At 37.9% G+C, this 288,358-nt stretch overlaps 1 protein-coding gene and 1 long non-coding RNA gene across 3 annotated transcripts; one reads left to right on the top strand and one right to left on the bottom strand.

The window, feature by feature from the left end:
• Positions 1–117,665: 117,665 nt before the first annotated feature.
• On the top strand, positions 117,666–134,451 carry BOD1 (biorientation of chromosomes in cell division 1). The gene is made up of 4 exons (XM_001380625.3): positions 117,666–118,133; positions 126,597–126,721; positions 132,172–132,371; positions 134,060–134,451. The coding sequence occupies exons 1-3, from the start codon at positions 117,681–117,683 to the stop codon at positions 132,368–132,370; spliced, it is 777 nt and encodes a 258-aa protein (XP_001380662.1). The 5' UTR covers positions 117,666–117,680; the 3' UTR covers position 132,371; positions 134,060–134,451.
• Positions 134,452–139,773: 5,322 nt separating this feature from the next.
• On the bottom strand, positions 139,774–276,996 carry LOC103105258 (uncharacterized). 2 transcript variants are annotated; one of them, XR_008915176.1, is made up of 6 exons: positions 276,901–276,996; positions 271,713–271,782; positions 196,997–197,056; positions 148,887–148,986; positions 143,958–144,092; positions 139,774–140,360 (listed from the first exon to the last, which is right to left on the bottom strand). It is a non-coding gene; the product is annotated as an uncharacterized LOC103105258 (long non-coding RNA). The 2 variants fall into 2 exon arrangements; XR_008915175.1 differs by lacking the exons at positions 271,713–271,782; positions 276,901–276,996 and having other exon boundaries at positions 196,997–198,879.
• Positions 276,997–288,358: the final 11,362 nt, after the last annotated feature.

Here is a 288,358-nt window from a genome sequence, read left to right as displayed (position 1 = left end):
GAATTGTCCAGAATATTTATAGGTCTATATTTGTAGCATGCTAGTATGTTATTATTATTACTACAACTATTACATTGACTCCTCTGTGCTTATCATTGTTTTATATCTCTATTTCTTGACTCCCTGTCAAGACTATGTATGGCTCAAGGATAGGGTCTGTGTTCTCTTTTGCTTCTATACCCTTACTTAAGGCTAAAAACATAGTAGGTGCTCAGTAAACCTTTATTTATTCAATTGATGTCTTTTAGCTATAAACTATTAGGAGTCTTATTGCTCACATGATGTTTCTTTTTAGATCTTCATTATGTACAGAACTGTGGAAAGATCACTGAATCTGAAATCAGAAAAGCTGGGAAAAATCTTCTATTAAGAAGCTATGTGATGAGTAACAAGTCATTTTATCATTCTGAGCTTCAGTATTCTTACCAATAAAATGGCATAAAAATACTTCTACTACTGATAGAACAATATGGAGTAGTGAATGGATAGAGTGCTAGGCTTGGAAAAAGGAAGATGCAGGTTTAAGTACCACCCTGAAACTTATCAGCTTAGTAGCCATAGGCAATTCATTTGAACTTTCTAAGTCTCAGTTTCTTCATCTATAAAATGAGAATGATGATACCTATGATTCTTCTTTCCTGAGGTTGTTTTGAAAATCAAATGAGATAATTATAGAAAGCATCACATAATTATCAGCTATACTTATTTTTTATTTCACAGGGTTATTATGACCAAAGCATTTTGTCATTCTTAAAATTATAATAAATGTAAAGGTCTAAAATTAGAACTGATACTATATGAACATACCCCTGTCTTTGAACCTTAAGTCAAAACACCTGCCTGATCTAAGTCAGATTGGCTAGCCCCCACATCCCTACATGCCACAAAATCCTGAAATTCTTATGAGGCCAAATAATGATCAAGAAATCCAATGAGAAAAAACTCATGATGAAAAATGCTATCTACCTCCAGAAGAAGAATTAATATCTGAATGCAGATTGAAGCATGATATTTTTAACTTTATTTGATTTACAGTTGTTTTTGCTTTATATGAGTCTTTTTCCACAACATGACCAATATGGAAATGTTTTTTCATGATTGCACATGTATAACCTAGATCAAATTGCTTATTATATCAGGAAGGGAGAGGAAAGAGAGGAGAGAATTAGGAACTCAACATTTTAAAAATAAATGTTAAAAATCAATATAGCATACTATTAGAAAAAATAAAACATATTATAAAAGAGAAAAATCCAGTGAGAAGCTACAGTAAGATATTTTGTTTACCTTGTAGAGATGGGTTACAAGGTTATTTACAGGCAGGCCATGAGAACCTTCAGAACTGGCAAGGGAAAAGTTCCAAACTGTTGGAGAGACAGTTGCCTGGACTTGGGGTTTTGGAGCTGAGAGAGAAGCTGGAGGTTGCTGATCTGTGCTCCTGTGGACATCTCTGGATCATCCTGAAAGCAGCCCTCTGGACAAGAGTGGATAGGAGTGTCTCAATTACCCTTGGGTTAACCAAGGGAAAGATTAGGAGCTCCAGCCATTCACTGGACCATCTAGGACTCCTCTTTTGGAATCCAGCCTCTACTTTCCAAAATACTCTCTATGTAAGGTCTCTGAACTTTCTTTTGGACTGGCCTTTAGGCATTTAGGATAAGATAGTATTATTAGTTAGAAGTTTTAAACTAAGGGACTAAGTTGTAAGACCTCCTCCTCCTCCTTCTCCCTCCTCTGTTGAATAAAAATAAAAATGTTTAAATGTTAATCCTTATGTGTTTTCCATCCTAAACCCCTCCAAATTAATATTGTTATAACAACCTCAGATCTTTACAAAAGTCAGGCAGGAGCTGATAGCCAATAGGAAAGAGCTACCAACAAAGTGATTGCCAAAACAGTCAAATAAGCCTGAAGTCTCTCAGCACAATTAGAGCCAGGTTAGGAATACTGCAGCTTGTAAGGTTCTGTGTCCAGAGAAAAACAGGATAGCCTTATCCTGAGAAACCCTGAAGGAGGTCAAAAGCCCCAAGAAGAAATCCAGGATGCCTGAAAAGCTGTAGTGACCAGAGTATAATATGCAATGGCTCAGGGCTCCAGGATTTTTTGTAGTCTACTCTGAGACAACAGAGAGACTCAGCATTCTCAGCCTCAATGATCCAGGAAGACCTAATCCCAGGATGTTGAAGTCAGCATAGGGGCCCAAGGGATTTGTGTTGAGATGAAGTAGCCTACACTACCCACCCAAAAGCTCAGCATAGGGTAGGGCCAGGCCCTGGAATAAGTCTCAATTCATGAACTAAAAGAAGACACCAAAGAGTATCAAAAATATTGCAAATCTGGACATCCACAAAAATAAAGCAATAGTAATTCCTTAACAACTATAAGCAGAAACTGTAATAAAAAATTGATTTTCTATAAGAATAACATGAATAGGGGGCAGCTGAGTGGCCCAGTGGATTGATAGCCAGGTCTAGAGACAGGAGGTCCTGGGTTCAAATGTGACCTCAGACACTTCCCAACTGTGTTACCCTGGGCAAGTAACTTAACTCCCATTGCCTGGTCCTTACTGCTCCTTCTACCTTGGAACCAATACACAGTATTGATTCTAAAATGAAAAGTAAACATTTAAAAAATTAAAAATTAATTTAAAAAAAGAATGACATGAATACCTAGAAGAAATAAAGCTGTGAATAAAAAAATAATACTAAAACTTTGAAGGAAAGAATTGGAAGGAGAATAAATAGCTAACAAGAGAAAGTGGTAAAGTTTACCCAAATAATTTCCATGAAAATTAGAATATTCCAAACTAACCAATGAATTCATAGGAAAGCAAAAAAAACACCAGAGAAGAGAGAGAAGGGAAGGTGAATGTACATTTAAATAGTACCTACTCTATACTAGGCACTGTGCAAATAATGAAATATTTTGCAAATGTTATCTTAAAATGAAGCCAAAAGATTATAAAATAGAAAAAATGATATAAAAAACTGACATAGTAATCAGGTCAAGGAGTAATAATTTCAGAATCATTGAACTTACTAAAAACTATGATTTAAAAAAATAAAAAGTCCAGGCACTGTATTTTAAGAAATCATAAGTGAATTCTGCCTAGATCTATTAGAACAAAATAAAGATAAAAAGAACTCAACAATCACTTTCTGAAACATCAAAACGAAAAGTCCTGGGGATATCATAGCCAAAGTCCAGAACTTCCCTGGCAAAGCAAGAATATTTGTCAGCATTCAGGAAGAAGTTCAAGTACCAAAGAGCTACAGTTGGAATCTTACAAGACCTGGCAGCTTCTATTATGTATGAAAGAAGATTATGGAATACAATATTCTAAAAGACAATTGAGATAGGCTTACTAGCAAGAATAACTTACCTGAAAAACTAAGTATAATCGAGGAAGTGAAGTTGGGGTGGGAACTGTAATGAAGCTATTCTGATACCGAGAAGTTTCGAGCCTTTTTGATGAAATTATTGCAGCTGATTTGTCACTTAAAATACAAAAATGAAATAAAAGAAACCTAGAAAGTTCAGTTTGGAGAGCATACTACCATTCTAATGGGGGAGAAATAAATAAATGTGCCTTCTGAACCTTAATGTCTTCAGAAATTCATGAAAGAAATAGGAAAAAGTGAGGTCACCTGGGTGGATTGGTTCTGTTCTGAGGATTTGAAGAAAGGAAAAAGAAAAGCAAACTACAGAAATACATTAGTATAGAAAAGAGGAAGAAGAAGGTAAAAATTGATTTTTCTCATTAGCGAGGTACAGGAAAAGAAGAGGTACAGGAAAACAAGGAGCAGGCATCAAATGAACTTCATTCTTATTTGAAATAGAATAAAAACGAAGTGAACACACATAGGAAAACAATCAGGAACAGTGAAGGCATTAAGAAGGAAGATCATGTTGGGGAAAAAATAGCTGCAAGCAAAACAAATTTTCTGATGCTTAAGAGGTGATTAAAAGGGGAAGAAAGAATAACAATTAGAATCTAATGGGATGTTCATCAATGGAAGATAGTTTTAAAAATTGTGGTAAGTGAATGGAATATCATTTTGTCATTGGTAATTACAAAGGAGACCATTTCAGCAAATTCTGTGTAGTATGAATTAATACTTCATGAAGTGGCCAGAACTGGGAGAATAATTCCTATAATAAAAATATTATAAAGAAAAAACAACTTTGAGAGACAAGAATATGGTTTAATGCAATCACTAACCGTGTCTTCACTGAATATAAGACAAAAAATGTTATGTTACCCACCTTCTGACAGAGAGGTCTCAAAGTAAAGAAATAGACATATATATTTTAGTTATGACCACTATTTGGATTAATTTTGTTCATCTATTCTTATTTGTCATAAGGAGTTTTTTCTCTCAATTTTTAATAGGAGGAGATTGTGGGAGGGGGAGAAAGGAAATTAGCAATAGTAGTATTCCCAGAAAAGATTGCCATTGAAACTATTTTTTTTAATCCCAGAAGAGAAGAAAAGGAAGTTCATTTCAAAGGAAATATAGATAGGACAGTTTTGAAAATAATACGTGGAATTTTTGTGTAATTTTTAAAGCAAGCAATATTAAATGAACATTAATGGTTCCATATGCAATTCTCTTTTTGATTTATATTTTATACATAGAAATTCTTTTTGATGTTTAGTTCAACATAAAAATAAAATAATTTAAAGATTCTCTTTTTAACAATAATGTACTTACAATGTCACTATATAATTATGATTCATGTAATATCACAGTCTTTAAAGAATTTAAATTGCACCTTATCTAAAAGGTAAACTCTGCATGGTCAGGAAGTCAGTAAAGTTATATTTATTGAGTACCTACTATGTGGCAGGCACTGTATTTTGGATAAGGCTACATCATATTACCAGTGAAGAACTTTGTGAAAAAAAAAAAGCAGTAAATCATTGAATCATTGAAGATAAATATTTGATATATATTATATATATAAATCCTTTATCACACACCTATTAAGTGTTTGAGGCATTGAAGATATATATTTTATATATATGTGAAAAAAAGAAAAGGTGGATGAGTCATGTGTCAAGAGCTAGGGATAACCACTGATGCTTGAACACCTTAAACAGAGTTTCTTAGCCTGTGATCCATGAAAAGATATTTTTGATAACTGCATTTTGGCATATTTGGATTCCCTTGGAAGCATTTGTATTTTGTTTTATGCATTTAAAATACTATTCTGAGAAGGGTTCATAGGCTTCATAATACTGCCAAAGGGCTTCATCATACAGAAAAAGATCAAGAACCCCTGGGCTAGGGGAAAACCCATAGTACATTGAGTGAACCACCCTGTCAAGAATTTCTAGGCTAATTTGGACAAGAGTCAAACAAGATGAGAAGTCGTGGGTTGGATGTGATCTGTACCATGAAACCAACAGACATTTTGAAATATTCAAGGATTAGAATAGGCTACAATTTTAAGAATTTTCTTGCCCAAAGTTCTCTCCAACAGCCGCTGAGAGCAATATTATTAGAATCCTAATTTTTAGATAGCAATAAGCAATATCTCCTAGAAACCATGCCTTTTATATAATCATTTGAAGCAGTGGTAAATATACTGTCTCTGGGTTCAAATATCTACTCTCTGGGTGACCTTAGATAAGTCACTTAACTTTCTTGGGCCTCAATTGTAAAATGAGAGGGTTAGGTTATAGCCTCCGAGAGCCCTTCTAGCTCTAGATCTGTGGTTTTATTAGTATCAGTTGCTTCATGCTGGTGAGTTGTTTTAGGGAACTTCTGAATTTTCTCTTCAGACTGGTAAGTGTATATGACTTGTTAATAGAAGCATGCAGTGCACAATGCAACTCAAGCCCATTTACTCTTATAAATACTTATTAGGGCTGATAGTACACTAATAACATATTTATCAGTGTGTGCAATTAAACTATTCACTATTCAAAAATACAAACATTAAATGCTTTAGGAACAAATATCTGTCCAAATTTGGGTCTATCTTAGTAAGGCTCAAGGGCAGGCTGATGATTGGAACCTCTAGTGGGTATTTATGGTTCTGGCTACACACATATTCACACATATCATTAGTAGTTGTTTACCAAATTTGAGGGACAGATGTTATTTGCAGTTTACCACATCTGGAGGTCATACACATCACTGCCAAATTATATCTCTCATGTCCTTATCTCATTACAACCCCCCCCCCAAACACTACTTAGTCACAAAATGGAGTTGCTCATTATAAATCCAGATATTTATTCCCTTTACAGATAAAAATGGATCTCAGAACATCAAAATGTCAGATCTGAAAGGGTTAAGACCCTGTTATGAAAACTGAAACCAAGAAAAGAGAAGTGACTTCCCCAGAGTCAAACAAACAGCTAGTGTGTGTGCTAAGGTGTAAACCCAGAATCTTTGAACTCCAAATCTGTCATTCTTTCCATGCATGATTTTCAATTCAATTCAGTTCAAGTCAATAAACATTTATCAAATGCCTACTATGCGCCAGGCACTGTGCTAAGCACTGAGGATGCCAAAAGGGGCAAGAAATAGTCACTTCCCTGAAGGAGCTTACAATCTCATAGGAGAGACAACATGGAAATAAATATATATAAAGCTGGCTTTATACAGGATAAATAGGAAATACAGGTATCCCTCCCACATCCTGGTAGTTAAGAATGCAGCACCTCTGGAAGCAGGAAAACACATGCAAAATTTGGGGCTTTCACATTCTTTTTGCAAATGTTAAATGTTTTACTTATTTTAATTTTTAAAAAGAAATTGTGTATGTGTATGGTATTAAAAACTAAAATGTTGATATATATATATATATATATACATATATATGTATATATATATATATATATTTAATGCATTTCCGAGTTTCTAAACTTTTTCTGTCATTTGTTGGCCTTCATGTGTTGTCTGCAGCTTCTGCAAAACTCCCAAGAAATTCCCATTTAATTTCTTATGTCAACCTGCCATATATTGAAACTGTGATGGAGAAAGTTGCAATGTGGAAGGGATATGTATAATTAAAAGAGGAAAAGCACTGGAGCTCTAAACAGGAATAATTAGAAATATTCACCAATAGAAAACTGGAATCACTGCTTCCTGTTCCTTAAGGAACCTTGGGAAAGAAGCCTTGAGGGGTCATGTAGTGTTTCCTGGTGAATAAAGCAAAAATTAACCTCTTATGAGGAAATATCTGAGACTAGATGTAAACCCAGGACCTTTGGGTCCAGGCCTGGCCCTCTATCCGCTGAGCTATCTAGCTGCCCCCTAACTTCTTACTAGGAAGGAATCATATATTGATTTTTTCTCTGGGGAGTTCAAAACCCTTTATATATCGTGAGCCTTGGGTGATGCTGGTCCTTTAAGGCTGATGGCTTCCCCATAAGGGGAAGGGGAGGCCTGAAGAAGAACGCTGTTGACTGTAATGGAGAGGAAGAAGTCAGGCTACCATGGCAACACCCTGTGCAAAAACTGAAGGAACACTGCTAAACTGATTTAATTTTTTATATTCATATTGTGGGAAATAGGATGGTAAATGTTGTTTGTGAATTTCATGCTCTCTTGAAGGGAATCAAAGAATTGCAGAATGTCAGGGGCAGAGGGTCTCTAGATGGTCTTGTCTAGCCTCCTTTTTTTGTAGAAGTGGAAGATGATTTCCAGAGAATGGAAGGGACTTACATTATGTCACACAGTTTTGTCAGTGACTTTAGAACCACAACAAGAAGCCAAGTCTCCTGATTTCCAGTCCCATACCCTCTCCTCTGAACTGTTGTTCAGTTTATTGACCTCTACCCTTTCTGGGCCACTTGTAGCCTTTACTGTCTATAGCCAGGAGTTTTTAACCTGGCATCCATTGACTTTTTTTTTAATGCATTTAAAAACATTATCCTGAAAAGGGATTCGTAGGCTTTACCAGCTTGCCAAAGTGGGTGGGACTGGGATGGTCCATAACACAAAAAGGTGCTGAACTCATATCATGGGTGATGAAATTTGGTTATATATTGATTTGGTACTTAATCTGCCTCATAAGGTTTACATGATCAGAAAAGAAGATGGGTTGATTATCTTGTAAGAATGACAGACAATGCATCAATGAACAGCCCAAGTGTGACACTGATGCCCTAAAGATATTGAAAAAGCCAGAAAAGATCTTCTAGTGCATTAGGTGGGTTCTCCAGAATAGTTATGGGACATAGAAAGGAACTGCATAGAATGGGGAGGTATGGATGGGCTATAATCTGCAAAGTGAAGTGTTCACATAGGAAGGAAGGAAGGAAGGAAGGAAGGAAGGAAGGAAGGAAGGAAGGAAGGAAGGAAGGAAGGAAGGAAGGAAGGAAGGAAGGAAGGAAGGAAGGAAGGAAGGAAGGAAGGAAGGAAGGGAGGGAGGGAGGAAGGAAGGAAGGAAGGAAGGAAGGGAGGAAGGAAGGAAGGAAGGAAGGAAGGAAGGAAGGAAGGAAGGAAGGAAGGAAGGAAGGAAGGAAGGAAGGAAGGAAGGAAGGAAGGAAGGTGAGATGGCAGAGGGAGGGAACAATAGAAGGGAGGGAGAAAGGCAGAAATAAAGGAAGGGGAGGGACAGAGTAAGGGAGAGAGGGAGGGAATAAGGAAGAATGCAGAACAAAAGGAGCAGAACCAGGCAAACATTGTACACAGAGACTGATACATTATGGCACAATCAAATGTAATAGACTTTTCGACTAGCAGCAATGCAATGACCCTGGACAATCCAGAGGAACTTAGGAGAAAGAATGCTATCCACATCCAGAGAAAGAACTGTAGGACCAGAAGCTCAGAAGCAAAGGTTTCCATCCACAGCAGGGGATGGTTGAGGAGGCTTGGAATCTTGAGGGAAAGGGAGATTCAAAGGACAGCCAGTTAATATCTCTTTATCTTGAGACAGCCTAGGTGACAGTCTGATCAGAGATTTCTCTCCTGAGCTATTCAAATCACTCATTGAACCTAGTCACCATCCCCCTCCCCCCCTCCAAAAAATACCAAGAATTGTGGCAGAATGTGAGAAAAATAAAAACAGCATAAGATCTCACACAGCTCCTGTGACACCTTGGGTCTGGACATTGGCACAGCTGTGATAGACCAGGGGTCACCAAACCCTGAGCCTCTTAGAGACCAGGCTGGAAAGCCTGAGTCTCTCAACTTTGTGGGGAGAGAAAAGATATTTTAGACAGATAAGGACTTCTTTTACCCTCTTTCCTATACACTAAACTGCAGACATCTTGCTCATCTTACCCCTCATTACAATTTGTTAGAATAAAGTTGTCAGTTATCCTAAACTGACTTCTTTGTCATATTGGAAAAGGGAGAGAGCTGATTTCTCTCTTTCCCCAAGGGAAGAGGTTCACCCATTAAATCAGTTATTAGAGGGGAGTAAAGGCAGTATTAGTGGAGAGACATATTTGAAAAAGACTGAAGGGGAAATCCATCTCACCCTCCTTCTAACTTCTGGGCATTGATCATCTACTTTTTCTCCATTATACCCAACCCAACCCTCTAATACACCCTAGATCCTGAAGGAAATCCAGAAAACTTTGGGTTATTTCTTTTCCAAGCACAAAATCCAAACTTAAATGGTGGTAAATCAAGGCTACACATACAAGACATTTATTAATAACTCTACATAGTTCTCAAAGTATGTTCCCTAACAATTTAATAATTTTCAATTAAACATAGGTAGTTTGGGGAAATGGAAACTTTTATTTCTAACAACTTGCATTATGTTCTGATTATGGGAATTTGTCACTAAAGAGAAGGAAGACAGGGAAAACATGTCCTCACGTCCCAAGGGACACATAATGAGGGGCTTCATGCACAGGCCAAAGCTGTCACTGGCTTATGCCATCGTTGTGCCATTTAAGGATTAACAGCCTAGTTGGTTAGAAAAGGTCCAGTCCAAGGTGAGCCTTGAATTGCCTCCATAACCATCCCAGGATGTTCCCTGTCCTTTGTGTACTTTGTCACTATTAGATCCCAGAAGCCTTCTTTTCCCTTAAAAGACAAGTCTTACCCATCACAGCTCAGAGAAATTCTGCTTATCAGCAGTCCAGAAACAAATTTCCACACCCTCAAACAAAGGCTGATCACTCAGTTATTCTTACATATTTTGGCAATAAGGAACAGGAGTCCTGAATTGAGTAGCAAAATAATAAATATAAATAGTAAATATAAATCAGGGCTGGATCATCTCCTGGACCTTGGCCATCTCTTCAGACTAAGACAAGGCCATACAGGAATCTCTTTAGCCATAACTTTCCAGAGAAATTCCAAAATCATTTATGATTTACCAACACCACATACATTAATTTTAGAAAGTATCTCTAGGTCAGGGATTCAATTACATCTATCTGTTTGCTTTCACACTTTCACCTTCCCCTCTCTCTTCAAATCTGCATATTCAAGCTTTATAGACTCCATAGCAAAGCCCCTCTTTCTTCCATATTCAACTTACCTCTGCACCTTGTCTGAGTTGTTTTTATCATCATAAAAATAACATTCCATTTGGTATCCCTATAAGAGCTAATCAAAAACTCTAGTATATGTGCTGACAAAGCAAGCACTAATCAAAAACTCGAAAGAATCCTTATATAAAGGATTATATTATTGAAACACTGTATCTTTTTTTAAACCCTTACCTTCTGTCTTGGAGTCAATATTGTGTATTGGCTCCAAGGTAGAAGAGTGGTAAGGGCTAGGCAATGGGGGTCAAGTGACTTGCTCAGGGTCACACAGCTGGGAAGTGTCTGAGTCCATATTTGAACCTAGGACCTCCCGTCTCTAGACCTGACTCTCAATTCACTGTGCTACCTAGCTGCCCCTGAAACACTGTATCTTTAGCATACTGCACATCCATTATAAATTTTAGGTCATATTAGCATCAATTCACAGCACAGTCATAAAATTGTGAGCAAGCCCATATAGTTTTCAATATCCTGCCTGTCCCTTGGCCACTGTAGTGGTCAATAATTAATCAAAACATCAACTAACATCTGGGGGGGGGGGTCTCTCAAGTTATATTACCAAAGTTCGTGTGAGGTAATTCATCAATATTGTTTGGGACCTGGAATGCTTGCATTAAGATTCTATAGCTTCAAGCAAGCTGGTCGGTAGGACATGCTGGCAACTTTTAGTCTTTTGAATGTCTCCTTAAAACTTCTGAAGTATATGATTAAAATATATTCATCTTTAAATTCTATCACACAGTAGTTGTCAACTCGGTGAGGTCATACGCATTTATTATTTTGTTATTTTAGTCCCTGAACATCAATTTGAAACAATTATAAGTATTTCTTTCTCCCTAGTGTGTTTGAAGAAGGGGTTAATAGTTTGTAAGCAATTCATCCTAAGGCTGTTTGGGTTGATTTGGGTTTTTATTACTTAACAACCTTGTCACTTATTCCTAATTAACAAGTGGGTTTACCACAATTTAAAATTTTGAATGTATCAAACCCTTCATAATAATTTACTTTCAGTGGAGTTTAGTTTGAACTCTTCCAAATAACTTTGATTAAGTCCATTATCAATCTTTCATTATTTAAACAAACTGAAGTCCAAAGTATTTACCCTGACTCCTTTCAATCCTCTGTTTAAAGCAGAATAAAATCTCCAGTTCAGCTTCCTTTTAAATCAAAACATTGATTATATATACTTGATTAAATTCCATCAACATTATTCTGATTTATAATTTGTGATGTCTAAATCACACTAGAATTCACCCCAGTATGTATATAAAGAACCTGATTTTAAAAAGAGAGATAATAATAAATGACACTTTCAGATTTGCAAAGAACTTTATAAATATTATCTCATTTAATCCTCAACAATCCTGGGAGGTGAAGTGCCCATGAGACATCCAGGTAGAGATGTGCAGTAGGCAATTTGAAATAAGGGAGTGGATTTATAGATTTTGGAATCATTTATAGAGAGATGTTAGCCAAAATCATGGGATTAGTTAAGTTCACTAAAGGAGGTGCAGTTGGGTTATACAATACATAGAGTGCCAGACCTGGAGTCAAAAGGATCTCGGTTCAAATCTGGCCTGACACATTTCTTACCCAATTTCCCTAGCCATTGCCCTTCTGTCTTAAAATTGCTTCTAAGGCAAAAAGTAAGGATTTGAAAAAAAAAAGAAAAGAAAACCCCACCTACATAGCCAGTGCACTAGACTTAGAGCCAGCTCTCACTAGAATCAGTGAGCAAGTGAGGGGACACCTCTAGGTCCTTGCCAGCTGACTAAGACCTATCCCTAAGAGTAGCTAGCAAAAGATTATTGTGGAAAACCAGTCTTTCAAAACCAAAATTGGACAACTAGAAGCCAATGATCTCGCAAAACAGCAAGAATTAATAAAGCAGGGGTAGCTGGGTAGCTCAGTGGATTGAGAATCAGGCCTAGAGATGGGAGGTCCTAGGCTAAAATCTGACTTCATACACTTTCCAGCTGTGTGACTCCGGGAAAGTCACTTGACCCCCATTGCCTAGCCCTTACCACTCTTCTGCCTTGGAGATAATACACAGTATTGACTCCAAGATGGAAGGTATGGGTTTTATAAAAAAAAAAAAGAATTAATAAAGCAAAATCAAAAGATTGACAACATATAGAAAGAAACATAAAATAGCTCACTGAGAAGATGACTGACCACAAAAACAGGTATAGAAGAGACAATTTGAGAAACATTGGTCTACCTGAAAACCCAGAAATAAATAGAAACCTTGACATCATACTACAAGAAATTATTCAAGAAAACTGCCCTGATGTTCTGGAACAAGATGGAAAAATAGACATTGAAAGAGATCATAGAATACCCTCTACATTAAATCCTCAAAAGACAACCTCCAGGAATGTAATAGTCAAATTTAAAAGCTTCCAAGCTAAGGAAAAATTTTTACAAGAAGCCCAAAAGAGATAATTCAGATATCAAGGACCACCAGTCAGGATCACACAAGATCTGTCAGCTTCCACACTAAAAGACCACAAGGCTTAGAATATGATATTCAGAAAGGCAAGAGAATTGGGTCTTCAACCAAGGATCACCTACCCATCAAAACTGACTATATACTTTCCAGGGAAAAGTATGGGAATTCAACAAAATAGAAGATTTCTAAGTATTTGTAAAAAAGAGAGCAGAACTAAGGGGAAGTTTGATATCCAAACCCAAAGATCAAGAGAAACATGAAAAAGTAAATAAGAAAGAGAGAGGAAAGGGGTAAAATGTTTTTTTTTTAATTTAAATTTTCTTCTTTAAGGACTTCAGTAAGATCAAATTGTTTATATTAATATATGGGAAAATGTTATTTGTAAATCAAAATTTATATTCAGGATTATAGTAATTAGAAAAATCATTCATATGTAAAAACTGGGGTAATAAGTGGTCTAAGATGATATGCAAAAAAAAAGAAAAAGGTAGAGGAGAATAGAATATGGCACAAGAGAAACTTGATGTAATAAGATAAATAGGATAATTGATATCACTTAAATAGGCACATGTGAAGGGGAGGAAAAGAATATTATTATAAGAAGGAGAGGAAGAGAGTGCTAATAAGAAATACTTAAACCTTACTCTCAATGAAATCAATTCTGAGAGGGAAGAGCATCTAGATCCATTGGGGTATAGAATTCTATCTTAACCTACAGGGAAAGTGAAAAGGGAAAAACTAAGAGGGCAATGGGAAAGGAAATACAAAAAAGGAGAGAAGGGGGGTAGAGAACTTAATAGACACTAAAACAAAATAATAAAAAGAGAAAAAAGGGAGGGGGTGGAAAGGGAAGTATATTAAGGGTTGGGGGTTAGGGGAACTGATTAAAAACAAACCACTGGTTTAAAAAGATATAGCAAAAGAAGAAAGGGAAGAACTAGGAGAGGATATCAAAATGTGGGGGAATACAGAGGTGGTTATCATAACTCTGAATGTGAATGGAATGAACTCATACATAAAACAAAAGCAAATAGCAGAGTGGATTAGAAACCAAAATCCTACCATATGTTGCCTACAAGAAACACACATGAGGAAGGTAGACACTTACAGAATAAGGATCAAAGACTGGAGCAAAATCTATTAGGCCTCAACTGAGAAAAAGAAGGCAGGAGTTGTAATCATGATATCTGATAAAGCCAAAGTAAAAATAGATCTAATTAAAAGAGATAGGGAAGGTAATTACATTCTGATAAAAGGCAGTATAGACAATGAGGAAATATCAGTAATCAACATGTATGCAACAAATGGTATAGCATCCAAATATATAAAGGAATAACTAGTGGAGTTAAAGGAGGAAATAGATAGTAAAACTATACTAGTAGGAGACATGAACCTTTCTCTATCAGATCTAGATAAATTGAACAAAAAATAAATAAGAAAGAGGTAAAAGATGTGAATGAAATCTTGGAAAAATTAGAGTTAATACATATGTGGAGAAAAATAAATAGGGACAAAAAGAATACACCTTCTTTTCAGCAGCACATGGTACATTCACAAAAATTGACCATGTATTAGAGCATAAAAACATTGCAAACAAGGGCAAAAGAGAAGAAATAATAAATGCAACCTTTTCAGATCAAAATGGAATAAAAATTATTAGTAAGGGTACATGGAAAGCCAAATCAAAAATTAATTAGAAATTTAATAATATGATTCTCCAAAACTGGTTAGTTGACAAATCATAGAAACAATTAATAATTTCATGAATAAAATGACAATGATGTGATATCCTTTCAAAATCTAGGGGATGCCACCAAAGTAGTACTATCCTTGAGTTCATATATTAACAAATTAAGGAGGGCAGAGGTCAAAGAATTAGGCATGCAAATCAAAAAATCTTGAAAGGAAAAATTTTAAATCCCCAGTTGAAAACTAAATTAGAGACCCACCATTCTCCAAAGTGACTCTCCATTTCCAAATGTAGTTTTCCTATCACCACCAGAGCTGCTCCTAATGTTTTTGAAGAAATAGGTGCCCCCTCTGTCCCCACCCTCCCATCCCTTCTTGGGATCCCTTGGGCATCAGGACTGTAAAACTAAAATTGGCGAGTTATAAAAATAAAATATTTAGATGGAAAAACTGTTTCAATATAAGTTCAAAACTGTTCAGATACCTTTTGGATACTTTTTATAGATGTAATCAAAAGTATCCTCAATGAAGAAATGAAGCTAAAATGTGAAATTCCCTTCAGGGCCAAGCCCAAGCATGCTAAAGAAATTCTTAATATAAAAATAAACTATTTATTGAAATATATAAGGATAAATAAAATTTTTTTAATTCTAAGGGATTCTAAATCCACCCAAATAAACTCCCTCATTCCACAAGGAACCACTTCTCCTGTGTTTTATAGGCTACACTAATCCGCCTTGTTTTGACTAACTCAAATTTATACTATCTAAATAAAAACTACCACTATTTTCCTTATAAATCTTAACTTTGCCTTCAAATAATAAAATAGCAAAGGCTAGCTGATGGAGTCTCAACAAGAATAAAGTTAGGACTCTGAGTCTGAAGACCAGGTTTTTCTTTGTTCTTCTCAGACATAAACCATTCTATAAAACCACAATAGTCACTAGTGTTTCCCAAGTTGGGAAAGGAAAACACTAAGCTCCTTTAGATCTTTCCCTCAGATAGAAAGAGGCAAAGATGTTACCACCTCCAGCCCTGAGAGAGAGAGTCTCTGAGAGTGTGTCTCTGCCAACTGCCAGAGAGCAACTCCCAACTGAGAGAGAGAGTAATTGACATGGGAAAATGGTTATAACTGTCAGCAGTTGAAATTAACATGATCTCTCAGCTCTGCTTCAAACTGCAGTTCTTTTCTCAAGCCAGCCCCTTTACTTCTTATCTTTAAACTGATTAAACAATACTCACTTTCTAATATCATCCTTACAGAACTGCCACTAAGATGCAAGGTAAGAGGTTTTTTTTTTTTAATTGCTTGAATCATTATGGGAATAGGAGCTCTAATTATTATTAAAACTATAGTATAGAAGTTCAGGGGATGGAGCCAAGATGGAGGAGTAACTAGAGCAGCTGCTTTGTTTCACTGTAAAAATCCTCTCTGACCAAGATTAAAATATCACCACAAATAAATGCAGGAGTCAAAAAAGTGTGAATTTTAGATTTTCTCCATCCTGATTAGTCTTTAGAAATTCTAGCCACCAGAAATGTATACACCCCTACTTAAGGATTAAGTGTTGAGGAGGATGGCCTATGACTGACATGCTCTAGCATGTGACAAATCAGGAACAACTGATAGACCCCTTGGGATGTCCTAAGGCAAGCTTACGCTACCATTGGTACATGTGAGATGCAGGAAGTGATGTAAAGAATGGTCTATATATTTCACATGACTTCCTCTGTCTGGTCTCTCTTGTGGAGACATTGAGCTCTGCAGCATGGTGACCTTGTGGCGGTGTTCTTAGTATGCTTAGTGAGTGGGTTAGGCTGATTCCTCCTTTCCTTTACCTCCTAAAGAGCTATCCTCCTAAGAGACCCCTCATCTCAGAGGAGGCCTCATGGCTGGTAGCCGAGCTAGATTGAGAAGTCCCCTTGGCCATGGCCTCTGAACTACTGCCTGGCTCATCCTGGGCTGGAACAGTTTAAATTCTCTTTCCTCTCTCTCTCTTCTTCTTAATTTCTTCCCTCTATTATAATTAAATCGCTATAAAAATCCCAAACTGACTTGAGTATTTTATTGGGATTGAATTAATCCCTGGTGACCACTAGTATAATATATTCAGTCAATAACCCTAATTTTACCCTTAACATTCTAGCTAATCCACAAAGGTTGTGACCAGTACCCTCAAATCTCTGTGAAACTTGTCTTTCCTCTTTCTCTCTTTATTACCTCCTCAAGTCAGTCTTTTCAGCATCTAACTCAGCAGTTCAAAACACAGCTTCAAATTCAGATGAGCATAAAACATTTTTTTTCTCTTTTCCCCTTAATTTGATTTGAGCACAGCCGCTTTTTAACCTTAAGCAACAGGGCTCTGCTGGGGAAGCTGTTTCCAAATCTCCCTTCCCTTAGGGAACAAACAACCCAATTAGCCCACCCTCAATGATAACACTAGCTGGCTAGATTACTCTTAACTAGCAGCGAGAAAGACCTGTAGAAAGTCCTGCTCCTAGATGTCTACTTTCCTTTTTATTCCAAGCCCCCACGTGTCTCTAGTTTTTTTTTTAATTAAGTGAAAAGTAAAAAACCTGGTGAAGCCAGCTAGGAAAAGCAGAGGAGGAAAACGGTTTTACCCTGAAGGGGAAAGAGAGAAGACTTGTGACTCCTCCCAAATCAAACAAAAACTCAGCCTTAGCCTCAGGCAAAAGGCTTTGTTTTCTATTCTTCTTTGGCCTAGAGGAGTTGATTGCATTAAAAGGCTCTTTAAAAGGTCTATACCCAGATCTTTTCTTTTTACTCCCTGACTTTAACCCCTAGCCAGTAGCAAAATCTACTGACTAAAACAAAAATTATAGATAATTTTAAATATATATATATATGTGTGTGTGTGTGTGTGTGTGTGTGTGTGTGTGTGTATGTAAATGAATACTATATCCTATGAAATTTTCATGTCATTTGGAAAATTAGGGACATTAAAGATTTCAGAATATCTCCCATTTCTTATGTTCTTAGGTCAGTTCATTTTTATACTCCTAAATATTGTGATGAGAAATGCTACCTTTAAAAAATTTCAAGCTAAAATTCAAAAAACATACAAAACCAATTGGATAAATATTCTCACGGGGTTAAATGAAAAATATTGATCCCACCCAAAACATATCTGACCCTTATGAGCCTGATTCTAAATCTTTAAATGAGGAAATTCCTTTCCCCAAAATAGAGATGGAAAACACCTCTCCTATAGCTCAGCTACCGGACTGCTTCTCTCATTGTCTGCAAATCTTGACTGAACTTACTTCCCAAGACCCTTTTCCTGAAATGCCAGTTTCTCTTTTTCCTTCTCCAAACCCAAAACCAATTCTAGCCCCAAGGAAATCTCATCCTTCTAATGAAACTCTTTCTAGTCAAACTGACTCACAGGTACCAAATTCAACTAGAGGCCTTTTTCCTCTAAGAGAAGTACCTGAAATAGGACACAATGGGGATGTGGTGACTCTAAGGCACAATATATCATTTACTCCCCAAGAAATAAATGAATTCACACGAAATGTTCCTACATATGAACAAGATCCCTTTCTGGTAACAAAAAAGATAACAGACATTTTTTCAGTATAATCTATCTTACAAAGATGTTGAGAACTTGCTCCAGGCTTTTTTAACTAAATGTGAGAAAAATAAAATAATTTCTCATGTCAATAAAGCCCAAGGGCACAATGCAGCACACTGGCCATCTCGGGATCCCAAATGGGACTATAACAACTCTGAGGATTATTTACAACTATATGATTATAGGAAAACCATTCTAACTGCTATGAGAGAGTGTGTTGACAGCACAGAGAAGTGGACAGAATTGGAAAACTTAAGCAAAATGAGGAAGAGACACCCTCCACATTCATGGATTAAATAATTGAGTTGGGGGGGTCGATACCTAGATTTTGATCTTTCTAAAGAAAATTGCATAAGACAAATTAGAAGGCACTTTGTCAATAATTCTTGCAAAGTAATCAGGGATTATTTTAGAACTCATTGCCCAAGACATCCTGAAATGGATCTTGATGAATTAAGAAAAACTGTTCTATGTTTCAAAGGGAAACAAAGAAAAAGAGGAAGAGACTAATGATCTCATAGAGAAAATGGAGAATTAATTGAAATATTTAAGAGATAAGATTGATAACCTGGTAAAAGGGCATGATACTCAACCAATGGCACTTGCCCCTCTCCAAGAATCTAACTATCAATCCATTACCTGCCAATTCTGTGAGAAGAAGGGCCACAGAATGAGTGTAGAAATTTGTTCAAGGCAATCAGGAATAATATGCAGTTTAATAACAACTACAGAAATAATAATTATAGAAATAACTATAATAATGATAATACAAGCCACAATTTTAGGAATGATAACTATAGGGATAGAAATTGGGAAAATGATAACTCAAACCAAATGACTCCACAACAATATAACTTAAGTGGATCTCATCCAAAAAGACTCAGGGTGATAATGCCCCTCGCAGGCGTGCCCCTCAGTGGGGTGCTCAAGGAACTTCCTAAATGCTATGAAGGTATTTGGGGGGAAGGGGGGGAAGAGATACAACCTTTGAGGATCAACATTTGATTTTCCAGACCCTGATGTCTTACTACCTGTTGTCCCTATCCACTGCCCTCCCATACTGATGAGCCCCATGTTACCTTAAAGGTGGGTAACACCTATTATGATTGTCTTTTGGACCCTGGAGCTTCCAGGTCTATATTAAAGAGTACACCTGGTTTACACGGGCTAAGAGAATATAATGGGAGTGTCAGGGATACCTCAAAAAATTAAAAAGCTTTTCCATAGGATGGTGTCTTTAGGACCCCTAGAAGTACAACGTTCTTTCCTCTTGATGCCTGAACCCCCTGTAAATTTGCTGGGGAGGGACCTTCTATGCAAACTCAGAGCCACAATAACTTGCTCCCCAGAGGATTCCTTATCATTGGAAGTACTTGAGGAATTTTTAAATTTTACTCTCTCTACTTCTCTCAGAGTGTCAGGAGGGGAAAGAGTATCCCACCCTTGCAATACCTGCAGATATACTGGAGTCTCTTTGGGCTATATCTTCTTCTGATGTAGGCTTACTTAAGATGGCTGTTCCTGTGCAGATAAAAACTAAATCTAGCCTACCTCCTTCCATTCCTCAGTACCCTCTCTCAAAGGAGGCAATAGAGGGCATTACCCCAGTAATGAACTCATTAATTGATCAGGGCATCATAATTTCCTGTAAATCATTATACAATACACTCATCCTGACCGTTAACAAAACAAAAATAGGGCCCAATGGCAAATACCTCTATAGATTCATACAGGATTTGAGGGCTGTGAACAATCCATAGTTTCCAACATACATACACTAATTTCTTCTATACCTAGCACATCTACATACTTTACAATAGTGGACTTGTGTTCAGCCTTCTTTTCCATACCCATTCATAAGAATTCCAGGCATATCTTTGCTTTTACTTGGTAGGGCTCTCAATATACATGGAGTCATTTGCCCCAGGGTTACATGGAAAGCCCAAGTTTATTCACACACATTTTGAGCCAAGACAGATAATATAGCATTTAAAAGCAGCAAATTAATCAAATACATAGATGATCTACTTTTGGCTTCAACAGATGCAGAAGCATGTAGGAAGATAGTAAACACCTTCTTTTCAAACTGCACAAAAGAGGGCATAAGATCTTGAAGAATAAAGTTCAGTGGTATCTCCCCAAAGTAGAATATTCGGGGTTCATCCTGACTGCAGGTGCCTGTTCTATTTCTCCCAAACGAATCAAAAATATTCAAAAATTAAGCACTCCTGCCACCAAGAAACAGTTAAGAGCAATTTTAGGAGCAGCAGGGTTTTGTAGACAATTGATTCCTTGCTATGGGGAAATTACTAAACCCCTTATAGCACTAACAAGGGATTTAGTCACTGAACCCCTCAAATTAGAGCCAGAACACCTGTCAGCTCTGTCAGATATAAAACAGGCTATCCTATTTGCCCCTGCTCTGGGCATCCCAGATTACAGCAAGCCATTTACTTTGTATGTACATGAGTGAAGAGGGGTAGCTTCAGGTGTTTTAACCCAGACTATGGGACCTTCTCAGTGTCCAATTACTTATTATTTGGCCCAATTGGACCCAGTAGCTTCAGGAGCACCATGTCTTAGAGGTGTAGCTGCTACAACCTTACTAAAGAAAAAACTGTTGATCTAGTATTGGGATGCCCATTAACAATTCATTAACAATTATGTACCCACATGAGGTAGAAGCATTGTTGCTAAGGCATAGAACATGGGCATTTTCTGATCAGCAAATTATAAGGTATGAAATAACCCTGTTAAATAATGAAGACATCACCTTGAAACACTGTACAACTCTTAACCCTGTCACCTTGCTTCCAGATTTACCAACTTCAGTAGAACCATTACACAGTTGTGAAACACTAGCGTCCATGCCAAAAAAAGCCTCAAGATAATCTCTTGGACACTCCCTTAGACAACCCTGATCTGGTCTTATTTACTGATGGTTCTTCTTTTATGAGGGATGGCATACACTCCACTGGAGCTGCTATAGTCACAGAATTTGCCACCAAGTGGTCAGCTTCACTGCCTTTTAATATTAGTGCTCAAGGTACAGAACTCATAGCTCTGAAACATGCCTGTATAATTGCCAAGAATAAAAAGGCAACAATTTATACAGATTCTAGATATGCTTTTGGCATTTGTCACTCAGTCGGGATGCTATGGCTCCAAAGAGGATTTTTAACCTCAGCTGGAAAATCTATAGCTAATGCAGAAATTACTAATGAAGTTCTTTCTGCTCTCCAGCTGCCTGAAACCCTACATGTAGTTCATTGCTCTGCCCATACAGGTGGCACTGACCCTGTCTCTAAGGGAAATGACCAAGCATATACCACTGCAAAGCTAGCAGCCATAGAAGGGCCTCAATTAATTTTAACAATGACAACCACTGATGACTTAAATTTATCACTTTCCTATAATGACAAGGAAGTGGAAAAATGGAAGCAAAATTTTAAAGCAAAACAGATTAATGGAGTATGGGTGTCATCTGAAGGAAAACTCCTGATTCCTAGAAGTTTGTATAACCAAATTTGCCAATCTGTTCATAAAAATGGTCACTTTGGTACCCAGGGCATCATGGGCTCTGTTAATAGAGTTTGGATAGCCCCTGGTACAACTACTCTAGCCTCTAAAGTGTGTACAGCCTGCTCTATCTGCCAAACATATAGCCAACATGCCTTTTGTGGCAAAGTCTTTGGTGGGCATCCTCTGACTTACATACCTTTTGAGAACCTACAGATAAATTTCATAACAATGCCAAAGGCTGGACATTATAAATTTTGTCTAGTCATAATAGATCAACTGACCAGATGGCTGGAAGAATTTCCTACAGCCCAAGCCACAGCATCTTTTGTTGCTAAGGTGCTTTTAAAAGAGATTTTTCCTTGCTTTGGCCTTCCAGCACATACTGATTTGGATAGAGGAAGTCATTTTTGGGTGTTTTTCTTTTCTTTTGATAATTGATTCATACACCCACATAACTCAACCATGCATCCTGAGCTGAACTGGGTGTTTAACACCTACTTCGGGGGGGGAATTGTATCTTAATAAAAATCTAAGATTTAAAAATTTTTGTTTGAGAAAGATCTTCAAGGAAAGAAGCTTGCTAACTCCAAAATCCAGAGAATGAACTGTTTACAGAAAGGTGCCTGAAAAACCTACACTACATCAAGAAGATCCAGAATGAACTTTGGGGTATGGTTGAATGAACTGAAGGTTGATTGAACATTTAATTTGAACAAGGAGATAGAGTGAAACAACCTTCAAGAAAAGAAAAACCCAAAAGGTAGTGTAATAGAGAGGGAATTTAGTGAGAGATAATAAGAGAAATCAAAAGATGTTACACCGGGAAGCAGTTTGAAGGAAGGAAGCTGTTTTCAGAGCACCTCCTTCACTTCCTATTCTCTTCACTAAGCAACTTGATGAAATTTGCCTCACAGATGGTAAGTCAGTTCCTCTCTCTAAATACAACAACCTTTAGGAGAGTTTTCTTTAGTTTAAAAGATCTATTTATTTCTCTTGGGGGAAGGAGATAAGGGGGAGAAACTGAGGGAGAGGGAAAGGGTTTCCCTAATTCCAATTTATCACTTATTGAAGGTTTTGAATGTAAGTCTCTTCAAAAGGAAAAATTTCTTCCCTTGAGGGAAAATAGCAGTAACCTTGCTGTGGTCTTTTCTGGACAAGACTATCTTTTCCTTCAGCTCAAGTCAGAGGTAGAAAGGTAATGGCCAGAGAGAAGATGAAGTGGTCTATCTTCAAACCAACCCCAAGCATAAGTGAAGTCCAGCCAGCTGGGGTCCAACTGTCTCCTCTCTCAAACTTCCATGAAATTCTCTCTCTCTTTCTCCTTCCTGGATAGACCTAGGTTCCATGTATTCTTGAGCTTTTCCTGCTTTACATTTCATTTCTTGTCTTTGCCCATTTCCCTCAATCACAGTAGGCATAGACCATCTGGGGAACTGAATTGAGAGGGGAGCAGAACTAGCAGAAAGGCATAGGCAGTGAAGAGCAAGACAAGAGCAAACCACAATCTTCCCCCCCCATCTGCTGTCACATGTTCCAAACTTAAGCCCTAGATAATAGTCAGACCCTGAGGTCCAAGCCAAACCAGACATCTTGAAATTTCAAACCTATGGAGAAGTCCAGTGTCCCAGCCCAGGGCAATCTAGGCTGAAGGGGGGTGATCTGCAGGGCCAAGAGTCAAGCCAGGAATCCCAGCCTGGGTTTGGGATGAGGACATAATCCATGGTTTAGACTAAACTTTAGAGTGAGGACACAGTTCTCAGGGGGGAGACCCCTCCCAGATCTTTTTGCCCAAAACTAAGGGTAGAGCTCCAGGACAGGGCAATCAAGGGTGTGCTTGATTGAATCAAGAACACCTTGAGACCAAAGACTTGAGCCTAAAAGCCTGTGACTAGAATTTGATCAGTCCCTGACCTGATCAGGTTCAGACTGAGATCAAAAGGTTACACCCAAGCCTGAGTTTACTCAGGCTATCATTTAAGCTATCAGCATCTCAAGGGTCAATTGAATCAGCAGGGGGAGGGAGCTGTCAGAGCTCTCAGTCCTCAGACCATCTTGTAAACTAGTAACAACCCAGAAAATAAGCTGAAAATAGCATCAAGTAAGGACTGAAGTTTAAGAGGGTACCCCAACTTCCCAGAAAACAGAGCCTACCTATATTTAGATAGGAAAAATGAGCAAACAACAAAAAAATGATACTGGACAAAGTCAAAGTAGAAATTGATCTGATTAAAAGAGATAAGGAAGGAAATTACATTGTGCTAAAAGGTACTATAAACAACAAAGTAATATTATTACTAAACATTTATGCACCAAATGGTATAGCATCTAGATTTCAAAAGGAAAAATTAAAGGAGCTCAAGGAGGAAATAGATAGCAAGACCATACTAGTGAGGGATCTCAACCTTGCCCTTTCAGAACTAGAAAAATCTAAATAAAAAATAAATTGGAAAGAAATAAGGGAAGTAAATGAAATGCTAGAAAAAAATAGAGTTAATAGATATCTGGAGAAAACTGAACAGAGATAAAAAGGAATATACCTTCTTCTTAGCAGTACATGGCACATATAAAAAGATTGATCATGTAAAGGGCATAGAAATAGTGCAAAAGAAAGCAGAAAAGCAGAAATAATGAATGCCACTTTTCAGATCATAATGTGATAAAAATTATAATTAACAAGGGTCCATGGAAAGTTAAATTTAAAATTAATTGGAAACTAAATAATCTAATTCTTCAAAACTGGTGAGTCAAAGAAGAAATCATAGAAACAATTACAAACTTCATTAAAGAGGATGACAATGAGGAGACATCATATCAAAACTTATGGGATACAGCCAAATCAGAATTCGGGAAAATTTATATCACTGAGTGACTATACCAACAAAATAGAGGGGGAGGAGATAAAAGAATTGGACTTGCAACTTAAAAATTAGAAGAAGAACAAATTAAAAATCCTCACATAGGGAGTAGAAACACAGAAGAAAAAACAACTGCTTGACTACATGGGTCGAGTGTAAACTTTAAATTACTCCATCCTACTTAGATCGTATTTTAGGGGAAGATAAAGTTGTAATCTCCTGATTGAACAATGAAGGTGCTTAACTCTTACCTTATAGTGAAGCTACAACTTTAAACTAAGTCTATTTTAAGATCTTAATACAAAAAGGTGCTAAGTAACTATAAAGGTTAAATTAATCACAAAAAGGTTAAGTAACTCACAAAAGGTGAACTTAACAAAGAAGTGTTAAGTAACTCTAAAGATATAATCTAATCAAAAGAAAATGAGAAATAAAAGTATGGGCAGTCCTGGAGAAAAGTCTTTGATGTGATTGGAAGATGTGAAAATTTAGAAGAGGAGACACAAGGGTGAAAGATCTATATATTTGGGTCACTTCCTCTCTTTGGCAAGAGTTGGCTGATAGCAGCATGCTGGGCCTTTCAGCATCTTAGCTACAAGCTATTATCTGGTTCAGTGGTGAGTTTCTGGCTGAGTTTTCCTCCTTTACTTTCCAACTTTATCCTCTTAAGACTCTATTCTTCTTCAGAGACCTAGAGGCAAGTATTTTCAACTCTCCCTGGCACAGGCCAGGCAGGAGAAATCCTATATCCTCATCCCTCCTTCTCCTTAAATTCCTTCCCTCTATATTAGTTAAATTACCATCAATTTCCATATTGACTTGGGTATTTTATTTTAGATTTTCCTTTGGTGATCAATTAGATCTCGATTTAAGTCACAATCCTAAATTATCTTTACATGAGGTGGATATGATTGGAGATATAGACTAAATGAATATCCTAGTGCAATCATCAACAACATGGAAATAGGTTCTGATCAAGGACACATGTAATACCTAGTGGAATTGTGCGTGGGCTATGGGAAGAGTTGGGGCAGGAGAGGGAGGGATAGAATATGATTCTTATAACAAGGAATAATGTTCTAAATTGAATAAATAAATTTTTTTTAAATCCCCACATAAAAACTAAATTGGAAATCCTAAAAATTAAAGGAGAAATTGACAAAATTGAAAGTAAAGGAACTATTGAACTAATAAATAAGACTAGGAGCTGGTACTTTGAAAAATCAAACAAAATAAAGTACTACTTAATCTAATAAATTAAAAGAAAAAAAGAGAATGAAATTGACAGTATCAAACATGAAAAGAATGATCTTATCTCTAATGAAAAGGAAATTAAGGTAATTATTAAGAACTATTTTGTTCAATTATGTGGCAATAAATATGACCATCTAGGTGAAATGGATGAATATTTACAAAAATATAAATTGCCTAGGTGAACACAAGAGGAAATAGAATACTTAAATAATCCCACCTCAGAAAAGGAAATTGAACAAGCCATCAAGGAACTTCCTAAGAAAAAATCCCCAGGGCCAGATGAATTCATAAATGAATTCTATAAAACATTTAAAGAACAACGAATTCCAATATATACAAATTATTTGACAAAATAAGCAAAGAATGAGTTTTACCAAATTCCTTTTATGACACAAATATGGTACTGATTCCAAAGCCAGGCAGATCAAAAACAGATAAAGAAAACTACAGATCAATCTCCTTAATGAATATAGATACAAAAATCATAAATAGAATACTAGCAAAAAAGATTCCAGCAAATGGTCACAAGGATTATTCACTGTGATTAAGTGGTATTTAAACTAGGAATGCAAGGATGATTTAATATTAGGAAAACCATCCACATAATTGACATAAATAGTCAAACAACAGAAATCACATGATTATCTCAATAAAGGCAGAAAAATCCTTTGACAAAATACAACACCCTTTCCTATTGAAAACACTAGAAAGTATAAGGAATAAAACCATTCCTCAAAATAATAAACAGTATATATTTAAAACCATACCAAACAGTATATATTTAAAACCATTGGCAAGTATCATCTGCATTGGGGACTAATTAGAAGCCTTCCCAATAAGATAAGGAATGAAGTAAGGATTCTTTATTATTTAGTATTGCTCTAGAAACACTAGCAATAGCAATTAGAGAAGAAAAAAAATTGAAGGTATTAAAATAGGTAATAAGGAGACCAAGCTATCACTCTTTGCAGATGATATAATTATCTACTTAAAGAATCCTAGAGAATCCACCAAAGAGCTAGTGGAAATAATTAACAACTTAAGCAAAGTAGCAGGTTACAAAAGAAACCCACATAAATCATCAGCATTTCTATGTATTTCCAACACATCTCAGCAGCAAGAGTTAGTAAGAGAAATTCCATTTAAACACCCTAGACAATATAAAATACTTAGGAATCTATCTGACAAGACAAACCCAAGAACTATTTGAACACAACTACAAAATACTCTCCACACGATTAAAACTAGACCTAAATAATTGGGAAAACATTAATTGCTCATGGGTAAAATGAGCTATCATAATAAAAATGACAATCCTACCCAAACTAATTTACTTCTTTAGTCCCATACCCATTAAACTACCAAGAAACTTTTTTACTGAATTAAAAAAAAAACTATCACAAAGTTCATTTGGAAGAACAAAAAATCAAGAATATCAAGGGAAATATTGAAAAAAAATGTGAAAGAAGGTGACCTAGCAGTACCAGATCTCAAACTATACTATAAAGCAGTGGTCATCAAAACAATATGGCACTGGCTAAGAGACAGAAAGGAGTATCAGTGGAATACACTTGAGGTAAGTGACCTCAGCAAGACAGTCTATGATAAATTCAGAGATCCCAACTTTGGGGACAAAAATCCACTATTTGACAAAAACTGCTGGGAAAATTGGAAAAGAGCATGGAAGAGATTAGGTTTAGATCAACATCTCACACCCTCCACCAAGATAAACTCAGATGGGTGAATGACTTGAATATAAAGAAGGAAACTCTAAGTAAATTAGGTGAACACAGAATAGTATACATGTCAGATCTTTGGGAAAGGAAAGATTTTAAGACCAAGCAAGAGTTAGAAAAAATTATAAAATGTAAAATAAATAATTTTTTAAGTTAAGATTTATAAGGAAAATAGTCGTACTTTTTTTTTAGATAGTATAAATTTGGGTTAGTCAGATCAGGGAGGATTAGTGTAGCCTGTGAAACACAAGAAAAGCAAAACCAGGGAGTTTATTTGGGTGGATTTAGAATCCCTTAGAATTAGAAATCCTTTATTTATCCTTCTATATTTCAATAAATATTTTTATGTTTATAATCAGAGTCTCTTTAGCATCTTTGTGCCTGGCCCTGAAGGGAAGTTCACATTTGAGATTCACTTCCATCACTGAGGATACTTTTGATTACCTCTATCAAAAGTATCCGAACAGTTAGTTTGAACCTGATTGGCGAGTTAAACGGTTTTGAAGCTATATTGGAACTGTTTTTCCATCTAAGTATTTTATTTTATAGCTTGCTAAAATTTATTTTTACAGTTCTAAGACAAAAGAGGGGCAAGGGCTAGGCAAATGGGTTAAGTGCTCACATATTTAGGAAATGTCTGAGGCCGGATTTAAACCCAGGTTCTCCCAACTCCAGGCCTGACACTCTATCCACTGAGCGGCTTAGCTGACCCTGTGCCTTAAGTTTTACAAAGTGTTTCCTTTTCAACAACTCTGTGAAAAAGATAGTAAAAATATTGCATTTGATCTTTCAGTTGAGGAAACTAAGACTCAGAATTGGTCAAATAATTTGGTCAAGGTTACACAAACCAGTAAGTATCTAAGCCAGAAAAGAGCTCTCACAGGTAGAAGAGAGCTTATGATTTGGGGTTCCACTTAAGCTTTCTTCCTCTCTTTCTGTGGAAATTCAGTGGATAGAAATAGTATCCAAAAAGTCACACACCCAGGAAAATTACTTTGCAGCAGAACAGTAATAGTTCTTAATTCCACAAAGGGGACTTTGAATTATAGAGCATGGAACTAAAGTTCTAGAAGGGATGCTACCATTCAAAATCTTATTCTCAAGGGGCCTTTGGAATAATCTAGCTTAACACTCTCATTTTACTGAGGAAGAAACTGAGTTTTTTAAGAATACATTTTTTTCCTCAATTATAAATGTAAAAATAATTTTTAACCTTGATTTATTTAAATTTTGAGCCATAATCTCCCCTTTCCCAACTGCCCTCCTCCTTTCCTGAGACAGGAAGTAATCTGATAAAGATTTTATATGTATAATAATGTAAAACATTTTTCCCTATTAGTCATTTTGTGGATGGGAACTTAAATTGAGTCTTAAAGAGGCAAAGTGACCCCCTCTATATCCTTTGTCCTACTCTTTCCCTGATAAATCTTTTAGGGTCAATGCTTTGGATTTTTCTAGAGTCTCTTCTCCTACCATTAAAACATTTAGGGTCCTGTTAGGTGCTTAACTATAATGATCTGCTATCTATAGAAACATAGTGTAGAGGCAAGAGAGACCTTGAGAGGGGAAACCAAGTTTCTAGATTTTGATCTTTTTTTTTATGTTTTTTTACGTTTTTTTTACTTTTTTTACATTTCAGTTATTTCAGTAGTGTCTGACTCTTCATGACCCCATTTGGGGTTTTCTTGGCAAAGATTCTGGAGTGGTTTGCCACTTCCTTCTCCAGCTCATTTTACATATGCAGAAACTGAGTCAAACTGGGTTAAGTGACTTGCTCAGGATCACACAGCTAGTTAAGTGTCTGAGGCCAGATTAGAACTCAGAAAGAGTCTTCCTGACTCCAGACCCAGCACTCTATCTATAGCAGCACCTACCTTGATCTCCCATTACTCAAAATCTAGGTAAGACATTTAACATCTCTGAGCAAAAGGGCATAGGGCTTGCAGTGGAGGCTCTGTATAAGGTAGAGTATTGGACCTAGACTCAGGAAGTCCTGGATTTCAATCTCATCTCTGACATTCACTGCAGTTTTACTATCAACAAGTCACTTAATTTCTCTGAGCTTCAAATTTTCATCAACTGTAAGATGGTGATCATAATATTTGTTTATGCCAAATAGTGCCCAAAAACCTGAGAGATTAGAAAGTGGGTCAGGTACAGAAGAAAATAGCCCTAACTATTAACTAATATTTGTTCAGATACATAGCCAGGAAGATACATAACCACATGAACCTCAAGCATCTCATCAGGACCGTCTAGGAGTTTTAGAAATTGCCTTTTTTAAATTAAAAAGTTGTCACCTTGCAAATTGCTATTATAACTAATGAACTAACTATTCTCTTTGGCTAACAGTTTTTATTTGTCCAACTTCACAGAATTGGGGTGAGAATCAAATCAGATAATGCATAAAGTCCTTTGCAGGTTTTAAAATACTATATAAATGCTAGTTATCATGACCATCATCATTCATCTTCATCGTCATCAGCTTGGTAACTTTGGTCATCCTTGAGTTCAATGAATTACATATAATATATCTTTCTTATTAGCTCAGTGCCTGCTGAGCTACAATTCTTGTAAAAAAAATTATTAAGTTGGAGGTATTGCAACATACTAGAATATGCATGGAAGTTGTAGTCTGAAGAAAGAATTTTGTTCAAATCCTGGCTTTGCCACTTACAAGCTGTGTGACCTTGGATTAAGTTGCTCCTCCTCTCTGAGTCAATTTCTTCCTGTGTAAAATGAAAGGATTGGACTGAATGATCTCTAAGATCCTTTATAACTCTGACGATCTGTGAAATTAAGGCATTGGTTCTGAAGCCAGTTAACAATTACAGAATAAAGAGGATTTAAAGTCATGAAACATTTAGATTTTTTAAGAGTAGATTACAAAAAAGAAAAGAAACTGATTGGGGGAAAATCTGTGGTATAAATATATCTGACAGAAATTCGACATCTGGAATCTCTGAGGAAATGACATAAATGTGTGAGAGTAGCACCCGTTCCCTTGTACAGAAATAGTCAAAGGACATGAACAGCTTTTTTTGAAAGCAAAAAAACAAATTTCTTAAAAAAAAAAAAAACCTTTCTGAAAGGATGTTAAATCTCTCTAAAGAGGAATGAAAAAATAACATATCAGTGAGGTACCACTTTTTCACATATCAAATTAGCAAAAATAGTTACAAACAATAAGAAGGGATTTCAATAAGATCAATAAGAATTGATGGGAGGAAAGGTATCTTAATGCATCATTAGTAGGATGTTTAATGGAGAAACAATCTGAAACTCAATGCAAGCAAGTGACATCCAAAGTTACACAGGTAGTAACTTACATGTCTTCTATTTTTATTTTTAAAAAACCCTTACCTTCCTTCTTAGAATCAATTCTAATTATTTATTCCAAGGCAGAAGAGCAGTAAGGGCTAAGCAATGGGGATTAAATGACTTCCCCAGGGTCACACAGACAGTGTCTGAGGTCAAATTTGAACCCAGGACCTCCTGTTTCTGGGTCAGCCATCCAAGTGCCTCCTTACAAATCATTTAGAAAGCAATCCAGCATACAACTGATCCTACCCCTTAATCCGAGAATCCTTTTTTTTTTTGGCACTATATTTTAATGATGTCATTAAACAGCACTGAGGAACTGACTTCTCTGTACAAAAGTATTCAGAATTTCTCTATTTCAAATAGAAAAATAACGTCAAAAGGATCTACATGTCTAACAACTGAAGAACAATTAAATATGTTGAAGTATTTCAATGCAATGGGACATTACTATACCATAAAATTATAAATTATAGAAAATACACAGAAATTCAGAAAGATGATGAAAATTTAAAATAGCCAAACTAGAAAAATGACATTCACATTTTATTACCAGTACAGTAAACAAACAAAAGGACAATACCAACTGGTCACATTTAAAGAACACTCTGGATTGCAAACACTTTATATATATATATATATATGTTTATATTTGATATAATAGTTGACAAGATAGGTCATGCAAGTAGTCATCCCCATTTTACAGACAAGAACACTGAAGCCTAGAGAGGTTTAGCAATTTGCAAAGTTGCAGAGCAGTTTAAATTCTACCTCTCCTGCTTAGTAGTTATGCAACTTCAAGCAAATCATAGTCTTTCTGGGCCTTATTTTATCCTGTTCTGTAAAAACAAGGAGTTGGATTTAAAACAAAAAAAACAAAAAAAAACCCCTTCCTTCTTTAAATACTATAAAGACACAGATGGAAAAGTGTCTGGACATGCATAGAGGGAAAAAAGTGTTATTGTTATCATTTGGATACAGTTTAAAATCTCTTTTTTCTTTTTATCAAATTTTGTCTGGGATTCAATTCTATATTTTTAAAAAAAGAGACTGGATAAAAGAGCGAGGGAGAGGAAAGAGCTGCTTTTTTCCAAAATGGACTTACCTTATTTTTCTAAAACAAACAGAAAAGCAAAGGCTTGAGACATGAGGTGTAGTCTTGCAGAAGGACAAACAAGGACAGAAGGCCACAAAAGGCCAGTGAAGCAGAGCTCCAGGGAGTACTAAGCCTGGATTTCTAAAGCTCTTTCACACAAGCGCTATTTAGGCCATGCTGTATACCATCTGGGAAAAGGCCCTACCTTGGGGAATTTGGACTTCAGTGAATGAACTCATTCAGTGTGATGTCTGCCTCTCTGGTCACTGTAGGGCAGTGGCATGGTGGCATCTGTAGGTCTTGAGTGTGACAGGAAAAGAGCCTTTCATGCATGATCTCCTATTGACTTTTAGAGCAGATTTCATAACTCAAGACCCAGGCTTCAGGGTTGGTTTTGAAAGACTGAATCTCAAAAGTAGACAGAACCTGCAGAAAGAAAGAAAAAGGAGAGGAGGAAGAAATAGAGAGAGGAAAGAGAGGGTAAGGAGAGGGGGAGGAATAAAGGAGAGAGAGGAGGAGGAGGAGAAGGGAACGGAAAAGGGAAAAAGAGGGAAGGGGAGGAGTAAGAGGAAAAGGAGGGAAGGGAAGGGAAAAGGGGAAAGGAGGGAAGGGAAGAGGAAATGAGGGAAAGGAAAAGAGGGAGGAGGGAAAAGGGGAAAGGAGGGAAGGGGAGGGGAAGGGAAAGAAGAAAGGAGAGAAAGAAAAAGAGGAAAGGAGGGCAGGGAAGGGGAAAGAGGAAAAGGAGGGAAGGGGTGAGGAGAAGGGAGGAGGGAAAAGAAACATTTTATGTAGATAATAGATAAATAAATATCTACATCTATATACTGTATATAGATGATTTACCAAGTTTTTCTCCTGGGTAAAAAGCAAATATATACTCTAGTTCACTCACTCTTTAGTTCATTCAAACTGGTCTTCTTGCTTTTCCTCACATACAACATTTTGTCTCCTGTTTCTGGTTCTTTGCACAGACTCTGTCCATCATCCCCAAAATGTACAGTACTTCTTCCTCCCCTGTGTTGTAGAATCTCTAGTTTCCTTCAAGACTAAACCCAAAAGCTCTCCTGCTAGAAGCCTTTCCAGATGCCCCCAATTGCTAGTCCTTCCTCTCATCGATTATCTTGTACTCATTTTTGTTTATACTACACACTGAGACATGTATATGTTGTCTTCCCCAATAGAACATAATTCTATTTGTTAGGGGGAGAGAATATTTCATCTTTGTCTTTGTATCCTGCAGAGATGATGCACACAGTAGGTGCTTAATGAATTCCTGCTGATGGCTTGCTGATTACAATCCATGATATCCCTGGGTGAACTTGGATGGAATCCAGGAAGAAAAAAAGAAAGTATTAGATGATTAAATGTGCCTGATCTCATGACAGTAATTCCCATACTTTATTCTGCTTTGCCTCAACAGCCACAAAACTGGTCTTGATCAAATACATTTTTCATCAATGAAACAATCTGCTCATGAATAAACAGTAGCTGGAGGTTTGCACTGTCGGAGAACTAGTAGTCTTCAGATACTTTGTCTTTCTCTCTCAGAAATCAGCAGAGAGAGACAAGAGCCTCCTTCCTATGTGTGCATTTGTGCTGAGTTAAGGATAGCATGGGTGATCTTTGGGGTCTTTTCCCAACTTTCCCCAACCTGTGGTAGAAGTTTTCAAGTTCATATTGGTCTGATTGGCCACAGTCGGACTCACTTTACTTTGACCCCAAAATAGTGATGTCACTTCTGTTCTCTCCAAGTATGAAGGACACCAACCAACTATCTATCTCTACAGACATATTACCTATAAATATATTATAATTGCAGATTTTATAAATGTCAATATATCTATAGATATAGATAAATAATTTTAAAACACTGAAAAATATTTAGAGCCCTACGGTTCTCAGGGGGCTTTAAGGTTAAAGTTATTTATTTTTATGATAACACATAGACTTAATTTTTTTATATCAATAAATTCTTTATATCAATAAATATATAGTCCACAAAATTTCTTTGGGACATCCTCAATAATTCTTTTCTTTTTTCCTTTCCTTTTTTTTATCAGTTTCATTAAAATTCCCAAGAATTCCCCTCCCTCTCTCCTTTCCTCACACTAGAGAAGGCATCACTTGAAAAAAAATTTTTTTTAGGTTCTTTTCTAAGTATTATAGACCCTCGTTGCATTATAACTAGTACCAGGAGGCCAGGTTTTTGCTGGGTTGATTTTTTTTTTTTTTATAAATCACCAGACCCAGAGAATTCATTTTCCCCAAAATGTTCCAATAGAGCCAACAGGCCCAGCACACCACATGTTGCAAACTGGAAAGGACTCCTTGAAAGCTTTTCAGGAATTCCACTTATGTGTTTGTAGGCTGAATTTGTGATTTTCAGCAGAGGGTAGGATATTTAACTCGGGGAAATCAAGCACACATATTTCAGATGCCAATAAGCAGCAGCACATTTTGTCTGTGCCAAGAAAGAGGGTGAGATAGCATTCAGCAAGCTCAACTGATATCCCACACAGAAATCCAAGGGCCTAAATTTAGACTTGAACTCAGTATCAGAACTTTAAATGCTCTGAACAGACTAAGTTCAGTTTGGGGGCTCCCAGTGAGAATCCTTTTTATCTTTTTCATTAGCAATTAGTCAATAAATTGTCTACTAGATTATAAGGTCCTGAGCTGAGCCTCATGGAAGACTTAGAAGTTCAGTTCATGATCCTTGTCTTCCGAGAGTTTATAATCTAATGGGAACAGAAGACCTTCAGCCCAGTGGGGTAGAAACCACCCTGGATTTGTCACCAGAGAATTTAGCTTTGGATCCTTGCTCTGTTACTTTGCCTGTTTGTCATTGGGTAAGTTAATTCATCTCTCAGTTTCCTCATCTTTAAAATAATTACCATGGTTTAAATCAGGAGTCTGACCCGGGGGTCAAATTTGGCACTTCATCTCTTGTTGTTCAACCCTCAAGCTAAGAATGGTTTTTACATTTTTAAATACACTTTATTTAAAAATATAAAGGCTATTCTTAGCTCAAGGGCTGTACAAAAACAAGCTGTTAGCTTATGAGGGACCCTGAACTAGAATCACTAAGATTTTCTTAAGAGGAAAAAAGGCTCTGTATTTGGGTGAGATTCTGAGAGTTGTTGGGCAGATATATAATATACAAACCTAAGTGTTGAATAATGGATAAATGAACAAATAAATGAGTGAATGAATAGCATTGTAGCATTTCAGACAGAGGCCTTGCGTTTGAATGCCAGTTTAGCTGCTTACTACCTGTATTACTTTGGTTAAATCATTTCCCAATCTCAAGTCTTAGTTTTCTCCTCTATAAAATGAAGGAATTGGATCAATATTCTCTAAGGACACTCTGAGCTGTAAGCTTTATGATCTTATGAATGAATGAATAAATTTGGGCCAACACAAGATTTGATGGACTCCACAACACTGACACATCAGACTGACAGTGCCAAGGAATGCCAGTCTCTATAATAAAAGACTGAAACTGGTGTCAATGGATCATTGGACTGTAGATACAGAACTGGAAAGGATCTCAAAGGTAAGCTAGTTCAATTTCTTCATTTTAGAGATGAAGAAATGAAGCCCAAAGTGTTTAAGTGATTTGCCCAAGGCAATATAGTTTATAAGTGACAAAACGGGGACTTGAACTCAGATCCTATAACTCCAAATTCAGTGAGCATCAGATTGAGTTAGACAAATTGTTCTTCTTGTGACACTACTTGGATTTTGACTTGCTAATTTAGTAAGGATTCCTTAGTCTTAAATTCCTTATACACAACTGGTTTCTCCATTTTTCTCACTCCTTTGGAACTCAATACTCTCCAGATAGCTTTATACCAGTTTGCCCTAGCTTTTTAGCTTACACATACTTTCCTCTAGACTCAGATCCTACTTCCTCAACTCCAGGTGGAAATTTTCCTTCCCTTCTCACCTCCACGACTAACCTCAAGGAAGGTTTTGCCTCTGTCTGGGTCAGAGTATGACAAGATGACTGAATAAATAGCTTACAATATTTTAGATTTAGATCTGGAAGGAAACTCAGATGTCATTGAGTCCAACCCCCTATTTTACAGATGAGGAAACTAAGACCCCAAGAAGTTGTGACATACCTAAGGCCATAAAGTTAGTAATGATCTGAGTAAGAATTTAAACCCAAGGTTTCCTTATTCTGAATCCATTATTCCACACTCCCTCAGAATCTCATCATCACAAGAAAGCCATTTGAATCAAGTTGTTGTTTTTTCAATCAGTTCAAGTGTCATTACTAAAACAGGGATTTTTTTTTTTGAAAAATTTATTTAGTCAATTTTGAACATTATTCCTTGGTTGTAAGAATCATATTCTTTTCCTCCCTCCCCTTCCCCCACCCCTTCGCATAGCCAACCCAAAATTCCACTGGATTTTACGTGTCCTTGATCAGAACCTATTTCCATATAAAATAGGGACTTTCTTGATCATCCCAGCTCTTCAGTTCCCAAACTTTTCAAAATATATTAAAAATTTTCAACCTAACTATTTAATAAACAGAATTGTTCATAAGTAGAGGATAAACTGTGGGAGTAAAAACACCAAGGAAAAGCAACTGCTTGACTACAGGGGTGGAGGGGATATGACTGAGGAGAGACTCTAAATGAACACTCTAATGCAAATACCAACAACAGGGAAATGGGTTCGAATCAAGAACATATGTGATACCCAGTGGAATCATGCGTCGGCTATGGGAGAGGTGGTGGGAGGAAAAGAAAATGATCTTTGTTTCCAATGAATAATGTTTGGAAATGACCAAATAAAATAATGTTTTAAAAAAAAATAAACAGGATTGTTAGATATTTCCTTTTGCATAGGTGAACTATGAAAAAAAAAAAAAGACCAAACCACTAAGGGCTCAGTGACCTAAGAAAGTTTGCTACATTCTAATGCATCTGTTAAATGGTCCAAAATAATGAATCTTATGAAGTGGTCCCATGAATTTGAATTCTCACTCTTCAAAGTCATATTTATTTAATATATGATACTTATTTCCAATGGAATTGATTAAAATTTGTTTTTAATGGAAATTGGGTTCTGATGCCTCTGTAATAAAGGTCTGACCATGGAAAACACAGTCTTGATGATCATCTGCAATATGCTCTGTCTGATACAATCCCCCATGCAGACGTCAAAGCATATCCTGATATCTGTGATGGTTTTTTTGTCCACATACCATGTGTCAAAGAGGAGCTCTGTCATTGGTTACTGAACCAGAACTGAGTGTGCATCCTAAAGTCATCAATCAAATCAATCATTTTCCATGACTGAATTTTAGAGAGAAGGGGGAAATTCTGTATGTCCCAGGTAGGGAGACTCTCTGAAGTCTGTTGTATCTATTCTCTATTCTTTTTTGCTTTTAAGTGAAGTATCAGGGGCTACTTTTTGAGATTTTTAAAGTTATTCAATAAGCTACCAGAGGTCTATTAACTGGAATCTATACCAAAGTTTGTTATAGCCAGACCTAGTGAGGAGTGACACAGATCATCAGTGAGCTACACCCATTATCTGGGGTTCATTTTCTAGGGCATATTTGCTTATTGTTCCTTTTCCATTGACTGCGCTTCATTCTGGATGGACCTGGTATTAGTGAATGATTTGTAGTAATTTCTTGAATTTTGAGCTCATTGTCCTTGGAATCAAGGTGATAGGGGAGAGCATCTACCCTAGTTGAAAACTTCTGTACTCACTTTATCTTTTCATTAAGTATTCATTTAAAAAAAAGTTAATTGATATTAATAAGTTAAATGATATTAGGGCACTAATCATTGCTAATTAATATGAAGGGGCAAAGTACACAGGAATGAGGGCTCAAACCAATAATATTAGAGAAAAATGCCTTAAATTTACTCCTAGAAACATACTGGGCAAGATCTGGGTCTGACTTGACAGCAAAAAGGACCCCTAGAATTAGTTGCCTTTTAGAGATCGAACTTGCCAAAAAAAGTGAGATTTGGGTTAAAGAGAAGTTGTAATCATGAAAATTTACATGGGTTATACCTCAAAAAGATGTGGAGGTGACCCTGAGTCTTTGACTGCCACAATATCAGCTCAGGAAGCTCATACCAGCTAACAGGGAGTCAACAATAGACATTTAGTTTGTTGTAAAGGAGCAACCTAGCTAAATAGAGAGGCTCATCACCAGAGGGTTGCCCATTGAGTAACAATTTGTTTTGGAACATAGTACCTCATGAAGTCATCAGTAAGGTGTGGAAAGTTTGTGGTCTGTGTTAGTGGAGGGATGACCCACCTTGATGAGATCATAGATGTTTTGAAGAAGTGCACTTCTGAATGTTTAATGTGATTTGACTCCTGGCTAGGGCCCAGTCCTTGTCTAAATGATGAAGCAGATCAATTTTGAGTCAGTGGTAAAATCTGAGCTGAATTTGAAATCAGAAGACCTGCTCTATTCCATCTCTGTCATTAATAAGTTGTGAGACTTGGTCACTTGCCCTTTCTGAACCTGTTTTCTCATCTGCAAAGACATTCCTTCCTTCACAGAGTTGCTGAGAGCATGAAATGCAGGAATAAATGTAATAATACTTTGGAAACCTTCAAATATTTTGTAAAGATAAATTTCCAGGGGACAGAGTCAAGATGGCAGATTAGAAGCAACCCAGTTGAACTCTTTCAACCATTATCCTCCAAAAAACTTTAAAATAATACCTCAAATCAAATTTTGGAGTGGCAAAACCAACAAAAAGTCAAAGTGAGACATTTTTGTGGCCTAAGAAAACTTTGGAGGGTAGAAGCTTGTCCAGAGCCCATGCATGTGGCAACAGCAGTAGCCGCAGCTTCAGGGAGCTCTCAATCCAAAGATAGTAAAGGAGTCAGACAATTGGTAAGAAAGAGATTTTAGGGCACTCTTTACTGGCACTGGGTATAGTTGGCATTGATTAGCAATTCTATTGCTCATACACAGTGCTCATACACAGTCATGGTTTGGGACTGAGAGGAATACCATGGTTGTTTGAAAAAGAACACAGTTCCAAGGCAAAGAGAATGCTAATGTTTGTGACAACAAGGGATCAGGGACCCTTATTCCTGGGTAAAGATCAGAGAATAGACTAGGAAAGTAGTGACCACCCCTCTCCCAGGATCACATCATATTGGAAGCCCTGAAAATTTCCCAATCCCCAGAACTATCTCTGAAATCAACAGGATGAAAAAGCCTGAAGTTTGAGACAATGCTTTCCCACCCTGAGGTCAGAAGAACCCAACTTTAACATAAAGTTTAAAGTCAAGAAACAGACTGAGAAAATGAGCAAACAACAAAAACTATTTGACCATAAAAAGCTTCTCAGTGGTAGAGAAGACCAAGACATAAATTCAGAAGAAGATAATAATGTGAAAAAAGCAAAGCCTCAAAAAAAAGTGTTAATTTGACCCAAAGTCAAGAAGAATTCCTGGAAGAGATAAGAATGGTAGAGGGAAATATTGAAAAAAGAAATGAGATTGATGCAATAAAATTATGAAAAGAAAATTAACAGCTTGGTTAAAAAACAAAGTGACAAAAAATACTAAAGAAAATATAACCTAAAAAAAAAAAGCATTGGCCTAATGCTAAAAGAGGCATAAAATTCATTGAAGAAAAGAACTCATTAAAAAGCAGAATAGGATAAATGGAAAAGGAGGTACAAAATTCACTAAAGAACTCCTGAAAAATGCAAATTGCAAATTGCAAATTTGGCCTCAGACTCTTCTAGCTCTGTGACCTTAGGAAAGTCACTTAACACCACTTGCCTGGACCTTGCCCTTCTGTCTTACAGTTGTTACTAAGACAAAAAGTAAAGGTTTTGAGGCAGCTAGATGGTTCAATGATTAGAGAGCTAAGCCTAGAGGTGGAAAAACATGGGTTCAAATCTGGCCTCATATTATGGCTTCCTTCCTGGGCAGGTCTTAACCCTAATTGCCTAGCCCTTACCACTCTTCTGCCTTAGTACCAATTAATAGAATTTATTCTAAGATGAAAGTCTGAGTTAAAAAAAATGCAAATTGCCAGTAGTAGTAGTAAAGTGGTGATAGTAGTAGTATAAATAAATGAATTTGAAAAATCTTAATTAGGCACACTCTATGCATAATTTCTTCTAGTTTGATTTATCTAGTTCTGAATATGTCTTCTGGTAATCACAGAGATTAAAAAAATAAAAGCCAGATAGCCCTTGCTCTCAAGGAGCTCATATTCTAATAGGGAGAGATGACATTTAGAGTAATACTAGTCATCAACTTTCAACATTGCTTTTTTAACCCTCCTATTCCCTCTGGCTAACTCCTCCCTGACATGACTGATATCTTTACCATCATAATATCATTAATTTGGAGCTAGAATGGTCTTTAGATCATCTAATCCAACCAACCCCTTCGTTTTACTAAAGAAGAAAATGAGGTTAAGGAAGTGAAGTGACTTTTCTAAGATCACACAAGTAGTAAGCATGAGGGACAGACTTTGAACTCAGGGTCCCTGACTTCAGAGCCAGTCTCTTTCCACTATATATTGGTGGCTCTAATCTCTTTTAAGAATCTATAGTCTCTCTGAATTTCTAGTACGGAGCTAGGACCTAAGCCAGGACAAGTTCTCTGGGTCTTCTCTTTCCCATTCTGGTTCTGAGATACATCAGGGACCTCAAAGTCTCCCCAAGGAATGAGGCCATCACTCTTAACATTCAGCAGCTGTCTTTTGGCCTCTTGGAGTTCAATGGTCCATAGCAAAGGCTTATGTCAGTGTCAGGAAGAGATCTAGGCAGCTGCTACTTGGTGACAGTCTGGCACTGATTTGTCCTTACGCTCTTTATTTAGAATTAATTCCCCAGCCTCTGGACTAGACAAGCCGCTTTCAAGAGTCTAGAATCTGGATGAGGAAAAAAAGGGAGTAAAAGATGAACAATATAGAGGAGTGTTTGGGGGGAAAAATACAAATGGTACAATGAAAAGCACATTATATTTAGGATCAGGAGACTTGAGTTCCAATCAAGACAATGGTATTTACTACCAATATGTCCAAGGCACAATCTCTTAGGCTTGACATTTCCTTATCAGTAACATGAGTTTTAGTATGAAAACCTCTTCTAGCCCTAAATTTATGACCCTGTGATTTCAATTCTAGCTATGAATACTGAGCTAGCTGTGTGACACTGGGTGAGCGACTTAATGTTGAGTTTCAGAATCTCCATCTATAAGAAGAAAATAATTCTCTCATTAACTACCTCTCATCGCGGTAGTGAGAAAAGTATATAGAAATCTTGCTTAAATGGAAATTATTATTATAATGTAAAAATTGTCATCTATTTTATGGAGTTTAGACATGAATAGTTCAGAAACAAGTCCCTATCCTACTAGGCTTTCTTAATATTTAATATTCTATCAACTATTGTATATATGAATAAAATAACTACTTTTAATTTTTGAATAAAATATTAAGATGTCCGCTTATTATTACTATAATTACTGTTATTCCTTATTATTGCTAGTATCATTATTATTTAAAATCAATCACAGCTGCAAGAAATCCAGTGTCAGCAGCAATGACTTGGCACCCTAAGGCTTATGTCTTTTAGTTACAGCAGTAAAACCAGTAATACATAGACCCCTCTTGGCACAATTTACTGCAACATAAGAGAATAGAGAGAGAGAATAGATCTGACCACATTCTTATATGTATTGCCTTCCCTGATTAGAATGTAAGTTCCTTGAGGGAAGAGACTGTCTTGCTTGCTTAGGAATCTATCCATTGCACTTTACACTGTGTCAAGCACATAGTAAGGGCTTCATAAAACTTTTTAACTCAATAATTTATTCAGATATCAGAAGTGGGATTTGAAAAACAAAACGGACTACTAGTTTGATGGGATTTGAACCCAAGTTCTCTAACTGTGTGGCCAGTGTTTTAGTGCCCACCATGCCACAATATAAAATGGCACATAAGCAGTCATAAATTATATAACCAGGGCATAAATTAAAGAACAGCAAACTGGAAAGGGTGAGTGACTATGGTAAAGACTGGTGTATAGAAGGGACTAAGAAAGCAAGGGAGATAGAGACAGAGAGAAGCAGAGAGTGTAAGAAAGGAGGAGAGAGATGAAAGGAAGATGGAGAGGAGGCTCCTGTTTAACGTAAAACAACACAGAGGACTGCCCACAAGGGATGACTGAAGAAAGCCCCTTTATGTAGCCTCACTATTTACCTTGGAAAGATGTAACTCCTTTCTCTTTCCTCCCTGAGTTCTCCCCAGTGGCTTAGAAAAACAAAAGGAACTACTAGTTTGATGTGTAGCTGTTGGCCCACACTTAGGCTTTATTCCATCATAGATTCCCCCCTGGAGTAGGAGATTCATTGAGAAGGAAGCAAAGACCAGTCTTCTAATAAGGAGCTCAGAGGATAAAAAGGAGCCCCCAGATGGGCAGGGTGGGCCCCTGTGATGACAGAGGGGCTTCCTGGGGCCAAAGGCCTGCTGCAGCTGTCAGCTCTGGGCTCTTTGAGGAGCTAGATGGTTCCCTTCCTGAAGGAGGGATGGGCACTCCATGGCCTTTCCCTCTCATCATTTCTATCCCACTCCCCTGTGCCAATTGCAATTTTTGCATTTAGTCCTGGCGGTCAGTCACTATATGTGTACAGTGGACTAGATCATTCCCAAAGTTCCTCCCAGTCCCAATATTTGAGGCTCTAAGGTCCCTTCCAGCTGCAAGATTTTAGGCTCAAAACCCCCTTCTTGTGCTAAAAGTCAAAATTACATTAATAGGCGGGGTGCAAATTAGAAGCTCATAATAGTTAAAGACACTTACAGAACATTTTTACATAAACATTATCACATTTAATCCTCATGCTATCCTTGGTTATGTAAGACAGACATTATTATCCCCATTTTACAAAGGAGGAAGCAGAGGTAAAGTGATCCTTTGTTCCACATCTAAGAGAGGTAGGTTGCGCATCTACTGCTCTGTTGGTTTCTAGTACCACATTTTTTCAACTACACTGTTCCATTGCATAAGGTAAAATGTATTTAGATCTGTGGCCCAATCCCTCCCTGCTTCTGGTTTGAATAGGTATGGCTAAACCACTGGACCTATGTAAATGCATACAAACTCAACATAATCTTTTTTTTTTTTTTAACCCTTACTTTCCGTCTTGGAGTCAATACTGAGTATTGGTTCCAAGACAGAAGAGTGGTAAGGGCTAGGCAATGGGGATCAAGTGACTTGCCCAGGGTCACACAGCTGGGAAGTGTCTGAGGCCAGATTTGAACCTAGGAGCTCCCGTCTCTAGGCCTGGCTCTCAATCTACTGAGCTACCCAGCTGCCCCCTCACTCAATATAATCTTAAGAATGGCATAGCAGCATGATAGAAAGAATGTTGGAGATTCAGAAGATCAAGGTCAGAATCTTGGCCTCCATACTAACTATGTGACCTCAAGGTGATATAGAAATACCCATGATTATTATTATGAAGCCTACCCACCAGTTCCATAAGCTTAATTACAGCTCACCTTTGATAGAGTGCTTTGAGGTAGGCAAAGTATTTCCCTTAGAACAATTAGACCCATATTATACTAGGTAAACTAAGGCTCAGATAAATTAAATGGCTTGCCCAGACTCACACAACTAATAAGTACCTAAAGAGAGATCAGAACTTCCACCCGTCCCCCAGTCCCATGCCAGGCTATCATGTGGAGAGGGTGCTAATAAGAAGAAAGCTAGTTCAAATGATAAGAGTCACAGGGCAATGGATTCCTTTAAAGCAATCGTGCAGACCGGGAAACATTCTAAATCTAGCCCATAGAAAGTGCAGGAAAGACAGGAAGATGTCACCAAAATGGCTAAACTCAGCACTGAGTTTAGCTTGAATGACGATGTAAAACTTGTTAAAAAAATGATAACCAGGCCAGGTCACCAAGGAGGAACACAGAGAAATAGCACAACTGTGTAGGGACACCAAATGCAAAGTGAAAATGAGAGAAGAGGGGCACCCTTGCAAGAAATAAATGACATCAAGAGTATGTGCTTCAGCTGAAAAGATGAAAATGTCATTTTGCTGACACACAGGGAGGGAGGTGGGTCACACAGGCCTGAAACCAAAAGGCAAGAGCCTTTTTAAAACCTCCTAGAAATTCTGATATCCAAACATGATACCTTCTGCAGGGATGACACCAAGATTCTTGAGATATCCTATATTTGAATCGCCCCAAATCCTACCTCTCCCATGAAGCCTCCAATTATATTATATACATGCTCTCATCCTATACTCAGAATTACATTTAGAACTTAGAACTAGAAGGACCACTAGAGGTCGGTTAGCCCTCTCTGCCCCTTAAATTTTATAGAAGAATAAACCAAAACCCAGAGAAGAGGAGTGTTGGCGGTCTGTGAGTCCAAAATCAAGAGAAAGAATGGACCTAGAATTTATACATGAATTGTCTGACTTCATATCAGTGCTCTTTCCATTGCAACACTTGATGGCATGTGCCATAAATGCCCATAAGCCTGCTAGTCTTTTGTGCCTGGTGTAAAAATGGAGATTTTGAATCCCAGACTTAAATCTCCAGAAGTCCTTGGTGTTTCCCAGAATTGCCTATAATCTCACCTGAGTCTCCAGGTTGGGGAGATCACAATTGGTATTTAACTGGCAGTAACGCCTCCCATGCTCTCTTCCATTCCATTGCAATGATGTAGTAAGTAATCTAAGTGCAGGGATTCTGAATTGGCTAATCAGCCATGGGCACGTGGTTATTATTGTGTATTTTCTTTATTCCTTGATTTCTAATAATCCTTAATAAACCTCATAAAATATAATATTTTTATTACTAGATACTAATTTAACTTTTACACTGGGCTGAATGTTTCTAAAATGTTTCTAAAATAGCCCACATATATAGATCTGGGCCACTGTGTCAGCCTCAGATTAAAATCATCATCATCATAGCCAGCATTTATAGAGCCTTTTAGGGTTTGCAAAGTGCTTTACATATATTATCTCATTTGATCCTTAAAATGACCCTGGAAAGTAAATATTATTATCCCACCCCTTTTTTTTTTTGTAGATGAGGAAACTGAGGTACAATGTTTTAAGTGAGTTACCTAGAGTCTCAGAGATAAAGTTGAGGAAGGATTTAAACTCAGGTCTTCTTGACTCCAAGTTAAATATGCTTTTTTTTACTACGTTCCTTTGTCTTCAAGGTTCAGCTAAGATGCTACCTTCTATTCAAAGTCTTTCCTATTTCCCAAGTTGTCAGTGTTGCTCCTCTCCAAATGACCTTGTCCCTACTTTTTGTGCACCTATTATGTGTTCACTCCCTACCTCTCAATTACAAAAGTAAGCTCCTTGAGGACAAGAATTATTTTGTTTTCAGCCTTTTTATCCTCAGTATCTAACATTATGTTTTTTATGTAGCTTAGGCATGTTTTCTGATTTGAAAACTCCCTAGCCAAGTTTGGCATATAGTAAGAGGTTAACAAATACTTGTTACTCTGTCTTTCTTTAGAATATGGGTATACACTAAGGTTGTACTACAGCTCTCTTATCACTTATCAGTGATTTTTTTTCTTTTTCTTTCAAATCATTACTTTTTGTCTTAGAAGCAACTCTAAGACAGAAGGGCAATGGCTAGGGAAATGGGTTAAGTGATTTTCCCAGGGTCAAACAGCTAAGAAGTATGTCAGGCCAGATTTGAACCCAGGTCCTTTTGAATCCAGGTCTGGAACTCTGCATTGTGTGACCCAATTGCCCCTCCTTTAGTGATCTTAACTAGTCCCATGATTTTGGTTAATATCTCTCTATAAATGATTCCCAAATCTATAAATCCACTCCCTTATTTCAAACTGCCTACTGGACATCTCTACTTGAATGTCTCAGGGCACCTCACCTCCCAGAGTTGTTGAGGATTTAATGAGATAATATTTATAAAGTTCTTTGCAAACCTCAAAATGTCATTTATTATTATTATCTCTCTTTTTAAGAATCAGGTTCTTTATATACATATTTTCTTCTACAATGTTGTAAAATCCCTCAGAGCAAAGACTAGGTCTTATCAATCTTTGTAATCCCAACATTAAGTACAGGTTCTTAGATATTTCTTAAATCTAACAAGGGTTTGTTGCAAAAGAATTTAATAGAATTCACTTACCTATGACTTAATAGGCTGTAAATAGTATCCAGCATTCAATATAGTGCCTGGTACATAGTAGGTCTTTAATAAATGATTGATCAGCACTGTCTGAATGTAGAACACAATTTCATTCCATATCTTTTCTGTGTGAAAACCTGAGAGTGGCCTATAAATGGCATTATTTTTCATTGTATAACTATATGCTTTTTTTAATTCAGAGAGATTTCATTTTGTGGCCATGATTTGTATTCAGAGATATCCTATATTTGGCTAATCTGACACTTTACAAAGCAGTTTCACACCTATTATCTCTTGGTTGAGCATATTGTGATGGAGTCATCTTCAGTGCTTCTATTTCATCTTCAAGTACTGTCAAGTTGTTTTTTTTTTAATTCCATTGCTGCTGTTACTATTATTTAATAATAGGAGGAAAGTAAGGCAGCTAGGTGACTCAGTGGAGATACACTGAGAGATGTTTGCAGATGAGAGGTCCTGGGTTCAAATCCAAACTCAGACAGTTCCTAGCCACGTGGCGCTGGACAAGTCACTTAACCTTGTTGGCCTCAGTTTCCTTATCTGTAAAATGAACAGGAAAAGGAAATGCCTTGGAACTGAAAGTTAGCATGGAATCTAAAACAGAAGGAAAGGGTTTAAAAAATAAATAAAAATAGGAGGAAGGAAGTCAGTATGGAATAGTAGAAAGAGTCCTAAACTTGAAGGCTGATTCACAATTAACTAACTGGGTGACTTTGGGAAAGTCCCTTCATCTCTCTTAACCTCAATTTGTTCAGAAATATCTAACCTCAAGGAGCTAACATTTTAACAGGGAAGAGAAAATGTGTATGTGAGTGTATGTGAGCCCATATATATGGGCATGTATAGAATATACACAAAAATTATAACTGAATTTTCCTATATCTGAAAACCAGGTAGACCTTGGAGGGAGGGCACTGGTAAGGGGTATGTATGGGAGGGCTGGATGGTGCAAAGATGGAGATATTTCATAAAGATGGTGGTGTTTGAGCTGGGCTCTGAAGGAAGATAAAGATTTAATTCCAAGAGGCATTAATGAGAAAGGAGAGCATTCTGAGCCTGGGGAAGAGCCCCAAAGACCAGAGACAGAGTGTCAAGTGAAGAATTGCAAGCAGGCCAGCATTGCTAGACCACAGAATATATGAAGGGGAGGAATGTATATTGGAAAAGATGGGAAAGATAGGCAGGGGTCATATTGTAAAAGGCTTCCAGTGGCAGAAAGAGAAGCTTCTAATACAGAGAGCAATCACAGTTTATTGATCTTAGGGCATGGATAGATGACATAGTATAAAGATTAAAATTTAGGGGAGACTGAGGCAGGTAGGAATTAGTTTCTCTCTGCAAGGAGTATTATAATTTTAGAGGTTTATTAGAGATTAAGGATTAAAGAAAATACAGGATAAGAAACACGTGCCTAGGCCAGAGGCCTAGACAAGATAACCTCACATCATGGAAGAGAGGCATCTGCTCCAAAACTGAAGTCCAAAAAAAAAGAGCCAAAAGCCTTTGCAATCAGCTTAAATCCCTTCTCGATCTCAGCCCAGGTGAGATTACAAAGCATTCTGGGGAAGTGGAGCAAAGGCTTGTGGGGGTTGAAGTCCAGAGTTCAAGTCCAATTTTACAATAGTTATATCTAAGCTTTAGAAAAACCAGTTTGGAACCTACACAGAAGAAAATAGATTGGAGAGACACATAAGCCTTCTTGAGGTCTGTCCAGTGGGCCTCTCTGAGGACCCAGGGTTGCCTGCCCAGGTGTGGTGTCATGGTTGGATAAATGAGATGAGATACACTGTGCATTCAGCCCACGTTCACAGGCATCACACACAGTGCTCTGCCATGATATCATGGTACGTTTATTATATAGGTTTTTGGTACACGCTGTTAAGATTAAAATTAGTTTCTAGTAATAAAAGTATATTTTTATGAGGTTTATTAAAGATTAAGAAATAAAGAAAACATGAATATAGAAAACACATGGCTAGGAGGGCCGACAGTCCCATTCAGTTTCACTCACTACATCTTCGGAGACCATGTCCTTGGAAGCAGAAGCAGGGAGAGAGAGGGTAGGCGGATACAGTCAGTTTAAATACCCCATCTCTCTCTCAGCCCAGGTGAGGTTACAAGGCATTTCCGTTGAAGTCCGGGGTTCAAATCTCCATTTTTACAACACACATAATCAATTCTCTATGTATGTGACATTCTACAGTTTGATTGGGTATTATCAAATCACCTAAACAACACTCTTGTGATGTTACTACAACAAAGAATTCTGTGATCATTTACTAGGTTTCTACAACACTCTGTGATAGATATGATTAATGCAAATAAAGTCATCTGTAGGTTAGTAGCCCTTGACCTGCTGAGAGGATCATTGTGCTTTTGGTCAGCTTTCACTATCCATCACAATTGCTTGGAAGATAAACAACAAAACATATTTGTATCTAGGTGTGAGGACTTTAGGCAGACCAATTTTGGGGTTTTCCTCAATTTACAAATTCTGTTTTTCTTGTGTTACTTTGAGATGCCTAGTGACGCTACGTGGCTTCTGTTCCAACAAATTCATTCAAGTGTGGTAACTATAGGACAAGATTCATTATGTTGTAGGGCCTTGGAGTGTATCTTGTGCTTGAGAAAAGAGGGGTCATGAGCAGTAGTCTTTGGGCATTTATTCTGTAATTGCAGTCTTTTGGGGGTAATAACCCAGAGGGCTTAAAGTAGGGTATATATTTATTGATCCTTTAAGTATTTGCTCTCATGTTATTTCTCCTGTATTGGGGAGAGAATAATAATCATAATAAGTCCACTACTGGGGAAAATTTGGGGAAAGGAGTCACAAAGGGGTATCAGCAGGGGGCCCTCATTCTGGGGTCTGCTTTGATGACTTTCCTTCCTCAGACTGTGACCTTGTCAAACGGTAGGGGTATGATGGCCTCTGGCAAAGCCTGAAAGACCAAATAGGATTCTATGGAAACAATTCAGGAAGAAATGATAAGGGTCTGAACTAAGATGGTGGAAGATGTATATGAGAGAGGGCATGATATAACTATTGATTACACGAATTTGGTAAGAATGAGGACTTGAGGCAGTTTTCTCACATGTAAACTGAGTAGAGTTAGCCTAGATGAGCTCTAAGGTTCCATTCAGCTCTAAATTTAGATCTTACAGTCCTACAAATACACTTTCTCAAATGACATTTTTCAAGTTATTGAATCATTCATACCTTTTGATGGAGTCATTCCACCACAAGGAGATCAATGTCAATAAGAAAGAATTAAAATATACCAAAATATCCCTAGTCAAACTACTTAAAGTATCAAAAAATGAGAATAAAGAAGGGAAAGGAATAAACATTTTTATAATACCTGTCATGTGCCGGGCATTATGCTAGGCATTTTTACAAATATTATCACATTTGATACTCCTTGAGACAAAACTGTGGGGTAACAATTATCTCCATTTGGTAGTTGAGGAAACTGAGGCAGACAGAAGTTAAATGACTTGTCCAGGGTCACACAGCTAGTGTCTGAGGCCAGATTTAAACCAGCTGCCTTTATAAGCAACACATGCACAGGAATTGGGGAATGGATGAACACATTGTAATAGTAAATGAATATTATGGCACCAAAAGGAATGATAAAAATGAACCTCCAGAGAAACTTGAGCAGATTTGTTGAACATGATGTAGTTTGAAGAAATTAGAACCTAAAGAACCATACATATAATGATTAAATACAATGTAAATAAAGGCAACTCTAAAAGACAACAAAATCCAGGTCAAGAATAATGGATGAGGGGGCAATTGGGTGGCTCAGTGGATTGAGAGTCAGGCCTAGAGATGGAGGTTCTAGGCTCAAATCTGGCCTCACATACTTTCTAGCTGTGTGACCCTGGGCAAGTCACTTAATGCCCATTGCCTAGTCCTTACCGCTTTTCTGCCTTGGAGCCAATACACAGTATTGACTCCAAGACGGAAGGCAAGGGCTTAAAAATAAAAAATAAAAATAAAAAAAGAATGGAAGACATTGGTACCAAGTTAAACCACTTTAAGAAATAATAAATTATGAACATGGAAAGTAACTTCTATTGCCAACCACAATCACTCTTTGAGTCAGTATTGCTTAATGATATGCTGAGAATTATGAGGGAAATATTTGGTGGGAAATGATTGAAGCCTCCAATTGTTTACAAACAAAAAGCTCTGGACCCTGGACTTGTCCACATATGTGTAGCTATAGGTACCAATTCATTTATATTTTGATATTTCAGTGACTAAGATTGCAGGTCCTTTCCCCCTATTGATCTGCAATAATCCTATGACCTCAGCAATTAAAGACTGTCCCTCCACCAGTACAAGCTGCAATTTCTCCTCATCTTCTCATCTTGAGCAATTCTTGTCCTTGTATTCTCATAAATTCTCCAGAGAAGATCTACCGAGCATAGTGGAGGCCATCCTTTGGGACTTTAAATATTTCATGGATGCCAATGTAACAACACTCAGGCTATCCATCTGTTAATCCCTCATTCTCTCTAGAGGAACAGCCCATTTTTTTTTTCTGGCCATATACACTCTACATGATGTCTTTTATGCCACTTCCCTTGTGTAAGTCAGAGTTGGTCATATCTTACAGTCTGATGACAGTTACTTTCCATCTGCCTTTCCATTGCCCTTCAGTTCATCATGACACACTAATCTAAATACAAGTAGAGGGAGCAAAGAAGCAGGACATAAATTCGTATCATACCTGACATGGAGCAAAAAACCCCAGTAGGTCACCCCAACCTTCCAGAAACCCAAAAGACAGAATTGACATTACAAGGTTGTTGGGTTTCTTTATTTATATTTTTACTACATTAGCTAATTAGTTTTTTTTCCCCAGGCCCCATTAATGTTCCCTCAAGTGTATCACTTCCTCAGCTCTAATGACAGTCAGTTGCATGGTCCAGCATCCAGGGCAGTGAAAGATGGAGTTTACAGTCAGGCAGCCAGACTCAAGGGGATCTGGAGAGATTGGATTACTGGCTTCGGAAAAGGGTCATGATGGGTTGACCCTCTGGATAGCTGGAATTGGGGACAATGAAACCAGCAATTTGCTTAACCCATAAACAATTTTTTTCCTGAATCAAGCAGACATAGAGAAGAAGCCCACAGTGGCAAGGTAACCAATCCCTAAATAGCAACCAACAAAAGAATTTATCCATTTTAGTCTTGCCCTCTAAAGTTTCTGAAATCTAATTCCAAAGTATGTTAATATCAGTTCTTAGCTTTGGCCTAAACCTGATGTGATAAGAAGGGAACCAAGGTAGAGTCAACAATCTTCAAAAGAGGATAAGTGCCTTCATGCATATTTTGAAGAGGGCAAACCAGTTTGCAGACCTGAGGTCCCCAGTTCATGACTGTGTGCTTTCATTTTGTGATACACACACACACACACATACACACACACACACACACACACACACATGCCATTCAAAGTATGATTTCCATCACTCAACCTTCTTTGAAAATAAAAGCTAGTATTTTCATAGAGCTTTAAGATTTACAAAACGTTTTATATATGTTCTCTCATTTAATCCTTTCAACAAGGCTGGGAGGCAGATGCTATCATTATTATCTTTCTTTAAGAAGAGAAAATTGAGGCACAGAGAGAGGTTGTGACTTCCCCTTTCCAGAAGCAATACTAATATTGATTTGATATGATCATTGTTCTCAAAGCAAAATATAGGAAAAATCGATGATGGTGATGGAGTTTGTGTTACAGTAAAGCTAAAGTACATTTGGGGGGTATCTAGGAGCCAGCTCAAACTAGCTTCCACAACTTTTGGTAATTTTCAAGAGAAGCATTTATAGCTCAGAAATTGGCAAATAATACAAATCAGGGTTTGATTTATTGTTTTATTCATTGTGCAGACTTAAGGAGAAATGGAGAAAACATTAATAATGTAGATTAAACATAAAAATGGGGAATTGGTAGAAGTTTTGGGAAATGAGTAATTAAACAATTACCAGCACACTCCTGGCTGGAAGGATCTGAGGAATATAGAGTCCAAAGTTGGAAGGAACATCTGTGATCATTTACTCCAAACTCTTCATTTATGAGAATGAGAGAACTTTAGAGGAGTCATTTGTCATGGCCACATAGGAAACTAGGCAATTCTTCAATGAATTGTGGGATCAAAGGTAAAACATCTCTTAATAATAACATGAGAGCCAGCTCTTGGTCTACTGTCCCCGAGGACAGGACCTGTAAGAGTCAGGCCCTTGGAAATAAGAACACAGAATAAAGGAATCCTAAGAGATAGAATCCAACACTATTTCTACCTTGAAGTAAAAAAAAAAAGGCTAGAATATGTAAAGAGAACTCATATGTGATAGGGCCTTTCCCATCACATATAAAATGGGAGTATACTTATGTGGTTCAAAGGGAGGCAGAATAGACATTTCTAGTCTTTCCTCCCCTGACTCCAAAAGAGACTAATTCTTGCCAAAAGGGGAAGCAGAAAGTTTGGACTGGATGTCACTCTTCTCTTCAGAGAAAGAGTGGTACCAGATTAGAATTAAGGCTCTCAGTTCCCTTAAATAGTATTATTTATTCAGTTATGATCAGGTTCAAGGTAACTTCTAACCACTGTATCATTGGGAAGCAGGATCCCAAGCTCTATATCTAAGGCTTAACCCCCTTTCTGACCAGTTCCACAATGAACACTCATAATGAATAGCAAAGAAACCATTTATCCAAATCATAGTAAAACAGAAATCAGGGAAAGTATATATAGAAGATATCTCCAGACAGTAAAGAAAAAAAGAGCTCTCCCATTAGGAGCAAGACAACTCAGCTCAACAAGAGATCTCACCCAAGGAGAAACTCCCCAGAGTCTCTAATATAGCAAGTTAGGGATGGAGATAAAATAGACTAATAGATTTCAGCAACCTGAAGTGGAGTTAGCCTCCTCTATCATCCCTCTTAAAGCTGGGATCCAGAAGTACCTGAAGTGACTTGAAATTTGAAAGTCTCAAAGAAGATTGAAGAAAGCTAGACATGCTCCACTCTTGCCAACTTCACCCTGCTCCTGATGCAGGACAGGGCATTTATCTCTAATGATCAGGATAAGGACAGACTCCCACACCAATGGGCTTTGAAACACGAGTTATGGATGGTTAGCTAATAATTGATCAGAGCCCTTCACTGTAAAAGCTAGAACATTCTCCATTCTCTGCCTTCTTATTTGTACCCTCTCATTACCATGCACTCAGGTAAGCTATCCATCATGTCTAGAAATCTCTCCCTACAAATCTCTTGGCATGTTTTTCTTCCTTCCAGGTCCAGCTCAGATGTCTTCACTTTTAAGCAGCCACCTTTGATTTCCTAAACTAAAAAGTATATTCTCCCTCTTCAAATTTTCTTAAATAAAAGTTTTACATACTCTATCTCCCTCCAATGATTCCTATTTACCCCCACTAGAACTATTCCTCACAACAAACCAGTACAGTTCAGGAAAAATCAACTCATTGGCAGTATCTGAAGACAAATGCCTTTGGACAATATTACTAACAGGCCTTTATGCCATACTTTAAGATTTGCAAAATGATTGACAAAATATATTTCAACCTCACAATAACCTTGAGAGAGAAGTGTTGTTATGAACCTCATTTGAGACTGAGAGAAGATAAATGTCTTGGCCAGAGTTATAGTTACTATATTTCTGAGGTTAGATTTGAATTCAGAACTTCCCAAGTCCAATGCTTTATCTACTGTAGCACCTAGCCATAGATACATGTATATGCTACACCCATTGTTTACCTCTTTTCTTCTAAGAGAAGGGAACATGCATCACCACCAGTTTGCTTAAGACACAATTAATCACTTAGTTAATCAAATTTCTGATTTATTTTGACATTATTTTCCATAGCATTATTATAGTCATTGTTTAAATCAAGTGTAAATAACCTTGGAAGCCACTCTACTCTTTTCAGAAAGAGATGGTACAAAGTTAAAATTATGTTCCCCTAAATATTATTAGTCCAGAAGATATTATCAGGTTCAATCTTTTTTTAATAATATTTTTTATTTAATTAGATGATTTAGAATAATTTTCCCTGGTTACAAGACTCATGTTCCTTCTGTCCCCCGCACCCCACACTCCATAATTGGTGAGTGATTCCACTGGGTTTAACATGTGCCATCAATCAAGATCCATTTCCTTATTATTAATATTTGCACTAGGATGATCATTTAGAGTCTACTTTCCCAGTCATAGCCCCATCAACCCATGTGATCAAGCAGCTGCTTTTCTTCTGTGTTTCTTTTCCCACAGTTCTTTTTCTGAAAGTGGATAGCATTCTTTCTCATATATCCCTTTGAATAGTTCTGGGTCATTGCATTGCTGCTAGTAGAGAAGTCCATTGCATTTGATTTTACCACAGTGTATCAGTCTCTGTGTACGTTGTTCTCCGGATTCTGCTCCTTTCACTCTGCATTAATTCCTGGAGATCATTCCAGTTCACGTGGAATTCCTTCAGCTTATTATTCCTTTGAGCATAATAGTATTCCATCACCAACATATACCACAATTTGTTCATCCATTCCCCAATTGAAGGGCATCCCCTCATTTTCCAATTTTATGCCACTACAAACTGCGCATCTATGAATATTCTATTTTTCCTTCCCCATTTGAATTAGTTTATTTAGTCAATTTAGAAAATTATTCCTTGGTTACAATAATCACATTATTACATTATTTCCCTCCTTTCCCTTCACCCACCCTTCCCACAGCCCATGCCCAATTTCATTGGGTATTACATGTGTCCTTGATCAGAATCTATTTCCATGTTGTTGTTTGCACTAGGATGTTCACTTAGAGTCTACATCCCCAACCATATCCCCTCGATCCATGTATTCAAGCAGTTGTTTTTCTTTGGTGTTTTTAATCCCATAGTGTTTCCTCTGGATGTGGATAGTGATTTTTTTCGTAGGTTCCTCCAAGTTGTTCAGGATCACTGCATTGCCACTCATGGAGAAGTCCATTACATTCAATTGTACCACAGTGTATCAGTCTCTGTGTACAATGTTTTCCTGGTTCTGCTCCTCTCACTCTGCATCAATTCCTGGAGGTTGTTCCAGTCTCCATAGAACTCCTCCACTTTATTATTCCTTTGAGCATAATAGTATTCCATCACCAACATATACCACAATATGTTCAGCCATTCCCTAATTGGAGGGCATCCCTTCATTTTCCAATTTTTTGTCACCACAAAGAGCACAGCTATGAATTTTTTTTGTACATGTCTTCTCCCTTATTATCTCTTTGGGGTACAAACCCAGCAGTGCTATGGCTGGGTCAAAGAGCAGACAGTCTTTTATTGCCCTTTGGGCATAGTTCCAAATTGCCTTCCAGAATGTTTGGATCAGTTCACAACTTCATCAGCAATGCCTTAATGTCCCAATTTTGCCATATTCCCTCCAGCATTCATTATTTTCCTTTGCTGTCATGTTAGCCAATCTGCTAGGTGTGAGGTGATACCTCAGAGTTGTTTTGATTTACATTTCTCTGATTGTAAGAGATTTAGAACATGTTTTATTTTTTCTAACTCTTCCTTGGTCTTAAAATCTTTCCTTTCCTAAAGATCTGACAAGTATAATATTCTGTGTTCACCTAATTTACTTATAGTTTCCTTCTTTATGTTCAAGTCATTCACCCATTCTGAGTTTATCTTGGTATAGGGTGTAAGACGTTGATCTAAACCTAATCTCTCCCATACTATATTCTAATTTTCCTAGCAGTTTTTGTCAAATAGTGGATTTTTGTCCCAAAAGCTGCGATCATTGGGTTTATCAAAGACTGTCTTACTGAGGTCACTTACCCCAAGTCTATTCCACTGATCCTCCCTTCTGTTTCTTAGCCAGTACCATATGGGTTTTGATGATCACTGCTTTATAATACAGTTTAAGATCTGGTACTGCTAGGCCACCTTCCTTCGCATTTTTTTTTCATTATTTCCCTTGATATTCTTGATCTTTTGTTCTTCCAAATAAACTTTGTTATTGTTTTTTCTAATTCTGTAAAAAAAGTTTTTTCGTAGTTCAATGGGTATGGCATCAAATAAGTAAAATAGTTTGGGTAGGATTGTCATTTTTATTATGTTAGTTTTTCCTACCCATGAGCAATTAATGTTTATCCAAATATTTAGATCTAGTTTTAACTGTGTGTGGAGTGTTTTGTAGTTGTGTTCATATAGTTCCTGCGTTTGTCTTGGTAGATGGATTCCCAAGTATTTTATACTGTTTATGGTGATTTTAAAGGGAATTTCTCTTTCCACTTCTTGCTGCTGGGATGAGTTGGAAGTACATAGACATGTGGATGATTTTATGTGGGTTTATTTTGTATCCTGCAATTTTGTTAAAGTTGTTGATTATTTTGACTAACTTTTTAGTTTATTCTCTAGGATTCTTCAAGTAGACCATCATATCATCTGCAAAGAGTGATAACTTAGTCTCCTCAATGCCTATTTTAATACCTTCAATTTCTTTTTCTTCTCTAATTGCTACTGCTAGTGTTTCTAGTACAATGTTAAATAATAGAGGCGATAATGGGCATCTTTGTTTCACTCTTGATCTTATTGGGAATGATTCTAATTTATCCCCATTGCAGATGATGCTTGCTGATGGTTTTAAATATATACTGTCTATTATTTTTATAAAAGGCCATTCTATTCTATGCTTTCTAGTGTTTCCAATAGGAATGAGTGTTGCATTTTGTCAAAGGATTTTTTTGCATCTATTGAGATAATCATGATTTTTGTTGGTTTACTTGTTGATATGGTCAATTATGTGAATGGTTTTCCTAATATTGAACCATCCTTGCATTCCTGGTATAAATCCTACCTGATCATAATGAATAACCCTTGTGATCACTTGCTGGAGTCTTTTTGCTAGTATTCTATTTAAGATTTTTGCACCTATATTCATTAAGGAGATAGGTCTATAGTTTTCTTTCTCTATTTTTGCCCTGCCTGACTTTGGAATCAGTACCATTTTTGTGTCATAAGTGGAATTTGGTAGGACTCCTTCTTTGCTTATTCTGTCAAATAGTTTGTATAATATTGGAATTAGTTGTTCTTTGAATGTTTGATAGAATTCACCTGTGAATCCATCAGGCTCTGGGGATTTTTTCTTAGGGAGCTCTTTGATATCTTGTTCAATTTCTTTTTCTGATATGGGGTTATTTAAGTATTCAATTTCTTCTACTGTTAATCTAAGTCATTTATATTTTTGTAAATATTTATCCATATCACCCAGATTGTCATATTTATTGCCATATAATTGGTCAAAATAGTTTTTAATGATTGCCTTAATTTCCTCTTCATTAGAGGTAAGATCTCCCTTTTTATCTTGAATGCTGTCAATTTGGTTTTCTTCTTTCCTTTTTTTATTCAATTGACCAGTACTATGTCTATTTTATTTGTTTTTTCAAAGTACCAGCTTCTAGTCTTGTTTATTAATTCAATAGTTCTTTTACTTTCAATTTTATTAATTTTGCCTTTAATTTTTAGTATCTCTAATTTAGTTTTCATCTGGGGATTTTTAATTTGCTAACTTTCTAGTTTTTTTTTTTAATTTGCATGCCCAATTCATTGACCTCTGCCCTCTCTAATTTATTAATATATGAACTCAAGGATATAAATTTTTCCCTAAGTACTGCTTTAGCTACATCCCATAGATTTTGAAAGGATATCTCTTCATTGTCATTTTCTTTAATGAAATTATTAATTGTTTCTATGATTTCTTTTTTAACTAACCAATTTTAGAGAATTGTATTACTTAATTTCCAATTAATTTTTGATTTGCCTCTCCATACACCCTTACTAACTATTATTTTTATTGCATTGTGATCTGAAAATGTTGCATTTATTATTCCTGCTCTTTTGCATTTGTTTGCAATGTTTTTATGCCCTAGTACATGGTCATTCTTTGTGAATATAACATGTGCTGCTCCACCTCCCATTTTTTAAACTCCCTTCCTCACTCCCCTCCCCCCTTACTTTTCCCCTCTCAGTTTTCCCTATAGGGTAGGATAGAGTTCAATACCCCCAATGGATCTAGATGCTCTTTTCTCTCAGAATTGATTCCACTGAGAATAAGGTTTGAGTATTACCTTTTAGCACTCTCTTCCTCTCCTTCTTATAGTTGTATTCTTCCCCTCACACTCCTGTGTGCCTTTTTGTGTATTATAGATTATCCTAATTTTCTTATTCCTTCAAGTTTCTCTTGGTGCCATCCCCCCCCTTCTTCCTTCTTTTTTTAAATATATGATTTTAAACCACTTAGTACCCCGGTCTTTACCTATGGATAATTCTTCTAACTACTATAATAGTAAATACACTTTTTGACAGTTACAAATAACATTTTTCTATATAGGAACATAAACAATTTGGCCTTATTTGAAGCCCTTAGAGAACAAAAAATAATACCCCTTTTTTTCTTATTTACCATTTCATGTTTCTCTTGGTTTTTGTATTTTGATGTCAAATTTTCTGTTTAGTGCTGGTCTTTTCTTTACAAATACTTGGAAATCTATTTTGTTGAATGCCCATACTTTCCCTTGGAAAGTATATAGTCAATTTTGATGGGTAGGTGATACTTGGTTGTAGACCCAATTCTCTTGCCTTTCTGAATATTGTATTCCAAGCCTTACAGTCTTTTAGTGTGGAGGCTGCCAGATCTTATGTAATCCTAACTGCTGCTCCTTGATATCTGAATTGTTTCTTTCTGGCTTCTTGTAATATTTTCTCCTTAGTTTGGAAGCTCTTGAATTTAGCAATTACATTCCTGGGGGTTGTCTTTTGAGGATTTAGTGTAGAAGGTGATAAATGGACTCTTTCAATGTCTATTTTGCCTTCTTGTTGCAGAATCTCAGGGCAGTTTTCTTGGATAATTTCTTGTAGTATGGTGTCAAGGTTTCTGTTTATTTCCAGGTTTTCAGGTAGGCCTATGATTCTCAAATTGTTTCTCTGATTTCTATTTTCAAGGTCAACCACTCTCTCAGTGAGATATTTTGTGTTGCCTTCTACTATGTCATTTTGGGGGCATTGCTTTATTAATTCTTGCTGTCTTGTGAGATTATTGGCCTCTACTTGCCCAATTCTAGTTTTTAATGACTGTTTTCAGCTAAGATCTTTTGATTTTCCTTTTCAGTTTGATCTATCCTGCTTTTCATGGCTTCCAGTAGGTCATTTCTGGTCTTCAATTTGCTTATTATTTCATTTGATTTCTGGGCTTCAATTTCCAAGTGGGAGATTCTGTCTTTTAAAATGTTATTTTCTTTTTGGACTATTTCCCACTTTTCTTGTCACATCTCTTCCATTTTTCTGACAATCTCAGATTTAAAATCTTCAAGAACTTGTGACCAATTTCTTTTTTTTCTGAAGGTTTGGATGTGTTTAATTGTTGGTCATCTTCTGCTGTCTCTTCTTTAGTCTGGGATTTTTCTGCATAAAAATTATAGAGGGTCAAAGTTTTCTTCTTGTTTTTTTGTTTTTGGTGTTTGTAGATTTTAGTTCCTGGGAGTTGGTGGTCATTGCCTTGTTCCTTCCTAGTCAGATGTCTAAGTGACGAATGTGGGTGATCTTTGAGTTGGGCTCTGAAGAGGTTTTTGCCCTGAGGATATTTTTCCCCAGTCCTCATCAGTGTCCAGCTGCTCTTAGGGGCAGGTCCAGCCCCTAAGAACTTAAAGATTGCCTTGCAGAGGTCTGGGTGTGGATTGTAGGCAAGTCTCTGTATTGAGCACTGGAGAAGATTTTGCCCAGAGGTTATTGTTTGGGTCTCTGTGGTATTTTGCTATGAGCCTCCCCTCTCTGCCCAAGCTCCATGCCCTATCTCCACATTTCCTCAGCCTCCTGGCATCCCTAGTCTTGCTGTTCTTATGGGCAGGTCCAGCCCCTAAGAATTTAGAGATTGCCTGGAAGAGTTCTGGGTGTGGAGTGTAGGGAGGTCTCTGTATTGAGCACTGGAGAGGTTTTAACCTGAGGAATTTTTTGGTTCTCTGTGGCATTTTGCTGTGAGCAGCCCCCTCTCCCAAGCTCCACAACACCCTATCTCCAAGTTTCCTCAGCCTCCCAGTGTTCTGATTCTAGTTTCTCTTAGTGGTAAGTCTATGTTGATCTCAGCCAGCCTCCCTCCTAGAAGTCTGTCCTGTTTTCGCTCTGACTCTGGAAAGGTAGGTCAAGTGGAAGAGAGGTGATGAGCTTGCCCCTTGGTGGGGAAAATTTTGCCACTTTTTAGAGTGGAAATGCCCTAATTTTGCCTATATTCTGTGCTGTATCCTACCATGGAACTCCTTCACTCGTTTGATTTTGGTTTTGTCATTTTGAGGCACTCTGTCTCAATTGGTGGAGAGGAGAGGTAGAGACCTGCATTTACTCTGGAGCCATCTTGACCTGGAAGTCTCAATCTAACTACTGATCACTGTGTCATTATAAGTGGGGAAGCAGGATCCCAAGCTCTATATCTCAAGTTTTCTTGAGCATACTATATGAATCTCTTCTTTGTTACTCTATTTTGTATCATGCTCATTTGTGTATATGTCATTTCCTCCCATCATTCGCACTAGACTTGAAGTTCCTTATAAAGGCAAGAACTTGACCAGCTGTGAATATGATGTATTGTACACAATAAGCACTTAATAAATGTTTTCTACATTAATTTGACTTAAATTAGTTTGAATTAGAAGATTTCAACCTTGTTTAGAGGAGTATCCTGGAGCTGAAATCCTTTTTCTTTTCAGATATTATCCAGAGCCATCGTAACAAAGATGCAGCAACTATAATCTTAGATCCACCTAGAAAGACAGAAACAAAAGGCAAAATATACATAGAAACACACACACACATAGAAATAAACTTTCATAGGATAAGGAATCATTATCTAGAAGGGACCTGAATAATCATGTTATTTTAAAAAAAGGGGAAACTGAAGCCTAGGAAGGTGAAGTGATTTGCCCAAGATCACACAAATATCCAATAGATTCCAATCCCAGGGCTCTTCTCATTATTTGGTTTACTTGCCACAAAGTCATGTTATATTTTTGAAACCAGAGATCCAAATAGGGAAATTATCACTTAACTTCTTGCTCTTTTGGCCAAATCAAGTCAAACTAAGCACCTGATACAGTACATGGCTAAGAGCTCCCAACTCTTGCCTTATGTCCAAAAAAAAAAAATGATGTGTTTTTTTCTAGTAACAAGCAATATCTTTATTTGTCAATGTACATTTTCAGCATTTGTGGTCAGAGGAAAATGGACCTTGATTCTCTTTACTTCTATTCCACTTACTAGACCTCCTTATGTAAGAGTTTAGGATTGTTTGATTCTTCTACAAAGGCAGCTGGTGGCACAGTGAACAAAGCTCTGAACCTGGAATCAAGAGTTCAGTTCTGACCTCAGATGCTTACTAGCAATGTGACTTTTACTTAACCTCTGTCTAACTTCATTTACTCAACTGTAAAATGTGAATCATGGTTGCACTTACTGTTCCATGTAGTTCTGAAGATCCAGTGAGATAATACTTGTGAAGGGCTTAGCACAGGGCCTGGGACACAGTGGGTATTTAATAAATGCTTGTTTCCTTCCTTTCTTTATCCCTCTAATGACTTTTCTCCATGCATCAGATCTTAGAACTGAGTAACCCTAAAATTAGTAGATGGTACCTATAGACTAAAATAAGAATGCCCAGGGTATTTTAGTAAGCCCTGATTAAAAATGCAAAAGTATCAATTAATTGCTTTCATTTTCCAATTTCAAACCACTACACTCTATTTGTAACAAAATAGAGGAAGTACATTCAATTGGGTTGCAGATTTAAAAGCAGAGAGATAAGAAGAGCATTAAACTTTTACTTCAGATATTGCAACTACAGTGAGTAATGAGAGAAGTGTCTCCTCTGTTCAGGAATCCATATTGCCCAGACATTAGCTGATTGAGTTTTGTTTGGAGTGTGCCAAGGGTTTGAGTGAGCATGGTGTATGTTTATATATGTTTTTCACATGTGAGTGTATGTACTTTAAAAGAAGTAGATCCTATAGGGCCAGTTACAGAGTATTTCATTACATTACTTTGTGTTTTATTGCTTGATGAGCTCTTCGCAATGTGTAAAGCTCTGAAGAAGGCAAGAGTAGATTAGTGAACTCTAGGTGGCAGGAAAAACAGTAGAGTACAATCTTTCATTCTATGTTTCTTCATCAAAAAAGATTTGACATTTGTAAAATGCTTCATTAGGAGCCTTCAGAGTAATTTTGAAGCTTTATGGGCAGGGTTCATCATTCTTAGTCTCTGCCTTACAAAATTTAAGAATTATGGAGTCATAAAATATCAGTGCTAGAAGGTACCTCAGAAGCCAACTCATCACTTTTATTTTCCTAAAGAGGAAACTGGGATCTAGGTAGTTTTAGGTAGAGCAAATTGCCCAAAGTCATGGGATGAGTCCATGATAGAAGTGGGGCAAGAAATCGGCTTCTGGTTCCACTACACAGTGTGTTTGGACAGCTTCTTCTTGGTGGCAAAGAGTTATGCAGCTTTTGTGTCCATGTGCACTGATTGGAATAAGGAAGACCTAAGTTCAAATCCAGCCTCAAACACATACTAGCTACATGACCCTGAGAAGGTCCCTTAATCTTTGTATCAGTTTCCTCATCTATAAAATGGGAATAAAGGTGAAGATAGTGGAGTAGAGTGTGAAGCTTCTTCACCCTCCTAAAATGTTCTCACAAACAACCAAAAATAATCAATAATAAGTATCAATACTAAAAGTGGCAAAAACAGATAGAAGTCAGGAGTGAATCTGCATAGCCAGGGGAAACTATGGAGGAAGGTTTCTGACTTTCCTAGCCTCAGTCCCACTGCTGCAGTCCCTGGGGGCAGGATCAGAGCAAACAGTATAGAATCAACAAGGCAGTCCCTGGGGGCAGTATTGACAACTTCACCTTGTTTGCCAAGTGTGGGAACCTGTATCTTTGAGGATAGCACTGGAATTGACAGGCAGAAAGCCATGGAAGCAGCTATGTCTACTACTACTTGGCTCTACTCCACTCATCTACTCCACTCACTACCCCACTCATCCACAGCTGGGGAAAGAAGGAAGGGACACTATAGAGTTTATGAGTTCCAGATCCTGAGGGGGGAAGACCTCAAGTGTTGTTTCTAACAAATGAGGGACTTTGTAGGCTCAAGGACACCTGATCTATCCCTGGCTGTAGCAATAGGAGAAGAAGAGTGAAGCATGGAGAATGCATTGGTGAGTATGGTTACTAAGAGCCTGAGGCACTGTCAGCTGTGGTCACTGAGAAGTGTGGAGACCCTGGTAGCTGCTGCAGGGGGATGTGGACTTTCTGTTTCAGCTGCAGTGGCAGAATTGCCTTTGGTCTCTGGTTGGAGCACCTGAAGTCAGTCATAGACTTGGGCTTGAGTAGGGACCTAGGATTACACTAGACCCTAAACTATAAAAACTGGAATAACCAAATGGGACCCAGGAAAAACAACAACACACATACACACACAAATCCTGAAAACTGATGAATATATTCTAGTACCTTAGGAATTTCAAGACTGTAGCAAAAAAACAATAATGGAGTCTATTGGCCTGGCTGCTAAAAATTCTTTTTTAAAAGAACAAGCAAAGGAGAAAGAATCCAACTATTATTAGCTATTATGGAGCCAAAGAAAATTTTGGTTCCAATTCAGAGAGTAGTGGAGTAAAAATACCTACTTTAAAAATAGGAAAGAAATAAAAATAAATGTCCACAAACTCAAAAAGAGCTTTTGGAAGAGACTGCAAAAACCAAATGGGAGAAATTGAGAAAAAATTAGAGGGAAAAAAGAGACAATGCAAGAAAATCAAGAAAATTATGAAAGCTTACCCAACTGGGAAGGAAGATTAAGAAACTCATAGAAGAGGGGGCAGCTGGATGACTCAGTGGATTGAGAGTCAGGCCTAGGGATGGGAGGTCCTAGGTTCAAATCTGGCCTCAGACACTTCCCAGCTGTGTGGCCCTGGGCAAGTCACTTGACCCCCATTGCCTAGCCCTTACCACTCTTCTGCCTTGGAGCCAATACTCCAAGATGGAAGGTAAGGGTTAAAAAAAAAAAAAGAAACTCATAGAAGAAAATAATTTATTAAGAACTAGAATTAGGCAAAGGGAAGCTAATAATTTCCTAAGACAATAAGAAAAAATAAAGCAAAATAAAAGAATGAAATAATAGAACATGAAACATCTTATCACATAAACAACTGGCCTGAAAAATAAATCAAAAGACAATCTAAGAATAGTTAGATCCCAGAAAGTTACTATCAAAAAAAGTTTAGGCACCATACTCCAAGAAATCATTAAGGAAAACTGCCCAGAAATTCTAGAATCAAAGGGTAAAATAGAAATTTAAAGAATCTGTCACCTCAAAGAGACTCCAAAATTAAAATGCATAAGAATATCATTACTTAATTTTATAGATACCAAGATAAGAAGAAAATACTACAAGCAATAAGAAAAAAATCTAAATATTGGGGAGCTACAGTCATATTTAACACAAAATTTAGCAGCCATAACTTTAAAGAACACAGTTCATGGAAAACAGTATTTCATAGAGCAAAAGACCTGGTCTTACAACCAAGAATAAACATATCCAGCAACACTGAGCATAATTATAAAAACATTTAAAAATGGATATTAAACAAACTAAAGAAGTTTCAACGATTCCTGAGAGAAAACTCAGAACACAGAAGAAAATTTGATCTTATAGAAATGTACAAAGGTGATGATTAAAAACTAATCATAAGCAACCAAAAAAGGTCAAATTCTTTGATTCCTGTATTGGAAAAGTCACCTATGACCCCAGGGAATGATGTCAATGCCTGGGCATTTAAAATGTTCATTTATTTATTTTCCCCATGGTTATGTAATTCTCTCCCTTCCTTCCTCCCCACTCCCAGAGTTGACAAGCAATTCCACTGAGTTATTATGTATTATCACTCAAAACCTATTTCATATCATTCATTTTTGTGATAGATTAACCTTTTAAAACCAAAATCCCAAATCATATATCCATATAAACAAGTGATAAATCATATGTTTTCATCTGCATTTCTATACCAACAGTTCTTTCTCTAGCTATGGATAACATTCTTTCTCATAAGTCTCTCAGAATTGCCCTGAATCATTGCATTTGTGCAGATGGAAAATTTGTAACACCTGAGCTACATTTCCAGAATCTTTTAGGTTACATCCTTATTTCACATAAGGATGCTTAGGAGATAAATTTGGCTGAGACCCATGCTGTGGGGTCCCTTTGTTTTGAGACCTAGTTTTTTTTTCTATTTTCTTTCATGATGTGACAACTTACTGTAGTCCAGACTGCTAAATGGGTTAGTGAGTGATTGTCTTTGCAGGTTTATGGGACATGGATTACTACAAGAACCTGTTGTGATTTGTGAAATTTTTTTCCCTTTTTTCTAGAATTTTCTAACATGTTTGATATTCTATATTTCACTCAGAGGTCATTTTTTAGTTTCTTTGAATTCTTTGATGTTTTTGATAATTGATTCATATGTCTTATGACTTGGCCATGGTGATTCCCATGTGTATCCCTATATCCTCCTCAGGGGGGAATGTGTTTTTATTTTGTAATGAAAACAAAAAAGTTCCTTTTGAGAAAAAAAATTATTTTAAAGATAAGAAATTTGATGCCTCCCAGAATCCACAGACTTATTTCCCTCTGGAAGATGCCATGGAGCTGTCTGCAGGAGACTACACACTGCTTCAGGAGTACCTGAGCAAAACTGAATGTGCAGAACTGAACTTTGGGGGATTTAATACATTTGGTTTATATGTACTTTGTTGTACCAAAGGGACCTCCCCATAATTGGTTTTGTTCTTGATTTCCTTTTGTTTCTTTATCCCCAAGTTGTTATATTTTCCCTATGTAAAATTATATGTACCTTACTTAGTTAATTATGTTTAATAGGATCCACTGGAGAGACTGGTCTCCCAAAGGATCATGGGGGGAAGGGAGGAATGTGCAGATGGAAAATTTGCAACACCTGAGCTACATTTCCAGCATCCTTTTAAGTTATGTCCTCATTTTACATAAGGATGTTTAGGAGATAAATTTGGCTGAGACCCACTCTGCGAGGCTCTTTTTTTGGAGTTTGTGCTTTTGGTAAAGTGCTGCAGGTGTGAGTCTGTTTCTCTTTTCTCTGATCACTTGACTGAAAGAACCCTTTTTTTCCCTCTCTTTTGTTTTAAACTAAAAATCCTATATATTTTTAAATACTAGGAATATTTATTCATTTTTACCCCTACACATTGCTATTAGTTGCAAAGTCTATTATATTTGATCATCCCTCAGTGTTTCAGTTATTGTGTATAATGTTCTCCTGGTTCTGCTTATTTCTTTCTTCATCAGTTCATATAGGTTTTTTTAGTTCTTAAAGAAATCATCTTGTTCATTATTCCTTATAGCACAATAGTATTCTATCAATATCATGTGCCACAACTTGTTCAGCCATTCCCCAATCAAGGGACATACCCTCATTTTCCAATTTTTTTTTCCACCTGGGTGGAAAATATAGTAGATTCTATTATAGTCGATGGTTAATGGGAATAAGCACTGTAGTGTATAAAATGGTGTATATTTTACAAGAATAAAAAAAAAGAAGAAGAAGAAGGGCATTTCTTCATTTTCCATATTGCTGCAATGATTTAGGACCTCTTTGGCTTCCCCACCATACCCTCTCTACCATACCTTGGCATCAGGTACCTTCTTCCCCCTTTTCAAATTTCTTTTGTGTGATGGTTCCCTCATTAAATTATAAGCTCCTTGAGGGCAGGAATTGTATGTCTTTTTATGCCTAGCACAGAGTAAGCATTTAGTAAATGTTTACTGAATATTGACTATTAGTTTAAGGAAAACTTTTTTTTTAAGTCAATAAGTCAACTAAGTCTTGATGTACTATTTATCTTGGTAAGGTGGGAGAGGTGGAGAATGGACTAATATACAGAAATTTGTACTATTTCATTCATTACTTAGCAGCATTAAGACCAGCGATTGATATATTGACACTTCAAATGTGTGTGATACCTTTCTATATCCAATCATTCATCCAACTCTCAGTGTGTATTCTTAATGAAACAACATTGACTCGACCATTCTAATTTCAAACTTATCATTTATCTATATAATCTAAACATTAGGTAGGGCTAGAATTTCATTCTTAACATTATTGTGATATGATTATTAGTAGCAATACAAAGGAAACAGATATTTTATATAAGCATACCTAATAATTAAATTGGTTAACTACTGTGAATTGTATCATTAGTCAGACTGTATATTTTTATAACATTAGGTCAGGTTGGAACGTGTCATAGATCTATAACATACGCTACATGTACAACACACAGCATGATCAAAATGACAAATGTATAGGAATATTTGTTTTTTCCTTTGGTCTTAATCTCTCCAAAGTCAATTTTGCATATTCTCCTAGGGAGGATTATGAGCTAGGACAACATTTCTTCTGTTTCTCAACTCTTCAATAATTTGCCACCTGTGTTGCCAAGCTGTTCAGTTTGTAAATCTATAGAATTGAAACTGAATTCTGAAGCATTGTCTGGCTTCTAAGGCAAAGGCTTCAATAGAACCAGCAGACAGTTGATTTAGTCCAATTCAGGCCTGATCAGGAATATGCTAAGTTGGGGGGCAGCTGGGTAGCTCAGTGGATTGAGAGCCAGGCCTAGAGATGGGAGGTCCTATTTTCAAATCTGGCCTCAGACACTTCCCAGCTGTGTGACCCTGGGCAAGTCATTTGACCCCCATTGCCTAGCCCTTACCGCTCTTCTGCCTTGGAGCCAATACACAGTATTGACTCCAAGATGGAAGGTAAGGGTTTTTAAAAAAAAAGGAATATGCTGAGTCAATGTGGTCATTTGGCAAACTGCTTTCCTCAAGTATTTTCTCAAGAAACTCCTGTGTTTTTCTGCTTTAAAACCATCTTACTTAAATGTGTTTCAAAATGTTAAACAGAGAAGAAAAAACAACAACCAAAACACTTCAAATACTATTTAAGAAACAGATCTATAAGAAGGGTCATTCCTAAAAATAATAAACAGTATATATCTAAAACCAACAGCTAATATCATCTGCAATGGGGATAAACTAGATGCATTCCCAATAAGATCAGGAGTGAAACAAGGATGCCCATTATCACCTCTACTATTTGACATTGTGCTAGAAACACTAGCAGTAGCAATTAGAGAAGATAAAGGAATTGAAGGCATCAAAATAGGCAAGGAGGAGACCAAGTTATCACTCTTTGCGGATGACATGATGGTCTACTTAAAGAATCCTAGAGATTCAACCAAAAAGCTAATTGAAATAATCAACAACTTTAGCAAAGTTGCAGGATACAAAATAAACCCACATAAATCATCAGCTTTTCTATATATCTCCAACACAGCTCAGCAGCAAGAACTAGAAAGAGAAATCCCATTCAAAATCACCTTAGACAAAATAAAATACCTAGGAATCTATCTCCCAAGACAAACACAGGAACTATATGAACACAACTACAAAACACTCGCCACACAACTAAAACTAGACCTGAACAAATGGAAAAACATTAACTGCTCATGGATAGGATGAGCCAATATAATAAAAATGACCATCCTACCCAAACTTATTTATCTATTTAGTGCCATACCCATTGAACTACCAAAATACTTCTTCACTGATTTAGAAAAAACCATAACAAAGTTCATTTGGAAGAACAAAAGATCAAGGATATCCAGGGAAATAATGAAAAAAAACACATACGATGGGGGCTTTGCAGTCCCTGACCTAAAACTATATTACAAAGCAGCAGTCATCAAAACAATTTGGTACTGGCTAAGAAACAGAAAGGAAGATCAGTGGAATAGACTGGGGGAAAGCGACCTCAGCAAGACAGTATACGATAAACCCAAAGACCCCAGCTTTTGGGACAAAAATCCACTATTCGATAAAAACTGCTGGGAAAATTGGAAGACAGTGTGGGAGAGACTAGGAATAGATCAACACCTCACACCCTACACCAAGATAAATTCAAAATGGGTGAGTGAATTAAACATAAAGAAGGAAACCATAAGTAAATTGGGTAAACACAGAATAGTATACATGTCAGACCTTTGGGAGGGGAAAGGCTTTAAAACCAACCAAGATATAGAAAGAATCACAAAATGTAAAATAAATAATTTTGACTACATCAAACTAAAAAGCTTTTGTACAAACAAAACCAATATAACTAAAATCAGAAGGGAAACAACAAATTGGGAAAAAATCTTCATAGAAACCTCTGACAAAGGTTTAATTACTCATATTTATAATGAGCTAAATCAATTGTACAAAAAATCAAGCCATTCTCCAATTGATAAATGGGCAAGGGAAATGGATAGGCAGTTCTCAGATAAAGAAATCAAAACTATTAACAAGCACATGAAGAAGTGCTCTACATCTCTTATAATCAGAGAGATGCAAATCAAAACAACTCTGAGGTATCACCTCACACCTAGCAGATTGGCTAACATTACAGCAAAGGAAAGTAATGAATGCTGGAGGGGATGTGGCAAAGTAGGGACATTAATTCATTGCTGGTGGAGTTGTGAATTGATCCAACCATTCTGGAGGGCAATTTGGAACTATGCCCAAAGGGAGACAAAAGAATATCTACCCTTTGACCCAGCCATAGCACTGCTGGGTCTGTACCCCAAAGAGATAATGGACACAAAGACTTGTACAAAAATATTCATAGCTGCGCTCTTTGTGGTGACCCAAAACTGGAAAACGAGGGGATGCCCATCAATTGGGGAATGGCTGAACAAACTGTGGTATATGTTGGTGATGGAGTACTATTGTGCTAAAAGGAATAATAAAGTGGAGAAGTTCCATGGAGACTGGAACAACCTCCAGGAAGTGATGCAGAGCGAGAGGAGCAGAACCAGGAGAACATTGTACACAGAGACTAATACACTGTGGTATAATCGAACGTAATGGACTTCTCCATTAGTGGCGGTGTAATGTCCCTGAACAACTTGCAGGGATCCAGGAGAAAAAAACACCATTCATAAGCAAAGGATAAACTATGGGAGTGGAAACACTGAGAAAAAGCAACTGCCTGAATACAGAGGTTGAGGGGACATGACAGAGGATAGACTCTAAATGAACACTCTAATGCAAATACTATCAACAAAGCAATGGGTTCAAATCAAGAAAACATCTAATGCCCAGTGGACTTACGCGTCGGCTATGGGGGGTGGGGGGGAGGAAAAGAAAATGATCTATGTCTTTAACAAATAATGCTTGGAAATGATCAAATAAAATATATTAAAAAAAAAAAAGAAACAGATCTATAATGAGCTGAGAACTGTGACAGGGTTAATATGAAATCCTAAGCAATTTGATGTAAAGCAACTTTTACCTCAATTTGAGCATGAAATAACAGATAGAGGGAGGGTATTGACTTGACTGAGTTTGGAAAAATGGTTGTCAAGGGAACTCTCATTTTAAAAGAAACCAATCTTAAGGGGGAAAAGAATCTCTTGTAGCATCATTTCTTTGTGTTACATGGGTCATGTCAATCTTTGTTCTAGCTAAAACAAACCTTCACAGAGTAGAGAAAGATAAAAGAAGCATAAAAAGAAGGTATATCCCTGGGAAGTTGGCTTAAAAAAAGAAGCCTTTTATCTGGAATAAATAACATTTAGTAATAGATAAGATAGATAGATAAAATAGATAAGTAATAGATAAGATAAGCCAACTGTAAACCAATCAATGCTGAGAAGAAAGCTTCCAGCAATCAGCCCCTGGGAAATGTGGATCAGGCATGAACTTGGTGGCACTAAAATACCACAGGTGAAAGGTACTTAAAATTACCTAAAGAATCGAAATAAGGAAATCAGTGATGATATTGATGTTGACATTGATGTTGTTGATATCATGAATTGATAATTGACTAAGAAAGATAATTTATATCTGGGCTTTCATTTTTATATTTTACTCTATATCCTTGGAAAATGAATGCAAATATTCATAATCAGTTAAACATTTATGCTGGTTGTTTTATGGGGAAAAGCAAGATTGACCAGATTTTACATTGACTTTATGCTTTCTCAATTATTCAGGAGAAATCTAACTGGTCTTCCATAAAGTCATAACCTAAGGAAGGAGTGTTGAAGTTGAAGGGTTTTAAGATTATGCTATATGAGGCCTGGGTGAAGGAACTGGGGATATTTAGTCCAGAGAAGATAAGATTTAAGGAGAACATGATAACTGTCTGCAGATATTTGAGGGGTTATCATTTGAAAAAGGATTAAATTTGTTATGTTTGGTCCTAAAGGACAGTCTAAGGAGTAGTGGAGAGAAGCAGATTTGGGTCTGATATAAAGAAATTTTCCCAACAATAGAGTTATTAACAATAGAATGAGTAGGTGGTTCTGTGAATAGAGAGCCAAGTCTGAAGAGGGAGGTCCTGGGTTCAAATCTAGTTTCAGATACTTCTGAGAGTTTGTGATCCTGGGGAAGTCATTTAACTCAAATGACCTAACATTTATGGCTTTTCTGTCTTAGAACCCATGAATTCTAAGGCAGAAGGTAAGGGTTTAAAAATCAAAACAAATCAAACAAAAATAGAATGGTCAGCTGGAGAGAGTAAGTTCCTTTTCACTACAAATCATTAAGGAAGACTGGATAACTAACCTGTTGGGAATATTGTAGAAAGGATTTCTATATATTCAGTAAGCACCTAATATATACCAGGTGTTGCCCTAGGCACTGGAGATACAGAGACAAAAACAAAATAGTAACTGCCTCAAGGAACTTCTCCTGGAAGGGAGTCAATTTCTACATGGATGAATAAGTACAAAATATAGGACAAATAATCTTGGGATGTAGGGCAGAGCACTAACAACTGAGTTGGGAGTGGGGAAAAGGATCAGGAAAGGTCTTCTGCAGAAAGTGGTGCTTGAGTCAATGCTTGAAGGGAGCTAGGGAGAGCAAGAGGCAGAGGTGAAGAAAGAGACTGTTCTAGTCCTGGGAGGACATTTTATGCAATGGCACAGTGGCAAAAGAAGAAATGGTGTTATGTACAGGAAACAGTAAGGAGGCCAGTTTGGCTTGAACTAGAAGACTTCTGAAGCCCCTTACAATTGTGAGGCGCTGTGATTCACCTTGTGGCTGCTACTCAAAATCGTAGGCATGGCACCTGGGGGGGAATAAACTGCATCTGAATTGCTAGCCATGCAACCCTGCATCAATAAAGTGATGGCAAATGCCACACGTCTCCAAGCCATAAAAAGCAGCCACCCACCCCAGTGACCAATTAGATGTGGAATGGCTTGTCTGAAAAAAGATAACACAGCTATTTCAACATTAACATTAGGAAAGAGTTTACAACCTGAATGCTTCCACTAAGTAAGTTAAGAGTTGGGGGCCATCTCTTCTTTTCCCCTTCATTTAACCTAATACAGGTCTGACTGGTGAGCAAATAGTTGAACTGTTGGGGTTTCTTTCAGGTTTTATTATATTAATTTTGAAGAGGCTTTAAAGCATATGAAAGGCATGGAAAATATCCACTTCTTTCTTCATAGCACCTAGGACAGAACTCTATGCAAAGTATTTGCTTGATAAATAACTGATGAGTTCTGAATTGACAAGTTTCTACTCTATGATGGAGCCTTTCATTGTCAAGGTTTGCCATTCTTGGGTGAAAGGGGAAGAATACTGGTTATACCAATTTCACAGGTGGATATGTACTCAGGAGTAAAGAAAGGGATCTTTTTTTCATTTTATCTTTTTTTTTTAATTTGGGAATTTTTATTTAATTAATTAATTTAGAATATTTTTCCATGGTTACATGATTCATATTCTTTCCCTACTCTCCCCCAACCCCCTCCTGTAGCTGACGCATAATTCCACTGGGTTTTACATGTGTCATTGATCAAGACCTATTTCCATGTTGTTGATGTTTGCACCAGGGTGATCATTTAGAGTCTACATCCCCAATCATATCGCCATTGACCCATGTGATCAAGCAGTTGTTTTTCTTCTGTGTTTCTACTCCCACGGTTCTTCCTCTGGATGTGGATAGTGTGCTTTCTCATAAATCCTTCAGAAATGTCCTGGATCATTGCATTGCTGCTAGTAGAGAATTCCATTACATTCAATTGTATCACAGTGTATCAGTCTCTGTGTATAATGTTCTCCTGATTCTGCTCCTAAGAAAGGGGTCTTTAAAAAGTAAAGCACTCTAGTTTTCAGTCATGTGAGCAATAAGATGGTAGACTAAACATTTTCTGCAATCCATATAACCCCTTAAACTTCTCTAAAACAGAAATCATGCACCAAAGAGAAAGAAACTTCAGCTCTGTGCATGTGTTAGAAATAAAGCAATCTCTGAGTCATAATTCTGAGCTGAAGATCTAGACTTTAACTGTGGACAATTAAAGGGGGATATCTTACCACCCCCAGTTTGTGATAAGACTCCATATCACAAATACTTAATAGTATGTTTTATAGGTTTTGATAGTGAGTTAGCATGTCATTAACACAGCAGAACACACAGAGAAGGTTAAGAAGCATGCAATGGTGCTTGATAACAAGGGTTTGACATATTTACTACAAATTCCTTAAAATTCAGTACAAAGTTAACTCTTCTAGTTAAGACAGAGTAACCTTTCTTTGTCACAATATTCTGAGGAGCCTAGGGGGGCATAAACCTTTAAAGGATGAAACACTGAAGAAAGCAAGATTGTTTTCATACTATCTTCTCAGGCCAGCTATACACTCTCCACTCTCAATGAACCCATCTCCTTCTGCATGAATTTCAGCTACACAGACCTAGTTTTTATTCCTCCGACAGAAGCTCTTAATATAACTAGTTGATATAATATTTTAATATACTAAACTATATCCTTTCTAATTCTATGGCTAATAGTTTATTATTATAATTGACATCTTATACACCGTTTAACAACTGGCTCTAACTCTCCCTAAAACTTATAATGGCAGTTACTTATCTAAAAGATTATATGTGATATGTGTTCATAATCAAAATGTAAAGACGATAGAACAATTTTCCTTTCACGTGATCCAGCACACTTAGAATCCAAAAGAATAAAACTCCCAGGAACTGATTCTAACTGACCCTGAGATCACTCAGCACCCACCTGCCCCACTGGTGACTCATATTGCCAACAAGATCCAATGACACAACACAGCTTATACCAAAACTCATCCTGCACCTTTGTTCCCTTTACCTCTTTCCAGGGCTATGGAGATCTGGTTGAGGAAGATTGCTTAGACCTTGATAGCCAAAGAGCAAAAACCTGTTGGGAACTACAGCCCAGAAGCAGCAGTGCTGCAAAGCTCTGTACTCCCAGTGCCAGGGAGAGAAGACATTGCTAGTGCCAGAATTTAAGAATAAAGATAGTGGGACAGATTACCAAGACAGGGCACTATATGTGGGAGACTATGTGATGTTCCATGAAGCCTGAGGGAAAGAGTGCAGCATCCATTAGGGCTAGTTCTAACCATCCAAAAATCACTTGGGGCAGAGATCTAGGTTAGAGAACTATGAATTGGTTGGTGTGAGAGGAGGCTGAGATATTTTGAGATCCAGCTTCCAAGGTAGCGACGAACACAGGGGAGGGAATTAGGAAGAGAGTGACAAGAAAAATAAGAGAAAAAGATTGAAAGTACCAACAATTTTAAAAAGAAGAAATCTCAAAGAACTTGACAATAAATGGATACATCAATAGGAAAAGCAGTAAAAGAAAGAAATAAGGCCTCCAGATCTAGTCAATGAACTCAGAAGTCTATGAATAAATATTGCAAAATAACAGGAAATGACAAACACTTGATGACATTGAAGAGCCTATAGAATTTGAAGAAAATAAGAAACTTCAACAAGCTATTTCCAAGTGGCTTAAGAGAGAATTAAAAATTATGAAAGCAGAATATATGCCCTACACAGTAAAAATAACACATAGTATAGAAAAAAATAAGAATCTTCAATGGCAAACTTCACTAAAGAAAGAAAAGAGAAAACTACAGATTGGGAATGCAAATACACAGAAGTAAAGGACAGCCTAAAAGAAAAGCAAAAAATAAGAATATTAAAAGAAAATATGTTCACTAGACAACCAAAACATATTAGTTGGGAAAACAGGTTAGATAGAGATAACATTAGAATCATAGATCTCCCACAACATGACAAGACAAAAAAAAATCTTAATATTACAATGAAGGAAAAAATGGAAAAGAATTATCTGGAACTTCTAAACACAGAAAATCAAATTTCAATGGAAAGAATTCACAAATCACCTGTAGACAAAATAAAGGCTGCAAACTCCAAGACAAATAGCATTTAAATTAAACAGTTCAATTCAGAACAAATTCTACAAACCATCAAGAGAAAGACCTTCACATGCAAAGGAAAGGACATCCAAATAATGTAAGAGTATTCCTTACCCACTAGGAAAAAAAGAGAGAAAGGAATAATGTGTTCTGAATAGCAAAGGGGCTTAGGATGCAATCCAGGATAACCTATCCTGTAAATCTGAGCTTTACAGGACAAAAGATGAACATTCAGTAAGAAGAGTCTGAAACCTTTTCAGAAAGAAAACTAGAACTGAAGAGATTATTTGCTTCTCAAACATTCCAAAGAATAGAAATATAGGAGGAGTGAGTAAGTCCAGCAGGGAAGGGCAGTAACAGCAATGGAGTGACAATAGAGAGATTAGTATTCTTGATAAATGTGCACTAGGAGTCAAAGGTGAAGGTGGAAATTCAACAGTGATGAGGCAGACATAGGGTATTACAGACAGAACCTGGCAACACATTGCCTATAAGTGAATGCTTTTGTTGAATATATCATGGCATGGGAGGGTATAGAAAGGCAAGGAGGGAAGTAGAGAGTTAGAGAGGAGTGAATGATGCACCATATCAAATCAAGGGCTAGCAATGAGAGGCCTTACTTTGGAAGTGGAGGGGATTGTCTGATGATGAATATTCCTATGAGTGAAGGGAGATGAGGACTTTACAGTCAAGAGCCTGCAGGATCTGGCTCTTGAGAGTCTACTTGTCTTGGGAGAGAGTGAATTGGAACCCCTGAGGAAAACTGGCATTTGAAGGAGTGGGACAGCATGGACATGGAGAGATTCTCAGACTAACCAAAAAACAAAAGTAGATGTGACAGAATTATAAAGATCAAGTAGGAGCTGAATGGAGAGATATGAGAGGACACCCCGAATCTACCCCTCTGTGGAGGTGAGAGGTCCACAGGTATTATACATTGCACATGTTTTTGGATTTTTTCAATGTGTTGATCAGTTTGCTGATTTTGTTTTCTTTTTTCTTTTTTTTTTTTTTCAAAAAATTCCATTTGTCATATTTGGGATATTCTCTGGAAGGAGGAAAGGAAAGAACATATGAGATACCAAGGTGAAGCAAGAAACAGAAAACATTAATAAAAACTTATTTAAAATAAAAGAAGTTAAAGAACTGTATAAATATGAGCTGTTCTCTTTTCTTCTTCCTCTCAATCAGTAGCAGAACTTTGAGTGGGTCATGATGCCCAGAATATTCTTGCTATGGCATTATCAGGAAGCAACATATCTCTTTAATTCATTCCTTTGGAAGTCTACCTTGCCTCTGAACTATTCTAAACAGCAAGTGAGTCAATACATACTCATATCTATCCACCCATTCAAACTGGATATCTTCCCTATCAAGAAGGGTGTATCCCTTCCTTTTTCAGCCCCACCCTACCCACACACAAAAAACCCCAACCACTTAGAAACAGTAATAAAATCAAATCAATATTAGGTTTGCTTCTGGAAAGGGGAGAACAATTAGTTTCTCTTTGGATCCATTCCCCATCCCTGTGACTCTGACTCCCTTCCCTAGTTGCTGATCCCCTATATATGCCCCCTCCCATTAGAATGTAAGCTTCTCAAGGACAGAAATTATCTCCCTTCTTGTATTTTTATCCCCAGAACCTAGCATAGTGTTGGCACATTTGTTGTTCATTCATATCCAACTTTTCATGATCCCAATTGGAGTTTTCTTGGCAAAGACACTGTAGTGACTTACCATTTCCTTCTCCAGCTCATTTTACATAGGAAGAAACTGAGGAAAATAGGTTTAAGTGACTTACCCAGGGTCATACAGCTTGTAAGTGTCTGAGGCCAGATTTGAACTCATGAAGATGAGTCTTTCTGATTCTAAGCCCAGTGCTCTATTTACTATACACTTAGCTGTCTCTTGCTTGGCATACAGTAAGTCTTTAAATGCTCATTCATTCATTCATTCATTCATTCATACTGCAAATGACAGGTCCAAGATTTTAAATTGTCCTTACAGACAGACACAAAGATAACTCTACATTTGGGTTTAAATGGTGTAAAAATTAAAATTAAATCTCAAATATAAAAATATTATATTTTAAGGGATTTATTAATGATCATTAGAAATCAAAGAATAAAGAAGATACTATAAATAAAGACCACATGCCATGGCTGATTAGCCCATTTAAAATCCCCACGCTTGGCTTACCCATTGCTGCCATGCTGGCTGCAAGTTCAAGAAAGAGGCCCAAGTGGACCTCCCATTCACTAATATCTTCTGTCTATAGGAAGTATGTAAGGACAGGAAGTCAGTGGGCTCCCAGGAAATGTAGTTCTTTTTTAGGGTAACATTTTCAATTATACATTGGCATCTCAAGCTATTTTGTAGTAAGGTCCTAAATTTGTATTTTAAAAAACAGTTACAACAAATCAGATAGGTAGGAATAGCTAAACAATAGCTTATTCATGGTCCATAAACTCAATGGAAATCAATAATGTTATCACATAGCATGGTATATAGTAGATGCTTAATAAATGTTCATGGACTAATTGCAAAGAGATAATGTAACTATAGGTTGCATTAATGTAAGTATAATGTCTTGAATATGGAAGGTGAAAGTCCCTTTAGAGTTTACCTAAAGAGTCTGCATCTGAAGCATTGTTTTCAGGTCTGGCTATCACATTTCATTTGGGATAGCTAGATAGCACAGTGGAGAGAGGTCAGTAGTTAAGTGATCCTGAGCAAGTCACTTAACTCTCTTTGCCTCAGTTTCCTTGTCTATAAAATTATCTGGAGAAAAGACTGTCAAACCATTCCAGTATCTTTGCCAAGAAAATCCCAAATGAGGTCATAGGCATGACTGAAATGACCCCAAAACAAAGCATATTTCAGGAAGGACATTAGAAAAAAAAGAACATGTCTAAAGCACAGTGACAAGGATGGTGAGTGGGATGGAAATAATGATTTGTGGTGACATATTGAAGAAGTGTTTGTCTGAAGACTCACATTTAAGAGAGTTGTGATAGTGATCTAAAGTATTTGAAGGGTTGTTTTGTGGGAGAAGAATTAAACTTGTTTGCTTGCTTCCAGAGGACAGAATTGGTAGCAATAGGCAAAAGTTATAATGAGGTTGTGGCTTCATATAAATTAAAGTTTCCTAACAGTTAAAGCAATGCAAAAATCATAGGGGCTGCCTCCAGAATGAGAAAATTCTCCATGATTGGAAGTTATCCCAGAAAGGGCAAATGACCCTTGTCAGGAATGTTGTAGAGGGATTCCTGTTTCCGTATGGACAGAGATCATGGCCTGGAGTCAGGAAGATTCATCTTCCTGAGTGATCCTGAGCAAGTCGCTTAACCCTCTTTGCCTCAGTCTCCTTGTCTGTAAAATGATTTGGAGAAACCATGGCAAACCATCCCATTATCTTTGCCAAGAAAATCTCAAATGAGGTCACAAAAATTCAGGTGTGATTGAAATGACCCAACAATAGCAAAGCATATTTCAGGAGGGACATGGAGGGGGAAAAAAGAGCAAATCCAAAATACAGTGATGCTCTGAGGCTTCTTCCAACTCACTGATTCTATCTATGATGCAATGTAATTCCATTTTCTTTTTTTTTTATTTCAAATAAACATTTAATGTAAAAACAAAGCTCCATTTTCAACAACTGAACTTTTTCCATTTTAAATGTAATTCCATTTTTGAAACAAATCTTGAAAAAAAGTAGATGCCAAAGAGCACTGCCTTGGATCAGGGCAAGAAAGACATACAATGTGCTAATGAGAGTCTGGCATTGTCCTCTGGGCTTTGGCAGCCAAATCCTCTTTCTGGGATGATTCTTGCCCATTCCTCAGGGCAAGTGAGGAGCCTCTACAAGGTGCGATCACTACTCCAATAGCCAGGGAAATTTTCACAGAAGATCCTTTGAAATAGCCTGGTTAGTGGATCCAGATTCCATCCCTTGCTTTGAGTTATCATTAAATTTAGGCATCTGAAATAGTGAAGAATTTGATCCGCAAGGCTCAGCCACTAGAATACTATGGAAAAAGCACAGGACTTGGAGCCAGAAGGCCCGAGTTCAAGTTTTAACTTAGATGGGTGACCCTGACGTGATAATTCACCTCTGTCTAAGCCTATTTATTCATGTAAGAGGATGGCAATACTTGCTCTACCAGCGTCATAGGGACATTAAGAGGAAAGCCCTTCAAGACCTGGAAAGTCACTTAACCCTCTTTGCCTCAGTCTTGTATAAATGGAGATTTTGAACCTTTGGACTTCATCCTCCAGAAGTCCCTTAGTATTTCCCAAAATTCCTCTTAATCTCTCCACCATGTTGTGGGGTCATGTTTGTATAAGTTCTAAGGCTCTGCCTCCCTCCTCCTCTCTTTTTCTTGAGACTGGGCTGGGTTCAGGTAGTTCTTTTACTTTAATTATTATTAATAAAACTTTATAAAAAATATAATAGTTGCTGAATTTTAAAACCCACAGTCTCCTTGTCTGTAAAATGATTTGGAGAAAGAATGGCAAAGTGATCTATCTGAGAGGCTTTCCATTTCATTTCAGGGAGGCACAAGGGCTTCAGATAAGTATATGCTCAAGGGGGCAGCTAGATGGCTCAGTGGATTGAGAGCCAGGCCTAAAGAGGGGAGGAGGTTCTGGGTTTAAATCTGGCCTCAGACACTTCCCATCTGTGTGACCCTGGGCAAGTCACTTGACCCCCATTGCCTAGCCCTTATCACTCTTCAACCTTAGAACCAATACACAGTATTGATTCCAGGACAGAAGTTAAGGGTTTAAAAAAAAATTGCTCATGGGGACAGATGAGTGGTTCAGTGAATTGAGAGTCAGGCCTAGAGATGGGAAGTCCTAGGTTCATTTCTGGCCTCAGACACTGCCCAGCTGTGTGACCCTGGGCAAGTCACTTAACCCCCATTGCCTAGCCCTTACCACTCTTCTGCCTTAGGACCAACACACGGTATTGATTCTAAGATGGAAGGAAAGGGTTTTAAAAAAACCCAATGCTCAGAATATCCTTGCTGTGACTATACCAGCATCACTAGGAGACATCCTTTCTCATTCCATAGATGACAGAACAAAATTTCAAAAGCATTTGGACAGACTGAACCACTAGGTTGAAAGCAATAGCAACATGACATTTAGCACTGACAAATGTATGACCCTACATTTTGACTTGACTATCCTCTCAAGCTATTTCAAAGTAAAGTCCTACATCTTAGTTAAAAAAAAAAGAAATTCAACTACGTAGATATTGGATAAAGAAAACGTGGCCAGATAAGGATGTGGATGCAACAGAGATTTGGGGGGGCTTCGTGAAGTGCCTGCTCCATGAGCCATGGGGTACCAGCCCCTCAACCCACACAAAATCTTGTATGACTGTTAATGGAAATGTGGGGAAGGAAGGAGGGGAGGGAAGAAGTCCCTCTGTCCTCTATCATGGTCAGACCCTATTTGGAGGGACGGAATCAATTCTAGGGGTCACGTTTCAGGAGGGACATTGACAAACTAGAGTTCTCCCTGAGGACAAGCAGAAGAGCGAAGAGTCGGGAAACCATGCCCTGTAACGAATACTTGAAAGCAATAGAGCCGTCTGACTTGAAGAAAAGACAAAAGGGAAAAGCGTGATTGATTTCTTTCTTCAGATACTTGAAGGGGTATCAGGTAAAAGAAGAAATCACCTCCATGCAGGCTGCTTAAAAACAGGAGTTGTGTGCAAGGCCAGGTCCAGGGAAAGCTGTGAGGCAGTCGGTCTTTTTTGTCATTTGCCCATCATTTCAGTGATGCCCAACTCTTCCTCACCCTATTTGGGGTTTTCTCGACAAAGGTACTGGAGTGGTTTGCCATTTCCTTCTTTGGTTCATTTTACAGATGAGGAAACCAAGGCAAACAGGGTTAAATGACTTCCCCAGGATCACACAGCTGGGAAGTGTCTGAGGACAGAGTTGAACTCTTGAAAATGAGTCTTCCCGACTCCAAGCCAGGTTCTTCATTCAATGCACCACTATGCTTATTAGTCCCTTCATGGAGCAACTATGTAGTGCAGTGGATAGAATTCCTGGCCTGGAATCAGGAAGACTCATCTTTATGAGTTCAACTCTGTGCTCAGACACTTCCCAGCTGTGTGACCCTGGGCAAGTCACTTAAATTTGCCTCAGTTTCCTCCTCAGTAAAATGAGCAGAAGGACATGGCAAAACCATTCCAGTACCTCTTTCAAGAAATGCCCAGGAGGCAGCTGGGTAGTTCAGAGTATTGAGAGCCAGGCCTAGAGACAGGAGGTCCTGGGTTCAAATCTAGCCTCAGACACTTACCAGCTGTGTGATCCTGGGGAATTTACTTAACTCCCATTGCCTAGCCCTTACCACTCTTCTGCCCTGGAGTCAATACACAGTATTGATTCTAAGACTGAAGGTAAGGGAAGAAAGGAAGAAAGGAAGAAAGAAAGAAAGAAAGGAAGAAAGGAAGAAAGAAAGAAAGAAAGAAAGAAAGAAAGAAAGAAAGAAAGAAAGAAAGAAAGAAAGAAAGAAAGAAAGAAAGAAAGAAAGAAAGAAAGAAAGAAAGAAAGAAAGAAAGAAAGAAAGAAAGAAAGAAAGAAAGAAAGAAAGAAGAAAGAAAACAAACAGACTGAAAAGACAGAACAACAAATGCTCCCTCTATTCATGACCAAAGGAATGGATATCTAAAGAATAGGATTCCAAGCACTGTTACAAGCGATTAGACATTTTCTTTTTCCTTGCCCCATCCCTAGATTGATATCTTTCTCTATACCAGGACAGCCCTGCTTTTAAACCTATGAAAGCAGATCATTCTCTCGCTCCCTAAAGAAACAGATGTGAAGAGTAATGCAGGAAGGGGAGTTTCTTCTAGGAGCAGAGAAGAAAACGAAAACCATTAGAATCAGGAGTACTTTACCTTGTCTCATGCCTTTCATTCCAGAAAGAAAATTTCACAGATATTTTGGAGTGATTGCGAACCTGAGATAAAGGCAATGACCTGACCAGATAGGATCCAAAGAGTGTGGAATCCAACCATGAACCATAGAATCCTAGAATATTAAGCCTGGAAAGAAGCAGACATGATGGATGTGGAGGGGAGTGATGGGATCTGCTCCAGGTTAAACAGCTAACAATATCAGAGCCAGACTTGATTTCTGGTCCAAAGTTCTCTTCCTGTCAGACCAATCTTATATCTCTTGTCTATAGCTTTGAAGAACCCTGACATCTGATCATTGTTTGTTTGATACTTCACCAAACATTAGCCTTCTCAAGGTGCCACATGGCATATAGGATCACAGGATTCAGAAGTGGGGGTTTAGGGATCAAAGAGACCAACCAGTGCCATGGTCCAAAATAGAAAGAACACTGGATTTGGACTTAAGAAAGCGGCTCCAGTACTTGCTACATGTGTTGACCTTGGGTAAGTCACTAACTCCCTTTGGTTCTGTTTCCTCCTTATAAACTAAGGAGGATAGATTAGATGAGCTCCAAAGTCCCTTTCAGTTCTAATTCTATGATTATCTTTCATGTTACAACATAGGAATCTGAGATTCAAAGAGGTACCTCCAATGATAGAAAACAAATGAACACACTATTAATTCTATTAATTAAGTGGTAGGATGTGCCAACCACTATGTGTGTGGGATACAAATATCAAAAAAATGAGATAGTCCTTTACCTCAAGGAACACATTTTTTATTTCTTTTTTTTTTAAGTTTATTTATTTAATTAATTTAGAATATTTTTCCAGGCTTACATGAATCATGTTCTTTCCCTCCCCTCCTTCCATCTCCATCCCATAGGTGACACACAATTCCACTGGGTTTTACATGTGTCATTGATCAAGACTATTTTAATATTATCAATACTTGTACTTGGGTGATCATTTAGAGTCTACATCCCCAATCATATCCCCATCAAATCATGTGATTAAGCAGTTGTTTTTCTTCTGTGTTTCTGCTCCCACAGTTCTTCCTCTGAATGTGGATAGCATTCTTTCTCATAAGTCCCTCATAATTGTCCTGGATCATTGCATTGCTTCTAGTAAAGAAGTCCATTACATTCAATTGTGCCACAGTGTATTAGTCTCTGTGTACAATGTTCTCCTGGTTCTGCTCCTTTTGCTCTGCATCAATTCCTGGAGGTTGTTCCAGTTCACATGGAATTCCTCCAGTTTATTATTCCTTTGAGCACAATAGTATTCCATCACCAACATATACCACCATTTGTTCAGCCATTCCCCAATTGAAGGGCATCCCCTCATTTTCCAATTTTTTGCCACCACAAAGAGCGCAGCTATGAATATTTTGGTACAAGTCTTTTTCCTTATTATTTCTTTGGAGTACAAACCCAGCAGTGCTATGGCTGGATCAAAGGGCAGATAGTCTTTTAAAGCCCTTTGAGCATAGTTTCAAATTGCCTTCCAGATTGGTTGGATCGATTCACAACTCCACCAAAAGAGCATTAATGAAGGAAAATATTTTCTAATAGGAGAATTAGAATTGGAAAGATGGGGGAATGTCTTGGTTTAGAGCTGATCTGGAAGTGCTATAGTGGCCTGGTTCCCACCAGGATAAAGTGAAAGCTTACTTGTCAGAGTCGAGGATCCCAGAGACAAGAGTGAGTTCTGATGGAGAGCAAAGAGGGTGAGCATAGCTGAAGTATGTTCACCCAGTGACCATTCCTTGCTACAGTGATAGCAAAGCAAAAAACTGGGATCAGAATTCTGGTTTTCTAATTCCAAATTCATAACTCTTTCTTCTAGAATATTTTTGAGACATGAATGTACTAACCACTATGGGAGGGAGGGTGGGTGATGAGAAAGAGGTAAAAAAAAATAGATCCTACCTCCCAGGCTAGTCAAATATGACAAGGCTTTGTCTGAATGTTATGCTACAGGGGAAATGCTTTGAGCCCTATATATCTGGATCCAAAAAGAGCTATGCTTTAATGAGATTTTGCTGTACTTTTTTTAAGTAAAGGAAATGGAAATTCTGCATGTTCTGAAATTTTCCTGATACTAATAATTAAAGTCATCCACGAGTATTGCAAAGTTCAAGCTAGAAATTCTAGCTCTAGGAAAGGAATTATACTGCTTGTTTCAGAAATAGACAGACATTCAAAAATGGGGGAATTACTGTTTGAAATCTGCAGGAAGGAGGCAGGATATCTCAAACGAAGGAGGTTAACACCTCCTTGAATCCACTGCCTTCTGTCCTGTGATAGATCCACATTCAGAATCATGTGTTTAGTTTGGGCTACCACAAGTTGAGAAGGTTTAGTCATTTTCTGTCTTATCTGACTCTGTGATCCCTTTGAGGTTTTCTTGACAAAACTACTGGAGTTATTTCCACTTCCTTTTCCAACTCATTTTAAAGATGAGGAACGAAGGCAAACAGGGTTAATGACTTGTTGGGGGTCACTCAGTTAGTAAGTGTCTGAGGGCAGATTTGAACTGAGGAAGATGAATCTTTCTGATTCCTAATCCAGGGATCTATCCATTGTGCCACTTAGCTGCCTACACTTTTTAAAAATAATATTTCCCCCAATTACATGTAAAAATGAAATTTAACATTCTTTTTAAATTTAATTTTTAATTTAGAGTTCTAAATTTTCTTCTTGCCTCCCTCCCATCCCTCCTCACTAAGATGGTAAGCAATCTGATATAACTTTACCTGTGCAATCATATAAAACATTTTCCCATATTAGTCATTTTGTGGAAGATATCTCAAACAAGCACACAAAGAAGGAAAATTAAATATAGTATGGTTGGGTCAGCATTCAGACTTCTTCAGTTCTTTCTCTGGAGGCACATGGCATTTTCCATCATGTGTCTTTGGAACTGTCTTTGAATCACTGTATTGCTTAGATTATAGCTCAGCTACTTCCAGTTGTTGGTTATACAATATTGAGGTTATTGTGTCAAATGCACTTCTGGTTCTGCTCACTTCATACTGTATCAGTTCATGTAAGCCTTTCCAAGTTTTTCTGAAATCATCTTGCTTCTTATTACTTATGCATACCATCTAGCTGTTCATAATTTAAGAATGTCCATTGGAGAGTGATCAGAATAGTGAGAGAACTAGACCCTGGAGCTTGTCAGATTGAGATGAAAGAACTAGAAATGTTCAGCTTAAAGAAGAAAAGATTTAGGGGTGATATTCTAGTGTTCAAATATATAAAGGGCAAGATGTATGGGAAAGATGAGTTAGACTTGTTCTGCTTGAGCCCAAAGGACAGAACAAGAAACTATTTAATTCAATAAATCTTTATTAAGCAACTACTACATTCAAATCAGGGTGATAAGTGCTGGGGATACGAACCCAGGTGCCTACTCCAATCTCACAACAATTAGACAGTCCCTGCTCATGCCATTCCCTCATCCCCCTGCCTCAGGGACAGCAGTTCTGTCCCTATCTCATCTATTTCCTCTGTTCCTCTGATCCCTCTCCCTCTGCTTTGGCAGAGACTCTCTTCAGGAGAAGACCACCCCCCCCACCCCCAGTCTGGCTTTTCAGCCTCTTCAGGATCTGCTCCCTCCCTTTCACCTGCCTTACACCCTCCCTCCCTAACCCTACTCTTCCTCTGCCTCCTCCCAGTCCACCCTATACCAGGAGTGGCTTATCTTATGCACCATCACATCTAACCTGCCCCTTGACGGAATTGGCTATAGGGAACTGGAGGGTGGGATTTTATGTCCCTTTTTCCATGACAGATTTGGTATAGAATAGATCAAGGAGAAATGAGGCAGAAATCATGAAGATCCCATCCAATTCACTGACGAATTTAAAGCAATCACCCTGCATTTTGATCTTACCCGAGGTGACATTGACATCATTCTAATTGTACAGTGGCTGAAAAGTGGAGAATTTGGGATCTGGCTCAGGAAAAGGGAAGTGACTTACTGACCCAACTCAAGGAGTTTACCTTCTACAATGATCAGTTTAAACTTCTCAGAGGCATATTTCAGTTTGAAATAAGGAGAAATCTACCAAAAAAAAAAAATAGAGCTACCTGGAGCCAAATGGTTTCTTGCAGGAAGGTATGGGTTCCATTACTGAAAATTTTCAAGTGGAGGCTGAATTCACTTTTCTTGAATATGGGCATTCGGTTGGTTCCTGAGGTTCCTGCTAGCTCTAACATTCAATGATGCTTCAGTGTTTGCCTAAGAAGGTTGCTCCACTTTGCAGTCAGAACCAAAAGACCTCTCTTCCCGACTCTTGCTAAAGAGCCTCTATGGAGTCCCAGAAAGTGGACTGCCTTAGAAGATAAGGGGCCTAGTATTGAACCCTCCATCTACTACTTAATACTTGTGTGCCCTTGGAAAGTCACTGTGTTCTCAGCTATAAAATAGAAATTATCTATAAGTTCCTTCCTCTATAGTTCTAAATCTATGATTCTTAGTCCTAGATCTGAGTCACAGGGTGAGAGGGTCAAGAAAACTAGCCTATTTTACACTCTGCATCAGTGATGGCAAATCTATGGCACAGGTGCCAAAGATGTTACACAGAGCACTCTCTGTGGGCACTTGCCTCCCACCCCTCAGTTCATTACTAGAAAGGCAGAGGGACTTGGGTGGAGCTGCTCCCCTCCCCCTCTCCATGGCACTTTACATTTTTTATATCCCCTCACCCCTTTACCCAGCAGCCAATGGGAGCACACGGAAGGTAAGGTGGGTGGCTCACAGGTAGCAGAGCTAGAGGGGAGCAGAGAGCTCTGGCCACTCCCCTTCCCCTCTCTACACTCACTGAGGACATTCTTCATTTCACCCATCCCTCTGCCCAGCAGCCCAATGGGAGGGCTTTCTCCCTCCTCTGCATGGGGTAAGGGGTGGGGCAGGGTACACCTGGCATTTGGGGGGGAGGGTCATGGTACACAGTTGGGAGGGCCAGCACAGCACTTACTCTTGGGGAGGGGGGGGTAAGCCTGGCACTCCATCTCTAAAATGTTTGTCATTACTGCTCTACATCCTTGATTTCTGACTAAAAATTCCTAGGCTTTTGTTACTATGCAAGGATTTTTCAATATGAAGTCCAAAGTTCATTTTTTCCTCCTTTCTTTCTTTTTCTCCCTTCTTTCCTCCCTCTTTACCTCCCTCTCTCTTTCTCCTTCTATTCCTTCCTTCCCTCGCTCCCTCCCTTCCTCTTTTTCTCCTTTCTTCCTTTCTTCCTTCCTACCTTCCTTCTTTCCTTTCTTCATTCCTCTCTTTCTTTTTTTCCTTCTATCTTTTCTCTCTCTCTCTCTTTCTCTTTCTCCAATTCTTAATATTCTATGTACATTCCCTCCCCCTGCTATAGTGAATCCCATTGTCATTCTACCCACATTTCAGTACATAACATGCCTGGCTAAAGCTACCTAGTCCAGATTTCTCTGTCTAATCATTGGCAAGGACAAAGCTGTTAAGAGAGAAGCTGAGTAACATGCTTTTTAATTTCATGGCCGGAGGTTGTCAGGACATTTCAGAGAAAACTGCCAACAATTTCTCCAGCATACGATGAATGTGGGGCAAACCCTCCAGAGAACAAGGGAGCTCTTTAGTTGGGGGCTGGGGGCTTCTTGGCATGTGCTTAAAAAAGAAAGTTGTGTCTTGTTTTGTTTTTTGTCCAAATTCTGATGATTCCGGTCCCTTATTTATTTAAAACGCTAAATTCAGCAGTTTCGAGGGTTGTTTTTTTTTTTTTCATCCCTACTGAAGTATCAAGTTGCAGTGTGGGTGGCAGGGCTGGTTGAAAAAGAAAACTCCTCTCAGGCTCAATTACCTGCTGTCAGGGGTCCTTATCAAGGGAGAACTCTCAACTTTCAGCTGGATGCTCCCTCAGGAGATTGGTACTTAATTCCGGGGGTATTTAGCCAGCATAGGATGTTGGAGCTAGATCCTTAAATTTAAGAGGTCATACATTTGTAGGATTTATAGCTGAAAGCATTTTTAGAGGTCATTTAGTAGAGTGATTCTCAAAGCATGGTCCCAAGGCCTCTGGGAGTCCCCAAGAGCCTTTCTGGGAATCTTGGAGATTAAAACTATTTTCATAAAAACTGAAATGTTTTTTACCTATCAAAAACTCCTCTCTTTTCCAATCACTTATCTTTGTGGATTTTCTTAATTTACTTCAACCCAAATAACACATCAAAACAGATTAAATGCAGAAACTACACATATGTGTATGTGTATTATATGTCTACACACATGTAAATGTAGATATATAAATATACATATAACTACACATGTGTGTATGTATAATAATGTGTGTCAGGTGATTCTCAAACATAAAGAATTTCCATTGCCTTTATTTATGAAAAAGAATAAAATTTTATTAAAGCATGTCTTCTTTGGATCCAGATGTATAGGGCTCAAAATACTCCCCCTGAGGAATAAGAAAAAATATAAATATATAAAAATATACACACATACAGTCTATATATCTTTAAGAATCCAGTTTCTTGTATTGAGACATTAATTTGCAAAAATATGTAGAACAATGCCATTCTCACAAAATTATTTGTGTTCTGGAAAAGTTATTGTTCATGTATATTATTTATATAATCATAAATTGGGTTTATTATTATTATAATAATAAATTAATAACTTTAAATAGTTTTTAAAATTATAAATATTAATAGATACAATCATAGAAATGAAAGCTTTTTAATATCTTCAATAATTTTTAAAAGTATAAACAGACTTGGTATGAAAAATTTTGAAAACTATTAACCTAGTATAATCACTTCATTTTAAAGAGTAAAACATTGAAGCCCGGTGAAATTATTGAATCACAGGAATCTTACAAATTAAGGTCCAGGCCCAGAAAAGGTGGGTAATTTGCTCAAGGTCACACATTTAGAAAGTAATAGACTCAGGATTTGAACACAGGTCTTCTAAATACAAATTCATCACACTTTCCCTAGTTCCGGGGGACTTGCCCAGGAGGTCTTACACATAGTAAATAGAAGAACTGAAAGAATTCCAGATCCTTGAGGTGAGGCACTGTCTAGGTTTTTTCTTCGAATCTAGTGCCTAACATAATGGCTTATGCACTGTATAAGTGTAATAAATGAGTGATGAATTAAATCAAACCAGGATTTGAACCTCTTCTTCTGACTCCAAGGCCAATGTTGTTCCTAATTTATCTTTCTAAAATTATAAATCTGCATTAGTCATTCACATTTCCCTGAGACAGATACTTTTGTGGGTCCTGACCATGTCATACCATACATTAGAAGCTACAATGATTATTGTCTTTAGGATGAAATATGAACTCTCCTGTTGGGTGTTTGCACATTCATCCCTTGACACAGCAGCTAGTTGGTGCAGTGGAGAGAGTGCTGGGCCTGGGGTCAAGAAAACTCATCTTGCTGAAGTCAAATCCAGTCTTAAACACTAGCAGTGTGACCCTCTGCAAGCCATTTAAGCCTGCTTGCCTCAGTTTCCTTATCTATAAATTGAACTGGAGAAGGAAATGACAAACCACTCCAAGATTTTTGCCACAAAAACCCCAAAGCGGGTCATGAAGAGTTGGACATGACTAAAAATGACTCGACAGACACGACCACCCTTCACAGATTCCATGCATCAGCCAAACTGGCCAGCTCAACACTCTCTCCCTCCCCTGCCCCCTCCCCACCTCCTTTTTCTACCTCCTGCTCGGAGTACAATAACAAAATCAACAGGATCTTTGCTTCTTCCAGCAGCTGGACAATTTACTTGTCCTATGGCTCCATTCACCATCATTACCATATTAGAATGCAAACCCTTTGAGGGCAAGGGCTATCTCCTGCTTAATACATTTTACATTCATTTATATTACATAGCTACTCTCTGTGCTTTTTGTTTCTTTTTAAGCTAAGACCATCCCCCTCCATGCCTGAGAGAGCCCATAAACCCCCTCTATATCTGCCTCTTACAATCTTTAGATTTCCTTAAATTCAGATTGGGCCTATCTTCCCCCTTGTTAATGTTCTGCTGAGAAAGGACTTTATACTCTGATACAGTGTAAATTCCTGTGTATTCTGATATAATGCATCCCTCTTATAGAATATAAACTCCTGAAGAACAAGCTTAAGTTTTACTTTTTGTCTTTGCATAGGCAACCCCTAGCACAAATAATAGGTGCGTAATAATAAATGTTGACTGAATTGAATGGAACTGAATTGGGAGAGGGGATATTATTATGAAACATAAGGTCTTTGAGGGAGGTCTGGCCTGCAGTAGGGCACAGTAGTGCGGGGCCTGGATACCTATGGAGTAAGAGGAAGAAATACCAGAAAGCTAGAGATCTGATCATTCATTAGTTTGTTTTTCTGTTGTTTTTTTATTTCATTTTTTGTTCCTTTTTGTAGAAAGTGTTTCTCATAGACTCTTCACTATTTGATTCCTCTTTCTAGAAAAGAAATCTAGATTTTTGTGTTGATTTCATAGCCCTTATGCTCCCTTCCCACCCCAATGACATTAGTTTTAAACAGAAGTTTATGAACTGCTGACAAAGAAAGGATTTTTCACCAACCCTCTAAGTGAAAGACCTTCAGTGAACCTTGACTGCCTCCCTTAAAGGAAAGTATATCCTCTTTCTGATTGGCCTGACAGTTCATCCTTTGGATTTCCCTTATGTTTTTCAAAATTATTATTTTATTTTGTTTATTTATTTTGTATGTGCTTCCTTATTTTTTGCATTCTTCATGGAATTAAATTTTTTGAGGTACTATTTAAGGTTCTTCCTTTAAACCAGTTGCTGTTATTGCCTTGTAGAACTTGTTGCCTATTACGGGTTTTTTTCCCTATGGTGCTTCAGTCTCAAAAAAATATACAATTTTTTGTGGGTAATTGAGAGGATATTGCACCATGAAAGGATTCTATCTATGCCTCTGATTGCGCAATACATTATTGACTTTTTACCACTACTTGGTCACTTTTTTTCTCATTTGCCTCAAAATCTCTTCCCTAGGTCTACTGCTGTTGTTATTCAGTCATACCCAACTCTTTATGACTCCATTTGGGGTTTTTTTGGCAAAGACACTAAAATGGTTTGCCATTTCCTTTTCCAGTTCATTTTAAGATGAGGAGACTGAGGCAAATTGGATCAAGTACATAGGGTCACATAACTATTGTTGAGGCCAGATTTGAACACAGGAAGATGAGTCTTCTTGACTCCAGGCCCAGTATTGTATCCACTGTTCCATCTAACTGCCCTGCATCTATGTCTTCCCACTATTTTGGGTATCAATTGCCCCCAGGAGCTCAGATTTCCCTTCTGAAACAAAATAAGCACTCTCTTTAAGCACCAAACCCCTTCAAATAGTATCCATTGTAAGGTCCTTATTTCCTTTATAGAAACTTTCTTCACCCATAGCAGCATTCTTCAGTTTAATTTCTCCCACCACTGAACCACCCTTTCACTCCCCTTAATCTCTCTCCTTGCCTCATCATCCTCTCTTTTGTAAACTTTCTTCTTCATGAGAGACTATATTTTCCTTCAAGCTTTTGACTTGATTAAGGTCTATCACATATTCTCCCCTATCTTCTTCCTTCTCTATCCCCTTTATGCACCCTTACATTTTGTAGTTCAGTCCCCCAAATTTTTTAATTCATCTGTAGGCAGGATGTTGTGTAGTTTCATCATGACACTTCAGACCTGTTTTTCCAATATTATTTCTATCTGACTTTTGCTTTCGCTCTTGTCTCCTTGTGTACTTTTAGAAAGAAATCTGTTCATTTTCTTTCTGTTTTTATTTTGTTATTGTAATCCTTGGTTGCTATATTTAAAAAATAATCTCTTCAGGTCTATTTTTTTCTAAGAATGTTTCAAACATCTCTTTACTAACAAATATCTATTTTCATTTATGATTAGGTTCAAATTTGCGGAGCAAGTCGTCTTAGGGTACTAGTCTTAGGAACACATTATCCATTTCCTCTTGCATTTTATGGTGGGTGTATAATAGCCTCATATCATATCATGTCTTTCATATGGGAAAGTTTTATTGTAAAACTATAAATTTTCTTTCCTTGGAGCTATATAGATGCCTCAGGAGATAGAACACCAGGCCTCTAATAAGGAAAACCTGAATTCAAATCAAATCTCAGACATTTACTGGCTATGTAACCCTGGGCAAGTCATTTAGCTTTCCTATCTGTAAAATGAGGGTAATAATAGCACTTAATTTCCAGGGTTTTTGTGAAGATCAAGTAAAATAATATTGGATAAGGTACTATAAAGTGCTTAGAATGGTACCTAAGACATACTAGACCATATACAAGGGTTAGCTGTTGTTACTGAATTTGAAGGTTTTTCTCCTGGCTACTTGAAAAATTTCCTCTTTTTCAATGGAATTGTTCAGTTTAACCATTATAAGTCTTAGAGTTTGCAGCTTTGGGGTTTTTTCTGGAGGCAATTTATGTATTTTCAACTAATATTTTGTTTTCTGTATTCAGAAGTTCTGGTAAATTTTTCTGTGTTATTTCTTGAATTAAGATATTCAGGTTTTTTAAATTATCATGTTCCTCTGAGAGACCCATAATCCTTAAATTATCTCTCTGCTTCCTGTCTTTGAGATTAATATTCTTTTCTAGTCTAGAAATCATTCTTTTTAAAAATGTTTTTGCTTCTTTCTTCTATTCTTCCAGATTGCTTTTAACTTCCATGTATTTGTACTGTATACCTAATCAGTTGTTCTCTCTTTTGTTTCTTTGGTGAGACTTGCGGTCATAAATTTGAGTTTTTCTACTTTGTCAAGTATTTTTGCTGCACAGGCATTAATTCTATACCAATCCTCATTTCTTTTTTAAGCTGTTCTGGAAATGTGTATCATTTCCATACTCTCTTAAGAATCCACAGAATACTCTGCCTCATTACATGTTAAATCATTTTCTTTTGCTTCGTGGAATTTATTCATAAATGGCTGAACTTGTTTACCACATCTGGAGGCTTTATTTCCTTCTCTTATTAATGTGTTCCCTCTTGCTCTATTGACATGCTCAGTGTCTTTGAGTTTTGTTTCTCCTGAGAGCTTTGGCAATTTTAATCTTTCCCCCCCTATTGCTTACTTTCTGACTCCCTCCCCTCTGATGGTGGAAGGCTAGATCTGAAAAGGTCTCAGTCTGCTCTCATACTGAACAATTTGCAGTTCATGGGACTATGTCTCTCTCTCAAATGACTTTTGGGGGAGAGAGAACTGATGAAGCTGGATATTTAGCTCTTTGCCTCAGGCTTAGTAGAGTGTCATATACCTCCTCATATACAAACTGTTGCCCAGTTTTCTCTTTACTCCTCAGTTCTCTGGGTATGGAGGGTGGCCACACTTCTGCTATCATAGCCTGAGCAAATTTCTGTTATTTGTAATTTAGGTCTCTGTATCCCTGGGAGGAAGCAGAGATCAGAGTATAGGTTTAAGCACTATTACAGCCCAGTCGTATATTCTACCCTATTCCCAAACTTTCTCTGTATGGCCAAGCTCTGATGCTGCCTCTGCAAAATTTCTGCTTTTTAAAGTGTTTGGACCTTTGAGCTATTGGAACGCAGGCAGGTCAGGTAGGAAAGCTGAGTTCTATTACCAGCCCAGACATATGCCTTTCACCATTCCCTGTGATCCTATGCTCTCCTATAGAGCTCTACTGCAGAACAAAATGCTGTCCAGGAGCTACCTATTAGTCTCAACAGATTTCTGCAGTTTGGAATATAAATGTCTATGGCGCTGGGAGAAGGGAATGGCTGGGGGAGAAGAGCTGGGGGCCAGCAGGGGTGGGGAGAGGAGCTCACATGCTACATGAGGGTGAGGCCCAAATGATAGCCTGTTGAGTGGAAGTGACTCCTGTGGAGGGGTTGGAGAGGAGCAAGGTTTGAGGGTAGTATAGCTGGAGGAGAATGGAGTGCTGGGGCCACTCTCCTCCCCCTCTCCACATGTGCCTCTCACCATGCGCCCCTCAGCTCAGCAGCCCAATGGGAGTGCTTCTTTCCTCCCCTCTCTGGGGAGGGGATAAGGTGGGGGGACAGGCTTGGCACTCAGCCCCTGAGGGGGGCCAGCACAGCTTTCAGTGGTGGGGAGGAAGGGAGTGGGGAGTAGGTGGGGGGGGGGGGAAGTGAAGCTCAGCACTCTATCTCTAAAAGGTTCACCATCACAGTCCTAGACCATGAAGACAGAAAAAAAAACTACTTTGTCTCTAGCATATAATATCTATTTTTGGAGAGGTTTGACAGGCAGCGAGAATCAGAGAAAATGGTCACATGACACAGAAATTGGCTAAAGGTTTCTGAAGATAAACTCCACTTACTTTATAATCAGGACAAAGTGCTCTAATTAGGATTTAGCCTACTGTAGCTGAAGCCTTTCAGCTTACCCACCATAAGGCAACAGTACCTAACAGATCTGAATGTTGATAAAACCCCAATGTAATTGCTTTTTGTTGCTTCTATATAAGGCTTAAACAAGACAGGAAGACCTCCAAGATCTCAATGTTGAGCCTTTTCCCTAGGAATATGGGGGAAAGAACAAAATAAATTAGCAAAGAGAGCTTATAAGGAAGAAGAATTATTTTTCTTTTCACTCTCAGTACCATGAACTTTTTTTCCCTTAAGTTAGCTAGGTAGATAGATTGATAGAAAGGTAAATAGGCAGGAATATAAGTAAATAGATGGAGAGATAGATTATATTTCATTAGTTTCCTTTGTACTCCTACGTATTTTATCTTGTTTTAAAAACATTATTTTGAAAATGGGTCCATATATTGGCAAAGGGGTTCATGATCCTAAAATCAATAAAAATCCCTAATGGGGTGGGGGAGCGGAGGGGGACAGCTGGGTGGCTCAGTGGATAGAGATCCTGGCCTAGAAATGGGACATCCTAGGTTCAAATCTGGCCTCAGACAATTCCTAGCTGTGTAATCCTGGGCAATACACTTGACCCCCATTGCTTAGCCCTTACCACTCTACTGCCTTGGAACCAATACCCAATATTGATTCTAAGACAGAAAGTAAGGGTTTAAAGAAAAAAAAAAAGTATCTGTAATCTAAACTCTACCTGTATTTCAAGGTCCATATTAGGGGTGGACCTGATGCCAGCACCCTATTTATTGAGGTTGGATTTGGGGACAAAATGAGATATTTATAAGTCGTTGAATGGTTAAGAAAAGGAGGCTTACTTTGCCCCAACAAAACAAGAATATACATCAAGGATAGCTTAGTGCTTAGTTTTATAGATGCTTTCTTCTCACTCTCCCACCCCTCTGTCTCAGTATGGACACATGTCTGGTCAGTAAATATGTTTTCTTCTATGGTCTACAGACACCCACTAAGTTGGAAAGTACCCAACTCCATTTGGGGGGAAGGGAATTTTTATTCCCTCAGGTAACCAGACAGCTGTGTAGAGAGTCAGGGGCCAAGAATTCCTGAGATCTTTGGAAACAGGGAGAATTCTCATCCTATCACATGCCTCCCATGGAGGAAAGGTCCTAAGAGCATTATATATATATATATATATGTATATATATATTATATATATCTTCTAGAGCAGAGATATCAGACTCCTAATGGGTCACAAGTGACCTGTAAAACTCCTGGATGTTGAAATATAACTGGGAAATGTTTAACAAAATAAATGTAAATGCAGTGCAATATAGATAATATTTATTTGTGATTATCTAAGTCAATATGCTGCTCACAAGGATCTGTTTCTATTTTCTAGAGAATGTTCAACCATTTAAATGCTTTCTAGGCTTTTTCTGGATAATCCCCTTGGTATCAGCAATAGTAAATAGAAAAGTCAAAGGAATCACAGCCCCCTTCACATTCCCTAAAGGGTAGTCATAAAGAAAAAGAAGATAAGAAAAAGCCAGGAAGACAAAAATCTGAAATCTTAGGCTTTTACTTCCTTCATTCCAAAAACAACTGGTATAAGGACCCTTGTTGGGCAAGAATAACTACCTTATCCTTATTTAGAGGATCTTCTATTCCAAATCCATTTCTACATGACATCACTACCTAATATCCATATTGGCAGTTTACTCCTCAACCTCTGCTGTCTTTGTAGTAGCTCTAACCTAGTTATTTAGAATATAGCTTTGATGTATATTGCATATAGTGGGGAGCAATAGAAAATTCCTTTATTGATACTGACTCCAGAGAGAAGAATCTTTGATCATCTAGTTCTGTGTTCTCCAGGCCCCAGAATGCTTGTCCAGACTCATGGTCACTAAACAGGCATCAGTATAGGATAGGATCTCCTCACCACCATCCCTCAAAACTCTCTCACATTTCATCCGAGTAGCTTGGCACTCAGCACCAGGACTTATCAGGACATCCACTCCCTAGAGTATCCCCTGTATTCAGATTGGTGCTTAGTAAAGTACAATTGCATATGCCTCTCCCAGGGAGGACAGAAACATTGGGAAGCCAGACAAATGGTATTCCTTAGGATCTGTGTCTTAATAAATATGCCTGAAAGGGAGTTTGGGATTGGGGAGGACACTGGGCTATCGTAAGTGGCAGCATTCCAGGCTGTAGATCTGTAGATCTCTGCCTATGGAATGAATGCTACAAGTTTGGGAAGGACCCTAACACTGGAGACAAAAACAATTTTCAATTTACCATTTCCATTTAGTAGTAGAAGCCTCCTAAGCCCCATTTTAGCATCGAGGTGGTCCAGGTCTGGAGTCAGAAATATTCATCTTTGTGGGTTCAAACCAGTCTCATATACTTACTAGCTGTGTAATCCTCGGTAAGTCACAACCCTGTTTGTCTGTTTCTCATCTTTAAAATGAGCTGGAAAAGGAAATGATAAAACAATTAAGCATCTTTGCCAAGAAAACTCCAAATGGGGTCATAAAGAGTTGGACATGACTAAAAGTGACTGGATAACATAAAATCCTATTCAACTTGTTTAAAAGGCCATCTTGTATCATCTGATGCATTATAGATAGCTTTGGGGAAAGGGTCATTTTGTCACCTTGCATCATCTCTTCAGTAGCAACTAGGGCCAAGTAATAGGTGAACAACTGCTTTCTAAAAGCATTAGAGCAAGTGGCCACTTTGGGGAGCTTGCAGCTCTAGAGGTCAAAGGTTTTTTTTTGTTTGTTTTTATGCTGACCCTCTTAGTGTCTGTCAAAGGTTTCATTCAACTGGGTCTTTGTGGATAGAGATTTCCAGAAACCTGGAACTGGGAAATCCTACTGGACAGACTGCTTTAGACCTTCTAGGGCTGTATCCTAGGCCTCATTTGAAAGAGGTGAATTTGCAAGTAACAAGGTAAATGGGGACCATTAGGATGCTCAAGTGGGGAATGTGGGATCTCTAAAGCCTGGAAAGTCTAATAAACCTCTAAATTTCTTTCATAGATCATGGAGAAGTGAGTATCAATAGTTTATTACTGACTATACTAAGAATTTTCTGGAAAACTAAGGTTTTCCCCACCTATTACTTCTCCCAAAACTTGAGTAAGCAGGCCAGACTCTGAATTTTCTCAGGGTTGATCTAGGTTGATCAAGGGGTTTTCTACTTCTTGACCCTCATGTAAGCCACCATGTGATCTAGGGCTTTATTTGGCCTGGTCAACATTAGATCAATGTAGTGGTATACATAAATGTTCTCAGGAAGGCCTCTGTCCATCATAATGGAGCAGGAAAAAAATAATAGCTAGCATTTATATTGTCCTTAGGGTTTACAAAGTTTTTATACAAATAGTATCTCACTTGATCCTTGATCCCTGGAAAGCATTATTGTCCCCATTTTGTAGATGAGGAAACTGAGGCAGACTTTAAGTGACTTTCCCAGGTTCATATATTTCATAAGTATCTGAGGTCAGAACTGAAGTCAGGTCTTTCTGACTCCATATCCAACACCCCTATCCACTGGGTTACCTGGGACATTTGAAGAAAGATGATAAAAACAAACTGGACTCCTGCCTAGGTGAAAGTAAATAGTTTCTGACTAGTTGCAGCCATAAAAATAAAGAAAAAAGTAGCAGTGATGTCAATAAGGTCATACCACTCACCCTCAAGCCTGGGCTACCTGGTCTAAAAGCATTGATGAGGTCAGGAAGAGATATAGTGATAAATTTTGTTTAACTTCCTTTAGTCTACTATCAGCTGCAAGTACTATCAGCCTTCCTCTCCCAGGCAACATAGGATTGTAAAAAGGGGATCCAGTATAACTAGCTGGCCAAAGGGTAATGACAGCTTTTCCCAAAAGGGAACTTTACTTATGGCTTCTGAAAAACGGGGTTGATAAGAAAACAATTGACAGACAGACCATGGGGGATGTTAATAAAACCATCCAGTTTTATAATCCCAGTTTCCTTGATTCTCATAATAAGAAAAGAAATGCCTTCCCTCCTTCCCTTCACTCCCCACCCCACCACAATATTGATGTATATTTGGCCGTTCTCATAGTAAATTGCATAAATGTTGCTGAAAGGGCTTGCACAGATACCTAACTCCCAAGAACCCATAATTCCCCTTCCTCCTACTGTCTGCCCCTCTATAGCCTCCCCAGAATGATTCAAATGACAGGATACCTCAGATACCTTAGGTGGGGCTAAATGACCCTATTTCCCTGGCACTCGATTTCCCTTTATAGTTTTATTATCATCCGCCAGGGGTCTGGTCATCAATTGCTTCCTTATCAATCCCATGCTTCAGTAAAGCTCCCTTCTGGGAGAAGCTGTCATTACCCTTTGTCCATCTAGCTAGGCAGGGAGTTCTATGATTCCGGCCCTGCATTCCCAGTGTACCTATTTACACTGACAGGAGAATTTACCCAAACCACAATTGTCTGGATTGCTGGCTCAAATTTCACCAGTTGATCAGCCCACACCTGGAGGGCCATGTGGTGGGGAAGTCCCATAGCTAAAGTCTGAGGTCATTCCGGTGGAGTTCCACCAAGGATTTAATTATCCCCCCAAGACAGGCTGGACATAGGGTATTGCAGGTCATAAGGGAAAGAAAGGCACTTGAATAAATCTAACCTTTCAAACCCACTTTCTTTGGGAATTTCACCCTCTCCTTTGCAGATTCCTGAAAGGAATTTATCTTTATAGGGTAAGGTGTGAATAGCTCCCCATCTCAGCCACCCAAAAGGGGACAATAGGCAATCTCTGCCTGGAGCCTTTAATGAATTTATCTAACTCTGTAGCAATAAATTCTCAGACAGCTCCCTCGGAATTCAGGTGCATGAAACATCTCAACATTGGTTCCATTAGACCTCATGTTCAGGAATCATTGTTTCAGATTCATCTGGTTCTTTTTCTTCTTGTACCATGTGCCCAGGTCCTTGGTAAAGAATGCCCACCCACAGGGAATAAGTAAGTGACTCAGTGGATAGAGACCCAGGCCTGAAAATGAGAGGTCCTGGGTTCAAATATGGTCTCAGATACGTCCTAGCTGTATGACCTTGAGCAAGTCATTTAACCCCTCATTGTTTAACCTCTATTTCTCTTCTGCCTTGAAACCAAAACATAGTATTGATTATAAAATGGAAGGTAAGGTTTTAGAATCAATATTGGGGTGTATGGGGTGCTCAGGGAGGGGTAGTATCTCTGGTATGGAGGGCTTGTCGTGCCCTCCTAGGGCAGCTCTCCAACCTCTGACCCCCACCTGACACCCAGCTCTCACTTGTGGCTCCCAGTAGCTGCCAGCATGCAGCAGCGGCCACACCCCGAGCAACGGCTTCGACAGGCCGGCCAAACCTTGTGAGAGTAGCCATCGGGTTGTTGTTGACCCCTGGTGAACCAGGGCTTTGCTCACCCAGCATGTGAAGACTGCTTCGGCTGAACAGGTGGAAGAAACCAACAAGAAGGTTCACTGGCTGAGAGGGCGACGCAGCAAAGCACTGTGGAGTGCTTAGGGCGGTTTGGAGCACAAAATACAACAGGGCCATCCAATGCAGCTGAGGAAGTCTCCAGGTGTAACGACTTTTCGTGCCATTGGACCCAGGCTTCCAACGCCGAGAGAGTGGGACTGTCTCTGTGCACCGACTTTTCCACTTAAATCTCCTTCACACACAAGTGTTTTTGTGCACACTCATCTACATCACAGATGAAAGTGCACAAAGACAATCATCCTCAGTTACCGAGAGACTACTACTGTACTATACTGTGTAATGGTTCCAAGGCAGAAGAGTGATAAGGGCTAGGCAATGGGGGTTGTGACTTGCCAAGGGTCACACAGCTAGGAAATGTCTGAAGTCATATTTGAACCCAGGACTTCCCATCTCTGGGTTTGGCTCTCAATTCACCGAGCCACCCAGGTGACCAGTAAGGGTCTGTTTGTTTTTTTAATGAAAAATAAGAATAAGAATTCTCACCTTCCTCTTTTTTCTTCAGTGGAGGGAATTAGCCTGCTTCAGAAACAATAAGACAGTTCTGTTCTTTTTTTTCTTTAATCATCTGTGGGAAGTTCTAAATCTTTCCTTCACTTTCTAATTCTCCCCTTATGGTTCTGATCTCAGCAGAATGATCTTTGAGCATTTAGGTACCCATTTCCTGAGAAGATTCCCCACACATGATCAGAAAGTTGCTTGTGACTAGAAGCCATGTAGTGTCCCAACATCTTGTTACCTTCTCACCCTCTCACCTTCTGCAATTATAATGCCCTTCCCCTAACTCAACAACAATTGGCCACAAGGTCATTTCATCTCATGGCAATGAGATGTCACCTATGTCTCAATTACCAACTGTTAAGGGAGGGCCTGATGCCAGCATCCTATTAGTTCAGGTTAGATTTAGACACAAAAGGAAACAACCATAAATCATGGTCCAATTGAGAAAGAGGCTTAGTTTGCTCTAACCCAAAAAGCATTCAGTGGCATTTGGATCCTCTTGCACTCACACACCCTAACCCAAACCTATGCCCACACTCACACCCAAACCCTATCACACACACACACACACACACACATGCGCGCGCGCACGCGCACGCGCGCCTCCTCTCTTTACAGAAACACATTTGATCAGCAGGGCAGGGTATGGTGTTTCCTGTGGTAGTCAGACATCCACCAAGTTTTGATTCTACTTGTACTTTTTATACCCTTGGGTGATCTGGAAGCTTTATCAAGGAGGCAGGACAGCTTTGTTTCTTTTGAGGAAAAGTAATTCCTGTTGCAGGAAAATAGAGGAACCCTGGTCCTATTATAGTCCAAATTCCCTTTAAAGCCATTTCTAATTATTGCAAGTCCCATTGCTTTTCCACTCAAAACCTTTAGTCTATACTGAATCAGTTATATCTCCTATGATATCATTGGCTCTTATGATTTTTCTGAGCTTGTGATGTGCCACAATTTGGAGCCAATTTTTATTTCCAGGAGAAAATTTGGGGAAGGGTCCTATTTTGTAATTTCATTATTGATTTAGCTTCTGGTATGGAAACTTCCAGAGTGGAATAATAACTCATTCACTTGGCCTTAGAAAGTTGACGTAGGGGCACCGAGAGATTAAGCAACATGTATGTAGTTACATAATGTGTACATATCAGAGCTAGGACATAAATTCAAGTTGTCCTAACTTCAGGCCTGGTCCTCTGTCTTCCACTTCAGGTTTCTAACAGAAGAAATGGGCTTGTAAGATAAGAAGTGGCTTATGATCATCAGATGATCTGTTTGATTTCCCAAATGCAATCCACCTCTTTCTCACAATTACCAGTAACCTAAAGAATAATGAGAAAATGCATGTGGGATGGAAGAAGTTTGGAGTATATTATCAGTGATAATAGCATCAAAGACATAATCAAAGACATGAAAGGCAAGAAAAAGGAAGTTGGCCAAGCATGATAATAATATCAGATAACACTTGTATATCATTTTAGGGTTTATAAAGTACTTTGTCAGTTTTCTCATTTTAACTCACAATAGTCCCATGAGGTAGGTGCTATTATTATTCTCCTTTTCACCAATGCATAAACTGAGGCTGAGAAATGAGTGACTTAAGCAGGGTCACACAACTAATAAGTAATGGAGGTAAGATCTAAACTCAGGTCTTCCTAACTCTGTCAAGGATTCTATTCAATATGGTTTTAATTATTCAGCAAGAGTGAGGGATTAACAACATGGCAATGGATTCGAATCAAGAACACATGTGATACCGAGTGGAATCATGCATCGGCTATGGGGGGTGGGGGGGAGGAAAAGAAAAGATCTTTGTCTTTAACGAATATTGCTTGGAAATGATCAAATAAAATATTATAAAATTTAAAAAAAAAAGAGTGAGGGATTGCAGATAGGACAGAAATCTTAGGGTTGCTTCAGCATCCATGAAATATTGAAAGATTTAGAGCAAGGCCTCTAGCACATAGAGTGGCTTCTCCAGGGGCAATTTATGGAAAAAGATATGGACAATTGCTGCATAGATGGGTTGCAATCTGCACCATCAGAGAGAATATTTGCATTGATGAAATCACAGAGCCACTAGAGCACAAATATTAATTCACCTTAGCAAACACTAAATGCCTATTCTGTATAAAGATCTGTTTTGCATGACTTTGCAGGTATAATCACTTTCATATTCCTTGATTTCAAGGGAGAAGAAAGGGGGGAAGAATTTGGAATTCAAATTTTAAAAAAGTAAATGTTAAATTTTTTAAAACGTAATTGGGAAGTATTTCAAAAAATAAATAAAAATACATTTTAGATGACTACTATCTGCCAAGTATGAGAGATATAAGGACAAAATTAAAACCATGCCAACTCTCTAGGAATTTACATTCTCCTAAACAAAAATAACATATATCCGGATAACGAAATACATACAAATTGCCAAGTGACTTTGAGTTAGGAAGTGTGTGTGGCGGGATCACATTAACCTTGAGGAGCTCAGGAAGGGTCTCCTTTAAGTGACAGAATTTAAGGTGAGCCTTGAAAGGAGTTAGGGATTCTTTGAAGTAGAGGTAAGGAGCCAGATGTGGGAAATGGTTTGGGCAGAAACATGAAGTTAGGAGATGAAATGATGTGTATCAGGGAGAGAAAGTACGACCATTTGGCTTGAGGATAAGATATGGGAATGCTAATACTATGAAATTAACCTAAAATAATAAACTCAGGCCAGAATCTGTAATTTCCTTGGAGTTCTTCCTGTCTCCTCTAAAACTCCTTAAGAATAGCGATTCTTTCTGCCATGGTGCCCTCCAAACCACCTAGAAGGCAACCATGCTTTGAATTGGTTGGCTTTTGTTACTAAACTCTGCCTTCAAATATATAAAGTGAGCTCAAGAAAGAAGAATGCTCAGTTCTCCCTCTTTGATGAGTGTAGGCCAAGAGATACTAAACAAATTCTAGCCCCAAATATTGCTTATAACATGGTTTTTGGCAGATTGTCTCCCCATTAGACTGTGAGCTCCTTGAGAACAGAAATTGTTTGTCTTTCTTTGTATGTCCATCATTTAGCAGGGTGCCCAACACATAGTAGGTGCTTTAAAATGCTTATTGACTGACTAACAAAAGAGAGTTTGATTAGCTAGGATCAGAGATCAAGAGTTGGAAGAGGTTTTAGAGATTAAATAATCTAGTCTTTTCATTTTACAGAGGAGGAAACTTGGTCCTAGAAAGGTTGAAAGGTTTTCAAAGGTCCAATCGCTTTCCTTTATAGTATTTCAGATGAACAGTTGCCTATCCTATTATCTTGCTTGTAAAGATCTTTAGGGGCAAGGCTTATATTATGACTAATGACCTCTGTTCCCCTAGACCTTCCATTGTCCAAACTGAAATATCTCTTGCTGTAGTTTAAATCCATTTCTTAGGATTTAGAATAGGAAAGATTGAGATATCATTTCATACAACCCCATCATTTTCCAGAGCTGTCAAGTAGCCCACCCAAAGTCACACAATTAGTCCTGGTGGTCATATGAGTAGAGAAAAGGGAATACATTCGAAAGATGTCATGGAAGTAGAACCCAAAAGATTTGTCAACATATTGACTATGTGTGGGTGAGAGAGGCCTGGTATGAGTTGTTAGGGAACTGGGGGACCATAAATGCCAAGCTGAAAGAAACATTTAAGGTCACCTAGTCCAACCCCTTCACTTTAAAATTAAAGGGAAGTGACTTGCCTAAGGTCAAACAGGTAAGCAGCAGAGACTATTCAGACTCAGACCCTGTTACTTCCAAATTCCACATTCCTATTCTGTAGGTGCTTGACTCAAAGGCCTTCCAGCTTTGTAGCATTTATCTGAGCTCAGGCTGCCCTGACATGGTGACTGAGAGCCCTCCCCATGGCAATGAAGCAAATGAGGAAGGCTTTCAAGCTCTCTCCCCACTAACCCAGATAGTACAAATTTTATCATCCTTGTTTTACAAACAATGGGGCAAACTCATTCCTTGGCCAGCATCCTGCCTCATGCTCTTCTCCTCCTCAGAGCCTTAACTAACTCTCAGCCAGTTCTTGGGATGAAGGAGCTGTCAGAACATCTTTACTGAGTTGCTGGGAGACCGCCACTTCCTGAGACTTACAGTGCTATGGAAGTATGAGTTATTCTTCTTTCTCTAGCCCCTCCTATATTGCAGGATCCTCCAAGAGCTTTGTAAACAGCTCACGGAAATGATTTCCCTTACCCCTGCAAAAGCCAGCTGATGTTTTACAGCGGCAACCTCACTGAGGAATAGCTTAGGATGCTAAGTCGAGGGGAGCTTGCGCAGCAGAAACCACTAGGGAAATATTGGCGATGCAGACCATAATGATCTAAATCAGGACCTCTAGTGTCCTCCCCATCTCTCATGGAAAGCACTGCCAGCATCTTTAATGCCCATCAGCCCTCAAAGTCACTGCTCTGTCTCCCAGGAAAGATGGGTCCTTCTCTCCGGCCCCGGGACTCCCTCAGGAAATAAGGCTGTCCGCTTGCGTCTGTCTGGCTGACTGACAGAAGGAGGTGGAATAACATGTCACTGTGGGCCTCCTGAGACTACAATCCATTTCAGCTGCAAAGAGATGAGGGGAGGGAGGAGGCAAGACATGGGAAAGCCAAAGGCCTCCCTTCACAAAGAACAAAGGCTCTAGGGGTGGGGACCAAGAACTGTGAAGATGCTTCACATCAATGCCTCCCACTGCAGCAGACCAGCCCTCTGTCTGCCCATCCTCACCCAGGGTACAAAGGTGATATGTCTTCAGTGGCAAGAATATTTATCCTTTCCTGGTTCTCCCAGCTGTTGATCTCTTCCCCTTTTAGATTACTCTCATCTTTGCCTAATATCTCTTCTGGGTACCTAGTTATTTACATGTTCTCTCCCCCATTAGAATGTGAGCTTCTTGAGGGTAGGAAAATAGAGATATATAGATAAAGATATAGCTATAGACATATATTTTTGCCTTTCTATGGCCAGCACTTAGCACAGTGCCTAGCAAATAGTAGGTGCTAAATAAAGTCTTGTGAACTGGCTTTATCTGTACTTTCATCTTCATTACAAAGAAGATAAACTAAATGTTGATCCATAACCAACACTATACTCACCCTTACCTTCTCTTCTGTAGAAATAAAATAAAAATAGCTCACATTTTCTGAGTGCTTTAACACTCACAAAACACTCTTCTCCCAATCTGTAAAATATATATTGCGAGTATTATTTCCCCTTTTTTTTTGCATGTGGAGAAACTGAGTCTTAAAGATAGTGACTGAATTTCTTCTCTGATCACATTGCTAGTGAGGATCTGAACCCAAACAGCTGATTCTAAGTCTTTTGCTTTTTCCTCACTGCCCCCAAAATAAAAATACTGTGGTGATATTCCCAGTGTGGTGTGGTATAGCATGTTGTGTAGTAAAGGCAGGTATCATGATGTGAAAGGTACCAGACTGCAATGGGAGTCAGCAGACCCATGTCAACCCCTTGGGCAAACACTTTATCAATCAGGACTCATGTTTCCTCAAGTTTCAAGTGGGGATAATAATCCCTGCCTACTTTATAAGGCTTTGTGAAAATCACTTGAGATAATATACATGGGAAAGTTCTTTGAAAAGTAACAGGTGGTCTCCCCTCCCTTCTTTGCACAGGAGAAGGATTATAGGTATGGAATATTGTATACTTATAGAAAAATATTGCAAATGCATAGAGGAATAACATTATTATCAGTTTTCTTATCTGTAAAGTGGGAATAATAGAGTAGTAAAATATTGAGTTTGAGTGCTGCTTCACTTTCTAGATTGCAACCCTAGGCAAGTCACAGAACCATAGATTTTGAGGGAAATTTCCCTTTGATATTCCATTTGGAATGGGTCTCAGTGATCATCTAGCTAAATTTATAAATGCATGGAATTACTATAATAATATATCTTACAATGATACAACTTACAAGTTATCTGATCTCTGCTTAAAGACTCCAAGAAAGGGAAACACAAAGCATCCCTTTCTGCTCTGAGATAGCTCTAAATATTCAGGAGTTTCTTCTGAAAAGAAGACACGTTTTCTATTCTTTCTTCTTTGTTCTGTTCCCTGGGGCCAGATGCAAACCTAGTTCTCCTCCCAATGCCAGACCTTCAAATACTTGAGAACAGCTCTCATGTTCCCCCAAGTCTTCTCTTATCCTGACTGAACATTCCCAGTTCCTTCAATCAATACTTATCTGGTATGGATGGACTCAAGGTCTTTCAGAATCCCGGTTGGCCTTCTCTGGACAATCTCTTGTTTTTCAATGTTCTGCTTAAACTGTGTGACTCCCTAGAACTGAACACAATACTCCAGATGTGAAATCTGAATTATTTAGCATCTCTCCACCCTCTGAGACCCTTCTACGTGGCAGGGAGGCAATGGAGGAGGATTTTCATTCTTTCTAGTATAATTATCTTCAGTTTTCTTATCTGTAAAGTGGGATAATAAAAGTACCTACTTCACAGGATTATTTTTAAGTATTCAGTGAGGTAACAAATGCAACTTACTGTGCAAACCTTAAAAAGATACATGAAGTTAAGCAATCTATTATATTGTCAGACATGGTTGATATAACAGTTTTGCTGAACAGCTTTCTTCCCTTTTGTCCCCTTTGTTACAACATATGACTCCCTGGTTAGGAGGGAAGGGAGAGATATGTTATAAAATTAAAATGATGTAAAAATAAAAGATAGAAATAAAAAAATGTTTAAAGAAAAGAATGCGATAATATGTTGTTTGTCACTTGCACATATGTGCACACACATACAATTTGTCTCCTTATGACCAGCAGCACACTTAGACAAGATGGCTAATCTAGAAATGGAATGCCTTCTATAGCTTGAACAGCATGAATAGCACAAAGCTACCTGGGCCACCCAGAGATGAAATGAAACAACAGACAAAGCCATGGTGCTGGTATGGAGAGCATTGATGCCAACATACATCCTGGGCTAGCACAGCTTCTTCTAATAACATGACAAGAAAACATGTGACTGCATAGTCAGCCTTGATATTCCATGCACAAGGGGCAAAATGAATAGAGGACTAGGCTGGGAGTCTGGAATACTTTGGAGACAACCTGCTACAGTAAAAAAAAGAACTGGACTGCTAGTTAGGGAACCTGGATTTAAATTCCATCTCTGCTACTCCCTGTGTAGTTTTAGGCAAATTATCTGACCTCATCTCACCTCGATTTCTTCATCTTTAAAATGAAGGAGACTAGATTAAATGCTCTCTAGAGTGCTTTCCAGATCTAAAGCTATGGTTCTTAGTTCTAACTCTGGCACATACTAGTTTTAAACTATGAACAAATCATTTAGTTTGTCATAGCACAACACAGGAAGTTTGATCTGCATCCATGGAAGGGGTTTCTACGGTAAGAGTTCCTTATGCAGATGAATCACAGGTCTGGTTGGACTCTCTCCCCCAAGCCAAATATAAATCCCATGCAAGCTGCCCCTGGCTTTTTTACAGAAATCGGTCCCAACAATCACTCTTTTTCCCTCCAAAGCCCACTTCCATATCCATTTGGCTACAGAACTCCTTCCTTATCATCTAAATGAATCCAATTTATCCACATAGGCAGTGGAGTGAAGTGTGAAGGGCACCAGATTTGGAGTCAAAAGGCCCAGATTCAATCTATGGTTTCGCCAATCTTGGTTCTTACTTCCTTTCTGAAGGCTTCATCTATAGAATGGGGAGAAGTTAGTAATGGGTGCAGAGGACCAGATAATTTCTAAAGTTCTTTCCAATCCTAACATTCTAAATTAAGCCAAAGAATATGGAAATTAATGGGGGTGGGGGGGAGGCAGAAATGGATGATTAAACTCTTAGCCCATTAGGGAAATTCATCATATTTATTCTAGAGGCAAGAAGCGTAGATGGCAGGCATTCTCAGCCATGTAGGCTGGTTTCCAAAAAGCATATTCAGGAAGGCAGTTCCTTCACCCTCATTCTTCCTTAAGACCTCTCATTAACCTCATTTCAACCACTCTTGTTGCCACCTCTCTACACTTCATAAGAGAGAAAGGTTTAACTATCCTGGCACAGGGAGAGAAGCTGATTCAAGGATGGGATCAGGCCCAAAGATGGAAACTGCTTCCTCATCTAGCCTCCCAGACCTGGATAATGGCACTTGTCTTTTCCCTATTTAGGATGAACTCTCTCCCAGGTTTTGAGCTTCTGAACATAAAGGTTGCCTATTTCATCAATTTCAAGGATTCTTACCTTTTTTAGCGTGTCATGAATTCAAGTGTCAGTCTGATATTCAGATTATGCCCCCCTTATTTTTCAAAAAGAGGTTTATTGATGCTTTGTTTTTATATTATAAAGATTTGCAGAGAAGTCCAGCTTCATGAGAGCTATCTTGTAATAAAATAAAGCAATGTTATAGCTATATATGTTAACATAATAAATATAGCAATTACAAATATAACAATGTAACAAGTGTATAATAAATAGTTATGTAATTAAATTCATAATACAGTGTCCTTATATAAAAGTGCATGTAGCATTCTATGCCTAAAGATCCACTCCCCAGCCTCTCTTTATAATATTTTTAAATGTGCAAAATGCACAGTGCCTGGTACATAGTGGGTACATAATAAATATTTATTGTATTATGTTATATAAAGTATATCGTATTAGAAAGGAACATTTTTTATACAAGTTTATAGACCCCCAGTTAAGAATTTCTAATCTGTATTATTACAAAATTATCAGATTATCTCAATGATATGATATGGTATTATTCTGTATGTTTACTGTCTCTCTTTTCTCCCTGGGGGAAGAGGGGGCAAAAAAAAAAAGCGTAATCTATAGACTTTGTCATGCTTATTTGCCACACTTGATATGACATTTACCTCAAGAGAATGGCTGGTTTGTCTAAGAGTCTAGAGACACCAAATAAGGATAATAAAATAGACCATGGCCAGGCAAAATGAACCAGGTGAGAGAGCAAATGATTTAAAGGGGCTTTCTGGCAAGTAGGATCAAACTGGATTTAGTCACCTCATGTATGCCACTATTTATATACACAGCAAACTGGAAAGGACCTCAGAAGTCCCCTAATACAATCTGTCCCCCAAACGTGGTAGGCTTTATGGCACAGAGAAGAAACTACTGTTCTGAAATTAGACAGTCAGGGTTAAAATGGTTCAAATCCTGATGGTTGGACAATTCACTTATTCTCTCAGGCTCCCTCTCATTTGTGAAAACAGGGTTGGGGTTGGATTCAATGGCCTTAACAACCCCTTCTTGCTTTAAATCTTGTTTGTTAGACCAGCTCCAACAAGTGACTATACAATTTCGTCTTGGGGACCTAGTGATTCACTACCACTCCAAACAGCTCATTCTACTTTTGGATTGTTCTGATCCTTAGTGTTTTATGGACAAATTAGAGGCAGCTGGGTGGCAAAATAGAGAGATCACTGGGCCTGGTATCAGGTATACTGGAGTTCGAATCCAGCTACAGACACTTACTAGCTGTGTGACCTGGGAAAGTCACTTAACCTCTGTCTCAGTTTCCTCAACTGTAAAATGAGGAATATAATAGTGTTGTGTTGTATTATATTGGCTTGAGAACTAGACTGCCTCTGTGGAACTTGCCCCCCAACATTCCATCACTCCAACACACCAAGCAAAACATCTTGATTCCCTTTTTATGTGAAGATCCTTCATACAAATATAGTGTTCACAGCCTCCCCTGTGAGTGCTCTCATGTTCATTCTAAGAATCTCCAGTTTCTTCAGCTAATTCCCACTGAAGAATCCCCCACTCCCCCTGGTTCATTCCTCTTGATTTTCCCCAGTCTTGTCCATGTCCCTTCCAAAATGAGGAGGTCAGAATGGAACACAATACTAAAGATGGGGTCTGACCAGGACAACAAATAGCAGGGTGATAGTTCCAGGCAAACACTTCTCTTCATACAGATTAAATTCATAATATAGCATTCTTATCTAAAAGTACATGTAACATTCTATGCCTATAGATCCACCCTCAGGTAACTAAAGCAATGTTATAGCTATATAATATATTAACATAATAAATACAGCAATTACAAATATAACAATATAACAATTGCATAATAAATAGTTATGTAATTAAATTCATTTAAATTGGATGCCATTTCACACACCTGACTCATTTGGGCTGACAGCCCATCCCACCACCACCCTGTTCCCTGGATCTTTTTTACACACTCTGCTCCAGACATGTCTCTCCTATTATGTAGTTGTAAATTTGATTTTTTAAAATACAGGTTCAGGATCATAAATTTGTTCCTATTAAAACTTTCTGTATTTGTCCCTACTGAAACCAGGGTACAGTGAATAGAGTAGTAGATCTGAAGTCAAGATGATTCATCTTCCTGGGTTTCGAATTTATCTTCAGACACTTACTACCTGGATAAGCCTGGGCGAGTCACTTCACCTGGTTGCCTCTGTTTCTTCATCTGTAAAAAGGAGTTGGATAGATAGATTCCAGAAGGTCTGGGAAAGCATGGAGAAAAGGCAAATGTATTCACAATTTCTTGAAAATTCCTTGTATGAAATGGCAAACCATTCCAGTATCTTTGCCAAGAAAATCCCAAATGTCATCATGAAGAATCAGAGAAGACCGTATATTGGTTGAAAGGCAGAAGAGCAAGTAGCAACAATTTATCAATATCTTTGAAAGGGATTCTTTTTTTTAATATGGGACTAGACAGCAATGAAATGAACTTGACTAAGAGAACTTCATTCGGTTCTTTGACCAGGGCTGTCCTTCCTCTGGTCTGACTGGGGTGTGATCCATTTCATCCAGAAGGATGCTGACAACAGTTTTATTCTTGTGGTCCTTCCCTGTGATTTTATGAATGAGTGAATGAATGAATGAATGATTATAAAATGCTTATTCTGCACCAAATATCATACTAAGTGTAGGGGAACAATTAGAAAAATTGACACTGTCCCTGCTCTCAAAAGGGACACATTCTTATGGGCGTGGGGGGGGGGAAGGGAGACCCATCAAAATTCAGCCACAAAGAGAGAGAAAAGCCAAAGGATACATTGGATGATAATGCCATTTTTTTTAAAAGCACAATCTCTTTACTGAATGTTCATGATACAGATTGTTGATGGCCCACAAAGGATGGGCAGATCCTAGGAATGCTATTTAGGACTACCATTTCAATTCATTCAGATGGGCTCAGCAGATGACAGTGCCAGAGGTCTGGAGGGCACAGAGGCAGTGCAAGTGATAAGACCTGGAGAACCCTAGGATGCAATAGCAGAGAAGATGGTAAGCCCTTATCATGCTCCATTTGACTGGAAAGCCCAGTGGATGACTCATCTCTCATCCAAGCTTAGTGAGCAGTCACACAGCCCAGGCAGATTCTAGATGCCCTAGGAAAACATGGAGAAAAGGCAAAAGTATTCAAGATTCCTTGAAAGATATAACCCTGTTCAACAACCCTCAGATCATAAATATCAGATGAGGTGTAAACAATAAAATGTAAGCTCACCAAAGGCATTTTCCACCACGATAGAAGAAAATAGTGCAGCATCCAAGAATAAAAAGGCATTTATACACTGGGGATAATGAAGTCCTCCAGAACACCTTGGCAATCAGGATGCCTGCACCCTGCTCTACACCTGTTTAGGGCCCCATATGGTCCAAACCCTGGCATCAACTTCCACCCAAGAAGACCCATCTGGATGGCATCCCTACCCTTTTCTCTGAGCTGTTTCTGGTGTTAAGCTTATTTTACTTGCTTCCTGCACCCCGCAGTTGTCACTGCTTTTGAAGCACCTTGACCAAACTTCCTCTTGGCATATCTGACCTCTAGCACTGGGTCAGGCATTTTCCCTCCCCTCTGGCCTCCTAAGCAGAGCCAGGAAGGGCAGCCACCTTAGTAGGTGGTAAAGCGATTTGCCCAAGAGTTCTATAACTGGTATTTGTCAGAAGTAGGATTTGAATACAGGCCTTCTTGTCTTCCAGGCCATTCTTTTCTCCATGCTATACCAACCTATATCATGGTAACATGAAACCTAGAATGAATTCTATAAACAGAGATTTCCAGACCAGTTATTGATTGTAAGAGTGTGAGCCATAAGCTTGAGTACACTCAGATCTTGGGCTAAATCCAAATGAACTTTAGCCATAATAGCTCAAATTGATTCTTTTAAAAATAGAAAAGAACCACAGGAAGAAGTTTTGTCTAAAAGATACTCAGGCATGACTGTATAGAAGAGCAAGAGATTGGGTGAAAGTTAGGAAGCCTGTGTTCAAGCACCAGCTCTGGTACTTATTAGAATTTATATGGTTCTTATTTTAGAAGAAGCTAGGTTGTACAGTGGCTAGAATTCAAATTCAGCCACTTACTAGCTAAGTAAACTTGGACAAATCATGTAATGTCTATGTGCCTCAGTTTCCTCATCTGTAAAATGGAGGTAACAAGAGTACCTCCCAGGGTTGTTGTGAGGCTAAAATGTGATATAGTTGGAGAGGGCTTTGCAAATTTTAAAGCATCATATAAATATTAAATAGCATTATCAGTTGTGTAGTTTGGAGCATATCTCAAACTCCCTGGATTTCAACACTTTTGTTTACTGGGAAATTTTACAACAAAGTTTTTTGTTTGTTTGTTTGTTTGTTTTTAGAAACCCTTACCTTCTGTCTTAGAATCTATTCAAAGTAAGGGCTAGGCAATTGGGGTTAAGTGACTTGCCCTGGGTCACACAGCTAAGAAATATTTGAGGCCATACAACAAAGCTTTAATCACATCTTGGAAATCTATATATAATCTTTTTTAATATAATTTTTATTTTTTTTTAAATATTTTTCCATGGTTACATGTTTCATGTTCTCTCCCTCCCCTCTTTCCTCCCCACTCCCAGAGCCAACAAGCAATTCTGCTGGGTTATACATGTGTTATCACTCAAAACCTATTTCCATATTATTAATTTTTATAATAGAACAATCTTTTAAAACCAAAATCCCCAATCATATACCCATATAAACAAGTGATAAACCATATGTTTTCTTCTGTATTTCTACTCCCACAGTTCTTTCTTTATATGTGGATGGTATTTTTTCTCATAAATCCCTCAGGATTGTTCTGAATCATTGTGTGGCTTTTGGTAGCAAAGTCAATTACATTTGATCATCCCACAATGTTTCATTTAATTTAATGTGTATACTGTTCTCTTGGTTCTGCTCATTTCACTCTAATCTTTTGTTTTTTAAAACTCTTACAGTATATTGGTTCCAAAACACAAGAGCAGTAAGAGCTAGGCAAAGTGGGTTAAGTGACTTGCCTAAGGTCACATAGCTAAGAATTGTCTGAGATCTAATTTGAATCCAGGACCTCCTGTCTCTGAACCTGGCTCTCAATCCACTGAACCACCTAGCTGGCTCTAATCTATACAATCTTCATGGAAGATCAGAAGAACCTGAGTTCATGTTCCTAACAAGCACTAGCTTCAGAACCCTAAACAAGGCTCTCCATGCCTCAGGTTCCTCCTTGCAGTAAATTTCTGAGAAATTGCTAATCTTCATTTGAATAACTAGATCAATCAGTCAATTAATCAATCAGCATTTATTAAGTGCCTACTGTGTGCCAGGCACTGAAGCTCCCTATAGCTTTGAGATCACATTGAAGCCTGGTAAACAACAATAAAAGCCAGGGGCAGACGTTTCTATTTTGGGGGATTTTAACTATTTGGGTTGATGTGAAATGAAAACTCAACCAGAAGACAGTGTGTAATTTTTAACACAATAATGCCACCTGATGGTTCCCTCCTTGCATTACACTTTACTACATCAATTTTCAGCATCTGTGGGCAGATTCTATGTTGTGAGGTCATGGGTATGTGGCAAGACCTGGATCAATTTTCATTCCCATTTCTGTCAGGATTGAGGAGGAGGCAGGATTACGTATGTGGCACACGATTATTCTCACAGTTCCATTAGCCCAACACTAGGAAATGACACTAGATTTGGAGTCAGAAGACCTGGGTTTGAATTCAACACTCTTATTCACTAGCTATATAACCTTGGGTAAATCCCTTTGCCTCTGATAGACCACAAAGATGGAAACCCCTTAAGAGCACTGAGTCCAACTCACTCATTTTACAGATGAGAAAAATTGAGGTTCAGAGGGTAAACTATCTTTTTTTACATTTTTAAGATTTTTTTTTTTTTAGGGTAAAGTATTTTGACAAAGATCACACCTACATGAACTGATGCAGAGTGAAATAAGCAGAATATCATGCTATACATGCTCCCTGGGCTTCAGCTGTAAAATAAAAGGATCTCTCAGGTCCCTATTGACTTGAAAAGCCTAGGATCCAATGACTTAGTCTCCTACTGAAATATCAAGGGGTATTTAATGAAATCAACAGGCAACCATCATTATGTATAGTGTCACTTGGATTCATCCAGCTATTATGTCATGAAGACAATGTCTGTATATTCTCAGCACTAATTTAGATACTTCCAAAGCATGCAGGATTTCATGGATGGACATTTATTCCCTTCACTGATGAAGAACACACTTTGCTCTGATCAAAAACAACCTTTCTCTACATTTAGTGGCTACTTTTTAGCTGAAAGACAGTTTGTTCCTAACTAAAGTCTTGCTGGGTTGCTGGCCTGTTGGAATTTACAGCTGCTAGCAAAGCCTTTGAGTAATCTGGGTTTCTTCTATAGTGATGAATTTAGTGGAAATTACTATAATTACTTTTTTCCCCTTTTCCCTTCACTAGAGTAAGCCTACTTCATTGTGCATGTGTGTATATCCACATACTCACACATAAATACAGATAAACATGTTATATACATGTTTAAATGTTTTAACATGTATGTAAAACATGTATACACACATCTATGTTCATATAATGCAGATATGACACAGGTATCCCTTCAACATTATGATTTTCCCCATCATGGTTTCTATATATATCAAGAGTCGGCATAAGAAATTAAATGAGAATTTTTGTGAGACTCATGGAAACTCCACATGACACAAGAAAGCCAGCAGATGACACAAAAAATGCTTAGAAACTCAGAAATGCATAAAACAAATGTATAGTATTATATAATATCAACATAGTTTATCTTTTCATATCATAAATATACACATTAAACACATCATGAAAGGAAAGAAAAAATTCAGCCTTCTCTGGTAGGAAGGGTCCAAAAATTTTATGTATATTTTCCAGATCAAGGGGGCATCATGCTCCTAAGACATGTAGAAGAGATATCTGTATATGATTATACATTCACAGGATTATGAGATTTAAGTGGAAAGGAACTTTTAAGATGTTATTTTGTTCAATAGTTCTCATCATAGTCTGATTCTTCCTGATCCTATTCGGGGTTTCCCTGGCAGAGATACTGGGGGTAGTTTGCCATTTCCTTCTTTGTTTCATTTTACAAATGAGGAAACTGAGGCAAACAGGGTCACACCATTAGCACTTGAGGCCAGATTTTGATTCAGGGAGATGAGCCTTCCTGACTCCAGGCCCAGCACCCTATTCACTGGACCACCCAGCTGCCTTAACTCACTGCAAACCCCTTTATTTTATAGAATAAGAAAACCAAGACCCAGCAGAGTAAAGTCACTTTCCTCCTGTCACAATGATAGGAGTTTGGACCCAGGGCCTTCAGCAAATTTTCCACTCTCCCAGGCTACCATCATTGTGACTTAAGAGATAGGGGTGATCTTCCTCCTGCTCTGTCTAGGAATGTTCCCTCACAGGTGGTGGTCAGGTGGGAGGGAAGAAAGGGGTAGGAGTTTGTTTTCTCCCAAAGCTGATTAAAAAGAAAGTTTTTATAGAATACTGTGATGTAGAGTTGGAATTCATCTCAGAGTTCCCCCTTCCTTTTACAGATGAGGAACAGAAGAGAAACTGGATGACTTGCCCAAGGTTGCACAGATAGTAACTAGCAGAGTAGCAGGGCTGGAATTAAAATCCCGTTCTTCTAACCTCACGCTGATTTTACTACAATTTGGTTTGAGGATGAACTGGGAAGCATGTTACAATGTACTGGCACATACCTGGGAGCAGCAAGGGAATATAGTGGATTGGGAGCTGAGCCTAGTGTCAGGAAGATTCATTTTCATGAGTTCAAATCTAGGATCAGATACTTCTGTAGCTATGTGACCCTGGACAAGTCTCTGAATCATGTTGGTCTCAATTTCTTCAACCCTAAAACAATCTGGAGAAGGAAATTAAAAACCACTTCAGTATCTTTGCCAAAAGGGATCACAAAGAGTCACAAAGACTGGACAAAAGGGCCAATACTTGACTTGTGAGGTGCCCATTGGCATTCTGGTCATGATCCCAGAGATGTGGTAGTGGATTGCGACAGTGGTGATAGTCCCAACACTTTTGACAATTTTGAAGTTAGATGACTGACTCAAATTAAAGCTGTGTCATCTGGGGCAAGTCAATTAACTTTTCTGGGTGTCTCAGCTTCTTTATCTGTAAAATGAGAACTAAACTACACCACTTTTAACATGTGTAAAGAGCTAATATTCCTTTTAATTAAATCTATGAATCTGTGATTTGGCTGGACATCAATACTTACTAAGTGAGAATGGTGTTCTCAAACCCAAGTGAAGAAAGGTCTTAGAACTACAACTCCCTATAAGACTATGGCAAGGCGTGATTTCCATGAATCTTCCCCGGTGTTGCCAATGCCCCATTGGAGTTGTAGTTTAATCTGGCTGAAGCGTTCCCCATATTAAGGCGAACCCTCTCCACCCAAGAACTCCCAGCCCCAGAATGCATAGCAACCGCGACGCATTCAACGCGAGACGTGAGTCACGTTCGTGGCGGCAGCAGCGGCCGCAGTTTCAACAGGCTCCGCGGTTGTATTTCAGACTGCCGTTTCTTCCTGGCGGTGAGCCAGGCCCGGGCCGCGTTTGGCCTAACCCTCCGGTCCCGGGGCGAGAACTGCAGGCGTGGCCCCGGGCCGAGGACAGGGCCATGGCGGACAGCGGTGGAGGGACCGGTGGGGCTAGCGCGGGGGGCGGTGGAGGGGGCGGCGCCGGCGGCTCGGGCCAGGCCTCGGTGACCTCGTCCTCGGGCTCGGCGGGCGCCGGCGGCGGCGTCACCAACCCGGCGTCGCTGCCGCCCGGGGATTCACAGCTCATCGCGCTCATAGTGGAGCAGCTCAAGAGCCGCGGCCTGTTCGACGGCTTCCGCAGGGACTGCCTCGCCGACGTGGACACCAAGGTAGCGGTGGCCCCGAGGCCCGAGAGAGGGACGCTGGGCCTGGAGCCGAGAAGCCCGGCGTTCAGATCCCTGTCCCCTGTGCCATTTCACCTCCCCGGGCTTCACTTTCCTCATCTGTAGAATGGGGATGATAATGCCTGTAGGACCTCCTGGGTCACTATGTTGTCGTATGAAAGTCGGCCTACAAGCGTCAGGTATTACTGCTCCCTGCACATCCCATCGTGGCGTCAGTTTCCTGACGTGTGTGTAAAATGAAGGAATAGGACTAGAGTAGGCGGTTTTCAAGTTGGGGTCCCTTGGGGGAACTTGCTTTTAAAAAACATGTTCTGATAACTTTTAATATAATTGGTTTTGTTCGATACTCTTGTCTTTCATCTAATGCACTTAAAAACACTTCCAAGAAAAAGACCCATAGGTTTCACCACGTTTTCAGTGGGGTCCATGACAAAATAAAAGGTAAGAACCCCCAGAATAGAAAATCGCTCAGCATTTCTTCCAACCCTAAGCCTTATGTTACTAATCTCTTCCAACTTCAAATCTTATGTGACTAATCATCCCTCTTCCAGCTGTAAACCCTATGTGACTCCCCCGAAGCAGAGCCTCCTGTTTTTTTTTGAGGGGGCGGCAGTTGTACGAACCATCTGTTTTCGGGGACTCTATACCTGTTGGCACGACGGTTTAATAGTTTAAGCAGGATGATATTTTCATCAGTAAATCTGGCCGGAAGGAGAAGTCCACGGCTTTTCATTTGTCAGTATTTCAGTAATTAATTCAGCAAGCATTTATTAAGCACCTACTACGGATTTAGCAGGAGGAGGGTTTGATACAAAGTTTGTGTTGGCTAAAAACTTGCTATTGGATTTACCTTCTACATGTATATAGAAAGGTTAATAATGCAAAACAAAAAATAATTTAGGGATGTGAGCACTAACCTCTCCGAGGATAGCAGGATAGACCTCACTTAAGCTTTGAAGAAAAAGGAGTTGAAGCAGTATATCCCAGTTAAGGGGGATAGCTTGTACAAAATTGTGAAGACAGGAGATTGACTATGGAGAGCAGCAAACCAATTTGGCTACAATGTGTGTGAAAAAGAATGATGCCTAATAATCTAGGAAAAGCCAGACAAATTTTTTTTATCCTAGAGATACAAAGGAACAGCTAGAACTTTTCATTAGTAATATGGCTTTTAAAAAAATCATTTAAGAATATCAATTTGGCCTCTAGAGGATAGACTGGAGAGTGTAGAGAGTGGAAACAGTAAAACCAAATACTATTGAAATAATCCAAGACCGAGGTGCTTAGAGCCCAAATTAGAATTGTGGCTCTGTGAATATAGAGAAAGTGGTAAATTTGATAAGTATTGGTGAGGTAAAATTGGCAAGGCTTGGCCACTGATTGGAGAGGAAAGAGTTTTGGATGACCCAAGATTTCAGCACTAGAAGAATGGTGGTACCTTCATAAGAAATAAAATTACTGAGAATTTGAAGGAAATGAATCCAAAGTTCCCAAACCAAATATTAGAATTAGTCCCTTGAGGACGGGGATTTTCCTTTTACTTCTATTTGTATCTCCAGCAGATTGTAAACACTTAATAAATGCTTATTGACTGACTGTGTGGGCTGGGGAGCTTTGAAAAGGAATGGCCAGGCAGATGAGAAAACTGATTGGTAAAAAGATTGCCTTATGCAGTGAGGGATCCACTCAGATAAGAGTATTTATCATAACCTTTAGTGAATCCAGTTAGCAATCTGGCTCACTTCAATGCTGAGATCAGAAGCTAAAACTAAGGATTAATTAAGTGGAATTTGAGAAAGTTAAGGTAAGAAATGAAAAGAAAATTTTCTAGGAGTATGGTTACAAAACAGCAAAGCTAGATGAGGGGATGGGAATCTATGGCACAATTTGGAAGGAGGTTGCCATTGACAAGGAGAAAAGGCTTGAGTCTAGAGCAAAGGAGAGAGTGGAGAGGAGGCCTTAAAATGAAGAGTTAGGGGAAAGTAGGAGTTGACAAGGAGAAAAGGCTTGAGTCTAGAGCAAAGGAGAGAGTGGAGAGGAGGCCTTAAAATGAAGAGTTAGGGGAAAGTAGGAGTTTGGTACAGATTGCCTCAAAGAGGCAAAGTTCTTTTGATGAAAGTGAGGGGATGGTATCAGTCCCTTGAAGAGAGAAGCTTTGGAAAAAACTGGGGAATGTAATAGAAAGTCATCAATAGAAAGGGTTGTTGTGAAACTGGGGACAACTTCAAGATTACATAATTTAAAATTGTAGTCATCACAGTTGGGTGAATACTTGCAATGGAAAAGTGGATGATAAAGAGTATTGGAATAGGAAAATAGGGCAAGGAATTTAAGGGTAGAGGACAGTTAAATTTAAACTGGTTGGTTAACCATAGAATTAACTAACTGCAATATACTGTAATCTCCCTTGCTTCCTTAGCCCCATCACTGTTGTGCCTTACCACCCCTAACCCTAGTTTAGTACCTCCATCTGCTAAATGGAGCTGAGGAGAAAATTATAAAACCTTGCTAATTACATTCTCTAAACGTTATAAGTATTCTCAGCTGAGCCCTCATTGCAGAAGGCAATCCTTTCAACTCTTAACCAGTTAGCTATTCCGCTCACTACAGAAGCTTTTTCAAAGCTTTTAATCCCCTGTGATCCAAGACTTCCATCTTCCCTTCTATCTCATCACTCAGACAGATGTCTTACCTATCTTCTTCACTCCTGTCTTTGGATCCTTTTTCTTGACCAAGGCAAGGCATTTCATGTTCATCCTTGATCTCTTTCTTCTGTCTTCTCCAAGAGTATTGTTACTACCATTCCCATTTCTTCTGTTCTCTTAAATCTAATGAGTAATAATAATCATAATAAGGACCATAATAATAGTAGCACTGTGCCAAGTATTTGAAAATCTTAACTTATTTGATCTTCATTGATCCTGGCAGATAGATGCTATTAATATCCTCATTTCTCAGTTGAGGAAACTGAGACAACTATAAATTAAATGGCCCCATCTAGTAACATTCTGAGATGGGATTTGAACCTTTACAGTTTCCTTCCTTGATGCCTGCAAACATGCCATGTCTCTCTCATCCTTTTAAAACAATAAACCCAACCCTTACTTGATCTACCCATTCCTGCTATCTATTCAATAGTTCTTTCCCTTTTCAGCTGAGTTCTATAAAAAAGCAATCTACTCAGTCCTACCACTTCCTCTCCTCTCTATCTCTTCTAAACCTAAACACATTTGATCTGAACTGAAAGTGCCTTCTTGAAAGTTAAGGATGATCTCTTTAATTACAAAATTAAATGGCCTTTTCTCAGTCTTCATTTTTTTTTCAATTATTCTGAAGCATTTGACATAGTTAATCATCATTCCTGAATATTCTCTCCTTGTCCTTCTACAACTCATGACTACTTTCTCAGTTTCCTTTGCAGGATCTTTGTCCATGCCATGCTTCTTATCCATGAGTTGTCCCCAAGATGTTGATTTAAGCTTTTCTTGTATACCTGAGATTCTTGACTTTTGTGTCATCAGCCCCTTTAGCAGTGTGGTGAAGCCTATAAACCCTTTCTCAGAATATTATTTTTAAATACCTAAAATTAAATTATTTTTAAATAGTTATAAAAATATTTTTAAAAACAATATTTACTGACTTCTTAGACATCAAATTAAGAACCACTAATCTGTATTATCTTGCTTGATTGATGGGTTCAATGATTATCTCTATGCAGATGTTTTCCTAGGTCAATATATCCATTTGTAGTATCTTTCCTGAACTGCAATCATGCCGATGGATATTTCTAACTGGATATCTCATAGGCATCTCATTACATGTTTAAAACAACTCTTCCTCCCCCAAACTTTCCCCTTTTTCTAACTTTCCAATTACTATGGAATATATCACCATATTCCTGGTCAAAGCAGCTTTCAGTATAGGTGTCATTCTCAATTCCCATCTTCCCCTCACCCCACACAACTGTCTCTTCTCAGATCTTATTTCTTCCTTCTGTCTTGTATATGTCTCCTCTCCATTCAGGGACACCATTTTAGTGCAAATGCCTATCACCTCTTGTCTGGACTACAATATTCTTTTTTTTAATTAAAAACCCTTACATTTTGTCTTAGAATATATGCTAGGTTTCAGTTCCAAGACGGAAGAGCAGTGAGGGATGGGCAATTGGAGTTGAGTGACTCACCCTAGGTCACCCAGCCAGGAAGTCTCTGAGGTCATATTTAAATCCAGGACCTCCCATCTCTAGGCCTCCTTCTCTATTCACTGAGCCACCTATCTGCTCCTTTCAGTATTCTTCTAATTGGTCTCCTTTCCTCAGATCTCTCCCCATTTCATTCCATTCTGCACTCACCTGATTTACCTAACGTTTAGATCTAACCAAATCAGTCTTTTAGTTCCTAAACTCCAGTGAATCCTTGTTACTTATAGGTACAAATTTAAGCCTTCATTTTAACATGTAAAGCCCTTCACAACCGGCTGTATTCTCCTTTTCCAATTTTATTTGACTTCTTTCCATCAACTCTACAGTGCAACTACACTGGCTTGTTTGACGTTCCTCAGACATAACTCTCTCTATCCTGACAATATGTTCCCTTTCCCTACAATGCTTTTACCTCCACATGTTAGCTTTCCTGTAAAGACTCAGCTCAAAGCCTACCTTCTTCAAGAGGCCTTTCCTGCCCCCCCCCCACTTTTTTCCTACCTCCTCCCCCTCCCCATGTCTTCTGAGATCACCTTTCATCTACTCTATTTTATATGTAGTTATGCACATGTTTTCTCATTAAAATATGAGCCTCCCTGAAGGTTTTTGCCTGTCTTTGTGTCCCAAGTGCTTATTGACAGATAGAATTGAAAAAGTGAGGAAATTATGTTTAAAGCTAGGGTTATGGCTTAGAAAAGCAACAAGTACTGAAGTGTGTGAAAGTTATAATGAGGAAAGAGGATACGTTTAGATGTGATGTGAGGCACAGGGAGAAATGAAATAAATTATGGTCAAAGGAATTTCACAGTTACAGTTTGTAGTACACATAAGGATAGTGAGGGGAGTGGATAGGAAGGATGTGACTAGTCCTGGCTTTAATGGAGTGAAGATGTCTATTGTAGGAATTGTGGAAATTGATAATCTGTGATGCCAAAGTGTTTGAAGGAACATCACTGTGAAAATTGTAGATCCCATAAGTTAGGGTAGGAATTGAGATGGAGAGATGTGTGATCCAGGTACTGAACTCTATGAGAAAGGAGGGAGAATCATCTGGTAGAGATCAGCTGCAAGAATTGGGTTAAAGTGATATATCTGAAAGCTGGACAGGTTGCAGAGTGACGATAACAGAACTGGGAAGTAAGGAATGAGAATCATACCTCCTAATCCTGTGTGTCAGAGGAGTAGTGCAAAAGATCCTTCCAGTTCTGAAGAGGGTAGTCACAATTGTGACTTCTGGGGAAAACCAGATGATTTTGAGGAGCAATGAGAAATAAATCTAATAAAAATTCAACTTATTAACAATAGATTGGACTTCCTTTGGGCATGGATAGTAGAAGGGAAAGACAGTGGTTATGGAGAGGGAGAGATGAGGTGGTATTTTTGAAGACTCAGTAGAAGGTGGAGAAATGAGATTCTCTACTTAAGCAACCTGTGATTGACTGAAAGGGTTTCAGAATGGAGTTAAAAGATTTTGGCTTGATACACCCTTCTCAGTAGCCATAAGACTAATGATTTGATTTATCATTCCCTGTGTAAAAAGTGGAAAGAGGAAACCAGTGTGTAGTATGGGACAGAATATTTTAGGAGTAAACAGTATGTCTTTGGCTTGAGGCTGAGGCCTAATTGGGTATAGGGGCTGAGTGAGGTAGGAGTGTGATTTTTATGAGCATGGGTACTCCCTACATGAATGTACCTAATTTGCTTTAGTAGAAAGTCTTCATGTGTTCTTAGACTTAAAAAGAGACTTAATCAGAAGTTGTCTAATTCAGTTACTTCAGCTTACAGATGAAGGACCTGAGGCCCAGAAATTTTATTTGCCCAAGATCACACAGGTGGGAAGTGACAGACAAGATTCAAACTCAGATATTTTGATCATGTTATCAAAAAACTTATCTTCTGATGATGAACTTTTTCACCTTTTTCCTAGTTCTTGAACAGAAGTTAATTATTTTTGATCCATACTTGAAGTTTTTTCAGTTAGCTAGTAGTAATCATTTGTTGAATAGAATAAGAACTTCTATTAAAATCTCAAATAATCTAGGGTCACCCACTAGAACAAAGCATTGAAAGATTTTAATGAAGGTTTTTATATATATATATATATATATATATATATATATATATATATATATATATGCAATACATCATTTGGAGGGGTAGTGATCCCTCTTAGTATATGATACATTTGTACTAATTTCTTTTTTTTTCTTTCTACCCTGTGGTTAGGATTGTTCTACTTGAAAACAGGCATTCCTTCTGAGAGCTTAGACACTACTATAAAGCTGACTCCCTGTGACTGAAATTAATCTTTTTAGAGTCTTGTTGGCTAAAACCGTGGTCTAAGAGAAAAATGATCTCTATAATGCTTTTACAGTGATAAATCACCCTAAATTTTCAACTAGTAAATAAAATAAGAGTTGAACACAAAGCAAAGCATGGTGTCCTGACAGAATTGAATAGTGGTTTAGAATCTTAAAAATAAATATTACTGGGGGCAGCTGGGTAGCTCAGTGGATTGAGAGCCAGGCCTAGAGATGGGAAGGTCCTAGGTTCAAATCTGACCTCAGACATTTCCCAGCTGTGTGGCCCTGGGCAAATCACTTGACCCCCATTTCCTAGCCCTTACCATTCTTCAGCCTTGAAACCAATACACTGTATTGATTCTATGACAGAAGGTACGGGTTTTATTTTTTTAAAAAATTACTAAGTGAAACTTATGGAGGGGAAAGAAGGATCATTATTAGAAAACACAAACAAGCAGGGTAGCTTTGAAAATAACATTAAATTTGTTGTATACTTGCAGGGAGAAACAGGTAATCACCTTTTTTCTGTTCTTGGCATATGGAAATTTTAGTATAAGAAATTCTTAAGAATTTAGTTATACTTTCCCTTTAGTGTTTGCATTCTATCTATCTATTTAAACTCCTATCTTTCATCTTAGAATCAATATTGTGTATTGGTTCCAAAGCAGAAGAGTGGTAAGGGCTAGGCAATGGGGGTTAAGTGACTTGCCCAGGGTCACACAGCTGGGAAATTTCTGAGGTTAGATTTGAACCCAGGACCTCCCATCTCTAGGCCTGGCTCTCACTGAGCTACCCAGCTGTCCCCAGTATTTATATTTTATCCTTTGTAGGTTTGCCTTTCTTATAGAACATTGGGAAGGAATATTAAAAGGTTGTAGTCCAACCACTTCATCTCATAGATCAGAAATCTGAAACTCCTGGAAACTAGATTATCACCTGGTTACAAAAGTCACATTTATATTCGGAACTATATCTGGTTTGTGCACAATTGGATTTCTGAAAAATCTGTAATGCATATTTTTGAAAGGTTAGCTAAAGTTTAAGGTTAAGCTAGTTCTCAGCAAGAAACAGCTAACATCTCAAATTTCTTGGGTTTGAGCAGTACTTGAACCTAAATCAATTACAGACTAAAAAGAAATGGAACTTTACTTACTTTATTCCCTTTACATATCATTACATGTAAGAAAAGGAAATTCCCAACAAAGAGGACTAGCACAGAAGTTCTTACCCTTTATTGAATGATGAACCCTTTTGGTAGTCTGGTGAAGCATATGGACCCCCTTCTCAAAATAATGTTTTTAAATGCCTAAAATAAGATTACAAAAGAAACTCATAATATTGAAGTAGTAATAAAAATATTTAAAACAAATCAAGTTCACAAACCTCAGGTAAAGAATACTTGTTTAAAACCATTCTCTTAGTGGGAGGATTGTCATAAGGTTTTTTCACTTGCTGCCTTGGCTCTCCAGGAATCCAGAGGTTGAAAGAGTCATTCTACACTAGTTTTGGGGGTTCAAGTCCAGTTTCTTCTGTGTGTGTGGTTAAAAGTCTTCACTGGTACAGATAATGGGACTTGAATTCTCTGAATGTGTAACTCCTGTATACTGGGTTACTTTTTAATTCTGTTTTTTTCAGATTTGCTGGTCTTAGAGCAAATTTCTTCAACCAAGAAATTTTTTAGTTAGGTGTTTAAACATTCATCCTGAAGAGAAATGGAATTCTCTTGGATATTTTTGGCTCTCCTACAGCAGTTACAAAATGTCTGGCTGGGCACCATAACTTAAAGTTGTCTATGTTCTTAAGTAAAATGTTAATTTACATGGGCACATAGAGGTACATTTTGACCTAGGAATAGTCTAGAAGTGGAAAATATTATGTAGGACTCGTTCCTATTAGAAATTTTGGAAAGTGATTTTTCTGACTTTTTCCCCCTCCCTCTTTCAGCCAGCTTACCAAAATCTAAGACAGAAAGTAGACAACTTTGTGTCAACTCATCTGGACAAGCAGGAGTGGAACCCAGCAATGAACAAAAACCAGTTGAGAAATGGGCTGAGACAGAGTGTGGTTCAGTAAGTAAACAGAATTGAGTAAATAGACAGCAGTCTCATATGAATATAAGTAGTCTCCATTCATTTAGTCAAGATTTATGTTATTGTGTAGTAAAATACAAGTTTTAAAAGAAGCAATAGAATTACTAGATTATAGGCCAACATCTGCAAAGCTATCAGTCTTTGGTACCGTTAAGCCTTTTTAGTGTAGAAAAACTTTTTATATGTACATTTGTTTCTTAGGTAAATAAGAAACAGCAAATTCTATCATTAGCTTAAATAGAAGATAATGTTATTAGAACACATTCACTCACCCTCATTTCATCTAGTGGTGAAATTGCAGTTTTTAGGAAACTCAGGGTTATTTATCCTTCAAGTTTGCTGTGACCTTAATGATTTTGATAATGATCATTCATGCATAAATTTGATTATTTTTCTTCTCTGTGCAAAATTAGCCTCAAAATGTTACATTGGCCAAACTCTTATTACTAGTGACTGAAAGATAACTTTTTATCCTGAAATGAAGTATAGGGTTTTTGTTGTTGTTATTATCCCAAAAGGGAAACTCTTTCTGTTAAAGAAGAGCCAGTACTTTTACTTCAGCTTGATGCAGGCTTCTGAAATTTTTGACAAAAGCTAAAATTCCAGGAAAAGTATGAGATGGCATTTTTGAATGATAAAGACTAATGATGCCAAAAGGTGTAGCACTTCGCCTATTTGAAATAATAACCATGCACCTTTCTTGCTTTTTCTCCAACAGACAGACTTTGTCATATTAAAAGGAAGGGGATAGAGATTAGACAATGAATTAGTGTTTATACTAGTTTCTAGTGGGTTCCTATTTCACCAGCATGAAGTTTTTTGTAACATGAAAATACTATGAGAACTTTGAGAGAGATCTTAAAGTAATTCAGGTGTTATTATTATTATTGTTCCTATGAATTTTTGTAAAGAATGTTGCCCATAGTATCTAGCAATGGAAGAATTTCTATAATTGGCCTATAAAATCACATTGATGTAACTTCAAACACTCCAGCTTCCTATTCCCTCAGATCTCAACTACTTCCTGTTCCTTTATTCCACCTCAGCTACACACAAGAATACTCAAACCCTTTATCTCCCCATCACTCGCAATGTTGTACCTTTATGATCAAGAATATTGAACTTTCTCTAACCTTTCATTGCTGCATTCTCTCCTTTTTTTTTAAACCCTTACCTTACATCTGGCAGAAGAGTGGTAAGGGCTAGGCAATGAGGGTCAAGTGACTTGCCCAGGGTCACGCAGCTGGGAAGTGTCTGAGGCTAGATTTGAACTTAGGACCTCCCATCTCTAGGCCTGGCTCTCAATCCACTAAGCTACCCAGCTGCCCCCTGCCCCCTCCTTTTAAGCGTCCTTGTGATGCCCGTTTCCTTTACACTTTTCCAGTCTGTCACCCTTACCCTGCTTTACTCTTTGTCTTCCCATATTTGACCTTATATCACCACTTCATCATTACAATGTCTTCTGCTCTCAGATCTATTGTACTCTTTTTTTTTTTTCCCTCGTGCCTTGGCAAACCTTTACTACTATGATTTGTTCCTCTGCTCCTATTCATGCTGCTTAATGGTGTTAGAGGAAGCCATCTCACCCAATTTGACTGTACAGATTTGTTGACTAATCTCAACTGTGCCCTCAGCTAGGCAGTCATGTTTATTCCTCTCCAGTTGATACACTGTCATATTACTCAGAGCAACTGTTCCATACCTTCTCAGGCTTCCCACACCTCCCCATACCACTACCTCAGGAAAATACCTTACCTCATATTTTGCTGGATCTCATCCAACCTGCTAAATGTGGCACTAACTTTCTCCTGACTTGTAATTTCACCTTTATGCTTTTTGGGCAGAACCTGATAGACTGTCTTCAAACTTATGTCTAAATTTGAACTTACTGTCTTTTCTGTCATGCAGGCTCATAACCTAGCTATTAACTACTCACCCACGTCTAATTTCTTGTCAAGTCCTATAGATCATACTATCAAAAATTTCTCCTATGTGCCCCTTAATTTCTTTTAACACAGCCACTGCTCTGGTGAAGTCTGACCTGGACTTTGTTTCCCCACCTCAATTTTCTCCCCTTTCTAATCCATCTTCCATTCAGCTATCCTATTGATTTTCCTACATTACAAGTCCTGACCATGTCAGTACCGTCCCCCAGTCAGCAAACTCCATTGGTTCCTCATTAATTCTAGGATCAAATAATAATCTGACTTTTAAACAACCTGGCTTTTTTTAATAACCTGGCTCTCTCCTACCTATCCAGTCTTCTTCCACCTTATTCCCCTTCATGTACTATTCTGCAGTCAGATAATAATTGACTCCTTGTTTCTTGCATAAGACATTCCAGCTTCCATCTCAGTGCCTTTTCACTGGCAAGCTATCCCCAGTCCCCAGAATTCCTTCCCTCCATATCTGATTCCTAGGTTCCTTGAGGTCTCAGCTCAAATCCCTTTTAATGCTAGTGCCTTCCCCCAGTTATCCTGTATATATCTTGTCTTCCCCCATTAGACTGAGCTCCATGAAAAAATGTGCTGTTTTTTTTGCTTTTATTCATATCCCTAATGCTTAGCATAATGCCTTGGGATTAGTTGGCACATTCTAAATTTTTCTTGATCTGGTTTTGTACTCTCTTGGCTTCCATTTGTCATACTCCCAGATCTGAATGTCCAACTTTTATATTTGAGTTCCAATCCTGCATCACAAACTATCTAGTAAACATTTTGAATTAGGTTTACCCTATGCCTCTAAAACTCTAATATATCCAAAATAACTCATTATCTCCCCACCCCCCCCAAATAAAACCCACAGCTACCAAATGTCTGTATTTTTGTTGAAGACACTATTGTTTTCCCAGGATTGCCTTGGTCGTCCTCATTTTCCTTCACCCTGCCATATCTATTCAGTTGCCAAGTCTTATTGTTTACCTCCATGCTGTCTGTCCAACCCTTTCTCTTTTCATATACCAGCCATTTTAGTTTAGACCCTTCTGTAATTGCTATAATATAATGGCAGGAGCCAGATTGAAATGTAACTGGGAAATAGTAACAAAATTAAAATACAATACAATGTATATAATGTTAACGTGTGGTTTTCTAAGTCAGTATGTGACCAACAGGGAGAGTCTGTTTGACTTTGACACCCCTGCTCTACATAGTTGCTGAAGTTATTTAGTACAAATTTTATATTACTCCCCTACTCAGTTACCTCGAGTGACTTCCTACTGCCCTTATGGTCAAATATAAATTCTCCTGGCATTTAAAATGACCTCACAACCTGGTTCCAGACTTCCTTTTCAACTTTATTCCCTTTTAAGGTTTCTTCATCCAGCCAAACTTGTTGTCTTGTTATTTTTCAAATTTGACCAGGAAAGTGAAGAGAACAAACATCTATAGAGTATCTAATATGTGTCAGGCACTATACAAAATACTTTACAAATATTATCTAGTTTGGTCCTTAACAATAATCCAAAGGCAGATGCTGTCATCCCCTTTTATAGTTGAGGAAACTGAGGCAGAGGTTAAATGACTTAACCAGGATCATACTTATTAAATATCTGAGTCAGATTTGAACTTAAATCTTCCTGTCTTCAGGCCTAGCTCTTTATCCAGATTACTGCCAGCTGCCTAAAGACAGATACCCATTGTCTTTCTGTACATCATCCTTAATCTCTGCCCTCTTTCCAAGGTCACCTCAAACCGTCACCTCCTCTTTGAGGCCTGTTCTGATTCTTTGCCCTCCCCAGCTACTAATGTTTTTAGCCTAAATTACCTCCCATACTTATTTTGGTTTTGTTTTGCTCTTAAAGTATAAATGTTTTTTCTCCCTTTAGAAGCTCCTTGATGGCAGACTTGTTTCTTTTCCATGTGTGTCTTTAGCACCTAACACAGTGATTAGCACAGATAAATGTTGACTGGTAGAGAACTTTAGGACTTTCTGTTGTTGTTTTGTTTTGGACTTTATCGTTCCGGAGTGTATTAATTTAACCAGGACCTAATTGATCCAGGGTGATTGTTTTCATCTTTCCTAATAGATTTACCTTATCTAAAGTTAAATGCTATCTGGTTCTAAGTATACCTTAGATGTATCTTTGGCTACTTCTAGGTCCGTGTTACTAGATATGCAAATATAGTAGTCAGCATTTTGACTCCTATTTATAAATTATTAACAGTTAACTTTATTATTAGACTAGTAAGGTATATTTTAAAGGAAGAAGTTCCATAATTTTAAGAAATTAACTTCTAAATGACATTGTTTGATCTATTTGGTTCAGTTCTTTGACAGGATTATATGTTATTTAGCAGTTTTGTTCAAACTATAGCACAAACTTGCAATGACTTCTTACTTTGGAAATAAGCCATTTTCATCTGGTTCATCTTGGCCAATTAAGTCTATCATCTAAAGCCAGTACAAAGAGATTCTATCTTGTCTTGTCACTCCCATGTTCACATCTGACAGTGTTTCAACCCACCTTTTCTTTCTTCCATTGTTTACAAAATGGAGAACATTCCAAGTGTCAGTTTCTCTTTAAAGGGTAGTCTGATTTTCAGCTTATACTAAGTGGTATGAAATAAGGTTTGCAGAGGGCCTTACCTATCAGGCTAAGTTTGGATTTTTCTTTTTTGACAGCTGGGAATCATTGGAACATATTAAGCAAGTGATATGATCAGATCTGTTCATAAGGAAGATTAATTGCATGGAATTGTAAAGGGATGTGTTACAGTGTACAATAGGCAAACAAGATTAAGATGCAGAGATTGTCCTTGATGCTATTCCAATACTCCTGATAGACAAATGGAAAAACATTTTTTTTAATCCTTACCTTTATTCTTTAGAATCAGTATTGTATATTGGTTCTAAAGCAGAAGAGTGGTAAAGCCAGGCAATAGAGGTTAAGTGACTTACTCAGGGTCACACAGCTGGGACGTTCTGAGGCCAGATTTGAATGTAAAACCTCCCATTTCTAAGTCTGACTTTCAATCCACTGAGCCACCCAGCTGCCCCTGACAAATAAAGACTTGGGAGATTCGAAGATGAGCTGTGTAAATACTTGACAAATGTTTGGCTGTAAGAGGCAAGAGAGAAGGAAGCGTGCAAAATAACTACCCCAGTTTTGTGCTTCAGAGGCTGGGTCAGTTTTGGTCCTATTGCCACAAATAAGAAAGCCCTAAAATGTCATAAGTGTGTGTCTTATACATGCACATAGAAATTATGTTCTATGTGATCGTGGTTGATTCTTTGGAGAGAAGATTTTAAAAGTAAGACAGGTTAAATAATTTGTGGTAAATGGACCTCTGTTCTTCAGAAAGACTTTTAGGTTCTTACCATGTTGACACTCATTTGGGTGAACATAAAGACTCAAATTACTTGATTGGGATAAAGGTGATAATTCTTATAGGAATGGAGTAACAGTGATTTATTTGTGTTTCTACAAGGTCAGGAATGCTGGAAGCTGGAGTGGACAGAATTATTTCACAGGTAGTGGATCCAAAACTGAACCACATATTCAGGCCACAGATAGAGCGAGCAATTCATGAATTCCTGGCTGCACAGAAGAAAGAAGACACTATACCAGCTCCTCCTCCAGAGCCTGAAAGTCAAGATCCACCTGCTCCTTCTCAGGATTCCTCTTAAGGTATTATGTCACCATACTTGGACTTTGCAGTAGGAATTTACTTTGCCTTGCACTGTTGTGTGATTTTTTTTTTTTAATACTACATTAGCCAGTCATCTGGGGTGACGTAGAGATGGTATTTTGATCATTATGATAAATTGTCACCACTGAGTCACACAAAGTGCTTCAAGAGCCATATTCCCCTCAGGCGCCATCAGTTTGTTTTTGCTGTGGATTTCTGCATAAAACTTCATAATATCGAATATTTGAAAGATTGTGACATCAGGGCCAAATATTAAAGCTATGAATAATATCTTCATTTTTAAAGTCATCCGAGATGATCAGTCTGTACAACAGATAAAATTCCAAGAAAAACTTTAATCTGACTGAATGGCCTAGAAATGAGTTAGCCTTTTGTTTTTTAAAATTAAAGTAAATAACATTTAGCAAATTCTTTCTAAGTGTTGTCCTTCAGTCCAGAGGGACTTAAGAGGGAGAATGCTATCCACATCTAGAGAAAGAACTATGGGAGTAGAAACTCAGAAGAAAAGCATATGTTTGATCACAGAGTTCAATGGGGACATGATTGGGGATGTAGACTCTAAATGCTCACTCTATTACAAATATTAATATGGAAATAGGTTTTGAACAATGATGCGTATATAACCCTGTGGAATTGCTCGTCAGCTCTGGAAGGGGGGAGGGGAAGAGAAAGAGCATGAATCATGTAACCATTAAAAATATTCTAAATAAATTAATTTAAAAAAAAAACAATCCTTGATGGAGTTCAGCTATTCTCCCTGTAGCTACTTGAGGGAGCTTTCATTGCTCTCATATTTGAAGCTTGGCTATTCGGGTATCGAGCATTTCAATGATCTTGTGCTCTCTGCCCTTGAATACATTCTAATCAAGTTCTGAACTAATTGATGAAGTAAATTATAGAAGATTGACCAATGTTTGAAAAATGGATTTAATAGTAATACCTGGTATTATGGCACTTAAGTGTGACAAAATAACCCTGTTTGAGATTCATATTTGGGGCTTTTTAGTTTTGTTTTTAACAGATGAATAAATGAGACTGAGACTAAGTGACTTGTCTATAGTTTTACAGCCAGTATCATGTTATCATATCAGATAAAGGTTAATTTTAATTACATTTCAAACTGTAAAAATAGAATCATCTATGTAGAGAAGCCACTCTTCAAATTCTATTTCTGCCACTTAGCCACTTATATGATATGAAATGACCTGACCTCCTTGGACTTCAGTTTCCTTGTCTATAAAATGAAGGGGTTGAAATAAGTGATCACCAGGGTCTTTTCCAATTCTAGATCTCATTCTTATTATGAGTAGGATTTTCTTTGTGAGATTTCCTTTTATTCAAAATCAAACAAAAATTGAGGTTAGTCATTATTTTACTAGTACCACTAATTATGATATTGGAAGACCTAGCTATAGAACAGTTTTTCAGATAGGAGAAAGAGAAAATAAGCTGCTCTGTCACTGTATTTATAGGCCTGATGTCTAGTATATGTCTTAAGTTTGTGGAATATTGAAAAGAAAAAAGAAAAGACTACTAAGTTCTGGAACATCCCATTTCCCCCTTATTTTTGTGGCTTAAATATGAAATTTTGGGGTCTGAAATTTTAAATGACTGTTATTTTCCAAAAACTGGCATTTGGATTTAATTGTACTTTTTTTTTTTGCAGCCTTTTTTCTTATGCCTTTCATGACAGCTGCTAAAATTCCATGTAATTGAGAGAGAATAAGCTCATTCAACTTGACAAGACTACAGCCTCATATGAAAATCTTCAAAGATTGTAGAGCCTTCAGATTTCATTCCTTAGTGAAAGCATGCAGTTTGCCAGTAGAGAAACTGACATGGAACCTTTATAATCCCTAAGAAAGCTATTGAATTGATAGGTGTAAGGATTAAATCCTTGCAGGAACTCAGGAAGTTGCATAGAACTTCTGCCTTTTGTGTAAGTTTTGGGGAAAGGGGTGGGTAGGACATACTGTAGGGGCTTTTTTTACTTTGACATGGGAGGGATTTGAATTGAAATGTTCTTTTCACTTTTCTAATAAAATTTTTTTAAACATACCTGGTTTGGAGTCCTAAACAGCAGCCATATTCTTCTTGACTTAGATTCTCTGCTCTAATGGTTTCTTCTGTTTCTTAAAGTGATTAAGTGTTTTTTTTATTGCTTAGTGTTAGTAATGGAAAGTTCAGTCATGGCATCCAGGTTTGAATCCTAGTTATAACCTTGACCAAGCTGCCTCTGGACTCAGTATCCTCATCTATAAAATGAGGGGCTCAAACAAGATTATCTTCAAAATGCTTTTGGCCCCATTTCCTGACTTATAATTAACCTGGCTCCCTGGTCCCAAAAAAGTTACATCTTTTTCTATTAACTTAATAATCTGTAAACATAAAGGCTTGATATTTTAAACTTTTAAGTGTTGTTAAAATACAATTCCTATTCTTGTTCTGAATTCTTTCCACTAAAGAAATTAAAGACTTGACTGCTCTTCCATTCGTATGCTTCACACATAAAAATATTCATTAAGCATGTACTGTCAGGATATATGAAGTCATTGCCCCACTGGAGCCTGATGACAATTGGCAAGTCACTTACCAAAGAGCCCTTAAAGTACCCTATATATTATATAGTAGCAAGTATTTCCTGACTCTTCAGTAAGTCCCATAGCCTTTGTGCAGATAAGGAAAGCTGTGGGAAGACTTCTTCAAAAAGAAGAGTTTTGTATACCATATAAAAAGGTGGTGTTTTTGCAAGGATCTTCAGAATTTATTTGCTGGTTACTGAGCAAATGAAACTTGTCTAGAGCCCAATATAAAAAGAACTGAAGTGTCTGCCTACTTTTCTGTCCTTAGAGTGCAATTTAGATCTGATCCATAAATGACTTATGAGACTTGTTTCAAGAAGGAAGAGTTATATGTATACAACACTTAAACTTGAGGTCAAGAATTTAAAGAACTGAAGTTGAAACCAAAGGATTGTTCCTAAAAAGCTAAATAATAAAGCTCCTAATAGGGTTTATCCAAGTAATCAAAGTATCTTAAGTGTCACTTAACTGGGCTTGCTTCCCTTGAGAATTGTTTACAAGAGCAAAATCTGCATTACTTATTTGTGTGTTCACTTGTGTTCTCTGCTGTAGCTCCACTCTATGGGCTTTTTTAAAATTGGAATTTGTAATTTCATTATTATGAGTAGGAAAAACTTCAGTGCCTATCTGCTCTTATTTTGTTTTAGTTGCCTAGGACATTGAGGTTAATCAACTTGCCACATAATTGCACAACTAGTGTATGTTAGATGCAGTCTCATAGAGCTGGCAGGGCCATCAGAAGCTATTAAATCAATCTCCTTCATTTTACTAAGGAAGCAAATTGGGAGATTTGAGTCAAGGTCTTTCTGACTTCCAAGATTAACCCTTTCTGTCTACTGTAAGGGTTAAAATATGGGTTTTGACCAAAGAGCAGTTTTTAATAATTTAAGTTTTAATGAGAATATAGTAGAGTTGTAAATATTATCCCTTTAAGCCAGAGAAAAAACTTCTAGCAGCTTTTTAGTAATTTAGTTTAATTAAAATAGAGATAGTAAAAGAATATAGAAAAGAGGAAAGAGTTTAGTCATCTCAGACCCTATAAATATAACTAAAATTCCTAATAACTACCTCTGTCTTCTGAGGACAGCTGCTTCTTGCCTGGCAAACAGCAGGCCTATCTAATCTACATTATATATAATTCACTAACTACCTACCTCCCTAAAGTAATTAGCTACCACTCACTCCTTCATTCAGTTTTCTATAGCAGCCCAAACTGTCAGTAGCCAACTGACAGCAGATCCTTGCCTATGAGACAGACCTGCTCTCTAGAGAGCCACAGGCAAAAAAGCCCTCTCAGTAAGCTCAGACCTGCCTTTATTTCAGCAACTAAACACCAACCCAAAAGACCAACTCACACCCAGAAGCCAACTTCCCTGCAACTGCCAGCCAGCAACTGATGCTAGCCTAGCTGGGGGTTTCCCAATTCCTACTTTCTGTCGCTGTGAGCTAGTTAATCCCTACACATCTCTGGTAAGAGGATCTCCAGGTCCCCCATTAAATTAAAGGAATAAAGAATTCTTTTTTATACTACTATGCCAGTAATGTCTTTATATGATATAAAAGGATGGGGTTAGGGGATAACAATTTCTAATTCAAGAGGAAACAAAAACAACCTTTTCTGTACTAAGTATGTAGGATATGTAGGAGGTGGTGTCTGAAAAGATACAGATAGGTTCTGACCATCTTACTGCAAAACTGCTCTGAAGCATAGATGGACCTTCTTATTCCTTATACATCAGCATCAATGAATAGCTTAGATTCAGAAACAGCTAGAGAAAGATATAAATGTTCCAAAACTGTTAGATAAGTTGTCAATTTTACAAATTAAGTTGAGCCATTGTGATGTTTCATTCTTGGTTTTTTTCTTTGCCTTCCCTCACTTTAATGTTGAGAAACATTTCATGAGAAAAGGAAGAGGCTGGAACATTCCTATTTTGAAGGTTCATTATCTTGTGTTAGCATCCCCATCTTGTGGGCTTTTCAGATATCACAGCTAGTGACCATCTTGATGTTGCATATTTACATTTTGGGGAAATGGAATGTTAACTGAGCTATCCATACCCAACCATACATGTAGCTTAGTTATATGTAGCTTAGTTTGATTATGTCTTAGTTTTTCTAACATTCTTGATATCAGATGTCAAATTTTACAGAATCTTATAAGGAGACTTAGAAGCCATCTAATTTAACTTATCTGGGGGGTGGGGGTAATCCCCTTTACAACATCACCATGATGTAATAATCACAAGCCTCTGCTTGAGGACCTTCAATAAGAATTCCACTATGTCGCTCAAATTTCTCCATCCTCAGCAAGTCAAGTTAAATCAATCTTTGAGAACTAACTGAGGTTAAATGGTTTGCCCAAGGTCTCACAGCTACCATACTCAAACCCAGGTTTTCCTGTCTCCCAGTTCAAATCTGTAATAGTGTGGGTGCTGCCTCTCAGCAGTGTCTTGTATCATGATGACCAGAAATGAAGGCAGCAATTCAGCTGTCATTTGATCAGAGCGGTTTCTGCATTCTTTCTGATCCCTTTTCTGAAAGCCTAAAAAAATGTTTTCCCCAAAATCTAAGGTGGGTGTCAGATTATGTCAGGCTTTCCTTTCCTCTGTGACAAATACTTAGATGGTAGAATCAGTTTCTCACAAGATTCCCATCATTTCTACCTCAGCAACTAGTTCCTCTTTTAGGCTGAGAATCTGATCTAGAATTTCTCTGGTACTCTCTACCTTTTGAAAGATGCAAGTATCATTAAGGCAAATCAGGAAATTGTTAGCTGCTCTGTTTTCAAAAAGTTCTAATAGGTATAATTGAAGTCCCATCACTTCTCTAGCATATCTCCAAGGGATTTGTTTCCTAGATCTCTCATCAGTTCCTCTTATTATATATAGTAGACTCCCATAATAAATGTTTTTCATTCTGCTTCCACTAGTCTCTGCCCAAATATTCTCCACCATGCTTCCATTCATATGGTTCTTGGATTTTCTCCTGAAAATATCAATTTAAAATTTGGTTGTTCCTCACTATATTGCAGTTCACTTATTGTAGCTTCACTGTATCATGGGTTTTATAAAAAAATATCTCTAATTTTGTATTGTGGAGTTTTTGCTATATCACAGGATTTTGTTGATGAATACCATACTGAACACAATGGAAATGTAGTATACCAGTACTGCTTGCGCATATTTTTCCAACATGGGATTGTACATGGTGTGAGGGTTAAAAATTAAGGTTGGACTAAATATATTAGTGTGGTCACCAAAATTAATATCTCATGTCAAAATTATTTTTATAGCAGTTTATTTATAAAATAGAGGGAAAGAGTGAAAATAGAGAAATGAGAACGAGGGCAGAGTAAGAAATCTAGCTTAATAAGCTATTTGCTCCGGCCTTAGCTTTACTTCAGCAGGACTCCAGAAGCCCTAGCTGGAGGTTCTAGAGGTAAATTAAGGAAGGATTCTAGCCATGTGGCCTCCTCTTCCAGGATGGGAGAAGGGGACCTCTCTGGACACTAGTCCTTCCAGGAACCAAGAAAGGAGTCAGCCTTTTCACTGACCCACATGGTTGGTAGTCTGAGGTCCCAAGCCAGATCTCCAGGACCAACTTAGAAGGAGAAAAAGCTGATCACAGGAAGTTGTGACTACTTTTAAAGACCCTTCTTTGCATTGCTTCTTCTGCCTTCCTTCCCCTTTACATAGACCAATCGCAGTTTTAGAATTTTCTTAGGACTGCCAAGGGAGCAGTCAGTCATTTCTGAGTTGTCACCCAGTTTAGTATGTGGGTTGTGTACCTCCCCTCACTTAAGGAAATGTGGGGGTGTATACACTTCTGGTGATTAAATCTAAAAGTGGGCAGGGGAGAGTTAATCCCATCTTCACAATGGCACACTATTGGCTGATGAAAGGCAACTAACTACAGCACTGTGTTCTGTATCCTGGGCTCAGTGACCATAGTATTGGTCTGTTTGCTCTCCTGCACTATGTCCTACGTTCAGCATCTCTCCTTGTCCACTTCACATTGACATCTGATCACTGCTTGTAGTGTTGCTCTGTAGTGTGTTTTTGTGAAGTTTTCATAAAAACTTGAATTTATTTCAAGCCTTATGCCACCCAAACATTCTGTACCTTCTAAAGCTTCTGAAAAAAAAGTATTTAAGAGCATATGCAATGTTTATAAGTGGGAGAAAGGTTAATAAGAATGTGGAAAAGGTTTATAGGAGAGTGGGAAGAGTTTATAAAGCCTTAAAATATATATAAATAATAAAATATAACCACTACTTTGCAGATTTTCACCTATCACAGGGGTGTCTGGAATGTAACTCCTGCAGTAGGTGAGGGATCACTGTACAATGCCACTCTACCACCACCACCACCCCATTTGCCTTTTTGATGCCTTTTGAATAAGGCATAACTTTCTAGAATTATATTCTAGGCATAGGTCTGGTCTCATCCCACTAAGCTTCCATGACAAGGTCAAATTTACTTTATTAACTTGTCTTGCTTATCATCCATACTTTTTATAAACACCTGAGGCGATAGGTTTTATTTGCAGACTTCTCTGTGATGGATGGAATTTATGAATGGATCCCCTGGGGTTCTTCCTACAGTGTAGCAACTTTTTGGTATCTAGTATGTAGTCATATAAGCAGTTTTCTCTCTTCAACTAAAGTTCTTTGGATAAGATTTCCAGAACTCTGGCAAATATAAACCCAAAATGGGGTCTTTGTCCCTGTTTCCCAATTTAAAGGAGTCTTTCATTCCTCTATTTTAATCTGTAATCTAGAAATCCAAATCCCAGATATCTTAAAAATTAATATTTAATAGTAACTTGTTTTTTACATCTAAGTTTCTTCCAGAAACCTCTCCCTCCCAGAGACATCCCATATAATAAAGAACTTTTTTTTTAAGTATAAGAAGGGAAAAAAAAACAAGCAAAATGAATCAATATACTGAAAAAGTCTGAAAATATGACATTCCACACCCATGAACCTCCCACCTTTGCCAAGGAGTGGAAGGAGGTATTAGATATCATCTTAAGCAGTTGTTCAACTCTCTCACATTGGCTTTTATTTTCTAGGCTTTGTCCATGACTGGCAGATGAAAACACTGCCAATGCCCCTAAGGTATTCTTGCCTAAGACTACGTAATCTTTGACAACACTCCTAGATTTGTTCTGGTAGTATCATTTGTGTCCACATGAAACAGCAGAAGGGTGTAGTTGTCTGATTTAAGTGTCTGGAAGTTTTCTGCCACGTGGTGGAGAGTTTATTTCATTATGAGTTCTTTAGACCTCTCATGGATTGTTGTATTGGTTAGTGTTGCTGAGTCTTCCACAGTTGATTATCATTATAATGTTGCTTTCTACATTGGAGAATTTTTAAATGGTCTGTGAAAAGTAGAAAACAAGTAACACTGAAGGTTAGAGAAATTCAGGGTTCACACAACTTCATTTCCCAGTAGATTAAAAAAAAAATCAGCTAAAAATCAGTTTGTGCTATGATGGCTGATAGTCATAAAAACTATCCCCTAAACATTTTTATCTGCTCAACAGCAAGTTCTATCCCTGAATTTTCTCCTCCTATTCGACCTTCTTTACTCCCCACCAATCAATGTTTTTGTAATTCTACTATATTCCAAGTAAAATCCATGACTTCAGTGGTACAGACATTCCACCAATGCAGATTGCAACCCCTCTAACAGTTCAGCAGATGGTCTTTGAGAGTTGCTGTAGCTGAAAAATGAACCACTTTGTAGCCACTCTCATGATGTAATAATTGCTGTGATGCTGATGCTGCTATTACTGCTTCTGATGATACGTTTCACTTGGTATCTTATGGTTCTTTTCAAAGTGTTTTCCACACATATCTCTATTCTCACAAGAGCTCTGTACTTCAGACAGAGCAGGGATTATTATCTCACTGTACAGATGGGGAAAACTGAGGCTCACAAAAGACAAGTGACTTCATAAGAAATGAGAACAGATGTTGAAATTGATTTTTATAGAAGGAGGTCCATATCCCTTGCACCAAATGTCTTACAAATAGGTGGTCAAACAGTCAATACTGAGTTATGTGAATTGTTCTCTCATCTATTAATTGACTAAATAGTTGTAGCTGCAAACTTTTAATAGGAAATAAATCCTATAACTTAAAAGCTTGGAGACCACAGAAGAAAGCAACTATGGTTGCTATAAGGGACTTAGAATCTGGGTTTCAGTATTGGTTTTTCCTTTTATTCATGACCTTGGAGAAGACATGGAACTTCTGTTAGTTCTTCTCTCTTTGAGATGGGGATAATAAACTACTTCTCAATTGGCCAATATGACAGAAAATGAGGGGTTGTGGGAGAATAGGGACATGAATGCATTGTTAGTGGAGTTGTGATCTGATCCAACCATTCTGGAAAGCAGTTTTGGAATTATGCCCAAAGCGCTCTAAAACTGCATATCTTTTTATCCATCAATATACCATTATTAAGTCTATATATCAAAAAGATTTTTTAAAAAGAGGAGGGCCAGGGGCAGCTGGGTTGCTCAGTGGTTTGAGAGCCAGACCTAGAGATACTTCCTAGCTGTGTGACTCTGGGCAACTCACTTAACTCCTATTGCCCAGCCTTTACTTCTCTTCTGCCTTAGAACCAATATATAGTACTGATTATAAGATGGAAAGTAAGGGTTGTTTTTTCTTTTTTTAATTAAAAAGGGGAGGGCCTATTTGTTCAAAAATATTTATTGCAGTTCTTTTTGTGGTATCAAAGAATTGGAAATTGAGGGGTTGCCCAGAGTTGTCCATTAATTGGAGAATAGCTGAACAAGTTGTGATACATGATTGTGATGAAATACTATTGTGCTATAAGAAATGATGAGCAATATGATTTCAGAAAAACTGATACAAAGTGAAATGAACAGAACCAGAAGAACATTGTACACAGTAACAGCAATATTTTTTGATGAACAAGTATGAGTGATCTAGCTATTCTCAACAATGCAGAGATTCAAAATAATTTCAGACTCATGAAAAATGTCATCTGCCTTCAGAGAAAGAACTGATGGAGCCTGAATGCAGACAGATACATACTATATTTCACTTTCTTCCTTCAAGAGTTCTCAAAATTACTAATTTGGAGAAATGTTTTACATGAATGCACAAGGGAAAAATCTATATCAAATTGCTAATCACCTCAGGGAAAGGGTGGTGGGGAAGGGATGATGGAGGGGGCAGAAGGATGGAAAGGAGGGAAAGAATTTGAAACTCAAGTTTTTAAAGTTTTAAAATTGCTTTTACATGTAATTGGAGAAAAAGGTATTTTTTAAAATACACAACTTATAGACTCGAAATGATCATCCTAGTGCAAACATCAACAACATGGAAATAGATTCTGATCAAGGACACAAGTAATACCCAATGGAATTGCACATCGGCTACGGGAAGGGTGCAGGGAGGGAAGGGAGGGAAATAATGTGATTCTTGTAACCAAGGAATAATGTGCTAAATTTACTAAATAAAATTTTCAAAAATAAAATAAAATAAAATAAAATGCACTACTTATCATGCAAGGATGCTGCAAGAGAAGTATTATAAACCCTAAAGGACTATATTAATAGATTATTAATACCTACATAAATCCTATCAGTCAGCAAGCATTTGTAGCAGTGGGAATACAGATTAAGGCAAGAACCAGTCCCTCCCCTCAACAAGTTTTTCTTCTAATGGTTGGAGTTTCTGGACAACATCTTTCTGGACATCTGTTTCTATCTGTAAAAATTAGATTATAAGTAGATGAGCTCTAAGGTATCTTTCAGCTCAAACATTCTATGATCATATGAAAGAATGTGGACACCAAGAAAAGTTTTTCTCTTTTCTCAGGTGAAAACCTGTGCTTTTTCACTTTGTCAGTGTGTGTAAGATAATACAGTTGTATAGCAATATACATACCAAGTGCTTAGGAGTACACATGGCTAGGTATGAGGTCTGGACTTGGAAATTGTGTCTGGATTCTAGCTGGCAGGGGGTAAGGTGCTGTCTAGCCTGGTAGTTCCAAATAATGCCAGGGATGGAGAGGGAGACAGGAAAGCTGGAGTGTCTGAGCTTTTATTGGCAGGTCATCCTAGGTACTGTCCATCATTTTATTCATGGAGAGTCTGGGCAGTCAACTATTTATGGCTTTGTCATTGGGGATGGATTGGAACCAAACCTACATACAAATAATTGCTTCCTCTCCAAAATTCATCTCTCCCCCATTCCCTCTGTTGCCAGCCTAGGGTCAAGCCCAGATTGTTTCACAGATGGGGTATAGCAACAAGAGGGATATTATGCATGATGTAACATAAAGAACTTTGGGCTGGGAGTCAGGAGACCTGGGTTCAAATTACAGTTCTTCCACGCAGAATCTGTGAGATTTTGAGCAAATTATTTCATTTCCTGAATCTCTATTTCCTTGTTAATTAGATCAGAGGTTCTTAGACCTTTTTTGTGTGTCTGGATCTCATAGGCACACTGGTGAAGACTATGGCCTTTCTCAGAATCATGTTTTTAAATGCCTAAAATACACCAGATCTCAAAGAAAACCAAATCTATTGAAATGCAATTATTGAAGTATTTTACCTATCCAAATTCACAGGTGCTCTGAAATCTATCCAGGAACTTTTTGGGAGTCTGTGAACTCCGGATTAAAGAACTCCTGGAGTAGATGATCACAAAGATTGCTCCCAACTCTGACATGATGTGTTCTAAGGTACCTTCCCACTTCTGACATTCCATATTCTAAAGTCCCCTCCCTCCAGCTCTGACAGTCTATGTTTTTATGATTCTAGCCTTTTCATATCCAGAAGTTCCCTTTGGTTTGTTCTTAATTCCTTTCTTTTTTTTTTTAAAGTGAATTCAGAAAATTCTACTAGAAAGTAGGGGAATCTGATTCCAACAGGGGTTGCTTAGCTTGGTGTTTATTTTTCTGAGTATGCAATCAAATATCCAGCCACCATTACCATTTTTGGTATTGCTATCTTCTTCACAGGGAATAGCAGTCCATCCACAATTGTATCCTTGAGAGAGATCTGAAACATCAAGGCACTAGTTCCTCCTGAACTGGCAAAATTGGCAGCACCAATAATAGCAGCAGGCTATAGTGGAAAAAACATGGAATTCTGAATGAGAGGACCTGGGTTCAGACCCTGACTCTACTACTAAGTAGATGTGTGACCTTGCAAATCACTCTGCCTCCCCACCCACCCACCAACCCACCCATCCATCACCACCACCTTGGATTATCCCTCTATAAAATGAAGAAATTGGACTAAATGCCCTTAATCTTAATCTATGTTCCCACTTTATGATCCTGTCATATACTACAAACCCTCCTAATTCCAAGTCCTATGATCTCATAAAGGTTACTGGACTTCGAGAACAGGGCTCCAATCTGCTGGTCTTAGAAAGTCCCATTAGTTCTCCATCCACCTTTCCCTGTTTCTTTATTGGGGGACTGAGAAAGTAACTGAAGAAAGCACTGATGCCCCCAATCCAGACAACCAAGTTGTTTCTTCTGCTTTTCAGTTTTCACTTTCCCCCAAATAAGAAATTGTCCCCCCGCCCCCCACAAGAGTTTTAAAGAGAATTTGGCCCTGCCCAACATCAAACATGCTCTGAGCTCTTACATGGAAGAACCCAAGAGCTTTGAAAATGACAATAATGTTACATTGATTAAAGCTAAGGATGAATGTTCCTGTTTAGCAGAGGAAAATAATTATCAAGACAATGAATGAACATAATAATAGTTCCTATTTCTATGATTTTAAAAGCCTAATGGAACCCTTTCCCCACAACAACCCCATGAGGTAGGTAAAGAGGAAGAATCTGAGACTGAGGAAGATGTAATGGCTTGTTCCAAGTCACATAGCTAATGTGATCAGAGTTAAGATGTGAACTCTTGACATGTATTGGTTGAAAAATTACTATGTGCAAGATACTAGAGTATGAAGCATAGCATGCAGACTACAGTTGTGGAGGAGGCATGCATGCAAGACAGAAAGCTGAGGATGGGCAGAAGCTGTCAATCAAATGGAAATTCCATTTTGGAACGTGTCCGGGAAAAGCAGTTTGGAGCCAAGTCAACGGCTGGACTGGGCCAAAGGAGGCTATTGGCTTTTGGTTTTTAAGAGGGAGGAAACTGAAGGAATAGGGAGGAGGGTAGGCAAACCTTGATCCATTAGTCGTCTAGTATCAATCAAATATACACCCTCAAATTACCCTCTATTACACAGTGGAGATAGCAGGTTAAGGGCATAGGACTTACCAAAGCAAAGATCATATAATCCCAAATCCTAATTTTAAATTTAAATCCCACATTACAAATATTTATTACTACATTACTACATACACTACTATATTTCAGACACTAGGCTAAGTGATTGAGGTGCCAAAAAAAAAATGAAAGTTCATCTTCCTAGAACTTACATTCTACAAATTAGGTCCCCAAAAGGCAAATAAGTTCCAGAGGGTCACACAGTAAATATCAGGCTTCAAATCCAAGTCCTTTAATTCCAAATCCAGTGTTTTTTCTAGACTCCCTTTATTACCTAACTGCATTTGTGCCTCTAAGAAGGAATTCATTTATTTTTTTTATTTTTAAAGCCTTTCCTTCCATCTTAGAATCAATACTGTAAAATGGTTCCAAGAAAGAAGAATGATAAGGACTAGGAAATGGAAGTTAAGTGACTTGCCGGGGTCACACAGCTAGAAAGTTTCTGAGGTCAGATTTTGAATCCAGGACCTCCCATCTCTAAAGGAATGCACTTATTAGTGGGTTATTAACATTATTTATAATAATATTATATTTAAAATAATGTATGATAATATAATAAATAATTAATAACTTAATTATCAACATTATTAACACTACTACTGTGATTCTGTAATAAGAACCTGACATTCGTTTAGAAAGGTAACAATGATTACAAGTCAACATGGCCTTGGGAAGAAATAGATTGAGTCTAGTTAATACCATTTCCTTTTTTTGACTGGGTTGTTAGACTGGAGGATCAGGTCATGGTATAGACAAAGTAAACTTGGATGTCAGTCAAGGATTTGGTGAAATCCCTCAAGATCTTGATGGCCACTAGATGAACTGGCTGATGGCAGAGTTAGGTGGATTTGATGCTACTTGAATGATTGGATATAAAGAGTTTATAGGATTAATGAGTCAGTATCAATGTGGAAGAAGTTCCAAGGTATCCCCAAAATCTGTCTTTTGTTTATCAGTTTTATCAGACTTAAATTAAGATATATAGTATATGAGGCATCTCATGGCTCAGCGGATAGAGCATCAGGCCTGGAGATGGGAGTTCAAATATGGTCTAGACACTTCCTAGATATGTGACCCTGGGCAAATAATTTAACCTCAATTGCCTAGCCCTTTCTGTTCTTCTGCCTTGGAACCAATATAAAGTATCAATTATAAGACAGAAGGTAAGGGTTAAAAAAAAATAGATACAGTGCCCTGTTTCCCAACACCTAATTTGTATATGACTCACAGGAGAACTCTGAATTTGTCCCTGAAAAATCCTGAACCCCATTACTGTTTTGTAAGTATTGGACAAATACACATTGATATTGGAAATGAGGATTTGATTAATCACCACAAGCTAAAAAGAAGTTCTCTCAACGAAAAAACTTTCATAGCCTAGCACCCTCCTACCTTTTCAGTATTTTTACATCTTTGTTCCCAAAACACCTTCTTCAATCCAGTTATATTGGCCTCTGGCTATTCCACAAACCAGACCCTCCATCTCTTGGCTCCTGACATTTTCTCTGGCTGTCCCTCATGCCTAAAATGCTTTGTTTCCAGCTACTGAGCTCCCTAGCTTCCTTTAAGTCCCAACTAAAATTCAGCTTCTTATAGGAAGACTTTCCCAACTTCTCTTAATTCCAGCACCTTCCCTCATGAATTAATTCTTATTTAAATTGTACATAGCTTGCTTTGTATATATTTGTCCATATGTTGTCTCCCCTATTACATTGTAAACTTCTTAACACTTAGTAGGGACGTAAATGTTTAATGATTGACTGATTGAAAGGACTCAGCTTTGACCAGAAAGTTTGGTCTAAGAAAAAATCTCAAGAGTTTGGTAGAAGAAGAGCTTTGCCTTGCTCTATGTTGCCACCTTCTCACTGTTAATTATCTCAAATTTATCCTGTATGCATGCTGTTGTTTGCACGATGTCTCTCCTATTAGACTGTGAGCTCTTTGAGATCAAGGACCTTCCTTAGTATCCCCAGGGCTTCATGCTGTGTTTGGCACAAAGCAGGCACTCAGTAAGCTTGTTGCCTGATGGACTGCCTATAAGAGCTACATGACAAGAGGGGCTTCTACCTCTCCCCCTGAGCTGCCAGTTGCTTCCTTGAAGAATGCTGAGACTCATCACATGTTCCTTCTACCTTTTTACCTTGGTTCTTTAAGTTTGTATCCATTCTCCAACCTGGACATCACATGCATTGGTGGGAGAATATCTCTGATATATTATGAGTAGAATGTTATAAATATTCTTGTTTTGCTTTTTGCATAGTAAATGTTTTGATTTAGTTAATGGAGTCACCTTGTTAAATGGGAAGCTCACTGGTGGGAACTCAGGAGCTACATTGTACTGTCTTAGAAGAGTATTATTAGGATTAATTAAGCCATAGGGCTGATGAGGACCATTTGGAGTAATTGGGATCTTAGCAGCTAAAGGCTGGTAAAGAATGGTGGGCAAGGTTTCTTGAAAGCCAGACAGAATCATGGGAAGGGTGTCTGTTGGAATTCTGGATAACCTGAGTCAGTTGGTTTCCCAGCTGCCGACCTGAACAGTAGGGGATCTCCTGGAGGTTTTTTCTTTTTTTTTTCCCTAGAAGGCTGGTATTTCTGTTCCCTGGAACACTGAAAAAACTCAGTGGCAGGTAAAAGAGGAGAACAGGTTAGTTTTTCTGGAATAAGTTTCTGGGGGAAATCAACAGAAAAGAGAAAGAGAGAGTCTGATTTTCCTTTGTATGGCTGCTGAGAGGGCTAAGATATTTTGTGGCATGCTTGGGCCAAAAGACCTAGCTAAGCCCAGAAGGACTGACAGTGAGCAGGGAGAATGAATAACCAAACTGATTTAAAGCTAAAAGAGATCTAAGGAAACAGAAAGAGACTGTATTTTTCCTCTTGAGTGGCTGGAGAAAGAGGGAGCCATTTTTGAGGCCTATGTAGGCCCAGAAGCATGGTTAGGCTAGAAAGCCTAGCTAGGCCTGGAAGGGCTGGCAATTGGCAGAGAGACTGATTCAAAGCTGAGAGAAATTAACAGAGACAGTAAACTTTATTATAAATAAGAGGATTATAATTTAGCAGGTTATTTAGAATAGATCTGGGAATTAGTATAGATTAAGGAGTGATAAGACTCAGGGTGACTCAAGCAAGAAGCAAGTTCTCATGAACTAGAGGGAAGTGGGGTAAAAGCTTAGCCTCCTATTAGATTTAGGAATACTATCCTCAACCTTCATTACCTTTCCTTACCTTTTCTCAAACCTTTTCCAATATTTACTAAATAGAGGGTTTTTTTCTATCTGCCTCCAGCAGTTATTCATTGTGCAGGCCCAAACAGTTACATGGAGTTCCCCCCCAATTAACATTTCTATATTAACATTCCTGGCTGTTCCTAATTGCAACATTATTAATTGTAACATTCTTGGTGATAGATTACAATTAACAGTATCCACCCACCATGTTTACTCTTAAAACCCTAACTCACCACATCATTAATTGTAGTAGCGCTGCCCTTCTGGGTACAGATTAGATGAGCAAGCCAACTTTGAGATTCTCTAAATTCCCTCCTAATCGATCTTAACACATTGGTCTTTGAAAGAGGAACACATCATTTGGTCAAACAACAAGAATAGTTCTTTACCAGTCATTAAGATCATAGATTTAGAGCTGGAAGTGTTGTGGAGGACTTGAGGTGAACCCCTGGGGTTTGGGATGGGTCCCCTTTGCAAGAATTCAAGACTCTATAATTTAGAAATAAAAAGAGAAATTTATTAATTTGGAATTCATATTGAAGTGGCTGGGAAGATAGCAGAGATGGGGTACTGCCTCCTATTGGAGATGTGTTCTGGGCTTTTTATACTCTTACAATACCTTACAATACCAAGGGTCTATGTGACGAAGGATGAGGTAATAGAATGAAGTTGGGCAGGAGTGGGAGATAGTCTAGATACAACCCAATGGTAACAGTGTCCATCTTGGAATCTAGGGGTGAGTCCAAGGAGAATATTTCTCTCAGGGCTCTTTTCGTATCATGAGTTTCTGAGACCCAGTCACCTTTTCCTCAGCATCACAAGAATAACAAGGAAGGAAAGCAATTTTCTTGCTTAACTGTTTGTGGAATTTGGGGTGTAAAGGGAAACCCAGAGTCCCATTCCAGAAAGGAACTTACAGATTACTTAGTCAAAGCCATCTCATTTCACAGATGAGGAAAACTGAGGACCAAATGGAAGAAAGGACTTGGTTAGGGAAATACAAATAGTAAGTGGAAGAGTTTCTTTTTGAACCTATATCCTCTAATTTCAAAACCAGTGCTCTTCCCATTATATCACATGATCATTTTGACTTCAAAAAAACAGGTCCTATATTGACTAAATCCTATGATATAATTGGCCCAGAAACCAGCTAGAAAGGTGTTTTTTTTTTCTTTTTCATTATTATGACCTCAGGACAGTTACGTTACCTGGCACTTTTAACCATAATGTTATTGTTGAAGGACAATTCACAGTCCAACACTACCACTTATTACCTCTGTGACCCTGGATAAGCCACTTGAATTTTAAAAACTTAAGCAACATGATCGTGAAACACTCTCCAAATTCAGGGATAGACTAAGTTTGGGAGGTCGATACCTAGATTTTGGCCTTTCTAAAGAAAATTACATAAGACAAATTAGAAGACACTTTGTCAATAACTCTTGCAAAGTGATCAGGGATTATTTTAGAACTCATTGCCCAATGTGGCTTGAAATGGATCTTGATAATTTGAGAAAAACTACTGTATATGTTTCAAAAGGAAACAAAGAAAAAGACGCAGAGACTAATGATTTCATGGAGACAGTTAGGAAAGAATTGAAATATTTAAGAGATAAGACTGATAAACAGGAAAAAGGGCCTGATACTCAACCAATGGCACTTTTCCCTCTCCAAGAATCTAATCAATCCATTACCTGCCAATTCTGTGAGAAGAAGGGCCACAGAATAATAGAGTGTAGAAATTTATTAAAGCTAATCAGAAATAATATGCAGTTTAATAACAACTACAGAAATAATAATTATAGAAATAACTATAATAATGATAATAGAAACCACAACTTTAGGAATGATAATAATAGGAACAGAAATTGGGAAAATGATAACTCAAACCAAATGACCCAACAACAATATAACTTACATGGAGTTTGTCCAAGAAATAGTAAGGGTGCTACTGCCCCTCCATGTGGGGAAGAAGGTGGTGCCCCTTAGATTCTATTGTTTTTGTGGATATTAACCCTTTTCAGTTTTGTCTCCCTTCCACATAGTAGCAAAGAAGGAAGAAGGAAGCTAGAAGAAGAAATAGATTTTTGAATACAGTACCCCTGTGATTATGAAATATACACATTTTTAACATTTTTGTTTTTCTTCCCTATTGATGGATCTGTACTATATTGTTGCTCTTTACTTGTGCCATACAGTATTTGATACTTTTTCTCTCATTTTTTGCATTTGAAGCATGTCACCAGTATTGAGACTGATTGACTGTATCCTATCACATGCATTGGATATAATAATCAATAGGCAAGAGGATACTGTTTTTTGGGAACGCATTGAATTCCTGAATTTTTATTTTATTATTGCTTTTCTTTTATTTTGATTAGAATATTTGATTTTTCCCTTTTCTCATTTCTTGTACTTAAAGTACATACAATCAATATTATTTTTTTATTCTGCAGTAATAGAACTTAAAATATATACTTGCTATAATATTAATGCAAACCCAAAACCTTTAGACTGTGGGAATCTGCCACTTATTGATAAATGTTATGGAACTGTGATTAATGTTTGTGTCTGATTCTAGGAAATGGGATCAAAAAAGGAGCTCAGATTTCATCTATACAGTGCCATCAGAGCACAGACTTAACCTGAATAGTGCCAAAAAGAGCACACAGGTCAAAAGAAAGAAACCAATCCAGGTAGGAGTGATGCTCTTCTAAGCCAATACAAAAGGACTTGAACTTAGTATGAGACTCGAGGTTGTGACACTTGACATATGTTAAGACATAGGACTCCTTGTATCCACACTCTTTGTGAAATACTCATAGATAAGTACCAAAGTTTAGCTTTCATCCTGGCTCTCCCTATCTCCAAGAATGACAAAAAAATCAGACCAGGGAATGATACTTCCCTATCACACACACAAAAATCTAGTCCTTTTTCTTTCTTATAGTATGACAACTTCCTGTAGTATTGGCTGCAAATGAATAAGTGAAACGTTATTGCATTTTGTCCTTCAGACTTGTGGGATAAAAATTACTTTAATTGGACCCTAATACAAGGGTCTATTATGAACTTATTCTTGTTTACTCAAAATTTTATATACATAGATTTTGATATTTTGAATTTTTTTCTTTCTCCCAAAAATTTAACTTTCTTCCATTTTTTTCTTTATGTTTTTGGTTTCTTTTTTCTCTTCTTTTGATAACTGACTCATATACCCTAAAGCTCAACCATGCATCCTAAGCTGAATTGGGTGTTTCTCAACACCCACTTCAGGGGGGATTGTATTTTCATAAAATACAAGATTTAAAATTTTTGTTCGAGAAAGATCTTCAAGGAAGCTTGCTAACTCCTAAAATACAGAGAATGAACTGTTTGCAGAAAGATGCCTGTAAACCCTACACGACATCAGGAACATCTAGAATGAACTTTGGGTGTGGTTGATTGAACATTTAATTTGAATGTATACTCTTATGCCAAAAGGGGACTGCCCCCAATTGTTTTTTTGTCAATGCGCCCAGCAAAATATTGGTTTTGCTATCTCTCTCTTCTATTTCCCTCTTATCTCTAACTATTGTAGTTTCCTCTTAGAAGGTGAAAATTTGTATGCACCTGTACTTAGAAGATTTAGAGGTCCAAGATGATTATGTTTAGTGATCAATTGGGGAAACTAATCTCCCAATCATCATCAGAGGGGATTGTGAATTTTAGATTTACTCCACCCTGCTTAGTCTTTAGAATTTTAGCAACCAGGAATGTATACACCCCCACTTAAGGATTAAGTGTGGGGGAGGATGATCTGTGACCTGTGTGTGCTAGCAAGTGACAAATCAGAAATAATTGACTGACCCCCTGGGCTGTCCTAAGCCAAGCTTAAGCCACCATTGGTACATGTAAGACACAGGGAGTGATATAAAGAACTGCCTTTATAATTCATGTCACTTCCTGTGAGAGGGGCTTTTGCGGACTTGGGTGGTAAAACTTGACTTGGAGGAGCTCTGAAGCATGGGTCCTGAGACTGCTTCCCTTAGGTGACCACGTGGTGAATGTTAAGCCTGACTTCCCTTTTCCTTGACCCTTCTAAAGGTTCCAGCCTCCAAGGAGGCCCCTCCCTCAAGTATTCAATGTCATGTAGGGTCACATTGATGTAATATTATAACAATATAATAACTATATAATAAGATAATATTATTGAAATGAACAGATTTTGTGCTATACTATTTAAATTACCAGTACTTTATAGAGCTAGGGGAAAAAAAATAGCAAAATTCTTTTGAAGAAACAAAAAATCTATAATTTTAAAGGAAATAATGAAAAAAGTAAAGATGAAGAAAGCATAGCATTACCAGGTTTCAAACTATCCTATAAAGTTGTAATAAAAAGTAGATTGGCTTCAAAATAGAAAAGTAGATCAGTAAAATTGACTAAATTAACAAGAACAAAAGCAATTTAAAAAATGTTTCATTGTTTAATGCTCCAAAGAACAAGTGTTTTATGGAGCTAGACTCTGTGTTGAACAAGAACAAATAAGGCAGAAACTTGGTTTTGACCAGTTTCTTTCACCATACATCACAATAAACTTAAAATGTGTACTTGACTTGAATATAAAAGGTCTCATCATTTAAAAAAAAACTAGAGGAAAAGGAAAGACATTCACAGCTATAGTTCTTAACCAAACAAAAAATAAAGGCAATAATAAAAGCAAAATAGATCATTTCAGTTACATAAAATTAGAATATTTTTGCACAAACAAAATCAATGAAGATAGAATAAAAAAGGAAGCTATGGAGGGTATTTTCATCAAATATTACTAATAAAAATCTTAAATCCAAAATATAATGGAAATTAACAGAAGAATATTTCCCTAACAGAGAAGCAATCAAAAGACAAATGATTTTTAAAAGAATGGCAAGCTAAAAATCACCATATGAAAACATAGTGATTTAGAAATCACTAATCATTTCAAAGATGTAAATTAAAACAAGTCTAGGTTTCACCCATGTGAAAAGGAATTCTTTATTCCTTTTTTAATTTAAGTAGGAGGTGGGGTGGAGGGTGGGGACCTGGAGATCCTCTTACTATGGAGATGTGTAAGGATTAAACAGCCCACAGTGACAGGAAGTAGGAATGGGAGCCCCCTGCTGAGGCAGCTTCAGTTGCAGACTGTCAGTTGCTGATAGTTAGGACTGACAGTTGCAGGCAAGTTAGCTGCTGGGCATGAGTTGGTCATTGGGGGTTGGTAGCTGGTGGTTTGGGTTGGCGATTAGTTGGGGGTTGGGATATATATATATATATATATTGATTCTGCCTGGTTAGCTGAGCTGAAGGGTAATCAGCTGGACTTTCTCTAATGGCAATTATAGGTAGATATAGTCATTTTAAAGTAGTAAACTAAATTGTTAATTGTTAAAAGCTGCTAGAAATTTTCCTTTCTCTGGCTTAAAGGAATAATATTAATTTACAACTCTACTATATTCTCATTAAAACTTAAGTTATTAAAAGCTGCTCTCTTATTTTGTCAACCCCCTAATTTATCCCTTACACCCAACACCCAGGAAATTGACAAAGGTAACAAAAACCAGGAACTGTTTTTGTTGAAGATCTATCCGAAGATCAGCACACTAGTGATAGTTTGAAGTGGTCCTATAATTTTGGAAAGCAATTTGGAATTTTGCAAGAAAAGTGACTAAAGTCTTCCCCAGAGATCCCACTATGGGGCATCTACTCCAAAGAGGTAAAAAACATGGTCAAAGATCCAATATGCCCAAATGTCCATAGCAACTCTTTTGTGGTAGCAAAGAACAGGAAGCAAAGTTGGTACTAATTCATTGTGTAATGTATGAACAAACTAGCATATGAATGAAATGGAATAACACAACTGTGTTATTCCAATGTAATAAATAGCATGATAGGAAATGATATATATGAGGAATTCAGAACATAGAACTGTATGGACAGATGAATAGCAAAGGAAGCAGAACTAAAGGAACAATAATATACTCAGTGAAGACAATGATATCTATGAAAAGATCACTAAAAGGACATTGAACTCTGAATGACTGAAAAACTAGCAACCATTCTGGAGAACACATAATAAAATAAAGTGAAGTAGGGAGGGCTAGGACAAAGTATATACATTACCTGACACTGTCACTGTACTCTTGTTTTTTTTTACCCTCACCTTCCATCTTGGAATCAATACTGGGTATTCATTCCAAGGCAGAAGAGTGGTAAGAATAAGGCAATTGGGGGGGGGGGGGCAGGGAGAGTTAAGTGATTTATCCAGGGTCACACAGCTAGGAATTTGAACCCCAAACTTCTTGTCTCTGAAACTGACTTTCAATCCACTGAGCCACCTAGCTGCCCCATGTACTGAGTGTTTTTGCCAATTGTTAGTGGAAGAGATATTTCCAGAAATGACCCTCATAAAAAAACAAAAAATATTAGTAAAATGGAAAGGAGAGAGGGAGAGATGAAGGAAGGAAGAAAGCAAAGAAGGAAGCAAGGAAACAAAGAAGGAAGCAAGGAGGGAGAAAAGGAAGAAGGAAGGGAGGAAGGAGAAAAGGAAAAAGGAAGGAAGGAAGGAAGCAAGCAAGCAAGCAAAGAAAGAAGCAAGGAAGGAAGAGGGAGAAAATTCTTTTCTCCTAGTCCTTTGCCAGGACACCTGCCAAAGCACTACTATCACTCTCCCAGTTGGTTGTGTAATTGACTGCATTTGCTTCAGTCCTATTGGATTGTAAGTTTCTTGAGAGCAGGACCTGTCCTATCTATCTTTGTATAATTGGATTCAAATAAAGTTTGTTTAGTAGTTAACTTTATTGGTAAGTGTTTGTTAAATTGAATAGAACTGAATTAAATTGAACTAAATTGAATTTGTGAAGAGGCTAGATGAAATGTGTCAGAGAGGCAGAAGAACCAAATGACCTTGAGAAACCTCCTGTGTGCCAAGCCCAGTCTCCTGGGCTGTGAAGACCTAGACCTGGGTTCTGCATGCCATGGACCTCTCATCATTCATCTCAACTTCTTGAGCTCATGTTACTTGAGAAGACATAGCAGTCTCCTTAGGGTGGAAAGGTTCAGTCAAGTCTTCTCTTAATGCTCCCTTTGTGGAGAAACCTTCCACCAGCACAGGCCATAGAGAGCTCGTCTCACCAGGCCCACTGTAAACAGGACTGAGACATTCTAAATAAATACACCCACTCATTCCTCTGTGAGGGAATGGCCTGGTCTCTCAGGGAGGCAGCTAGGGCTTATGGAAATAACAACAGGGCATTTCGGAGGGCTATGAAGGATAACCTGGTTTGCTTGGCTGAGATAACCATCGTGTGGGGGCAAGAAGAAACCAGCCAGTGGTGGCTGAAGGCTAGTGCTATGACATACCACTGGCCTCTGTTTCTTCCCTCTGACAGCCTGCCCCTAAATAAGTGATAGGATCTTTGGGTCTCTAACCCTTGTTGGGAAAGTAATGGTAATATAGTCTAACTTTTCTTTAATTTTACATATAAGGAAACAGGTCCAAGCAGACTGCCTAATCAATTTTTTTCAAGCTGGAAGAGATCTTAGAGACTGTCTGGTCCTATTTTCTCATTAACAGATAAGGAAACAGAGGGCCAGAGGCAAAGTGACATACCTAATGCCATACAGTCAGCCTCAGTCTTCAGACCCATCTTCTTTTCTGACGTTTCCTGCTATTCCCACTTCCCAGAGGCCCTGTAGAGCAGTAGTCCTTTTCCCTTCCCTCACTCAACAAGTTAGGCAACGATGATAGTAACAACATAGCTTTTCTCCAAGCATTGCCATATGTGTTTTAGTAGCAGCAGCATTCCATTCATCCTCACAATAGCTCTGGATGCTAGAAAAGAGTATTGGAAAGAGGCAACTTGCCTATTTACGTAGTACCAAGACTGGAATATAGATTTTTTTCTTTTTTTAAGACACTTACCTTCTGTTTTAGTATTAATTCTAAGACAGAAGAGTGGCAAGAGTTAGATAAAACAATTGGGATTAAGCGACTTGTCCAGGGTCACATAGCTAGGAAATATCTGCAGATCCTCCTAACTCCAGGCTTGGAGCTCTATCAACTCTGTTATCTGACTGCCCCTGGAATCCAGATTTCTGCACTCAGTCTAGTTGTCAAATTACTAAATGCTAAAAGATTTAAGTAAAATATGTAGATATTATTCCCCTGATCTTACACCTGAGTCTGTCCAAGAAGGAAATACAGTGATTAATCCTGGCATATAGTTTTACATAAAATTTCATTAAATTTTTTTTAATTTTCCTTGATTTCATGATTTATGTTTTCTCCCTCCCCTCATCCTGCTCCCTTCTTGGAACTGACAAGCAATTCCACTGGGTTATACATAAATGTACATATATTATCACTTGAACCTATTTCCATATTATTCATTTTTGTAAGAGTAATCTTTTAAAACCAAAAACCTCAAATCTCATACCCATGTAAACAAGTCATAAATCATATGTTTTCTTTTGGATTTCTACTCCCACGATTCTTTCTCTAGATGTAGATAGCATTCTTTTTCATAAGTTCCTCAGAATTATCCTGGATCACTATGTTGATATTAGTAGCAAAGCCAATTACCCTTGATTGTCTGACAATGTTACAGTTACTGTGTATAATGATCTCCTGATTCTGCTTATTTTACTTCTCATCAGATCATGGAGGTCTTTCCAGTTCTCATAAAAATCCATCAATTCATCATTCCTTATAGCATAAAAGTATTCCATCACCATCCTAAACATAATTTGTTCAGCTCTTCCCCAATTGAGGGACACCCTTTGTTTTCCAATTTCTTGGCAAAAATATTGGATTGGTTTGCCATTTATTTCTGCAGTTCATTTAACAGATGAGGAAACTGAGGCAAACAAGGCTTAAGTAATTTAGCTAGGGTCACCCAGCTAGTAAATGTCTGAGGCCAGATTTGAACTCACAGTTATGAGTCTTCCAACTGTAAGGCCCTGCATTCTATCAGTTGCACTATGTGGTTGCCAAATGTTAATAATAATAACTTACATTTATATAGCACTTTAAAGTTTCAATAAATCTATGAGGTAGGGACTGGGTAAGTCCTTGCCTCTCAGGGCCTATTTTCTCCCCTGTAAAGTGATGGGGATGAACTTGATAACTGCTAAGACTCCCTCTACTAGCTCTAGATTCTATAATCTGTAATTGTTTAAGTTTCCAAAACTGTGCTGCAAGAAAGTAAGCATGGTATGGCAGAAAGAATACAGGACTTAGTCAGGAAACCTGGATTCAAATTCATTCAACAGTGAGAAAATAACTTAACCTTATAAGGAAGTTAGATTAGATGACACTTAAGGGCCTTTCTAGCATAGCTATAAATATTTTTGTACAAACAGATCCTTGTCCAGATTTTTTGTTATCTATTTGGGATATAAACCCAGTAGTGGTATTACTGCATCAAAGGATATGCTTTCTTCTAAAGCCTTTTGGGCATAATTCCAAATTGCCTTCCAGAACAGTTAGATCAATTCACAATTCCACCAGCAATGCACTAGTGTCCCAATGGCATACACTGTTTTTGATGAAGTCATCTTAGTTCTTTGTAGTTAATACTTTCTTTACTAGATGTCCACTAGCCCTCTGTGCTAACACATTCTACAATTTTTTCAGTTCTGTCATCTAACACTTCAGCTCTTCTGCCCAACTTAGTGTCATTAACAGATATCTGTTTAGCCTGCTATCTATGTCTTAATTCAGAGCGCTAATTAAAATGTTGAGTAGTACTACTTGAGGGAATGATCCCCAGGGCAATCCACTCCACTATGTGGTCATCTCTCCAACTTTGTTAAATTCATCATGCCCCCATGTCTTGGTCCAATCAGTCCACCAGTTCCTAGGTCACCTAAACATGTGAATTTCTGACCCCTAGAAGGGCTAATTGAGATAAAGCTTAGGGTCCAAAGAAAAAGTTTTTCCTTTCACACTCCCAAAATCATTCCATCATCTCTGGTTGGCTTTGGTGGAGCTTTTTAAAACTTCAGTTGAGCACTGAGTTGTTTTGTTTTAAGATGAGATCTCCTTATCTCACCCAGGCTGAGAATTTAGGGAGTACTCACAGACCCCATCCCACTACTGTTTGCTTAGCCCTGTTCTATTACTGACCTGGACCAGCTCATCCATCATTAGGCAACCTCCTGTGCTCTTAGCCATCTTGATGCCAAACTTAGTGCAGACACTCATTTGGCATAGCCCACATCATCTCAGCCTTTCTGGTAGCTGGGATTTCTGGTATATGCTGTCATGCCCTGTAAGCCCTGGGTAATGCATCAAATGGACCAAAATGAAAAACTATCTTAAAACTGTCTTAAAAATACTAGTTTTAGAGCTAGAAAGGCCCTTAAGGGTCATCTAATCTAACTTCCTTGTAAGGTTAAGTAATTTTCTCACTGTTGAATGAATAGCAAATAGCCAAGCCAGAATTTGAATCCAGGTTTCCTGACTAAGTCCTGTATTCTTTCTCCCACACCATGCTTATTTTCTTGCAGCACAGTTTTGGAAACTTAAACAATTACAGATTATAGAGTTTAGAGCTAGTAGAGGGGGCCTTAGCAATTATCAAGTTCATCCCCATCACTTTACAGGGAAGAAAATGGGCCCCGAGAGGCTAGGACTTGCCCAGTACCTACCTCATAGATTTATTGAAAACTTTAAAGTGCTATGTAAATGTGAGTTATTATCAATATTTGTCAACCACATAGTGCAACTGATAGAATGCAGGGTCTTGCAACTGGAAGATTCATCATTGTGAGTTCAATTTTTTGAGACATTTTTTTTTTGTTGAGATATTTACTAGCTGGGTGACCTTAGCTAAGTTACTTAAACCTTCTTTGCCTCAGTTTCTTTATCTGTTAAATGGACTGCAGAAATAAATGGCAAACCAATCCAATATCTTTGCCAAGAAAGCCCCCAAATGGGGTCCTGACTGAACTACAATAACAACATAATTCATATTACTCTTGCCTAAGGTCATGCAGCTAGAAAGTGTCAACTTTGGGATTCAAACTCATGTCCTCTGATTCCAAATCTAGAGCTCTTTCCACAATGATGCCTCTCATCCCAGTGCTCTGCTTCTCATTATGATCTGGGCTTCCTTCCCTTGGGTGAACTGCTGCTGCTGCTGGTTCCCTCCCTACAATGGCATCTTTTGAAGTCCTCACTAGTCAGAAACATTTCCATTTCTGTGTTCACCTCAGGGCCTCTGTGAAGCTGAGATCTGTGCTTTTCCCTAGCAATGATGAACATGTAGAGCTTTGGCATTTTAGATAAAAAAAAAAAAACCTATTCTGCCAACTCCCTTTTGGTTTTGTTTTTTTCCTGAGTATATATCTCTCTGCATATATTTTAATTCATTGATATTTTTCTTTTATATATCATCTTAATTTGCAAATATTTATTCCCCCCTCCTCAACCTGGAAAACCCTATGCCGTCATGTTATATCATACCTCTAGAAAGATAGATTGGATCTGGATAAGGACCAAAGGCAGGCAAGCATAAGTCAGCAGAGAAGAGGGGATTTCTTCCATAATAAAACATAGGAGTGGGCTTCCTAGGTGACCCAATGGGCAGAATGCTGGGCTTGGTGTCAGGAAGCCCTGAGTTGAAATCGAGCCTCAGGCATTCACTAGCTGTGTGATGCTAGGCGGGTCACTTACCCTTTGTTTGTTTGGGTTTCCTAAACTATAGAATGATGATAATAATAGCACCCACCTCCCAGGATTATTGTGATAATCAAATGAAGCAAAAATATTAACAAAGCATGTCTTATGTCAAGTGCCTACATTTTGTTGTTCAGGCATTTCAGTCATGTTTGATTCTTCATAACTCCATTTGGGGTTTTCCTGGCAAAGATATTGGAGCTGTTGACCATTTCCTTCTCCAGCTCATTTTGCAGATGAGAAACTGAGGCTAACAAGCTTAAGTGACTTACTAGGGTCATACAATATTTGAGGCCAGATTTGAACTCAGAAAGAAAAATCTTCCTGACTTCAGGCCCAGGACACTAACCACTAAGCCACCTAGTTGCCCATCAGTGTCTACATAGATCCTTAATAAATGCTTCTTCCATTCTTTCTAACATAGAATAAAAAATAAAGAGAAAAAATAGTTCAATAAAACCAAACAACATAGTAACTGAGCAAGTCTGACTGTATATATAATTTTCCATACCTAGAGTTGTAAAAATGGAGACTTGAACCCCAGACTCCAAGCCCTTGCTCTAGTTCCCGAGATGCCCTCTAATCTCACTGAGATTCTCACCTGGGCCGAGAACAAATTATTATTTAAAGAGTCTCTGCCTATGGTTTTGTCCCTCCTTCCTGTTTCTGCTTCCAAGCAGATGCGTCTCTCATGATGTAGGTGAGGTTGAATGGGCCTCTCGGCCCACCTAGGCACATGCTTTCTTACTTATATTTTCTTAAATTCTTAATCTTAAATAAACCTATAAAAATATAATACTTCTAGAGTAAAACTAATTTTTACCTGCCACAGTTAGGCCTAAATTTTAATCATAACAGAGTCCCCCATCTCTGCAGAAATAGGAGCAAAATATGTTTTTCCAAGCAAAGTCATCATAAAACACATTAAAACTAAATAATATTCAGTTCCATTTTTTGGGGGGGGGGGGGGGTTAACATTTATATTGCTGTAGTTATTGTGTGTATTGTTTTCCAAGTTCTGATTACTTAATTTCCACTTTCCTGGTTCTTCATTAGTTCCTATGTCTTCCCATACTTCTCTGAATTTCTTTCATTCATTCTTTCTTATGACAAAGTAATATTCTACTATTTATATATGTGCTGCTTTATCTTCAACAGGAAAAGATACAAATAATAAATACAGCTATAAAAACTGTACTGCAAGTTTGTGAACAGTCATGTGGTTATATTTGCCTATGGTGTTCTACGTTAAGTATATTCAGTAAAATCAGTTTGCATTCTTGAATTAGGCTGTAGGCAAAATGTGGTCACAGTTCAAAGGACAAGTTTTAAGAGTCTTTGGTTATTACCTGGTACAACCTTTCTACCTCAAAGAGAAATTTCTTTCTCTTAAAACTTCCTAGGATGATAGTGTTTAGATCTGGAAGAAACCTTAGAGATCATTTAGCTCAACATCCTCATCTTTTAGAGAAGGAAAAGGGGGAAAGAACTTGCTCAAAGTCATCAGATCCCCGATATTGCTTCTGTTTTCTAGTTTAAAGGGCCAATTTATCAGCAGATCAAGTGGAACTTATATTTCTTGCTGGGTGCTAGATGTTTTGGGGAGATGAGGTGGAGAGCAAACATAAGAAAAATATACTGCTCCCACCCTCCCTGATGATTGGCATAGACCTGCCCATGGCCAGCATCTAGAATCCAATGAGGATCATCTAGATGGGTAACAGGCAGGGTCAGTTCTAGCCACAAGGTGAGGAGGCAGCCTCTTAAAGAGTAAAATTTGATGTACGGCACCAAAAGTTACACCCAGACCCAAATACAAGAGTTAACAAACCCCATGAAGCTCTAGAGTACATTCCAATATATGACATTTTCCATGATGACCCTGTAATGCAAGAAACCTAAGGATTTCCAACCCCCACTGAAACGTTGGTTTCCCCACATGGTTAACTTTGGGGCATCCAAACCTGGCAAGCCATGTGCTGTCATGTTATAATATATTACCCTTCAAGAAAGATAGATTAGAACTGGATAAGGCCCAGAGACAAGTAAATACAAGTAAGTAGACAATAGGAGATTTCGGCCATAGTAAGACAGATACAAATGTGTAAGTTTCCAACATTTTATGCCAAATTCCACAACAAATCTAAAACTGATGTGTGAGGGGCAGCTAAGTAACAGTAGATAGAATGCCAGATGTGGAATAAGGAAGACCTGGGTTCAAATCTGGCTTTAGTTACTTCCTAGCTGCGTGACTCTAGGCAAGTACTTGACCTCAATTGCTTCACCCTCACCTCTCTTCTGCCTTAGAACTGATACTAAAATAGAAGGTAAAGGTTTCAGGAAAAAAAATAAACTGATGTACGATTTGAATATTAATAGAACAAAATTTAGGCCCATCCTGAAGGACCAAAGTATCTCAACTGATGTAGTACATTTATACATATTAGAAATAATGCAATAAAATGTATAATTTAAAGGGAAATTATAATATCTGCTTATAATTATTGTTTTTAAAGAACAATTTCAATCAAGAGAAATTATAGTAAATTATAATAAAACCATCAAAATTATTTTTAAAATTATCACATAAATTACACAATTCATATGCCTGACTGGTCGTGTTAAAGATCATACCATTAAAAAAATACTTTTTCATGGCTATACTTAGAGATATATTCTTAATCAAACAAAAGATAAAAGCAATTACAATCCAATGGATAATTTTGATTATATAAAATTGAAAAGCTTCTGAACAAACCCAATGAATACATCTAAGGATAATAATAATAGCTAACATGTATACAATGCTTACTGTGTGCCAAGCACTTAATAATTGTTATCTCATTTGATTCACATTGTAGGCCTAGGAATAGGTGTTATGATTATCCCCATTTTATAGATGAGGAAACTGAGGCAAACAGGATTAAGTGACTTGCCCAGAGTCACAGAACTAATAAGTATCTGAGGTTAGATTTGAACTTAAGTTGTTGGGATTCCAGGGCCAGTGCTCTATCCATTGTGCCACCTAACTACCCTATATTTTCCTTGCTACTGTTACATAAACTGTTTTTATTTATAGTAGGTGATCTCGAAGGTCTGCATTTTATTCCAACACTAAATTTGAACCTCTGGATGAAATGGAGTCGGGTTTGACCCACAACACTGTGTGACCCTGGGCAAGTGACTTTACCCTGTTTGCTTCAGTTTCCTTATCCGTCACATGAACTGGAGAAGGAAATGGCCAACCACTCCAGTATCTTTGCCCAGAAAACCCCAAATGGTGTCATTAAGAATCAGACACAACTGAAACAACTGAACAATAATAACCTTTAAGTCCAGATTCAGAAATTTTTCCACTACATGATGCCACCTTCCAAAAGACATTCCCTTGAAGCTTTCCAGAGGTGTTTTTAGGTCAAATAAAAGGAAAATTTTCTTAACTTTGGTTCTATGAATCAAAATTATTAATAGGCTCCATAAAAACTTAGATAAATTAGAATCATAGCATCTCAATCTGAAAAGGCCACTCCATCACTTATAGCCATATTTCAAGGATGGAGAGAAGCACTTTTGGTCAAGAGAGAGCCAAAATCACGAATGACAACTCTTTAGCAATTGTACTGCTTATACCCACCCTGGATTAATACAAGAGCACTTTTAGTCAAGACAGAGTGAAAGCTGTGAAGCACAGTATTGGTTTTGGTCATAAGGGATCAAGGTCCTAAAGGAAAAGTATTACTTCCAGTCCCAAGAAGGTCTGGTCTTTTCTGGGTAAGGACAAGAGTGACCAAACAACTTAGGAAACATCAAAAACTTCCAAACTCCCAGAACTAGCTCTATATAGAGTGTGAAAAAGCCTAAAGCTTGAGAGTGTCCTTCCCTCTTCCCATGCCAAGAACAGAGCCCAACTTTAACATAAAATTCAAAAACAGGGGGGAAACAACAATAGCAAAAACAAACAAAATAACCGAACTATAAAAACTTACTAAGGTGATAGAGGAGACCAGGACATAAAATCAGAAAGCAATGGAGTCAAAATAGCTATAAGCAAGGCTTAGAATAAAAATTGTGAATTGAATTCATCAACAAGAATTCCTACAAGAGCAAAAAAAAATATTTTCCACACCAAATAAGAGTAACAGAGAGAAAATTTAGTATAGAAATAAACCAAAGGAAGAAAATTGTGAAAATGGGCAGTTAGGTGGAGTGATCTAAAGTTAGGAAGATCTGACTGCAAATCTAGCCTCAAGCATTTACCAGCTATATGATCCTGAGCAAATCACTTACCTCCTATTTTGCTCAGTTCTTCATCCTAGAAAAGGAAACAGCACTTCAGTATCTGTCAAGAAAATCCTAAATGACATTTAAAAAGAGATCCAGAAATGCCTGAAGACAAATGAGCAACAAAAAGAGGCACAAAAAAATGGGGAAAAATTCCTCAAAAAGAATTGACCAAATGGAAAGAAGAGGTTTTAAAAAACTTGCTGATGAAGATAATTCCTTAAAAATTAGAATTGAGCAACTGAAGCAAATGACTCTATGAGACATCAAGAAATAACAGAATAAAACAAATATAATGAAAAAATAGAAGAAAATATTATGAAATATATCATTAGAAAAATAACTGACCTATAAGATAGATTGAGAAGAGAGAATAATTACTAGACTACCTGAAAGCCATGATCAAAGAGTCTAGACACTGTAGTTCATGAAATTATCAAGGAAAATTGCTCTAATATCCTAGAATCAATGTGCAAAAAAGAAATTGAAAGAATCTACCAATCACCTTATAAAAGAAATTCCCAAGTGAAAACTCCTAGGAAGTATTGCCCAATTCCATATTCCTGAAATCAAAGAAAATACTTCAATTAGTTAAAAAGAAACTATTCAGATACCATGCTGTCACAATCAAGATCACACAAAATTTAGATACTACTTCTTTAAAAGGAGCAAAGGACTTGGAATATAATATTCCAGAAGACCAAAAAAAAAAAAAAACCTGGCATTACAACCAAGAGTAACATATCTTGAAAAATTGAGTTTACTCCTCAAAGGAGATAAATGACAATTTAATGAAATAGAGGACTTTCAAGCAATCCTGATGAAAAGACCAGAGCTGAATCAAATATAAGACTCAAGAGAAGCATAAAAAAGGTAAAAAGAGAAATGAGGGACTCAATGTTTACCAGTCTATATAGGAAAATAATAATGCAACTTCTACGAACTTTATCATTCTAAGGGGAGTTAGTAGGATTCTTCTACCTAGGAAAGATGCATGAGTAAAGTTGGTTATATTGGGGTGATGTAAAAAAAAATTGGATAGGCAAGAAAGAGGAATGTCCTGGAAGAAGGGGGAAGGGAAGATGAATTGGGAAAAACACCTCACATGAAAGAAATGTTCATCTTCATGTCATCCAAAAAAGGAAGGGAACATTATGAGATGTAAAAGAAATCATTTTGAGTTTATTGAAAATGTGTATATAAATAAGACCAATACAACCGAGATTAGAGCAGAAAGTTGGGGAAAGAATTTCACAGCAAATTTCCCTGCTAAAGGTTTTATTTCTCAAATATATAATGAACTGAGTTAAATGTATAAAAATATAAGTAATTTTCCAATTAATAAATGGTCAAAGGATATGAACAGGCAGTATTAGATGAAGAGATCAAAGCTATCTATAGTCCTTTGAAAAAATGCTCTGAGTCACTCTTAATTAGAGAAATGAAAATTAAAACAACCCTGAGGTACCACCTCACACCTATCAGTTTGGCTAACAGGACAGAAAAGGAAGATGACAAATGTTGGAGGGGATATTGAAGAATTGGGACACTAATGCACTATGGGTAGAGTTGTGAACTATAGTCTAACCATTCCATAGAACAAACTACACCCAAAGAGCTATAAAACTATATATACTCTCTGACCCAGTTATACCACTACTAGCTCTATATCCCTAAGAGAGTAAAGAAAAGGGAAATAAATGTATAATCAATATCAAATTGCTTATCTTCTTAAAAAGAAGGTATGGGCAGGAGGAGGGAGAGAATTTGCAATGCAAACTTAAAAAATTATTAAAATTTTTTACATGTAATTGGGAAATATTTAACAAAATAAATAAAATATGTAAAATAAAAACATTTTTCAAATGGGATATTTGTAAAGTGCTTAGCATAATGCCTGGCATGTAATAGGTACTATATAAATGTTTATTCCCTTTTTTCCTTTCATTTTTTTTGTACAAAATTAAACTAGCTTTTGATTTTTTATTTGAAAATTTTATTTTTTATTAATATAATTTATTTCCTGGTATCTCAGTCCCTCCCCAGACCATAGAAGGCATCATCTAGAAAAGCTCTCTCTCTCTCTCTCTCTGTCTATATATATATATATATATATATATATATATATATATATATATACATAATGTCTTTTGGGTTTCCACTTTTTAGTCCATTCTCTAGAGATGATTATTCACAAGTTATTCTTCAAGTATTAAATCTGTACCTATATAAAATGTTCTCTTGGTTCTACTCATTTCACACTTCACCATCTCATGTAGTTCTTCCCAAGGTTTTTTAAAAAATCAATCTGCTCATTATTTCTCATGGTGCAGTAGTATTCCACCACAGTATTTTTTGCCATTCCCCAATTCATGGACGTCTCCTCAATTTCCAGTTTTTTGTCACCATAAAGAAAGCTGCTATAAATATGTTGGAACATATAGATTCTTTTCCTTTTCCCCTGATATTCTTAGGAAATAGAACCAGAAATGATATTGCTGGATGTAAGGGTATATACAGTTTATCTCTCTCTCTATATATAATTTCAAATTGCTCTCCAAAATGGTTGGATCAATTCACAGATCCACCAGCAAAGTATTAGTATCTCCACTTCTTCACATGTCCTCCAATGTTTGTCTTTTTGCCCTTTTGTTATTTTGGCCAATCTGATGGGTGTGAAATAATACCTTGGTTTGAATTTTCCTAATCATTAGTGATTTAGAATGTCACACACACACAAACCTCTTTATTATAGGGCAGTGATGGCAAACTTTTTGGAGATAGAGTGCTGGCTCCCCTCCCCCCAACCGAGTGCCATGCCTACATCCCCACTCCACAAAGTGGGCATGCTCTATCCCTCCCTTACCCCACACAGGGGAAGGAAGAAGCATTGGGCTGCTGGGGGAGAGGCAGGTGAAGTTAGGAATGCTCTCAGCAAGCATAGAGAGAGTGACCCAAGCACTCTGCTTCCCTCAGCTCTGCTGCCTGAAAACTGCCCACCTTACCTCCTGTGTCATTGGCTGCTGGGCAGAGGGGTAGGGGATATGAAAAAATGTCATTGGGCCTGGTGGAGAGGGGAAGGGGAGAAGCCCCACCCAAGTCCCTCTGCCTTTCTAGTAACAAAATGGGGGTGTGGGGCTGGGGGGAGGGGGGACATGTGTCCATAGAGAGAGCCCTGCATGCTATCTTTGGCACTCATTCCATAGGTTCACCATCACTGTTATAGGGAATGGCTCTCTAGAATGGAAGAAAGGGGAGAGGTACTAAGAGAAGAAATCTAGATAATGTAAAAAGATATTGATACAAATATGCTTTTAATGGAAGAAGTTAAACTAGTCAATAATCTCTAAAGCCTTCCTGGATCTAAGCTCTATGATTCTGTAATAAAATAGATCATCTATGAGGAACTATTTCTTGTTGTAATAACTGTAATATACTCTGGCTTGACTAAAGAGCTGCTTGAGGCTGCCTACTTATAATGGGATAGATGAGAGATGCTGCTAGACAGATAGATATTGCTAGAGAGGATACTCTGGATTACTCTGGAGCTGTCTATTGATCACTAATGGCTAATAAGTCAAACTATTTCCTACTCTCTTTCTCCCTACACCTCCCAGATTCCACCCATGCCCTCCTGCCTCCCTTTCCTCTCCCTCGGTCTTCATCAGCCACCTTCTAAGTAACTCAGGGGAACTATGAGATTTCAGAGAAATATTCTTTACTCTTCTATTCTCAAGCAAGGAGATTTATTGGGAAAACAGGACAAGGATGAAATTAAAGTGAGAGGGATGAGGGTGACCCTAATCTCTAAGGAGAATTAGGAGGGTTTGGGAAATGTCAGTCTAGTCACAACTGTGACTCAGAGACAGCCAGAGAGATAGAGGACAACTGTAAAATCTTCTTCCTTCTTCAGTCAGATAATCTCTGCTTGAGTAATAAAAGTCCAGACTGTCAAAAACCACAAAGGTCTCTCTCTCAGCCTAGGTCAGGAAAAGCCAGTCTCTTTTGGTCAGAAACCCCAGAGAGAGAGAATCAGTTCCTCCCCCTGGCCAGCTCCAACTGCTTCTCCTGGGAACATTCTGTTTGGAATCTTCGCCTTGATTGACAGACAGGTCCTTCACCTTGGTCTGCATGCCTGGCTTGTCTTGCAAATCCTCTCTTTCTTCATGCCTCTTCCACAATTCTCCAAACTTTTTGATTTTATAAATGACCTTGCCTTTTTCAAAACTCCTCCTGTCAAATCATAGGGTCATTAAATTCAGAAGATTCTCAGAGGCTATTTAGTTAAATCCCATTTTATAGAAGAGGAAACTGAGATCCAAGAGTTTATATGACTTGTTCAAGTCCTACAAGTAGTGACAGAAATAGTATTTGAACCCAGATCCTCTGATTCTAAAGCCTTGAGTTTACAGAACTCCCAGGTCCCAGCCTTGAGAGTAGTTCTAATGTCACTAAGCTCTTAGCAACTTATGTGAAGGAGTTGTCATTGTAAGAAAATCTGGTTCTTTTTTAAGCAGAAAGCTTCTCTGGTCTCAAGCTTCAGGGCAAGGTAGTACATTCTCATCATGGATGCTTTCCAGTCAGTCAGAGCCAGATCAAACAAATAGGGTTTAGGAGAGCTCACTAAAAATTATAACGGGCTCCACAAGCCTAAATTATTATTATCATTGGAGGTACTTTAGCTTTTTTGTGGCCTGAGTGTCTCCCACATGAGAGGTCTACCTGTTCCCCAAAAAAGTAATTATTGGACTCTACCACAGTCATGCAAATAAGGTAATTGTTTGGAAACCATTCCTTCTCTCACTGAAGTATCATCAAAGATGGATAAAATTATAGTAATGTCTTATGGATTACAGGCTAACATAATGTTTTTTTCCCCCTATTTTTTGTTACATTGATACAATTTTGGTAATCATTTTCTGATATTTTGGGATCCATGTCCTTTCTTTTTCTCTCCTCACTACCCTTCTTGCTTCCTCAGGACAGCAGGTAATATGATATATGCTATATATATGTTGCCATATAATGCATTTTTTTCATGTTCATTATGTTGTGAAAGACATTTACAGAAGAGAAAAATTCATGGAGGAAATGAAGAGAACAATGGTATCCTTCAATCTGCATTCAGACTCTGTCAGTTCTTTCTATGGAACTGGGTATCTATCTTCAAGGGTTCCTTGTGGGTATCCTGGATACTTGCTTTGCTGATAATAGTTTAGTCCTTTACAGCTGATTATCATACAATATTTCTATTTATGGGTACATTCTCTTTGCTATGTTCGCTTCGCTGTGCATCATTTCATTTAACTCTTTCCAGATAATATTTTAATTGATTCCATTTTATAGGAAATATACAAAACCCACCATTTCTCACAGATTCTGAAATTTGTAATTTTAACAAGATTATTTATGAGCTTATTTAAATTAAAAATAATGATGTCAAACTAAATTATTTTTTAAAATTTAGACCAAGCATTTCATTTGCAAAGGATGTCATTTAGGAAGTGTAGGATTGAAAAAGAAGATGGGCTAGTTACCTGGCAAGAGCCAAGGGGAACAGAGGGGGGGGGGTCCCAAGTGTTCTTTCAGAATCAGGAAGAATTGAGGGGAGGTCTCCAGCCTTGGTGCCAAATTCAAATAGAAATGGGGATTACTAAACCATTGCAGAAGAGTTACTGAGTGCTGAAGATTGACTTTTAAAACCACATATTAATGTTATCTACATTCTTTTTTATTTTTAAATTGGATCTATAGGACACTATATGAGAGGACATGGGCAAAAGTTCCACAGTCTGGATGGGCTTAGATAGATTGTCATCTACATCAATGGGGAGATTATCCAAATCACTAAACTTACAGATCCATTTGAAAACTGAGGTAATAGGGGCAACTAGGTGGCCAGAGATGGGAGGTCCTGGGTTCAAATGTGGCCTCAGACACCCCCTGTCTATGTGACTCTGGGCAAGTCACTTAACCCCCATTGCCTAGCCCTGGCCACTCTTTTGTCTTGAAACGAACATAGTATTGATTCTAAGATGGAAGGGAAGGGTTAAAAAAAGAAGAAAATTTAAGCATTAAAATGTTTCTATAAGAATTTAAGTTTTAGAAAGTACTTTCTTCATAGCAACCCTCAAAGGTATATAGTGCGAGGAGTATTATATCCATTTCATGGAAGAGATATAAAGTAATTTGCTTATGATTAATAGCTATTAAGTGTTGGAAGCTGGATTCAAACTCTGGTCTGCTGTTTCTATGTTCAGTGTTTTTTGGAATCACAGAATGTCAGAATTGTAAGTATAACATGTAGATGACCAAGAATAACCTTAACCACATCCTCCCAAAGTAGTTATCCACCTTGCATTTAAAGACTTGCAATTAGGAGTAACCTACTACTTCCTGAGACCTACTCCACTTTTATATAGCTATAAATTTAAGGAAAAGGCAGACAGGTGGTACAGTGGATAGAGCACTGTGGATATCCATGCCTCGAGTTAGGGAGACATCTTCCTGAGTTCAAATCTGAGCTCAGATAAATTGCTATCTGGGTGACCTTGGACAGGTCACCTTCCCCTGTTTACCTCAGTTTCCTCATCTATAAAATGAGCTAAAGAAGAAAATGGCAAATGACTTCAGTAACTGCCAAGAAAACCCCAAATGGCATCTCAAAGAATCAGACATGACTGAAAATGACTGAACAATATTTAAGGTATCATTTCCTCACATCTAACTTAAATCCACATCTCTGCAATTTTCACCTATCCTAGTTATGGGAAAAAGCAGAAGAAGCCTCATCTTTCTTGGACTTGACATTTCTTCTAATACTTGCAGACAGCTATCATGCTCTGCTTACTCCTCTATTTTCCCAAGCTCTTTTTCCAAACCAAATACAACTTAGTTCCTAAAACTGATGCTCATCCAGCATATTTTCCAGGATTTTCACCATTCTGATCACTGTCTCCTGGACACCCTTCAGGTTTTTTTATGTCTCTTAGGGAAATAAAAATCTAATTTTTGTTACCTGAAGTGTTTCTAGGCTCCTTTGGCCTCCTCCTCGTAGTAACTGATTTGATTTAAATCAATTAAATTTCCATAGAAAATGGTAAAAGTCTATGTCCATGTCTGTTCCTTTATTTATTTTTTATCTTTTAAAATTATGTTTAAATATACCAGATTGGAGCTATTTTAATTTTATGCCAAATCATTTTTTTCTTCTAATTCAATATTGATTTTGGTACCTGTTTTAACAAATCAATGGACCAATTCTATACCAAAGACTAAATCGGAAAAACGATCTGTCATCGATAGCCACATATTTCATGTTTGCTTTGATATTATCAATTTCATTCTTTTTGCACGTGACCTTATTTGGTAATATGCAAAATATACTTCTTTCTGTCTTCATAATTGTCCCTCTTCTTATAGTGATCATGTATAAGAAGCAAGATATAGAGGAGACTTCAGAGATAGGGCAGACAGAAAGGCCCAGTGGTTCTTAGGATGTTAACTCAGGGCTGATGGCAAGGCATAGGATTCCTAAAAATGTTCTTTTAGGGAAGATAGATCCTGGTGGAATTTAAGTGTGCACAATTCAGACTGGAGCTTTGGAGAATACAATACAATATGATTACGTCTCGTGAAATGAAGTTTCTTGTTGCAACAAGAAAGTCAAGATCAACCCATTTCAGTTCCTCTACTAATATGCCTACTGGAGGTGGTGGCTGGACAAAGATCTCACGCTGAAGAGGATCAATAGGGATCTAGTGTGAATCCACAAAAGTGGGAAATGACAGGGCAAAACTGGGGAACAGGTAGTAATCCTGCTTGATGAAAGTAGAAATTGAATGAAGGTGGTGGTTGAAATAAGATTGAGAAGAATGATTAAAGCCAGATGGTGGAGGGTCTTAAATGTAGACTCTAAAGAATCTGTGTTCATCTTCATATCATCCTAGGTGCCTAAAGGGAGCAGATAATCAAAGAATATTTACTGATCTAATTCAGTTTGCTAACTCAATGCTTATAGTATCATCCCTAAGAACCATTAATAGCAAAATTTCACTTGCTTATTCAACAGCATAGATTTATAATGGAATAGAAGTGGCTCAGTGGATTGAAAACCAGCTGTGTTCAAATCTGGCTTCAGACATTTCCTAACTATATGACTGGGAAAACTTAATCCTGTTTGTCTAGCCATTGCCCTTCTGTTTTAGAGTTGTTACTAAGACAGAAAGTAAAGTGTTTTGTTTTGTTTTTTAATTTAAAATTTTGTTTGTCCATGGTTACATGATTCTTGTCTCCATTCCCTCTTCACTTCCCACTCCTGGAATTGACAAGCAATTTCACTGGGTTATACACATAGGGTTTGGGGGGATTTTTTTTTAAAACCCAAACATGTGTGTGTGTGTGTGTTTAAAGATTATAGACCTAGAATGAAAAAGTTACTAGGATCCTATATCCTGAGCTAGAAGGCTTTAGAAGCCGTCTAGTCCAACCCCATCATTTTACATATGAGGGAACTGAGTCCCAGGGAAATTTAATGATTTACCCAAAGTCACAGATAGTAAATATCAGAGGGAGCGGGTTGAACTCAAGTCCTCTGACTCCAGAGAGCAGAGCTTTTCCCATTGTATTAAGCCAGAAACCATGTAGTCCAAACTCCTCACTCTACCAGCCAATCAATAAAATGTCGATGATGTGCTAAGCAATGGATAGGACAACTGAGGCTCTAGAAGTTTTAAGTGGGTTGTCTTAGGTCACATTTGTGGTAATCCAAAGGTGGAATGTGAAGTCAGATCTGTCTCCCCAGCTCCTGCTGCTCCTTCTACCATCCCATGTTACTTTACCCTTTTCTAACAATCCTTGCGGTCCAAGATCCTTCGGGGTATCTTGGATGAATTATTCCCAACCCGCAGATGGCTCCTTCCCTGTTTTACAGAAGAGAGCACTGAGACTGAGAAGGAGGAAGGGAGAAGATTCCTTCCCTGAGATGATTCTGATCCCCATGAGTTGTGGCTTCTAGGGGGAGGATCTGGGGAGAAATCATCCCTTTTTTCAGTCCCCTTTGCAGTGGCTTCTGGTCCAGGTTGCACAATCTTACCCTTGAAAACTGGCAGCGCCTGACCTCCAGGCTGGCAGGAGGATGGAGGCTGAGTGAGGCATGGAAACAGGCTCCCCTGGGGCCTATGTATGAGTCTGAGTCAGGACCTGAAGGACATGGGTGGGGGCCTTAGAGGCCAGACTTGATCTGATAACAAACAGAAGACTTCAGTCCCCAAGGAGACTGGTCCCAGGCCTCAGGCAGCATCGAATTTTCCTCATTGGAACCAAGTACCTTGGCAGTGTTGATATTTGCCTCCTTTAAACATTAACAACAATTAATCTTAATAATCAAAGGACAGACACCTTAAGTGGCCAGAAAGTTCCCCAGGGCCTGGCAATTTCAGGATTTTATTAGATGGCAGCCCTCTGGCAACAAAAATAGCCACAGTGTTTCACCACTAGACTTTGTTTTTTCCACCCTTCTTTTGGCTTTCAAACCATTAAACAGCCCCAGCCTAGAATAGCCCTCTCTTCCACACCAGGGGATGGAAAAAATGTCAGTGGCATTTTCCCAGAGTAGCAGAGTACAGTTCTAGAGGGCCTTTCTTCTCCTGGCCAGGTGATAAAGAAAATGTGTTCCTATAATTACTTTTCTTTAATGCCTTTAATGTCAAAGTGCCTCCATCCCTCACTCCAAAAAACAAACAAACAAAAAACAGGGCTGAATTATGGAAAAAAATTACTGGCTCTGGAGGCATTGGCTAGAGTTCAATTCTTAATTCTGCTATTTAATACTTGTGTGACCTTGGGAAAGTCACTGCCTTTCAGAATCTCCATTTCTTAGTATGTGTATTGGAAAAGGAAATGGCAAGTCACTCCAGTATCTTTGCCAAGAAAACCTCAAATAGGGTCATTAAGAGCTATTCATGACAAAAGAATAAACAAAAATTCTGTATGTAACAGATTGGGGAGTAGTATCAGACAAGATGGCTTCTGAGAGTCCTTTTGGTTCTAATTCTGTGATCCCAAAGGAGTGAGAAGTCAAGTCAATAAGTATTTATTAAGTACTTATGCACTTCAGTGCCAGGCACTGTGCAAAGTTCTGGTGTAAAAAAGAGAAACAAAAACAGTTCTTGCCTTATAGAATTCCCAATATACTGGGGAGGGGGGGAACAATATGCCAACAATTATATATAAACAAAAGAGCTATGAGATGGTTGGAAGTCATTTTTAAATACTGTCCAACTCTTTCTGACCTTATTTGGAGTTTTCTTGGCAAAGATACTTGTATGGTTTCTAATTTCTTTTTCCAATTCATTTTACAGATGAGGAAACTGAGGCAAATAGAGTTAAGTAACCCAGCTAGTGAGTATCTGAGACCAGCTCAAATTCCCAAAGTTGAGGCTTTTGAACTCCAGATGCAACATTCTATCACTGCTCAACCTAGTTGTTCCCATATAGAGATACAAGCTATATACAGGATATACAAGGTATATAGAGGGCAAATTGGAAGTAATCTCCCAAGGAAAGCAGTATTGTTAAGGAGGACTAGAAAGAAGCTCCTTAAGAAAGTGGGATTGTAGCCAAGGAAACCAGGAGGTAGAGGTGAGGCAGGAAAGAATGCAGAGTTGGGATGTGATCCTGTCTTGATTGAGGAATAACAAGGAGATCAATGTCACCAGGAAATTTTTTATTTTATTTTATTTTTTGTTTTTGTTTTTGTTTTCACGACCCACCCAGGATAAGAGACCTCCTAATGAGGCTGGTGATTCTTAGTTGAAAACTTCTTTACCCAAAGGTCCCAGTATTGGTTTGCTCAGCATTATGGTGGAAGAAAGGAATAATTTTTTTTTTTAACAAAAAAGACTCAGATTCTTTGAGTGTTTATAAAAGCTGCCTAAAAGGGACCTTAGATCAAATTTTTTCCTTCTACTTTTTAATTATATTTTTTATTGTTTTAAAATTATAAATTAATATAATAAAGCAAAAAATTCCTACAACAAAAATGATCATATAAAAGACTACAAACTCCAAATTAGTTATTTTAAAAATACTTATAATATATATACATACCTACATACATACATACACATATATGTAAAAGACAGACAAAGCTCTTGCCCTATAGAATTCCCAATCTACTGGGGGAAACAATATATCAACAATTATATACAAACAAGATAGATATGAGATGGTTATTAAGCCATTTTAAAATGCTATCCAACTCTCCCTGATGCTATTTGGAGTTTTCTTGTCAAAGATACTTGGATGGATATATATATATATATATATATGTATGTATGTATGTATGTAGCAAGGTGACTCATTGGAGAGAATGTCAGGCTTAGAGAGAGGAGGTCCTAGATTCAAATCAAACCTCAGATACTTCCTAGCTATGTGACTCTAGACAAGTTACTTAGTCACTTAATTACACCCGCCTTGCAATTGCTATTTAGTATCAATTCTAAGAGAAGGTAAAGGTTGTTTTTTTTTTAAAGGTATATTTTAAATTCAATCATACATCAAAAGAAATGTCCTTTTTGCATTTTTCTTCCTTTTAATTTTACTTTTTGCTTAGTTTCCATTTGACCAGTGTGTCCTTCTACATTTCTGGTGCCAGTTTATTCATTCTAACTGGAACCACTTAGACAAGGGCATATTGTTTTTAGTTTTTTTTTTTTTCAATCCCTTCTGTTTTTAAAAATTTTTAATTCAAAATTTAAAGCTTTATTCAAGTCCTTTATTTTTATAACAGAAGTCAATTTTAGATCATCCTCAGTTTAGGAATTCTTTCCACCCTAGAAAAACTGTTAAAAATCAGTTTACAACATTTCTATAAACCTCCACCTACCAAAGAAAAGGAGGAAGGTACATTTCCTCAGATTTTGGAGGGGGCCAAGATATTATGACAATTATATTGACTTTATTTTAATGTTTTCATTAAATTATTATAGTTATTGGGTATGTTGTGTTCTTTGTTCTGCTTACTTTACTGCATTAATTAAAAGAACGCTTTCCATATTTCTCTACCCTTATAATTAAAAACCCTTTCATTTTATGCTCAGATGATAGAAAATAAAACTTTTTGTTACACTAGTTTAGGAGTAATAATAATAATGATTTGCATTTACATAGTGCTTTAATGTTTGCAAAGCACTATAAATATTATCTCATATGATCTTCTCAACAATCCTACAAAGCAGGTACTATTATTTTGCCCATTTTACAGATGAGGAAACCAATCCACAGAGGGTTAATTGACTTGTCCAAAGTCAAACAGCTACTAAGTGTTTGAGGCAAGATTCAAACTCAGTTCTTCCTGATTCTAAATCTAGAACATTTTTAACTATACTACCTAGCTGGCTCTAAGAAGAAGAGCATTTTGTTTTTATTTTTAAACAATAGGTATACAGATGAATCAAAGTATTCCATGCCATAGGTAGCTATTGATTGAAGCAGTTTTGTGGCATAGTAGAAAGAATAAAGAGAGCTGGATTTGTTATCAGGAGACCTGGGTTCAGATTCCAATCCCAATATCATTTGTGTGACATTAGGCAAATTATTTTAATTTCTAAATTACTTTATATATAAATGGTAAGAAGGGCCTTAGACCATCTAACTCCTAGATCTATTAGGCATAAAGTTGTCTTAAACCCTAAAATGTTATAGGTATAGGAATTATCATTACTGGACCTCTATTTTCACATCTGAAAAATGTGAGGAAATATTTTCCAAGATCCCTTCCAGCAAATGTAACAATTCTCACACAAACCTGATAGAATGAAAAAAAAAAATCACCTGTAGTATTCTCCTGTTTCCTGTACTTTTCTTCTGTTTATTCACCACACCTCTCAGCAATTTAGCAGATCTCCCTCCTTCCTTCCCTCCATATCTCTCTCTATTTCTCTCTTTGTCTCTTTCTCTACTTTCTGTGACTCTGTTTCTGTCTTTCTCTTTCTCTGTTTCTCTCTGTTTCTGTTTCTATTTCTCTGTCTATTTGACTCTGCTCTCTCTGTGCTCTCTCTCTGTCTCCTTCTTTGTCTGTCTCTGTCTCTGTCTCTGTCTCTGTCTCTGTCTCTGTCTCTGTCTCTCTCTGTCTCTGTCTCTGTCTCTCTGTCTCTGTCTCTCTCTGTCTCTCTCTGTCTCTCTCTGTCTCTCTGTCTCTCTCTCTCTGTCTCTCTCTGTCTCTCTCTCTGTCTCTGTCTCTCTCTCTCTCTCTCTCTCTCTCTCTCTCTCTCTCTCTCTCTCTCTCTCTCTCTCTCTCTCTCTCTCTTTCTGCAGCCAAGACAGAGATCTGAACTGAGGGTCCAAAGATAACTGTGATGTTATCTGATCAAGTCTGACTATGAGCAGCAAAGGTCCCACAGATGCTTGTAGCATTTGGCTTTTGTTCAGGAATCCTTTTCAAATTTCAGGGAGGGCAGTTCCCTTCCCTTTGGTTAAGTCTTTCTGGGGAATTGGCTGTTCTCCATCAGACCTCTTTCTATAATCTCCCCACAGACAGATGAGGGCAGGTAGGTGATAAGAGTATCATTTATAGTCAGAAAGACTTGTCTCTCTGAGTTCACATCCAGCCTCAGATACTTACTAACTGTGTGACCATGGGCAAGTCACTTAACCCTATTTGCCTCAGTTTTCTCACTTTTAAAATGATTTGGAGAAGGAAATGACAAACCACTCCAGTATCTTTGCCAAGAAAACCCGAAATGGGGTCACAAAGAGTCAGACAGGACTAAAAATTTAATAACAAATGTCAGGAATAGAAAGACTAAAAGGATTGGCTCAGGACTTAAAGATCTATAGGAGCTTAGTGCTGGGGAGCTCATCAGGGAGGTCCCCTACCAGAACAAGTTAATCAATCAATTAATCAATTCATCAGCAAGCATTGACTAAGCACCTACAATGGGCCAGAGAAGCAGAATGGGATAATAGTTAGAGAGCTAGCCTTGGAGTCAGGATGACCTCAGTACAAGTCCATTCTCTGCCACATATTGCCTGTGGGAAAATGGGCTGGTCACTGAGATTCTCTCAAACTCATCTATATCATCTACGACTAGAGATGAGTTTGGGAGAATCTCAGTGACAGGTCCATTTTCCATATAAGCTGCAGAGGAGGTACCAACTTGCAAATAGGTAAAGGGAGTTTCTTATGTCAATGAAATTTAATCTAAAACATGGTTCAGGTGCTATGCTATGTGTGTTGGGAATGCAATGACAAAATAATTGTAGACTTTGTCAACATGGAAATCTAGAAATCCCCAGTTTACTTAGTTTAAAGGGAGAAACCCCAGGTTTTGACCTTGTCACAGGAGAGGTTTCTCCCCTGAGGGAAGGTCCTACTTCACCAGACAACAGACATCCACTTCAGGTGGGAAATAGACCCCATCCTAAGCAAAGTAGCTCTTTTGTCTCCAGAAGCCTTTCCCCATATACCACACCCTCCTTCCAAGGATCAAACTTGGGATCTTCAGCTTGCAAGACTGACGTGCTACCTACTGCGCCAAAGCTGAAGTGAATGTCTATTGTCTGGTGAAGTGGGACCTTCCCTCAGGGGGAAACCTCTCCTGTGACAAGGTCAAAACCTGGGGTTTCTCCCTTTAAACTAAGTAAACTGGGGATTTCTAGATTTCCATGTTGACAACTTTAAGGAGTTTAATGTGGGGGAAACAATTTAAGCATATAAGCATATGTGTGTACTATATATATTTCTAGATATATGTATATATATATATGTATTTATGTGCATATAATAACAGAATAATTTACTACTTGTAAAAATACCATGACATACTTATACTTATTGTATAAGTGGATTTTATATGTATGTATATATATATATATAAAACCAGACACAACAGAACAATAACACTGTATAAGTTATTGGGACAGGATGGTACTGCAGGGAGAAACACAGAATCATAGAATGGAAAAGCAAGAAAGGACCTTAGAATAGAACAGACTAAATCTTGTTGGAATTCTAGAAATGAAATCTAGAACATTTGAGTCAAAAAGGAACTTAAAAGAACTCAGTCCTATAGAGGGACTGTAGAATCGAGCATCCTAGTTTTATAGGTGAGAAAACTGAAGCTTAAGAGGGGAAGGGGCCTGCCCAAAGGTATAGTAAATGATAGAGGGACTTACTGCTCTGGAAGCACCTAGAACCCACCCAAGGAGTAGCCAGACCCTGTGCCATGGGCTGTATCCTACTTGATTCATTTCCTACAGGCTAGGAGCAGAGGTGTGCTAGCTGGCTCCTACTGGCACTCAAGATCTAATTGTTAAATTTTCAGTGTGAGCATTTATAACTTAGAGATTGGCAAACATTACAAACAGGACCTAGTTAATTATTTGGTTAATTATCTAGATTTAGGAAAGTGTTAGAGAAAATGTTAATACTGCAGATTTAAAGGTGTGTCATTCATCCATTTTTTAAAAGAGGGTTGGTTATTAAGTATTTACATGCAGGAAAAACCCGGGAGTCAAGATGGCGGCCTAGAAGGAGCAGAAGTTCAGACCTCTGAATACCCTTCCTTACCAATCACAAACTGAATGCTCCTAGGGGACTTAACATCAAACCTAACAACAAGACAGAGCCAAGGAACTCTCCTGCTAGATTCAATTCAAAAGATTCCCCCCCCCCCCGAAAGCCAGAAGCTGAGAACACTCGGGTTTAAGGGGAAGGCAGAAGGAAGGTCCCAGGACCTTTCACACCATCCACCTAGAGCACTGAGACTCCAGCGGCAGTGGGAACTCCTGGGAGGGCAAAGGTGCTGGTCTGGAGGGTGTACCTTGCAAGCAGGACTGTGTCAAGCTCAGAGCATCGAACACAGACAGCAGGGAAGGAGCTAGAGAGGGAGCATAGAGCTGGCAGCCCAGCCAGAGCTGTGGAGATCCTCTATATTTGCTCCAGCCTTATACGAGGTATTGGCTTCAGAGCACACCCAGCCCAACCAAGCTGAACTTAATCCCATCAAAAGTCTTCAGAACTCAGGGAAGTCCAGACTCCACACCCCTCCCTCATTGACTACTGGACTTTAATCCAATCAAAAGCCTCCAGAGGACAGGGAAGCTCAAACCCCCAAAACCCTCCCCCAGAGACTGCACTGAGAGATCTTCTGTCAAAGTTCCAAGAGGGGAGACTGACAGAAGCCCCCAAAATAAAAAAAATGAGAGGAGCAAGAGCACAGACAAATACGGGGAGCAAAGAAGGGGTGGATATGAGCAAACAACAGAAAAAGAAGAAAGAAATTACAATAGATAGCTTCTATACAGCGAACAGAACGGGGGGGGGGGGAGGGATCAGCAAATGATAAATCAGAAATCCCAGCGAATTGGATACAGGCTTTGGAAGAACTCAAAATGCAATTCAAAGCACAATTAAGAGAGGCAGAAGACAACTTTAACAGCAAGATAATTAATCTGGAAACAGAAAACAGTGCCTTGAAAGCCAAAATTAATCAGCTGGAAAATGAGGCAAAGGAGATGAAAGATGAGGTAAAGAGGATAAAAGATGACCTCCATAGAAAAACAGACCTGAAAGAGAAGGATGACCAAAAAGCCAGGGATGAAATCTAGTTTTTAAGAATCAGAATACAACAACTAGAATTAAGTGACCTCACAAGGCAACAGGACACTATAAAACAAAACCAAAAGAATGAAAAAATTGAGGAAAATATGAAGCATCTCATTCACAAAACAGAGGATTTAGAAAATCGTTCGAGGAGCGACAATTTAAGAATTATTGGTCTACTGGAAGACCATGACAAAAGAAAAATCCTTATATATATATATATATATATATATATATATATATATACATATATATATAATATATATACATATATAAAATATATACATATATATATATATATATAATATAATATACAATAATACAGGAAATTATTCAAGAAAACTGCCCTGATATTTTAGAACAAGAGGGAAAAGTAGAAATTGAAAGAATCCACAGATCACTTCCTGTACTTAATCCCCAACTGGCAACACCCAGGAATGTTATAGCCAAATTCAAGAACTATCAGACCAAAGAAAAGATATTACAAGCTGCTAAGAAGAAGTCATTCAGATACAATGGAACCACAGTGAGGATAACACAGGATCTGGCTGCATCCACACTGAAGGACTGAAAGGCATGGAATATGTTATTCCAGAAAACAAGGGAACTAGGTCAACAACCAAGAATCAACTACCCAGCAAAACTGAGTATATTTTTACAGGGGAAAGTATGGTCATTCAAGAAAATAGAAGAATTCCAAGAATTTGCTAAGACCAGAACTGAACAGAAAATTTGACATCCAAGCACAGAACTCAAGAGAATCATCAAAAGGTAATTTAAAAAGAGGGAAAAAAGAAAACCAAAACAAAACAAAACAAAATTTAAGAGACTCAGTAAGTTAAAATGATATGTATTCCAATAAGAAAAGAGGTCATTGGTAACTCTTAAAAACTGTTATTATCACCTGGGCAGCTAGAAGAATCACACTTAGAGGGAATAGTAACAAACTGTATAGGTTGAAAGGACAAGATATAAATAGGTATATAGATATATGAATGCATAAATACATATACGTGTGTATATATACATATTTATACAACTAGAGCTAAAAAAGAGGTTAATACTAAAAGAAATGGGAAAAGAAACAAATGGGGGTAAATTTATGTCACAAAGAAGCTCATGGCGGGAGGGGGGAGAACATCAATACACTGGATGGGTAAAGAGGTTGGATATAGGAAATACTCAACTCTTACATGCTTTGAAATTGACCCAAAGAGGGAAGAACAATACAATCCATTGGGATAGAAAAGAGATTTGAGCCCTATAGGGGAGTAGAAGGGTAATAAACAGACTAGTGGGGAGGGAAGCAGTAGAAGGGAGGGAGAGGGGGGGGGTAATTTTAGAAAGACTACAGGGAAAATAAGAAGAGGAATAAGAAGAGAGGGGGGTAGAAAGGGAAGTAAAATAAGGATGAGAACTAGGGGGACTGATTAAAAACAAACATTGGTGTAGAAGGAAGTAGTGAAAGAAGAAAAGGAAGGATCAGGAGTAGAAATCAAAATGCTGGGAAATACACAGATGGTAATCATAACTCTGAATGTGAATGGAATTAACTCACCCATAAAATGCAAGCAAATAGCAGAGTGGATTAAAATCCAAAACTGTCTACATGTCTACAAAATCTATGCTGTCTACAAGAAACACACATGAGGAAGGTAGATATGCATAGGGTGAAAGTAAGAGGATGGAGCCAAATCTATTGGGCATCAACTGATAAAAAGAAGGCAGGAGTCACAATCATGGTATCTGACAAAGCCAAAGTAAAAATAAATCTAGTTAAAAGAGATAGGGAAGGTAATTTCATCCTGATAAAAGGCAATATAGACAATGAGGAAATATTCGTACTCAACATGTATGAGCCAAATGGCATAGCATCCAGATTTCTAAAGGAGAAAGTAGTGGAGCTCAAGGATGAAATAGATAGAAAAACTATACTAGTGGATGACCTGAACCTTCCTCTATCTGAACTAGATACATCAAACCAAAAAATAAATAAAAAAGAGGTAAGAGAAGTGAATCAAATCTTAGAGAAATTAGTTAGTAGACATATGGAGAAAAATAAATAGGGACAAATGAATATACCTTCTTTTCAGCAGCACATGGTACATTCACAAAAATTGACCATGTATTAGGGCATAAAAACATTTCAAACAAGTGCAAAAGAGCAGAAATAATAAATGCAACCTTCTCAGATCACAATGCAATGAAAATAATAGTTAGTAAAGGTACATGGAGAGGTAAATAACAAATTAATTGGAAATTAAAATAAAAAAAAAATACGATTCTCCAAAACTGGTTAGTTAAAGAACAAATCGTAGAAACAATAAATAACTTCATTGAAGAAAGTGACAATGATGAGACATCCTTTCAAAACCTATGGGATGCAGCCAAAGCAGTACTTAGGGGGAAATTTATATCCTTGAGTTCATATATTAACAAATTAAGAAGGGCAGAGGTCAATGAATTGGGCATGCAAATTAAAAAACTAGAAAGTGAACAAATTAAAAATCCTCAGATGAGGACTAAATTAGAGATCCAAAAAAATCAAAGGAGAAATCAATAAAATTGAAAGTCAAAGAACTATTGATTTAATAAATAAGACTAGAAGCTGGTACTTTGAAAAAACAAATAAAATAGACAAAGTACGAGTCAGTCTAATTAAAAAAAGGAAAGAAAAAAAATTGACAGTATCCATGATGAAAAGGGATATCTCACCTCAAAAGAAGAGAAAATTAAGGCAATCATTAAAAACCACTATGCCCAATTATATGGCAAAAAAAATATGGCAAGCTAGGTGATATGGATGAATACTTGCAAAAATATAAATTGCCTAGACAAACAAGAGGAAAAAATAAATTACCTAAATAACCCCATATCAGAAAAAGAACTTGAACAAGCCATCAAAGAACTCCCTAAGAAAAAATCCCCAGGTCCAGAGGGATTCACAAATGAATTCTATCAAACATTCAAAGAACAACTAATCCCAATATTATACAAGCTATTTGACAGAATAATCCTAGGTATTTTATTTTGTCTAAGGTGATTTTGAATGGGATTTCTCTTTCTAGTTCTTGCTGCTGAGCTGTGTTGGAGATATATAGAAAAGCTGATGATTTATGTGGGTTTATTTTGTATCCTGCAACTTTGCTAAAGTTGTTGATTATTTCAATTAGCTTTTTGGTTGAATCTCTAGGATTCTTTAAGTAGACCATCATGTCGACAGAATAATCAAAGAAAGAGTTCTACCAAATTCATTTTACGACACAAACATGGTAGTGATCCCAAAGCCAGGCAGGTCAAAAACAGAGAAAGAAAACTATAGACTGATCTCCCTAATGAATATAGATGCAAAAATCTTAAATAGGATACTAGCAAAAAGACTCCAGCAAGTGATCACGAGGGTTATTCACTATGACCAGATAGGATTTATACCAGGAATGCAAGGATGGTTCAATATTAGGGAAACCTTCAACATAATTGACCATATTAACAAGCAAACTGACAAAAATCACATGATTTTCTCAATAGATGCAGAAAAAGCCTTTGATAAAATACACTACCTATTCCAATTGAAAACACTTGAAAGTATAGGAATAGAAGGGTCATTCCTAATAATAATAAACAGTATATATCTAAAACTATCAAAAAAACATCATCTGCAATGGGTGTAAACTAGAAGCCTTCCCAATAAGATCATGAGTGAAACAAGGATGCCCAATTTCACCTCTATTATTTAACATTGTACTAGAAACACTAGCAGTAGCAATTAGAGAAGAAAACGAAATGGAAGGTATTAGAATTGGCAATGAGGAGACCAAGCTGTCACTCTTTGTGGATGATAGGATGATTTACTTAAAGAATCCTAGAGAATCAACCAAAAAGCTAGTCAAAATAATCAACAACTTTAGCAAAGTTGCAGGATACAAAATAAACCCATATAAGTTATCATCATTTCTATATATCTCCAACCCATTTCAGCAGAAAGAATTAGAAAGAGAAATTCCATTTAAAATCACCCTAGATAAAATAAAATGATTAGGAATCTATCTGCCGAGACAAACATAGGAAGTATACAAATACAACTACAAAACACTCTCCACATAATTAAAACTAGATCTAAACAATTGGAGAAACATTGATTGCTCATGGGTGGGACAAGCTAACATAATAAAAATGACATTCCTACCCAAATTAACCTACTTATGTAGTGCTAAACCCATTGAACTTCCAAAAAAATTTTTTACTGAATTAGAAAAAAATATAACAAAGTTCATTTGGAAGAACAAAAGATCAAGGATATCCAGGGAAATCATGGGAAAAATTGCAAAAGAAGGATATAAAGCAGTGGTTATCAAAACAATTTGGTACTGGCTAAGAGACAGAAAAGAGGATCAGTGGAATAGACTTGGGGTAAATGACTTTAGCAAGACAGTCTATGATAAACCCAAAGATCCCAGTTTTGGGGACCAAAACCCACTTTTTGATAAAAAAAAATACTGCTGGAAAAATTGGGGAAGACAGTATGGGAGAGATTAGGTTTGGATCAACATCTCACAGCCTACACCAAGATAAACTCAGAATGGGTGAATGACCTGAATATAAAGAAGGAAACTATAAGCAAATTAGGCAAACACAGAATAGTATACTTGTCAGATCTTTGGGAAAGGAAAGACTTTAAAACCAAGCAAGAGCTAGAAAAAAATCACAAAATGTAAAATCAATAATTTTGATTACATCAAATTAAAAAGGTTTTGTAAAAACAAAACTAATGCATCTAAAATTAGAAGGGAAGCAACAAATTGGGAAACAATCTTCATTACAAAAACCTCTGACAAAGGTCTAATTACTCAAATTTATAAAGAGCTAAATCAATTGTACAAAAAATCAAGCCATTCTTCAGTTGATAAATGGGCAAGGGACATGAACAGACAGTTCTCAGCCAAAGAAATCAAAATAATTAATAAACACATGAAAAAGCGTTCTAAATCTCTTATAATCAGAGAAATGCAAATCAAAACAACTCTAAGGTATCACCTCACACCCAGCAGACTGGCTAACATGACAGCAAAGGAAAGTAATGAATGCTGGAGGGGATGTGGCAAAGTTGGGACATTAATTCATTGCTGGTGGAGTTGTGAATTGATCTAACCATTCTGGAGGGCAATTTGGAACTATGCCCAAAGGGCACTAAAAGACTATCTGCCGTTTGATCCAGCCATAGCACTGCTGGGTTTGTACTCCAAACAGATAATAAGGAAAAAGACATGTACAAAAATATTCATAGCTGTGCTCTTTGTGGTGGCAAAAAAAATTGGAAAATGAGGGGCTGCCCTTCAATTGCTGAATGGCTGAACAAATTGTGGTATATGTTGGTGATGGAATACTATTGTGCTCAAAGGAATAATAAAGTGGAGGAATTCCATGGGAACTGGAACAACCTCCAGGAATTGATGCAGAGTGGGAGGAGCAGAATCAGGAAAACATTGTACACGGAGACTGATACACTGTGGTACAATCGAATGTAATGGACTTCTCCATTAGTGGCAATGCAATGACCCTGAACAACTCGGAGGAACCTACAAGAAAAACCACTATCCACATCCAGAGGAAACACTGCAGGAGTAAAAAACACCGAAGAAAAACAACTGCTTGAATACATGGGTGGAAGGGATATGGTTGGGGATGTAGACTCTAAATGAATATCCTAGTGTAAACAACAACATGTAAATAGGTTCTGATCAAGGACACAAGTAATACCCAATGAAATTGCACGTTGGCTACAGGGGAAGAGTGGGTGGAGGGGAGGAAGGAAAATAATGTGATTATTGTAACCAAGGAATAATGTTCTAAATTGACTAAAGAAAGTCATTCAAATGGTAAAAAAAAAAAAAAGTATTTACTGGGAGATGTACACACTTGGATTCAGGGCAGGTAGAGGTTGGTTTTCCCAACAGGAAGTTTTCTTCACAAGTCAAGGTCTCTGGATCTCAGGCTATTCTCCATAGAATCCTGATGGATCTGAGGGGCCAGATACATGTAGCAGATCCAGAAGGGAAACATTGAAATTTAGTTGTTGGTGGGTAAAATGTGATCTGACACATGAAATTTGGCTTCATGGTATAAAAATAATAATGGTGAGCTACATAAATATAGATAGAAAAACTGTTCAATACAGGTTCAAAACTGTTTGATACCTATCAAAAGTATCCTCGGTAATGAAGTGAAGCTAAAACATGAACTTCCCTTCAGGGCCAAGAGCAAGGATGCTAAAGAGACTAATAAAAATAAAATATTTATTGAAATATATAAGGATAAAGAAGGATTTCTAATTCTAAGGGATTCTAAATCCACCCAAGTTCCTGGTTCCACATGTGTTACAAGGGAATCACTTTAAAAGACTGATATATATTAATTTAAGGTCGCCAAGGAATCAGCTATGTAATTCCTAAATGAAAAACTCAAGTCAGCCGTCAGCTTTTTTTGGAGTTTAATTACAATAGGAGTAAGAAAGGAATTAGAGATATAGAGAGAGAGAGAAAGGGGAGAGAAGGGAATAGGGCTTAAATACCCCTTCTGTTTAGGCTGGGCCAAAAGGCCCAAGCCCTTAGATAGCTGGGGCAAAGAAAAGAGATCAGTCCCTATTACTCACGTGTCCAAAATGGAGAAACAGTCTCAGAGGCCCCCACCTTCAGCTTCCTTCAGAGCAAGCTTCCTCAGAGCCCAGGAACCACCGACCAAAAACTCAACCCTCCCTCTCGAGTCTCCAGACCCTCCTATCTTTAAGGACACCATCCAGGTTGCCTCCCCTCAGTCCTCACATCTACCAATCACTCTTCATCAATTTCCCTGTCAATGGAGGCTCTCGCTTAACCCAGGACCGCCCAGAGGTTTCTGGCTTTTTGCACATGTCTGTTGAAGGTCATATTTTCAAATGATTAAATCTATACTCCTTTGTTACAGCCCTTTCTAAATCCTGTTAACTTGAGTATGGTAGAGATTGGAATAATTAAATTTTGATCTAGGCTGCAGCCCTTACTCAATCCTATTAGGACTGAATAGGGTGGAGTATCTCCATTGTATCAATTCTAAAATCAATCAAGACTCAAAGAAATTCCTGTTCTATGCTTAAGCATAGGTCAAAGTCCTTTCCATTGTTCAGCAAAGGGTTTCTGTCCTAAAGTAATCTTAAGAAGGGAAGAGAAGGAACCTCCCATGCCAATGGAGTTCCCATTCCAATAGACTATCAGTAAGAAATTTTTCAAGTATGAAATATCCCAATGGTGAAATTTCCAACATTTATAAGTCTAAGGAAATTTTGAGGTTTACAATCCCCCCTGATGATCATTGGGAGACTAGTCTCCCCATTGATCATTTAACATAATCATTTTGTAGTTCTAAATTCACTTCTAACTAAAGATATACACAATATTCAATTTTCTAAGAGAAATTAGAATAGTGAGAGAGGAAATAGAAAAGAAAAGAAAGCAAAACCAATGTTTGCTAGGCGCATTGACAGAAAGCCAAATTAGGGGCAGTCCCTTTTGGCATAAATGTTACAATAAATGTTCAATCAAAAGTTCAGTCCAATCAATCACATCCAAAGTTCATTCTTGATCTTCTTGATGAAGTGTAGGTTTTTGGCATCTTTCTGCAACAGTTCATTCTCTGGATATAAAAGTTTCAAGCTTCTTTCTTGAAGATCTTTTCTCGAACAAAATCAAAATCTTTGAAAATTTTTTATAACAGTAAAATCTTAAACAAAAGTCTTGGATTTTTATAAAAATAAAATCTCAAACAAAAAAAATTCAAAAATTCTTAGATTTTAAATTAAAATACAATCCCCCCTGAAGTAAGTATTTAAAAAAATATATCAAGTTTAGCTCAGAATGCAATGTTCAGTTATGGGGGTATATGTGTCAATTATCAAAAGGATTGAAGAATAATCAAAAATATAAGAAAAATTCAAAATAGACCTTGTATAGGTCCAGTTTAAAGTAATTTCTATTCCACAAGTATGTAGGACAGAATGCAGTAATATTTCACTTAGCCATTTGTAGCCAAGACTACAGGAAGTTGCCATAATATAAGAAGAAAAGAATTAGAATTCTATTTTGATGGGGAAATGTCATTCCCTTGTCTGATTTTTTTTTCTTCAGAGATATAGGGAGCCAGCATGATAGTCAAGCTTTTTACTTGTTTGAGTACTTCGAAAGGAGTGTAGATACAAGGAAGTCCTACGACTTAAACATAAGTTAAGCGTCGCAACCTTGAGTCTCACTTTAATATTTCATGTGTGCTCTATTGGCACTATTCAGGTTTAGTCTGTGCTCCTTGTTTTTATCCCTTTTCCTGGAATCAGACACAAACATTAATCACAGTCCTATAATATTTTATCAATAAATGGCAGGTTCCCATAGTTTAAAGCTTTTAGGCATATATTGATATTATAGCAAGAGTATATATATTAACTTGTATTACTGCAGGGAAAAAATAATATTAGTATTAATTATGTGTACCTTCAGTACAAAAAATGAGAAAAAATCAAATATTCTGATAAAAAAATAAAAGAAAAGAAATAAGAAAAAAATAAGAAAAAAAATCAGTAATTCAATATATTCTTGAAAAAAAATATCCATTTGTCTATGGATTATTATCTCCAATTCATATGATAAGATAGAGTCACAATTCATATAATAGGATAGAGTCAATCAGTCTCAGCAGAAGATGCTTTCTTCACATGTGAGCAGTGAATCCAAGAGTCTCTTTCTCCAATCTTTATAGATGTTGGAGTAGTTAATAATATTTGGAATGGTCCTTCCCATGAAGGTTCAGTTGCTCCAGTTCGCTTGAAATTCTTGATATAAACTTTATCTCCTGGGTTCAGGTCATGCAGAGAAAAGTCTAATGGTCCAGCTTGTACTGCAGCTCCAGATTCATGAAGTTCACGTAGTTTGTGCTGTAACTCCTGTATATAGGAAGCAATAGTAATATCTCCCCCTAATAGCGATGTATAAGCCGGGGAGAAAGGCTTAGCCTGTATAGGCGGATGTCCAAAAAGCATCTCAAATGGTGAAATATGTAAGTCTCCTCTAGGTCTGCTTCTAAGATAAAATAGGGCCAGAGGGAGAATTTCAGGCCATTTTAAATGGGTCTCAGTGCATAATTTGCCAATCATAGTCTTAAGTTCTTTATTCATCCTCTCCACTTGGCCTGAGCTCTGGGGGTGATATGGAACATGGAATTTTGGAGTTATCCCCAAGCAAGAATATATTTGATTTAAGACAGAATCGGTAAAATGACTCCCTCTATCGGAGTCAATACGTGCTGGTAGGCCAAAACGAGGGATAATTTCTTTTAAAAGTATCTTTGCAACAAAATCTGCTGTGGCTCGGGTTGTAGGAAATGCTTCCGGCCATCTGGTTAGTTGATCTACAATTACTAGACAAAATTTATAATGTCCAGCTTTTGGCATTGTAATGAAATCTATCTGTAGATGTTCAAAAGGTGTGTAAGCCAGAGGACGTCCCCCAAAGGCTTTTCCACGATATGCATGTTGGTTATATGCCTGGCAAATAGGACAGGCTGAACATACTTTAGAGGCTACAGTAGTTATACCAGGGGCTATCCATACTCTCTTGACAGAGTCCACAATGCCCTGGGTGCCAAAATGACCATTTTTATGAATAGATTGGCAAATTTGGTTATAGAAACTTCTAGGGAGCAGGGGTTTTCCTTCAGGTGACACCCATACTCCATTAATTTGTTTTGCTTTAAATTTTTGTTTCCATTTTTCCACTTCCTTTTTATTATAGGAGAGTGATAAATTTAAATTATCAGTGGTTGTTAATGTTAAAATTAATCCAGGTCCTTCTATGGCTGCTAGTTTTGCAGCGGCATCTGCTCGGTCATTTCCTCTAGAGACAGGGTCAGAGCCACCTGTATGGGCAGAGCAATGAACTACAGCTAGGGCTTTAGGCAGTTTGAGAGCAGAAAGAACTTCATTAATAATTTCTGCATTAGCTATGGATTTTCCAGCTGAGGTTAAAAATCCTCTTTGGAGCCATAGCATCCCGACTGAGTGACAAATGCCGAAAGCATATCTAGAATCTGTATAAATTGTTGCCTTTTTATCCTTGGCAATTATACAAGCTTGTTTTAGAGCTATGAGTTCTGCTCCTTGAGCGCTAATGTTAGAAGGTAGTGAAGCTGACCATTCAGTGGCAAATTCTGAGACTACGGCAGCTCCAGTGTAACGTATGCCATCCCTCATAAAAGAGGAACCATCGGTAAATAAAATCAGATCTGCATTTTCTAAGGGAGTGTCCAAGAGATTATCTCGAGGCTTTTCTGCCATGGACACTAATGTTTCACAGTTATGTAGTGGTTCTCCTGAAGTGGGTAAATCTGGAAGCAAGGTGGCAGGGTTAAGAGTTGAACAGCGTTTCAAGGTAATATTTTCACTATTTAATAAGGTTATTTCATACCTTGTAATTCTCTGATCCGAGAATGCCTGTGTTCTATGTTTTACCAATAATGCTTCAATCTCATGTGGGCACATTATTGTTAATGGACATCCCAATACTAAATCAACGGTTTTTGTTACTAGTAAGGCTGTAGCAGCTACTCCTCTAAGGCATGGTGGTGCTCCTGCTGCTACTGGGTCTAGTTGGGCAGAATAATAAGCAATTGGGCGCTGAGAAGGTCCCAAAGTCTGAGTTAACACACCAGAGGCTACTCCTCTTCGCTCATGCACATATAAAGTAAATGGCTTGTTGTAATCTGGGATGCCTAGAGCAGGGGCAGACATGATAGCCTTTTTCAGATCTGTTAGAGCTGACAAGTGTTCAGGCTCTAATTTGAGGGGTTCAGGAACCGAATCCTTTGTTAATGCTATAAGGGGTTTAGTGATTTCCCCATAGCAAGGAATCCATTGTCTACAAAACCCTGTTGCTCCTAAAATTGCTCTCAGCTGTTTCTTAGTGGTAGGAGCACTCAATTTTTGAATGTTCTCAATTCGTTTTGGAGAAATATAACGAGCACCCGCAGTCAAGATGAATCCCAAATATTCTACTTTTTGGAGACACCATTGAACTTTATCCTTAGAGATTTTATGTCCTCTTTTGTGCAATTCCAAAAGAAGGTGTTTGCTATCTTCTTGACATGTTTCTGCATCTGTTGAAGCCAAGAGTAGATCATCTACATATTTGATTAATTTGCTATTTTTAAATGTTATATTGTCTGTGTCTTGGCTCAAAATTTGCTCAAATAAGCTCGGACTTTCGACATAACCCTGTGGCAGCCGACACCAGGTATATTGTGAGCCCTTCCAGGTGAAAGCAAAAATATGCCTGGAGTTTTCATGTATTGGTATGGAAAAGAAAGCTGAACACAAGTCTACTACTGTAAAGTATGTAGCTGTGCTAGGAATAGATGAAATAATAGTATGTATGTTAGAAACTACGGAGTGTCTCTTTATAACGTGATTATTCACTGCCCTTAGATCCTGTACGAATCTATAGATGTGTTTGCCATCGGGTCCTTTTTTTGGTTTTTTAATTGGCAGGATGGGCGTGTTGTATTCAGATTTGCAAGGGATTATTATTCCCTGTTCTATTAATGAGTTAATAACTGGTGTAATACCCTCAATTGCCTCCTTTGAGAGGGGATACTGAGGGATAGAAGGAGGTGGGCTAGATTTAGTTTTTATCTGCACAGGAACAGCAGATTTAAGTAAGCCTACGTCAGAAGAAGATGTGGCCCAAAGAGACTCCGGTATATCTTTAGGTATTTCAAAAATGGAAGGTTCTTTTGCCTCCTGGTTTTCCGAGAGAAGTACAGGGAGTAAATTTAAAGATTCCTCTGGTACTTCTAATGATAATGAGCCATCTGGGGAGCAGGTTATTGTGGCTCTGAGTTTGCATAGAAGGTCCCTCCCCAGCAAATTTAAAGGGGAGTCAGGCATCAAAAGGAAGGAGTGTTGTACCTCTAGGGGTCCTACAGACACCATTCTAGGAGGAAGTCTTTTAACTCTTTGGGTTATTCCTGATACTCCCATTACATTCTCTGAGCCAATAGAATAACATTGTAAATCAGGTGTTCTCTTTAATACAGACCAGGAAGCTCCGGTGTCTAATAGACAATCATAATAGGTGTTACCCACTTTTAAGGTAACATGGGGTTCATTAGTATGGGGAGGGCAGTGGATAGGGACAACGGGTAGTAGGACATCAGGGTCTGGGAAATCAAAGGTTGTATCCTCTGATTCCTGTGCCCCAGCCCCCCCCGGGCACCATCATTGTGTTTGGGATATTCCTTGGGCACCCCCCTGAAGGGCACCTCTCTGAGGGTCATTAGTACCTCGAGTAATTTTTGGACGAGCGCCATTTCTCATATATTGTTGAGTATTATCATTAAAATTTTCTTCAATTTGAGCATTGTCATTAAATTCCCAATTCCTATTTCTATAATTCTGGTTTCTAAAGCTCTTATTTCTATATTCATTATAGTTATTTCCATAGTCATTATTATAATTTCTAGAATTTTGGTTTCTATAACCATTATCATAATTTCTATAGTTATTATTTCTAAAACCATTATTAAACTGTGTATTCCTTCCACACATCTTAAGAAAGGTTCTACATTCCATCATTTTGTGGCCCTTCTTCTCACAGAAGTGGCAAGTAATGGATTGATAATTGGATTTCTGGAGAGGGGCAATTGTCGTTGGTTCATTATCATGCCCACTTTCTAATTTAGTTATCCTATCTATTACACATCTCATTTTTTTCTTCATTTCCTCCATGTCATCATTATTCTCTTTCTCCTTTTCTTCGTTTCCCTTTAAAACATATATAGCTGTTTTTCGCAATTCTTCAAGGTCCATATCTGACCATCTTGGGCATTGTGTTTTAAAATAATTTTAATTGCCTTGCAAGAATTGTTTACAAATATTCTTCTAACTTGTCTTAAACTATTCTCTTTATTTAAGTCCCAATCTAAGTATCTGTCCCCAAACTCGATAATTCTGTCCATAAATCTGGAGGGTGTTTCGTTTTCCTTTTGCTTAATTTTTTCCAGTTCCATCCACTTATCTGTACTGTCCGCACATTCCTTCATGGCCGTGAGGATGGCCTCTCTACAACGGTATAGTTGTAGATAGTCCTCAGGATTATTATAGTCCCATTCGGGATCCTGAGATGGCCAATGTGCTGCATTACGCCCCCGGGTTTTGTTGACATGAGCAATTATTTTGTTTTTTTCACGTTCACTTAAAAAAGCCTGTAGTAAGCTCTCAACGTCCTTGTAAGACGGATTATATTGAAAAAATATGTCTCCCATCTTTTTTGTTACTAGAAAAGGATCTTGTTCATATGTGGGGATATTTCGTGTAAATTCATTTATTTCTTGGGGAGTAAACGGTATCCTATGTCTTAAAGTCACCACATCCCCATTTCGTCCTATTTCAGGTACTTCTCTTAGAGGAAACAGGCCTCTAGTTGAATTTTGCACCTGTGGGTCAGTTTGACAAGGACAGGTTTCTCTAGGAGGACAAGATCTCCCTTGCATTGGAATTTGGTTTTCTGTAGGAGAAGGAACATGAGAAGCTGGGATTGCAGGGGAAGGGTTTTGGGGATTAAATTCAGACAAGATTTGCACTGCACGAGAGAAGCAGTCTGTTAACTGGGCTATAGGGAAGGTGCTTTCCATCTCTATTTCAGGGAAGGAAATTTCCTCATTCAAAGGTTCAGAAACAGGTCTGTTTCTGGTAGAGTGGTTTTTTGCCAATTGATCCTGTAAGAAACTTTTTAGATCTTCTAATTGGGCTTGCATTTTTTCCTCAATTTTTCCTATTTTATCTTCCATATCTCCCATTTTATCCTCAATATTTCCTATTTTATTCTCAATATTTCCTATTTTATCCTCAAGTTTTTCTATTTTATTCTCAATATTTCCTATTTTATCCTCAATTTTTTCTATTGTATCCTCAATTTTTTCTATTGTATCCTCAATTTTTTCTATTTTATCCTCATTTTGTTTTATTTTATCCTCATTTTGTTTTATTTTATCCTCATTTTGTTTTATTTTATCCTCATTTTGTTTTATTTTATCCTCAATATTTTTTATTTTTTCATCTCTAAATATAGTATTGAGGAGTACAAAAATGACAGTACCTATTAATATAAAAATTTGGAGGTATCCTTCATTCCTCAATGCCCCTACTTCTTCAGCTGCCATATAATTGTCAAAGAATGTAGTACTCATTTTTATATGTATATTTTGTAATTTCACAAAACACGTGGGGAGCAGGGCAAAGCAACAAACTTTCCACAGGGTTTTTTTTTTTTTTTTTTAATCCAGGAAGTTGTTCCTTAAGGGAAAGGATATTTAGAAACAGTTCTTCCAGCCAGGACTTTAGAGTCCTGTTGCTGAGATTTAAAAACAGCTGTTTTCTGTCTATCAGAGTCACACAGCTGGGAAGTATCTGAGGTCCGATTTGAACCCAGGACCTTCTGCCTCTAGGGCTGGCTCTCAATCCGCTGAGCTACCCAGCTTTCCCTTAAGATTAAAGGGAAGAAAAAGAAAAAACTGCTGATTCCAATTTAACTTAAGGAGAAAAGAGAAAAAGTTTTTTATACTCACGTGTTCTAGCAGCTGTGTCTTTAAGCCAAGTTTTTTTGTTAAAAAAAAAAAGAACTAAGTGGTGAAACAGTATAGTAAAAAGGCAAGGAAAAAGTTTTATTGAGAGGATTCTTTAGACTCCCGTGTGGTCAGCCACAATGTTACAAGGGAATCACTTTAAAAGACTAATATATATTAATTTAAGGTCGCCAAGGAATCAGCTATGTAATTCCTAAATGAAAAACTCAAGTCAGCCGTCAGCTTTTTTTGGAGTTTAATTACAATAGGAGTAAGAAAGGAATTAGAGATATAGAGAGAGAGAGAAAGGGGAGAGAAGGGAATAGGGCTTAAATACCCCTTCTGTTTAGGCTGGGCCAAAAGGCCCAAGCCCTTAGATAGCTGGGGCAAAGAAAAGAGATCAGTCCCTATTACTCACGTGTCCAAAATGGAGAAACAGTCTCAGAGGCCCCCACCTTCAGCTTCCTTCAGAGCAAGCTTCCTCAGAGCCCAGGAACCACCGACCAAAAACTCAACCCTCCCTCTCGAGTCTCCAGACCCTCCTATCTTTAAGGACACCATCCAGGTTGCCTCCCCTCAGTCCTCACATCTACCAATCACTCTTCATCAATTTCCCTGTCAATGGAGGCTCTCGCTTAACCCAGGACCGCCCAGAGGTTTCTGGCTTTTTGCACATGTCTGTTGAAGGTCATATTTTCAAATGATTAAATCTATACTCCTTTGTTACAGCCCTTTCTAAATCCTGTTAACTTGAGTATGGTAGAGATTGGAATAATTAAATTTTGATCTAGGCTGCAGCCCTTACTCAATCCTATTAGGACTGAATAGGGTGGAGTATCTCCATTGTATCAATTCTAAAATCAATCAAGACTCAAAGAAATTCCTGTTCTATGCTTAAGCATAGGTCAAAGTCCTTTCCATTGTTCAGCAAAGGGTTTCTGTCCTAAAGTAATCTTAAGAAGGGAAGAGAAGGAACCTCCCATGCCAATGGAGTTCCCATTCCAATAGACTATCAGTAAGAAATTTTTCAAGTATGAAATATCCCAATGGTGAAATTTCCAACATTTATAAGTCTAAGGAAATTTTGAGGTTTACACATGGTACCATTTCTTCTGTGTTTCACAGGCTACACTAATCTTCCCTGATGTGACTAACCCAAATATATACTATCTAAAATAAAAAATACTACTATTATCCTTATAAATCTTAACTTTGCCTTCAAATTATAAAATAGCAAAGGCTAGCTTGTTGAGTCTCAACAAGAACAGACTTACCAGACTCGTAGTCCAAACTAAAGACCAGGTTTTTCTTTGGTCTTCTCAGAGTTAAACAATCTGTAAAAACCACAATAGATATTCAATAGTGTTTCCCAAGTTGGGAAAGGAAAACACTGAGCTCCTTCAGTTCTTTCCCTCAGATAGAGAGAGGGGCAAAGACGTTATTTCCTCCAGCCCTGATAGAGAGCCTCAGAGTGTGTGTCTCTGCCAACTGCCAGAGATCAACTCCCAACTGCCAGATAGAGTAATTGACACAGAAAAACAGTTATAACTGTCAACATCTGAAATTAACACATTCTCTCAGCTCTCCTTCAAACTCCAGTTCTTTCTCAAGCCAGCCACTCTACTTTTTATCCCTAAACTAATAAAACAATACTTATTTTCTAATATCATCCTTACAATGGCCAATTTAGCTTAAAAATGGCTATTCCATATAGCAAAGAACAGTTCTATTAACAAAGTCAGGATGAATTCCACCATAGGAAAAGCAACAGCAACTAGAAGGGGAAAAGGATAATTCAGGTCCAACCATCAGTGTCTTCCCTCAAACCCAACTTCTTGATCTCTTTCCTCTTGTAGTCCTCCTCCTCAATCCCACTTCCCTCTCTGCATCTTGATTTAAGCCATTCACCTTAGTTGGAGCAGCCAGGTAGTACAGTAGATAGAGTACTGGGCCTTGAGGCACGAAGATTCCTCTTCCTAAATTCAAATCTAACCTCAGATACTTACTAGTTGTGTGATCCTGGGCAAATCACTTAACCCTTGTTGCCTCAGTTTCCTCATCTGTAGAATGAGCTGTAGAAGGAAATGGCAAGCCATTCTAGTATCTTTACCAAAAAAAAAGCCCAAATGGGATGGTAAAGTCAGATATGACTGAAACAAATGATGAGTAAAAACTTCCAGTTACTTGAGATTTCTAAGCTTCTATTTCCTCATCTTTAAAATGGGGTTTATAATACCCATGGTACTTATTTCACAGGGTTATTCTGAGGCTGAAATGAATAAATGCATACAAAATACAAACCTTAAATCACCATATAATTGAAAATTATAATCATCATCCTCTCTTCCTTTCTCTTCCCTTCTCTCTCCCTGTATTCTTCCATATTCCCCATTTCCCCCTCTCTCACTATTCTTCCATCTTTTCTTCCTTTCCATCCTTCCCTCTACTCCCCCCATCTTGCCCTGTTCTTTCTGTCTCTTGGCTCTCCAATCTTGCCCCTCTTCCTTCTCACCCCACCCCTTCTCCCCTTGCCCTGCAGAACAGATGTAGCCAAAGCTCAGCTCTTATAAACATCTGTGGAAGGCACTGAAAGCTGCCTGTCAGGACACAACACCCCTATGCATCTGGGGAGTGCTTTATCCATCTGCCTGCTGGATTTCATGCTGAGGACATCAGTACTGTGACCTGGGATATTTGGTCTCATGTCAGACATAGCCTCTGGCCAATAAGAGATTTTGAGGTCTCTGCTGGATCCCCCTCCTGCCAGTGGAATCTGATCCCTGGCAGCAGGAAAGCATGAGAAGATACAGCTGTCCCCATCCTGTGCAAAAGACAGGAAAGGCATGATTTGTCTCCTTCCATCCATTTGGCTGAAATACACCTGCAAATAACACCACCTGCCAGCCCTCTTTTTATTCCTCCAGGCTTCTGCCTTACCAGGATCTAACAGAAATAGGAAGGAGTGTGAGGGTCACACCATATATCCTCATGCTACATAGAAAGTCTTAGAAAGTACACAGTGCTACCCACTTATCATAGGATCTTAAGGGACCATCGCATGCAATCCCTTTATCATTCAGGAATTGGAGAAATTAGATATTTAAAAATAAGTGACTTGTCCCAGGTCATACAGTCAGTAAGGGGACCATATTCTGAACTCAATTTTCCTTCCTTCCTTCCTTCCTTCCTTCCTTCCTTCCTTCCTTCCTTCCTTCCTTCCTTCCTTCCTTCCTTCCTTCCTTCCTTCCTTCCTTCCTTCCTTCCTTCCCTCCCTCCCTCCCTCCCTCCCTCCCTCCCTCCCTCCCTCCCTCCCTCCCTCCCTTCCTTCCTTCCTTCCTTCCTTCCTTCCTTCCTTCCTTCCTTCCTTCCTTCCTTCCTTCCTTCCTTCCTTCCTTCCTTCTTTTCTCCTCCTCCTCCTCCTCCTTCTTCAAATCCAGTACTCTTTTTACCACACCAGGCTGGATTGGTCCTAAAAGCTTCCTATCTGATGAGATTTAAGGGATCCCTTTTCTCCCAAATGGTTCTCCCCACACCTGTCAAGATGCCTTAAATTCCACTATTAGAAATACATTTCTTTGGACCTTGAATGCTTTTTAGTCTTCCTCAGGTATAAATATCTCTGAGATTAACAACAACTTAAGATATTCAGTTGAACTGAATAAATACTTATTAAAAGACTACTGTGTGGCACTGGGGATAAAAAACATGGAAAATAACATAGGTTCTGCCCTTAAGGGACTTATTTTCTCCTAGTAGGGGTAAGATAGGAGGTCTAGTAGAAATAGTACTGGGATAATAGGCAAGGAGACCTGGGTTTGAGTCCTGGTTCTACTACTATATTAACTTCCTGGGCGACTTTGGACAAGCCACTTCATTTCCCTCTCCAGCTCATTTTAGAAATGAAGAAACTGAAGCAAACAAAATTAAGTGGCTTGCCCAGGGTCGCAAAACTTAGAAAGTGTCTGAGGCCAGATTTGGACTCAGGAAGAGAAGCCTCCCTGCAATCTGTTTATTGCCCAGAAGAGCTATTCTGGCCCTTATTTTGCAGTTAAGAAAACTTAAATAGACAGATATTAAGAGATTTCCTTTGTGTCTAACAACTAAATGTCTGAGGATGAATTTGAACTCAAGACTTCCTGATTTCAGGTGCACTCTCTGTACTGTACCACCTAGCTGCCCACAAATAAGTATATAGAAGAGATCAAATGGGCATGAAAGGCAAGCAACACTTGTAGGCAAGGGTAATCACAAAAGTCATCATAGAGGTGGTGATATCTGAACTCAGGGGCAATGAAGGGCTCAGAGGATCTCAATTCATATGACCTACAGGACTTTGGGTAAGTCACTTTCCCTCTCTAGATCCTGGTTTCCCCCTTAGTAAAATGAGAGGACTACACTGGCTGCTCTCTAAGGTCCCTTCCAATCCTAATATTGGATGTTTCCAAGAAGGAAGAAAAGGAATTTAATAAGTGGACTGTTGAAAGAAACCCTTTCAGGCTTGGGGAACAGCCGTCTTTATAAATGGTCATTTATTTGCGGGCTCCAAAACAGTTTTATCGTAGCTGCTGAGTTCTGTTTGGCTGGTAGCTAATACTACTTTCTCTTGCATTCAAAGAAAATCCATCGTGAAGAATATTAGCCTTGTTGAAGACAAACTTTTTGGTTGAAAATTTTCTACATACCTTAGATATTTTTACATCATAATCCTTCATCAACTATGTTGCCTTTCTTTGATGCCTTATAGTCTTGCTTGAAACAAGGTCACTAAGATGGCAGAGACAGACAGATAAACAGGAGGAGGGGGAGAGAGGAGAAATATAGAGATAAAGCAAAAGTAAACAGAGAAAAAAGCAGGAGAAATGGAAGGATAAATGAGAGAAATAAAGGGGTCAAGGAAAGGCAAAGAAGGAAGGAAGAGCAATGTAAGGATTAAAATAGGGGTTTTGACAAAATGAGAGCAGCTTTTAATAACTTAGGTTTTAATGAGAATATAGTAAAGTTGTAAATTAAAAGTATCTCTTTAAGCCAGAGAAAAGAAAACTTCTAGCAGCTTTAAACAATGAACAATTTAGTTTAATTAAAATAGAGGTAGTAAAAGAATATTGTAAAGGAGAGAAATATAGGAAAGAGGTAGAGAAAGAAAATTTCCTAATGTCTATACTAGTTATCCTATAACTACCTATAATTACTACCACCCCACAAAGTTCCAACCCAAACCAGTCCAATGGAAACCAACCCAATCAGTGTTTAATCCAACCCCAATTAGGTCTGTTACCAAAGACCAGACACCTTCCAAAAAGTTCAAGGAAAGGGGAAAAAACCTAACAGCCCAAACTAAAAGCCCCAAACCCCAAAGCCAAAAAACCCTCTAAAGGTTAAAGCCAAAAGCTCAGTAAGCTCAGACCTGCCTTAGAGAAAGTCCAGCTGATCACCCTTTAGTTTATCTCACCAGGCAGAATATATATATATATATATATATATATATATATATATATATATCCCAACCACCAATTAATCACCAACCCACACTACCAGCAACCAACCCCCAACAATGAACTCAAGGCCAGTAGCCAACTTCCCCACAACTGCTAGCCCTAACTGTCAGCAAATAACAGACCTAACTCTCAGCAACTGACCCCCCTAATTGACAGCAACTGACAGGCTTACCAACCAATGCTGGGCCCCTTTTATAACCTCCTCCTACCTCACTTCCTGTCTCTATGGTTCCTCCTTCCTGTTTCTATAGTTTCTCCTTCCTGTCTCTATGGTTTTTACTTCCTGTCACTGTGGGCTGAGTAATCCCTACACATCTCTATGATAAGAGGACCTTTGGTCTCCCGTTAAATTAGAGGAAAGGAATAACGAATTCCTTTTTACAGCAAGCAAGAAAGAAAAAGAATGGGAAAGAGAGGGATACATGTATGAGAGGGAGTCAAAAAGGGAGAGAACTAAGGTTAGCAAAGGTTAAATGGTTTTGGCCTTAGCAATTAATACTTAATGAGGCTTTATGACAGTTCCTGGGAACTAGACCCTTTTGGAATGGGGCACCGAAAAGGTCACAGAAGAGGAGACAGAGTACAGTAGAAATTCACAGGTCTTAAATCAAGACACCTAGATTTAAATCCAGATTTCATTAATAACAATGTAACTTTGGGCAAGATTCTCTCTGAGATTCATGTTCTTCATCTACAAAAAGGAGCTAAAATTGTTTACTAGACAATCAAATTATTTGCCTCCCTAGGATGCTGTAACAATATTATGAGGCTTTAGAAGTAAAAGTGTTTAATAAAGTATGTAGTATTGTATTAAGGAAGATATTATTATTCTTTTTTATTATTACTATTATCATTATGAAAAGACCAGTACTGGAGGAAATTATTTATATGGCTCTCTTTTGCTAAGTGGGTAGAGTCAGACAACCCCAGAATATTTTATTTACTCAGTATTTAACTATGAGGAAAATAGAGGAAAAATAAAAGATATGAATAATACCTTCAGGGTACTAGAGCCAAGTTTATAGGATCATAAATTTAGAGCTGGAATCTCAGAGGCCTTTGAGTCCTACTCTCTCATTTCACCAATGAGGAAACTGAGCCTGAGGAAATAGATGTCTGAAGCAAGATTTGACCACAGGTCTTCCAGCCTCCACGTCCAGTGCCCTATCCACTATACTAAGTTATCTGATAAGTTGAAGATACATGGTGTGGTTGGGGTTCTATATGTGATAGAGGTTTAAAACCCTAGAACTGGAGTTACAGTCTGGGAAATTGACAGTCTCAGCCACAGAGGGGGAGGGGCCCCAGGAGATTTTCTGGAAGCTTGGGAGAGCAAGAGCTTTTGTCAGAGAGAGGCAGTTAGCTTGCTCTCAATCCTGAGACAGCCTGAGGAAAGGTCTGGTCAAGACTTTGCTCCTGAAGAAGACTTACCTCTTCTCCTGGTGATTGGACAGCCTTCCCCCCCCACCAATTCCCAACTGAAGGGGCAGTTGGAGAAGACAGCCAAAAAGCTGACAAGATCATCTCACAGCTCCTGGTGCCCGGGGTTTGAACATTGCCTGTGGACCAAGACCAGGGCCATCCAAGCCTGTATCTCTCAGGGGCCCAAGGCTGCCAAGGTCCCCCAACTTGAGGAGGGAGGTAAGGGTAGCTAGAATAGGGATATCTTTTCCCCTCTTTCCTCACAAAACCCCTTCCTGCAGCTATTTCCCTATATTTTTCCCAAATTGATTCAGTTAGAATAAAGTTTGTCTTTTTTCCCCAACTGACTCTAGTGTGAGTGGGAAGCAGTTCCAACTTGAGGGGGGCTGGGTAACTCTCTCTTATAGAGGAGGGAACCTCTATACATTAGTAGTAGAGGGAAGTCAAGAGGCAGTCTGGGGTTGATGAGCCATAGCTGAGGGGAGGTTGAAGGGGGAAACTGCTCACTCCCCCTCTCCTCTCCCTTAGCCAAGTTAAACATCAGCTGTCTCCCCCTGAACCCCAATTTGAGAGGGGAGGTCTCCACTCTTTCTCCCTCTCTCACTTTACCACCAGACTTAACCCTCTATTACATATAGCATCCATGAAAGAGAGAAAAATATGAAACAACAACATGGCCTTTGTTCTGATAGCAAGTATATTGGTTGAGGGCTCCAGGTTTGGATCCTTCCCTACAGTATTCCTAGTTGCTTCCTGATGTTTATAAAAGCTTCAAAACAATTTATGCAGTTGGGCTGTAGGTATGTGGAAGGCATGGTAGGTAATGAATGGGCACATGGAAATGAATGAATGTGTTTACATGCAATCTCAGGAAGACTTAGCAGGAAGGACTGATTATTTGTGAAAACAAGTGAAATGAATTCTGTTATCCTCACTTAGCTAGGAATTAGGACCTTTTGTTGAGACAAAGAAAAACAGTTTTACAGATTCCCCATTGGCTTTTTGTACACCAAAATCTGTGAGACAGATTAAAGAGAAAATTGAAAATGTGTTCACTAATCCCCAGGCATGTGGCCCAGGCCTTCTCATGCCAAAAGAACAAATCCATACCCCCAAAGCAGCAGTGGCAAGGAGCAACATCAGAGCAGGGCTTCAGGAAATGGCAGTGATTTTACAGCAGTCTGGGAGAGAGGAGTTTTTATGTGTAAAGCATGATTACTTATACCTATAGCCTACTCATATCCACCCAACATCCTCACATGGTGATCTTTAGGTCACTTATGAACAACTAGATGCCCAGAACAGTATTTACTAGTTTCTTAAACTGTTTGCTACTGCAGCGCTTTCTTTGGACAGAAGAATCAATATTGAATGAATCCTAGAAACCTGACATTGAGCCTTTAACCATAAGTCTTCCAGCCTCCAAGACTAGTAGACTCTGCATAACTTCATGAATTAGGGAGTGGATATAAGAATATCTTTCATATTAAACTAAGGTTTAAATCAGAATCTGGATAAAAAACCACCTTCCAGATATGAATGAGTGAAAGGAGACCTAGAGTTCAAATCTTAATTACAGGCTCCATTCCTCTCATCAGTATGAGTTTAAGCAGAGACAAATAATTAATAGCTTCTGTCAGACCCCTGAGGCCTTGTTGGGACAAGTCTCTGTCTATTTCTTTAGAAACTAGACAGATATACCCCTACATAATGTGGTGAGTTAAAACCCGAACTAAAAAAGCTTCAGAAAAACTTGACCCATATGCCTGTGAGAATTTCTCTCCTTTAATAATTGCCCACTCTTGCAGAAAACTGTCAAATCAGCTTTTAAAAAATCCTCTGCAAATCCTACTTAAGAAGAATAAACCAAGGCAATGGTGCACCAAGTAGACACCCAAGCCCTGATATCAGGCTGAGAAACCTTCAGCAAAAGAGCAAAGAGGAGGAATTTGCACATGGCACCAGGACACAGCATCACCCAATCCATATGGATTAATTGTAAACATTTTGCTCTTTCTACTACAGATGCCATTCTTCTTATGGAGCTTAGGTTTATAAGGAGAGGCTAGGGTGGGATCAGGTTAGAGTAGGCACCAAAAGGGAAAGATTTCTGGTAATAAAGAAGGTTGGCAACTACCCAAGTTCAGTCAAGGCACTCAGAAGTAGAAAAGACTTCAGAGGTGATCCACCAGCCTCCTATTCAGTACAATCCTCTTGGGGAAAAAATCCCTTATAAAATATATAGAGGCAGTGTGGAGGAGGACGGTCCATTGGCCTTGAAGTCAAGAAGTGGGTTCAAATCTTGCCCAGATACAGATATTCTCTGTGCCTAAGTTTTTTCATCTGTAAAATGAGATGGTCAGACTTGATGACTTAAGGGTCCTTTCAGTTCTAAATCTATGGTCCAAATGTAACAACTCTCTTCAAGAAAGGGGCAGGTTCCATTTTCTTTCCAGGTAAGAGGAATGACCTTGACTTAGATAGACTAGGATTTTGCATTTTTTTTTCCTCTTGAGTAAATGAAATATTGCATCAGTTGGGAGATGAGGACAGTATTTAAAAATGCTTCACAAGGAAAGTTGAATCAAAAGAAGGGGAGGAATTTCAGAAAGGTCATTAGCCTATGATCCTTGATAGATGGCCATCCAGCCTTAAGAATTCAAAGCTCAGTGCATCCCAAGGCAACTTGGTCCAGTACTTAGAAGGATCTTTTGTTGCATTGTAATCTCTTCTTCGCTAGCACCTATCCTTTGAATCCTACCTAGTTTTTCTTCTGGGGTCCCATGAAACCAAGCCACTTCCATGTCAGCCCTGAAAATATTTGAAGGGAGATATCATGCCTGCTGCCCAATCTTCTTTTTTAGGACTTTAATATCCTCAGTTCTTGAGATTAATCTTCATACTCACCTAGTATGGTATTGGGAGCTCTACAAAATGGTTATAGGTCGTGGTCTATAACTTCTAACAGCTTACAAGTGTACCAGAGAAGTAGGACTAACATGCATGAGGAGAAAAAAAAATTAAGAAAAAATGTAGTGGAATGCTAATATGAGGACTGGAGTAATCTGGGAGAGCTTCATAGAGGAAGTGTGAAGGAGAAAGAATATTCAAATACTTTTCCCTTCAGAGGGTAGAGGAAATAGCCTGAATTTATAGGAACAGAGAACAGCATGACTAGAGCCATTGAGTCTGTGGATAGTGGGATAAGGTAGAAAGAGCCCTGTGGATCTTAGCACTTCCCTCACTGCTACATGATCTACACGATGCCAGAGGATCTAGTTTCAAGTTCCAGCTAACTTTATTAGTCATGTGACCCAGGCAGGGCAAATCACCTCTTGTTACCTCAGTTTCCTCCTCTGTAAATTGAGGTTAATAATGTTTGCATAAGACAGCTAAGTGGATTGTGGATAAAGTGCTGGGCCTGGAGTCAGGAAGATTCATCTTCCTGAGGTCAAATCTGGCCTCAGACACGTACTAGCTGGATGATCCTGACCAAGTCATTTGACCTTGGAGGTCTCAGTTTCTTCATCTATAAAATAAGCAGGAGAAGGAAATGGCAAACCACTCCAGTATCTTTGCCAAGAAAACCCCAAATGGGGTCACAGAGAGTCAGACACAACTGGAAAATGATTAAACAATGGCAACAATTCTTGCTCTCCCAGTTAAACAGGGCTGCCAAGAAGAAAAAGATCTTTGCAAACATCCAAGAGCCATAGTGGGGCTATGTGGTGATAGAGAGATGACTTTCCAATACTGGAAGATCTAGGTCCAAGTCGGATTTCTGGCTCCAACTGGCTCAGCGACCTTGGGTCGCTTACCTCTCAGGCCACCAGACAACTCTCCAAAGCTCTGCATCCCAGAACATTACTGATATGCATTGACAAAAGAAAATTTCTCACCCAAGCGCTTGTACACAGATTAAATTACAGAGCCAGGTCAAAAGAAATGTATAATTATTAGAAAGTAACATGACATAGTGAATACTGTGCCGAACATAAGAGTTGGAAAGCCTGTACTCAAACACCACCTCCATCTTCCTAGTTTTGCAACTCCAAGTAGATCACTTAACCCCGCTACGTCTCAGTATCTTGATCTGCTAAATGGGGATGATAATAACAGGGTTATTATAAAAGATAAGAAAATGGATGTAAAAGTCTTTGAGAAGATTAAAGCACAATATAAACATCAGCATATTGGGTGTCTCAAACAAGATGTCTCCATGTAAGTGTTTTTTTTTTCTAAATTTAATTTTATCTTTAGTTCCAAAGTCTCTTCTGCCTTCAGAAGACAAGGAAAACAATCTATCATAAATATGTATGTTTATGCAAAATAATTTTCAACTTTAGCCATGTTCTCCCCACCCCCAAAAGCAAGATTAAGAAAGAGAAAAAAAATGCTTTAATCTGCATTCTGAATCCATCAATTCTCTTTATGGAGATGGAAAACATGTTTTATCATGAGTCCTTTGGAATTGAAATGGGCCATTGTGCTGATCAGAATTACGTAGTTTTTCACAGTTGATTATCTTTACAATTTTGCTATTACTGTATAAATTATTCTCTTGGTGCTGCTCACTTCATTTTGCATCAGTTATACAAGCCTCCCAAAGCCAGTCTCTTCGTCATTTCTTAGAGCATATTAGTATCCCATTACATTTACATACAATAATCTGTTCAAGCATTCCCCAAGCGATGGGCATCCCTTCAGTTTCCAATTCTTTGCTACCACAAAAAGCAGCTATAAATATCTTTTGCACATATCCATGCCTATGTCAATATTATGTACACAGATGTCACTACAGAGATAAGTTGGTGTAATGGTCCACTTGCACATTGGCTTCAAAGGATCAAACAAATAGAACTGTGCCTGTCAGAAGTGTCTGCCAAAGCCCAAACAGAATTTGGATTCACAGTTGGTGGTGTGAATGAAAATTGTAGAGGAATGAAAATTATAGTTTATCTAAAGGACCATGAAGACATGTAGTGGTTATATAAATGGTGGTTATATCACCAATGATGACTTCGCAGCCCAATCATTTTCTTGCCATGGGCCTTGCCTACTGTTGCTACTGCTGCTGCTGCTGCATTCTCTGGAAGAGTAGACTTGGCTATCCAGCATGCTGAAGCACAGGAGACTTCACCCTCTGAGCTCTGGAACTTCCACCCTGGGGCAGGCTCATGAGGGCTACAACCCCTACTCATTCATTCATGACTTGTATGGAAGAAATGACACAAAAGACATTATCAATGATATATGTCAAAGAAAGGAAGGTGGGGGAATCAAGGATCAAGAGTGAAGGACTACAGAGAGATAGGGATACACTGGAATCTATTAAATATTTTAAAATGAAAGAAGCAGAGGAAGATCACAATGACAACAGCAACAACAATAAGCACAATGGTGACAACAATAATAACTGACACTTCAGATTTGCAAAGAAAATTTAGAATATTATTTCATTTGATCCCTACAGCAACTCTGTAAGCTGATAAAACTAAGGTAGATAAAGGGTAAATGATTTAGCCAGGATCACACAGTTAACAAGTGGTAAGAATGCTTGGAATTCACCTCAGGTCTTCTTGACTCTAAGCCTAGCACTCTATCCACTGGACCACTTGGCTGCCTCTGTTGTTTTAATCTCCCCACGTCTAGTACCTTGATCTTTAGTCTTCCTTTCCAATCTATGCTTGCCCTCCTCTTTGGTGATATCACTATTCACACTGAAAAAATAACAAATTTGACACTTGTAGGTTCAAGGGTGGTATTATAGGGCCAGTAATCTGGTTTGGTGAAGGGTATATCACCCAGGAAAGGCAGAGCCAGACCCTGAGCTAATAAACACAGACACTGTATAATCAGAGGACAGTTTGGTTTAATAACCATGGGAAAGGTAAAAAGGGTTTTGGATAACTAAACTAAAAAACATGAATAAGCCTCCCCCCACCCCCCAAACAAGCTGATAACCTCAGAGAGATGGTATCTGCACTGCCAGTTACCTCTCTACCTAAAAGCTCCAGTTCCTATAATACAATGCACTCCTCTAATCCAAATTCCCCCCTTGGATGGTGATAGAGGTAGAAAGGTTGGAAGGTAAGCAGGAATAGGACTCAAAGGGAAGGTCTCACTGACAGAAGGCTTTGGGTGTCTTCAGCAGCTCAGTAGGAATATCTCAGTCAGTCCACAGGATACACAAGAACAGGTTGGATCACAAGGAAAGTCACAGGAGAGAGAATATCTCCAGGTCCATCCTAGAAGACTAGACAGAAACTCAACCTCCTGCCTTCTCAACTGTCTCTCTAATAAGCAATAGACCAGCCTCTTCTCCAGAGTTCTGGAACCTTCCTGCTTCTGCTTTTTCAGCAGCTCCTGCCCTGCTCATTTACTATAACACCTCTAACGTTCCTTCTAATATCTTAGATATCTTAATGGCACAGTCAATACAGTGCTGGGCCTTGAAGTCAAGAAGATCTGAGTTCAAATTTGACATCAGACACTTAACTAGACATGTGATCTGAGCAAGTCACTTAACCTCTGCCAATTCCTAAGCTGTAAAGTTGTTGTCAAGGGATTTGAGGTGAAGCCCAGGTTTGGGACAGGCACTCTTCGAAAGAATACAAGACTCCAAAACTTAGCTTAAAAATAAAAAGAGAAGTTCATTAATTTAGAGAGTAATGTTGAAAGATCAGGAGACAGGCTTGAGGGTGGGCACTGCCTCCTCAGGGGATGGAGTCTGGGTTTTTTTATATCCTGTTGACAACAGGTGCTATGTGACTTGAAGAAGGGACTGTGATGATATGAATTTAGCCAGAAGTGGGAGTGTTGGTCACCTGACTGGGGCTAGAGTGGTGTTTGTGTCCTGAAGACATAAGGTTTGGCTGGGCAAAGTTTAGGGGACAAGTAGATGTACTAGATTACAGCCTGATGGTATCAGGGAGTAACCAGAAGATGTGTATCTGTGTCCATCTTGAAATCTAGAGGAGAATCCAAGGGGGATATTTCTCTCAGGGGTTTTTTCTTATCGTGAGTCTCTGATGCCCAGAGTCACCTTTTCCTCAGTGTCACAAGAATAACAAGGAAGGAAAGGAATTTTCCTACTCTTTGTTTGACCTGAAATCTTCTGGAATTTGGGGTGTCCTGAAAGAGAAACCCTGAGTGCCATGCCAAAGTGAGGATAATAATAATGCCTATCTCTCAGGGTTGTTAAAAAGGATCAAATGAGATAATATTAATTTTTTTAAAGTGCATAGTACAATACCTGGCCCATAAAGGCATTTCATAAATGCTTATTTCTTTCACTTCTAACATCCTGGCCTCCCGGTTTATTAGTATCCTCAAATGGTCATGTTCTTCTCCATTCTGCTACCCACAAGAATGGCAAATCTTAGACTTCATTAACAAATTGTTCCACTTCTGAGATCCTGAACTCTGAAATCCCTTTCTTTAATCTTTCACTTCTGTTGTTTCTGCTCTTGAGCTTGCTCTTCCTCACTGTTATCTACTTCCCAGTTCTCCCTGTTCTTTCCTTATGTTCTTTTCTTCAAAATGCTGATTGTAGGTTTAGTTAGTTCAACAACAAAATGGGAGTTGTCTTCCACTCCTTAATCCTCAACCCTGAGTCATCATTAGCCTTCTCTGGACCTAAACCACTGGACACTGCTGAATTTGTCACAAAATGGCATAGACTGGCTCTACCAAAAAATATATCTTATCTAATTTCAATGAAAAGCTGCCAGTACATCAATCCTTTATCTATCTCCTATTTTCTCTTAAGTATACTCCCCATAATGATTATTCCAAATCTCTTTCTTCATCTCCTAACTCTTCTTCATCTCATTTCTCTCAGTAGATGACTTACCCTCTTCCCTGAGAAAATTGTGGTCATCCAATAACACCCACATTTCCCCTTCTCTCCACCTTGAAATCTGTTATCCTTAACTTTAGGTAGAGAGAATAAGGTGAATCTTTCCACCAAAACTTAACCCTTCCATTGGTGCCCTTGATCTTTCTTTCTTTTGAGAGCTTTTCCATAGTCCATTCTGCTCTCCAACTCACTCCTATATCTGCTATCTTCAAAATCTCCCATTTGCCTACAATCATGCTCAGGATTTCTGTAGGCAAATTTTGCTTTGATCCTTCCATCCCTTCAGTTTAGCTTACTCAATTTCTAGAAAGAGTCCATGGCAGTGGCATCAAGACTAACCCTTCTATAAGGATCCCAGCAGGCGACATATTGACTTGGTTTTAAAATGTAATATCTATTTCATTGCATTTTTATTTATTTTGTTAAATATTTCCCAATGACATATAAATCTGGTTCACACCTCACTCATTTTCTCACTTACTTTTGTGAAATGAGTTCTGACCTATGGCTTATGTTGATGCTCTCTACTTCCTCCTTTTTGTTCTTAGAAGATACTTATCTTCATTTGTCAAAGTCTTTTTCTTTCAAGAGTAAGTTCAAACAACTGCTTGAATACATGGGTCCAGGGGATATGGTTGGGGATGTATGTAGACTCTAAATGAACATCCTAATGCAAACACCAACAACATGGAAATAGGTTCTGATCAAGGACATAAGTAATACCCAATGAAACTGCAGGAAGGGTGGGTGGAGGGGAGGGAGGGAAATAATGTTATTATTGTAACCAAGGAATAATGTTCTAAATTGACTAAATAAATTAATTTTTTTAAAAAAAGTCAGTTCAATAGCCACCCCACTCTCAACTCCTCAAGCCAAAAGAGATCTTTCTGTTCTTGACTTTCCTTAAAGCATTTTGCCTGGATCTCTTTTTTGTATCCATCATAATACTCTATCTCAAATAATACTTACTGGTGTACATCATATCCCTCCTCATCAGTTGTAGGAGCCTTGAGGCATGGAGTCTTTGTGTCCTCAATACCCAACCCAGGGCCATGCAAATAAGAGCTTAATGTTTGTTGAAGTAGATTGAATTAAATTGAAAATAGAAAAATATGAAGACTACAGTGAGTTTAATAGAGACAGCTGTTGGCTTGCAAAGTGTCTCTTGCTCTAGGGTCTTAAGAACATTGAATAATGCCCAGGGACAGTTTTTCTAGTCTAGTCGAGTTTTTGGCAGTCTTTAGGTATAGCATTAAAGCTGGCTGATTAGAGCCCTTGGGGAAACTGTGGGACAGGTAGCCCAACACCAACTGATTGAGGATTCCAACACCTTCAAATTGCATTCCCTGCAAGAAGAATGAATTATGGGGAAAACAGAAGATACATTCTTGGTCAGCCAAGACAAATCTTTCATAGCTGTGGCTAATCTGAGTCTCTCCTGGCATGTCTGCTACTGTGAACTCCCCATTTTTAGCCTGGGTAGTTTCCAGAGGTGAAACAGAGGCAGGAAATGTTCCTAATGCTACACTAAGAAACTTCCCACCCAACAGCTGTCCAGTGCCTAATAGAGAGCAGATGTTTTCATGGACAGAATGGAAGAAACCATCTCATTCCATCCCACTATGAGTGATTAGGAATCTGGGAAATGAGGTTCATATGAGGTCAATTGGCATTTTATTAAACCCTCGGGTCACCTGGGGGAGCAGAGGAAACAAATCTTGCTGCGCCTGAGAAGAAGACAAAAGAGTAGTATAGGTGGATTTTACAGTCCCCATATTCTGCCATAAGAGTCTTTCTTCAGCCTAATGAAAATGAATTCTGATAAGAAACTGGTAGCTACTTTCCTATCAGGGGAATGAGGTTGCTGTCTTACTCCTACAGGGTATCTTTTTAGCTTGTTGTCAACTAAAAGTAGTTAAAGTCTGATAGTCCTTTAAGACCAGAAGCCTGCCTTGATTCCCTCTAGATAAAAATGATCTTTCCCACTTTTGAAATGTCCAGGCACTTTGATTCTTAACTCAATATATATTTGGGTCAATTACTCCTGTACCTTGAACATTATATGTTTATCAGAAATATCAAATATAAAGATTCCTCCCCTTCCCCATTGACAGCTTTTCTTCTCATTCCAGTTGCATTGATTGTAGTCATGCAACAATCTTTTGTGTTTTATGGAATCAAAGTTTTCCATTTCATATTTTGATGATTATATTTTGATCAGTTAAGAATTTTCTCTATTCTTCTCTTTCAAAAAAAATTATGTTACCTTTTATATTTGTCCCCTGACTTTTCTTCTTCATATCTTCTACAACCTATAGCATAGGGCCTTGAACATAGTGAGTATTTAAGAAATGATTACTAAGAGAAAGGAGAAAGGAAAGAAGGAGGGGTAAAGAAAGTTGATATTCACTCCCAGGAATATTTGCATTTCAAAAGTGGATTCTGGAATTTAAAGTCTTTAAGACCCAAAAGAACAAGTCTCTAATTTTGGAAATACCAGTGCCTAGAGAGGCCTGAGGAGATTTCTTTCTGCCAAATTCTTGACCTTTTTTTTTTATCATGAACCCATTTGGCAGTGTATTGAAATCTATTAACTCCTATATCAGAATCGTGTTTGTTGCCTATGTTTATAACTGAAGGAAATGTTGAATTTCAGTGAGAAGTTAGTGAAAATAAAGAAGTAATCCCCACCTCACCCCCAAGTCCACAGACTCCTCAAAGGTCCTTGGACCACTGGTGAAGAGTTTTGCTTTAGGCAAAGGGGGCTGTATGACACCCCTCATAGGTATCTCACAGGCAGCCATCAAAGACTGAGACAAGTAGAAAGCTCTGCTTAGCTTCATAGGCCTTGGTCTCACTAGTTAAAATTTACCTCCTGAAATCTGAATATACTTACATTCACCATACCTTATAGGTCCTAGAAGGTCAAAGCTCATTCTCTGAGAACAAATCCAGCCCTCTCACTTTCTGGATAATGAAAATGAAAACCAGAGAGTGTATGTGCCTAAGGGCACAGACAGTATGAGGTAGAACAGGGATTTAAACCTAGCTTGGGCTCTGAGATAATGTTCTTTTCATTACACCATATTTCCTTTATCTTTTTTTTCTCTGTTGTCCTCTTGCTCATGACCTGGTTTATCTAGACCAGTGATGCTCAAACTTCTTCAGTCTCTGAAACACCTTGTTGGGGGTTGGGTGAGGAGAAAGATAAAAACTCCTCTGAATGACCTACCCCACTAAAACAGATTTATATAATATCAGAGCTGAAAGGGATCTGAGTTGCAGCATATGTCCAACCCACTAGTATGGCCTTATCATCCCTAATCTTTCCTGATCTCCCCAAATGCTAATTCCCTCCTCAAAAAATAAAATCTTATATTTAGCTACTATTCATTTTTATTTTTTCTAGGTTACACATGGGGACAATTTTCAGGAATCATTTTCAGACATTTTACATTCCATGTTCTCTTCCTTCCTCCCCAAGATGTCAGGAGGCATGATGTAAGTTGTATATGTGTTCTCATACAATATATATTTTCATGTTCATCATCTTATGAAAAAAGATACATATACCTCTTACTCTAGAGAAAAATCCATGGGGGAAACAAAATGAAGAATGGCAAACTTTAATTTGCATTCAGACGTGGCATCGGAGAGCCTTTTTTATTACGAGTCTCTTTGAGTTGTCCTAGATCCTTGCATTGCTATAGTTAAGTTATTTACAGCTGATCATTGTACTTTATTGCTGTCACTATAGACTACAAATTTATATATGTCCTTGTTGTAAAAAGGTCATCTCTATTTCATTCTTTTCGCTTGTAGTGTAGCACAGTGCTTGAAGCATACTTGATTGATTACTATATATAACTCACCTTCCTCTACTTTATAGTTGAACCAAACTGTTCCGTATTCAGGACACCTCATCTCCTACCTTGGTGTCTTTGCATTAGCTGTTCCCCTTGCCTAGAATGTCCTCCCTTCTCATCTCCATCTCAGTATCCCTAGTTTCCTTTAACACTCAGCTCAAGCACCACTTCTTAAGGCTTAAGAAACCTTTCCCAATCTCCCAGCTACTAGTGCTTCTCCCTCCCCAAATTACTATATAATTATCTCATTTACAGGTAGTTAGTTGGTTCAAATCCAACCTCAGACACTTACTAGCTATGTGATGCTAGGAAAATCACTTAACCCTGTTTGCCAGTTTCCTTATGTGTAAAATGAGTTGCAGAAGGGGTCATGAAGAGATGGATATGACTAAAACAACCGAACAACAACAAGCTCTCCCTAGATAAAATATAAGCTCCTTGAGTTCAGATTTGTTCTCTTATCTTTTTGTATCCCCAGCACCTAATAAAGTAATTGGCACAAAGAAGGAATTAATTAATTGATTGATTTTACTGATAAAAAATTTAGAGTAAGAGCAATGATGTAGTAGACTTCTAGTGGATCACACAATAGGGTTCAAAGCAGGTTCTTGAGCTCCTTACTCTTGTTCCAGTGATTTCTTCATTGTCAAGCTACTTCTTTTGTCTTACCCATCAACAGGGAAGGAAGGAAGGAAGGAAGGAAGGAAGGAAGGAAGGAAGGAAGGAAGGAAGGAAGGAAGGAAGGAAGGAAGGAAGGAAGGAAGGAAGGAAGGAAGGAAGGAAGGAAGGAAGGAAAGGAGGGAGAGAGAGAGGGAGGGAGTGAGGAAAGAAAGAAAGAAAGAAAGAAAGAAAGAAAGAAAGAAAGAAAGAAAGAAAGAAAGAAAGAAAGAAAGAAAGAAAGAAAGAAAGAAAGAAAGAAAGAAAGAAAGAAAGAAAGAAAGAAAGAAAGAAAGAAAGAAAGAAAGAAAGGAAGGAAGGAAGGAAGGAAGGAAGAAAGAAAGAAAGAAAGAAAGAAAGAAAGAAAGAAAGAAAGAAAGAAAGAAAGAAAGAAAGAAAGAAAGAAAGAAAGAAAGAAAGAAAGAAAGAAAGAAAGAAAGAAAGAAAGAAAGAAAGAGGGAGAGGGAAGAAGGAAAGAAAGAAAGAAAGAAAGAGGGAGAGGGAAGAAGGAAAGGAAAGGAAGAGGGAGAGGGAGAGGAAGTGAGGAGTAACAGAAAGAGGGTTGGATTTAGTCCAAATCCCAGCACTGCTATTTACTACCTGGGGGACCTCATGAAAGTCACTTACCAATTTGATCCGCAGTTTCCTGTAAACATGATGCTATTTGTCTCAGATGACTTCAGAAGGGACTTTTAGGACTAAATATAAATTTAGATTCTCTTATAGAATGAATATTAATTAGGATTAATATTATTCTTGGTTTTTACTGTTATTTGTGATAAAGTATGATTCTCAAGGAAAGTGGGGAGGAATGAAGATGATAGAACAAAGATATCAATAAAGTTTTTTTAGGATTTAAAAAATTCTACCACAGTTATATAATTTAGTGGCAAGAGAACTTAGAAATCTATTGAAACTGCTATCATTTTAAATGTAACCAACCTCAGTGCCAAAGCTCTTTGATACCACTTGGAGGACCTTTACTTTTCACCTGTCTCTTTCTACTCCTTCCTTACACCTTTAAAATCTCCAATACCCACTTTATTTTTTTTTTAAACCCTTACCTTCCATCTTGGAATCAATACTGTGCATTGTGTCCAAGGCAAAAGAGTGGTAAGAGCGATGCAATGGGGATCAAGTGATTTGCCCAGGGTCACACAGCTGGGAAGTGTCTGAGGTCAAATTTGAACCCAGGACCTCCCATCTCTAGGCCTGGCTGTCAATCCACTAAGCTACTGAGTTGTTCCCCTCCTTCACCACAGAAACATTTTTAACTAGAAAAAAATTCTGGAGAAGCTGCTACAATGGTATAGTTATCTAGGAAATCTGTCCCTCTGTGAAAAAAAATTGATAATTCCTGCTACCTTTCACTCAAAAGATTATCACTACTTAAGATACACTTCCAGAGAGAAGGAATTAAATTAATCAGAACCCAATTCACTCAAATGTTTAAATAATTAGAATTTTTCACACTTCAACTTAAGGAGAAAGAGGGAAAATTAATATAGACACTGATTATCAAGGTTATTTTTTAAAAAAACTTATGTGAAGGCTAGTCAGCTTGTGCTTTCTAGAGTCACAGTTCTCTACAGAGAGATCTGTAAATTTTTAAAAAAAAATGTTTTTGTTAACTTATATTTCAATATAATTGGTTCCCCTTGAAATCCCTATGAATTTCATTTTATGTATTTAACAGCTATTTGAAGAAGGGGGTTATAGGCTACCAAAGAAGGGTTATGACACAAAAAAGACACAGAATCAACTTCTCATTTTACTGATCATACAGGATCATATAGGAAGGAAGGAAGTAGCAGACCTTGGTCTCAGACATAAATATTCTGGTGCCAAATCTAGTGCTCTTTCCTCTAAACCATGTCACTTGACCTCAAAGTATCTCAATGATCATTTACTATGACTTTTTGAAGGCACTGCTAACTTGACTACTTGATATGATTGGGATCCACCCCAGGTGTGGAACATTGCATATGGCATCAGATAAGTTTCATTGTGTTCATTGGTTTTATTGCTTTTTATTTTCTTCTCTCCCTTCTCTTTTAAAAAAATAATTCTTTGTTATAAGGGATGCTATCTGAGAGAAAGAAATAGGAAGGAAGGAAACAGCAGGAAACGTAGGTGAATGTAAAAACAAAATGCATCAATAAGATTTTAATCAAAAACATTTTAAACTTCAGTTAAGTTTCCTGTCTAAAGGCCACAGTATTGAATAATGCATATGACATCAGGTTTTTTTCAGTGTGTTGATAGATTTGTTGAATTTTTCATTCATCAGCTAGCATTTATTAATTGTCTAACATTTATCAATCACAGTGCCAGGCTCTATCTTAAGTTCTGGGGGTACAGAAGAGCTCCCAATTTAATAGGGGAAACAATATGCATATAATTATATATAAATACAGCATAAACTAAAAGTAGTTTCAGAGTGAAGGCATTAAGATTAAGAAGGTATAATTAACTGAATATCAGTTTTTTCAATATTTTGGATGATTTTACTGAATTTCTTTTTTCTTTCCTTTTTTGGCAAAAAATTTTTCATGATAAGTGATAGTTCTCAGGGAGAGGAAAGGATGCAGGGAGAAATCTAGGTGGTATTAATAAAAAAAGGTAGCCACAAAAATATATTTTTTGGAATGTTAATAGCTGGTTTCTGTTCTGATCATATATCAAATTGTTCAGAGTAGAAGAGAAAATGTTCCTTTTGATGGGAATTGCAAAATTTGACCAAGAGCCACCTGGAAGAAATCCTTCAGCTAAACTTCTGAATCTGGGGTCTGCCCATTAATTTCTGTGAATGACATCTCTTTTTCCCTATTGACTTTTTTTTTCAATATTAGGGTAGCTTGGGATCATTTCTAAATGCCACAATATATTCAGTCATATTTAAGTCCCTAATTAGATTAATAAGGATTCCCAGCTCTGTCATTGACTTGCTGCTTCCTAAGGTAAGTTATTTCCTCTCTCTGGGCATCAGTCTCTTTATATGGACCAGTAAGGTATTAGAGTAGATGAATTCTCAGTGGCCTTCAAACTGCGATAAGAATTCTATCTGCTTTCCACCTGTTTTAATGGGCAGATCTGTCTGAGTCATGCCACTACATGGTTAGCTTAGATTTGATATTGGAACCAAATGAGAAGCTGGTAGGTCATTTGATGATTAACAAAAGGATGTCTACTTAGCCTTGACATAGAAAAGATATTCAACAAGGATACTGTGGCTTCCATATGAAATGTATCTGGTCGACAGAACAGGGTGTAGTGATGTTCCTGGCCTTGGGTTCCAGGGTCTTGGGACATCAGCCAAGCCTATAGGACCCTCGCCCAACATATATTTTTTCATGTTCTCAGATGATGGGAGAGTAGAGCTGTGCTGGAGCCAGCTTGAACTAGTTTATACGAACCAATTCTTAAAATTTAATGTGAGCACTTGTACCTTGGAAATCAATATTTTATTCTTCTATAAAGCAGGGCTTGATTTTTATTTTGTTAATTATTTAGATTTTTTTAAGTGGTGAAGAAAATGTTATTAATGTAGATCCAAAGGAAAAGTTTGTCATGTGGTACATTTTCTTTTTGAAAGCCAATTGTTATTCTTAAATATTTACTAGTGCTCCCCTGCTTGATAGCCATGCCAGTATGGCAGAGACTACCAGTAAAATCCTTCAGAATTGACTAGGATGGAGTTTTACACTTTCTAGACTAATCATACCTTAAGGACATGTCCTCTTAGGGAAATAAGTTGTATAATCTATGTGAAAGGGAGAGGATCTAGACAGCTAGGGATCCTATCATACATGCCAGTGTGTAGATTGGTAAAGAAAGTTGTGGATAGACAAATCTCTCTTTATAGGCAATTTTCCAATTGGCTCTAACATTTTATTTTCTTATTATAATTTCATAGGTTTGAGAATCAGAAGGAACCTTAAGAATTATTTTTTCAATCCCCTCATTTTACAGAGAAGTAAGATTAATGATCATAAAGGTTAAATGATTCACCTAATTCTCAGGAAAGATATTTAGTGCAGAAACAAATTTTGCACCAGATTTATAATGAACATGATTGTATATCTTGCCAGACCACACCATGCTATATCACTGTGCCACCTAACTGTCTCTTTTACTGTCCATCTGCAAAGATATTTCCTCCACCTTTCTGGTTAGAGATCCAACAGCTTCCACCAGGACTATACTGTAGGCAGTGTTCAGTTGTGAGCAAAAAAAAAAAATTAAATAAAACATCCTTGGAATTGGCATGAAAGGAGTTCCATTTTATATTAAATCTTCTGAATGTCAATTCTATGAATACCAGGTTACATTGAAGCTTTATGATATCATAGAAAAAGAATCCCTTGAGGAATCAGATGACTTAGTCCCAAATAAGACATTTATAAGCTCTATAATCATGAGCAAGTGACTTTATCTTTAAGAGCCTCAGTGTGCTCCTTTATAAAAGGAGATAATTATAGATACCACCCACCTTATAAACTTGTCCTACAGAAAGTCCTGGATAAAGCTTTACAAGCTGTAACTTACTGCAGCAGGCCCTCAGCATTCACAATGGGCATTATAAGGTTCCAGAGAATAGGAAAATCAGTAAATATTATACATTAACAATAAGCTAATAATAATAATGTTAATAGGATTGAATAATAAAGTGAAAGAGAAAGGAGATATGGACTGTATGCTGATACTTCTTCCTTTTCTTTTTGCCTTTTCTCTTTCTAGTAGGCAGGAAGCAAACATTCTAGGAAGCAATGGTATACCACATTGGAGGGTTAGTACTGGCCTGGATTAGGGTGTCAGGGTGAGGGTTGTTGCTGTTTTTCATCCTTCATTTTCAAAGAAGACAAATAGCATCATAAGTTGTGAATCTTAAAACTGCTCAGACTGTACTTCAGAAGATTTGATTAAGCTATTACCCATTTTTAACAATGGAGGTACTTGGTCAGGAATGTATTGAGAACTTTTAAATTTACTCCACCCTTCTCAGACAATGCCTTAGGGGAAGATAAAGTTGTAAACTCCTGATTGAAAAATGAAAAGTCCCCAACTTATACTTAGACTGAAGCAAAAAACCTTAAGCTAGGTGGTCTATTTTTAGATCTAATACAAAAGGGTGCTAAGTACCTATAAAGGTTAAATTAATCACTAAAAGGTCAAGCAACTTACAAAAGGCAAGCTTAGCAAAAGAGATGTGAAATACTCAGAAGATATAATATACCCAGAGAAGGTGAGAACTAAAGAGTGATAAGTACTAAGAATGGGCAGTCCTGGGGAAAAGTGTCTACTATGATTGGTAGATGTGAAAATTTAGGGGAGGTGACATAAGAGAAAATTCTCTTTAAAAGGAGCTCTCTGAACTAAGTTCAGGAGTTCAGGAGTTCAGAGGGTCTCTGAATTCAGTTCAGGAGTTGAGGATTTCAGTGAAGGACTGGAGTTTGCTTGGGACAACCTTGTGGTGAGTGATAAAAACGGACAACCTTGTGGTGAGTGATAAAAACTGACTCTCTCCCTTAAAGCTCAGGCCTAGGCCATTTGGCCTAGGCCCTTTCTACTATTTTCTCTTTCTCTCTCTCTCTCTCTCTCTCTCTCTCTCTCTCTCTCTCTCTCTCTCTCTCTCTCTCTCTCTCTCTCTCTCTCTCTCTTCCCTTAATTCCTTCATTTGTATTAATTAAAATCTCCATAAAACCCAATGGACTTGGGTATTTTCATATTTGGGAATTTTTCCATGGCGACCACTTATTTTTTATTTAAATCAAGACACTAAAAATTATCTTTACAGTTTGGCCAAAATCTTTACAGTTTTGGCAATTCACAGTCTTGGAAACCCACATTTTCGCAGTTACAAAATGAGTGATGTCTTGACTTGCAAATGAATTTAGTTTAAGTAAGGCATTGTTACACAAAGTCATCAGCCTCATTCTCTTCCAGAATCATCCAAAGTCTAGGAGCAAGGCAAAAGTCAGGATGACTGATGATGGTCCAGAATGTAGTGGATGACTTTGTTATCCTTGATGTCTGGCTCTAAGCACTTCTCATTGACTGTTTCAGCCACCTTCCTAGTTATTAGAATAAATTGTTCTTAATCCACTGATTGAACAATTTCTGATAATTTTATCTCAGAATCTCCTTCACTCAGGAGTGTCATGAGCAGAATTTCATAGATCATGAGGGTTCCCAGAAAACTTAATAGTAGGCAAAATTCACATCTGTTTTAAACTTTTCCTTAACTCCTGCCTCCTCCCCTCCACCCCAACTCCATCCCCAGGCCACAATGCCTTCATGATATATATTGTATTCAGTCTATAAATTATAGCTAATCAAAATTCATCTATTTAAATTTTAATTCAATTTTAATTATTGATTATATTTAATAATAACAACTAACATATCTCCAGCACATTAAAGTTTACAAAACTTCTCCTTCAAAGCAACCATATATGGTAGTAGCATTTTTATTTTACAGATGAATAAACTGAAGTTCAAAAGCTGACTTTCTGTGGTCAGGATCACACAGTTGATAATGAACAGAGCTAATACTCAACTCATGTCACCTGATTCCAGCTCTAGCAATTCTTCTCACTATACGTTCTGCTTTTCTCTAATTCTCTATCTGACTAAAGTCATTTACACTAAATTTTCAGTGCCCATTAGGCTTGATCCTCTCAGGGGACATTTGCATTTTTTAAAAGATTCTGATGAACTCCAAGGAATATGTAATTGGTATAGTGTAGATGGCTGATATATGGGCAGGGAAGGGGAACTTTATGGAGTTCATTGCTTACTACAAGCCCAGTCTTCTTTCCTCAAGGGTAACTCGCATAATGTTAGGACTGGAAGGAAACTTAGAACATAGAATGTTAGAACTGGGAGGAGTATTAGAATACAAAATATTAGAGGAGGTGTAACAGTTAAAATTTAGGAATATGGGGAGACTGAGGCAGCTAGAAATTAGTTTCTCTCTGAAAGGAGTATTATATTTTTTAGAGGTTGATTAAGGATTAAGGATTAAAGAATATACAAGTAAGAAACATGTGCCTAGGCCAGAGGCCTAGACAAAATAATCTCACATCATGGAAGAGACGCCTCTGCTCCAAAATGGAAGTCCAAAAAGAGACCCAAAAACCTTTGCCACCAGCTTAAATCCTTCCTCGATCTCGGCCCACCTCAGAATTCCCGTGAGATTACAAAGCATTTTGGGGAAGTGGAGCAAAGGCTTGTGGGGATTGTAGTCCTGTATTTGAGTCTATTTTTTACAGAGGAAGGGATCTCAGAGGATCTTATTCTAAAACTCATGATTTTATAGAGAAGGAAGCTAAGGACCAGTGATAGGATCTAGCTTGATAAAGACTGTGTAGCGAAATAGTCATGAAAACAGGAAGAAAACTCAGGTACCTTGAACCCTCATCTGAATCTCATTTCACTACATCCTGTGGCCAGGCTGAGCTAGTCCAATCCCAAATCTAAAGCAAGAGTTCCCTCTATAACATCCCTTACAGATGTTCATTTAGTAGACACTTGGGAAGACCTACAGTGAAACTTAATTTGCCACCTTCCAAAGTGACCCATTCCTTCCTATTCAATGTTACCAAGCTTTCTTATTCAAGAATTCAAGTCTACTTCTCTATCTTTTCCCCTCACTACTTTAGTCGTGCCCTACGGGGCCAGAAGAACAAGTCTAAATCTTCTTCCCCGTGACAGGCCTTTAACTATATGGACATACTGTCTTAAGAGTCCTAAGCTTTCTATTATTCTATTCTACTAATTTATATTATATTATATACCATATGGTTATATTTTTATTCGACATGGTTTGCAGAATTTTTAAGTATGAAGATGAATGTGAATTCTCAGATTTTCAAGTTCCATAGTTGCTATTTAGAATACAGCATCATTTTTCTATTTTACCCAGTTATCACTAACCCAGGTCAGGACAGTGCCAAGAGGATCTGGCCATGATGGAAAAGTTGCAGAAGTCCAAGAAGAAAGATAGAGCTAAAAATGAGCGTTGGAATGGCTTGACAGAAGTTTTCTCCAGTGTATACTGGCCTTTGAATCATGACGTCCTTGTTTCAGGGCCCACTAGATATATGTCTTTGGTAAATTTACTAAACTTCTCCAGGCACCAGTTTCTTCAACAGTAAAATTACTTTCTATCTCTAAGTTTCCTCCTGGTGCTTATATTTTGTGCTCTAAAGTTCTTTTGCTTCTGTGACATTCTACATCCTATTTCCCAAAGTACCGTACAGCTCTTGTTATAATAATAAGTGATGCTTTGTACAATGCTTATGGGCAGTTAAATGGTGCAGTTCATCATGCTGGGTCTGGAGTCAGGAAGACTCATCACTGAAAGTTCAAATCTGGCCTCAGACGTTTACTAAGTGGTGCGATCCAGGGAAAGTCATTTAACCCTGGTTGCCTCAGTTTCTTCATCTATAAAACGAGCCAGAGAAGGAAATGGCAAATCACTCCAGTATTTTTGTCAAGAAAACCCCAAATGGGGTCACAAAGAGTCAGACATGACTGAAACAACTCAACAATAGCGCTTAACATTTTTCCAAGTACTTTGCATGCATCAATTCATTTGAGCCTCCCAACATCCCAATGAAGAACCTTCCAGTTTTAATGTTCTCTGGTCCATAGTCTAAGGCCCTCTCCATTTTTGTGTCTCTGACTTAGAATCTGCATTTCAGAAATGGTCAAGGGAGCCAACAGATTAGAATTTGGCATTGGTTTTATTTGTCCACTAGAGGGTGCCCACCACTCCTCTAGTATTTATGCATGGTTTAAACTCTTCAGCCTTGCGTCGCAGAGAAGTTCTGAAAAGTTGGGCCCCAGGCCCTGAATGACAGCCCACAGAATCTTTGCTGGAAAATGTTTGGATGTGAGAAATCTTGGACCTATCCCCCAAAGCCAAAGGCAGGGAGCCTCCTGACAGCTTCTCTCAGGACTAGGTAATATTCCGCAGTTCCTGAAGTAACTCCCCTAGTGCCCCCCCACTTTACACCCTCCTCTGCAGATTTGATTTTTTCCCCAAGGCTCCAGGGAGCTAAATTCAATAGATATATATTAAACTATTGTCTGCTATGGGCAAAATTCTGCAATTAGTGCTGGGGATAAAAAAAGATATAAATGGCGGCTCTTGCGTTCTAGGAGTTTATAGTCCAAAAAGGGAATAAGGCAACCATATAAATATTTGTGTTATAATCCTGAATATAATAATGGTCAAACAGGATTCTTGACCTTTTTATTATTACCTACCCCTTTGGTGATCTGGTAAAACCCATTTTGGGATAATGTTTTTAAATGCATAAAATAAAACACAACACTACAGAGGAATCCTGTATATATTATATTAAAATAGAGCTCTGAATATAGGTGTGTGTGTGTAATATACATATGTATATATTACACACACACACCCTTATCTTCTTCTTAGTATCAATTCTAAGACAGAAAGTTACTAGGGCTAGGCAATTTGGATTAAGTGACTTAGCCAGGGTCACACAGCCAGGAAATATCTGAGGCCAGATTTGAGGCCAGATATTCTTGATTCCAGGATGCCATTCACTGTGCTATCAGTCTGCCCCCTCAATGTTTTTTTCTTTTAAGTTCATGGATAGCATATTAAGAACTCCTTTGGTAAAGGAAAAAGAAAATCCTTCTACTTAATAGATTTGTGACCCTATGGTTATTTTCCTTCTCTCACTTTCTTTCTCCTCCTCCCTAAAATTAGATGGACTAGATAGTTCCTAAGGTTTCTCTATTACTAAATCTTGTGATCCCAAGAGCTATCTCTTTTCTCATCAACCCTTCCTCCCTAAAGCTGTCAAAGTGATTTCTCCAGAGCACAGATCTGATCATGTCACTCCCCTGCTCAAAAATCTCCAGATTTTTGCCTTACTGGCTCTGGGACCATAGGCAAGTCATTTAACCTCTCTATCCTCCCTCATTTCCCGAAAAAAATAAAATGAAGTAAAAATGCTCTTTTCTTCCAATGCCTTCTTATCTCTAGGCTCAAAAACAAACTCTTCTGTAGGGCATTCAAAACCTGATTCCAAATTACCTTTCCCAACCAATTATGCATTGCTCCCCTTCATTCACTCTGTGGTCTAGTCAAACTGCCTTTCCCACTATTCCTCACATACAACACTCTCCTCAATCTCTGTGCCTTTACATGGCTGCCCTGGGCTTGGAATGCACTCCCCTTTTCTCAGAATCTCTTATTTTTTTAAAGCTCAGTTTGGATGCTGCCTCTTTACTGCTCCCCCAGCTATTAGTGTCAAGACCCTCAAAAATTCCAGACACTGTGGTGTATGTACATAGTGATATATGTGCATATACGTGAATGTATATGTGTTTATGTACCAAGGATTTTTTGGGGGGGAGTGGGAACTAATTTCCCAGTTCAATTATTCTGAGAGCTATACGAAAGAGGTATTAGAGAAGGGAATCAATAAATTTAAAGAAAATATGCCACCTTGTTTTGTTTTTCTAATATATTTAGAATCTATTATGTTCAGTAATTTTTCAGTTGTGTCCAACTCTTTGTGACCTTGACAAAGATGCTGCAGTGGTTCACCATATCTTTCCCCAGTTCATTGTATAGAGGAGGAAACTGAGGCACATGGTATTAAATGACTTCCCTGGGTCACACTGCTAAGTAAGTGTCTGAGGCCAGATTTGAACTCAGGAAATGGAAGTTTTCTTGACTTATGGTCTAGTACTCTATCCACTGTGCAATCTGTGCCTTATGTTAAGGGTAAAATTTAGGGTTGAGACTGAATATATTATATTTGTGGTCACCAGGGATTTAAATTCTAAATCCCAATGAAATGCTCATGTCAGAATGGTATTTTATGGTGGTTTATTTACAACATAAGGGAGAAATTAAGAAGAAGGAGTAAGAGGGAAAGGGGGTAGATCTACTCTGGCTTGTAGTGAGCCAGGGGGAGTACAGAGGCCTCAGCCAAGGGGCCTTCTGTGAATTTTAAAATCTCCATCTTGCTTGGTGTAGCACCCAAAATTATGCACACCCACACTACACGGGCATGTGCTAGTCAATGACAAATCAGAAATAACTAACTGCCCCCCTGGGCTGTCCTAATCCAAGCTTGAGCCACCATTGGCACTTGTGAGGCACAGGGAGTGAGGTAGGGAACAGCCTCTGGAATTCTCTCACTTCCTGTGGACAGGGTGAGATGGGAGTTCGTGCTAGGAGCTTGAGGAGGGAGGAGGCCCGCAGACAGCTTCCCTTCAGATCGGTCACGTGAGTCAAGGACTGATTTTCTTCTCTACCTTGGCCCTTTGAGCCTAATCTCCCTCTGGCTTGGCCAGAGGTTGAGTTAACCCCTTTCCCTTTTCTCCTCTTTCCTTCTCTCTCTCTCCCTTTCTTACTCCCATTGTGATTAAACCACCATAAACTCCGTTCTGACTTGAGTATTTCATTTTAGGAATTTCATAAGTAAATTCCTTGGCGACCATAAATTAATATTATAACAATCTTTAAAGGTGATATTTTCACCACAACACCTCCCAGAAGATTAAATCTAGCTCAGCTTCCAGCTAGGAGGCCTCCTCCAAGATGAGGGGCCTCCTTGGAAGCTGGAACCTTCAGAAGGGTCAAAGGAAAGGGGAATCAGTCTTATCACTCACCACGTGGCCATTCAGGGAAACAGTCTCATCTAGACCCACGCTTCCGAGCTCCTCCCAGTCAACTCCCCCTCCAAAGTCCGCCAAAACCTCCAAAAGTCACCCAAAAGCCCCTCTCACTGGAAGTGATATGAAATATAAAGGCAGTTCTTTACATCACTTCCTGTGTCTCACATGTACAATGATGGCTTAAACTTGGCTTAGGACAGCCCAGGGGGTCAGTCAGTTGTTTCTGATTTGTCACTTGCTAGCACATGTGGGTCATAGGCCATCCTCCCCTACAGTTAATCCTTAAGTGGGGGTGTATACATTCCTGGTTGCTAGAATTCTAAAGGCTAAGCAGGGTGGAGTAAATCTAAAATTCATGCTTATTTAGAATTTATTAGAGTCTATTATATGTAATAGACTCAATAATAAACATAATATATGTAATAAATAACATAAAATTAATATAATTAATATATATAATTATCCATATATATTACTCTATAATATATACAGTGATCTCTCACTTAACACAGGAGTTATGTTCCAGAGACCCCAACGATAAGTGAAAATCCATGAAGGAGCGGCCTTATATTTATTTATTACTTATATATATTTAATGCTTTATAAACCCTTCCCCATTTTTTCCACACTCCTATTAACCTATAGTCACTGAGCCAATCAGCACCTAGGATACAGAACACAGCACTGTGGTTGGTCACCTTTCATTCCATCAGCCAATAGTGTGCCATGATAAATGTAATTCCACAATACAGAATTAGATTTTTTTTAAACCTGCAATAAAGTGAAGCTGTGATAAGTGAATAATGATATAGTGAGGGACAACAGTATTATATAACACATATACATATATGTACATATATATTATGTAACATATAATTATATATTATCACTTTTGGACACAGACCTAGAGTAATGGTGTTTTTGTATCAATGGGTATACATACATTTAAAGGCCTTTGGACATGCTTCCAAATTGCTCTCTAGAATGGTTGGATGAATTCACATTCAACCAACAGTGCATTAGTGTTCCAATTTTCCCACACTCCCTCCAGTATTTATTTCCTTTTTCTGTCATCTTAGCCAATCTAATAGGTGTAAGATGACACCTCAGAATTGTTTTAATTTGCATTTCTCTAGTCAAAAGTGATTTAGAGCATTTTTTCATGTGACTATAAATAGCCTTGATTTCATCATCTGAAAACTGTCTTTTCCTATCATTTGACCATTTATCAGTTGAGAAATAACTTGTATTCTTATAAATTTGACTTAGTTCTCTATATGTTTGAGAAATAGGTCTTTATCAGAGGCAATTGATGTTAAAAAGATTTCCCCAGTTATCTGTTTCCCTTCAAATCTATTGCATTCATTTTGTTGGTATAAAAACATTTTAATATAATCAAATTTATTCATTTTATATCCTATAATGCTCTCTATATCTTGTTAGATTATAAATTCTTCCCTTATCTATAGATTTGCGACATAAACTATTCTCTGCTCCCCTAATTTGCTGATGGTAGAACCATTTATGTCTAAATCACATATCCATTTTGACCTTATCTTGGTCTATCCCCAGCTTCTGCCATACATTTTTTTCAGTTTTCCCAGAAGTTTTGTTAAATGCTGATTTCTTATCCCAAAATCTTGTGTCTTTGGGTTTATCAAATACTAAATAACTATGTTCATTTGCAACTATGGATTGTGTAGCTAGTCTATTCCATCTATCTACCACTCTATCTCTTAGCCAGATTGTTTTAATGATTAGAGACTTGTAATACAGTTTGAGAACTGGTTCTCCTAGACCATTTTTTTTCATTTTTTCTTTGATTCTCTTGATATTCTTGATATTTTGTTGTTACAGATGAATTTTGTTATTATTTTTTCTAGCTCTATAAAATTATTTTTAGGCAATTTGATTGGTATGGCACTGAATAGATAGACTAATTTAGGTAAAATTGTCATTTCCATTATTATTGGCTTAGACTGTCCATGAGCAATTAATATTTTTCCAATTATTTCAATCTGATTAAATTTGTGTGAAAAGTATTTTGTAATTATGGTCATATAATTCCTAGGTCTATCTTAGAAGATAAACACCCAAGCATTTTATATTATTTACAATTAATTTAAATGGAATTTCTTTTTCTATCTCTTGTTGCTATATTTTGTTAATAATATAAAGAAATATTGATTTTGGGGGGGGTTATTTTATAACTTGTAACTTTGCTAAAGTTGTTCATTATTTCAACTAGTTTTTTAGTTGAATCTTTAAGATTCCATATGTATATCATCATCTTATCTGCAAAGAGTGATAGTTTTGTTTCTTCAAAGTCTATTCTAATTCTTTCAATTCTTTTTTTCTTCTCTTATTGCTATAGCTAGCATTTCCATCACAATATTGAATAATAGTGGTGATTATGGACCACCTTGCCTTACCCCTGATCTTATTAGGAAGGCTTTTAGTTTATCTTCATTAGAGATGTTTATTGCTGATGGTTTTAGATAGATCGTATTTATCTTTTTTTAAGGAAAGCTCCTTTAATTCCTATGTTCTCTGTGTTTTTAATAGGAATGGACATTGAATTTTGTCAAAGGCTTTTTCTACAATTTCTATTGGATTTGGCATTGATAAAGTCAACTGTGCTTATAGATATCCTAATATTGAATTAGTCCTGTATTCCTGGCATAAGTCCCACTTGGTCATAGTGTATGATCCTTTGATATATTGCTGTAATGTCCTTTCTAGTATTTTATTGTTTGCATCAACATTCATTATCAAAATCAGTCTATGGTTTTCTTTCTCTGTTTTTGTTCTTCCTGGTTTAGGTATTAGTACCATATTTGAGTTGTAAAAGGAGTTTGGTAGGACTTCTTCAGCTATTTTTCTAAATAGTTTATATAATGTTGGGGTTAATTATTCCTTAAATATTTGGTAGAATTCATTTGTGAATCCATTTGGTCATGAGAATTTTTTCTTATGGAATTCAGTGATGACTTTTTTCAATTTCTTTTTCTGAGATAGAGTTATTTAAGTATTCTATTTCCTCTTTTATTAATCTGAACATTTTACATTTGTGTAAATATTCATCCATTTGTACTTATATTGGTAGATCTATTGGCATATAATTGGATAAAATAACTCTTAATAATTGGTTCAGTTTCTAAGCATGAAGGATTTAGAATGCTTTTTCATGTGCTTATTGATAGTTTTGATTTCATCATGTGAAAAGTGCCTATTCATGTTCCTTGACCATTTGTCAGTTGAGGAATGGCTTGATTTTTTTGTAAATTTGACTTAGTTCCTTATATATTTGGGAACTTAAACTGTTGTTAGAGAGTTTTGTTATAAAAATATTCTCCCAGTTTGTTGCTTTCCTTCTAATTTTGTTGTATTGGTTTTGTTTGTGCAAAACCTTTTAAATTTCATATAATCAAAGTCATTCACTTTATGTTTTGTAATATTCTTTATCTCTTGCTTGATCTTAAAATCCTTCTTTTCCCACAGATCTGACAGGTATATTGTTCTATGTTCATCTAATTTATTTATGATTTCACTCATTATATTTAAGTCATTTACCCATTTTGAATTCATCTTGGTATAGGGTATAAGATGTTGATATAAACCTAATTTTTCCCATACTGTTTTCCAATTTTTCCCAGCTAACCCACTTATTCTTTAAAATTAAATTATTGAGTTTCTAATTGATTTTTAATCTCTCTTTCCATAGCCCTTTGTTGAATGTAATTTTTATAGCATTATGGTCAGAAAAGGATGCATTCAGTATTTCCTCTTTTCTGCATTTGATTGAGTTTTTTTATGCCCTAATATATGATCAATTTTTGTGTAGGCACCAAGACCTGCTGAGAAAAAGGTATCTTCTTTTCTTCATTTCTATTTAACTTTCTCCAGGGGTCTATAATATCTAACTTTTCTAAAATTCTATTCATCTCCTTAACTTCTCTTGTGTTGTGTTGTTTTGTTTTGTTTTTGTTTGTTTGTTTATTTGTTTTGGTTAAATTTATCTAGTTCTGAGTGAGGAAAATTGAGGTCCCTTACTATTATAGTTTTATTCTCTTCTCTCTCTTGTAACTCATTTAACTCCTTTAAAAATTTGGTTCTTATATCACTTGGTGCTTATATGTTTATAATTGATATTATCTCATTGTCTCTGATATCTTTTATCAAGATTAAATTGCTTTCTTTATTACTTGTAATAAGACCTATTTTTACTTTAGCTTTGTCTGAGATCATGATGGCTACCCTTGCTTTTTTTACTTTAGGTGAAGCAAAATAAATTTTGTTCCAGCCATTAACCTTTACTCTGTGTGTGTCTTCGCTTCAAATGTGTTTCTTGTAAATGGCATACTATAGGATTGGAGGGGGTGGATTAATCTTATCTGCTTTCTACTTCTGTTTTATGAGTGAGTTCATCCTATTAACATTTACAGTTATGATAACTATGTAATTCCCTCCATATTATTTTCCCTCTTTTTATTCTTCTCTCTCATTTTGCCCTCTCCCTCCTAAGTGTTTTATTTTTGACTACCATCCCCAATACCTCATTCCTTCTATCCATTTCCCTTCCTTGCCTTTTTATTTCCCTTTTGGGGAAATTAACTAAATGTGAACATTATTCACAATTTCAGCCAAATCCAATGAAAATAGGGTTCAAATATTGCCCACAAAGCCTCTATTTTCTCTTCCGTTGTAATAGCTTTTTCATGCCTCTTTTAGGTGAGATAATTCACCTCATTCTATCTCTCCCTTCTCTCTTTTCCCAGTGCAGTCCATTTTCTCCTCTTTTAATTTTTTGTCATCTCCTTAAAGTCAACTCATACACATTCTATCTATGTCTATTCCTTCTAATTTCCCTAAAATTGTCAAAATTCTTAAGTTTTAAGTATTATCTTCTCATATAGGAATATACACAGTTTAATATTTTAACCTTATTGAATCTCTGTTTTCTCTTTTCTGTTTACTATCTTTCTTTTTTTTTTTTTAATTTAAACATTTTATTTGGTCAATTTCAAACGTTATTTATTGAATACAAAAATCATTTTCTTTTCCTCCCTTCCCTCCCGCCACCCCTCCCCTAGCCAACAATAGCTGACACGCAATTCCACTGGGTATCATATGTGTCCTTGTTCCAAACTCATTTCCATGTTGTTGATATTTGCACTAGGATGTTCATTTAGAGTCTCCATCCCCAATCATGTCTCCTCGGCCTCTGTATTCAAGCAGTTGCCTTTCTTTGGTGTTTTTGTTCCTACAGTTTGCCCTCTGCTTATGGATAGTGATTTTTCTCATAGATCCCTGCAGGTTGTTCAGGATCACTGCAATGACCCTAATGGAGAAGTCCATTACATTTGATTGTATCACAGTGTGTCAGTCTCTGTGTATAATGTTTTCCTGGTTCTGTTCCTCTCATCTGTTTACTTTCTTATGCTTTTCTTGAATCTTCTATTTGAATGTCAAATTTCCTGTGTAGGGCTGATCTTTTAAATAGTAATTCCTGAAAGTTCTCAATTTCATTAAATATCAATTTTTCCCTTGAAGAATTATGCTTAATTTCATTTTCTATTCTAATCCTAGCTTCTTTGCCTTCTGGAACATAATATTCTAATCTCTCTGATTCTTTAAACTGAAAGGTGCTAAATCTGGTGTGATCCTGATTGTGGCTCCATGAACTCTGAATTGTTGTTTTTTTTCTGTATGTTAACAGTATTTTTTCTTTAATCTGAGAGCTCTAGAATTTGACTAAAATATTCCTGGATATTTTCAATTTGGCATCTCTTTCAGGAGATGATTGGTGGATTCTTTCAATTTCTATTTTATCCTCTGATTCTAGGATGTGAAGGTAGTTTTCCTTGATAATTTCTTGGAGTATGATGTCCAGGTTACTTTTTTGCTCATGGGTTTCACGTGGTCCAATAATTCTTAAGGTAAATGTTTCCACAATCTATTTTGTAGGGCCATTGTTGTTATAATGAGTAATTTCACATTTTTTTCTATTTTTTCATTTTGATTTTGTTTGATTATTTCTTGAAGTCTCATGGAGTCATCAGTTTCCACTTGCCTAATTCTAATTTTTAAGGAAGTATTTTCTATAGTGATCTTTTTTAAAATTAATTTATTTAGTCAATTTAGAACATTATTTCTTGGTTACAAGAATCATATTCTTTCCCTCCCTGCCCTCCCCCCACCTTTCCCATAACTGATGTGCAATTTCATTGGGTATTACATGTGTCCTTGATCAGAACCTATTTCCATGTTGTTTGTGTTTGCATTAGGATGTTCTGTCTACATCCCCAGCCATATCCCCTCCACCCATGTATGCAAAAAGTTGTTTTTCTTCTGTGTTTCTACTCCCACAGTTTTTCCTCTGAATGTGGATAGTGTTTTTTCTCGTAGATCCCTCCAAGTTGTTTACAATCACCGCATTGCCACTAATGGAGAAGTCCATTACATTTGATTGTACCACAGTGTATCAGTCTCTGTGTACAATGTTCTCCTGCTTCTGCTCCTTTTGCTCTGTATCAATTCTTGGAGGTCATTCCAGTTCCCATGGAATTCCTCCACTTTATTAGTCCTTTGAGCACAATAGTATTCCATCACCAACATATACCACAATTTGTTCAGCCATTCCCCAATTGAAGGGCAGCCCCTCATTTTCCAATTTTTTGCCACCACAAAGAGTGCATCTATGAATATTCTTGTATAAGTCTTTTTCTTTATTATCTCTTTGAGGTACAAACCCAGCAGTGCTATGGCTGGATCAAAGGGCAGACAGACAATCAAAGGGCATAGTTCCAAATTGCCCTCCAGAATGGTTAGATCAATTCACAACTCCACCAGCAATGAATTAATGTCCCAACTTTGCCACATCCCCTCCAGCATTCATTACTTTCCTTTGCTGTCATGTTAGCTAATCTGCTAGATGTGAGGTGATATCTCAAAGTTGTTTTGATTTGCATCTCTCTGATTATAAGAGATTTAGAACACTTTTTCATGTGTTTGTTAATAGTTTTGATTTCTTTAACGGAAAATTGCCTATTCATATCCCTTGCTCATTTATCAATTGGAGATGGCTTGATTTTTTTGTACAATTGGTTTAGCTCTTTATAAATTTGAGTAATTAAGTCTTATTTAGAGGTTTTAGTTATGAAGATTGTTTCCCAATTTGTTGCTTCCTTCTAATTTTGGTTGCATTGATTTTGTTTGTACAAAATCTTTTTAATTTGATGTAATCAAAATTATTGATTTTACATTTTGTGATTTCTATAGTTATCTTATATATCTCCTTTTCCATTTGGTTAGTTCTAGTTTTTAAGAACTTGTTTCTTCAGTGATTTTTATACCTCCTTTTCCATTTAGCCAATTCTACTTTTTAAAGAATTGTTTTCTTCAGAAAATGTTTGTATATATTTTCCCATTATTTTTGCTTCCTTTACCAAGATGTTGATTTTTTCCCCATAGTTTTCTTGCAATTCTCTCATTCTACCCCCCCCCCCCATCCCAATTTTTCTTCTAACTCTGTTTGGTTTTTAAAGTCCTTTTTGAACTCTTCTTTGAGCTCTTTTTGGTCCATATAACAATTCACATTTTTCTTTGATGTTTCACATGTAACTATTTTGATAATGTTGCCTTCTTCTAATTTTGTATCTTGATCTTCCCTATCACCATGGTAACTAACCAAAGTTTTTTTTTTTCATTTTTGCCAGTTTATTTTGATTTTTTTTTTTTTACTGTATTATAGAGTCAATCTCTGCTTGTAGATTAGAGAAGCATTTTGTCCCTTGCTTCTTGTTCTGAGGCTTAGGGTTTTCTGCTGGCTTGCACCATGCCTGAGTCTAGCTACTGGCTTACATTAGTAGGCAGTCTCATTGCTAATTTACCTTGGTGGGAGACTTCACCCTCAACTGGTATTGAGGGGCAGAGCCTCACTGCTAGACAGCTCTAGGGTGGAGCCTCACTGATGATCAATCCCAAAGGGCAGAACCTCACTGCTAGCTAGCACTAGGGCCAGAGCCAAGTTCAAAATTTTAAAACATATTTTAAACTGCCTCTTTATTTCTTTTGACAATTTATCTTTTAAGGAATGAATAATTCATGTTTTTAAACATTTGCATTGCTTCCTATATATAGGATAACGGGCTTTTACCTGAGAAATTTGCTGCAAAAATCCTATCTCATTTTATTTTAACACCCTAATTTTGCTTGTTTGAAGGCTTTTCAATTTTATGAGATCCAAATCATCAATTTTATCTTTTATTTTCATTTCTATCCATAATTTAACCAAGAACTCTCTACTTATCTATAGTTGTGATTATCTTAATTTCCTTCCCAGCTTCTCAAATTTGTTTGGTAAGTTCTTTTATTTTTTGGTCATTTGTAATAGGGTTTTAACTGCATAGTCCTAGTACATTTTGTGATTACCTAGCAGTCTGGATTAATTATCACTGTTCTGTTAAACACTGATGTAACATAATGCTATACTGTGTTGTATACTATAAATGTCAAGTTAGTTTTGTAAAGCGTTGCAAAATTCCACATTTCTGGAGGAATGTAATAGGGGTTTAAGAATTTAATGGCCTCCTGAGTATTGTAGTTCAAATGGACAAATATTCTCTCTCAAGCCCGAGAGTGATTTGAGCTCCATCTTTAAGCTTGAGTCATGCTTGGGAGTTCTTAGAGGACAACTCACACTCTGTGACCCATGGATTGAGAGTAGGGTGTTGAGAGCTGAACAGCAATGGTAAAGGTGAGGTAGGGAAGGGGAAGAATGGCTCCCCCAGGTCCATATAAAACCTGATAAGCTGAACTAGAAAGAATTGTTAGGATAAAGACAAAAGTTGAAAGGATAAAGTGAAAAGAACAATTGAAAAGAAAAACTAAAAGGTAAAAATAAAAGGAATGAAGTATAATGGAGAAGAAAAGATGGATGAAGTCCCTCTGGTCCCTGTTGGCATCTCAGAGTAGAATAATGGCTAAAGCTATTTGTTGTTCACACTTCTTCATGGGCTAATCAAAGTTCCAAAAAGTTCTTCTCTTTCTTCCCCTTCCTCTCCACATGCCTGTCAAGTAATGGATACTATAAGATATTATTCTCACTTCTTTTACATAAATGTTTGCTTATCCTGATTTTTTAATGAAGCATAAAGAGAGGGAGGCAAGTACTATTATTAATCATTTTCATTTTACATATGAGGAAACCGAAGCAAGAGAGAGACAGAGACAGACAGAGACAGAGACAGAGACAGAGACAGAGACAGAGACAGAGACAGAGACAGAGATGAATTCTGTCTTTCTAGCTTTCCAGGCAGTTTCCTGCTGCAGCTCTGGCAAGATATCAGGAAGCTCACCAGATTCTCTCAGACTTCTCAAAAGGTTCTGAGGTACCCACAGGCTGCTGGGAGCAGTGTTTCCTTGTCTCCTCATTCACTAACTAGCAGGAGCTGTTGATGTCCTCTACCAAGGTTTTAACAGGCTGGGCAAGATAGGGATCTTCTTTCTTGTGCAGTCTTAGAAGGCTTTTAAATCCATGCTGGGGAGTGTCTTAGGGGAATTGGACTCAGATGTAACCTTTTCCTTTATCATCTATAACACACATCCTCTAAGATATATTGTGACCAGTTGAGGAAAATTAATGCTTAAATGTATTCATTTTAGTAGTATTGCTACATGAAATAATTTTCCCTTAGTCTCCCAGGGTCAGGCAAAAACAGCCTGCTTCCAGGCAGGTGTTACTTCCAGTGCCTTTGACCCAGGCTATCAAACTGGATTGGGATCTTGTCTTTTGTTAAAATTGTAAAAGGATTAAAGCCAGGGTGAACTATGACCCATTTAAAAAGTACATTGGCCCAGTCACATGAAGGGGAAAAAAGGGTGGGCTGGGTGTTTTCCTTGTATGGACAAAGACCCACCTTTCCTGTCATGAAGTAATGAGAGAGGAGTTGAGGTCTCCTAGTTCATCTCCTCTTTTGAAATATCCATTAATGGGAATTGTCAGAGGAGATCCAAAGGTCAAACTGTCAGGCCCATCAAAAACAAGACAGAGCTCCCTTTATGAACAAGAGGCAGGACTCACAAGGGGTCTTTTTCAGGGAAGGAAGCTAGCAAAAAAGATCCATTCTTTGTTAATGGGATTTCATGCCCCTATTAATAGATAGTTATTCTTAGAGACATGGCTTCATATGCTTTATTGGTTAAAATCTGGACACTACAGTTTTGGTGACTCTTGTGGGATAAGGAGGAAGAACTCCACACCTCAGAACCTTGTGAGAAAACTCTCTAATTCATGAGCTCAAAGGAAGGGCAAATTTGTCACCAAAGAGAGAGCTTTCTGGCTGAGGGAATTTGTAGTTGTGGATAAACTCTCCCTCCCTATACACTACAGTCAAATCTTCTTTGGGAAACAGAAAAGGGTTAGTGAATAATTTTGTGCTTTGTCTATTTTGTGTCCTTGCTTCCAATTGGAACTTAGAGCCCCCCAACTTATGTTGGGGAGTTGGAAAAAAGGAAAAATGTCTTCTTAAGAGTTCCATATCCTTGTGTTTGTGTGTCTCTTTTCAATGTATTTTCTGTTTGAAATAGGATTGGCAGATGTTCCCCCTTAAAGGAATTTTCATAATTAGGCTTTTTTAAGCCTTCAATAAAGCACTGACCCCTAAAAGGGGGGTGGGGAGCGGTAGAATATGTAGCATGTAGCATTTTCTAAACTTTAAGTGTTGGAGAAGTCCAAGAAAAGCCACCAGGGCAGCCATCATGTGACAAACTAGCTTAGAAGTATAACTGAGTTGCCATAACAGTGGCATGGCTCCTATAGCCACAAGGCCTTCTATTCAGGAACTAATGGGCTTAAAGTATGGTGCTTCACTTTCACATGGTTTCTTAATTTAGATCTTAGGGAAGTACAGTGTCAATTTGTCTTTTATTTCATTTTATTTCATTTTTTTGAAGGTTAAGAGTAAATAGGATTTTTTGTTTGCAGAAAGAACTAAATAAACTGCATCTATAAAACTTTCTACTCATAGCTAGCAACCACTTCTGGGTAAAATGTGTGCTAATGTGCATATTTCTTCTAAGTTTTTTATTTTTAAAAATTTGGAAATAATTGGGCTTAGATAATCCTGGGTAACTAAAATATGTTGAGAGCAAGAGATAGAGTATACTCATGAAGTTTAGGGCATTTGGGGGAAATAGATCCTAAAATAAATTGGAATTCTGTGTGTGGTCAGCTCTTGAAGGCTTCTTGGTTTTTCCATAACAACTTTCCTTTGGTGAAATGGTCTTCTCAAGAAAAATTAATTTTTGAGGGAAGGCTCTTCCAGAGATGGGGGGAGGTGGCATTCTTGCCCTGAACCCCACAGTTTTAAAAAAGTGGAGTCAGAAAATTTTGTCCCTTATGTGTATGTTCTTGTGTGTGTCTATGTCTTTAAGAACAGCAGCTTTTTTCCTTCTTTCTCAGACCATACCAGCTTCTCTGAATTAACTTCTTGCTAATTCTTCAATCCCATCTCCAAACCACCAGCATAATTAGCCCTTTCTTTTATAGCAGTTTCTCATTGTTGCTTAGTTTTGCAAATCGATAAAGTTAAAATTAACAAATATGTGATTGTTAATTTGGCTCTTACATAATTTCAGATTATAGAAAAAGATATTATTAATGACTAGTCATTTGAAACATCCTATTGTTTTGTCTATGTTTCTGTCTTATTTTTTTTTTGTTATTGTTTCTTTGTAAAAAATATGGGAAGGGGCATCTGGGTAGCTCAGTAGATTGAGAGCCAGGCCTGGGTTCAAATTTGACCTCAAGACACTTCCTAGCTGTGTGATCCTGGGAAAGTCACTTGACCCCCATTGCCTAGCCCTTAACACTTTTCTGCCTTGGAACCAATACACAGTTTTGATCCCAAGTCAGAAAGTAAGGGTCTTTAAAAAATTAATTAATTAATTGTAAAAATATGGGGAAATCTTTGGCTTTTTTCTTGTTTAATGTTACCTTGAAAGATGTGGGGACAATAAATGCAGACAGACAGAAGAGCTGTTATAAAAATTGCAGTCAGTGAATTCAGGTTTCAGCAGGAAGGATCAATGGAAAGGTGATGCTCCCCCTGCCCCACTAAATCTACATTGTGACAATGCTGGCAGAGTCTTCAAAACTCTGTTTTGTTTTCTGCTTTTTCCCATGGCCTGATAAACCAGAGGGAAAAGAATGTAAAATTTTCAAACTATAAAAGGCAAACAATTCTTCTTCTTTTTTTCTCTAGATAATGGCTAATAATTGAGGAAAACAGAGAATAAAAGATGAATGTAAAAAATTAGAGACTCAATTTGTCAGTGAGAAAATTTCCTATTGAAATTTTTTTTTTCCAAATTATGAGGTGAGAATTTTTGGACAAGCGATTCCAAAGTAAATAGGAAAGAAAATTATGTTACCATATAAAACTTAAATTTGATTTAGTTAAAACATGCAAATTTGATTTAGTTAAAACATGCCCTCAATGAAAAGCTTCTCTTTATTAGGAACATTATGATGAAAAACAAGGAATAGGCATTTTACATTTTTGTCCTTAGATTAGTTAAAATGCTTGAGGCTTTAAGTGGTTGGGTATTAAAAAAAAAACTACTGCTAAAATTCTTGAAATTATTTCTTGAGTATTTTGTGTGATGTCATTTGATCCAGGTGTAACTGAAATGGTTTTGGTGAAACAGATTGTCTCTGTTATTTAGAATTAAAACAAGATGCTGGGTAAAAATACCTCAACTTATTAGCCTAACTTAAATATGAAAATTCATGTCATTAGGGAGTATTAATATAGATTGAGTTATACTTAGTGTAATCCCTCACCATTAAATCACACTTCCTAAAATCTTCATTCTGTTGCAGGTAAAGTCAGATAAGCACCTGGTGGTCAGCAAGTCCTCTGAAGTCACTCAAAGAATTTTTGCTTAGCTTCAGGAATTTGCCTCAAATGTGTGTGTGTGTGTGTGTGTAAGTTATTGTGGCCTTCAGATCTCTATTATATTGTGTTAACTGAAAAATATTGCCCTTGGTCTCTTTTTGTTTCTGTGAAGCCTCCCTCAATCCCTGGGACTTCTGGCAGGTCATGTCCTGCCAGTATCTTAAAAGATCTAGAATGAGAGGTTTGGATTAAAATTCAAAAAGCTTTACCCTGCTTTCAAGAAACTAAGAATAACTACCTTAAAACTTTTCTAAAATGGATCTTAAATGTTAATTGGTGATTATAAATCTAGATTTAATTCAGTATTGAAACTAAATCATAGTGTAGTTTCATTAACAGTGGTGTGTTTACTTATTAAGTTATAATTTTATTGAAATACAATTAATGTAAATAATAATGATAAATGCATTTGTTTGACATTTTAAAAAACATTGATAATTTATAATAAGGAAATGTATAGCTTCAACAATGGCCTCAGTCAAAATCCAGTTTGTGTAATTTTGCCACAAATAATACTAACACCATAATTAATTAACAGACTCCAAATCCTGCTTGGCAAGCACTATATAATTAACTATTTTGCTGTTGTTATTTTATCTTTACTAGAATGTAATTACTTCATATTAGGTAACTTTACACAGAGCTTTAGATATAACAAAACAGTATAAGTGGTAATAAGCAATTATGAATTCTGAAGCAATTTTGTATCATTTGAAATTTTGATAAGTTTTGTTTCATATTTTAAATACTTAATATTATTTATGATGAGGTGAAATTTGGCGTATTTCTTAGGAATGCTTGGAAATCTTTTGTCTTATTGAATGTCCATTTCCACCCCTGAAAGAATATATTCAGTTTTACTGGATAGGTAACTCTGGGTTGTAAGCCCAAATCTTTTGCCTTCCTGAATATCATATTCCAAGCCTTTCAATCCTTTAATGTACAGTTGAGGTGAAATTTGGCAAACTATTGTAAAGATATAATGTTTACAAGTTATTTCTCTTTAAGATGATGTTGTTAGATTATACACTAAACTTTTAAAGGAATGTATACCTATTGAGGAAAGAATTAATGTTATTTTATCAATTCTATTGATCATTGTTGTAATGTTCTAAAGCATTTAAATTGAATTCTGAAGCCTAAAATTGTATTCTGAAATTTCTTTGGCTATCTTTATGAAAATTATAAAATAATTTGTTGTAGTTATTATATAATGTTGATCATGCCAAAATTTATCAGCTATTTAATTGGTGATATTTTAAAAAGATAAATTTGAAGAGATTTATTTAAATCTCCTTCTTTGTTTGAAAGCCATAACATCAAGAGAAAATTCTTATCCCTTTCTCCATTATAACCACTTTTTAATTAGAGGGACAATTGTTATCAGAGGGAGTAGCAAATGGGAATTTATTTATCTTATAGAACTGTTTAATTATAAATTATGAAGATATTTTTGCAGTGGGATTATCATCTAGAGCTATATGTAGATTGATTGATAGATACATACATACATAGATGATAGATATATAGTAAGTAAATCTATAGATAGATCTATGTGTGTATCTATCTATATCTATGTATGTTATCTAGAGATTTACAGTAATTGGCTAATATTTTTCTAGAATTTTGAGAAATCAATAATTTCCTATTTATGTGCAATTCCAAAATGCAATCACTTCCTTGATTTCATACCATGATGATTTTAGCCTCCAGGAAAGGATGTAAGATTTTAAGACCTTTAAAATTCATTAATTTAGCCCTAAACAGTATTTAATATAACTTGCTATTTTTTGGGACTATAATTGATATTATTCTGAGTGGGGTTCCAGGTATACTCATCAGGACATATTATCAGAACAGTGATCTCTAGTGCCAGTAACTCTATGATATGACACCTGTGATCTACAGGTGGAGTTCTGTCTCAAGGGAAAACCTGGGGGAATCACTCTGCATGGGCAGAGGTAGGCCTTCCTTGCCTTGATTTCCCTAGTATAACATTTTCTTTTGAATGGATAATAATCCTATCTAGCTGATTCTGAGACCGACTGATTGAATTTCTGTCAGTGCAATTGATTGTCTCTATGACTCTTTCCTAGAACTTACATCAGACTAGGGGACCATTTACCTTTTGTTATAAACACGAATGTCTTTTTCCTTTTATAACAACATTATAATCAAGGCAGGTGACTAGCAAAATATATGAACACTATATTAAATCCTTATCAAATAGAAAGTCTGAAACACGTCTAAACCCAATAATTTGTAAGATCTGAACCATTCCACCTGAAATCATAATTCCTTCAATTCCCCTAGATACATCTAAGTAGCTAAATATTTTGGTTTGCTATTTGCCTGTTTTTAATTATATATTCATGTGCAAAGAGATCATTCAAATATCTCAGAGTAGGATAGGACTAATTAGACAATGAGACAATGATGTAGGAACATGAAAAACCAGGATGTGATTCTACTGTTTAATAAGGTTATGTAAGAAACATTTTCTATTTTGTGTTAGAAGAATATTTGTTAGAAAAAGACTATTTTAGTGAAAAATGATTTATGGTCTATCTTTTGGTCACTATCTAAGTGACATCTATTTTTACTTAATATTTGTGATTTGTTGAAAGACAAGTACTTAGGTATATGATAAATTTTATATTATAAATAGATTACATGAGGATTTGGAGTAATATCTAAGAGCAATAAATTAATGTGATTAAAATATGAAGTTTATATGAGCATGACTATTCCCTGGATATTGATGACTTATTTGAGACAGTGGAATTTTATTGATAAAGTGGAATAATTTGCCTAGCTTTTTATGAATCCCATCCAAGTCTATTATTACAATAGGAGGGTAAACATTTTGTGGGCAAATTAATTTATGTAGCCATCAAATTTAGATACAGAAGACACATGTTTATGAAATGCATAATCATCTATGGTTCGTGTCTAGGGTATTATCCTTAGCAGAATCATATCCTCCTGAGGGGAGAATGGGAAGATGAATATTTCAGAATATTAAAGTGAATATGTAATAATACATAATAATAAACTAATAAATAATAAATGATAACTAATAAGTGAATAAAGAGAATAAATAATTGAAATTAATATAGTAGGATTGGATGATTATATATGTCAAATATAATTATCTCTAAATCATTGAGCATATTCTAACAATAAGTTATAAAAATCAGATATATTTCAAAAAATTTTTAACTAGAGAAGCTAACTCTAAATGGTAGGTCTTCATTCTGAATTTCCTTTCAGTCTGTTATTGGCAGTTTTCCAAAGCAAGTACCTGATTCAGATATAAGTAAAGAGCAGCCAGCAGCACAGGAAATGGAAATTTTCTAGTGCAGAGGCTCATAATTGGATATTCTTCATATTAATAAGATAAAATCCTAAGGTTAAATAAGATTAAAATCCTCGGTCTCACTGTAAGACCTAGATCTTGGCAATGCAAAATTTTAGGGCTATATTAAATTGTATTAAGATTTATTTTTCAAGAAATTTTAGGGAAAGATGTTACCAACAACTTTGACCAGGAAAAGCAAATCTTCCAGAAAAGAACTGCTGAGAGCCAGTATGATTCCTGCAGACCTATGGAGGAGAAGATAGCCCCAAGAGAAGATGTCCACAGAAATCACAGCTTCATCATGAAATCCTGAGTCCTTGAACATATCAGACTGAACAGTAGCAGTTGAGGCATTCTTCCTCTGGCATATGAGCCTTACAAACAAACAAAATTATGGGACATAGGGAAGACATGAAAGGGACCTTTAATTGTCTCATTCACCAAGTGCAAGTGCAAGAAGCAGAATTTTTCCTTTTTGAAAATGAAACACTTCTACTATCTTACTTTGTGATTTGTCCTGAGACTTTGTCAAAATTCTTTTTTATGTCATTTTTTGTGTTTAATTAATTCTGTCTCTGTTTTCTGCCATCTTTTTAAAAATATATTGTGTTGTCTCATTAGAAATGCTACTTCTCTTGCTTGACAGGACTGGGGTTTGTTGGTTCCTTGTCCTGTTGTGAGAGACCTTTTCTGCATTTCATCTTCTGGGTTGTTTAAGTTCCATTGTGTCTCTTTGTGTCTCTAGAGAATTGCTTGTGGCCAGGAGTCTTGTGAGTGAAGTGGACATGCTGGCGGGGGATCTCTGCTGCTTGAAGAGAATCAGATTAGAACACGGCTGTTTCTGGCTACCTCAGGTGCCGGGTGTGGTGGTGAATCCTATTCTGGGTGCAATGTGTCACGGCCATGTGTGAGAGTGATTGGATATGAGAGCTGTTGTAGCTGTGGGGAGAGAGAGTTATCCTGGTAGGGAGACTAGCAGCTAGGGAGAGTGAGATAAGAAGGAAGGACAGGAAAGGTTGGAGCCAGCATGCCTGAGGACTGCGCTGAAGAATCACAGCACCATGACTAGGGGCTATGATATTCATTTATTGTGACAAAGAAAAAGATCTTTGTGGAGAGTAAAATAGCAAGCATTACGACATTCTTGGGGGGGGGTGTTAATTTCTCACAGGATAATGTTTATGAAAATGACATGAACTATTGCTATTACAGACATAAGCAACTTGAGAAACAGTGATTGCTAATCTGCTCTTAGGCAGGTTTGGTACTTTCAGTCATGATGTTACAAGCATTTCTTTGCTCTTCAGAGTGATGCGGGACTTGGGGCTTAATGATGATCTTTGGCCGAGAGCAGCAGTGCCTTTGTGTGAGAGTTTGGGACCTTGCCAGCAATTTCAGGCAAGCATGGCTGCTTTCCTCAGTGTACCTCACAGCTCACTGTCAATGCATCTATCAGTCACATTTAACATATTAAGAAACACTTAAGCATCATAATTAGATCTTCTATGAAGCATATAATATCTTTAGGTTCTTATGTATCCTTAGTGAGCTAACCCTGAGATGTATAGGTATCATCTAAAGTGATTCATTGGTAAGACAACATCTCCCAACAAATCAGAGGGGAGAGTGAGGAAAATTAATACAGAATTGTATTAATTCTAATAGTATTTCTATATGAAATCAATTTCCCTTGGACTCCCAAAGGTTAAACAAAAACAGCCTGCTTCTAGGTGGGTGTTACTCCCAGGACCCCTGACCGAAGCTATCAAATGGGTTGGGAGCTTGTCTTCTGTTAAGATCCTAAAAGGATGAAAGCCATGATGAATTATGACCCATTCGAAAAAGTGGGTTGGTCCAGTCATGTGGAGAAGAAAGGGTGTTCTGGCATCTTCCTTGTATGGACAAAGACCTGCCTTCCCTGTGATAAAGTATTGAGAGAGGAGATGAAGTCTCTATGCCAACTGCAAGGGGAGAGCCAAAGGTTGAACTGTTGGCCGATCAGAAAGAGGACACAGCTCCCTTTATAAACAAGAGGCAGAACTCACAAGGGGTCTTTTTCAGGGAAAGAGGCTAGCAAAAAGACCCATTCCTTGTTAATGGGATTGCCTGCTCCTATTAATAAACAATGTTATTCTCAGAGAGATGGCCTCATAATTCTGTTTATTAAAAATCCAGAAGCCACACAGTTTTACCTAATTGTTGTCTATATGAAATCGCACTAATTAAGCTCATGTCCAATTCCACTTCCCTAGAGAAGAGGACTGGTGGTAGTGGACTGATGACCCATAACCAAAAAAGTTCACTAGTGTTTTGCTGAATTTTTAAATACTATGGGACAATTACAGTGATACCTTGGTTTTCATGGACAATCTGTCCAAAAACAATTGGTGAAAACTGAGGCAATTGTTTCCATATGAATCAATGTAAATTCAATTAATTCATTCTAGACACTCCAAAATACATAGCAAAAACACATTTTATAGAGAATAAATATAGTGTTTAATACTAAAAACAATAAGAAATGAATATAAAACATTTAGCATATCATTTATCTTTCTGAAGTCTCTTCTTGGTGTATGGAAGGCAGAAAGGAGGGGAGGGGGGGTTATTTTTTGGAAGGGGAATCTCCCTCCATAAGGACCTTAGGTATCAAGGCATTATCTGGAAAGCCTTTGGAAAGAAGCTGACAGGTAGAGGAGTTGTTACCTCGATTATGTCCCTCTTCTCAGCTGAGATACTATTGGAGAATTTTTTTTAATTGAAAATTTTTATTTAACTAATTAATTTAGAATATATTTCCATGGTTACATGATTCATGTTCTTCCTCTCCCCACCCCCCTTAGCCAACATGCAATTCTACTGGGTTTTGCATGTATCATTGATCAAGACCTCTTTTATTGGAGAATTTCTACTTGACTGAGATGAGATATCTTACTCCCAATGAGAGAGCTCATTCATTTTGTATGGTTACGTATATGTCTCCTTCATATGTTTTATCTGATTTTCATTTGCTATCAATATGGATAAATGGATTTATTATTTATTTTCAATACATGTATCGCTCACACTGAGCAGGAGAACCTGTGGGTCACCTTTTTTAAGGTCAAGTGGGCTTTCAGATGAAATCCAACGCAATAGAGACTAATTTTTTCCAGGAAAAAAATTGACAAAAACTGAAACCAATGATAACCAGTGTCAACAAAAACCAAGGTATTACTGTCATTGGTAATAGTATATTATAGAACAAAGAATAGTAATCTTTTTGGCTCTGAATACCATCAGTGGATAAAACCAGTGCTTATTAATCACTCTGGCAGATAGATAAAAGGCATGAATATGGAAAAGGACATAAAATGAGAACTAAGGTAAAAAGAACAGGAGAAGGGAAGAGTAACAGAAAAAGGAAGAATGCATACATACTATTTTAAAATCTGTCTTCAGACACTAGCTGTTTGACTCTGGGCAAGTCACTTAATCTTATTAGCCTCTATTTCCTCATCTGTAAAATGAGCTGGAGAAGGAAATAGCAAACCACTCCAATATCTGTCAAGAAAACTCCAAATGGGTTCATAAAGAAGTGAACACAACTGAACAACAAAATCTCTTTATTAGATCTCTCTTGTACTCCCCCAGCACCTCCCTTCTTTTCATTTAACCTTTGCTTTCTTTGATGCTAGAAATTCAGTAAATTCAAGGGGGAAAGGGTTTATGCAAGCTTAGTGAGGTAGCCTAAGCCATATTGGTAAAAGGATGGGCTTACAATTAGTTATATACTTCTCAAAGGTGTGGATATTTTATATATACAGCCTGGTGGAAGCCTTTATAGGAAAAAATTATGTATTTTGCATTGGAGCTTTATTTTTTATTTTGAACTAACTTACTATTGAAGTGTCCACTTGAAATTCAAACTTTTGGAAGGATATCTTTTTCTATTTTAAAAAAGATAATGCCTTTTCCATCAACTGGTGTTATCTTTAGTTATACTGTGCTATCCTAAGTTGTGTACTACTTTAACCAGAGAATGTGGATGCTTAAAAGGAAAACTTTTTTCAAAGTTATTTAGAATGTAAATTATATGTAAAGTGTCCTTTTTTGAGATGTTTTTGTTGGTGAAGAACTTTTAATTGCTAAAATTAAATTTATTCATTATTATATTAAGTATAACTTTATAAGATTGTAGCTGGAATGGGAAAATAAAATGTTTACTATTTACTAATAAAAAGACTTTCAACAAAAAAAATTGAAATATTGTGCCACAGTTTACTATTAGAGGGAAGATAAAGTGTCATAATGGACAGAATGCTGAAGTTGGAGTCAGGAGCACTTGGATTCAAACTCTACCCTTAATACTATCTCTTTGTAAGTTGATGAAGCTTCTCTCGGCCTCATTTTCTTTATCTGTAACATGAGAAGAGTAGTAACAAAACTAATAAATAACATCTATATGGTACTTTAAGGTTTACAAAGTGCTTTATAAATGTCTCATTTGATCCTCATCACAATTCTAGGAGGTAATAATCCCTGTTTTACAAGTGAGGAAATGGAGGCAGACAAGTTTAATATCTTTCTCAGGGTAACTCAGCTAACAAATGTCTGAGGAAGGATTTAAATTAGATTTCCTGATTCTAGGACCATCTTTCTCTATCTACTGAACTACCTTTTAGCTACCTCTTAGTGTAGGTTTTTGTGAAGATGTAATAGGATATCATAAATAAAATGCTTTGAAAACCTCAAAGTTTTTAAATATAAATATTGCTTGTTATCATCATCATTATTATTGTTCTTGTTATTTTATTCTTTTCATCTAGTTTGATGGCATTTAGATAGAAGTGATTCTGGGACAGGTCACTATTCTCCAATTAATAACTTTTGTGTTTAATATTCCAGGGATTATTGCACTGGTGTGAATAAAATAACTGCTTTTTGTTGTTGGAAAAGTTTTGAATAAGATGAATGTAAATTCATCCTCTGTAGACTAACTGAAAGCATCTTGGGATAACTCCAGAAACTGACAAGGATGATAGGGATGATATGGATGACAACAATGATGATGACAATAAAGATGATAATGATGATGGAAGAAAAATGTGATATAGTGGGAAGCTCACAGTAAATCTGTCATAAGAGCACAAGTTTGAGTCCAGACTTTGGCCAATAGTTATTGTATGACCTTAAGCCAATTACTACCTCTCTGAAGCTCAATTTTGTTATCTATAAAATGAGGAAACAATATTTCCCTTGACTCTCTCATAGGATCATGGTAAGTCAAATTATATTCAATTTAATTCCACAAGTATTGCTGGAGCTCTTCATATGTGTCAGGCATTTTGAGAAGAGCCAGAGATATGAAGATAAAAATGTAAATAATTCCTGCCCTCAAGGAACCTTAAATTACTATGGAAATTTTAGCTTTTATAATGATCTGGAAGAAGGTAAGTCGTTTCATTTATTGTTTCATTTCCCTTCTTCCAAATAATGAAGAAACATTAAATATAAGAGGCAAATAAGGAATAACATTCTTGAAATGAAATATTAGATTCACCTCTTCCTTCTCAGCTGTATTAAGGAAAGGAAAAGACTGCATTTTGATCATTCCTATCCCATTTCCCCATTAATAAACTCAAAATATTTAGACATTTACTTCTTGTTTTTTCCCCTTAAACATCCCATAAAAACACAGCTAACCCATCAGTGCCTGAGTTAAAGATTCAAATGCTTGTCCTGTAAGAGCTGATGACATATAAGACAAGGGATGAGTTCTGCTGGCCAGCTGAGCTAGCCCACAGTAAGGGGTAGCCCTCCAGGGGGTAGGCTGGAGAAGAATCAGCACCAAAGCATGAGAAGAGCTGTGACCAGTGCATGACCTTGCCTCTCCAGGGGCCAGAAGACAGGGTAAATGTTGGGGTGGATTCAAGGCCCTAAATTAAGAGGTTTTATGAGTTACCCCCACAATCATGGAATGTGAAAGGGGATGGTGTTGGCAAGACGACAGCATAGGGTATGGGCTATCAGTAAAGTTGTTAACTTGCTGTACACTGGGATCTTGGGAGCAGAGGGTATAATTTTGCTTACGAATATTCCATAATATGGGGTAGTAAAAGAATATGGCATGTGGAATCAGAAAATCTCAAATTATAGACCTGGTAATTAATTACTATTAATAATAATATATCTCACATTTGCATATATATGTAAGTAGTATGTATGTATATGTATATGATAGGGTTTGAACCTATGAAATCATTGGACACCCCTAGATGAATAAACTCCCTCTAAAATTTGGTACTTTTTTGACAATGTAGAAATTTGGCTAGAGCACCAAGACAGTAAATGACTTATAGTGTGTTATAGTGCTTGTATATATTAGGGATAAGACTCAAAACCCAGGGCTTTCTCACTTTGAAGTCAGTTGTCTGTGTCATATACTTGGATGCCTCTTGTATAAAACAAAAGTAAATTGTGCAAAAGGAAGACACTAGCAACTGAGATTAGGAAAGGCTTAATGTAGAAAGTTTGTGGGGAGCCTTGGTTTCCTCATCCGAAAAGCAAAAGGCTTGGGGTAAATTATATTTAAGGCTCATTCTACCTCTGAATTTTATGAATAACAATAAAATTGATTAACTCAGATGTTTGGGGAAATAAGAATTGTGGTGAGCTAAATTAATCTAACTAAAGAATTCCATAGCTTCAATTCTACTATATATCTTTTTAAAACATTTAATTTTTATCTTATTTTTTCTCAATTACATGTAAACAAAAATTTTTAACATTAAAAAAATATTTGTGTTCCAAATCATCTCCATTCTTCTCTCCCCTTCCTGCTCCTTGAGAAAGCAAGCAATTATGTATATATAAAATGCATGTGCAGTCATACAAAACATTTCTATATTAGTCATGCTGTAAAACATACACTAAAAAACCCAAGAATAATAAAGATGTTTTTAAAAGTATGCTTCACTATGCTCGCAGATTCTATTAGTTCTTTCTCTGACAGTGAATCGCATTTTTCATCATTAAGTTTTTCAGTATTGTCTTCAATCATTGCATTGCTGAGAATAGCTGTCATTTGCAGTTGATCATCACACAATGTTGCTGTTCCTGGGTACAGTGTTGTCCTGGTTCTTCTCACTTCGTTTTGTATCATTTTATTTTTTAAAAACTTTTTTTGGTTTTCTTTTTCATATCATGAATTTGTCAAATATCAATGTTTGGTTTTTTTTTTTAAAAACTAAGAGCAGGAAAAGAGGATTAAATATGACATTCCATGTTCTGACTCCAGGCATTTTGATTGGCTTTCTCCAAACCTGGAATACTCTTCCCTTCTCATCTCTACCTCTAGCCTTCCCTGGCTTCCTTCAAGCTAAAATCTCATCTTTCCCTAGAAGTCTTTTCTGAACTCCTTTAATTTTAATCTTTTCCTTCTGTTCTCCAATTTGTCTTGAAAGTATTTTGTTTGTATCTACTTGTTTTTACATTGTCTGTCATTTGAGATAGACTATTTTTCACCTTTCTTTATTTCTTTCTTATTAAACAGCAGATGTTTAATAAATGTTTATTTTTTACTGAGGGCAGCTGAGTGGTTCAGTGGATTGAGAGCCAGGCCTGGAGATGGGAGGTTCTGGGTTTAAATCTGGCCTCAAACACTTCCCTGCTGTGTGACTCTGGGCAAGTCACTTAACCCCCATTGCCTAGCCCTTACCGCTCTTCTGACTTGGAACCAATAACAAAGTATTGATTCAAAGGCAGAAGGTAAGGGGTTAAAAAAAACCCAATATTTTTTATTATCATCATTATTGTTATTATTACTATTATAATTTATTGTTATTGACAATATTTCTATAATTGTCAATATTCCCTGAATATATTATCAAAGACATCAAAAAGTTATTTGTCCAAAAACTTTCATAGCATCATCATATTATCATTGCAAAATATTGGAAGCACCACAAATGTCCAGCAATGGGGAAGTATTTAAAGAAATTATGGCCCATTAATGAGATATCTTAATATAACTAAGTCAAACAAGTGTGAAGAATATAAATAAATCTAGAAAGACCTTTTTGAAATAATGAAAGTAGAAAAAAGAAATAGAAGAATGCAGTATGTACTAACTGTAATCAGAGGAAATGAAAAGTTAATGAGAAGGAATAAAGAATCCTGGTAAGACTTAAAGAGAATGAAGAATTTTTGTTATAGTTACTAAAAAAAACCCTAATTACTTCAAATGTAGTTACTAAGTCCAATTATTTGTGCTGATGCTCAAAGCTATGTTTTTAATAAAATGTTTGATTTTTAAAAATAAAATGAAAAGTTTGAATACAGTTAACCCTGTGGCCTCTTCATGCCTCAGAGTCCATGATCTTGCTCTAGACATCCCTCATCCCTGAGTCTCAGTGAAGCGTAAAGCATCCTGGATCTTTCTAGCCAGGACGGCAGCCTGACTTCTCAAAAGGTCTCCAAACTGATACATTCAGTGCCGAATTCTTTTCCCCCTTTTTTTCCATACTAGAGCAATATTCATTGGGGAATTAGCTCAGTTTGGTTTCCTGAATCAAGCTCAGTGGCCTATTTGACATTCTGGAGCACTCTTAATAAATAAGCGTCTTGCTACAAACATCTCAACCAACCATTCAGCAAGCATAATATAATAATAAGTACTTTCTATATTGCCAGGATCTGTAATAAGGACTGATGATTCAAATAAAAACAGAAATAGCTACTGCCATCACAGAACTTAGATTCGAATACAGAAGATAACCTGTACAAAAATATAGGCACATATACTTTTAATAACTTTCTATTTATGGTATTTTTATTTTTACATATACTTATATTCTTGATTAGAATGTAAACTCATTTAGAAAAGAGATCATTTCATTCTTTGTACTTGTCTTCTGGGTTGTTGGCATAGTACATATTTTAGAAATCCCCATTGGTTAATTGATGGCTTAATATATTGCACTGCTAGTTCTACTATGCTATATTATGTCAGTTCAGACAAGCCTTCCAATGTTTCTCTGAATTTCTCATATTCATCATGTATTACGATGTAATGATAGACTGATATATTCTTTTTTTAATTAAGTTTATTTAATTAATTTAGAATATTTTTTCCATGGTTACATGATTCATGTTCTTTCCCTCCCCTCCTCTCACCCCCTAAGCTGTTATATTCTTATGCCACAATTTGTTCAGTTGGTTGTTAAATAATTGTATATAACTAAAATAATTGTTTCTAGAAAGATACCTGATGGCAATGGGATTTACTCAAGGAACGATTGTTTAGGACCAGTATCAGAAGGATACAGGGCTTGGGAAGGCCAACAGGATAAAGCTTTCAGGATTCCAAATGCTATTAAAGAGGGTTTATTTAAGATAAGGGAAGGAAAAGAAGAGAGTTGGGATGATCTATCTAAAGAATATAAATAAATCGCCCACCAAATCTAGTCGGTAGCTTCAGAGAGATGGTATCTGCACTGCCAGTTACCTCTCTACCTAAAAGCTCCAGTTCCTATAATATAATGCACTCCTCTAATCCAAATTCCCCCCTTGGATGGTGATAGAGGTAGAAAGGTTGGAAGGTAAGCAGGAACAGGACTCAAAGGGAAGGTCTCACTGACAGAAGGCTTTGGGTGTCTTCAGCAGCTCAGTAGGAATATCTCTCAGCATCAACAGGATACACAAGAACAGGTAGTTGGTAAGATGGATCACAAGGAAAGCCACAGGAGGGAGAATAGCTAGTTCACCAGGTCCACCCTAGGAGACTAGACAAGCTCCACCTCATGCTTAACTGTCAGTTAGAAGAAGACAGTCCTGTCTCTTCTCCAGAGTTCTGGAACCTTCCTGCTTCTGCCTTTTCAGCAGCTCCTGCTTCTGCTCATTTCCTATAACAGTTGACAAGTATCCCCTTTGTTGCTAGTTCTTTGCTAGTTTGCACAGGATCTTTGTGTCTTTGAACTCACTTGGGCACCTGTGCAATAATGGGATCCTTGGATTAAAGTTCAATGACTTTCCTGGCAGAGTTCCAAAATGTTTCCCAGAATATTTGGACTAATTCATGGCTCCATGTACAGTATATATTAGTGGTGCCCATTTTCCCACAGTTTCTCTAACTCTGATTTTTTAAAATTTTCTTTGCCAGTGTTGATAGCTTTGAAGTGAAATCTGTTATTTTAATTTGCATTTCAAAAGGCTGTTATTGAAAGGCCTCCAAAGACTGAATCCAGTCTGTTAGAGCTGAGATCCTGAGCCACCTATTATATGTTACTTAATTTATTAGATATCTTCCTTCCCTCTATCTCTAATAAAAGGGAGGAGATTGAGAGAATAATTGCATACAGTTAAAGTTGATCCCATCACCTCAAAAATACACACACACACACACACACACACACACACACACACACACACACAGATATCTTTCATATCTTATTCCCAAAAGTACACAAATGTAAACCTTTCTAACACTCAGTTCCCAGTAACTCTGGACTACCACTAGTGACTCAGTTTTCCCAATTTGTTTGCACAAATCCAGATAAGATAGAGAAATGAACTTTTCACCCTCTCTTCCTTGATACTCCTCTTCCTTTTCCATTCTTTTCCATGACAACATTTTCCACTAATTCTCCAGAATGACCTTCAGTTAAGTGCTGCCTCTGATATATACTAGCTATGCAACTCTGAGAAAGTAATTTAATCTTTCAGTGCCCAAGGCAATTCTCTAAGAATATAAATTGTGTAACAATTGCTCATCTATATTTACTAGGAGTTCTGAAACAAGAAAAACAATTTTTTTGTCCTCTTTTAATCTTTTTGACTTCTTTACTGGTTCTCCTCTCGCTAACCCTTTTAGTTTGGGTCAGTCTTTCTCCCTCCTCCCCAAATTCTCTTCCTGGGCTCAACAGAGCCTTTTGGTTTCCTCTTTCTGGAGGAGTCAAGATGGTGGCTTAGAGACAGCAACAGCTCAGACCTCTGGCAAACCCTTCCTCACTGATCAAAAACACAATGCTTCAAGGGGACTGAAAACCAAATCTAACAACAGGACAGAGCTAGAGAACCCTCCTCCTGGACCCAACTTAAAAGGTATGCCCCCCTCCCCCAAAGCCTGAATTCAAGAACACATGGGTTTAAGGGGAAGGAAGAAGGAAGGTCCCAGGACCCCTCCCCCACCTACAGTGCTGAGCCTCCAGCAGTGGCTGGAATCTCTGGGCAGTGAGTATCTTGCTGGTACGGCTATGCCAGGCTCAGAATATTGAACACAGGAGGAATAGAGGCAGCTTGAGGAGAAGTGGAGAGCAGACAGCTTAATTGAAGATTCCCCATCTTGCCTTCCCACACACACTTGAGATTTTGGCCTCAGGGCACAGCCAGTTTTGCAGATCAACTTTTCCCTGACTCAATTTCATCAATAGGGCAGATAAGAAGCATCCAGAGGAAAGGGAAGCTCAAGCTCCCACATGCCTCCCCCAAAGAGTGACTTGAGAGCCTTGCTCCCTAAGCTCCAAGGGGCAAAGGTGGCAACAAACTACAGGCAACAACTTTGATAACAGGGCAGGAAGCCCAGTTCCTCTGCTTCTGCTGTCAGCTGGGGAATATCTAACTAACATGATCAATCAGTAGAACAGAGAAGCTCCGTCAGAACAGAACAGCCCAAACCCACAGAACCAGCACATAATGAGAGGAGAAAGATTACAGGCAACTATAGGGGGAAAAGAAGGGGAAAATATGAGTAAACAACAGAAAAGAATAAAAGAAATTACAATCAACAGCTTCTATTCAGGCAATGAACAAAGGAGAATAAATGGAACAGAGGAAGATCAAGGAACACAGAAACTTCAGCAAATTGGACACAGGCTTTGGAAGAACTCAAAATACAATTCAAAAAACAATTAAAAGGGGCTGAAGACAACTGGGAAAAGATGTTAAAAAGCAAGATAAGTCATCTGGAAACAGGGGCACTTGAACTAAAAAGAGCAAACGGTGTCTTGAAAGCCAAAATTAGCAAGATTGAAAATGAAGCAAAGATGAAAGATCAGAAGGAGAAGGATGACCAAAAATTCAGGGATGAAATTCAGTCTTTATAAACTAGAATCCAACAACTAGAAGCAAATAACTTCACAAGGCAGCAGGAAACTATAAAACAAAATCAAAAGAATGAAAAATAGAGGAAAATATGAAACACCTCATCCATAAAATAGAAGATCTAGAAAACAGGTCCAGGAGAAACAACTTAAGAATCATTGATCTACCTGAATATCATGACAAAAGAAATAGCCTGGACATGATTCTACCAGAAATTATCCAAGAAAACTGTCCCAACATTCTAGAGCAAGAGGGAAAAGTGGAGATTGAAAGAATCCACAGATCACTTCCTGTACTTAATCCTCAATTGACAACACTCAGGAATGTTATAGTCAAATTCAAGAACTACCAGACCAAGGAAAAAATATTACAAGCTGCTAAGAAGAAGTCACTCAGATACCATGGAACCACAATTAGTATAACACAAGATCTGGCTACTGAAAGGCATGGAATATGATATTCCAGAAAGAAAGGGAACTAATTCTACAACCAAAAATCAACTACTCAGCAAAACTGACTATATTCTTGCAGGGGAAAGTATGGTCATTTAATAAAACAGAAGTCTTCCAAGCATTCATAAAGAAAAGACCGGACTTGAACAGAAAAGTTGATGCCCAAAACACAGAACTCAAGAGAATCACCAAAAGGCAATTAAGAAAGGGTTTCCTCCTTCTGATTCAATATTTTCAGGGGACCTATTCCTTTTTTAATATCAGATATTTGCTACATGGAGATGGCTCCAAAATCTCCCTCTTCTCTGATTCCTCTCTCCCTTCTCAAATCTTCAAAGAGAAGGACCAGACATCTCCGATTGAATGATGATACTGAATATCAGAAACCTAACCTGTCAGACAGACAATGAGCTCGTCATTTGTTTATTTGTTGTTTTTGTTTTTTTTTTTCAATTTTGTCTGACTCTTTATGGCTTCATTTTGGGATTTTCTTTGCAAAGGTACTAGAGTAGGCCATTTCCTTCTCTTGCTCTTTGGCAGGTTAGGAAACTGAGACAACTTGGGTTGAATGACTTGCTCAGGGTCACAGAGCTAATTAGTATTTGAGGCCAAATCTGAATTCAGGAAGATGAGTGTTTCTGACTCCAGGCCCAGCACTCTACTGCACCATCTAGGAGGTCAGAAGAAGTGATGCAAAGACACTCTCAAGATCTCTCTGAAGAACTTTAGTATTAATTGGGAAACATGGGAGACCTTGGCACAGGACCATCCAGTATGGTGTGCTCACATCAAAGGAGGCACTATGCTCTATGAGTAAAGCGGAATTGCAGTAGCTCAAAAGAAGCATGAGATGTACAAATTTAGAGACATCACAATCCCAAATGTTCATATGGCTATTTGTGCCCAACTTGTGGTAGAGCCTTCCAAGCTCATATTGACCTAATCAGCCAGTCGGACACACTGTACAGTGACCCTGACATAGTGATGTCATTTTGGTCCTCTTTGAATGCAAAGGGTAACCAACCAACTCTGGGTCACATGAAGGTTTATTGAGTGAACAAAATGTTTCTAGTACCTTTTATGCACTACTGACTTCTGATACCCAATAAATCAATAAACTCTTTGGATCTGAGATTCTTCAACTGCCAACCAATCAGTCAATAAACATTTGCTAAATGTTGATTCTGTGCCAGGCACTGTGCTAAGTGCTGGGAGTAAAAAGAAAGACAAAAGATAGGCTCTGGCCTTGAGGAACTCAGTGTAACAGAGAAAACAACATGCACAACTCCATGCATCAGACAAGCCATGAACAGGGTAAATAGGAGATATTCCAAAGAGAAGACACTAGACAAAAGAGGGACAAAGAAAGGCTTCCTGTAGAAGGGGTGAGTTTTAGCTGAGACTTGATGGAAGCCAGGGAAGCAAGAGATGGAGTTTGGGAAGGAGAGGGCATTCCTTTTATACATGTATGTATAAAAGTATATACAGAATAAATTGAAAATATTTTGTGTGAATGGAGGGCACTAGCAACAGCAATGATAGCATGTGATCTGAACCTGGAAAAAAACCCCTAGGGATTCTATTTAAGAAATGGTGATGAGGATGGGGAGCCTATAGAGGATCCTAGATTTAGTTCTGGAAGGGACCTTGGAGAACATCTAACCAAACTCCCTCATTTTATAAAAGAGAATATTGAAATTCAGAGAAGTTAAGTGACTTGCCTAGGGTCACACAACTAAGTGTCAAAGTCAAAGCCTTCCTGAGTCCAAGTCCAGAGTTCTGTCCACTCCATTTGGCTTTCTTCTCTAAGTCTTAGATTCTCCTTCCTGCTGACAATTCCTCTCCCTCTAGAGTCTTTTCCTCTCATTTATGAGTTTATCCTTGGATCTCCATTTGAGGAAGCACCTATATGTGCCATGCTCCAAATCTGTTTTATGATATGACTTCCCTGGCTTCCTTGGGGCCCTGTCCTTCCCCCCCCCCCCCATGGGAGACCCCTGCAAGAGCTTCTCAGTTCACTCCTATGCATTATCTTTTCCCATTAGAATACAAATTTGTTGGGGGCCCTGAATGATTTGCTTTTTTGTTTATATTTGTATTTTCTATGCTTAGAATAGGGTCTGACACAGAGTTTCAGAAATGATTTATCTATGTAGCTATCTATATCTATCTGTCTAACAGTTTATCTAGCTGTCTATCAGTCTATCTTTCTGTCAGTCTATATCTATCAGTCTGTTTATCAGTCTGTCTAACATATCTAAACCACTCAATAAACCATAAAGGGTGCTATAAAATAAGCTATTATTATGATCACTATTAGTGAGCATCATAATGACCTCTCACTAAAGTCAGGTCTTCAAGGAAGGGAAATGACCTGTGGTTCTCAAAGCATTGCCAATGGAGTAGTACAAGCTCTGGCAGGTCCCAAGATGTTGGAAAGGCTTTGAGTACTGGCCCAGCAATGGACTGTGTTTCTCTCATCCAAGGCTCAACCTAGCTAAGTGAGGAGAGACTCATTGCTGAAAGGCTGGCCACCAATTGATTTATGTTTCAGCCACAGTAATTTATGCAACTCTCGACTTGATTCCCCATCCATCCAACAATTCCTTAGCTTCCTAAGTCACAGGCTGACGAAGGTAATAAAAAATAATAATGCTAATCTCTGAATCAATTTAAAATTTGCCAAGTACTTTCTTCTTGGATGGCCTGGGATCTGAACAGATGGAGAAAGTAATCACCTAGATGAAAAAATGTGGAATTTTTTTGAAGTATCAACATGTTGTTATGGAAGCTTCCACATCAGACATTTCCCCATGGAGCCCAGGCTAGATCCCCATCATAGCCTTCAGAGAGTGATTCTGGTACCTAGGGAAAGAGAAGGCCTACATATAGTTAAGATAATGGTAAGAGTAGCATATAATAGTAACAGCTACCATTTATATAGAGTTTTAAGATTTGCAAAGCATTTAACAAACAACTCATTTGATCATCTTAACAACCCTGGGGACAGGTGCTATTATTATCCCCATTTTATAGATAAGTAAACTAAAGGAGAGGTATGTGACTTGCCCAGGGTCACATAGCAAATAAGTATCTGAGACCAGATTTGAACTTGGGTCTTTTGGACTCCAATTCCAGCACTGTATTACCTCTGCTATCTAAGTGTTGCTATTGGCATTAGATATACTTCTAATTACAGAAGACTCATAGGCTGAAAATTCCCTACAGGGTGCCCACAAACAAGTATTTCTAAAACTCCCCAAAGAGATCAGCTACCCAGACACCATTTGCATCCTGAGAGTTCATCCTACCAAAGGCTAAAGAGAATCTACACTGCATTCTCTTCCTTTTCAGCACGGCTGCTCCTGTAGGGCACTGATGGATTCCTGCTCATCTATTTCAATGCCCTAATGAAACATAAAAACATTACTGCCCCCTCACCACCTCATTCCTACTGTTTGTCTTTAAGGGAAATACACGCTGTACTTTTCTGGTGCCCAGAGCGAAATACTTTTTGTCTTTGAAGAGGAATGACTTACTTGCAAAAAAAAGAAAAGAAAAGAAAAAGGAACACGGGAAAAATCCCCTGGAAGTCTATTTGTGTCGGGAGAGGAAAACTTGGTCGAATGTTTTCTGATTCATTCTTTAAGAGGCAGAAACACTGTGGAACTGAACAAGATGGGTAGGCGAGGTGCCACGTGTCTTCATGTTTCTATGCCTTTGGCAAACTCAGGAGCAGCTGTTGTCAGCCAAACATGAATGCTTTATGGCATGTTGACACCACCAGGAGATATTACAATGCATCCCCAGTGCCATCTCTAGAGGATCCATTTTTATGGCCTTCCCCTCTCAGCGAGTACAGGAATGTCAGCTCTCAGCATGGTTTCCTGCTGGGGGCAGGGGTGGGAAACAGAATCCTCAGGCTCACTTTCTTGTCCATGATTTGGCCATGCGCAGAGACTGTTCCTCGAGGCCTTGGTCTTCCAAGGAATGAAAAGATCCTTTCCTGGCAATGCATCATGTTTGTTCCCAGCGGTGCTTTGGAACCTGGGAAGTAAAACCCTGTTCCTTCCCCATTCTACAGATGGCTACACGCTGCCCACTGGAAAGCTGAGGATAATCCAATGATCACCGAGTTTTATCTGAAAGTTTGTATCTAAAAGACAGATCAGACTTCTTGGGATTTTCTACTTTACTGATCTCCTTCGGCACTTGAAAATGGCAGGTCAATAAACGTTTGCTGAATAAGAACAACAGCAATTAAATTTTTGAGAGTACTTTGAGGTTTATAAAAGGTTTTCCTCCAATGAGCATGTAAGGTAGGTAGGTCATGCTAGTGTCTCTGGACCTCAGTTTCTTCAACTATAAAATGGTGGGGAGTGGGGAATGTAGGGGGACTGGATCAGCTTTGAGGCCTTTCTGGCTATTATCTTATGACTTTTTCCCTAATTTACAGAAGAAGAAACTGGGTGTTAATGAAGTTAAGTGACTTACACAAAGTCACACAGCCATGTGTTAGTGCTGGCATATGAACCCAAGTCCAAAGTTCTTTCTAATGCTCTCTAATACTCTTAAAAAAAAATCCTCAGGCATTTTGGAGCCCAGAATCACCATTATCTCTCAATGGCAGAGGAGAGGGGAAGAGCTTCAGTGTTTCTGGTTGGGAAAAGTGTTCGGGAGATGTAGGGGCTGCTCTCATTAAGGACAGAACAGAAGTAATGAGATTTCTCCATCTGTGAGTGGCATTCAGACAGACCAAAACTTTCCTCCAGCTTGTTTAGGCTGTTTTTTTGCCATCTTTGCTAATTAACCTTGATGTGGAGAACAGACAGGACCATATTTAGACTCTCCTCTGGGCAGAATGGGAAACAGAGCTCTCATTTTGGAAAGTCCTTTGGCAGACAAAGAGGAAAGGCAAAAGAGAAGCAGCATGAGCAATTGGCAATTCTGCTAAGAAAGCATCTAAGACACCCATAGCCTTTAATCCAGAGATCTTATTGCTGGGTTTATCCTCCAAGATGGTAGCAAAGAGAAAGGTCCCACTTATATCAAAATATTCTTAGTAACACTCTTTGTAGTAATAAAGAAATAAAAATAAGGGAGATGCTTATTGCATGGGGGAATGGCTAAACAAATTGCAGCATGTAAATATGATGGAATATTATGGCACCATAAGAAACAATTAATAGGAATAATTTTGAGAAGCATGAGACGATTTACATGAACTGAAGAGTAAAGTTAGCAAAATTGGGAAAACAATGCACAAAATGACTATAATATAAATGGAGAGGGGACCCTAAAACTAAACACTAAATCAAGCTTGGCATCACAGAAGAGTTAAGAAAATAATTCTTTCTTCTTTGAAGAAGTCAGGGACTGTGAGAGTACATCATTGTCTGTACTATTGGTATGCTGGCTAGTTTAGAGAACTGCTTCATGCCACCCCACCTCAATCTTTCCTTTATATTCTTTGTTACAAGGAGTAAAGGAATTATGAAAGACAAATTTGAAAATTAAGGTGATATGAACACAAAAGATATTTAATAAAAGGACAATATGGTACAGAGGGGAAAACACTGGCTTTGACATTTGTATATCTTTATCAAACTCTGAGTTTATCAATTGCTCTCTGTGTGACTTTGGCCAAGTCATTTCCTATTTGGGCCCAAGTCTTCTTATCCATATAATAAGGAGGGTTTGACTCTATTTATCTATAGCTATCTATATAGATAATACTTTATCTACCTCCATGTTTACATTTATAAACATAAATTTCTATATATTTATACATTTAAGTATATATTAATATTTAAAGGTACATATATTTATAAATGTAAATATAGATAGTTCATTACTTAAATATACCATTTTATCAATATAAATATAGTGGTAGATGGATAGATATAGTTCTAGATATAGATTTATATGATCTCCAAGGGTCCTTCAACTTTAATCCTTGGGCCTTCTCTGGAACCTGCTCTGATGTACCTATGGACAGACAACCAATATTCCCCCAGGGTAGTAACTTCCTTTTTGGATACATGTTGTTTTTCAAGGAAATCTAAGAGATTCCAAAGAAGACGCTATGGTTCAGCCCTTGCTGTGAAAGCCTGAGAGTTCAGGCTCTCTGTTCTGCTCTATGAGCATGGTGACCTTTGGCTTTCCCAGAGCATGACATGTACCGTACATGAAGTGCCCTGCTCAAACTCTGCTGTGTCGAAGGCACATAATTCTTTGCATTTTTTTCGAAGGACTCAGGACCAAAAAGTAAAATGTGTAAATCTTCAGTATCAATTTAAACCGTCTTTCCTACATTAACCTTAGGGGAACCCTGCTGGTTAGGGGCCATGGCCAAGAAGCTATCATTCTCAAAGGCTTGGGGGGGGGGGGAGGTCCAGCTCTGCTTTCTATACCACACCCCTGGGAGCGGCGCCGGGAGCTTTCCCTGGTGAGACAGAGCTGAAAGTGCTGGGAGGTGGGCGTGAGAGTTCATCCCACATTGACTTCATGGAGTGTCTCGCACTGGGACATTTTCATCGACTTTTGGGGAATGAGGAAGGGAGTTTCTGGATCTTCATGACAGGACCAAACAAAGGGTTTGATCTTGTTCTCTCTGCTTGGCCTCTCAGTTCTCCGTGGGCGACAAACTTGGCTCTCTTGAAAGCTCATGGAGAAACATAACTTGGATAAGGCATTCTCAATGTAATTAGTATGAAAAGGAAAAAGTATTAGTCAGGATCACAGAATCTTCAAGTGAAAGGAAGCTTAGAGATCATAGGTAGAAAGGTGGCACACTGGGTTGAATGCCTGGAGACACTTGGTTCAAATCCCACTTCTGGCACTCAATGGTTGTATAACCCTGGGCAAGGGACTTCTTATCTGCTTTTTGCCATCTATTAAATGGTGATGAAAAGAGTAGCACCTACTAATAAACAAGGTTGAGAAGATCAATGGAGATTGGATCTGTAAAACACTCCCAAGAACTTTTTTTTTTTTAAGAGATGATGAAGAAGTGAGTCTCCATCATGGAAGAAAATCTATGCAAAGACACAAAGCCAAAACACGAAAGTCAAGTTTGGAGAGTAACAAATAGTCCAGTGTAGCTAGAACATGAATGAAAAGAGAAGTCAGGGTCAGATGAAAAGCCTTTAAATGTCAAACTGAAAGGGGAAAGCTGGGTAGCTCAGTGGATTGAGAGCCAGGCCTAAATATGGGAGGTCCTAGGTTCAAATCTGGCCTCAGACACTTCCCAACTGTGTGACCCTGGACAAGTCACTTAAACTCATTGCCTAGCCCTTACCATTCTTCTGCCTTGGAGCCAATACACAGTATTGGTAAGGGTTAAAAAAAAATGTCAAACTGAAGAGTTTGCAGACTATTATAGAAGCCATGTAGACTCCTGAAGAGCAATATGGTAGACCATATGATTCAATTTGGTGAGTATGGCTGAAACATTCTGAGAATCTTTAAGTACCACATAAATATCAACTCCAGTTCAATTCTCTTACTTGATATGAAGAGGAAATAGAGGGCCAAATCTGAGAAACAACTTTCATTAAAGCACATAGCTAGTGAAGGGATGAGATGGGGCTAAAAGTATGGTTGCTTGATTGGCAGTCCAGGGCTCTCCCATCTCTCACTCTTCCTTCTTCCCTCTCTTTCCACTCTAATCAAATACTCCAAGAAGCTAGTAAAGGTTTCACTTCTCTAAGGTTTTTGCCTTATTAGGGTTTTTTTTTTTAACCCTTACCTTCCTTCTTAGAATCAATACTGGGTATTAAATCAGAGAATTTAAGTGCCTTTTCCAGAATCACCCAGCTAATAAACAGGCTTCATGGTATAGAGCAAAGGTTTTAGAGACTTTTAGAGGACTTGGGTTGAAATCCTTGCTATTCCATTTGTTCACTATGTATTGCTGGATAGGTCAAAGCTGTACTGGGGCTTGGTCCCTTCATCTGTAAAATGAGGAGGTTGGACTTAAGTGACCTCTCAAATCCATTCCAGTTCTAAAAATCTATAATTCCAAATCCAAATTCTCCCACTTCTCACTCTTTTTTTGAGCATGAATGAATTACTGTGGCTCTTGGTTTTCTTATCTATCAAATAAGGGGGTTTGAATAGATGAGTTTATTAATAAGTATCTTAGATGGGATTTGAATCCAAGATTGTCTGCCTCTAACCACTATGCAATGCTGCTGCTTCTATTCTGACTATCCCGGTTATCTTTCCTACATGCTCACTGACTTCTAATCCTCCTGAAAAGTTGGAGACATTATCCTTAAATCACTTAGTCAATGGATCGAAACTAAGAGCCATAGTCTTGGGCAGAAGAAGCATTTGGGTTGTCTGTAAATTAAAGAGAGATATAGGAAATGAAGCTCTTTCTAGTTTCAGGTCCAGGGACAGTTGCTTCTCTATAAGCCCACATTCATCAGGTGGGGAAAGGGCTGCTTCATTTTGTGCTTGGCATAAATAACCTACATTCCTGGAATTCTTTTTCCATGCCTGTGACTGGGAAGGAAGAAATGCACCAGCATTCCTCTGGCCATTCTTGGCCACAGAAATTAGTATCCTTGTCCAGAACTGGAAGCCATATCACGACAGCCACCCAGCTGTGTCTCCTCTCCACAGCCAAGGAGTGTGTGTGTGTGTGTGTGTGTGTGTGTGTGTGTGTGTGTGTGTGTTGGAGGGGAAAGAAGGGTGGGGAAGTGAAGGGGAATGAAGAGAACAGGCCCTGATATCTTTGTCTTTCTCCTTAGTCTGTAGTCATAGAAAACATTTAAGTCTTTAAGCCATCTTAACCACAATGGATGCCTTTTCTAAAATTTTCTTATGTGATCATTTAATTCTGAGCCAGAGATTTCAGGAAGTCCATGAAATGGAATAGAAAAAAAATGACATCTTTATTTCGGTATAATTCGTTCCCTTTGTAATTATTCTGTATTATTTTATTTTATCCTTTTAAAACTGTGATTCTAAGGAGGAGTCCATAGGTTTCACTAAAGTGCCAAAAGGATCTATGACATAAAAAAGGTTAAGAATTCTTGATATAAACCAGCCTCAACTTACAAATAAGGAAACTAGGGCCCAGAAAGGATTCAGGCATGGACACAATTTATGAGGGTCAGAACTGGAATTAAAACTTCAAATCCAAGGCTTTTTCCACTATTGTTCATCTCCAGAAGCATTTCCCATTAAGTTACCCTTCCCTGACATGTACTGTCTTCCCCTTGAAATGACTTGTATTTCTTTGTATATTCTTTATATTGACTTATTTGTATATATGTGGTAATGAGCCCAATATAATATCATCTCCTTGAGGGCTGGGACTGTTTTCATAGTTTTCTTTTGTTTTCTTCCTTTCTTCCTTTCTCTTTCTTCCAACACCTAGCATAGTGCCTGTTACAAAATAAGCATTTAACAAATGCTTTTAAAATTAAATCAAATTATTGACTCTGGTTCTTACTTTGTGTGTGTGTGTGTGTGTGTGTGTGTGTGTGTGTGTGTGTGTGTGTGTGTGTGTGATTGTCTCCAAGTGAATTTATTTCCCTTGCAGTCTTGGGAGGGATAAGGTGGAAGGATGGTCAAGGCTAGCTTGCTATGAGAAGTTCTCAGACTGTAATATAGGGCAGTGAAGAAATTCAGAAGAGTTTTCTTCATGAGTCAGCTGAGGCTGAGAGCCCTAAAAACCCTAAGGTTATTCCATTCCCCTGTCAAGACTTCAGGTTCCTCAACTATAAAAAGGGACTAAGAGGGAAGTGAACAAAAGTGTTCTTTCCAGTTACAGATCCTACAATCCTTTGATCTTAGGTTCCTTAGTGTTCTCCAGAGAATCCAAAAGCCAGCATTCTGCTCTTAACTCCACCGCTCTCCTCATGGACTGACATTACCTTCCAAAGAAGAGGGGAGCTGGGCATAAGCTTGTTTTCCAGTAGGCATGTTCTCAGGGCTGAGGCAGAGATGCCAGTCAGCCCTTGAATAACCTTCATGGTAAGCTGCATGCAGGGCTGCTGTCCCACAGATCCAGGGGCCAAGATACACAGGTGGAAGGTTAGTCTAAATTGAGGCTTGGGCCTGCTTTTGCATTGATCAGTGTGACTGGATGGGGCCAGCCCTTGGAGAAAATGTTCTTTTGTTTGACAGGGGTGGGTACAAAGGATTAACTAGTTGGGAAATCCAGTGATCAAACTCTGCCAAGGAATGTGGTATGATTTCCAATGGCAAGTCACCACCTCCAGGCTAAAGAGCAAACAGAGGCAAAAGCAAATTGAAAACAAGTCCATTTCAGGCAGAATAGAGGAACTGCTACCTTCAAGGGAGAGATCTGAGGGTGCGATTGCATAGCAGACAGTCAATAAATACTCATTGAATGATTAGCAATTAATAAGTAGTGATGGTACTCACCAACAGTGATTACTGAGGATCCATAATGGCAATAAGAGCTCCAATTGTTATGGCATTTTAAGGTTTACAAAATGCCTGCTTCATAACAACCCTGTGGTCAAGGCAGTACACTTACAGATACGGAAATGGAGACCCAGAGAGATACAATGCTTTGCTCCCAGATGGCCCAGTATCAGAGTGAGGACTCAAAGAAAGATCAGAGAGGAGCAGCTAGGTGACTCAGTGAATAGAAAGGCTGAAGACTGGCCTCAGGCACTTCCTAGCTGTGTGACCCAGGACATGTCACTTGACCCCAGTTTCCCAGCCCTTATTACTCTTCTGCCTGGTGTTCTCTGTGCCTCTTGGAACTGGAATTCTGTGACAATTCAGAAGGGTTAAAAAAAAAAAAACCAACCCAACAACCATAGGTTATAAATTCAGAGGGGGAAGAAACCTCTGATCCAATGATCAACTTTTATAGATGTAGCAATTGAGGGTCAAGTAGGTTAAGCGACTTGTCTAAGGTAACACAAGTATTAATCAGTAGAGGTAGAATTTGAACCAAGGGTTCTCTGACTAAAAACCCAAGTGTCATCCTCAGCTCTTCACTCTTTCTCATCTCCATATCTAATCAGTTGTTAAGTCTTAATGATTCTACTTTGATAACATCTCTGTTATATGTCTCCCTTCTTTCTTCTAACAATGCCACCATCATGGTCTAAGCTCTTATCCCTTAACTCCTAGATTATTGTAATAGCTTGCTGCTTGGTTTCCCCAATACTTTTCTCCCCTCACTCCAGTCCATCCTCCACTCCTCAGCTATCAAAGTCATCTTCCTAAATTGGAGATCTGACTATTGTCACAATTCCCCTCTTCCTTCCAATTCTATAAATTCTAGAGGATTCATTTTACTCCCAGAACCAAATATAAAATCCTCTGGTTTTTAAAACTTTTCATGATCTGGCCTCTTTCCTACTTTTCCTGTCTTTACTCCTCCCGATGGAATCTTTTTTTTCTTAAGTCTTACCTTCTGCTTTAGAGTCAATACTACATATCAGTTCTGAGGCAGAAGAGAGTTAGGGGCTAGGCAACTGGGGTCAAGTGACTTGCCTAGGGTCCCACAGCTAGGAAATATCTGAAGTCAAATTTGAATCCTGCACCTCCCATTACCATGCCTGGCTCTCTATCCAGTGAGCCACCCAGCTGCCCTATCCATGTACTCTTTGATCCACTGGCAGTGGCATTCTTACTATCCCTCACCCAAGACACTCCACCTCCTGACTAAGCAATCTCAATGACTGTCTCTTGTACCTGGAGTGCTCTCTCTTTGTACCTTCACCTCCTGACTTCCTTGGCTTCTTTCAAGTTTCAGCTAAAATCTTAACTTATTCTGTTAATTCTAGTTAGTATTTTTCCTCTGAAATTAATTATCTCCAATTCAATCCTGTCTATATTTTCTGAATACATCGCTATTTACACATTTTCTCCCTTGGTAACCTATAAAAGCAGGAACTCTTTTTGCTTTTGTTTCCCCAGTCCTTAGTAGGCCTGGCACATAGTAGATATTGAATAAATGTTTATTAACTTGCTTTTATTCCAAAGATAATGCTCTTTCCATTGTACTTACTGCTCTTATAATCAGAAAGATGCAAATCAAAACAACTCTGAGGTATCACCTCACACCTAGCAGATTGGCTAACATAACAGCAAAGGAAAGTAATGAATGCTGGAGGGGGTGTGGCAAAGTTGGGACATTAATGCATTGCTGGTGGAGTTGTGAACTGATCCAGCCATTCTGGAGGGCAATTTGGAACTATGCCCAAAGGGCGCTAAAAGACTGTCTACCCTTTGATCCAGCCATAGCACTGCTGGGTTTGTATCCCAAAGAGATAATAAGGAAAAAGACTTGTACAAGAATATTCATAGCTGTGCTCTTTGTGGTGGCCAAAAACTGGAAAACGAGGGGATGCCCTTCAATTGGAGAATGGCTGAAGAAATGTATATATATATATATATATATATATATATATATATATATATATATATATATATATATATATGTAGGATAAAGTAGCCAACCTAATGAAAAACCAGTTCATCCTGGGAAGGATGATGCATTTAATGAAGACAAGACTCTGAAGTATTAACTAGATAGAAGGACCCCAGAAAAAGACAAAAGAATCATGATGAATCACAAGGAAAGTAAGGATGGGTCAGACAGAAAAAAAGATATGAATTAAACTAAAACCAACTGAACTGACTGGTTCCTCCACAGATTGGCACTTAACAGAGAGTTGACCCACTGTGCAAGAAGGGTAAGGCACCAGGGCAGGACCCCAGAGAGGCCAATAGAAAGGGAAGCAAAAGCAGTTCATACCAAGTTCTAAGGATTACATCTCCTGTGGATACAGAGAAAGGAGTCTTGGTATCAAGAGCCAAATTTCAGATAGAGGCGCCTTCTGTGGTAGAGTGGGAAAGTGTGTTGCATCTGGGGTCAAAGGCTCTAGGTTCAAATCCTTACTCTACTGCTGATTAACTGGGTGACCACAGACAAGTTGTTTCTTTTCTCAGAATGAGAAGTGTTGAACTAGAGACAGCTAGATGGTACAGTGGATAGAGCACTCAGCCCAGAGTCAGTAGACTCAAGTCTAAATCTAGCCTTGGATACGTAATACCTCTATTACTTAACCTCTGTCTGCCTCAGTTTCCTCAACTGCAAAGTAGGTATCATAATAGTACCTATCTCCCAGAGTTGTTATGAGGATCAAATGAAAAAATATTTGTAAAATGTTTGACACAATGAAGTAACTTAATATTTAATCCTTCCCCACTTTGTGACCTCTAAGCTACTTCATCATATCTGTTATTTCTTATAATTTTTGTTCCATGACATTCTCTCTCATTGTATATGAAATTATAGAAATGGGACTTACTCCAGGCTTGCTGCAAGGAAGCTTGGGCTGTTATGTGCTAGATTGTTACAAAAAAAGGTATTAAAAGAATGTTCTTTCGGTACTTCAGTGCAGTTATATGTCTTTGATGTGGGATACTCCCACCACCAGCCCAGACCAGATCCGTAGGCAAAACTTCCTTATCCTACATACTTTTTGTCCTGGAGCCCAGTCTTAATGACATTGCTGGCTACTGAAAGAGCTGGCAGATAAAAGTGCTGGTCTACTGTGGATGATCTTTAAGAGACCATAGAGAACAGGAGAGGTGCTGTAGCACTGGAGAAGGGTGAATGTTGTCACAATTTTCTTTAAAAAGGAAGAGGGTGGAGTATGCAAACTATAGGCCAAGGAGCTTGACTTCAATTCCTGGCAAAAATCTAGAACACATTATTAAAGGGATGGTTTGGGAGTGTTTAGCAAGGGAAGCGGTTAATCACCGTGAGCCAGAGTGGCTTCATCGGGGACAGGCCATGCCAGACTAACCTCACTTTTTTTTCTGGCAGGGTTACTAGGCTGGTAGATCAAGAAAGTGCCACAGACATAGTGTACCTAAGTTTCAGCAAAGCATTTTCACCACAGGGTTTCTCGTGCTGCCCTTGTGGAAAAGTTGGTGAGATGTGGGCTAGATGGTAACCCAGTGATGTGGATTTGGAATTGGCTGAATGATCCTCCCCCAAAGAGTTGTCATTAATGGGTTTGTATCAGATTGCTATTGGAGGGTGATTGCTAGCAGGGTACCCACAGGATATGTCCTTGGCTTTGTGCCATGTAACATTTTTATCAGTGGTTTGGATAAAAGTATAGATGGTGTACTTGACAAGTTTTCAGATAATACAAAACTAAAAGGGAGGGCTATAGTGTTGGATATGAGAGTCAGGATTCAAGATCTCAGCAGGCTGGAACAGTTTGGCTCTACTACAATGAAATTTAGTAGGGATAAATATACACCTCTGTGTTTGAGTTTAAAACATCAATTTTACATACATAGGTCAGGGGCAGTTTGGTTAATCAGTGGTTTGCATGAAAAATATCTATGAGTCTCAGTGATGTGTGAGCCCAATATGATACAGAGTGACACAGCACACCCCAAAAAAATCAAATGTGATTTTTTGCTAACTTAAGCAAAGTATTATGTCCAAAACGAGGGTGGTGACAGTTTTCTAGTACTTTGTCCTCTTAAAACTCTATGTTGAATGTGTTTAGCTCTGAACAGTTTTGTATGACATGCTTAGCTCCTTTTCTGTTTGGAAATATGCCGTATCCCACTTCTCACATGTAACCCATGTTTATCTTTCTTTGCCCTTCAGATCATGCCCACCTGCAGTTATTCTGATATCCCTGTTCCACCATCAATTGCTATAAGCATTAGGGTGAGGATATTAGTTTTTTACACATTTTAAGTTGTTTTTAAGAGTTTTTGTGGCAAACAATAGATCAGAACCAGTAAAAGTCCTACCTAATTGCACAAATATGATTCCAATACCATCCTTTATTTAATTGTAGAGCCAGCTCCTCATTCACCTAGCATGCCTATTGAATCTGTATTTGATGGTAGATTAATTAATAGGTCATTTTCCAACTTGAAATCTTGGCAATTTATATTCCTCATCCACTTTGTTTTTCCAATGTAGATTATAAGATGGATCTTCTTTGAGTGACTGTGCATGATATAAAGAAGTACTTTATAATGTTTTAGTATTTAATGGACAGCTAGGTGGCACAACGGATAGAGTGCTGGAGTCGGGCCTGGAGTCAGGAAGACTCATCTTCATGAGTTCAAATAAGGCTTTAGACACTTACTAGATGTGTGACCCTGGGCAAATCACTTAACCCTGTTTGCCTCAGTTTCCTCATCTGCAAAATGAGCTGGAGAAGGAAAGGGCAAACCACTCCAATATCTTTGCCAAGAAAATCCCAAATGGGGTCATGAAGAATCAGACGGGACTGAAAAACAACTTAACAACAACAAAAATTTAATGGGCTCAGCACAATGTCATCCATGAGTAAGAACATCTGTAGGATTCTCCATTTATAGAGAATTTTTCCATTTGGACTTTGTATAGATTAGCCCTTATGGCACTAGTGAACTCTTGGTAAACACATGCCTGCAGGTTCAATGCCTCACTTGATAGTGAGACTCAGAAAAGAATGGTATCAACTAATGCTTCAAAGGCATGACCAAACTTTCAGAAAATAGACACATTTGAAGCTCACAGAAACACGACTAATACAGGTAAGAAATGCTGGATAATTCCTGACGTGAATAGAGAAGATCACAGAAGACAAAATTATTTTGATTATATGAATTGAAAAGCGTTTTTTTTTTTTTTGTGAACAAAACTAATGCAACTAGGGTAAGAGGGAAAGTACTCTGATGGGAGTGGAGGGGGCAGGGAAGTCTTTATATCAAATATCCATAAGAGTTTGCTATCCCAGGCATTAGGCAATTAACCAATGTTTTTAAGACTGAAAGACATCTCATAATAGATAAGAGGTCAAAGGATATGGGCAAATAATTCTTTTTTTTTTTTTAAACCCTTACCTTCTGTCTTGGAGCCAATACTATGTATTGGCTCCAAGGCAGAAGAGTGGTAAGGGCTAGGCAATGGGGGTCAAGTGACTTGCCCAGGGTCACACAGCTGGGAAGTGTCTGAGGCCATATTTGAACCTAGGACCTCCCGTCTCTAGGGCTAGCTCTCAATCCACTGAGCTACCCAGCTGCCCCCGCAAATAATTCTTAAGAGGAAATTTGTCATCTGTTCACAACCATACAGAAGAATGCTCCAAGTCATTAATAAGAAGAGAAATGCAAATAAAACAAACCTGAAGTTTCACTTCACATCAGCAAGTTTTTCAAGGACGGCAAAAGATGGAATGGTTCATGTTGTAAACACTGCAGAAAGATAAGAATAATAAATATTTTGGTGAGGCTGTGAATTGACCAAATAGCCCAGGAAATCATTTTGGAATTATTTAAGGAGTGAGTAAAGTGTCTATTATCATTCATCCAGAGATTCCCCAGCTAGACATATACGTGAGGGAGATCAGTGACAAAAAAGAAAGGTTCCATATGCATGAAAATATCTATAGCATCACTTTTATAGTAGCAAAGAATTGGAAATAAAGTAAATGCCCATCAATTAGGGATTGGACAAACAATTCATGGTACATGACTCTAACAAAATATTACTATGCTGTAAGAAATGATGAATACAGAGAGACGTGGAAAGACTTATCCGTACTGGTGAAGAGCAAACTAAGTGGAATTAGGAAAACAATATATACAGTGACTACAGTAAGGCAATTGGAAAGGATTACCACTAACACCTCAAAGCAATCAAAACTGAATACTGTGAAGTTATAATGACCAATCTTGGATCTAAAGGATAGTTATGAAAAAACCATTCCCCCCAAGTTTCTTTTCATAGACGGGAGAAGCACTACATATAATGTCAGACTTGTTTGTTTGTTTGTTTGTTTTACATGTTGCTTAATTTATTTTTTCCTGATTCTTTTTTTGTCCTTAGTAGATGTCTCTCTGGGAGAAAAGCAGTTGTCAATGTAGCAGCAATACCTGGGGAGGGAGTGGGATTTAGTTCAATGTAAATATTTATCTAGTTACAGAACTTCACCTTAAAACCAATTCTTGCTGGAATTCATCTATGCTTTAAAGTAAAGGACACCTGCATTATGTCTAAGTCTCATCACCACAATGCTTGAGAGAAACAGAAATAACTAGGACAGAGTTCTGTCTAGAGAGAAAATATTGAAGGATTGGACAACAAAGTTCTATAGTGTGACAAGGAAATCACTTTAAAAGACTGATATATATTAATTTAAGGTCGCCAAGGAATTCAGCTATGTAATTCCTAAATGAAAACTCAAGTCAGCAGTCAACCTTTTATGGAGTTTTAATTACAAACAGGAGGAAGAAAGGTATTTTAGAGAGAGAGAGAGAGAGAGAGAGAGAGAGAGAGAGAGAGAGAGAAAGGGGAGAGAAGGGAATAGGGTTTAAATACCCCCTCTGTTTAGGCTGGGCCAAAAGGCCCAAGCCCTTTGATAGCTGAGGCAAAGAAAAGAGATCAGTCCCTATCACTCACGTGACCAAAATGGAGAAACAGTCTCAGCGGCCTCCACCTCCAGCCTCCTTCAGAGCAAAACTCTCAGAGCACAACCTCTCAGAGCAAAACCTCTCCAACTCCCCCCAGTCCTCAGACCCCGCTATCTTTAAGGAAACCATCTAAGTTCCCTCCCCTCAGTTCTCACATCTACCAATCACTGTCCATGTCTTCCCTGTGCCAATAGTGGCTCTAGCTTAACCCAGGACCGCCCAGAGGTCTGTGGCTTTGCACATGTCTGTTGAAGGTCATATTCTCAAATAATTAAATCTTGATCCTTGCTGAAGCCCTTCCTAAATCCTTTTACTCTGAGTAAGGTAGAGATTGTAGTTTCAAGACCTGGTTCTGTCATTCCAAGTATCTCTATTGTATCAATTCTAAAATCAATCATGACTCAAAGAACTTCCTGTTCTATGCTTAAGCATAGGTCAAAGCCCTTTCCATTGTTTAGCAAAAGGTTTCTGTCCTAAAGTAGTCTTAAGTAGGGAGGAGAAGGATTCTCCCATGCCAAGGGGGTTCACATTCCAATAGAGTTCTTACTATCAGTAGGAAATTTTTTCCAAGTATGACATTTCCCAATGGTGAAATTTCCAACATTCATAAGTCTAATAAATTTTAAGGTTTACAATAGGAAAAACTTTAAGTAACTGGAAAAAAGACTTTAAAGCTGTATTTCACTGGTATACATAGCTTTTGAAGAAGAACTTCCTTTAGCACTCTAGATGGGCACCTTCTCTGAAATATATTGTCTTAGGAAGTTGCCCAGAATGCTTTGAGGTTAAATGACCTACATAAGACCTCATAGTCAATTTGTAGCAAAAATGAGCAAAAATGAGACTCAAACTCAAGTCTTCCTGACTCTGAGGTCACCTCTCTGTTGATTCTATCATACTATCTCTTTGAGAGAAGAAGATGGTTTAAAAATATTCTTCAAGTATGCAAAAGGATTTTAGAGAGGATAGGAACCAGATGTCTTTTGTCTTCACTCTGGACTGGAAAAGAGGAAATTTGCTTAAGCTGCAGCCTGAGGGTGTCCATAAGGAAGAATTTCCTGACAATATGTGTTATAAAGCTTGAAATGGGTTACTGAGGAAAATCTTGGAATCTTCTCTGGATACCATAAGTAAAATAGTTTCTCCTGGGGGTGGGAAGGCTTAGAAAGACCAAGACCTGCCACCATGAACCAGACATATGGTCATTCCAGCCCAAGATTCTGTCAGGGACAAGAGACACCAGATGATGGATTATGGAAAGATATGGTTACCCTTGAAGGCTAAGAATGGACCCCCTAATATTCCTACTTTCTTTCATAACCAACTATGTCTCTCATTCATAAATTCTTTTGAACTTAAAAAATCTAACTTTGAGTTCATACGACCCTTTGTGTTTTCAAGTTTCTTAAAATCAAATTGTATCTAAAACACTGTGTTTTCAACTATATCTATTGTTTTCATTACCGGCTGAACAAAGCAATAATTTCTTTGATTTATTCTAAGATTCTGCTTGCAAGGTGTGTCTCTTAATTTGTCAAAGCAGGATTTGGTAAAGCAGGTCCAAGCTTATTCCATCTATGTTTGCTATGGTTTTATAAACCTTTCAAAAGTAGAAGTTCCTTCAAAAAATCAGACTCCCAGAGAGGGAAGCAATCTCACTGGTCAGTAGCCAGGCAGGAATCTCTCTTTGGATGGCATCCCTAATAAGTGGCTGTCCAGACTCTGCCAGAAGACTTTTACCTGTGAAAGAATTACCTTCTGAGGTCCCCCATTCCACTTCTTGACAGCAGCTCTCACTGTTACAAAGTTTTTCTTCATATAATCTAAAATCTGATTAAGCAAGGTCCATTTTTTGCTCTTGCTTCCAGTTTCCAGGAAGAGAGGTGGATCACAATATGTTCTCACCTACTTCACTGGGTGATCAATAGCACATGTTTCAAGATGAGTCCAGGCAAGGGTCAGGATCCCAGTGTTTTCTTTATGTCAGTTAAATGGTCCACTCCAGGACCACAAGAAATCCCAACCTCATTCACATGCACTCCCATAGCCCAGAAAAAAAGCATTCCTCTATTGGTTTCTCTTGCTTTCCTGTAAATGTGAAGTCTGCCCCATTTGGAGACCCATCCTTGCCATTTGGCCCATCACACATTCCCTTGATCATTTTATTTACACTTCTCTGCTCCCTAACCAACTTCGTTTTCTTTCTCTTGTGGCTTGGTGATCATAATTACATGGAGTATTTCAGGTTCAGCTGCACCATGATTTACTACAGGGAGAGGGGAATGTTTTCCCTTTCATTTGTAATCTCTAGTATTTAGACCTGGAGGGATAAGTAGTGAATACTGGAGAGGAAAGGGAAACCAGATAGTCTTCTTCTAGCTTCATGAGTCTCTACTCTTACTTGAACATACCATTGAATAATAATAATAATATTCTCTGCCCAGGATATTCTATTTCTTGTCACCTTGTCCTTGCACAAGCTCTCCACCATATCTGGGCTTGGGTCTCTCATATATCCATCACTTAGAATCTCTAGTTTCAAGCAAGATATACTTTTATTTATATATATATATACATATATAATATAATATAATATAAATATACATATATATGTCTTGCTTGAAACTAGAATATTATAAATATAAATATATATAAAAGTATGTCTTGCTTAAAAACTAGATATATGTATATAATATATGTCTATTTTTGTCAAATGATGCCTTCTGTATCATGGGATGGGGAGGAAAGAAAGGGAGGGAGATGCTAGAAAATTTTAATATAACAAACTAATTATTTTTTTACGAAAGGATCTCTAGTTTCTTTCCTAGCAAGGCTCAAATGCTTTTCAGAGGTCTTTCCTGCTTTCCTCAGATGCTGGTGACTCTCTAACAAAATGACTTTTGGAGAAATTGTGTATTCCATATACATATACCCACATATGTAGATACATACCTACACATATACATTTATGGATGTGTATATATTCTATTCCTTGATAGGCTATAAGCTTCTCAAGGTCAAAGATTATTTCATTTTGCCTCAAAATCCTCACTATCTGGCACATGATCTGTACCTAAAAAATGCTCATTGATTGATGGTTAAAGAATAATTCCCATTTCCATAGCCCTTTAAAGGGATTTATACAGTCATTTAAAGGGCTATGGAAATTGTTGCTAGCCTAAAAATGGAGGTGGACAGAGATAGCCTATATATATAATGAATATGAATGAATGAGTACTTTAATGAAAGTATTTATACATATATAACTCCAGTGAAAAATTCCTGGTTTTACAGATGAGGAGACGGCAGCTTGGCTAGGTCTCATGACATGCCCAGGGTCACACAACTAAGAGGTGCATTCCTACAGAACCTCGCTGCCCCCCCTTCCCCCTGCCCAGGAGTCCTCACTGCAGCAGATGGCTGCAGAAGCCGATAGTGGAGACCACTGCTGGGGACACCCATATGTCAAGTGAGATGTGGGGGAGGAAAGGAAAAGGGTGGGGTTGGGAGTTGCAGGACTCCTTGTATTTGGGTAAATATTCATTCTCTGTCAGGAGGGTTGGAAGGGTAAATATTAGTAATAATCTAGGCCACGGTGACTGGAGCAATTGAGACCCAGGGGAAGGACACACAGCCCCTTGTGCTGAAACCACAAAATGTTTTTTCCTTCGTCTTCTGACCCAGTCCTGGCCAAGCCTGCTCCTCACCCCCTATTCTCTCTCCTGCCCAAGGCCACTTATTCCTCCAGGATAGGTCAGGGATGGGTGGGGCAGATGGGCTATCTCTGCCCACCTCCATTTTTAGGCTAGCAACAAGATGGCTCCAGAGACAGTTGGGAAGAAAACAAGCCCATACTGCCTGGCCGATTGAAAATAATTATTTTTAAATGACTTCACTTACTGTTTCACATTGCTTCTATTAGGTGTCAGGGCAAGAAGCATCTGTTAAGGCTCTGTTCAGTTCTGGTTACAAAGCAGAGGCCGTGGCAAGGCCTGGCAGGGCTACAGAACAGAGAAGACATTATTCACAGCTTTGGACTAAGCTCAGGTTTTTAATGAAAGTACTTATTAGCCCCAGCTTGGGCTCCATTTTCCAGGGTTGGAAAAAAAAATGATCTTGGTCATCTTTCCCATCTCCCCCCCTCCATCCAAAGGTCCCCTTTGAGATATATAATTACCATCATCATAATTGATGGATGTTTATTTCACTTATTAACAATATACTGCCTGTTACTCTTTGGTTAAAAATTCTCACCTATTAAAACATGTATGTTAAATAGTCCAGGAATCATTTTTGACATATGGCAATTATGGGCATTTTCCCCCCAACCCCCAAAGAAAGGGAATCTAGTAAGGAATGGTTGAAAGAACACAAAACTTCAAGGATCCCAGCTGAGATCCCAGCTCCGCCACATGTTCCCTCTATGACTTTGAATAAGCTACTTTTACTCTCTTATCCTCAGTTTCCTAATCTGTAAAATGAGGGTAAGCTAAATGATCTCTAAAATCCCTTCAAAGTCTGTGTCCTAGGATATAGCATCTCATAGTCTCCTTTCCTTCATAATCCCAGTTATTTGTGGCATCCTTTTCTATTTCAGTCCCAACCCGAGCTGCCATCACTCCTATTTACCTGGGAAATAGAGCAGTGTATTGTGGTAGAGACAGCTAAAGTGTAATGAAAAGAATGTAGGGCTTGAAATATGAAGACCTAGATTCAAATCCAAGTTCTGCTATTTAATAGTCATGAACATTGAGCAAGCCAGTTTTCTCAGCTATATTGCTGGGCATCACCCTACTCTTGCTATGAAGATTAAGTGATAAAATATCTGAAATGCACAGGCATTCTGTTAAAATGCTATTTGAGTAGGTAGCCGTAGAAATCATTAGGGAGCCCCCAGAGGCATTGGCAAGCATGTTACAGAGGCAATGAGCTGAAAGAGGGGAAAGGCTGCTTCCAGAATGCTGCTGCCCATGGTACAATGGATAGAGTGCTGGACCTGGAGTCAGGAAGACATCTTCATGAGTTCAATTCCAGCTTTGGACATTTACTAGCTGTGTGACACTGAGCAAGTCACTTCATCCCGCTTGCCTCAGTTACTCATCTGTAAAATGAGCTGGAGAAGAACAATAATGTTGCCAAGAAAACCCCAAATGGGATCACAAAGAGTTAGATATGACTGAACAACAATAATAACAACAACCAACAATATGCCTGGGATTTAAGTTTAAAATTATTGAGTTGAGTGAGACTAATTTAGTAACTTATTATTTCCTGGCTACCTAAAGGTAACCTTCACCTAAAATCTAAAATTCAAGTTAACTAGAATTCATTAAATATCTGTTAGACATTGTTCTAAGCACCGAGGATACAAGGAGGAAAAAAAAAACCAAACCAACAATCCCTTTCCTCAAGGAAAAGATTGCATTCTACTGAGGGGAAAACAATATGTTTGGAGAGAAATAAATACAAAGAATATACAAGGTATTTTCAGCCTGTGGGGAGGGAAGAACACTAACTAATTCTTTGGGGGGTCATTCAAGGCTTCCTATTCAGGTTGACACCTAGCTGTATTTTGAAAGAAGCTAAAGATTCAACAAGGTCTCTCACCTTGTGAGCAGCAAGTATATTCCAGATCTTGAGTGCAGCTTGTGCAAAGGAATGGAGGAGAAAGATAGAATGTCATGTGCATTAAACAGCAATTAGACCAGAAGTCTACTTTCTTATTCATTAAATTAAATAAATTTAATTTATTAAATTATTAAATTGACATTTATTAAAATGTCAGTTGAAATCTTTGTGTTAGTAGACACTGAGAATCACAGAATTTTCCATCTGGTTCAGGTCATTCAAATCAATCTCCCTGCTATAACACCCTGACAAGTGCTGACTTCACCTCTATTTAAATATCTGTAATTACAGGGAACCCATTCACTTCCCAACAAGCCCATCCCATTGCTGGACTGCTGTATTAGGAACTCCTATGGAGCAAAATTCTTTATCTCGAATGCAGAAGTTGCAATGAAGAAGATTTAGGCTCAATATTACTATGGACAAACTTCCTAATGATTATATTTGTCCAGCAGGGGAATGGCCTACTTTTCAAGGCAGTGTGCTGGCCACTCAGGGTCTTTGGGCATGGGTATGGATAATCACTTCTTCAAAATGTTGTAAAGGGGGAAAGTGGGGAACTGATCAAGTACGGATTGAACTAGGTGACTTCTGAGCTTCCTTGCAGCTTTGAGGTTCTGTGATGCTTTAACTTCTACCCATTGGATCTAGTTGTGCCCTCTGGGGCTGCAAGGAAAGAATCTGCTCCCTCTTTCAATCAACATCCTCCAAGGGGAAGCTATTGTTACCTCTAAGGTTTCTCATGATATGTAAGTGTTAGCTCCTATCTTCTAGACAGGTCAAAAGATTTAGCATTGGAAGAAATTTTAGACATTGAGTTTAGGGACTTTGATCTGGAGTCTCTGAACTTACTAAAACTTAGTATTTTGATAACTGCATTTCAATATAATTAGTTTCCTTTGTAATCCTAGGAATTTTATTTTATGCATTTTAAAACCTTATTCTAAGGGCTCTACAGGCATCACTGGAATCCCAAAGGGAGTCCATGACACACAAAAATGGTTAAGAACCTCTTCTTTCACTGAAACTCCTTATTTTATTATTATTTTTTTTAAACCCTTACCTTACATCTTGGAGTCAATACTGTGTATTGGCTCCAAGGCAGAAGAGTGGTAAGGGCTAGGCAATGGGGGTCAAGTGACTTGCCCAGGGTCACACAGCTAGACAGTGGCTGAGGCCAGATTTGAACCTAGGACCTCCTGTCTCTAGGCCTGGTTCTCAATCCACTGAGCTACCCAGCTGCCCCCAAAACTCCTTATTTTTTAAAGATGATAAAACTGTAACTCAGAGACAAATGGCTTTCTCAAAGTCATACAGAAAGTTAATAGTAAGGGCAGGATTCAAACTTAGGTTCTCTGACTTTAAAACGTGCCCTTTCCACAGTATCATGTAGATACAGAGGGATCCTGAGGCCATCTGGACATGTGTGAGACTCATTTCAGGTATCCTATTCCTCAAAGGAAAAAAAAAATCTTACCTCTCTAAAATGTTCCAGATTTTTATAAAATGAGGTTCTTTTAAGTAAATAAAAAAGATAGCATGAATATAAATTCATTCTTGAGCACGAGCAGCTTCACTTTCATATCAGGTTAATCCAACAGCTGATAAGGCTGGTAGTCCCTTCTAAGAGCTCAAGGCAGAAAGAAATAATAAAATGATAATTTTAATGATAATAGGTAGTATTTGTATAGTGATATAAAGTTAGCAAAGCACTGACATATTATCGCATTTGATCCTTACAACACTCCTGTGAGGCAGATATTATTGTTACCCCCATTTTACTATTTTACTGTTGAGGAACGGCTTGCTCAGTGCCTCATAAGTAGGAAATGTGTGGAGTATGATTCTAACCTGTATTTTCTTGATGAGAGAGAGAGAAAAGAGAAGAGAAGAAAAGAGAAGAGGAGAGAAGAGAAGAGAAGAGAAGAGAAGAGAAGAGAAGAGAAGAGAAGAGAAGAGAAGAGAAGAGAAGAGAAGAGAAGAGAAGAGAAGAGAAGAGAAGAGAAGAGAAGAGAAGAGAAGAGGAAGGAAGGAAGGAAGGAAGGAAGGAAGGAAGGAAGGAAGGAAGGAAGGAAGGAAGGAAGGAAGGAAGGAAGGAAGGAAGGAAGGAAGGAAGGAAAGAACAAAGACTTGATGGATGGATGATGGTATAGAAAATCAGAACTATGTAATAAGCAGAGGGCCATGAGCTATCCCAGAATGCCAGAATCTAAGATGTGGAAGTAACCTCAGAAGTCATTGAGGGCAACTTGTAAAAACTTCAGAATCCACTCTACATGATCCTTGATAAGAAGCCTGCATTTAGAGATATTTATGGATAGGGATCCCTGACTCCTAAGTCAATCTAATATCTTATGGTTGAGTTTTCCTTTATAGTGAGATGAAATGTGTTTCTCTGTAACTTTCACCTTTTGTTACCAGTTCTGCTCCTTGAGACTAAAGAGAACAAGCCCATTGGCTTCTGGAATAGCACAGAATAGTTCAAGGAGGATAGATGGGATTCGGAGGAAAAGGAACTAGGCTCAAATCTTGGTTCTGCTTCCAAAACCTGGGATAAGTCATTTCACTTCTCAACTGAATTTTCCCCATTTATAAAATGAAAGGTTTGGACTTTGTGACCTCTAAGGTACCTTTTAGCTTTCAATATATGAGTTTATGACCGTTTCTCCTATGAAAGCTCTTCAAATACCCAAAGAGAGTAATCATCTCCCTCCCTCCCCAAATCTTTAAACCAAACATTCATAGTATTTTCAACCACTCTTCCCATGGTACTGTCTCCAGTTCTTTTAATATCCTTGGTTATCCTCCTCAGACATGCACCAGTTTGCTGATGTGTTTTCTAAAATTTGGTGGCCAGAATTAGACATAATTCACCATAGTGTGTTGTCTGACAAGGGAAGAGGATATATTGGGGCTATCACCTCACTCATTCTGGCTATTCCTGCTCTACTAATATTTTTTTCAACTGTTATTCCACATTCTTGACTATATTGAGCTCAACTTCTCCAAGGATTATCTTTTCTCCCATATACCACAAGCTCTAAGGTGTCTATATGTATGCATACAGTAGTCCATTATTAAATACATGTTAGCATAACTAAGGCCTCTATCCATATGTCTACTTACTGCCTTCTTGATCTCTGCCTTCCTTTCTATGTCTTTCTCTTAAACTCACTTTCTCTTTCTATCCATCCATCTATCTATCTGCCTACCTACCTACACATCCATCCATCTATCTATCTGTCCGTCTGTCTATCTGTCTGTTTGCCTATATGTCTGTCTATCTGTCCATTTGCCTATCTGTCTGTCTGTCCATCTAATCTATCCACAAATAGTCTTCTGAATATATGTAAATAAATGTAGACATAATAAAGGCTTGGGATCTAGAACAGGAAGTCACCTTAGGGATCATAAAGTTGACCTCTTCTAATTTTGCTGAGGGGGAGAACTGATTTGTACAAGGTCACATGGATGGTAAGTGGCAAAGCTGGGATTTGAACCCACATGCTCTGCCTCCAAACCCAACGTTCCTACCTACCATATGATAGGTTAATCTAGGGTTAACCTGTGCATGCCCAAGAGCAGTTGCACACTCCTGTATCTTATTAAATGACAGCTATGAAGCACCATGAGATTGCTCTAAAGAGCCTAAAAGAACATTATGTCTCTTATCCATTAAATTCCAATTTAATAGAAATTCAAAGAGCATGAAGGTGGAGGGAAAGGGATTGGGCAGACACTAGACAAGTTAGAAAGCTCTCAGGGTCAGCATCTGCAAAGACAGGAAGGTTGTTAGGGGGGCCCAGCTGGATGCTCTTCCCTCTGTCCTTGATTCATGGGGTGCCAGGCCCCAGAGGATGCCTGCTGACAAATGCTAACAGTTTCCGGAAGGGCTTCAAGCTGCCTTCATGAGAACAGCTGCACAGCCCTGTAATGGATGTCACTGTCAGACATAAACTCAACATTTTCCTGGGGATGGGGCTGTGAAGCCTGGTCTCCAGCCGGGATTTCTTGGGAGCCTTGGGGGAGGGGCACTGAGCAAGGGAGGCTTTGGACTTTTGCCAGGGTCAATGTTTAAAATTCTAAAGAGGAGGGAAAAAAGAGGATGAGGAAGTAAATGTCTTGTGGAAGCTGTCTTATAAATGTGTTTTTCCTGAACTGAATTCAAACTTCTGTGGAATTAGCTTAAATATCCTCTTATTCTCTCCTCCACTAAAGTCCCCTTCTGATGCCTCATCATGGTGCCAAAATTGCCCTGGATTCTCCAAGGTTGAGCCAGTGGGAGCAGATCCTACTGAGCTAGAGGGGCCCCAAGTATGGGGCCAACAAGAGGCCCATCCTGTCTGGGAATCAGTCTGACTAAAAATGGGAGGCAGCATCCCCAGGTTGGTCACAGGCTGAATGAATTTTTTCCTCTGTAGTAATACAACTGAAATTTTGCATCGGTGGAAGGAGTAACCATATCAACCTAATCATAGATCTCCATAGACAGGACAGGGACTATTTTTCATCTTTATTCCTCCAGAGCTTAGCACAGTGCCTGAGATGTAGCAGATTTTTCCTTAATAAATGTTTGTTGAATTAAGAAGTCTTTGAAGCACTGAAGTCAATGAATGCTACTGTTATGTCTAGCAAAATCTACTTTCTTCAATGCATGGAACAGTCATGGGATCTGAGTTCAAATCTCCCTTCTGGCATTTCCAGTGTTACTTTTTGTTAATAATGACTTTGCTGAGGCCCAGTTTCTTCAAACATATGAAAATCTAAATCCAAGGGGGATCTCAGAAGTCACCTAGTCTAATCTCATTTTTCCCCAAGTTCTATTAAAAGATATATTTTGTTTCCCCAGTGACATGTAATGACAATTTTCAACATGTTTTCTGAAATTATTAGATCTAAATTGTCTCCCTCCCTTCCCCATCCCAGAGAGAGTAAGCAATTTGACTTGGGTTATACATGTACTATTATGCAAAACATACTTCCATACTGGTCATTGTAAAAGAATACTCACATAAAACTGGAGTCCCAAAATAAAACTGTAAGTAAACTGATGTGGAAGAGAGTTTACTTTGATCAGCATCTGACTCCAACAGTTCTCTGGAGCTGATTAGCATTCTTGATCATAAGTCCCTCAGAAAGATGGAAAAGGATCTGTTTGGACAAGACTATTTATAGCTGCGGTTTTTTTGTGGTGGCAAAGATTTGGAGACTAAAGGGATGTCCCACAATTGGGGAATGGCTGAACAAACTGTGGCATATGATGGTGAAGGAATACGATTGTGCTATAAGGAATGATGAACTGGATGATTTCAGAAAGAGTTGGAAAGACCTACGTGAACTGATGCAGAGTGAAATAAGCAGAACCAGGAGAATATTGTATACAGTAACTGAAACACTGTGAAATGATCAAATGTGATAGACTTTGTTACTAATAGCAATACAATGATCCAGGACAATTCTGACAGAATTATGAAAAAGAATGCAATCCGCCTCTGGAGAAAGAACTGTTGGAGTCAAAATGCAGATGAAAACATATGATTTATCATGTGTTTATCTGAGCATATGATTTGGGGTTTGATTTTACAAGATTATTCACTTACAAAAATGAATAATATGGAATTCTCTAATTCTTTCTCAAGTCAGCTTCTCGACGTCTCATCTCTAAATTAATATAACAAGACTTAATTTCTAATATCATGCTTATAGCTTAAAGGCTAGGGGGCAGCTAGATTGCTTGGTGGATTGAGAGCCAGACCTAGAGATGGGAGGTCCTAGGTTCAAATCTGACCTCAGACACTTCCCAGCTGTGTGACCCTGGGCAAGTCACTTAACACCCACTGCCTAGCCCTTACTACTCTTCTGCCTTGTAACCAATACACAGTATCGATTCTAAGACAGAAGGTAAGGGTTTATAAAAATAAATAAATAAATAAAAATAAAAATAACTTACAGGCTATCTTCCTTCACTTTTTTTTTCATTAATTCTCTTGATATTCTTGACCTTTTGTTCTTTTGGGTGAATATTGTTGTTATTTTTTCTAGTTCTATAAAATAATTCTTTGGTAGTTTGATTGGTATGGCATTGAATAAATAAATTATTTTATGTAATATTGTCATTTTATTGTATTAGTTTACCCTACCCACAAGCAATTAATATTTTTCCAATTGTTTAGATCTAGTTGTATGAAAAGTGTTTTTGAACTGTGTTCATATAATTCTTGTGTTTGTTTTGACAAATAGATTCCCAGGTATTTAATATTGTCTAGAACAACTGAACAACATTTGATTCCACATCACTTTTTTGTTCATCTTTTCTCCCCAGCCCCATTTACTTTTCACTCTACCACCCAGCCTCCCTCATGCAGTATAGAGGACATCTGATTTGTAATCAAAGAACTTTGGTTCATCTCTCGGCTCTGCTGCTTGATGATCTTGAATAATCATAATATAGTTAACCTTTCTATAATGCTTACTGTGTGCCAGGCACTGTGCTAAGGGCTTTCTAATTTTTATCCCATTTGATCGTCACAACAATCCTGGGAGGTAGGAGCTATTATTATTCTTATTTTATTTACATATATTTATATTTTATATTTATCTTTATATTGCATATTATAATATATAAATTATATATCAATGTAATAATTGCATATTGCATTTATATATGTATTAAACATATTTTATAGGTGAGAAAATGAAAGCATATGGAGGTGATGTGACTTACCCAGGATCACAAAGTATCTGAGATTGGACTTGAACTCAGATCTTCTTAACTCTAGGCCTTGGTGCTCTCTCTATCCATTGTGCCTCCTTGCTGCCCCTAAAATACATAAAATCTCTGCACCTCAGGTTCTTCATGACAAAGTTGGCCTGGACAGCCTCCAAGTTCCTTTCTAGCTCTAAATTTAAACTCCTGACATCTTTTGATAATCCAGGATTTGCAAAATGAACACAGGAATACACACAGAGGTCTTGCTAATGAGGACAAAGTCAGAAGTCAGACATTCCCTAGGAAGAGAGAGAGAGAGAAGTCCCTTGCAAAGAGCTCTGGAGGAAATAATCGGCGGCATTTGAGGCTGATGCAGGAGCCAAATCCTGTGGAGAGTGCCCTGCTTCTTTGTTGGCCAATTCTTTATTGAAATCTCTAATTGGGATCACTCAAACCCCAAAACTCCTCTACCTTCAGGGAATCCAATTCCAGGGTACCACCAATTTAAGCTCATTTTGCTTGACCCACTAACAGGGCCCCAATTCATGAGAAACACAGCGATTTAGAGTTAGGAAGGAACTTTATGCACCTCCCTCATGTCACAGATGAGGAAATCGAGGTCCAAGGAGGGGATGTGAGTTGCCAGAGGTTTCCCCCAGGGTGTGAGCCCCCAGGCTGAGACCCAGAACTGGGTCCTCTGCCTCCCAATGTAGAGGTCTTTCCATTGTGCCCCCATTTGGACACTCCTTTGTTCCAAGATTCCCAGAAACCACATTTTCCCCCCCGCATTTTTAGAAATTTGTCTTGAAGCTTATACAGTAAATGTGTGAGACATCTTTGCAAATCTGCATTAGGATTTTAGTGAGATAAACAGAAGTTCTTTTGTTGCTTCAGAGAGACCCATATGATAATAGGTTGGCTGAATGACTAGCAGAGCTCTTGTGCCTTTAAAGTCAATTTAACTCTCAGTCATTTAAGGTGGTTTAGGCTTGGGACCTGGCTTCCTGTCTTTTAGTTGCTCTAAGTTACTTAGGATATAGGAGTATGACTTGCATCTTATGGAATAAGGATGTCTTTATGCAAACCTGCAAAATTAATCCAGCACCAGTTGGAGCCCTGCCCCCTGGTAAGTGCTTGATAGACTAGTTAAAAGGAATTTAATTCCCTAACCTCTTGAATATTTTACACATCACAGAAATCAGGTAATGTCTGTAAAAGCAAGGATGGTTTTCCTTTTTCTCTTTGCACCTATGCCCAGAGAAGGGGCTTTGTAAATACTTGTGGAATGGAATTGAATTAGTTATCTTTCCAGGGAGGCTTCAACTGGTGGTCCAACAATGAGAAATCATGTCTCCATCCTTAGACCATCATTTCCCTCAATAGCATGTGTTGAGGACTATTCTGCTTAATAGGCCAAAAGCATTTCATGAGTACCTTCTACAGACTAGTTTTGCATTATATTCTTCAGGGGAATACATTCTCTGCCCATCAAGAGCTTAGTCTAGTTAGGTTCTAGGGATAGTGCAAGAAGAACTGGACTGGGAGTCAGGAAGACTCATCTTCCTGAGTTCAAATCCAGCCTCCAACACTTACTAGCTATGTGACCCTGGGAAAGTCAATGAACCCTGTCTGCCTCAGTTTCTTCATCTTTTAAAACAAACTGGAGAAGACAATTGGCAAAACTCTCCAGTGTCTCTGCCAAGAAAATCCCAAATGGAATCACAAAGAGTCAGGCATGACCAAAATGACTGAACATTAATAACAAACTGAACCTGGAGCCAGGAGACCTACTTTCCATTGTGAGGTGGGTACTTAGGAATGTCACTCAGGTTGTAAATGGAGATATATCCAGTTATCCTTTTGCCTGGATGGTAGGGCCTTTTGTCTTTTATTTTTGAACCTCCAATACCTTGAAATAGTGTTTTGTGCTTATAGACATTCTTCTGTTCTTTTTTATAGGTAGGGGGGCTCTGTGTAGAGAGTCACTTGAATCATCAGTCAGGAGAGCTTGGCTGGTCAGTTTTAAATAACTTTTTCAATTGTCTTTCAAGGGAGAGGTCAATGGAAGCCAATAAACTTGAACCTTTAAAAAAAAATAAAGGTTTCAGGGCAGCTGGGTAGCTCAGTGGATTGAGAGTCAGGCCTAGAGATGGAAGGTCCTGGGTTCAAATCTGCCTCAGATACTTCCCAGCTGTGTGACCCTGGGCAAGTCACTTGATCTCTATTGCCTAGCCCTTACCACTCTTCTGCCTTGGAACCAATATACAGTATTGACTCCAAGACGGAAGGTAAGAGTTTAAATAAATAAATAAAGGTTTGCTCAATTGTACTAAGTAACTCCAACAAGTCAATGAATCTTTCAGAGCCTCAGGTTCTTCAACAATGAAATAATACACACATTTCACCCTCCCAGGGCTGCGGTAAGAAAAATGCTTTGTTAACTTTAAAGCTCTATAAAAATAAGAGTAATCATCAGTATCATAGCTAAGACTTATATAGCATTTACTATGGGCCAGGCACTATACTAAATTCTTTATAATTATGTGTAATCACATATTATATTTCTATATATGTACATATTATATTATTATATAGGTATAATGTATGCATATATGTGATATATTATACATAATACAACAATATATTATATGCATATATTTATCATGTGTATAATATATTATGTGTTGAATTATTATGCATGCATAACATTTGCATATGTAATATTGCCATATGTGTATACAGTGTATATGTGCACATAATATATTATATATGTAATAAATATATTATTAGATGCACACATACATGCAACATTGTATGCATATGTGTAAATAGTATGTTGACTGTACGTGCACATGTGATATATTATATATTATCATATAATGCATGTATGTATTATATTGTTGTGTATGTGCTTACAATAAATTATACATATATGATATCTATATCTGTCTATGATATATTGTCATATATGTATAATATGAGTATAATATAGTATTGTATGTTTATAATATGCATATATAC

The sequence above is a fragment of the Monodelphis domestica genome, chromosome 1 (assembly GCF_027887165.1).
Source record: "Monodelphis domestica isolate mMonDom1 chromosome 1, mMonDom1.pri, whole genome shotgun sequence".
In the NCBI taxonomy this organism is placed as follows: Eukaryota; Metazoa; Chordata; class Mammalia; order Didelphimorphia; family Didelphidae; genus Monodelphis; species Monodelphis domestica.
Note: the sequence above shows the minus strand (reverse complement) of the source record. Positions and strands in the feature narration are given on the sequence as shown.

Excerpts from the sequence above, each read along its gene's own strand:
- BOD1 (XM_001380625.3), top strand. The coding sequence starts at position 117,681 with ATGCATAGCAACCGCGACGCATTCAACGCGAGACGTGAGTCACGTTCG. Across the intron at positions 118,134-126,596 it reads TCGCCGACGTGGACACCAAG|CCAGCTTACCAAAATCTAAG; the intron begins GTAGCGGTGGCC and ends TCCCTCTTTCAG. Across the intron at positions 126,722-132,171 it reads CTGAGACAGAGTGTGGTTCA|GTCAGGAATGCTGGAAGCTG; the intron begins GTAAGTAAACAG and ends TGTTTCTACAAG.